Genomic DNA, 208,065 nt, shown 5'->3' on the forward strand with positions numbered 1-208,065 from the left:
CCATTCACGGAGCACCCTCGGGATCTCTGAGTGACAGGCACAAACCCTTAAGTTGGAAGCGTGCCACACACACCCCGCTTCTTAGTGCGGCTTCCAACTTCGGAGTGCACGGCAGCCTCCGCACAGGAGGAGGTCACTCCCGCAGTCCAGAGCGCCAGGATGAGCGGGAGGAGGCAAGTCGGTATCGGCCCGAGAGGCAGCTGCTGCCCAGGAGACAGACCGTGAGCAAAGGGTCCCAAGTCACCCCAATCCCATCTTCCCGCCTCCCCCTTGCCCTTTCAACCTTCCTCACTCAGCTAAAGCCGGCAGCCAAGTCGGAAACTGCGCGTGCAGAGCGACACACCGATTTCCCTCCGCACCCGAGCCAGAGGATGCTCACCGTGCCGCCTCCCGGCAGACGTCCCCACTGAGGCCCATCACCTCCGCAGGCTCGCTCGGAAAGGAAACTCCCAAGTCTCTCCCAAGACAAGTCCGAAACTGCATCTGGAGAACAAACATCTGCGGAAGCAGCAGCTGCAACTCCACTCCTGGGGTCTGGCGACAGCCTCGGTGCGCCCCGTCCAGGGCGGCACACAGCCAGCAGTGCAGCAGGGCCAGACTAGCAAGCCCACGGGGAGGGGAGGGCAGGGCCGCCGCGGGTCACGGTGATTGGCCAGGCTGCTTGGCTGCCCCCGCCCCCGCCCCGCCTGGTGGTCCACGTGGGTCGGCCCTCTACCCTGCCTTCACTCGCGTTCTGTCCGGGTGCTCCCAGCATCGGACTCCGCGCGCCTCTCCCTAGCGCCTCGCTGTGGCCATCACTCAGCAGGTGCTAGGGAAAGCTCTTCCTTCTGAATAGCTGAGCGCCTCGTGGAGCCCTGTATCAGAGAGGAATTTAGGGCTCAGCTCCCAGATGAAACAATCCCCTCACATAGTTTCTCCATCGGAGGACCCAAGGCAGCTTGCAAACAGTTTTCCTTAACCGCCCTGAGCATAGCACATGCATAATTAATCCACCTTCTTTTGTAACTTGCTTGCAAGGAAAAGGAGGGAAATCTGCACAGTGATCACCTGAACACTTTATTTTAAAAAATCATGAAAGTACCGCTAAGGCTTCTTTGCCTGGAATCCCACACCAAATCCTCTTCCTTCTCCCGTCCCCAAGTAAGAGTCATAATCCGTGACTTAATACTTACATAGTATTCATTTTACAGAGAATACCTTATCTGATCTTCATTTTATACACCAGAAAACAGAGACATTTCATAATTTACTGACGATCACACAGTTAATCAGTGGTCACTGTGTAATTTGAACCTTGGAAGTCTGGTTGCAGAATCCATGTTCTTTGATATTAAAAGTGCAATCCCGAAGACGCATCCCCTGAGAACTTGTTAAGTATGAAGACTTTCAGACCCCACCCTGAAACAGCATCTTCATTTTAACAAGATCCCCAGGTGACTGGTATCTGCATAGAGTTTGAGAAGCACTGTTCTATATCACTGTGCTGTTCACTGTCATTGGTTTGCCTTATCAGCCTCCAGTTCTTTCACCCTGCAGTGATCATTATGCTTCATTTTGCCCAGATGTACACCAGATTATATTTGCCCTTCTCTGAGCCTATTGCTTGTGCCACTACAAGCCTCCTGCCTCTGCTCCCCTTTCTTTGTTCTACGAGACACCCATCATGCCATATTATTTTATGTATCATTTAACCTTTTCAATCCTTTGTTCTTTTACTCTCAGAGTTGGGGGTTCTGTAAGCCAAGATTATTACCAAGTTGTCACCAGTCTAAAAGGGAAGTCAAGTATCAGAGACAGAAACTTGATCTCTGAGGAATTCCTCAGCGCTGAGATTCTATGAAGGTCAAGGGCAGATCCAAGGAAAACCTGAAACTACATGCCAAGAGATGCCAGAGTGCTCCTGATGGCATGTATTCAGTCAGTCAATGAAACTGATGGCATACTCTGAGTCAGGCATTCATTCATTCACTCAATGAAACTGATGGAATACTCTGGGTCTGGTGCTGGTATACACAGACATAACAGAAGTAAATGAAACAGTAAAAATCTCTGCCCTCATAGAGCTTACCTTCTAGTGGGGGGAAACAGCAAGAAACGCCATACATAAGTGAAGTAGAGTATGGTAGAAGGTGTGCAACAGAGAGAAATAAAGTGCAGAAAGGGAAGTGAGCACCGAGAGGTCCTGATTTAAAATGTAGGAATCAGGCTAGTTTGCACTGAGACGGTACTATGGGGACAAAGAAGAGCTGAGGGTGAAAGCCATTTTGAAGAACTCTACAGCCATTCAATCACCAAACACTGATCAACTGAGCACGAAGCTAACCATGTGTGCTAAGCATGGTTCTGGCATGGGTCTGTGTGTTTATTTAAGCCCTCCTGTATTTCATATGTCCAAGTGTCCCTGAACTGAAACTTTCTCATCCTGGTAGAGAAAAACATGTAAGCAATTTTATGTGGCTCAACCCACTATCATATTTTTCCATCCTGGATGCTCAGGATTATTAGGGGTTTCATGCACTAATGTCCTAACTCCCAGTACCTTGGAATGCGACCTTACTCGGAGAAAGTTCTTTACAAAAGTAATCAAATTAAAATGAGGTGATTAGGTAATACAATATGACTAGTGTCCTTATAAAATGGGGAAATTTGGAGACAGATACAAAGAGAAAGCACCAGGTGAAGGTGAACACAGAGATGGGGTGATGGTTTTACAAGGCAAGCAATGCCAAAGGTTGCAGACAAACCTCCAGCAGAAGAGAGAAGCGTGGAACAGACTATTTTGCTTTGAGCCCTCAGAGGGAACCAACTTGACCAACTTCTTGATCTCAAACGACTACCTTCAGAACTGTGAAACAATAAACTTGTGTTGTTTAGGCTATCCTATGGAGCACTTTGTTACAGCAGGACTAACTAACAAAAGTATGTTTCTAAGGTATGATGCTAAAGTTTAAGTGACTCATTATAAATTTCTAATGACCAATGATGCCTTTTGTGTTATATAGCAAGAAGCCAAAATGATCTGAAGTGAGATTTACCAACCAAATCACCACAAAAAAAGACAAATTATGTTTTTTAAAAAGCCAAAGGTGTCCCAAGTATTCAATCATTTCTCATCTATTTATCAAATGCCTAGTATATGTCAGGCTGTGAGATACAGTAACAAAGAAGACGGATGTGGTCCCTGCTCTCAGGTGACATCATTATTATTATGGAGAGAGTCAAATGGTAAACAAATCAACAAACATATAAACAAGCTAATTTCAGACCAGAATAAATGCTTAAAAGAAAAGACAGTAAGGCGAGAGGAATAAAGGGATGGGGATGTGTTTAATTTCCAACGGCTGCCCAGGGAAGGGTCCTATGAGGGGGTGACAAAGACTTTCATAGCAGAAGACCATCCAAGCAAAGATCTGGCAAAAACAATTCCAGGCGGAGATAACAACGGCTCATTTCTTTTTGAATTTTACTTATTTTTGCTTTTGGCTGCATTGGACCTTCATTACTGGGCTTGGGCTTTCTCTAGTTGCAGCAAGCAGGGACTACTCTCTGACTGCAGTGCCCAGGCTTCTCACTGCATTCATTTTCTTGTTGTGGAGCACAGGCTCCACAACACTGGATCAGTAGTTGTGACACGGGCTTAGTTGCTCTGGGGCATGTGGGATCTTTCTGGAAATGAATCAAACACATGTCCCCTGCATTGGCAGGCAGACTGTTAACCTGTGACCACCAGGGAAGTCCACAACTCCTCTTGTAAGGAAATAACCCTTGCCATCCATTTCTTAACACCCTTCGTTTCTCTCTTAGCTACCCATACTGCATCCTTTGAGGTTGTACAAAATCAATGTCTTTCTCACAAAAATGGGGCCAAGGTGTTTATTTTCTTCTGTAAAAACCTGGGGAGGTCATGCCAACAGGGTTTTAGATGTTCACACACTCTCACAAAACATCCCAGGATGCACCTCTGTGTTTGCAGGTAGTGACATCACATGACTAGGACGCTGTGTTTATCTTCCTCACTTGTATAACATCCAGAATACAACTGGGGAACGTCCTAGTGCTTAATCAATACGCTGATGAGTGACTGTGCCTTCAAAGTAACATTCCGACTCTCCAAGGCCCATTTATAAAATCCTCTGATTATCAAGGGAAGCTTCAGTTTTCAGCTTTTGTAATGCTCATGTACTTTGAAGGCAATTTTTACTTAGGAGACTAATAAGAGTAAGAGCTAATATTAATCAGAGGCTTGTGTGTGGCACACTCTGCTAAGCGCATCTCACGGATTATTATCCCCACCTCCCTACAAGGGAAATTCTATGACATCCTCTTCAGAAATGAGAAAACTAGGGCTCACAAAAATGAAGTAATAGGCCCAGGGCTGAAACCACTATTAAATGGCAGACTTGGAGCTCAAGCTGGTCTCTTTCCCTAGAAGGCTTGCACTAGGGTAGGTGAGCAGAAAGCAAAAAGCATTTGTCTATTTTTTTTGCTTTTGTCTTTAAGATTTTCATAGCACTGTTTTCTAACTTTTTTTTTTACACGCCAGCCCTCGAGCTTCCAAGTTCACTTTTCTAACCAGATATTTGCTTTTCTTTCTCTTGCTTCAAACCGGGAACTGCAAGAACTTTGATAAATGAAACGACAGATACACTTTTTGTTTTCAGCCTGTCTGTTTTTCAGCATCCTCTGAGGAAATGGGAGTCAAGCTTCTTAGACAACAGTCTACTTTGACAGGCATCCGTATCACACACACTGACAGCTCCCAAGCACAAAGGGAGTCCCTCCCCTCACTCAACTCATAGGGAACATCGTGCACCCTGCCGGACCCAATGCTGTGTACAGTGTGTGATGCTAGCTCTAAGCCTCTTTGCACAGAAACTAACAGATCCTCTTGCCTGAGAGTGAAGACCTAAAAATGGCTTCAGCTGGTTTTTGTGAATGGCCTTCCATTCCCAGTCCTGGTCAGTGATAAAGCCTGGGGAACTTGCAGAGGTGAAGAGATGAGAGGCACGCCTCCTTGGATCCTCAATTCCCCTGCCACACTAAGGAAGCGGGCGGCCGTTCTGGCAGTGGCATGACTTCCTGCCTGGGATGGTGTGGTCAGGCTTGCTCTGAACTGCTGGAACTCAGACAAGGTGTCTGGTCTTCACTTTGGAAGGCTCAGGTGGGTCTCCCTATCTTTCCCTTTGCTGAGCACAACTGCTTCAATAATTTATGCCCTGGAAAAGCACAGCACTTCAGAGCAAATCAGCATAAGAAGGATTTATGAAACCACAGTGGGAAGGCATTTTCACAGATCGCACAAGAGCTGGTGCATGGAGCACTATGAGCTCGTTCCAAGTAGGACCAGCCTCAGGGAAAATCACCAGAGAAATAAGGCTCCTCTGGGACCCTTTCTTCCTCTTGTCCCTTCCATCCAGCATCTCCCAGTAGGGTCATACTCCTCCTTAGTGATGGAGAAGACTGCTGCTATCATTCCTTAATTCATTCTTTCACTGATTCTTTTATTAGTTCATATAAAGCTTTGTTTGTCAAAGATTTATTTGTATCTCCATGTTCACATCAGCATTATGCTCAACAGGGAGAAGCAACCCAAGTAAATGTCCATGAATGGATAAACAAAACGTGGCACAGTAGACCATGTAGTGTCACCCAGTCTTTAAAGGGAAGGAAATTGCTCCACATGCCACAAGGATGAACCTTGAGGACATGACGCTAAGTGACACAAACCACAAACAAAGAGAAAAGAGCTGTATAATGTCTTGTATGCGAGGTGCCTAGAGCAGCCAAATTTACAGAAACAGAAAGCAGGATGGGGTGGAGAGGTGGTGGGGAGAACAGAGTTAAGTGTTTAATGGGTACAGAGTTTCAACTCTGCAAGAAGAGAAGTGTGTGGGGATGGATGGCGGAGATGGTTGTGCACCAGTGAGAAGGAAGTTAATGTCACCCAACTATGCCCTTAAAAATGGTGGTGAGTAAATTTCACTTTATGCGTATTTAACCACAATTAAAAACATTTTTCAAATCTAATTTGAAATTTTTCCTAAATCAACCAAAAATGGAAAAAATGAAAAGCTTAAAAAGTGATATGTGATTCTATTTAAGATATGTGATGCTATTTAAGTTCTGTTGTATCACAACTTAACAGACTAAACACACCTTCACATAACAACAACAACAAATTATTTTCATCTTTGCATGTGTGCTAGGCATTGTATCAGGCACTTAAGATGCTGTTTAAAAGACACGCATGGGACTTATCTGCTGGCCCCACTGCAAAGACTCCATGCTCCCAATGCAAGGGGCCCGGGACAGATCCCTGGTTGGGGAACTCTATCCCACATGCTGCCAGCTAAGAGTTGCCATGTCACAACTAGAGATCCTGCGTGCCCCAACTAAATAAATCCCATGCAGCCAAATAAATATTTTTTTTTTTTAAAGGTGGTGGCTCAGGGGCAAAGAGTCTGCCTGCAATGCCGGAGACCTGGGTTCAATCCCTGGGTCAGGAAGATCCCCTGGAGAAGGAAATGGCAACCCACTCCAGTATTCTTGCCTGGAAAATCCCATGGACAGAGAAGCCTGGTAGGCTACAGTCCACGGGGTTCCCAAAGAGTCAGACACGACTGAGTGGCTTCACTTTTACTTTTCTTAAAAAAAAAAAAAAGGACATTCATAATCCCTGACCTCAAAAACCTTAACAAAAGAATACCATGATGACCTGATGGAGTCTGTTATTCAGTTTATACTTCCTTTCCCCAACAAATACTTACTGAGTTTCTACTACGTGATAGGCTCTCTGCTACCTGCTCAGATACATCGGTGAACAAAATAGATAGACTCAGTCCTCACAGGGCTGCCAGTCTAGCAGGAGAGAAAGATAACAAACAAGAAATTATTGTTTCTCTAACTTCCCTGCTCCATCAGAATTCACTGATTCTCAGTTAGACTCTCTAACAAGTGTCTTTATGAAGTCTACTAATGATATCGAGGTATAAAGCTTCTGTCATCCCGTCCATATTTGTAACATATACAGGCAACAACATTCGAAACAATATAGTAATCCAGTTTTCTTCTGAAATGTGGCTTACATTCCAAAGATGGTGTACACAATAATTTTAGCTAAAATATGGAAGGTTTCTTTTAGTATCTGTAACTTATTTTAATGTATATTATGAAAATGGATAAATGATAGTATCAAATCTGTGATTTTCATGAAAATTGTTATTTATAATGAGGTTAAATTAAAAGGTGATTCCCATTGAAGAAAGATTATGATAACAGTAATTTAGGCATTTGGTAAAAATCAAGGGGAGACCCAACAAAACCAGGAAGAGAGGTGACATTTGTAAAAATAGGAGTGATTCTATTGGCAGAAATGCTTGATCAATGATAGGCTGATGAGAATGATATCAGGAAATACAGGTTTTATAGTCTTTGGAAAAGACCCTGATGCTGGGGAAGATTGAAGGCAGGAGGAGAAGGGGACAGCAGAGGACAAGATGGTTGGATGGCATCATCGAATCAATGGACATGAGTTTGAACAAGCTCCAGGAGATGGTGGAGGGCAGGGAAGCCTGGTGTGCTGCAGTCAATGGTTTTGCAAAGAGCTGGCCACAACTGAGAGAGCAACAAAAAAGTCACCTGTATGTTCGACCATGAGTTCATGTTCTCCCTTTCTAACTCTGTGACTTTTAGAGGCAGCCATCACACAATACACTGAGCAATGACATGTTCTAAGAATCTCTTCCTTCCCCATTTACCAACTCAGCTTCTTCTGAAAGACTAAATCTAGAGGAGGATGGCGGTGAAGAATGAAAGATGGTCAAGTATCTCTAGTGCTTAGGTTGGAAGCATGCTGAGTCTGTATCATGCAAATTGTTACTGTAGCAAACTCACAGTGGAAACTTGATTCCATTTCCAGTCCTTATCTGTCCCTTTTACTCTCCTTGAGCTCTAGTGCAAAGTCTAGGGCAAGGCAAGAAAGTTAAATATTGGGTTTTATTCCAACTTTCTTTGTATCTGCCCTATTTTAATACATGCAACAAAAACCACACGCCAGCTGACTTGAATTTTTGGATGAGATTTTGCCTCTACCTTAAAAGAACATTATTTAGTTAAATGTCACGAATGTTAAAGCAGGATTTAAAGGGCTTCACTTGGACATCTGACATTTGACTTTTGATCATGGACTTACCCACCAGGGAAGACTAATCTATCAGACCTCAGATCCCATGGATATCAAGAAAGTAAAGGTCTGGACATTTGCCTACCTGCCAAACAACCCCTTCAGAGAAACCATACTAGCCAGAACCCTTAATTGCAAGTGACAGAAACTCAACACAAACTGACAACAGGCTGAAAAGGGGAACTGCCTCTTCACATAACTAAGACATTGCAGAAGCGTTATTGGATACTAGCATTCAAGGGAGGGCACAATGATAAAGAATCCACCTGCCAGTGCAGGAGACACAGGAGACAGGGGTTCAGTCTCTGGGCCAGGAAGATTCCCTGGAGGAGGAGGAGGATATGGCTACCTACTCCAGTATTCTTGTCTATAAAATTTCACAGACAGCAGACATGGCGGGCTACAGTCCATGTGGTCGCAACAGATCAAACATGACTGAGCACATACATGCTCACAGAGTGCATGAACTCGTTCCTATGTCTTCCCCATTTCTTCACTTAATTTTTCTTTCTTTTTGCATGAATTGATATCATTCTTTCCAACCAAAAGGAGGCTTCTTTCCTAAGGCAGGGAAGAAGTCCTTCAACAGTTCTCACCATATTTTTCTAGCCAAATGACTCTAAACGCAACAAGAATTCTTTTTCAGCCTTTAATTAAAGAAATCTTGTCCCACTCGTTTCATAAGCTCATCTACATGCCCAGTTTGGGCAGAGAAGATAGCACTCCCACCTTAATCATATTATACATTCCTCCCATAGAGGATAATAAAAACTAAGGTCCAAGCAGGAATCTTCCCTATCCAATGCCTTGGTGGACTGACCCATATAACAACAGCCAATTATTATAGATTAGTCTGGACTCCTAAACCAAGAACTAGCCATCCATCTGACTCGTGTGGCTTGGCTAGAAAAGGAGCATGGGCCTACAGGCTTTTTCCCTGAAATTTGAAAATGGGAGCCCAACAGGCTGAGTCTTTAGCTGGGGCAGCTGAACTAAATCACGTGACAGACAATTATAGGCAATGTGCAGCTGAAGTTATAAAGAAGCCAGCCTACAGAAACTGGAGATCAGGGAGAAACACTGACTGTGAGACCACATCGCCTCAGAAAGGACATTCAGGGAGTTGCGTTTCTCGGTTTACTGTGAATGCCAGTACCTGAGAATTCTGTGGTATGAGTTAAGAACTGGCGAACACACTGAATGCTTTTACTCACTCGGTCTCATTTCCTCATTAGAGCAACTCCGTTAGAAAGTCTCTATTCTCTCCATTTGCAAACCTGAAGTTCATAGAAACTACTGGATTTTTTTTAATGTGATTTGTCAGTCTAGAAAGTGTCTGAGTTGAGAATGTTTACCCCTGCTCCAAGCTGTTTCAGAACCTTGAGCAGCAGGGAAAGATCTGGCCTGGAGACCTGGATTTGGCAGTCATCGACTTGGACTCCTAGTGATACTCATGAAAGCCCCCCAAGGGGACTTCCCTAGTGGTCCAGTGGTAAAGAATCCACCTGCCAATGCAGAGGACATGGTTTTGATCCCTGGTCCGGGAAGATCCCACATGCCATGAGGCAACGAAGCCCGAGTGCCACAATTATTGAGTCTGTACTCTAGAGCCCGGGAGCTACAAATACTGAGCCCATGTGCCCTAGGATCCGTGCTCCACAACAAGAGAAGCCACTGCAATGACAAGCCTATGCACCCCAACTGAGACCCAGCATAGCCAAAATAATAATTTCTTAAAAGCCATGGAAGGGAGTGAGGCCACCAAGTGAAGGCTCACAGGCAGAGAGTAAGTGCAGCAGCTCACATTGTGGGTGCTCCCTGTGATCAACATTCTGCATGTTCTGTCCTTTATCAGAAAAAGAGAAGCTGAGGCAGATTTAGGGGAGACAGCAGTGATCTTGCTTCTAGGCACCATAAGATGAAAGGGACTTCAAATAGTTTGTTTTTAAGGACTTGGTCATTTTTCTGCCATGCTTAAGTGGCTTCATCCTCACATTTTGTCCAGTCTGAAAAATTCAAGACAATCTCGCTTTTATACATGAATTTCTAAACAAATCTTGCAAATTAGCCCAGGCCTAAAGGGCCAGAACAGCAGAGAATGAAGCAGAATATCAAGGACTGGGTGTCAGGTTGAATATGGAGACATCTAAGGCCATTCTTCCACCCTATCTTGATAAACAAGGTTGCACACCAAGTTGATTTTGCCCCTGGTAAATTTGGGCTATTCTAGCATTTTAATAAGGTTTTTTTTAAAGAGACACAAAATAAATTATGATTCGCCATGTCAGCGCTTTATTTTGTAAGGTTATTAGCACACTGTGACATAAGTTTTGGGGAATAAATAAATGTGCTGAGATGATTTTTAAAATATTCCCTTTGCTTCCTTTTACTCTATGACTCTCCATCCTCATCCATAACAAATTCAAGCAGCTAGACAATATGCTTACAACCCCAGGGAAAAATATACCAAAGCAAAACTTGGAGAACAAAGAGACAAAACCATAGCTTGTGAGTTTCAAAACATGCCGCTGAAACCCATGCCAGACATAATAGCTTTGAAAGGGTTTCTGAGCCTCCAAAGCCAGGGTTTTGAATATCAAAAAGCCACAGCATACTCTGAACAATAGACTGAGGAAAAAATAGCCTTCCCTCTGGTTTTCAGATGAGGTACAGATTCCATAGGCTGGATGGAAGAGAAGATAGTTTAAAAAGAAAGTCAGATGAGGGTGAGTGTTACTGAGAGAGACCACTGTAGACAGCTGCCCCCGAGTTGTGTGAGGTTGACCAGACGTCTGACCTAGAAGAGAAATTCACAGGGCTCCTCAATCTTGTTGCTGTTGGTATTTTGGCTGGAAAATTCTTTGTTGTGGGGGCTACTCCACTGTAGGATGCTGAGCAGGAATCTTGGCCTCCAGCTACTAGATGCAGGTAGTACCTCCAAGTTTTGACTGCCAAAAATAAGTCCAGACATTGCCAAAACTCTACTAGGGAAGAGGAGAGAAATCATTCCTGGTTGAGAACCAATGAAGGAGGGAAACAGAGATTCCACATACAAACACATACATATCTTTCTAATTTAAAAAGTCATTTGTTCTTTACACAGAAAATTGTAAGAATACAAAAAATCACCGATCCCTAAAATTATCTATACTCTATGCACTCAGAAATCATCACTGTTTAAGTTCTGTCTACACACAATGTTTCATACACATATATGTATTTCCACATAACCCAAAGGTAAGACCATATTACCATATGCTTTGTAATTGGCACTTTTTTTTTTAAACATGGATTTTCTTAGAGGTTTAGCATCCTTAACATGCTCATAATATAATCTAATTAGCCATCCCATATTTCTGGACATTTAGATCACTTCTACTATTTCACCATCATTGGTAATGCTCTGATGAACATCTTCGTATATTCCTTTCTTAGGATAAATTCCTAAAGAATGTTCTGGACAGGGAAAATAATATTTGAGGGCTACATCAATAATACTTACTTCTGCACTGGTTTAAGTCATAATTTGCTGATTTAAATTATACCTTATTTCACTAGTGCTGTTACCTTTCTACAGTGCTTTCCACTTTGCCAAGTATGCAAGGCAGCTTCCAACTGTTCCTTTTTACTGATAGGAAAACTAATATTCATGAAAGTTAAATGACTTGCCCAAGGCAATACTGAGCAACACTATCACCTGCTGCTGATGCTGCTAAGTCACTTCAGTCGTCTCCGACTCTGTGTGACCCCATAGACGGAAGCCCACCAGGCTCCCCCGTCCCTGGGATTCTCCAGGCAAGAACACAGGAGTGGGTTGCCACTTCCTTCTCCAATATGTGAAAGTGAAAAGTGAAAGTGAAGTCACTCAGTCGTGTCCAACCCTTAGCGACCCCATGAACTGCAGCCTACCAGGCTCCTCCATCCATGGGATTTTCTAGGCAAGAGTACTGGAATGGCTTGCCATTGCCTTCTCCGTGTATCACCTGAGCCCTGGGATTTTATTACTGCTCACAGTGGCAACATGTACACAGCCAAAACTAGAATAATCCAGAGAAGATCAGTATGTCCCGCATTCACGGATGAAGTGCAATTTTGTGAGCACAAGGACATTAGGATAATTTTTGATTATGAGTTCTGTCTCAGTGGATTCCAGAAGTCCCAAAACACAGCCAAGGCCATGAGACTGTGGATGACTGAATCTACCACTTTCCATGCAAAATTTCACAACCAATCTCATCTCACAGTGTTGACTTAAAGGGATAATATTTAAAGATGCTAATTCCAACATCTGCTTCCTTTTTATCCCTGAAGCCAAATTATGCTGGTACAGTCTGTTTTTACTTTCAGTTATACTCTAACACAGATTTATGACCGATTAATCTCTTATCGAGGAAAAACAACCCCATCATAAGTATCTGAGATAATGACATCTAAGTATTTTATATTGCTATAACTCGAAACAGTTAGAATACAGAGTGCATCCAACGTTCATTACTTCTTAATACTTGCATTCTTTTTCATGTTTTGATTCACAAAAAAAATGAAAATGCTACCCACTGCTTAGCCATTTTTTAGGTCTAATGAGATTAAACAAATTCTGAGGGAGAAATAGAGTACAGCTTAATAATGTTTTAAGTGGTTTGTAGAAACATTCCTTCTACCATGGGCACAATTTTAAACCAAAGCCAACTTCTGCAGTGCCACTGAAGGCTAATGAATGCCTTAATAATATGCAGAGGAAAAAAGGCGATGAGCTGATTAGATAACAGAAATATCTGAGACCTCTGAAATACGAAACGAAAACAATTCAGTTGTACTCAGAGACAGAAGTCCTAAGGAAGAATTATCCAACTATCACAGAGATGCACTTCACTACCATTAATACTGGGCTTCCCTGGTAGCTCAGTTGGTAAAGAACCCGCCTGCAATGCAGGAGACCCCAGTTTGATTCCTGGGTCGGGAAGATCCACTGGAGAAGGGATAGGCTACCCACTCCAGTACTCCTGGGCTTCCCTGGTGGCTCAGCTGGTAAAGAATCTGCCTGCAATGTGGGAAACGTGGGTTCGACTCCTGGGTTGGGAAGATCCCCTGGAGAAGGGAAAGGCTACCCACTCCAGTATTCTGGCCTGGAGAATTCCAGGGACTGTATAGTCTATGGGGTTGCAAAGAGTTGGACACGACTGAGCGACCTTCACTTCACTTTCACTATTAATATTAAGTGATACCAATTGGCGGCATCTGTTGAGGTAATTGACACTCACCGATTCGACAGCTAGACTTTAAAGCTTCAGGTTAACCTTGAACCAATTTCTCTGGTTCTAGTAATACCTAGAAAATGAGCATAATTTAGAACATCATATAACTTTTCTATTTTCTAAAATTTGGTTGACGCCAATCCTTCCTCCAGCTAATTAAACTCTTGCAAGTTCATAATTTTTTTGAAACAAAATTCAATGGATTCATCTATAAATTTTATTTTACATTTCCTGATTGCCTATCTAGTCCTAGGGAACTGTTCTATATGTGCCAGTCTCTCTCTCTAAGACTGCTACCTTCAAACATACTTGCTTTCTCATAGACCAACTAACAGTGACTAGATTGATAGCATCACCGACTCAATGGCCATGAACTTGAGCAAACTGTGGGAGATAGTGGAGGATAGGGAAGCCTGGCGTGCTGCAATCCATGAGGTCACAAAGAGTCGGGCAAGACTTAGCAACAGCAGCAGCAATAGTTAGACATATAAGTGTGTAAATGTACGTTACCTAAACTTGGAATAAACAGAGTTTCTTACAGTCTAGCAAACTCTAACATGGTTGTTACTTGATCCTTGGAGTCTGGAGCAAAGGGATACATTACATGTGACACTGCCTGGGTAAAGAAGGCAAGAATCAAGTAGCAGAGACCATCTATACACATATGGTATACACACATATACCATTAGGGAGAGAGTTCTCAAAGAAAGTGAACAGTCAATAGACAGGAAAATGCAAGCAGAGCAAAATTAAAAGGAATGAAGTACTGATACACGCCAAAACACAGATGAATCTTTAGATCACTGCTTGAGTTTATTATCAAATGAAACCAGCCAGTTGCGAAAGTCTACAAACTGTAGATTCTGTTTGTCTGAAGTGTTCAGAACAGGTAAATCATAGAAAGAGAAAGTAGGTCAGTAGCCAGGGGCTGAGGGAATGGGAAATAGCAAGTGACTGCTAAATGGATAGCTTCCTTTTAGGGAACGAAAATGTTCTACAAATAAGTAGTGGTGATGGTTGCATAACTCTTGTCAATAAGCTGAAAGCACTTTAAATAGTGGAATGTTATGGTATATGAATTCTATCTCAGTAAAGTTCTAACAACAACAACAAAAAGCAGGCAGGCAGAGAGGAGTCAGAAGAAAAGACCCAAGGGGCTGCGATGTGCGGGAACCTCAGTTGCTAAAGAAACTTCTTTCCTCATCAGTCTACGTTGACTGATGAGCTTTCCAGGCAACTTTTGAGGTGACTAATTGGAAAAAAAATCGTAACAAGATAAAATCAATGCTGGACCTGTGTTCATCTCAACCAGCTAGACGCAGCAAACATTTCACAGCATCTACTATACACTAGCCACCCCAAATAGAGAGTCCTCTTAAAGGACACTGTCCTCTTAAGTCACAAGCTTTTAACTAGAAAATAAAATTTTTTTTTTTAATAAAGGAATAGAGTACAAATGTTAAAATTTGTTCAAGATGATGGAATTAGGAGTATTTTCTTTTTTAGTGCTCTAGAATATAATGGCTTTATTAGAAAGACAGTGAAATAATTATTAGGAGAAAATAATAGAGAAAAATATAATGAGTGCCCTCTTAAAGTAATGAAGTACAGAAGAAGGAGAAAATATTTGATGCTGAGGAAAATCAGAGGAAGTCTGACAGGCAATCCTTTGTAATTCAAGGTTCTCATCTCTTGGGCTTGGAGGAATCTGAGGATGTTTCTCCATTCTTCATTCCTGATTAGCAGGACATGAGGAGGACTGAATCCTTCAGAGGCTGAAGCCTGCCAGAGTGGGCTTCAAGATTCATCAGCCCCCCAATCCCCACCCCAGGGCCACTCTGGGGGAACCAAGGGGCCGCAGGCTCTGGGCCTGGGAACTACCATCCACCACCACCCCCCAGCCACCCACTCATCTCCATCCACCATTACGATGGGCTTTTTGTGTCAATAAGAGCAGGAAGATTGCTAACAAATAGAAATCATTAGGAAGGAATTAGCTTCTGGATCTGGGCCAGTGAGTATCGCTTCAGACTCTTCTCTTGTTGCCAAAACACATAACACAGTGAGATGGTTTGCCACAGAAATAAACAACAGAGAGCTTTGCTGTTAATGCACACACAGGGTGGGCAACAGGTAGAGGAAAGCCTCTACTGGTTCAGTTATTCTGCAGGAGACAGAGCTGCCTTTTCAGAGCGGATGCATGGTGTTCATTTATCATTATGAACTCTGTTCTTCACCACGATTCTCACCCCATCATCCTTTACCTGGGGCTGTGGTTCCCTCCCGCCTTCTCTGATGCAACAAGAGAAGATGGCCAAAACCACCCTGGCTCAAACCCATCCCTCTCGGCATGCTGAATGCAAATCGGGGAAGCAGTCTTTCATGAGAAAAGAGCGAGGGCTTTAGGTTTGAATCCTAGCTCAATCAATCCATCAGCTAACTGAAGTTACTTCAGCCCTCTGGTGCTTTGTATTTTCCTCTATAAAATGGGTATGGTTTTAATGATGTCCTCATCGAGTACCTATGAGAACTATTGCAAATAAGGTACACACAATGGCCCAGCACCATAGGTACTGAATAAATGGGAGGTCATCTTCATCAGTTCCCTTATGGAAGATTATTGAGAGCAATATCTGCCAAAGTTGAGAGACAACGCACATGAGCTCTATCATTTCTCTTCCTTGATTTATTCAGCTAACAAATATATATTTATGCATATATAAACACACTATATACAAACTATATACATAGATTTGCGCGTGTGTGCTTAGTCACTCAGTCGTGTTTGACTCTTTGTGACACTTTGGACTGTAACCCTCCAGGCTCCTCTGTCCATGGGATTTTCCAGGCAAGAATACTGGAGTGGGTTGCCATTTCCTCCTCCAGGGGATCTTCCCAACTGAGGGATCAAACCCGTGTCTCCCATGTCTCTTGCAGTGCAGGCATATCCTTTTCCTGCTGAGCCATCGGAGAAGCCCCTATGGATACACGTACATATGGATACAGTGTCTACTTTGTTGGAACTGCTTTGGTTGCAAGTGACAAAAATTTCATTTCGGCGACTTAGAACTCCTCCCCAAATTTAGACAATATTTGTTGATTCACATATATGAAAAGGCCAGTGGCAGCTGAGTTTCAAGAACAGCTATATCCTGAGACCCAAAGAACAGCATCACAAAGGCCTCTCTTTGTGCTTTAATCTCTGCTTTTCTCTGTGTGGCTGAATGAATTAACATACATGAAGCACTCAGAATAGTGTTTGGCTCATAATATTCACCACTATCACTTCATTTAATTTTCCCTACCACCATATGAAGCATGTATCACTAGTGTTCTATTTTTACAGATAAAGAAACTGAGGCACAGGGAGGTCAGATAGCTAGTCAGTCACCAAACTAGGCCAGGCACAGTCTGATTCAAAAGTCTTTTCCTTGACCAGTTCTCCAAACTGCCCCCTCGCTGGACTGGAAAAGGAGATTGAGCCCTGACTGCAAAGGGAGGAGAACCCTAAAGGCAGGTGCTTCCAGTTACAGCAAGCGAGCAAGAAAGGTTGGGATCACTTGACGGGGTAGTAGCCTTTCAAATCTGTTTCTTTCTTTTTGATGCAGAAAATAAGTTCCTTTTTTCTGTAATTTACACATGGATCCTATCAATGTTATACAAAAGCAGAGGTTACGCCCACTTAAAAATTCTTGAGATAGAAAGTGGTCGGAATACAAGTGCTAGTATTGGTTCTTCTTTGTTGACAATCCCAGCTCCCCAGTTCTGGTCTATTTTCTGCTCTTCCTGTCCTGCTCTGTGTCCTATGATGCTGACCTATGTTATGACCTCTGGGTTACTTTTTCCTTTGGCTTCTAGCTGGGTTTGGCCAATAGTCATCACCTGCCAATGTGTCAATTCAGGCCCAAGGGTGATGACGGTTACTTGTCCCTGATGGTTATCATGGTTACTAATAACTCAAGTGTACTCATCCTTGAATGCTTCACTCCCCCAGCCGGATTTCTTAATCCATACCACACCTTTGCAAACAGTTCCTTCATCTTGTTCTCTTCAGTGAAAAATCTTTCAGAGTCATCAGTTTCCAGGTCCACACAATGACATTTATGGGCCCCTGGCATTTCCACCTTTGTGAATTCTTCCTCCATAAAAAAAAAAAAAAACAAACTATTACAATTACTATTACAGTTATTTTTTTAGTTTATGACAGCACTATATAAAGATGAATATAATCTGGCTGGATTATAGCCACTTTTTCCCTCTTGATTTTAAAAGAAATTAAAGCATTTTCATGGGCTCCACGTTCACAGGCCCCAGGCACAGAGCTTGCCGTGTTTCATGGAAAAGTTGGTCACTGTTGTTTTCTGCCAGGACTCTGAAGGTGGAGTCTCTTCTACCTACAGACCTAGCAGGCAGAAGATGGACAGAAGCTCCCAGGTAGATAGGCTACTATCAAGTTAAAATCATGATCCTAGGGTCAAATTTCCCAAACAGCCTGCTTTTATTACAGTAAACCAGTGTCTTTGTCCCTAAGCAGATCCTATTTCCAAGTCACAGCTATTATGACAAGATAATAACAGAAAGAAATGGAGTATCTAGTGTTGAATTAATTCCAAATTCATTTACTACTCACCACATTCCAGTAGCCGATGACACAACCACCAGAGACTTTATTAATAAACCTCATGTTTCTGTATGTAAATATATCACTCAGTAGCTGTGAAGGAGAGATTTTTTTCTGTATGTTCTCAGAAAGATCCCATTCTGCTCCTAATACTAGAGAGCAAAGTTAGAGCTGGTCTTGTGTTGTCTTTAAATGAGAACTCCAAGTTTGGGGGATGATGTATATTGCCTTTTGTTGGTCATCGGTCATTAGTTAGGTATTGACAATGCTGAAGGCTATAGTTAGGATTCTACTTCCTGAGACGGCTCACAGCCTATGGCCGCCTCACAGCCCAGCAGGGGGAGAAGTGGACGATGTAAAATGATGCTGGGAAGGAGACAAAGCTAGACAGCAGAAGGATTTTTAAATCTAAGACCAAGTGATTGATTTTTCCGCTGGAGGTAAATACTTCATACCTTATGGGAATGTGGGACCAATGCCACCTCAGATTCGCTTTGCCTCTTTTTAATTTTCAGTTCTAGTTTCAAGTGGATGCCAGACTTAAAGCTTAAGCCTCTGGATCTCTCTGTATCCCCTTTGACAGACTGGAGGAGTGAGGAGGTCCCAAAAAGGACAGGGGAAGCTAAGATTCTACCCCTCAGCATCCTAAATATCAACCATAAAACTAATGAACTGTGGCAACGGAACTATCTAAGTTCATTCCAAATTATGTCTTGGTAAAGTTCATCTTTGTTTTCAATTATCATCCTGGAATCATAAATGGTGAATCTGAGGCACAACTTCTCTGCTCTCTGAATCCTGTTTGCATTCTTCTTATTGTTGAGCCCATAATATGCAATGGGCCACTTTGCTGGATATTTAGAGCCATGAATCCTCTCTTGGGAAAAACAAACAACATAACTATTTTTTAAGGAATTAAACCTGAAAAGGTCTCTGAAAGCCCTGATTCAATGAATCTCCATTTTGATATGTTGCTAAAGATGGTGTTTTTAAGCATATTCCCCTTAACTATTCATAACCCAGTTATAAATTCATTTTATATCTCTTTTTCCTCCCTCCTCTTACAACTATATAACATTTACCCTGATAAGTTTATAAAGAATATTGAGGCTGATACTTGCTGGTTTTAGTAGAAATTAATCAGAATCCGTCTGTTCCCTTCTTAGCCTGGACAATTTCATTCCAACTAAACTAGGGATTATAGGATTCAGACAGCTTCTTTTTTTTTTTTTTCCAACACAGTTCAGTTGATTTAGAAACAATCATTAAAGCTGCTTACTTTAAGGAAGATTGTTTCCAATCTTCCCTTCTTGCAAGGCAGAGAGAGATGAAAGCATCTTGATCCTGAAATATTTATATCTAAGGCTGGATATCTGTATTGGAGGCATGATAAATGATTCCACCCAAAGACTTTTTATTTTAAAGTCATATTTCTTATCTTTACACTTCACTTTTTTCACAAGCTGGGGGAAATAAGCATTAAATACACTCACTGCCCTTCATCCCAGGTAGATTTTGTATCTTTATTTAATTGTAAATCCAATGTGGCATAATAAAGAGATTCAAAGATAAAGATTACCTTTCTGACACTGACTATTTATAGGGATAAATATCAGTTATCCTTATGTAGACTTAGAATGACTACCTTCAAAGGCATGCAGAACACAAATTAGAGGGAATGAATTTAAGCCTCCCGCAAGGACATACCTTGATCTGGGATTCAAGAAATCTGAAGAATTAGAAGTGATTACTAAAGAGTAATTCTGGGTTTACCCAGCCTCACACAGGTGCTCTAATTAACTATTCTCACTTTTAAAAGAAATCTGGTTTCCGTATTATATTTTCCCTCTAATGCCCTTTTCAAAGTGTTAGTCGCTCAGTTGTGTCCTACTCTTTGCAACCCCAAGGACTGTGTAGCCCACTAGGGTCCTCTGCCCATGGAATTCTCCAGGCAAGAACACTGGAGTGGGTTGCCATTTCCTACTCCAGAGAATCTTTCCCACCCAGGGATCAAACCAGGGTCTCCTACATTGCAAGCAGATTCTTTTACCATCTGAGCCACCAGGGAAGCCCCTAATGAATGCCCTTTTAGTTGAAGTTAAGATGCTCAGATCTTTAGTATACATTTGGATGCACTTTGATAAGTATATTCAGTCACAGAACCATCACTTCAGTCAAGATCTATAACATCCCCCACTCTTAATTTGTGAGTGTGTGGCTGTATTTTTAAAATGAGAATGATTATAGCCCTCTGCTACTACGAATGAACTCTGCTCTAAAATCCGAAAGGCATAAAATAAAACCGAAGACCCGTGAGCTGGTTCCCTATGGAGCCAAAAGCTGTCTGAAATTGATCCATGTCTAGGGCCTTTTAACCATCTAACAAAAAAAAAAAAGGATCGGATCTTGACCGGCAGGCAGAGGGGATGGCGTCATGGCCCAAACATCAGATTAGAAACACAATGATGCCCTGGGACTGGACGCTAAATCCTGGCAGACGATGCAGCCTTTCATCTTTTGAAATGGAGAAATTGAATGAAGCAAGGCCAATTCTGGGCCAGACAGATGAGATTCTTTTTTTTTTGTAAGTTCCTAACTATTCTACATAGACATTTAAACTTCAATTACTGCAGACCTAGAAACCGTCCTTCTGCCCTTGACATTTCCTCCCTCCGCAAGAGTTTCTGTGTAGCAGAAAATCAGTTACCCACCTAGATTTCCAGACCTCAGGACTCTGCCCCTCAAGGGTGCTTCCTTGTATGGCAGGAATCCTGCTGCATGAAAGGAAATGTACAAACACCCATTCTTAGAAAGGCTGAAGAGAATATTGTACAAGTACAGCCTAAGGAGCACAAAACACTCTTCACTTCATTCAGGAATTGCTGCTTGGGGACCGACACACAAAACTCAAGTATGAATGGACTGCAAAGTATAATAAGAAAGAGTTGAATTATGGGAAGTTGTTTCTGCTAGTTTGTTTAAAATGATGAGTTCTGGGTTACTAAAGGGGAAAGGTTGGTAGGGGGAGGGATTGGGAATTGACAAATTCACTTCGTATGTGCCAAGTCACTTCAGTTGGGTCCAACTCTTTGCAACCCCAAGGACTATAGCCCGCCAGGCTCCTCTGTCCATGGGGATTCTCCAGGCAAGAATACTGGAGTGGGTTGCATGCCCTCCTCCAGGGAATCTTCCCAATCCAGGGATCGAACCCAGGTCTCCTGTACTGCAGGCAGATTCTTTACTGTCTGAGCCACCAGGGAAGCTCGTATACACTCTACGGTATTTAAAATAGATAATCAATAAGGACCTACTGTATAGCACAGGAACTCTGCTCAGTATTCTGTAATATCCTAAATGGAAAAAGAATTTGAAAAAGAATAGATATATGTATAACTGAATCACTTTGCTGTATATCTGAAACTATACAACATTGTAAATCAACTATGCTGCTGCTGCTGCTGCTGAGTCACTTCAGTCGTGTCCGACTCTGTGTGACCCCATAGACGGAAGCCCACCAGGCTCCCCCGTCCCTGGGATTCTCCAGGCAAGAACACTGGAGTGGGTTGCCATTTCCTTCTCCAACGTGTGAAAGTGAAAAGTGAAAGTGAAGTTGCTCAGTCATGTCCGACCCTCAGCGACCCCACGGACTGCAGCCTACCAGGCTCCTCCATTCATGGGATTTTCTAGGCAATAGTACTAGAGTGGCTATAGTCCAATATAAAACAAATATTTTAAAAAGGAAAAAAAAAAAGAGGAGTTCTGTCCTGGCAAATTTTACTGTCACCACACATGGTATCAGAGTATTTAACTTTAAATTTCTGGCTCTGTCACATTATTGACACATGACTTTAAACAAATGACTTATTTCTGTACTTCTGCCTCCACCTCTATAAAACGAGGGCAGTAATGGCATAATCACATCAAGGGTCAGCCAGCTTTATCCATCCAGGGCTGGATACTGAGTCCTTCAGGCTTTGTGGGTGGTGTGGTCTCTGTCACAATTGCTCAGCTCTGTCAAAGCAGCCCCAGACAATATGCAAATGAGTGGGCATGGCTACATCTCAATAAAACTTTATTCGTGGACACTGAAATGTGAATCTCATAATTTTAAGGAGTCAGGAAATATTCTTCATCCTTTGATTTTTTTTGTTTGTTTCAATCACTTAAAAAAATAGAAATAATGTTCTCAGTTCTCATTACAAAAATAGCAGCAGCCAAATGTAGCCAAGAGAACCATAGTTGATCAACTTCACAATCAACTCACAGGGTTATTAGAATATTAACACATATACAACTCTTTGATCATTATCACTACTTCTGTGTTATCATTAGTGATTATCTATTGGAATTAAATCAGTGCAATGGACAGTACATTCTGCAGGGATCTGATAATCAGTACTGTTTCCCAGAAAGTTGACCTTATGGGCTTCTCCTTTTGAGAAAAAGATATAGAGGTCCCAAGAGAGAAAGTAATCTTAGTGTCTTCCTCCAATATCTAAGAAAGATACAATCAACACTGTCTCCAGATATGGATTCAACATACAGAGAGCACCACTGTATAGATCCCATCATGTGGGGAATGATTTTTTAAAGCCATTGCTGTCCATTTTTGCACATTAAATCCCACAAAGAGATTTATTTACAACATTAAATCATCTCCTTGCTGCCTGGCTACATTTTTAACTATTGAAATATTCATCACACACTCTAAGAAACTAATGCCAAGTGTTTTATGACCTTTAAAAGGATGACTTCTTTAAAAAAAAATCACCTTCATATGTGGATGTCAGTTTCCAAGCGGGTCTGATGAAGAGCAGTCCATTGTCAAACATCAAGGAGATAAACATGAGATCACTGCCCAGGGAAAGTACCCCTGGAGATGAGCTGATTCAACAAGAAATGTATGTGACACACAAAGCTGTGGGCTGGGGCTAGGGAGATGGGATGAGAGGTAGAGAAGAGTTTTGGACAAAATATTTTTGCTTCCTACTAGGAGAAACACACTCTATCATCTATAGCAATGGTTCTCAAAAGAAACGGGGGTAACTGGGCCCCTAGGAGACTTTGGCAATATCTGTACACATTCTTGGTTTTCACAACTAAGTTAAGGGTTAGAATGACTAAAGCATCTAAATGGGCAGCAGCCAGGGATGCTGTTGAACATCCTACAAGAGACAGCATAGCTTCCCCACCCCCTGACCCTGGAAATAATTATCCAGCCCCAGATGGTCAGTAGTGACAATATTAAGACACTGTAGTCTACAGGAATGACCCAGATGATCCCACCTCACATCTGACTTTTTTTTCCTTTTCCTTTGAATTGGCTATTACAGGCATGTGTCAAAGAACTAAAGATAAACCTGGGAAAGCATCCTTCCCTCTGTATCTATTAAGGATCACAATTCAATTAGAATCCTCCATCCACCCACTTTCTCAAAGTCATCGTGATAGAAAAATTTCAAGATTGGTGTTAATTTAAATTACACAAATAGTTCAATTACCCTGAAGAAAACTGGTACCAGATCACCAGATTGCTGAGCAACTGATGATAAATCAGTAATTCAATTTACTGAAGAGGTAACGTGACAAAGTTTAAGAGCAAGTTGACAGTAGCTAGTAGCAAGCCATCCAAGGGAGCCTCTTACTCCTGGGTATCAATTTGGATCTAATCCTACTCCCTGTTCTCCACCAAGATGGATCTGCTCAATTCCCTTATGCAAATAAGGCCTTTTTAGACCAACATAAGACGAAAGAAGAGCTGAAATCAACTCCCATCCTTTGACAAAGAACCAAAATACTAAACAGACAAAGAGAACTAGATAAAAAGCTTCTAGATCAATTTATGGACAGTCAAAGTCTTTCTGATGATCCTTATGTAACTTCAAATTATAAGTACAGTCAGTAGCATTGAATATTTAATACTGTTTTTAACGTTTGTGGTATCAGTTTAAAACTTTCTTTCTATAATAAAAATCTACTAAGCCATATTGATAGAGTGCTTTCCAATTCTATTTAAATTCATCTATATTTGTAGAGGGCTTTATAATGTATGAAGTATATTCACATATATTATCTTACTTGGGCCGTAAAATAATTCTGAAAAGAAGGGATGGCAGGTATTATCATCCTTCATACACAGATGAAAACACAGGTTTTGTCCAGTGTGTAGGCCCCTTTGGCTTTAGAGAACACTCAGTTGAGCATATGTTTCAAAGCTGGATTACAAGTGAGTGTGGCCCAGACAACTCTTCCAGTTTTCTAATGCTGAATAAACAACCCCAACACACAGTGGCTTAAAGCAGTAAACATCGCATGCTGCTGCTGCTAAGTCGGTTCAGTTGTGTCCGACTTCGTGCGACCCCATAGATGGCAGCCCACCAGGCTCCACTGTCCCTTGGATTCTCCAGGCAAGAACACTGGAGTGGGTTACCATTTCCTTCTCCAATGCATGACAGTGAAAAGTGAAGGTGAAGTCGCTCAGTCGTGTTCGGCTCTTAGCAACCCCATGGACTGCGGCCCACCAGGCTCCTCCGCCCATGGGATTCTCCAGGCAAGAGTACTGGAGTGGGGTGCCATTGCCTTTTCCCACACAATTTAGTGAGACAGGGCTGAGGTGGGGGGAGCGAGGCTAAGCGATTCCACTCCATGTGGCACTCAATGGGCTCCCAGGGCTCACTCTGTGATAATTCAGCTGTTGGCTGAGGATGGAGGATCCAAAGCTGCTTTACTCACCAACCGGAGGGGGCTGACGCAAGCAGGCTCAGCATCTGTGTATCTGTATTCTCTGTGACTGACTGCTGTCCATTTGATCCTATCCATTCCCAAGGCTTCAACCACCATGTCTACCCCAGAGGCATCTGTCCTGCCCGGAACCAAACTTCTAATACCCACAGGGTACCTCCAGCTCACAGGCACCTCAAACTCCACACATCCTAAATGAAACTCACACCTTTACTCCAGAACCTGCCTCTCTCCCTGACTGAGCTCATGCAGCAAGGGATACAACTCATCCACCCTGTTTTCCAAATCTGCATCCTGAGTGCCATCCTTGACCTCTTCACCCACATTTTCTTCATTCAATTGACAATCAAGGTCTACGGATTCTCACACTTGATAAGAGCCTAGTAACCTCCACCCTCACTGCCACTTTCCCAGTTCATCCTCACTTTCCTCCATCCTCACTGCCAGTATAGGTAGTATCCTATCTATACTTCTTTCCTATTTCCCCTGCCCTCTCCCCACTTCCCCCTCCCCATCCGCTTGCTTCTAAACAATCCAGACTGACCTTTCTAAAATCCAACTACAATTATGTCATTTTCCATTTTCATTGGGAAGCACCTGGTTAAGGATAAAATCCAAACTCTTTAACGTGATTTACAAATTTTATTCTGGTGTGATTCGATGTGAAGACATCAAATGCCATCCTGCCCCCAAATATTTCTCTCACTGGCACTGCAACCACAACAGGTTCCATTATCCCTTCCTTCCAGTCAAGGCATCTGGAGACTCTGTCAATTGCAAATGGTCTCTAAGAGGAGTAGCCTCAATTAACACCGTATCGGCCATTAACTCCTTTATTGGGGTTCATTCATCAACGTATCTCTGTGGTTATTCAGTTCTTTGAGAATGAGAGACAGGATAGGTAAGTTCTGAAAAAAAAAGGAGGGGTTGTCAAAGTTTGCCTGGATTCATTTCTAAAGCATAACAATTAAAATAACTTAGAAATATACATTAAAAAATTTTATCTTCTGGAGATACTGTATTGTGAAATTATCCTGTATGCTATTTTTCAGATGAAGAAATTAGATCGTGATCAATATTAGTCAAAAAAATAAATGTTTGAGGAATGAAAGAGTAGAGATAGTCATCTTTGATCCAAAATTTCAAAATTATCTGGGGAGTCATTCCACCATCTTCATTTGATAAGACTGCCATCGCTAGCGAAAGTATGTGTTAGTTGCTTAGTCGTGTCCTACTGTTTGCGACCCTATGGACTGTAGCCAACCAGGCTCCTCTGTGCCTGGAATTCTCCAGGCAAGAATACTGGAGTGGGTTGCCATGCCCTCCTCCAGGGGATCTTCCATTGCTAGAGAGTCAATCAAATACCCCCAACATAAATTCCATGAGATGACTTGCATGCACTGTTCACTTAGAAATTTGCCATATCAATCATTTCTGGAAAGTAGGGACCCATTATGCAAGACTTAAAAAAATTACTTCCATGTATATAGTTCAATTTCTACACTGTAATAATATTTATTATTAATAGGTATGACCTATTAATAATAGGTCATACCTTTAATAAGTATGACCTTTAATAGAATTTAACATTTAAAAAACCCAAGTTCTCTGTCTCCTTCTCAACTTCCACTGACATTTCACTTTTCCAGGTTTGTATCCTGGTTCCAAGAAATGGAACCTGTGGCCACAGAGGTCAGAAGACCCATACCCTCACTGTCCCACATGCCTGGCTACTGGCTCCTCCTGCTTATCTCCTTCATATATCTCTTGGTTTCCTTACTTTTTTCTGATATACTTGCCACATTTTCCACCATCTCCTTTCCTAGCAGCCTCTTACATCTCATCACTCAGCTTTTCAAAGCTCCCGTATGTCACCTGCCTATAAAATCTGAATTCCAGTGATGGCAATGGCAATCATGGTGAGTTAACAGTTTTCCATCACTTTGATGTTATGTTTTCTTGAGTATCTTCCATGATCCTCAAAATACCACCACCATATCTGAGTATTATTGGTATCCCTTTTACAAAACAGGAATCTGAGGCTCAGAGAAGTCATTTTGTGGAGGTTGTATTTTACAAAGATATTCTCATAACACTAACTTGGAAAACTTAATTGATTAGGACACATCACCCAGATCACCTTTTTATACACTGAAATATTTACAACTAAAATGATATGATGTCACAATTTACTTCAAAATAACTCAGTGCCAAAGGAGGTAGGGTGTACATGAAACAAGAGTCACATTGAATTGATGATCATTGTAAGTGGGTCACAAGTATGTGGGTGTTCATCGTTCAACTCTACTTCTGTGTGTATTTGAAACTTATCAAATAAAAAGGGTTTTGTAATTGTCATCTATTTCATACAATTAAACACAGCCCAAACCTACTGACCAGAATAGCTATTCAGCGTTTGTAAGTAATTTAAAACTGTTCCATTATGCATCCAGGCTTATAAATACCTAATATGGGGATACAGGAAGAGCACTCAAGCTTTAGGTACAAGAGTCTCATCTTTGTCACACAAGTTTATTTTTTTTTCCCCTAGACCTCTGTAATATTCATTACATACTTGTCTCAGTGGAAGAAACAATTACCCAGGTGCTATGTCCAACTGCACAGTGTTATCTTTTAATTAACCTGTGTAGCCTTTTTTTTTTTTTTAACTTAACCTAGTTTGAGAAGTGACAGCCTCTTGGGCTGTCTAAATAATGTTCGTCACTGCTCCTTGTTGGGTCTATTCAATCAAAAACATAGTTCCTGGTGTGTGGTCCAGCTTTCCAGAACTGGAGATACTTTCTATTCAGCCATGATTCTTCTCCCAGCATCAGGACTGCAACTCATCTTCCTAACAGCAGTGCCCAGAATTGTCTCAATATATTAAACACAGATTGATACAATATATTTTCTTCTCTCAAAGTTTTTCTGTAGAAGCTCTTCTGCAACTCCACCTACAGACCCTTCTGCCAACTTATAATATCCAGTGTTGGGACTATGTAGGCCAGTGGCATACTCAGATATCTGCTGAAGTGCCACATTTCTGGATGGAAATTTATCAGAATGTAATCAAATCTGTGGGGGCTTCCCAGGTGGCTCAGTGGTACAAGAACCTGTCTGCCAATGCAGGAGGCACAGGAAACTCTGGTTCGATTCCTGGGTCAGCAAGATCCCGGGGAGGAGGAAATGGCAACCTAAATGAAATCTCTAAAAATGTGCATGTCCTGACATTAAGCAGTGCTCTATCTTGGAAATTATCCTAAGGAAACAGTTGTATATATGTATAAAGATGTATGTGTAAGGATATTCAAGGCACAGCAATTTTTTTCTTTGATAATATTCAGTAGCTAGAAAGAGTCTCACTGCTCAATGACATGAGATTGGCTTAATGAAATTACCTGCAGACATTAAAAATGGTGATGTAAATAAACTGTGGAACATTCTGAAAGAGATGGGAATACCAGACCACCTGACCTGCCTCTTGAGAAACCTGTATGCAGGTCAGGAAGCAACAGTCAGAATTGTACTGGAACAAAAGACTGGTTCCAAATAGGAAAAGGAGTACGTCAAGGCTGTATATTGTCACCTTGCTTATTTAACTTATATGCAGAGTACATCATGAGGAATGCTGGGCTGGAAGAAGCACAAGCTGGAATCAAGATTGCTGGGAGAAATATCAATAACCTCAGATATGCAGATGACACTACCCTTATGGCAGAAAGTGAAGAGGAACTCAAAAGCCTCTTGATGAAAGTGAAAGAGGAGAGTGAAAAGGTTGGCTTGAAGCTCAACATTCAGAAAACAAAGATCATGGCATCTGGTCCCATCACTTCATGGGAAATAGATGGGTAAACAGTGGAGACAGTGTCAGACTTTATTTTGGGGGGCTCCAAAATCACTGTGGATGCTGATTGCAGCCATGAAATTAAAAGATGCTTACTCCTTGGAAGGAAAGTTATGACCAACCTTGATAGTATATTAACAAGCAGAGACATTACTTTGCCAACAAAGGTCCGTCTAGTCAAGGCTATGGTTTTTCCCGTTGTCATGTATGGATGTGAGAGTTGGACTGTGAAGAAGGCTGATCGCCGAAGAATTGATGCTTTTGAACTGTGGTGTTGGAGAAGACTCTTGAGAGTCCCTTATACTGCAAGGAGATCCAACCAGTCCATTCTAAAGGAGATCAATCCTGGGTGTTCATTGGAAGGACTGATGCTAAAGCTGAAACTCCAATACTTTGGCCACCTCATGCGACGAGTTGACTCACTGGAAAAGACTCTGATGCTGGGAAAGGTTGGGGGCGGGAGGAGACGGGGACGACAGAGAATGAGATGGCTGGATGGCATCACCGACTCTGTGGACATGAGTCTGAGTGAACTCCGGGAGTTGGTGATGGACAGGGAGGCCTGGGGTGCTGTGATTCATGGGGTCGCGGAGAGTCGGACACGACTGAGCGACTGAATTGAACTGAACTGAGGAGGTGGCCTTTAACTCCTATTGCTAGCAAATAATAGGTTATCCAAAAACATACATCCCATGAATGTGTATATATTTGTAGCTTAGCACAAATAAAGTTTTATCTGCAAACCTGTGTGTGTACAATTTGTGTCTGTGTTTGAATTGTGTGTGCCCTTGGTGGTATGTGCACAGCCTAGGTCCGGGTTGATAAATACTATGGTTTCCTTTAAGTGACTTTTCCCTATCTGTATATCATATATTTCTGCAATCAACCTTAGCAGCCATGTAAGAAACAAAAAAGAAACAAAAATAGCAGTTAATACATTAAAAAAAAAACTATTCTGTCTAAACATCTTTCAAGAGTTCAGATAAAAGAAGACTAAAAAACTTTTTGGGAGCACTGTTTCAATAAAGAAAAGCCTTGCAGTATTAATTATTGAATAGAAATGATGGAAAAGATAATGTGGAAAGGAGCAGAGAGAACAAGGAAGAGGTACCTTGTGACTGGTAACAATATCCCAACTCAAGGCTGGGAGCTGTGGGTGGGAAGTGCCGCGCCATCCAAAAAAAAACAGTGAAACACCGCAGTGCATCTTCCCTCCCTTTTGGGGGTGTCAGAGCTCTTTGGAGCTCCTATAATAAGTAGGCATTATCTGCTCATCCTTACAGCCACCTCTCAAGGTAAGCATGCCTCAAGGGTGGCCCCTGGGGTCAACGTCTTACCCAAGTTCAAAGCTGGGAGCCTTGAGTTAAGGTCATGAACCCAGGTGTGCCCTCTGCCACTCCCCTTCAAGGGCTCACCGGGCCAGAGCAATGAGAGAACCATGAAAGCTCAGAGAGAGGCACAGCCACTGCTGTGTCAGTGACCAACGCAGGAGCTTGGGAATGTCTGGGCAGAACTCTCTGCAGAAGAATGGGGTCAAGATGGGCAGTGCAGGCGGTAATGAGAGAACCATTTTAGGAGCCAGAAGTGAGCCTCTGTGACTGTCAATTACGCAGGCTAGATGTTTACAATGAGCAGTCTAGCTTCAGGCCAATATTAACTTCTGTTCCTATTACTATCAGATTAATTGCATTTTGTTGCTTTTTCTAAATACACTTCAAATCAGGAAACCTATAATTCAGCAGTTAGTTATTAAAGAAGCAGCGGATCTACAACTGCATTATCCGAAGCTCATCTACAAAAGAAAACAAAAATCCAAGGTTGGGTTTCCTTTTTTGGTATGATAAACAGAGCATTAATAACAAGTAACAAGGACATGATTTCTAAGTTTAGGAAGGGCTGAACTGAAAAACTCTTTAGATAACAAGGGAAATCAAGGCAAATAGACTAAAGAGGATTGAAGGAATGTGGGTAAATCTGCATTTTAAACAACTGCTTTCTAGAATACATAGAAAATATGGTTGCAAAAACTTTCATTTCAAGATTATAGAAACCAAGAAATACACAAATCATGTTTATGTTAGGATGCTCTTGTGCAAAGATAAGAAAGGCTTAAGGGGAGTTAGTATAATTTCAAATTGTATTTCCTACATACTTCAGAGACTACATATAAATATGCATATACACATACACATAAATAAAATAGTCTTCATTTTCCATTGTCCCTCATGATCACATGCTTTTTACATGCAGTTGATACTGTTCCACAGCTGATCAATAAAACACGGTTTACATCAAATGACCAGAGAGTTGTCAATTTTTAAAAATCCCAGCCTCTCTTGTGGGTTGCTGACTTCAAAGACATGCATTAAGATTATTAAGCAAGTAATGATTGATTTATTACATAACGTTAAGAAATGTTTTCTTTGAAGCACAAATTAAAAGGTCACAGATGCCCCAATTTTTCTCGGGGTTGAGAGTTAAAAATGCAGAATAGATCATTTTGCTGGCCGTGAAGGACACGTGAAGGGGATTTGAAGTAACTCTCCTTTCCAGGCAATATTTTAATGAAATGCTTAATATTCAGCAGTGGATTAATGAGGCTGTTCTCTATTTTCAAACAATGGTGAACAATTAAGACTCAATCTTGAAAACAAATTGACACTGCTTGTTATTTTGTGATGGTATTAAAATGACCATCACTGGAGCAACTGGCATTATTTAACAGGATGGAAAATAACCATTGACACATCAAGCAATTCAGCGGAGATATCTGAGGGGAAAAAAAGTTCTGTGGCAGCTGCTGCTCCTAGAAATAAAGCTGACATTTTAGGATGAAAGCAATTTGACCAGCTGAAACCTCGACATGCTGTGTGCCACGTTCAGAAGTCACCCGAAATACATGCCAAGGTCCGAAACATTCTCCAAAAAGCCAGCAAGCTGTGCAAGTTCTCAGTCCTGATTACAAAATACTCAGAGGAGAAGGGATGGGTGCAGATCTTTGAAGAGCTCAGATTTGCGAATGGGAATGGAATTAATTAGCCACAGGAGTATAAGAAAAACCATACATCAAGTGTGGGAAAAGAAATCTATGTATGGAGATTAACTGGGAAAAACTAACCTTCCAATGGAACTAAAAATTCAATCCAAGACAGCCACATCACTTAAATAAGCAGGAACTAAATACACTGCTCAGCAAACATATATCAAGCTGCACACAGAATAATAAATAATCTCAGTTTCTCGGTGCCTTATTATGGAAAACGAGGATAAAATTTCAGTGGTCAATGAGAATGAACTATTTTTTCATGCCCAAGACTCATAGAACCTCAGAGAACTTTTCTTAAATGTTTATTAGTAGTAATTGTGTTTACCTATCTTCCCCAAGGAGCATTTTTTCTAATTCCACTTCTCAAAACTCCAATCTTTGCTTCCCAGGTTACAAAGTTATTTAGCTTGTTATTTTAGATAACTTCTATAATTCAGTCCTGGCCTCTCCCCCCCCCGCCCCGCAAAAAGTAAAAGTCTACATGGCCAAATTGATGGCATGAAATGATAGGTTTAAAGAATAATTCATTATACTATCAAGATCTTGGCATGCCAATTGCTGAAAAGACTATTTTGAGCTGTCAGTTCTAAAGCACATATTTTTTCATTGACTGACATGCCAAGTGGTTGATGGAATAATGAATTGTTCCCACTGACACGACCATCACACACAACCCTTGGGCTTCATGTAGCATTTTTCAGGGTGATGAATAACACTGCCACTCTTTCTGTGGTGGATCAAACCTGGAAGGTGAGGTCAGGTGTGGGGACTGGCTGAAGGTGGGCAGGGTGGGGTGAGGACCAAGGACGTGGGAAATGTCAGCCTGCCAGTCAGGGGGAGGGGCATGTTCCACATCCCTCAATTAAAAACATACATGAGTCCATATTTTAACATGCTTGAAGCAAAACAGCCCCTTCCGAATAGCATTTTGCTTTCTTGCTTGGAAAGGGTTTTGTTCTCTTTTTCTCTTTTCTCTGACCTGATCACTAGTTTCTGCTACTGCATGCAACTCAGAAACTCAATTTCTAACTCAGCAAGGCCACCAGAAGGCAACCAGATCAAAACCATGTGGGTGCTGTGCTCAGCACAGTTTCAATGCATGTTCCCAAGCTACTCTCTGCTCCTACGGTATCATCATACACCCCTGTATCACTGAGGTGGGCCAAACCTAAACCCTGCTGTGCAGTCCTGCCCCAAGGACACAGAAGCAGAGCCCAGAACCAAGGTCAGAACTGATGGGGCCCCATTGGAACCATTGCCAAAAGCCCCCCTGATTCATACCAGTCAGTTTCCTAATCCCAAATTAGGCAAAAATGCCACCCTGTTACTCAACCTACAGCACCCCAATCAATCACCTAATGCCCACCCTTCCAGCAAGAACTTTCTTTATCTCAAGGCTATAAAAATTGGCTACTAACCCAGGAAAACTGTTGGCTCTCCCAAGGCTGTCAGGTGGTCGGCCTGCTGTGCTTGCAGCCCCCAATTATCTCTGCCCTTTGTTCTTAATAAACTTATTCCTTTCTGAAATTCTGTTTGGAAATTCTTTTCCAACCCACATTCAGACTGCCACTTCCTGGCCAAGGAGCACCTTCTGAAGGCCTGCAGACCCATCGAGCAGACTAGACGGAAACTCCTGGTGATATTAAGGGGCAGGTGGACAAAATGCTGAATATTGACAAAAGTCACCAGTACATAGGCAGTAATGCATTAGGTACTTCTCATTCATGTAAAGAACTTTTTTCTATGTATAAAGGACAGGCTTGGGTCTTGCAAATGATATGAATTAGTGGTAAAGAACCTGCCTGCCCGTACAGGAGAAATAAGAGACGTGAGTTCAATCCATGGGTCAGGAAGATTCCCTGGAGGAGGGCATGGTAACCCACTCCAGTATTCTGGGAGAATTCCATGGACAGAGGAGCCTGGCAGGCTATAGCCTATGGGGTCACAAAGAGTCGGACGTGACTGAAGCGACTTAGCATATACACATGCATCCAAAATTTATCAAGAGCTCATACAACTCGACATTAAAAAAACAAACAACTCAATTAAAAGGTGGGCAGGAGATCTGAACAGTCATTTTTCCTAAGATGATATACAGATGGCCAACAAGCACATGAAAAAATGTTCCACATCACTAATCATCAGGGAAATGCAAATCAAAACCACAATGAACTATCATCTCACGAGTGTCAGAATGACTGTCAATAAAAATAACAAAAATAACAAATGCTGGCAAGAACACGGTGAAAAGGGAACCCTCATCGATTACCGGTGCAAATGTAAATTGATACAGCCACAGTGCAAAACAGTATGGAGATTTTTCCGTAAAACTAAAACTCAAACTACCATATGACCCAGCAATTCCACTCCTGAGTATATTTCCAAAGTAAATAAAAGCATTAATTCGAAAAGATCTACACACTCCAATGTTCACAGCAGCATTATAGCTAGAAGAGCCAAGACATGGAAGCCACCTAACTGTCCAATGACAGATGAACGTTTAAAGCAGAGGCAGAATACCACTCAACCATAAAAAAGAAATTTTTCCATTTGCAACAACATGGATGGACTTGGAGGGTATTACATTTACTAAAATGAGTCAGACACAGAAAGACAAACACTGTATCATATCCCTTAGATATGAAATCTGGAGAACAGAACAAACTAATGAATGTAACAAAAACAAAACAGACTCACAGATATGAGGCAACAAAAGAGCCATTACCAGTGGGGAGAAGGAGGAGGGAAGGGGTAAGCCAGGGGTGGGGAATTCAGAGGCACAAACTACTATGTATGAAATAAACAAGCTGCCAGGATATTCTGTACAACATGGGGAATATAGTCAATATTCTGTAACAACTGTAAATGGAATGTAACTCCTTTTTTGGAATATAACTTTTAAACTGTGAATCCCTACGCTGTACACCTGAAACATATTATTATACAGTAACTGTACTTCAATTTAAAAAGCAGCGGGGGGAGGAGCAGGCTTGGAGCTTCACTGAGACACACCCTAGTCCAGGCAGAGCCCTTCTCAACCATGTGCCTCTGAGCGATAACATCATAAGTAACACCTGCCTCAAGTTCCCCTCTCCCTCCAACAGACAGCAATTTACTTTATTTCTTTAAAAAAAATAAACACAGCTTTGGTGTGGAGCCCTATACCAAGGTCACAGGACAAAAATCTCCAGAACAGACCGAGCCCCGTAGCAACTGTTGCCATGAGCCTCTGGATCTAAACCAGTTACTTCACTGAACCCGTGTCAGGTAAAATATCCATCCTATTACCACCCTATGGCATCCTAACCAACCACCTAATGCCACCCTTCCAGGAGGAATTTTTTGTCTTGAGGCTATAAAAATTGGCTACTGGCCCACAAGAGGGGTCGGCTTTCCCACGAGCTGGCCCACTGCTCTAACAGAGTCTCCCACCTAACAAACTCTAGTCTCCTCTCATTCTGCCTCATGTCTGGAAACTCTTTTCCAGCCCGCCCACAGACCACAACATTTGATTCCCCCACCCCACACCTTCCTAGTAGTCATTTTCCTACATAATTGAAAACTCTGGGCTATACTAGGGTGTCTTGAAGTTTTGACCCATTCTTAAACACTTTTAGCAAACAAATGAATCCCCACTTCCCCAGCATTCAGAATGCACACATTTTGTAAAAAAAAGACATTAGAGTGAAGCCCAGAAGAACCTCCCTTGGCCACCTTACATAATTGATCCTTGGGCTTACATATTAATATGTGCATATATTTGCATAGATCACGTACCTTTTGCCGTTTAATCACAGACTGAAGGGGCGGAAGCGAAGTTTGGATGCAGGGAGCTGAGAATCCTGAGGCCGGGAGAAGGCAGGCTGGCAGTCAGGCCTTTGCCGTTGGTGAGGTTCTCAGGTGATGCTTACGAAACCACTCAGTGGGAAGCAAAGTTCAAGTCTGATAGCCCTGGAGCCTCTGCAACTTCTGTCTGGGGCCGCCTGGTCTCAACGAGCTTTACCACCGAATAGGACTGTCAGTCCATCACTGAATCAAGCAGACCTCAGCGGCCACAGTCCTCAGGGTCTTTGAGGCTCAAGTTGTCATCACCTGGAGGTTTCTCCGGTGCTCACGGGCCGAGGACCCAGGCTTCCTGTGAGTCTGCGTCTTCTTCCTCCTCGCCATCTGCCTCCTATTCTCCTTCTTCCACCTCCCAGCTCCTTTCCCAGCTTAGGAGGCCTCCCTGTGCACCAGACCCAAGGTGGGCTACCTTATTTTTGCCTGCGAGGAACATTCCCTCTCACCCCAGGGCACGGCATCTCTTGGTTACAAGTTCCTCCCCTTCCAGGCAGCCCCACTGTTTATCCTTACACACCCTCACCTGCGTGATTACCTGATTAAGATCAGGCTCCTCTATCCTCACAGTTGTTTGCGATACGAAGTGCCCTGCAGATACAAGGACCAAATACAGCCTCACAACAACCTTCAGGTTGGTCCCCTGAGTAGTGTCCATTCACAGATGAGAAAACTGAGGCTCCCTGAGTGTCAGTAGCTTGCCCTAGGTCGTTGGGGTAGTCAGTGGTAGGCCAGAGTCCGTCCCTTCCACTGCCCTGCCACCCTGTTCCTTATCATGGCTCTGCAAAGCTGCTTTTTGTCTTAAGACTTCATGTGTTTGCACTTGCCTGACATCATTTCCCTGCAGAGGATTGGGAGGGCGGGGGGTGGCAATCTCAGGAAGTCTGAACTGAGTGGGGTAAGTAGATGTTATCCCCGGGTCCTATGCGGCCACTTCCAATGGACAGCCCAGAAGAGTCAGCGCCAAGTCTGCTGCCATGGGTGACCATGCACAACACCATGCCATTCACTAGGAACCAACAAGTCCAAACCTTTCTGTAGGGTTCCTGACCGGCGGTCTTTACTTTCACCAGGAGCGCAGACATTTGGGGGGGGAGTAGGGGCTGTGCTGGATCCTTGCAGCCTACAGGCTCTTCATTGCTGCGTGTGGGCTTTTTCTCTGGTTATGGCGAGCGAGAGCTAGTCCTTAGTGGCGCTGCTCGGCCTTCGGGCAGTGGCTTCTCTTGTTGGTGGAGCACGGGCTCTAGGCATGTGTTCTTAAGCAGTTGCACACGCAGTCTCAGGAGCTGTGGCTGCTCGCTCCAGGGCGCAAGCTCAGTAGTTGCAGCGCTAGGGCTGTCCTGCGCAGGCTCAATAGTTGTGGGGCGCGCAGACGTCGCTGCTCTATGGCAGGTGGGATCTCAGCTCCCAGATTAGGGAGCGAACCTGCGTCCCCTGCATTGCAAGGCGGATTCTTAACCACACGACCACCAGGAAAGACCCCCCAAAGCAAACTTATAAATGCTAATATTTGGGGTAGCGGGGGGGAGAGGGGGAAAAAGATGAGGAAGAAGAAAAAAGAACTAAAGCAGCAGCAGCAAAAAGATAAAAGGAGACTGTAAGATACTTCCCAGCTATTGGCCCTTCTCACCAGTCTCAAGCATAGCTGTAAAAGAATGGGCGCCTTTTTCTGCCTATTTCTTTATCCCTGGTCCCCCAAATTTATTGCCTGCACCACGTAGCAGCCATCATAAAACTCTTTTCAACAGACTGCTATTTGAATTGCAAAAATATGACTATCCAAGAGCATATAATCTAGTACAAAGTCAATATGATAGTATTACCCAGCAATTTCTGAAAGGCAGCTTATTTGCATAGACACCTGCCAGGCAGAACGGAAATCCCATCTGGGCTCCATGTCTCAGTGCGGTGATGGCAGTAAGGATGCGCCACCATCACATCTTACTTTTAATTTCACAGGCAAGAGGATGCATTGACATACTTGTGAACTCCAGGAGGAAAAACTCCTGGGCCCGTTTCCACCAAGTGAACCATAAACACTTCTAAAAGCATCTTGTGTAAATTCTCTCCCTGAGAATGTTGCTGAATATTCCCTGCGTTTTTGAAAAACGATGCGTAGATAAAGATATTTCTCTGGAGGATTTACATTTTTCTATCAGTGCAGAATGGCTTTCACTGTGAATCGGTGCTTTCATGCTTTTCTCCCCATTTTCTGCCGCCCTCAGGGGCTGGAGGGGTTGCTCCAGTAAGAGACGTACCGGCTTCCTCAGTGCTTGCATCGTCCTCGGTCTCCCTTTTCCACAGGCTTTTCAATGTTATCTTGGCCTCTTCCTGCGTTTTCTTTGACCTGTACAACGTGTGTCTAGTAATTCCCTCCTTTCGCTCTTGTTCTCGGCTTTATTTACTGCCTATCCACTTTAAGGTTTTCTTCTGAGACTTAGAAACTTCACTTTTAACTTCATCTCCTCTTTGCTGAGTTCTCATCCAGCTGCCTCATGGCAAACTGGCCTGATTTCTCAGGCACCATTATTTAACCCTCTGCCCAGCTCCGATTTCTACCTAAGACCATTAGGGACTTCTATATGTGTGTGCTTCACATTTACTTCCCAGATTTTTCTGGAAATTACCATTATTTTTTTACCTCTGCTTGTCGTGCTGATCAATCTCAGCTTGAGAGGCAACAGTGTGATGGGGCCACAGTGTGGCATTAAACTTGGAATGAGAATGTCTGGGTCCATGTCCTCCCATCACCGTGGCATTGGGTGGGACAGTCACTCCTGGAGTCAGGCATGGCTGTGTGGGTTAGGTTCTTTCAGGCTGGAAGAGGTCACCCAATGCATGACCTGAATGTACAAGTGGCCTCAAGAAGAACTGAAGAGCAGCTCATAATTGTACTTGATACAAAAAAAGCACCAATAGCTCAGATCTGGTATCTTGGTTCCAGAAACCTTGGCATCTTCCTCACGTCTTCCATCCAAATGGCCCTGCTGAAGGGGCCCGGGTCGTTTCTTTACCTTTTATCTTACAGCCTCCCGACTGGATAGAATTGGCTCAGCTACTGATGCCTGGTCCAGTCAGTTGTGATCGGGTTGCACAACTGACAGAACTCACACACTAGGATTGGCTTCATGCCAAAAGCACTGCCTGTTGCCTAGTCCCAGGAGAGGGCCGTGGCCAGTACTGAGAGAAGCCTGCCTGGAAGGGGATTCTTGTAACAGCAGTCGGCAAGCTCCCTGAGAAAGAGACCCAGTGGTCAAATGAACCTGGAAACAGCGCATATGACCTCTTCCTATTTAGAAACTCACAGTGGGCCCTGGTGTGTCAAAGGTGGGGATAAACCCTACAAGAAACAACTCGACTTGACGTGAGGCAGTATTTCCCTGGTAAACTGTTTATTATGCAACATAAGGATACCCAGTGGAAGAGACTTTGACAAGTACTGGTTTAGACCTGACCTATCTACTGCCAAGAGCTGTCACTCTGTCCTGGACGAGCAGCTCCCAATCCCTGTGCAATGGGACACCTGGGGACATTTGACCAAAGAGAGTCAGCTGATGGCACCCCTGAGAATCTAAATAATTTGGTGTGGGGAGAAGTCTGGAGATTCAGAATTTAACCATTTTCCAGGTACTAGAGCTTTAAATAATAACAGTTCTGTGTGTTCCATAGTATAATAGCATTTACTGAACAGATTGTATGCACCAAGCCCTAAACGAGTGTGACTTTATATTTTTATCCTTGAATCTACCCTGCCTTATAGATATTGTCACCAATTTATGAGAAAATTGAAGCTTCATAAGGCTAAGCACGGAGAAGGCAACGGCAAGCCACTCCAGTACTCTTGCCTAGAAAATCCCATGGATGGAGGAGCCTGGTAGGCTGCAGTCTGTGGGGTCGCTAAGGGTCAGACGCGACTGACTGACCTCACTTTCACTTTTCACTTTCACACATTGGAGAAGGAAATGGCAACCCACTCCAGTGTTCTTGCCTGGAGAATCCCAAGGACGGGGGAGCCTGGTGGGCTTCTGTCTATGGGGTCACACAGAGTCGGACACGACTGAAGTGACTTAGCAGCAGCAGCAGCAGCAAGGCTAAGCAACAAACCCCTGGTCATACAGCTGTAAGGGATGTGCAAGGCTGAGGAATCAGAGCCCTCTGATTTCTAGAGCTGAATTCCTGGGTCTACAAAACATGCTTCTCCCAGGAACTTTGTCTCTTGGTCTGAAAGTTCCTGTTACTGGTGGGCAGTCAACAAACCACAGTGAAATGAACAGAAGTCACAAACGATCTCAAGGTCCTTTTCAGCACAAACATCCCCAAATACTGCAATTCACGGTTGTAAAAAACAAATAATAGCAAACACCTGGAGAAATGCATGGGTCAGATTCACGTAAAGACTCGATATTAATACCCCTTTGTTTGTACTAAAAATTCCTCTTTAATTAACATGGTAACAATCTTGGCATTTAGACCTCAATGAACTCCTTTGTTTACATTGGGCTCCCCCCTTGGCTCAGTGAGTAAAGCAGCTGCCTGCCAATGCAGGAGACGTAAGAGACACTGGGGTGGGAATATCCCCTGGAGAAGGAAATGGCAACCCACTCCAGTATTCTTGCCTGAAAAATCCCATGGACAGAGGAGCCTGGTGGGTTACAGCCCAAAGGGTCGCGAACAGTCAGACACGACTGGGCAGCTATACACAAGCACGAGAACTCTTCCACTTACAGTCTGGTTTGGCTCAATGATAACAGCATTTATATATACAATAACCTATCAAGCCCAATATAACAAAGAATTTAGGTCCTAAAAAGGACTGAGGAACTAATGGGCTATCTAGAGATCCTACAATAGGGGTCTCGTCCCAAGAAAATTCCTTTGCATCAATGTGACTGCATTCCACTGAACAGCTTCTGTCACTAGAAATCATCTTCCCAAGACCAAATGCTCTTTTCTCCGGACAATCAGGAGATGGTACAAAGGGTTCAGGAACTGGCTGCAGCTAAGAAATTCCACACTTAAATCTCAAAACTGTCCAGGATAATTTTCCCACTTTACCTCAAATCAGGGATGAAAAAAATACATCACACAGAAAAGCAAGGCCTTACTCCTGTCACCCAGGTGGCTGGAATCTACAATGAGATTATTATACCCAGGCCTTCAGAGTGCAGAGAGGCCATTTGGAAGGGTGTGACTGCCACCTCATGGTTAAAATGTGCATTACCATCCAAAGAGAGGGCCCACATAACCGCAGCCAAGCTCTAAGTCACTTCCTCCATGACAAGCATGCTTATGACATCTTATGCCATGCCCCAATAAGCTAACAGAGGAAGACAATATTAAAGTGTCTGGCAATAGCCCTTGGTTGTGAATATAATATTCTGAAAGACTGGTTTTTCCAAGGCAACCATACCTGATCTGATTACTGCTCTTAGTTTCAAAAAGCAAGTATTTTTCAAATTCTCTCTCCATTGAGTATGTATCACAGAAAACTATATTGTAACTGCAAGGAATAGCCTAACACCAGGACTACTTTCTCTATTTTCTTTTCCACCCAACTTCTCTCTTCTCTTTCCTTCTTTCCTTCCCTCCCTCCTTCCCTCTTTCCCTTCCTTCCTTTCATTACCTCTGTTTAAATTTCTTCACAAAGAAAGCCCTGTATCCAATCCACCTATTACTTATTGGCTGCGTGGCTCTGGGTAAGTTCCTGAACCTGTTTAAATATCCCAAAGAACATTTTTTATATTTGTTAAAAGATTAGAGGTCAGGACCAACAAATAATATGGGACAGAGAACTCACTTGGCCCACAAAGCCACTCTCACTTCTACCATATGAAGCACACAGGACTGTCTTCAAGGAGTCTTTGAAACAAGTAAAATCTGAATCAAATGAAGCCTTAGCTATAAGTCTGTTGACAGGCAGTAGAAGGGAGAGTGGAACATGCTGAGTGGTAACATCGCACTATGGACGCTGTAGAGGGTCTGGGAGATCCACCCACCACCACTGCTGTGGGAATATTGACCACTGACGGATCACACGAAGCTCCTCTCCAGGAACTGCCTTCAGCTGAAGAGAGCTGCCCTGCTCCAGACTACACCCCTCTGGAGAAATGCCAGTATTCAGGGATTCACTCCTGTGAGGATCTCCAGCCTTTACAATCAGCTCTACAGTGCCCCCCTGTGGCCTCACTTGCAATTGTGTTGCAGATCCACAGCTCCCTCCACCCAAGTCTGGTTCCTTTCCTTCCAGATGTCCATCAAGCAGCATCTTCCCCAACAAACCACCTGCATACAAATTTCCACCCCATAGTCTGTTCCCCAGGGTACACAAACAAACATTTTTCCAGAGTCTCTTCCCAGCATAATAGCTGCAGTTATCCTCTTCAAAGTCAGGCCATTCCTCCTGTTGAGATCCCTTCAATAACTTCCATCTCATCACCATCAAAGGACAAGAGCCTTGCCATTTGCACCCCAGGCCCATTACCTCATCACCTACTCCTCTGCCCCTACACTGGCTTCCTGGCTGTTCTTCAAACATACTGGGTACCCTCCTGCCTCAGGACCTTTGCACATACTATTCCACCATCCTGTAATACTCTTTGCCAGCTATCTACATTGCTTCTTCCCTTAGGTACTTTAAGTCCTGACTCAAAGGTGATCTCAACAAGGACTTCCCTGACCCTCTACCTAAGTGTGCTGAACTCTACCTCCCCCCAGAGCTCCACAGCCCTCATTCCTGTTTTAGTTTTGCCCATACCATGCTTGTATCAACAACCAACACACAGTATATTTTCCTTATTTATGTTAATATCTGTCTCCTCCATCAGAATGCAAGGCCCATGAAGGCAAGGACTTTTTTCTGTTCTTCTCACTGCTGTATCCCAAGAACCTAGAGTAGAAATGTACAGTGTTGCTCCATCAATATTTACCACATAATCTGGTGAATAAATGTAGGATTATAGATGTGGAATCAGAAGACATGTGATCTTTAGGGAGGTCCCTTAAACAGTATCTCACTTTTGTCACATTAAAAAATGGGAACAACTAAATTGAGTTTATACAGATTATGCAATATACCATGAAAGCATCACATAACAAACTGCTAAATAATTGTAAGGTACAACTTTTCCTTAAATTGAATTGTCAGTGGGCTACTCAATTTGTATAATCTAGAGCGACCAGATTGCCAAAAAAAAAAAGGCAAACATCTTACATTCAGACACAGAAAATCCTGAAAATAGTAGTCTGGTGTTCAAATAAAATATAAAAAGATTTATTCCAAAGCCATATCCCAAATGTACAAACAATGACATGCATCTCTTTCAAAGCCTTAATAAAAAGAGCAGTCTTTACATTTTACATTTTATAACAATTTGAAGACCTTCTTTTGCTCCCATCAAAAAGAAAGTCTGATAAAAGTAAATTACATAAAGTACCTAGTGTATTTTCTCATTTCTATAAAACATACTGTTTCTTTATGAAATATGCAAATATAGCATTTTATTATGAAATTATTTTCAAAGTCTAAAATTCTTGCTCATCTACAGAATCACATTGCCAAACACTTCTTAAAATGAGGTAAGAAGATAAATGCTGAAACCGTTTTTTTTTTCAGGCCATTTTTTTAGATGTTTCTGCCTCTCTGACTAAACACGAAGCACAGCCTTGACAATTCCTTTCACGCAAATGATCTTCTCAGCAGTTACTCAGTATTTTGGACAAAGAACAGCAGCAACACCAATCATTTCAAAAGTCATGTTGTAAGCCTTTTTAAATATTGTAAAGGTCTCAAATCAAAGCTACTGCTACAATGATTCATTAATTCATTTACAGATATTTTAATAAATATTCCTAAACTCTAGAAGACTGTTGATAATCCTTTAAAGCAGGAGTCAGCAAATGTGTTCTGTAAAGGTCCAGATAATAAATATTTTAGGATTCTTAGGTCACTTGTCTGCTGTATATTCTTTTTCCTTTTAACTACTCTAAAACATAAAAAAAAAATTAGCTCTGCTGTACTTTGTTAATCCCTTACTTAAAAAAATAGAACTTGCTAGTCTCTAAATGAGATTACTCAAGTGCTAATAAAATGTAAACTTCACATTTTGCAGTAAAATAAATCCATGGTTTCCAACCACTAAGTTGAAGGTTCATAAACAGTAGGAAGTGAATCTCATTGAGGGAGTAGGGGTGGCTGTCAGATACACTTTTTAATCTATGGCACTCTCTTATGGCTTCTTATTCATTTTGAACTGGCTAATTCACGTGTGTCTTTACCCTTTTATGCTTTTACTTTTTTTATAGGGGGAAAAAAATCTCTACTTGTGGCTAACTTGAAGTTTTCAAAATCAAACACTGGAATAGTTCCATGCTAAAAGAGGTAGACAGATACACACAGGTATATGCACTTACAAATATGTGCACAATGAAATCACTGTTTCATACATAAATGCTCTCCACAGCTAAGAAGGAGCCGGTGGGAACCAGCTAGAAGATACATAAAACCATTCTAAAGAACGTTCTTATTTGTTTTTATCATATGTGGTTGTTACATGTGGGGAAAACATGATTGGCATATGAAATATATGAATATGATTTAAGGAAACAGCATGATTTATTCAGATTCTGATGAATATAACCTAGCGCTGACTATAAGGATATAACAGAGAATTCATTGGGACTAAGTTTGGACTCTGATAAGAACAAAACAGATCTATATATAACACTGTTTGATTTATAACACAGTCCTATAGCTTGGTACTGAAAACCACAACCGTGTGTGTGTGTGTGTGTGTGCATGTATGCATGGGTGTGTTGCATGTTTTCCTTTCCAACTATGAACAGTGGTGTGTGTGTGTACATTGCATGTTTTCCTGTCCAACTATGAACAGTGCTATGAACAAACTACGGAAAATAAAGGAGTCGTGATTTTACTCAAACACATCGTTATCAAGTTGGAAGCCTCTAAAACAATGATCTCATGGTATTCTACAAAAACACTTACAAATTCTAAAACTAAGAAAGTTGCAAACTTTGGCATCCCTAAGAAAAAGGCTCAGTGATACCAGTGAGCCCAGGCCCAATTTTTGAACTATAAAAAGTATTCAGTGCAAAAATAGTTATCTTGATAAATAGCAATGACACAAAAATCAAACGAAACACTTAAAAGCTATAAAAGACATAAGTAATATCCTGAAGGCATTGTATTGGTATGTTTTTTTTAAAAAAAAAAAAAGGTGATTTGGGGTTAGGAGATAACAGGCTGTTTTACCTATTTAACTGTGAGGTGAGTCTGGGTGCGGGACTGCTCAAAAACTCCCCTTTGGAAAAAAGATTCAACAGATTTATAGCTCATCATGTTTTTTCTTAAATGGCCACTTTGGGTGTTGCGATACATGATCTGCAGCCTGAAGGACAAGGTACATAAATTCTTCTACATCAAAAGAATAGTTGGTAAACTTTGGATGCTCCCCCAGAGTTGGGTGGTGGCCCTGCAAAAATAGCAAAAGACAAATTTGTAAGCTGTTAAGGATGTGGTTTTCTGAATAAGAAGAAAATTATTTTACTTTGGCCAAAAGCAACTATTTTAATTTATGCTCTACATCAGAGGCTGGCAATTTTTTTCAGTAATAGGCCAGATAGCATGTACTTTCTTCAGCTCTGTGGATCACAGAGTCTCCACCACAATTATTCAACCCTGCACCCTGCCACTGAAGTGCTCGAGGGGCCACAGAAAACATGTGAACAGAAGAGAAGGACTGTGTCCCAGTAAAGCTTTATTTATAAAAACAAGTGAAGGGCTAGATATAGCCCACTGGTCTATACTTTGCTGATCCTGTCTCTAAATAATTTAACAGATCTCTCTAGTCCCAAATTTCATGAAGGTCATTTTTCCACATAAAGATAGAGAATAATTAATTTCCCCTCTTCCATGAGTTTGCAAATATAAAAAACAACTCACGATTCCAGAGAATAATTTTATCTTTGGATTGAAGCTTAAAGACAGTTTGCAATTTAATTAGACACTTTAAGCCAATTAAAAAATAAAAACAAGATGAGTTTTTTCATTGAACTTTACCTTATCTTGAGGAAAGACTTTGTTCTGCCTTCGCCAAGTGATGTAGTGGACACCTCTCAGCCTAGCCAGGTCCAAGTAACAACGTTCATCTCCACAGTTGTACCTAAGGACACAAGGGTATCTGTACATGGGGCTTTTGCCTGGGATTTTTGACCAATCCACAGTTCTTTGGGAAAAAAAATTCACCTCCCAAATATGTTCTTGCAAAAGATTGTATAAACAGTAAACAAGAGAGAGAGATTCATGTTCATAGCAGCAGCGTTCACAATAGCCAAAAGGTGAAAAGAATCTGAATGTCTATCAACTGACAAATGGATAAATAAAACATGGTATATAACCATACAAGGAATTATTGCTAATAAAAACGAATGAGCACTGATCCATGCCACAACATGGATGAACCTTGAAAATAAGACACTAAGTGAAAGCAGCCAGTAAGAAAAAGCCCCCATATTGCATGATTCCACTTATGTGAAATGTCCGTAATGGGTAAATCTACAGAGATAGAAGGTAGATTAGTGGTTTCCAGGGGCTGCAAGGAAGATGGAATGAGAGTAACTGCTGAAGAGGACTGATTTTCTCTGGGGGGCAATGAAAATATTGTAAAATTGTGGTGGTGGTTGTACAACTCTGTCAATATATTAAAAGCACTGAATTATATGATTTATATGACTGAACTGTAGTATAGTATATAAATAAAACTTGTTTATAGAAACACACATACACAAGAGTGAAACATTATTTTTAAAATATTTCCATAACTAAGTCATCTTAACTTTCAAAAAAGCAGAACAGGATTAAAGAATGGAGGGGATTTTTATCAACAGCCTGTGAACTTGATATTAACTCCTATAACTTTCAAAAAAGCAGAACAGGATTAAAGAATGGAGGGGATTTTTTATCAACAGCCTGTGAACTTGATATTAACTCCTAATAACCCCAGCTTTGTGCATATGAACATGGCCTTGGGGTGGGTGGGTAACACATTCTCCCAAAGAAACTGATCCCAGGACTGTGGACCTCTAAGGACTGAAATGTCTCAGTGACATTTCTTTCGTTCCTTCCTTTTTCTCTTTCCCCCCCTCTCAGGGAGAAAGGAAGAACTAAAATAGAATCCCACAATGATCTAGCTATTTCTCTAACATATATATTTATTTTTAAAGGTTTTTCAGGGTGTTGAAAGTTTATGACAACTTTTTTTCTAAATAGTCTCTCATTTAAATGCCAAGTTATTTTTGAAATACGACCACAAAATCAAGATATTTAGATGCAAGGGGAGGAAATCAGGTAACAGCAATCACTGTTGGTATCCAGAGTAGAATTATTAAAGGAGAGAGGTCCATGTCTCCACAACCAACCACCAAGTTAGAGGAACGCTGTGGGAAAATGACTTTCACCTGAGGCCTCAGTCTCCTGTGTGTGTATATGGAATCATACAGGCCCGTGGAATTGTATGGTCCTGTGAGCACCAAGCAAAGAGGTTGGCTTATGTTTTGGAGCTGTGTTCTTCACTAGAAGTACAGACACTCAAACCCCCTCTCTCTCTTTTTAAAAGAAAACACATGACATAAAATTTGCCATCTTAACCATTTTTAAGTGTACAGTTCAGGAGTACATATACCTCACTGTTACAACCAATCACCAGAACACTTTCATCATGCAAAAGTAAAACTCTGTCCTCATTAAACACTAAGCCCCCTTCACCTCTCCCACCAGTTCTTGACACCCGCCCATCTACTTTCTATCTCTATGAATCTGACTTCTCTATGTACCTCATGAAAGTGAAATCATATAGTATTCGTGCTTTTCAGAGAAACATTTCACTTAACATAATGTCCTCAAAGTTCATCCCTGTCACTGCATGAGACAGGATTTCTTTCTTTTGTAAGGCTGAATAGTATTCCACTGGATGTGTTTGTGTCTGTATCACATTTCATTTACCTGTTCCATAGTCAATGGAAAATAGAGTTTCTTCGACCTCTTGACTAATGAGATAACACTGCTATGAACAGGGGTGTACAACACACGGGCTCTCTTTTCACACAATAGCTACAATGATGGCAGGGAGAGGCTTTCACTTTGACAAGCACACAGGAACGCACTCAGAGGAAGGAAACCACAGATTCATATCTCCCAAATCCTGCTGAGATGGGGGAGGAAAGGGATATTTGCTTGCTAAGGATAACTGCAGTCTTCAAACTTTTAGGTCTTTTTTTCTTTTCTTTCTAGATATATATATGATGTGACTTCTTTGTAATGATTAAATATTAAGCCTTTTGAGGCTCTGAATGAAAGTCTCAGCAAGCAGAAAAAGCATTATCAGCTGCCTCAATATTAAACTGTCCCCAAACACTTACAGTTCAAACACCGCAGCCCAGTCTGGAAGGAAAAGTAAATGGGTAAGACCAGCCCCATGCATTCCAATAAATATGTCTGTGTTATGCGTGATTCTCAGCTGATCTAAAAACCCAAGTTCCCTGTGAACACAAAGAACAACAAAAGAAAGGGGAGGAGAGGGAAAGTACTGAGTTGAGTAAGCTCACGATTCATGGTAACAACATTTATACAAGTGTCTTTCCCAATTTAAAGTACATTTCCTCATGATATTTGCCAATTTCAAGCCTACTCACATAACTAACAGCTTACTTAATAAACATTTTTTCTAAGTTAAGCTTGCCTTTTTAAAAACTTGCATGTTCTTATTTTAGAAGGAAACTTTTATATCTGTCTTAAATGGAAAACTAGTAACACATGACATAAAACTGTAAAAATGGGTATAATCATGCTAAAAAGCATTATTCCAAGGTAGGTAGGTAACACTGCAAGGCAAAGCTCTGATCCTGAGGCTCACTCTCTCTTTATGAAAAAGTGGAATTAGCAAGCATTACAGTGATGTTATGATATATTTAGCAACCAACTGAAAACTATTTCCTTAAGATCATACAAGAACTTTTCAAAAATAAAATAAATTCTTCCTTGCATGATTTGAGTTATTCAATTGACATCTGTGAACCCCTAAAATTATCTCAGATACCATGAGGGCATTTTCCTGTCTGTGCAACAGATGAATCCACAATTTTATGCGTGCTGGTCTTTGAATTCAAGACACTGAAAGATGTGCAAACTTTGAAATGAAAGTAAGGCAAAAGGTCCACAAATCAAGGTAAATTGCAAGTGGTTAAACAGGAGATGGTAAGAATGAACACTGACAGTTTAGGAATTAGTGAACTAAAATGGACGGGAGTGGAAGAATTTAATTCAGATGACTATTACATTTACTACTGTGGGCAAGAATCCTTCAGAAGAAATGGAGAAGCCCTCAGAGTCAACAAAAGAGTCCAAAATGCAGTACTTGGGTGTAATCTCAAAAACGACAAAATGATCTCTGTTCATTTCCAAGGCAAACCATTCAGTATCACAGTAATCCAAGTTTATGCCCAAACCACTAATGCCAAAGAAGTTGAAATTGAATGGTTCTATGGCAGAAAGTGAAGAGGAACTAAAAAGCCTCTTGATGAAAGTGAAAGAGGAGAGTGAAAAGGTTGGCTTGAAGCTCAACATTCAGAAAACAAAGATCATGGCATCTGGTCCTATCCCTTCATGGGAAATAGATGGGGAAACAGTGGAAACAGTGTCAGACTTTATTTTTTTGGGCTCCAAAATCACTGCGATGCTGACTGCAGCCATGAAATTAAAAGACGCTTACTCCTTGGAAGGAAGGTTATGACCAACCTAGATAGTATATTAAAAAGCAGAGACATTACTTTGCCAACAAAGGCCCATCTAGTCAAGGCTATGGTTTTTCCCGTGGTCATGTATGGATGTGAGAGTTGGACTGTGAAGAAAGCTGATCGCCAAAGAATTGATGCTTTTGAACTGTGGTGCTGGAGAACACTCTTGAGAGTCCCTTGTACTGCAAGGAGATCCAACCAGTCCATCCTAAAGGAGATCAATCCTGGGTGTTCATTGGAAGGACTGATGCTAAAGCTGAAACTCCAATACTTTGGCCACCTCATGCAAAGAATTGACTCACTGGAAAAGACTGATGCTGGGAGGGATTGGGGGCAAGAGGAGATGGGGACGACAGAGAATTAGATGGCTGGATGGCATCACCAACTTGATGGACATGAGTTTGAGTGAACTCCGGGAGTTGGTGATGGTCAGGGAGGCCTGGTGTGCTGGGATTCATGGGGTCGCAAAGAGTCGGACACAACTGAGAGACTGAACTGAACTGATGAAGACCTACAAGACCTTCTAGAACTAGCACCCAAAAAAGATGTCCTTTTTATCACAGGGGAATGGAATGCAAAAGTAGGAACTAAAGAGATACCTTGAGTAACAGGCAAGTTTTGCCTTGGAGTACAAAATGAAGCAGGGCAAAGGCTAACAGACTTATGCCAAGAGAACACAGTGGTCACAGTGAACACTCTCTACCAATAACATAAGAGATGACTCTACACATGGACATCACCAGATGGGCAATATAGAAATCAGATTGATTATATTCCTTGCAACCAAAGATGGAGAAGCTCTACAGAATCAGCAAAAACAAGACTGGGAGCTGACTGTGGCTCAGACCATGAACTTCTTATTGCCAAATTCAGACTTAAATTGACGAAAGTAGGGAAAACCACTAGATCATTCAGGTATGACCTAAATCAAATCCCTTACGATTATACACTGGAAGTGATAAATAGATTCAAGGGATTAGATCTGATAGACAGTGCCTAAAGAACTATGGACAGAGGTTTGTGACTTTGTACAGGAGGCAGTGATAAAAACCATCCCCAAGAAAAAGAAATGCAAAAAGGCAAAACGGTTGCCTGAGGAGGCCTTACAAATAGCTGAGAAAAGAAGAGAGGCAAAAGACAAAGGAGAAAAGGAAAGATACACCCATGTGAATGCAGAGTTCCAAAGAACAGCAAGGAGAGAGAAAAAAGCCTTCCTAAGTGAACAGTCCAAAGAAATAGAGGAATACAACAGAATAGGAAAGACTAGAAACCTCTTCAAAACAATGAGAGATACCAAGGGAACATTTCATGCAAAGATGTGCACAATTAAGGACAGAAATGGTATGGACCTAACAGAAGCAGAAGATATTGAGAAGAGGTGGCAAGAATACACAGGAGAACTGTACAAAAAAGATCTTCATGACCCAGATAACCACGATGGTGTGATCACTCACCTAGAGACAGACATTCTGGAGTGTGAAGTCAAGTGGGCCTTAGGAAGCATCACTACAAACAAAGCTAGTGGAGGTGATGGAATTCCAGGTGAGCTATTTCAAATCCTAAAAGATGATGCTGTGAAAGTGCTGCACTCAAAATGCCAGCAAATTTGGAAAACCCAGCAGTGACCACAGGACTGGAAAAGGTCAGTTTTCATTCCAATCGCAAAAAAGGGCAATGCCAAAGAACGTTCAAACTACCACATAATTGCACTCATCTCACACACTAGTAAAGTAATGCTCGAAATTCTCTTCAACAGTACATGAACCGAGAACTCCCAGATGTTCAAGATGGATTTAGAAAAGGCAGAAGACCCAGCGAACAAATTGCCAACATCTGTTGGATCATAGAAAAATCAAGAGAATTCCAGAAAAACATCTACCTCTGCTTTATTGATTACACTGAAGTTTTTGACTGTGTGGATCACAACAAACTGTGGGAAATTCTTAAAGAGATGGGAATACCAAATCACCTTTTGCCTCCTGCAAAATCTGTATGCAAGTCAAGAGGCAACAGTTAGAACTGGACATGGAACAACAGACTGGCTCAAAACTGGGAAAGTAGTATGTCAAGGCCATATATTGTCATCTTGCTTATTTAACTTATATGCAGAGTACATCATGTGAAATGTCAGGTTGGATGAAGCACAAGCTGGAATCAAGATTGCTGGGAGAAATATCAATAATCTCAGATATGCAGACGACACCACCCTTATGGCAGAAAGCAAAGAGGAACTAAAAGCCTCTTGATTTGGCCACCTGATGCGATGAGCTGCCTCACTGGAAAAAACCCTGATGCTGGGAAAGATAGAAGGCAGGAGGAGAAAGGGAAACAGAGGACAAGACGGTTGGAATGCATCATTGACTCAATGGACATGAGTCTGAGCAGGCTCCGGGAGATGGTAAAGGACAGGGAGGCCTGGCGTGCTGCAGTCCATGGGGTCACAAAGAGTCTGACACTACTGAGTGACTGAACAGCAAGAACAACAGCCAAAAAAGTTCACTGAAGTGAGGCTGGGAAGAAATGCTGGACAGAGTCTAATACTCTGATAAATAAAATAGAATCCAATCTCCCAGTCCCACCCAAAGTGAAGAGAAATAAATGAACAAGATCTGTTTGCATGAAGAAGGGGAAGCAACTTTCCTCTTAATCAGCTTCTCCGCTTTGAAGAGCTTCCTCTCGGGAGAGAACAGAAATCCCGCACCTGCACAAGCGCATCTCACACGAGGTGCATGTGCCTCAGGTCCCCTGGGATGCCAACTGATACTGAGGGGACGAGGGGCATTCGCCCAGGGAACACATCCGTGGAGCGGTCATTTCTGGGAAATGCCTATAAACGCTATTATGCTTCTATCGTGTCCCTCAGGTTGGCAAGGTCTGAATTTACTGTCACTAACCCTGGGCTCTCTTCTTGCCTCTGCACTTCCTCAGGTGGCAGTGAGGACTGCCACCATTGGGTTAGTGTCACCTGTCAAACAGAAATAGCTTCAGAAACTTCACAAGACTCTTGAAAGAGGAAGATGAGACAGAGCAAGGAAAGCATTAAGAATACGTGTCAGCGCTCGCAGACTTAGATTAACGAACTTATGGCTGTCTGGGAGAAGGGACAGTTGGGAAGATCATGTACGGACAGTTATACTAAAATGGATAACCAACAAGGACCTACCATATAGCACATGGAACTGCTCAATGTTATGTGGCAGCATGGATCGGAGGGAAGTTTGGGGGAGAAGAGATATGTGTATATGTATGGCTGAGTCCCTATGCTGTTCACCTGAAACTACCACAATATTGTTAATCGGTTCTACCCCAATACAAATAAAAAGTTTAAAGATTGGGGGGAAAAAACAGGAAGTCTCAATAAACAGTAGCTGTCCTTGCAACCGCTATTTATTTGTACTGAGTGATGTCGGGACACGGCCATGCTTCCTCCGTAACTGTCTTCCTACTTCGAAGCCAGGTGGCCAGCTCATGGCAGCTACCTCACAAAGACTTGTGTAAATGAACAAACACGTAACAAATCAGGTGCTAAACGCCCAGGCTTACAAATAAGTTTAAACCAAACCATGTGAGGCACTGTATGTTGGTAAATGTGTACTTTTTAACACAGAAAAAAGCTGTTAAATTTGGAAAACAACACTATGACTGTGGGTGGGTGAAAAGGAGAGAGAAAAGTATTCATTTTCCTTTGGAACTTTTCTGTACTGCTTGACTTTTTCAATCAAGAACATGTATTACTTTTATAGCCCTATAGTTTCTGTATCAACAGGGGTTACGTAGACAGGGGTTACGGAACATATAACCTATGATATAGTTTCTATATCAACAGGAGCTACATAAATGGTAGACAAATTCTATCTTTCTAACTTTTTAATTGTGTTAGAATTTTAAAGGAAATGTAAAAAAAATTTTTTTTCTTTTTAATTTTTAGCCTTACCCCACAGCATGCAGGACCTTAGGTCCCCAGCCAGAGATCTAACCCACACCTACAGCATTAGAAGGCGAACCACTGGGGAAGTGCCAGAAATGTAAATATTTTATAAGATTATTTTTAAACCTCATACTGTTCTATGAACCTCAAATTATTCCCATATGACTAATCTTAGGCCAGAAGATGAAACCCAGCAGCTAACAGGGCAATTCAGGCTTACGCCATTTTTTAAAATTTGGAATTAGTTGCTGGTTTTTAAGATTTTTTTTTTTTATGTGGACCATTTTTAAAGTCTTTATTGAATTTGTTACAATATTGCTTCTGCTTTATGTTTTGATTTTTTGGGGGCCACAAGGCATGTGGGATTTAGCTCCCCAAACAGGGATTGAACCAGCAGCCCCTACGGTGAAAGGTGAAATCTTAACCACTGGACCACCAGGGAAGTCCCCCAGTTGCTGACTTTAGAAATTCAGAAATTTCAAATGAAAATAGGATTCATCACTTCTCTTTAAAAAGGGATAGTGCAGCAACATCAGGCCTGTCACAGCTGGAGAACTTCTGCCCACTCAGCTCGGCGTCCTCAGCCGCCCACTTCATTCACGGATGGTATCCGCCTGTCCCTTCCAGATCCACAAGTGCCAACACCTCCCAGTCACAAAGTCCTCCCTCCTCTCCCCGCCAAAGGATGAGGAGGCTCCTCCCTCATCCAAGCCAAAGAGCACAGGATCTGCCCAAGACTGGATTATTACTTACTTATACTTATAATCAACAATCTGGACCTCAAATGTAGATATTGTTTTCAGTGCATTTACAAGCTGGGGGAAAAAAGAAATATATTTAGAATTTCTTTTCCTTCCTTCTCTTCAGTTTTATTTACCTTGAAGTCCCCAAATTTCTTATTTTTCATGTAAAGTTATGTTTCAAGTATTAAATCCCCTTTATATTTTCATACAAATGTTTCAGTGTGAAACCTTAACTGAGTTCAGATACAGGCTCCACCTCTGCATTTTAGGGAGGAACACACCACCTTCCTAAAACTGTTCTGCCCTGGGCTGCTATGAGTATGAAAGGAGAAAATTCATAAAAGCAAAGGGCTTGTCATAGACACACATGAAATGTTACCTTTTAACTGCTGTTATTCTAATAGTTGGTCCCTCAACTTTCAGCCTATATTCACTGGGCACCAACTTTGTTTCAGAGTTTTCTTCCTACCCATTGTATCATTTCAGACAAACACCTAGTGCTTTGGAAACTCATCCACCAAAAATACTAAACTTCCGGCAGAAAAAAATTTCAACATCTCTACACAGAAAAACAACTATACTTTTAGCAAAGAGAAAACAACTAAGCTCGATTAATTAACCATCACATCAAAAGCATCACCCTGGTTCTCTAGGTCCCTCACAAACAAGTCGTCTTAACGGACCCAACACCGCAGGTCACTGCTCTTCAGAAGCATTTTGTATCTGTGTCCTGCTCTCTCGTGTGTACACTGTGATTGCACCAGCAACAGGTACAGAAGCATCACTGACTGCACTGAAATCACGCTGGCATTTCCAAGCGCTTCAGGTATACGTCACTTCCTGCTCACAAACACCATACCAAGGAAGTATTATATCATACACATTTCATAAATGAGGTACTGACGTCTTAGAGAAGCTAAACAACTTTCCCAGGATCTCCCATACAGCAAACGGCAGGGCCAAAACTAAATCTAGGTCATCTGACCCCAGAGCCTGTGTTCTTGGCTAGTGCACTCCACTCTCTCGCTTATAAAAAGCAACTGGCAGTAGCCCGAATCCAATCCCATCCCCCATCACACACTCACAGAGTCATAAAATGGAAGTTTCTCTCACTGGACAGTCCCTAGACGCTCACAGATACATTGTTTATAGCAAGTAATTGACGGAGTGAGGAGAGATTAGAATTCCACTTTCCAGGGGAGAATTAATCAGAGGGCATGAGCCCCTGTCTTGTATTGAGATGGGCCTACCTAAAAGGAGTCACATGTCTCCAAGGATCCCGAAGGAAGCATGCTCTTTCCCATGATTTCTAGTCAGACCAGAGACATAGCCATACTCCTTCTGGAATGACTGCTCTAACCTTGAGTCTGGGCAAGACTGCATGAACCATCATTTAATGAGGGTATCTAGGTTTTGTTATCTATTCATGAGTCAAGGAAAAGGGAAAAGTGCTTTCTTCTCTACCTGGGAGTTGCCTTTCTCAGTGACACCAATCCTGGGAGCAAAGCAACCAGTTGGGCACACGATGGCTTGGGGTTGGAGCTGAAGGTCCAAATCCTGCCTTAGGGCAACAGCATCCAGGTGACCTGCGGGGCTGGATGTGGGAACATGGACAGCTGCAGTGTAGCACCCATCGGCGGTACCTTTCTACTGGACTTCGCTCCAGCAGTTGACCGGTGGACAGGGAAGGAAAGTGGTCAGCCTCCTCCCAGGTGAAGCTGGGTTACAGCTATGGAGTGTTCTCTGCCTATGAAGGAGGCTCCCTTCCCTCTCCCACCCCACCCCGTTACTCTGCTCACCAGCTGGGTGAACTTGGGCATGTTTTTTTAACTTCCAGGGTTCAGTGTTCTCATTTAGAATGGAGAACAATAATAAAATACTGATATTATTGGTCTGCTGGGAGAGTTGAAGGACAGGCAGAGGGAACCCACGCTTGGCACATACTTGCATCCAAAATGTGTTACCTTACCAATAAGTACCACTCATCTGCCTACTAATGACGCATCTCATCTGTCCACCCCACAGTGCATTACTTGATACATTTTTATTTCCAGGTCTTTAAAACACACATACGCACGCTATTCATTTCCTCCATCCACAGAGCTTACAATCGATGCCTCATTACACCATATGTTCATGTCCTCCATAATCCGTATGTGTCTCGAGAAGAGATGCTAATTACACAATTTGGATCAGCCTCTTAGGCATCCAAATTAACTTGTGCCAAACATTTTACCCATCAAAACCTGCCCCCAAATTCCCTCCCATCTCAGGTCCACTGAAGTGCTTAGGCTAATCAGTCATGCCTGATTCTCACTACCTCTCCTGGCCTCACCGAGGCTATAACTTTACACTCCCACAAGCAGTGTCATAGGCTCTATCTCCAAGATATATCCCGAAGCCATTTATCTTGTCATCCCTCCTGTCCTCCCCTTCATCTAAGCTCTTATCAGGGCAACAGCTCTTAATCAATCTCCCTGCTCCTATTCTTGCAGCCAGAGTGATTTACAAATAAATAAAGAAGTCAGTTTCATGCCTCTCTATTTGCTACTATGACAAATTACTACACACTTATCATCTTAAAACAACACAATTTATCCTCTTACAGTTCTGTAGCACAGAAATTTGACACACAGAGACAGAAGTCTCAGTGGGATGAAATCAAGGTGTACACAGTGCTGCACTCCTTGTGGAATCTCTAGGGGACAATCCTTGTCTTTTCCAGACATCTAGAAACCTTACTATTGCAAGGACATCACCCCGTCCTGATGTTGCAGGGAGCCTGCCATTGCAATCTTGTTGAAATTAAGTATAAGTTATGAATTGATGTTGTTGAAATGACTCAGGAAGCATAAGAGGGGAACTAATTTCTAAGATACCCATGAAAAGGATAAGGACTTTTCCAACTTCATCTGCTGCTGGAGGCCATAGTCTTGCCACACTCCATCTACCATCTGCCCAAAGATATTCTCCCATTGCTCGGCTGCTAGTTTGTCCAGAGACAAGATGTTTGGCAATCCATGGCAGCAAAGGCAGGACTCGGGTGGTTTTGTCTCTGTTTCCACTCTGAGTTAGTGCAGAGGAATGTCTGTAGTAAGGCAGAGCTCATTTAGTAATTTCTGGTTTGATGATTTCCAGCAGAAATCTAATAAATGAACTGGGTGCAGCCATCAAAATATTCTAAAAGCTAATAACTTCAACCAAAGCATTTAGTAGGATATGAAAAAAAAATAAAAACAAAGCACATTACTCATAGGAAGTTAAATTCAATATGTTGCTATTAAAAATGCATACCAAAAACTGACCTCATTTTGGTTCAGTATTTTCCGATACTCTGTGCTCCGTGCGAGAATGGTCACTCGAATTTTTCCACCCTGTGAAAAAGGCAAAATATTGCTGTGAATGCCTGGACAGACAAATAAATAAAACTTAAAATGGGATTTTCACCAAGAGATAAAACTCAATAAGGACACCTTTATGGGACTTTTTTTTTCCCTTTTAGCCTGATTTCTTCACAGTTCTCCCAGGGGATAAAAATGTACTCACTTTAGCCACAGAAGGCAAAATGCATTCATTACACTACTTCTGTTTGTTTGATATATTTGGGGACAGAGGATGTGTGGGCTGGGTGGGATCTTGGGAGAGGAAGGGGAGAGATAGGGAAAGGAAAAAGAAAAAAAAAAAGTACATTCTTGCACTATCTCTTAGTTTATCAAAATTTCCTATGCTGTTGACATCTGATTTCAAATTATTCCAGGTCAGAATTTCTGGTTAACCCAGAAAACACTGTTTGCTGATGATCTCCTTTTTCTGTAAAGATGATACTGACTTTCATCAGGGGGTGAAAAGTCGAGCCTACCTCAGAAACCATAATGCAGCCATTACCTTGGGACCCTCTTGTGTGATGTTCAGTCTGTGAAGTATATGCTGGGAAAATGCCCTGAATAACCCGGTATTTTGACACCCAGAGATCTACAATAAAAAACAATATTTCCTATTACAATGAGTAATTTCTGCATTACTATTTAAGATGTTCTCAAGTTATACATAAGTACTATCTTAACGGCCATCATCAAAAAATCTACAAACAATAAATGCTGGAGAGGATATGGAGAAAACCAGGCCCTCCTACACTGTTGGTGAGAATGTAAACTGATACAGTCATTGTGGAAAACGGTATGAAGATTCCTTGAAACACTAGCAATAAATCTATCATCAGTTCAGTCACTCAGTCCAACTCTTTGCCACCCCATGGACTGCAACATGCCAGGCTTCCCTGTCCATCACCAACTCCCAGAGCTTGCTCAAACTCACGTCCATCAAGTCTGTGGTGCCATCCAACCATCTCATCTTCCATCATCCCCTTCTCCTACTGCCTTCAATCTTTCCCAGCATCAGGTCTTTTCAAATAAATCAGTTCTTTGCATCAGGTAGCCAAAGTATTGGAGCTTCAGCATCAGTTCTTCCAAAGAATATTTGCCCATTCCAGTCCATTTTAGTTCACTGATTTCTAAAATGTCGATGTTCACTTTTGCGATCTCCTTCTTGACCACTTCTAATTTACCACTGATTCATGAACCTAACATTCCAGGTTCCTATGCAATATTGCTCTTTACAGCGTCGGAATTTACTTCCATCACCAGTCTGGGTCTTGGTCATCTACCATATGACCTAGCAATCCCACTACTGGGCATATACCCTGAGAAAACCACAATTCTAAAAGACACATATACCCCAGTGTTCATGGTGGCAATATTTATAATAGCCAAGGCATGGAAGCAATCTAGATGTCCATCAACAAATGAATGGATAAAGATGTGGTACATACATGTGGTACAGTCGAATGAAAAGGAACACACTGGAGTCAGCTGTAGTAAGGTGGATGAATCTAGAGCCTCTTACACAGAATGAAGTAAGTCAGAAAAACAAGTATCATATATTAATGGATATATGGAATCTAGAAAAATGGTACCGATGAACCTAGTAAAGAATGGACTTGTAGACATACCAGGGGAAGGTGAGAGTGGTATGAACTGGGAAAGTGGCAATAACATACATTCACTATCACGTATAAAACAGATAGTGGGAAGTTGCTATATGACACAGGGAGCCCAGACTGGCACTCTGTGATGACCTAGAAGGGAGGGATAAGGGGAGGGGAGGGAGGCTCAAAAGGGAGGGGATGTGTGTATATAACTATGTGTGTGTGTATATGTGCATATATATATATATAATTATGACTGATTCACATTGTTGTGTGGCAAAAACCAATACAACATTGTAAAGCAAATTTCCGCCAACTAAAAATTTTTTTTTAATTTTTTCTTTTAAATGTTATCTTAAAATCCACCAAGAATCAATTCTCTGAATATGACTGTCAACCACAAATGACATGCTTACCAGAGGGGTATTATAGAACAGCCCGTATCTCATCCGGGGAAGTAAGGAAAAAATAGCTTCTTTAAAACATACCTAAGAATGGAGATATTTTAAAAGGTAAGAGAATTACAGTCTGCATCCTTCACACTAAAACAGCAATTTTTTTATAGAAAAAATTAATCTCTATTTTGCATTAAAATATTTTGATTAGCTAATTATTTCAATCAAATGGTATTCATATTTTCAGAAAAGTTATGGGGAAAAGTTTTTAAAAGTTACATGGTTAAAATAATCATGATGATTCTAGTTATTACAAAGAAACTAAGGAGTTAGAAATCAGTGATAATAGCTCACAGAAACCCAGATTAAATATTAATTTGATTAGTGAGTCATTGGTAATGACAGTTATTTACAGGCATTTCAGTAAAGCTTCCAGTACCCTTTTGAAGTCATAAGTTTTCAAATGTATAACATCATAATCAGTAAATGCTTTCCACGTGTCGGAGAACAGGTCACCATATCCATAGGAGCTCTGAAAGTGGAAACAAAGTTAAGTTAGCTTTGTGGCTTAACCTGGCTTTTCAAAAACATCAGAAAACACCTGAATTAGCTTGTTAGGAACCAACAACCTGAAACACAGTTCATAAAATCCACAGAAGAAAAATGGATTTTCATCTTGGGCCTGAGCAAGTCCCTAATTTGATGTAATAGCATCAGAAATAATCATCACAATTATAATCTTAGTCTGCTAAAAATGTTTTGTTTTCCCATCCTAGCCCTTTTTATTCTCATGTCCTTGAAACTGGAATCACTGTGCGTTTTTTTTCTGTGAATTTTCTATCCAAACCCACAACACATAGACACGTTACCTTTTGTACACACCAGAACATGCACAGGGAGCAAAACTCATCAGAGCAGACAGAATGCACTTTTGGAAAGAAATCTGAGTGCTTATGGAATCTAGAAACATAGTACTGATGATCCTATTTACAGAGAAGAAAAGGAGATGCAGATGTAGAGGAAGGACTGGCAGACACAGCGGAGAAGGAGAGGGTAGGACAAACTGAAAAATGAGCACTGACGTTATGCACTATCGTATGTAAAACAGCACCTAGTGGGAAGGGGCTACATAACACAGGGAGCCTAGCCTGGCACTCTGTGATGACCTAGAGGGGTGGAATGTCAGAGAGGTGGAGGCTCAAGAGGGAGAGGACACACACACACACAGACACACACACACAGTTATGAACTGATTCATGTTAACATATGGCTGAGACCACCACAACACTGTAAAGCAATTATCCTCCAAGGAAAAAAAAATCTGAGAGTAAAAAAATGCTTTGAAAGTTTTAACATTAAAAATATAATGTTAGTAACTCTAGGAAATGATCTCCCTATTGATTAATGAGTAATATTTGATAATTCCCTTTGACATTAATAAGAGTAATGACAATAGTATCTTGCATACTTCCTACATCCCAGGCATTGTTTTAAGAACTTGACATTATTAACACATTAAACCACTGCACTAACTTCATGAGTGAGGGAATACCATTATCCCTATTTTACAGATGAGGAAACTGAGACAAAGTTAAAGTAATCTCCCTCAACTGTAGAACTGCTGGGTTTACAGAGCTGGGATTAAATCCAGTCTCTTCGGTTCCAGACTCCATACGTATAACCTGTATGTGGCAGAACTAGTTTTTTCTGGACACTTACCAAATGCATTTCATTTTTGAAAAGTAGAAATTAATTACTACTCCATCAGCTGAAGGAAGTAGGTCAATTTATATCAAAATGGTAGGATTTAGATGGAAAAACTCAGCCAAAAGAAATAAGAAATACATACTGTAGGGTTACATTCAAGGTCTCCAGCTGGTTACACATGATGTTCATTATGTCCATGTCTTTTTATCTTTACAGCATTCTTTTTTTTCAGATTTTGAAAATTTTATGTTGCACATATTACAGTCATTTCAAAGGTATTGAGAACTGTTAGATGGGATGATAAAAAATAAAAATTCTTTCCTTCAGTGGGCCTCCGGTGCTGTTCTAATAAAGGCCCTTTTCAATACCATCAAAAATTACATGTTCCTGTTTTGGTTCAATAATAAATAAAGGGTAATTAAAGAAGTGATCTAGGCAGTTTCCTGAGATAAAACACTTGTGATGAAATAAGATGAAATAAGGAAAATTTAATAATAAAATACAGTGATCCTGACTGGTCCCTTTTCAGAGATGGCATGTGTTATTCAGTAATAACCACCTCGAGAAGCTTCTTTTTCCACATCCCTCAAATTCAAATGATTTGCAACAGAGGAAGGAGGGACTTTTCCAGTCTTATGTTGAAGAATATTTGGACAGTCTTAAGATGACAAAAAATTTCCTCCTGTGTATATCTCAAACGCAAGACAATCTATGACTTAGAAATTCCCCTTATAGGAATCTACCCTTCAGAAATTCTAGGATGACTGTGTAAAGATACATGTATATGAAAAAGATGTTCAGGACAGAATTCCTGTAAAGAGCAAAGAACTGGAAACAAATTAAATGTGATCAGAGTAGGGGCAGAGAGAAATACATGCACTAAGGCATTCCTGGTGGCTCAGGCAGTAAAGAATCCACCTGCAATGCGGGAGATCCAGGTTCGATCCCTGGGTTGGGAAGATCCCCTGGAGGAGGGCATGGCAGCCCACTTCAGTATTCTTGCCTGGAGAATCCCATTGACAGAGAAGCCTGGTGGGCTATAGTCCATGGGGTCGCAAAGAGTAGGACGTGACTGAGCAACTAATACTTTGACTTTAAGGCATCCACCAAACCATCCATTATATCCATCAAATGGAATAGCATGCAACTATTAATAATAAAGAAATAATCCTCCTAAATGTGCTGACCTGGAAATATGCCCACTACATAATGTTAAGTCAGCAATATGAGAGAACATATTTTATCTTCTGTAATGATACAGACATAAGCTTATACAAATTTATCCTAATATAAGTCCTTGTATAAGTTGTATTAAGATGTGTTTACATTTATTAAAATAAAATCTTGCAATGGATTCTCACATATGCTAACAGCAATTAACCTTCAAAGGAAATGGAATTCGAGGAGATATAGGAGACTTTAAAAAAAATTTTATATACTTCTGGGTTGACTGAACTCCTTATAACTTGGTCTTAGTTATATAATTTAAAATAGTAATAATAAAGCTATACTACACTTCCCAGCACAAGGAAAGGCGGAAAGCCTGCAGTAAGCCCCCTGGTGCTCCTTGTGTAAAAGCAATCCTGCCATGCCCAGAAATGCAACTGCAGGAGTGTCTCCAGGTGCGTGGCTCCAGGTCAGCAGTTACACTGCCAAGCTCTGTGCAGATTACAGCGGCGGCCTCAGAAGTTTCCTTGTGGGGAGAGTCTATAAACTGATCTCAAGTGCAGCACCGCCAGCTCCCAACTCCTCCTAGGGGCACACAGCTTGTCCAGGGCCACAAAGACCAGTTCCAGGGCAACACCATCCACTGCAGGGGGGGTTCAACTCATGTCAGCCTAGGGTGGCAGAGCTGCTTCCCTCAAGGCCTTCCCACCAAAAGAGAACCAGGTGGCAGCCACAGGACACCTCACCACCTCCCCCAACCTCCCTCCAGGCTTCTGGGGGGTCTCGATTCTGAAACAACCTGGTACTTGCCTGTCTTGAGACCCTGACTGAGCCACGAGCAAAGGCCTCTCTGACTAAGAAAACAGGTTCTAAATGGATGTACAGAGAGGAGCAGAGGAAGGAGGTCACATCTGGGCGGCCAACCTGCTCGGCTAAATGCACCCTGCGAGTACAGGGCAGTCGAGGTCAGGCTGCCCTAACATCATGTGTCCCATTAAGTGAGTAACTGGGGAGCCCCGTGGTGGCCATGCACCTTATTCACTCCAGCCCAGCAGGCTTAGAGAAGGGGGAGGCTGTAGACGCTGGCTCAGTATAATTTACTCCACTAGAGGAAGACACGAAAAAGCATGCAAGGAGATACAAGGAAGCTTCTGGAAAACTTTCTGTCCACTTAACAAGATCTTCAGGGAAGTACAGGGAGACGAGGAAGCACTGTGGTTGCAAGGCGCAGGTCTGGGGACAGACTGCTTAGATGGGAACCCTGACTCCACCCCTCACCGACTGTGTTGTCTTAGAAATACTACCACCTCAACTTCCTCATCTATAAAATAAATAAAAACCCTGGCCCACCGAGAGTTGTAAGCATTAAATATGAGAACATCAGATGTAAATGAAAAATTAAAAAAGCACAACAACCCTGAGTTAATCATTCAGAGCTACAGGGAGCCTGTGCATGGGACCTAGAAACCACAATCATATACAAAAGAGGAAAGAAAGGGACAGCAGATCCCTTTGCTCAGAAAAACATTTCTAAGAAATAGAACTGTGGCGGCAGCAAAACTGAAACACAAGAGGGAAATGAAAACACGTGCAAAGAAGGAAACCAAAAAGTGAGCATTAAGTTGCTGGGAATGTTAGAAACAGTTCTCATCAGGCTTGAAATCAAACTATAGGGCTAGGAACCCATGATGATGAAACCTCTTGTCACAGCTCTGCTACCAGCCCCCCATCAGCAAAGAAAGTGTTAGCAAAACAGACCCCTTCTGCAAGACAACCTGACCTCAATTCACGGTGTAGCTCTGCCCTCTGGAACTGGACAGCATGCCTCCACCGTGTGTTAGGGGCCATGGCTTGTGATTCTAAAAGACACCTGACGGGTACACTGAGTGTGGAGGGGACAGAGCTCAAGGACTCCTGTAACTGGTTTGCCTCTCGGGATCCTGGTGGCGTGGCCAACGCAGTTGTTTCAGAAGATCCTGGCCCTGGGGGACCAGTACCTGTCCCAGGGGGAATCACGTCTCTCCGCACCTGACCTGTGCTGTACAGCCTGCGAGGAGTCCTGAAAAGCAGAAGCGTTGACTCACTGGAAAAGACTCTGATGCTGGGAGGGATTGGGGGTAGGAGGAGACGGGGACGACAGAGAATGAGATGGCTCGATGGCATCACCGACTCGATGGACATGGGTTTGAGTGAACTCCGGGAGTTGGTGATGGACAGGGAGGCCTGGCGTGCTGTGATTCATGGGGTCACAAAGAGTCGGACACGACTGAGCAACTGAACTGAACTGAACTGAACTGAATGCTGCTCTGCCAGCAAGCTGTATTTCCCCTGAACCATCCTTCTCAACAGACTTGGGGTAGGAGCGGGGCCTGTGAGCATCCTGAGCACTGGAACGTCTGGGTGAACCTCAGGTGACTTCTCGAGGGGCTGTTCCCACTTCCCAGGTTAGGCAGCCTCTCTCACGCACACTATATACCATGTGTTCTCCAGCCCACTGTCATGGTTAACATTCAGAGCACATGTGCTATGGATCAGGCGCTGTGACTGCTTGCACATGATACGCTTTATCCTCAAAACGACACTGAGGTAGATACTGTAATTCTCCCATTTTACATTTTACAGGTAAGAGTACCAGGGCAACTTTGGGGTGACCTTGGCCAGTGGCAGGGCCAGCTATAGGAAAAAAACAAGTGAAAGGCAGACAAAGAGAAGAAGGAAGATAAGATGCCTTAAAAACAAATAAGCCCATGGCAGATGTGCTTCAACACGTGTAGCGACATGCAGGCCTAACACTCAGATACACGCGGCACAAGCTGGCACGAAGCAGGAAGCAACAGGGAAGGTGCAGAGAAGCAAAATGGATGGCAATCACCAGAGGCCAGACTGTGAACAGAGGCAGGTTCGCCCCACCCAGGGGTCACAGTTTAAACCAATGATGATCTTTTATGCTCGTCTCAGAGGCACCCTGAGCTCGACCTCCTCAAAGCGTGGGAAGCAAGCTTCCACAACCTCATTCTGAATTTCAAAAACATGTGCATCTTCCCATGCGTATTGTGGTTGTGGTTCAGTCACTCAGTCATGTCTGACTCTTTTGCGACCCCATGGACTGTAGCCCGCCAGGATCCTCTGTCCATGGGATTCTCCAGGCAAGAATACTGGAGTGGGCTGTCATTCCCTCCTCCAGGGGATCTTCCTGACTCAGGGATCAAACCCACATCTCCTGCATTAGCAGGCAGATTCTTTGTCACTGAGCCACCAGGGAAGCCCAGCCATATGTATACCTACACAGAAATTCATCCACACAGACTCATTCACACCATCTGCACATGCATGAATATGTGTGTGTACATGTGTAAATGTAAGTGTGTGCATCTTAGAAAACTCTGTTACATAAGATCAGAGTCAAACGGGTACTGAGCAAGGTAAAGACAGCACTGAAGCAGAAATCCAGTTCTTACTTACCGTGTCCCACATCACAACGTACACGTCTGTGCTAAAGGAATTGTTAATGTGCTGGGTAATGTAAAGATTGATGAAATCACAGAAGTGGTGATACATGTTAACACCTAGGATTGAAAGAAAAATAGAAATTCATGTCCATTAACCCCAAAAGAAACAATTACACAATTTTTATTCTACCCTATCTACTTACAGTATGGTAGACTTTTAGCTGAAATGAATCAGTGGAAAATTAACAATTTTCCAAAGAAAAAATGATCAATACACAAGTTGTCCTCAGTTGACAGACTGATTATGCTCAAACATTCATTTTCAAATCGATCACGTGAAAATTAGGAATGCATTTTCCTTACACACTAAGAAATAAATGATCATTAAGTTCCCAGAAAAAGTAACAGAAGCTTCTTTAACTCAACATGAGAACTACAGAGCCATTAAAACTAATCACTATTTTTATGGTCTTTTATTTTTTAAAATCAATCGACACCTGCTCATGATGGTACTGGCAATGATGGCAACTATTTTGGTATTTTTCATTCCTGTCTCTTTTTCTCCTTTTAATCACTACTTATAATATTGCTTCCTGGGAAAACAGTAACCAGTTATCATTTAAAGAGCTGAAATCTCATGACCTAATTAAAAGCGTAAGAACTCTGGACTCAGAAGAAGAGGTTGAATTATGAGCAACGTTCTCAGGTAAGTCTGTTAATTCCAAAGCTTCAGCTTCTCTACTGGAAATAGGAAGTCAATATACTTAGATGCCAGCTTTTAGGTAACATACCTAAAGGAGACAGCCCAGTGCCTGGCACAAGTGAAAACTTAGACCAGATGGAGCGTGCTGGGTAAAAGAGGAAAGGGGAGGGCGGCATTCATAAGAAACAAACGTATACATCTAAATGGGATGAAATTCCAAGAACTGATACCTTAAAGGAAATGTCAATTAAAAGATAAACAGTGACTTCCAAAAGCAGAAATCATAAAGTATTCTGACTTCATTCCAAGCAAATAATAACACTGTGTGCCAGAAACTAAGAGGAAAAAGGACTCCATTTATAAAAATCAGGTCATTACACTGTACACCTTCAACATAAATAGTGCTAGATGTCAATCATATCTCAACAAAGGAAAAGGAAAAGAAAAAAAAAATTACTCCCTTCTTTTTAGACCAGTATCTTAGATGAATGTTTGGAAGGACTTTTTTATTTTCACCCAGAAAAATCCTGCCAAAGAGCACATTTTCGAATAAACAAGGAAAATGATGTCTTATGACAAGCCATCTCCTTTTACCAGATTAGCACACAGCCCGCATTAGCTTTTCATGAATCATTCAGCAACTTCATAGCACTTACTGAGAGGTCGAATGTACAAAACAGCAATTGGTGCCAGAAGGATTTATAAAAGAGGGAGAAAACGTAGGCTCCATCCTCAAGAGACAGGCCCCACTTGAGTATTATTCTGTGGAATGCTCATTTTCTCAAGGTAAGGGTTAATATGGGGGCATCCCTGGTAGCTCAGTGGTAAAAGAATCTACCTGCCAATGAAGGAGTCATGGGTTCGATCCCTGATCTGGGAAGATCCCACACAATGCGGAGCAACTAAGCCTGGGCTCTAGAGACCATAAGCCACAACTCCTAAAGCATTTCACCCCTCCTCCTGGTCCCCCCTTCTCCCCACCGCACTACCCTAGAGTCTGTGCTCCGCAATAAGAGAAATCACCACCAATGAGAAGCCCGGGCATGGCCACTAAACAGTAGTCCCCACTTGCCACAACTAGAGAAAAAGCCCATGCAGCAACAAAGAGCCAGCACAGTCAAAAATAAATAAATAAAATAATATAAATTATTTTTTTAAAAAAGAGCGAAAACTGTTTGAAGCATGTTTATGAGATTTGCTCACCTATTTAAAAAAAAAAAAGAGTTAATGTGAGAAGGAACGTGGGCTGATAGCGTTAAGTTGGAAGAAAAAGGCAGAGTAATAAACACAGGAAAGACGCAGATCTGCCCTAGCCTATTATTCCAACTTTATATCCTTTATTGCATAAGTAGCTACATAAATTCAACCATTTGCACATGTTCAACCCTTCCTCAGACAGATCAGTGTTTTCTTTGCTCCATTTTAATCTGCATATTTTAAAAATGTGTTGGGACCTTGAACACAACATTTTCACCTGCTCGCATTTCTAAAACCTAAACCTGTCTGATTTCTGAACCTCAGGCTTTGTCATATAAGAATTATGACTTCAGAAAGTGGAGCACATTAAAAATATGATCAATAAATTAGAGGAATTCTGAAATATTCGTGACAGGGGGCTCTCTATATTTCATTGTAAGCCCAGCCTCTCATGAATTTGGATGTGGTGTGGCACAGAAATCTCCATTTCTTGTAATGAGAAGGATAATCAGGTACAATTTGTGTTTCTGCTCTCCAGGGCAGCAAGTTCATAAAGCAAAAGCTGTACTTGCATGTAGAGAATTAGAAGTTTTAACTGTAAATAGGACAATAATTTTAGCTTTTTTTTTTTTTCAAGAATACATGGTAGGGCTACCTTCCAAAAGAATTTCAAGTTAGCTTCAGTCATGGAGACAGTATCAGAAAGTCCACCAGAAGAGGCCACAGGCCTTCCTTTCCCACCTACACTGCATACAGGGCTCTTAATTTTTACAAAGTTGTATTGAAGCACCAACTAAATCAGGGGATTAGAGAAACCAAATGGGGTAAATTTAGTTTCAAAAGGGGTACCCAAGCATTCTCTGCTCATCTTTTGATTTTCAGAGTTATTGACAATGATGTGAAAGTTTCTTCTAGCACGCCAGAACATAAAACAGTGGGAAGTTCAAATTAGCTCACTTTTTCAAGAGAAGAAAGCAAAAAGTAAATCTACTGCTCAATGTCACATTGCTACCGTTGTTCAGTCGCTAAGTCATGTGTGACACTTTGCAACCCCACGGACTGCAGCATGCCAGGCTTCCTTGTTCTTCACTATCTCCTGGAGTTTGCTCAAACTCATGTCCATTGAGTCTGTGATGCCATCCAACCACCTCATCCCCTGTCGTCCCCTTCTTCTCTTGCCCTCAATCTTTCCCAGCTTCAGGGTCTTTTCCAATGAGTCAGTTCTTCGCCATCAGGTGGCCAAAGTATTGGAGCTTCAACTTCAGCATCAGTCCTTCCAAAGAATATTCAGGGTTGATTTCCCTTGGGATTGACTGGTTTGATTTCCTTGCTGTCCAAGGGACTCTCAAGAGTCTTCTCCAGCTACTGCAATTCGAAAGCATCAATTCTTCGGCACTCAGCCTTCTTTATGGCCCAACTCTCACATCCATACATGACTACTGGAAAAACCATAGCTTTCACTATATGGACCTTTGTCAGCAAAGTGATTTCTCTTTTTTAAAACACTGTCTAGGTCTTTCATAGCTCATCTTCCAAGGAGAAAGTGTTTTTTAAATTTTGTGGCTGCAGTTACCATCTGCAGTGATTTTGGAGCCCAAGAAAATAAAATGTGTAACTGTTTCCACTTTTTCCCATGTATTTGCCATGAAGTGCTTCCCAAAGTTATAGGAACACATATATCAATAAAAAGGAACAAAGTCACATTAACCAATAAATAAAATAGACAAATTAACTTCTCACCTGCATCTAGTTTCATGAAGTAGGTTGGTTTTTCAATAACAATGTCACACTGAGCATCTTCTACAGGTCTGAAGTTGAGCTCAGTGTAGCTCTGTAGCTCTGCAAACCTGGAATTAAGAATCAGGAGATGCTTTCAAAGGGCTCCTCCTGGATCTCTTATTGCAATACTGTAATTCAGGATCTGTTCATTAGGTGAGTTTCATTTCCAGAAAATAATCATAAACCCATGTGAAACTTCTCAAACTTACTAATACTTATGCAGCTTGATATCAATTTTAATGCTGAGACAAGAAACAAAAATGATTTTAAATTTCAGCCTAATGTGCAAGAGCAACTGGGAACATTTCTGACAAAGAAGAACTCTACACAGAGAGTTGGGGAAAAAAATCTACCAGTAAAGGGAAAAGATTCAGAAAGGTTTCTTGTACTCTGGCAAGGCTCAGAAGGAACACTGACCCAGAGAACCTTTTTGGATTTTGAGAAAGACGGTGTTCCAAGACTTATCAAGTACCTTGGGAAAAACTGCAGACAACTACATTTCCCAGAAGAAAGAAAACTCTATTTCTCGGAAAACCACTTCTGAAGCCACTTGGTACAATTTTCTTCCATACAAAAGAAGACAATCACAAGTTAACCTACAGATCATTTGTAAACTTTTTATCTTTGAGACTCTATATGACATAAGACAAGTATCAAAGAGATCCTTTTAAAACACACATAACGCTAAAATATTTATTCCAGTGGTTTCAAAAATATGTCCACAAATTCTTCAATACTTCTCCATTCCAGAGGTGGAGATGAATTCCCTGCCCTGGAAGGTGAGCTGGACTTAGTGATTCACTTGTAATGAATAGAATATGGCAGAAGTGATGGTGGTCACTTTCGGTGTGACCATTAGGGGATAAATATAAAGACTGAGGTCTCCGTTTTGGGCCATGCTTACACATGCTCTCTCTCAGACAACATGATCTTGGGGAAGTCAGCTGCCAGACTGTTGGCAGCCTCAGGGAGAGGCCAATATGGTAAAGAAATGACACCTCTAGCCAACAAGCAGAAAAGAAAACCTAAAGATAACAGTTACATGAGTGAGTTTAGGAAACAGATTCAACAGGCCCAGCTGTGCCTGAACCACACAGCTAAGCTGCCCCCAAATCCTGGCTGTCAGAAACTTTGTGTGATAAAAAATGTTCACTGCTTTAAGCTGCTAAATGTTTGAGTAATTTATGATATAGCAATAAATAATTAACATAAATATACCCTAGGGAACTATCATGATATCAAAAGATACTAGGAAACAAATATCAACTATTTGATTTTGGATCTCAGCTATCACAGTGTACTAGGAATGGAAACGCCCACTAGAAAACAGGAACGCCTACTCTAAAAGTCTCTCACATGAAGTAAGATCTTGCACCACAAACTCTAACATGCCACATAAATCTGTGAAAGACAGTTTTCCTGAACAGTTTGCTTAGTATGAACGTTTGACGTCAAAAACAAACACTCCAAAAAAAAAAAAAAGAACACTCTTTGAGATAAATCTTAACGATATTTTTTTTGGATCTGTCTCTTTTTAAAGCAAAGGAAATAAAAGCAAAAATAAATAAATAGGACCTAAGTAGACTTAAACGCTATTGCACAACAAAGGAAACCCTCAATGACATGGAAAGACAACCTAAAGAACGGGAGAACATATTTACAAATGATATGACCAATAAGAGGTTAATATATAAAATATATCAACAGTTCATACAACGTAACATCAGAAAACCAAACAACTCAATTAAAAAATGAGCAGAAGACCTGGATAGAAATTTCTTCTAAAGACAACACATCAATAGCCAACATGAAAAGATGATCAACATCACTAACGAAAACATGATCAACATCACTAATCATCCAGGAAATCAAAATCAAAATCACATCTGTCAGAATAGTTATCACCAAAAAGAACACAAATAGCAAACACTGGTAAGGATGTGGAGAAAAGGGAAAACTCATTCACTGTCGGTGGGAATGTAAATTGGTGCAGCCACTGTGTAAAACAATATGGAGCTTTCTCAAAAAAATAAAAACAGAGCTACCATATGACCCATGAATTCCACTCCTGGGTATATATCTGAAAAAAGTAAAAACACTAATTTGAAAAGATACCTGCACCCCAATGTTCACAGCAACGTTATTCACAATTGCCAGGATATGGAAGCAACCTATGTGTCCATCAAAAGATGAATGGATAACGAAGATTATATACATATGGAATGGAATACTAGATGTGACAGTTGATCCATAAAGAAGGCCGAGCACTGAAAACTGAAAGTCGCTCAGTCACAGTCACATCCGACTCTTTGTGACCCCATAGACTATACAGTCCACGGTATTCTTCAGGCCAGAATACTGGAGTGGGTAGCCTTTCCCTTCTCCAGGGGATCTTCCCAATCCAGGGATTGAATCCAGGTCTCCTGCATTGCAGGCGGATTCTTTACCAGCTGAGCCACAAGGGAAGCTCAAGAATACTGGAGTGGATAACCTATCCCTTCTCCAGAGGATCTTCCTAATCCAGGAATTGAACTGGGGTCTCCTGCATTGCAGGAAAACTGTTTACCAACTGAGCTATCAGGGAAGCACTAAAGAATAGATGCTTTTAAATTGTGGTGCTGGAGAAGACTCTTAAGACTCTCTTGGACAGCAAGGAGATCCAACCAGTCAATCCTAAAGGAAATCAACACTGACTACTCATTAGAAGGATTTCTGCTGAAGTTGAAATTCCAATATTCTGGCCACCTGACGTGAAGAGCCAACTCACTGGAAGAGACCCTGATGCTGGGAAAGACAAGAGGCAAAAGGAGAAGGAGTGGCAGAGGATGAGATGGTTAGTTAGCATCACTGACTCAATGGACACGAATCTGAGCAGACTCTGGGAATAATGGAGAACAGGGGAGCTGGGCGTGCCACATTCCACAGGGTTGCAAAGAGTCAGACATGACGTAGCAACTGAACAACAGCAACAGCAAATAATGGAATGCTGCTGCTGCTGCTGCTAAGTCGCCTCAGTCGTGTCTGACTATGTGCGACCCCATAGACTCAGCCATAAAAAAATTTAACAACATGGATGGACTTGGAGAGTACTATGATTAGTGAAATAACTCAGAGAAGGACAAATACTGTATGATATCACTTATACGTAGGATCTAAAAAATAAAACAAAGTAGTGAATATAACAAAAAAGAGACTCACAGATACAGAAAACAAATTAATGGTTACAACTGGGAGAGGAAAGTGGGGAGGGGCAAGATAGAAGTAGGGGATTAAGAGGTACAAAGAGATACAAAAAAGTTATAAGGAAATATTATTGTACAACCCAGGGAATATAGCCAATATTTTACAATAACTAAGTATTGAGTATAAACTTTAAAAACTGTGAATCCCTATGTTATATACCGGAAACTTATATAATATTGTACATCAACTGTATCTCACCAAAAATAAAGAAAATGAACATTATGAGTGTCCTGTATGACTATAAAGGGAAGCATGACAGTTTCCAGGATGATGGAACAGTTTCTTTAGTGACTGTGATAGTGGTAACATTTACCTAAACATATGATATAAATTTTACTGAGCTCGACATCCAAAAAAATAAAGAAGGCATGGAAGTACTGATAATATTCAAATGTGTTTATTTAATAACATTGTACCACATATACACAATGCAGTATTACTCAGCCATTAAAAAGAATGCATTTGAATCAGTTCTCATGAGGTGGATGAGATTGGAGCCTATTATACAGAGTGAAGTAAGTCAGAAAGAAAAACACCAATACAGTATATTAACGCATACATATGGAATTTAGAAAGATGGTAACGATGACCCTATATGTGAGACAGCAAAAGAGACGCAGAGATAAAGAACAGACTTTTGGACTCTGTGGGAGAAGACAAGGATGGGATGATTTGAGAGAATAACATTGAAACATGTATATTATCATATGTGAAAAAGATCACCAGTCCAGGTTCGATGCATGATACAGGGTACTCAGGGCTGGTGCTCTGGGACGACTCTGAGGGAAGAGATGGGGAGGGAGGTGGGAGGGGAGTTCAGGATGGGGAACACATGTACATCCATGGCTGATTCATGTCAATGTATGGCAAAACCACTACAATATTGTAAAGTAATTAGCCTCCAATTAAAATAAATTTGGAAAAATTAAAAAATAACATTGTACCAATGTCAATTTCCTGCTTTGGATTACTGTGCTATGCTTATTTAAGATGTTATCATTAGAGGAAGCTGGGGTAAGGGTACAATGGAAATTCCTTGTACTATTTTTAAACTTCTTATGCTACTTTTGAACTTTTCTTAAATGTCTATGACTCTAAAGTTATCTTAAAAAGCTTTTAAAGTGCCCCAACTCTCTAATTTCCAGAGATAGTAAATGTCTTGATAGACCTAGTTTAATATTCAAAAAATTTTAAATCAAAATGTGTTCTTCAATCTTTCTAAAGTTCAAAATGCTTATGAAAGGTGCTTAAAATCAGGGTAGTGTTTATCTTTGGAAAGGAGGATGGGGTTTGCATTTGGGAGGGAGCCTGGGTAGATGATGGTCTAATTCTGACCCGGTAAGAGTTACTCAAGTGGGCTTACTTTTTCAAAATCCAAACTGTACATTTCTCTATATGCTTGGTATCTGCTTTAACAAGTGTGTATTTTTTAAAAATATATTCCCCAAAACACATGCAGCAATTATGAGGAGCTAAAAAAATTCATTTTTGAACTTTGTTAGCAAACAGTAAATATTGTATCACTCCCTAATATTTTATGAACACATACTTAAGTCAAATACAACTGATGATTCACTCTGGAGCCACCACTCCCCAGAAGCTCAGGCCAAATTATCCACAAATGGAGTAACATTTTCCATTTAGAGTCCCTACCAAAATTTGTAAGCATCAAAAATAAAGACAAATACTTCAGAAACATATTCCCTGCCCCAGCCTCCCCAAAAAGCTTACCAAGACTGCAGAGGGCTTTTGCGCTGACCTTGAGACATCAACGAACGAATGTCAAGTTTACAGTGTCCTCCAATTTCCCCACTCTGGACAAAATCTTCCTTGAATCTAGTGGATAACAAAAAATTGAGTTTGGAATTTTTTTTCATGACTCAGGCACATAGGTTATAACTAAAGTGGTCTACCAATTTCCAAAATCAGTTTTTCATTAGAAATTAACTCTTGTAATAGAATATTTCAAATTTCTACAAAAAGTAGCAAAATCGTATCTAATGTAGCCATCACATAGCTTCATAATGATCAACTCATTATGACAGGTGTGGGTCATTCATCTCCCTCTCCCATTCTTGAACCTCATCACTGTATAATTAGGAAGAAAATCCAAGGCATATTCCTGGACCTGCAAATATTTCAAGATTTTCCTTAGATTTTAACATCTACCACTGAAGTACCGGTCATGGTTTCTCTTGATGTTTCTCAAATCAAGGTAGATATTGGTGGCTCTGCAGTACTGAAGGTAACGGGAACACACCAGACTTGAGTCATTCTGAAATAAGGTGAAGAAACAAGAAAAAGATAACTGTGATCATTAACATTTCAAGGACACACCCAGACTTGCTAAACATCACGCTAACAGCATATAGCCTTCAGGTTGCAACCACACACTGTGATGAATACTTCCCAATGACGCTTCTGTTTAAGAATTTTCCTCCCCAGGAGGCATTGCCCAAGCATACTTTTGCCAACTTGCACACTTTTAAGGTTACTCCCAAATGTTCTATCCCTATAATCTTCAAACTTTAAAGAGCCCAGAGTTGTATTTATGGTTCAGTTTATCTTCATGAGAAAAAAAAAAGGGCACTCAGAACCCTCATAGCTGTGTGAAAAAGCATTTTCAAAGACGAGCCAAAGGAAACAAAGAAGAAAGCACATGCCACAGACCTTAAAATGCAAGGCAGAAAGGGTAGTTTGTCAAATATGAGTTACTTTCAGCAAACCTTTCCCCAGTAGTTTAGCAGAAAAGAATCTGCTGCAATGTAGGAGATGCAGGAGATGTGAGTTTGATCCCTGGGTCGGGAAAATCCTTTGGAGGGGGGCATGGCAATCCACTCCAGTATTCTTCCCAGGAAAATCCCATGGACAGAGGAGCCTGGCGGGCTACAGTCCATGGGGTCACAAAGAGTTAGACACAAATGAAGTGACTGAGTATGCATGCAGGCAAAGGAGTTTAAAAGTCAACCATGGAGCCTGTTTATCCTTCTGCCAACTATGTTGAAAGAGGGATAGCTTCAAAAACTTTTATCTACTCTGGGTTGTACTGCGAGATTTAAATGCCATTTTGTTGCTTTTCCCATAACTCCCAATTGACCCTTAATGGCCATTAACCTTGACCGGCATGCTGTATGAGAATCTAGAGCTGGGAAGGCATCACACCCTGATAGCAAAAAACCTTTCAAAGCAGATCTTGGTGAGGAAAGCATTTTGCCAATCACCTTGGAAGATGTGTACAACATGGGGTTGAGACTATTTCCTGCCCTTTTCCACATGAACAGCTAGACTCCAGAAAAAGTATAAAGTACTGTCTGTTAAAGACACCTTGGCAGCAGTGCAGGTTAACGCCTTGCCTGAATCTTCTGGTTCAGGCACCTTGCTAGAATCACTTAAAGTTCTATCATGTGACACACTTCCAAAGCACTGCAGAGCACATATTCACTTTTGGAATACAAGTGATTTAAATATTTTTTGGTTTCTTAGACTGCCTGGAGATAACAGAGACTCCTGAGATGTCAGAGGCTTGGGTGGAGTTCAGAAACATTGGGTAGACCTTAATCCTAAGTGCTTATGATTCTCTTGGACTTTAAGAAGCTATCACTGAGCCCTTTGCTGTGAGTCTGGCCCTGCATGGAGCATTTTTTAATGCGGAATCTCATTTCAGCTTTAGCACGAGCTGTAAAACAGGCATGGCTTTAAAGCAGAAGTAACTGAACACAGAAAAGGTTGGGTGCCCTTTCCACAGATCAGGATTTTAACCCCATCGTCCATTCTTCTCATTACCCCAAACTGCCCCCTGACAATGTGTTTATCACTGAGTGCAATGGGGTATGAGTGAAAGCACAAGAAAAAGATCTGCATTTTAATTCTAGTAAGATTGAAGGCAAAAGGAGAAGGGAGCGGCAGAAAATGGTTCAACAGCATCACTGACTCAATGGACATGAACTGATGACATAAACTCTAGGAGACAGTGAAAGATAGGGAAGCCTGGTGTGGCATGGTGCAGTCCTTGGGGTCACAAAGAATTGGATGCAACTTAATGACTGAACAACAACAGAATTGTAAAAAAACCACACTTAGTAGCTGTGTGGTCTTCGACAGGTTGTTTAACATTTCTGAGGGCTCAGTTTTCCTCTCTAGTCCAACAGCACCGATAATACCTGCCCTGCCTATCTGTTATACTGTTCGAGGGAATCAAACCAGATAACATACTGAAAAGCTTTTTGCAAAATATAAAGTGCCAAAAAATACAGAACAGCATGGTGGGAGTGTATCACTTGTTCCAAACTACCAGCAAGGAAATTTATAAAGATGTAATTCATCAACTTACCTTCTTTAGTGTATGTTGGGGGGAATAATTAATTATAAAACTAGAAATATTTGACCTACCTCAAAATATGACCATCTGATAAGTGTGTGAAAACAAGGACATGGCTTCCAACTTGGTTTTGGAAGTTAAATAAAACTTTAAGCCAATAAATACATGAGTGAAGGTTTCCTCTCATAGTGCCCTCTATCTTGTATTTATATTACAATCTAACCACTACGAGTGCAGGGAATTAAGAGGTACAAAGAATTATGTTTTATACATATAAAACAAGCTAAAAGGGTATATTGTACAACACAAAGAATATAACCAATATTGTGCAATAACCATAAATGGAGTATAACCTTTAAAAGTATGAATCTGAATCACTATATTATATAGCTGTAACTTATACAATATTATACATTAACTATATCTCAATAAATAAATGAATAAATAGATACCACAGGTATTTTTAAATAAACATCTTCACTTATGAAGGGGTTGAACATCCACCTTTTCCTTCGGCTGGCAGAGCACATGGAGCTCCTCCAGACGCTCTCCGGTGTAGCCGAAGTCAGCTTGCTTCCAGAATATTTCCTGGGCTGATTCAAGAGTGTCCGTCCTGTTTGCAAACAAAACAATTCTGTGATATTCAACTTTTTACTTTTTCTGGACTTTAAATTTTCTAAATGTTACATTGCTAGAAGTCAGTCATTATTTTCTTAAGTAAACCATCATAATTTTAAAAATCTACCCCTCACTACATGAGGTTACCAAAATAAGTTACTTATAGACTTACTCCCTGATAATAAACATACACAATGGAAATGGATGTAGTCAGGATTGTCTGGAACTGAAGATAATGAATTGTTAATTACTGCATTCTCTTTGCCCCATTAACCCTGCCTGTATTGGAAATACTGAGTATACTTAACTCTCTTCTCCAAAACCAAAGTCAGCCATTCATCTCTTTTCTTAGCATATGGTGAGGAAAAGTATTTTCTGTGAACCATACTGTTTTATCCCTCTGGCAGAGGAAATGAGAGATTGTGGGAGATTGTGGGAGACAGTCAAGACAAGTGAAATTATTCATGAATGTGTAAGCAAATTAATATCTAAAGGAATTATTATCTAATACCAAAAGAGTCTAGCTGGGAATTGATGTTTCAGCATACACTGCAGAGAAAGGAGACAAGTACAGGGCAGGAGGGAGTCCATCCAGAAACTTACCATCCCATATCCACATAGGTGCAAACAGGGTAACCAAATCTGAACTCTGGTCTGCAGGTTTTCTCATAACCCCAGCAGTATTTCAAATTTTCTAAGTGTTTCTGGAACAGAAGAGGTGTGTGTTGAGACTGGTCTACTTTCTGACATTCAGAGAGGACTCATAGATTTTTTTTTCCATGAAAAAAACAAATCTTTCTAGAACTTTCACTTTTACATTTTATAATACATACTCGTGAAAGAGAAATAAGTAAATTCTAAGAAAAACAGTCTTGAGATTTTTAACAGCAATTATCTTTAGTCACCAATCCTTCCCCTACCAGGTCTGTTTTCCATACAAAAGTCTGGGTTTTAGCTAGACAACCACAGATCATTTGAATTGGATTTTTTTTTAATTAACATTTTTTATTGAAGTATAGTTGAAATTTACAATGTGTTAATTGCTGTTCTGTAGCAAACTGATTCAGTTATATATATATATATACACATACACATTCTTTTCTTAAATCTTCTTTTGCATTATGGTTTATCATAGGATACCAAATACAGTTCCCTGTGATATACAGTAGGACCTCGTTGTATATCCGTTCTGTATAGAAAAGTTTACATCTGCTAACCCCAAGTTCCCACTCCATCCCTCCCCTGACCTCCTGGACTGAAATGAAACTTCTTGAAATAGCTTAATGAAGTCAAGTGAGTAAACTGATTCTAAAATCAGTCCCAAGAGAGTCATAAAAAATGGAATTTCTATCTCCAAAAGGATCACAACTAAACTGAATGGATCAGCAGCTTTCTTGACTGACCAAAACCAGCAGACCTGGGAATACTTATAGCTCTGTAGCCCTTGGGGGACACACAACTGCTGCAGGCCAGGAAGCTCAGGAGGTTGTTCTGTGAGGTCCCTGGGGGCAGTGCCAGCTGGCTTCCCAGCCCGGCCTGTCCACGTGCTTCCTGTGCCAGCACCATGGGAAAGGAAATGGCTCACAATGCCCTGCTTTGATCTCTGAGGCCTCATGAGATGTCTGAATGGGCTCCAATTTGAAACCCTTCCAACAACTCTGAAACAGAAGGAAGGCCACAGTAACAGTCTTAATTATGGAGAGACAGAGGTGTAGGTGTTATTACCAAAATGAAGTGCTGAGAGATCCTCTCAAGTGCAATTTAAGAAAGGAGAGGTGTGAAATACTTCAGTTACTTTTAACTACATATTCTTTTCTGCATCAAATCTAATTTATTTCATTTACAGACTAGACAGACAAACCATACAGACTGCCTATTTCTTTTACTAGTGATTTAGATTTGTAATCCCACCCTTGTGAGCAGGACATACTTCTAAGCAAAGTTGAGACACTAAGAAGCATGAGATGAAATACAAACATCGACTGACCCACAGTTACAGCCAGGAGTTTACCTGCAGATTCAAGTTATGATGGGGGAACTAGCAAACCAGCCTCAATTGCAACCTTTTAAAAATATGCAAGAGGAGGATAAATAAGATTTACCTTATAAGGACAATGTGAGTCTTTCCTGCAGACTGTGGCAATATGCCTGTTATTGTGCAAAAAGAAGGGAATATGCTCTTCTGGCAGGCGGAGGCTGGCATAGTTGAACAAAGGGGTGGCTGGAATGCCATGGGCCTGGGGAGGAGCCTTGTCTTGGCCACTCAGGGGGACCTCAGGAAGCAATGCTCCAAAGACAAGCAGCATGAACATAGCAACCTCCAAACCTAAAGGTCAAATTGATAACATCCTCATTAAGACAGAGCCTTCAAAGTCAAAGGGGTTAAGGGTTAAGTACAATTATAACTAAATTCACTACTTTACTGAATAATGTTCCTTTACTCAACAAATACTGACTGCTATAGGCCAGGCACTGTGTCAGGAGCTAGGTATATGGTGGTGAATAAAACAGGAAAGACCCCTGCTTTCATGGAACTTGGAAGCTAGTGCAGTAAATATAAAATAAACAACCAAATAAACAACTTCAGATAATGACAAGGGCTGTGAATCAAATAAACCAAGGGCCAGCACATTTTTTTCTGGAAAGAGCCAGGCAGTAAATATTTTTGGCTTTGTAGGTCAGATAGTGTCTGCGCCCGTCAGGAAAGCAGCCATAGTCATGCTAGGAATGGGGGGCTGTGTTCTAATAAAATTTTATTTACAAAGATGGGAGCAGGACTAGACAGGACCCTGTTTGCTGATGCCTGAGTAAGTCAGGTAATATGATAGACAACATAGTTCTCTACTTAAGCATGCAGACTTTGAAGCTAGGCCACCTGGGTTTGAATGTGGCTGCAGCTTTCTAAGAAGAATGACCTTCAGCAAGTTATTTAACCTTGCTGTGCCTAGGCTTTTCCATCTGTTAAATGGAAATCAGAAGAGCCCTTTCTCCTAGGACTTTCAAGAGGTAAATATTGGCAACATGTCTAGATATACCTGGCATGTTAAATGCTATGTTAAGTGTTTCCTAAATAAAACGTTAAAGCTACACGGGATGGGGCGGGGTTGCTAAGTAACATTTAAGCTGAGATCTACATGATGCGGACCCAGGAAAACACGCCAGGAAGAAAGAAGAAAGGAAGTACAATGGGTCCGAGCAAGTGTGTACCTGCTGGATTAAAACTAACAATCACTGAAGTATGTGAGAATATGCTGCGTGCCAGGTACTCTGCCAAGTACAAGGAGGCAGCAGGGAATAGGCAGCTGAACACTAAACTCCTAAGCCCTTGTGAAGCTTATCTTTCACTGGGTGTAAGAACAATGATACTAAGACGAAGAAAACTCTAGGAGTGAAATCCAGACAGTCTCCCTCAGAGCTGTACCCTTAAATTCTCTCCATCTGGCTTTAGCATTGAGAAAAGAGATAATGGTCATACACCTTCCTGCATTTCCAACTCATCCCAGAAGGATTAAATCTCTTAAATCAGATTTTTTTTTGTATTTTACAGATAATAAACATGCCATTTGGGGTTCATTTTAGTGATTTATTTGCTCTAGTTTTTCCAAGTGGTCTTCCCACCAGATGATAAAGCCCTAGTACATATTAGTTGCTTCCCAGCAGGGTCTGCTGTCACTGAAGCATACTGGAAAATGAAAGTTCAAAATCAGCTTTCAATGAATATGGCTGATGGAGACGGGGCCTTTAGAAACAGAATGCTATGTTCAATCACGTCTCAAGTTCCAAGAGCAAGCAATTGTAAATGAACAGTTGGAAGGCCAAGAAGAAATCCTTTTCCCCTCTGCAGTAAACATAATCGTTCTTTTAGGTATCCCTGAAGACTATCTTGTTATTTGTAATAAAGGTCACTTGAATTAATATTTTTAGTTGAGACTTTTACCCAACTGTGAGTTCATAACAATTTCACAAAATTTAAAATACACATTAATAGTAACAGTGACTCTAATTATAATGAAAACATTTACCTCTTTAATCCTCAGAACCACCCAGAAGTTGCTGTGATGTTTCAGGTATCTAAAAATCTGTCAGAAATGAAACACATTACCTTAAAAAGATGTCAAAGAAGGTTTTTGCATCCCGGTGATATTCTGAATTAAAAGAAATATTAAGAGAGAAGATAATGAGATAACCTGTTAACAAAGGGTCTGGCATTTAGTGAGATAAGCCATAACCAGAAGGCCTGGCTTATAAAACCTTTCTCTGCCTTAACAAATACAAGCTACTAAAAGTGAGGTAGCAGGTACAATCCTCAACACAGTAACTTAACAGAAGAGATTCTAACAGTGAGCAGGAAGGAGATGACCACTTCATACAGGCACCAACTGGTACAGGCCAACAGGACACTCAGCAGATAAAACATTCCTAAGAGCAAACAATCCGACTGGTTCTCACCACAGTAATCCGACTCACCGAATGAAACTGCTCCCTGCTTTCAGATTCAACAGGCAGAATGGCCAGTCTCTCTCAGAAATAGGTCATTATTATGACCAAGTTGACCTTTGGTTAGCCAAGTCCATTGTCCTCTACTGAGCTCTAGCCATAACTAAACGCACGGATCCGCAAACGATTTTTCCGCCAAAGGAAAAATCTACAGGTTCATATCAGAGACCTGGCTTTTGCAGAGGGCACGTACCCACTTGCATAAACTAGCAGGAGTGGCTGCTGTGCATGAAAGCACAACCCCGGGGCCTGACAGAGAGCTTTTCCGAGGTTGAGTCCTCTTGCAGGGAGAGCCCCTAAGGGACAGGCGGGCACACTTCAGGAGATGGACGCTTTAGCAGCTGAGCTACTTTTTCCTTCTGCGCAAAGCTGCTGGTTCCCCCCACCTCTCTATGGGGATACCATGACTGGATTTCCACTGGCCTAAGAAAGGGGAGGGGAAAGGGAGAAAACTTGAAAGAGAATGAGAGGTGAAACTCCGTCAGTGACAAGGAACACAGTGGGTGAGATGGGACAACACTCTGAGAGAGGCTGGAAAGTTTACAGAAGCCAGTGGACAGGTGAAAAGTTAACCTTTTCCATATGAGACCCACAAGGACTCCTAAAACGGCTCGCCCCAACTAGCACTGGTTTAACGAGGCAGGAGGTTAGAAAGGGCCTGGGATGGCCAGGTGAGACCCATCAGCGGTCCGCTACAACGTCTGGGGAGCCAAGGCGGCGGGATCGGTGGCGAGCGCCCTTCCGCAGCCATGATGCCGCGCTGGGGTTCGAGGCGCAGAGATTCCCGGGGACCGCCCGCCCCCCAGCACCGCACACTGCACCCTCCCACCCCAGACCTCAACACGCCTGGGAGGGGCCTGGAAGGAGGCTCCGTCCCGGCCTGGGAAACCCGGCATGTTGCCCCGCGCGCCGCGGCGGGCGCCGTGGAGGGGGCCGAGCCCTCGCTAACGGGAGGATCAGGTCGGCTTCCCCACGTCCGCCTTCTCGGCCCTCGGGTAGGCGCGGGCGGACCCGTGGAGAAGCGCCAGCCCGGGAAGCCGCGCCGGGAGCAGGCAGAAGCGTCCACCGCGCGCCCGGGCGAGGCAAAGGGCGGAGGGCGGGTGAAGATTCCGCGGTCGCGGGGCGAGTCCCACCTGGAGCCTGGGAAGCCGGGGCTGCGGCGGCGGCGGCTCGGGCTGAGGGAGTCGTCATAACCGGCGACTGCAGCTCACCGGAAACCTCCGGCGCCGGGGCCGGGCCAGGGGGCGCCCGGGAGCTGCCGAGCCACCTAGGCCGGCCTGCGCGGGGAGCCGGTCCCCGCCCCGCATGGGGTCCTCCGGGCCAGCGCCGGGCCCACGCGCGCGGGGCCTCACTCGGAGTCAAGGCGCACGGGCCGCGGCTCCCTGCGTTTCCCGCCGGGACGAGAATCTCTGTGCAGGGACCCCGGCCACAGCGCCAGGGGAGGAGCAGGGCGTTAAGAAACTGGACTGTCCTTGAGAGGTAGCCAAAAGGCGCTTAAGGGACACTGCGACCCGTTGCATAGAAAACCGGACTCCTTCCCTTCTTCCTCCCCGTTGCACTGAGGCGGAGGGTTGCTACTGCTACTGCTGCTAAGTCGCTTCAGTCGTGTCCGACTCTGTGCGACCCCGTAGACGGAAGCCCACCAGGCTCCCCAGTCCCTGGGATTCTGCAGGCAAGAACACTGCAGTGGCTTGCCATTTTACTGTATCCTTATTTAGGGTCCAAGTTGTCGCCCTCACATTCACTCTCCGAGCCGGCTCGTATGGCCGCACTTTCTGGTGGTGAGACGTCTTCGAAGCCTTGTACTTTATATAGTAGTACTCTTGTCTTTCTTAGTGACTATCAGAAAACTCACCAGCTCAAATGTCACTTTGTGGAGTTTGACTTTTATCCTTTTACTGTAGTTATTTAAATTGCAGTGGTTTATCTTACCATACTTATTTGAACGCCCATCTCCCACACTTTTACTCTTAGCACTCTGGGTCCATATAGTATACCGTGTAGTGTAGAGCACAGTAAAGTTGAGCGTTAATTACTGCTTCAGCTTGAACTGATCAAAGCTGATGTCATCAGAATACATTTATGCTCAGACACAAAGTCACCGGTTTTAAGTACTATGATCATCAAAAAACACAACGGTTTCTAAATCTTTACATACTTTTCAAATAATCTTTTTAGATACTGTTTGGAAGAACTGTTACAAGTTCCATTAGTAACCTGCTAAATGAGCCACATTATCTGGATTTCTTTTTTTCAAATAATCGCAATGCAGAAACATGGTATTATTCTAAAGCAATTTACAGTACTAATTCATTTACTCTTCATGTAAGACTTTACCTCTAAAGGAACTACTGCTCTATTATTTCATACTTTGCTGACCCCTTACTAATAAGGACAGTAGCCATAAAAGTGCTTTCTCAGGTTACTTGCCACCAACCTATTTTGTCACGTACAGGAAATACAACTTTTGTTAGTTGATTCAAAAAGAACACACAAGCTAGTTTGCCTCTAAGTGATATGCAATAGAGATATATAGATATATAAGAACACATGAGAACAATATATGAGAAAGGCTTCTAAAAACAGTCTTATTACAAGAGCAGACAGGCCAATCCAGCTGCTGCCAGTGCTATTTTAAATGGCTAAAAATTAAGTTGTGGTCATTCAGACTCAGAGAAGACAAAATGTCAGGGGGCTTTAAGAACAAGAGGTTGAGTTCTATCATACAGTAACAGCCATTCATAACATAGAAATTTCCCTCTGAAAATATCAATGTTACAGTTTTAAATGATAAACTCAAATGTCTATTAATAGTAGACTGCTGAATAAACTATAATACACCCATACAATGCAGAGCTAGGCAGGTGTAAAAAAGGTCTGAAAAATATCACTATACACTACAGGATATATTAAGTGGAAAAAGCACAGTAGTAAAACAATGTGCAATATGCTATCACTGAGGAAAGGCAACATGTATGTATTTATGTATACAAATTGTTATTTACAAATAGAATAACTACATTAAAATGATTACCCATAGGAAGAAGGAAGGACTATAGGTATAGGGAACAAAGAAGATAAGTTCTCTAAATACACATTGTATAGATGTGACTTTAGAATCAGTAAACATTTTACATTATAAAACAAAAGTAAATTTTAAGAAGTAATCCTTGAAAACTGACAGTAAAATGAAACGAATCCAACTGCCATCCAGTTGTGGCATTTACAACAGGGTAGTACCAAGTGACTCTGAAATAGAATCTGTACATTTTGGTGAATGTACCTTCAGGACTAAGAGAATTACAATAAATCACAAACTGCTTTCAGAAGCCAAATTATTGGTGGCAGTGTTGGTTGGCTGGTTGGGATAAACCATATAGGAGTAATTAAGATGGTATCTTTGAAGCTAAAATTTTGGACATGCAGTATAGCTGTAAGCCTAATGGAAGCTGTAGTTCCAAATTTGAAATGAAGTACGTGTGAACTAACAATATATTTTATGCTTAGAAACAAATCTCTCCATCATCTGTTGAAAAAGCCTAGAAACAACCAACCTGATTTTCTAGCAAGAAACACCCCTTGTGCCCAGACTGTGATCTTGACAAACACTTTCCCATTTAAGGAACATGGGCTCCAAAGAAAACGGATAAATTGGGATACCCAAAGAAAGATAATCTTAGATGTGGGGCAAGAAATGTACTAGAAAAATCTGAAAGATCTTACAGGAAGATGCAAGGAAGCAATCAAAGGCTATGAGGGTCATATCATAAGGACTCAGGAACCAATTTGAGAAGACTCCCTCCAGTCAAAATTGGAATAATTGAAAAGCATCCATTGGATAACTATAATGGATTGAAGCACAAATGAACTCAAATATTAAATTCAAAAAGATCCAACTAGAGATTTCCCTGGTGGTCCAGAGGTTAAGAATCCGCCCACTAATGCAGGGTACATGGGTTCAATCCCTGGCTCAGGAAGATCCCAAATACCTAGGAGCAACTAAAGCCCATGTAACACAACTACTGAAGCCCAGACCCTGCAAGCAACAACAAAGAATAGCCCTGGCTCGATGCAACTAGAGAAAGCCCGCACATCAATGAAGACCCAATGCAGCCATAAATAAATACGTAAATTTTTTAAAAAATCCAACTAATTCATTAAATACACAAGCCAAAAACCTCATTTCTCATCTTTGATAACAGAAAGGAACCAATTTTAATTGTGAAAACTGGTAAAGGAAAAGAATGAAGCATACTTATCCTATCTTTCCTATATGAATTATGAAGCAAGTATCCAAATAGTTGATGAGGTAAAGTTACTTTTTACAGAAACATTTCAGATTTAAGTAAGTCATACTTCTGAAACTTGCTTCAAAATAGTCAGTATGAATTGAGAGGAAGTACAAGCGAAATATAAAAGAAAAAGAAGGGACTGAATGCTATTAAAGAGCAAATGAGTTTATGGGACTCATTTATCTGCTCTTTCATGTAACTTTGAAACTTTATATAATCATTACATCACAGGTTTGCTAAATGTGTTCTAAGTTTGCCACTTCTATACTGATATTTTGGATAGCTCACAGAGTGTTAGCATGAACTATCTGCAGAATACAGCTTATTGGTTCTCTGATATATCCAATTACTTAAACCATAAATCAAAGGTATTGAAATTTTAAGCAAGCAAATTTTGACTAAATTTGATCTTATGCTACAGTTCATCTATATACTTACAGTTTTACAGAAGAGCAGGAAGAGAAGCAGCATTCAATAGTTAATGGTTCAGAGCTTGGACTCTGCAACTCACTGGCATGAATTATTTGCCATATGACCTTGAGCAACTGCTTAACCTTTTTTCATTTTAAAAATAACAATGATAATGGTATCAACTTTAAAAGGATCTAAAGATATAGTGCAGGTATATAATCTCTTTTCCAAAATTTTTGTTACCATATATGTTCCTGAATTTTGTTTTAATAAAATAGGGTATGCACACCATCCAAACACTGTAACACCATGATCTGCAAAATGCATGAATGCTCATACTAAGTGAGATAAAGCCTGCAAAAGCCTCGTGTTAGTGAAGGTCAAGCTTTACTACCAAAACAAATTTGACAACAAGCTTATTTTTAAAAAGCACTTGGTTTTCAGAGCTGTCTAGATTTCATGACAGTGGATAATTGATTATGATCCCATATAAGTGAATTCCTTAAACAAAAGCAAAGCAAGCACTGTGTTCCCTATTATCACCCATGACCACAGATTTTTAATAATGTATATTAGTAAAAATTAAGATTATCATTTTAAAAAAGACATATAGGCATGGAACACCTCTACCTACCATACAATGACAATCACTACCTGTAAAAGAAGAGAGTTCAACAGAAAAACCTCCCATTAGCCCTTGCTCAGTATCATTTGAGGACTGAAATGAAATTTAGCTTACTTGGGAGGAGATCAGTGTGGGGAATAAATTCAGGACAGCACTATGAGTAAATTCTCTATATCACAATTGTGGATTACTGCAGCATTGTGAGGTTTTATTTGAGAAAATGTATTTTTTAAAGTATTAACATACATTTAATTTCCATTCTATCTTATTAAAGGATCTTGATCTGCTAAAAGTTAACTGAGTATATGTAAAGGCAATAAGGCTTCCCTGGTGGCTCAGACAGTAAAAATCTACCAGCAGTGTGGGAGACCCAGGTTTGATCCCTGGGTCAGGAAGATCCCCTGGAGAAGGGAATGGCAATAGCTAAAAAGTACTTTAAAGGATCAAAGTTGCAGAGTTCAATAGTACCAGCAATATGAAGTCACAATAACTCGTGAATGGAAGATACTTACATAGAAGAACTATGAAAATGATCTTCATGATCAGAGAATCACAATGGTATGATCACTTGCCTAAAGCCAGACATCCCAGAATGTGAAGTCAAGTGGGCCTTAGGAAGCATCACCACGAACCAAGCTAGTGGAGGTGATGGAATTCCAGTTGAGCTATTTCAAATCCTGAAAGATGATGCTGTTAAAGTGCTGCACTCAATATGACAGCAAATTTGGAAAACTCAGCAGTGGCCACAGGACTGGAAAAGGTCAGTTTTCATTCCAATCCCAAAGAACGGCAATGCAAAAGAAGGCTCAAACTACCACACAATTGCCCTCATCTCACACACTAGTAAAGTAATGCTCAAAAATCTCTAAGCCAGGCTTCAGCAGTAAGTGAACCGTGAAATTCCAGATGTTCAGGCTGGTTTTAGAAAAGGCAGAGGAACCAGAGATCAACATCCACTGGATCATTGAAAAGGCAAGAGAGTTCCAGAAAAACATCCATTTCTGCTTTATGGACTATGCCAAAGCCTTTGACTGTGTGGATCACAATAAACTGTGGAAAATTCTGAAAGAGATGGGAATACCAGACCACCCGACCTGCCTCTTGAGAAACCTGTATGCAGGTCAGGAAGCAACAGTTAGAACTGGACATGGAACAACAGACTGGTTCCAAATCGGGAAAGGAGTACGTCAAGGCTGTATATTGTCACCCTGCTTATTTAACTTATATGCAGAGTACATCATGAGAAACGCTGGGCTGGAAGCAGCACAAGCTGGAATCAAGATTGCTGGGAGAATATCAATAACCTCAGATATGCAGATGACACCACTCTTATGGCAGAAAATGAAGAAGAATTAGAGAGCCTCTTAATGAAAGTGAAAGAAGAAAGTGGAAAAAGTTGGCTTAAAGCTCAACGTTCAGAAAACTAAGATCATGGCATCCGGCCCTATCACTTCATGGCAAATAGATGGAAAAACAGTGGAAACAGTGGCTGACTTCATTTTTCTGGGCTCCAAAATCACTGCAGATGGTGATTGCAGCCATGAAATTTAAAAAGACGCTTACTCCTTGGAAGGAAAGTTATGACCAACCTAGAGAGCGTATTAAAAAGCAGAGACATTACTTTGCCAACAAAGATCCATCTAGTCAAGGCTATGGTTTTTCCAGTAGTCATATATGGATGTGAGAGTTGGACTATAAAGCTGAGCACCAAAGAATTGATGCTTTTGAACTGTGGTATTGGAGAAGACTCTTGAGAGTCCCTTGGACTGCAAGGAGATCCAACCAGTCCATCCTAAATGAGATCAGTCCTGAATATTCATTGGAAAGACTGACGTTGAAGCTGAAACTCCAATACTTTGGCACCTGATGTGAAGAGCTGACTCATTTGAAAAGACCCTGACGGTGGGAAAGATTGAAGGCAGAAGAAGAAGGGGACAACAAGAGGATGAGATGGTTGGATAGCATCACCAACTCAATGGACATGAGTTTGGGTACATTCTGGGAGTTGGTGGTGGACAGGGAGGCCTGGCATTCATGGGTTCGCAAAGAGTCGGACACAACTGAGCGACTGCACTGATACTGGTTATATCTGTTATTTGAATACAGAAATATTTTAAGACTTTTAGAAGAATATCTTGATACAGTTTAAGACCTTAAAAAGACACAAATCATCCTTACAGTAATTATACAAGAAGGTAAATTTTTACAATTATATTTTCCAAAAACATATCTTCATTAGGAAAACTATGCTTGATTCTTATAAAACTCTGAGTAAAGTAACTCACAGAAAATCTGGACTTACCCTCATTTTCTTAAAATAAGTATTTCAAAGTTATACAGTCATCTATCTTCATAAAACAGAACTGTCTTCACTCATTGGTACTGACCACTCTAAATCATGTTAAAAATGAAATACATTATTACTACTTTAAAATCTTTATTTAAATCAGAATCATGCTTATTATTTACATTATCTTTCATTTAGAATTAAAATATAGTATCAATTAAAATATAATATCAAGTAGTTTTAAATCATACTTTTAGCCCTTTACAAAATATGAAGTTAAAGTTGTTATATTTTAAAACTGAACAAAATTAGGGAAATTAAACTCTTAAATGAAAATGAAAAATTATGATACATTAGAACATACATGTATACATACTAGACAAAGAGTAGTAAAACAAGATAAAGTATCTATAGTCATTTTCTATTTTTCTTGTGTCTATTTTCTATATATTATAAATCACATACTTTTAATTAAAATTATTTAAATAAAACTTTCAATTAATAAATCAAGTGCCAAATGAAGGATTATAAGAGAAAAATTTTCCTGAACTTTTCTTTTCACTTACTTAAACTACATGTTTCCCTAGGTCAGAAATTTCCCATATTTAGAATATCGTAAAAATCAAAGATCTGATGCATCCCCACATGCTACACACTATACAACTGGAAGTTCTCTAAAAAGAGGTAAAGAAAAAGAAAGAAATGGTACTCTCAATTTAGCTTCCCAAGAGTTAGAAGGATGCCCATAATCTGTGCTTACTTGTCTATATGGAAATGACAATCTTCAACCTTTTACTATTTTTTTAAATATTCTTAACATTTATGATTTGTATTATCTATTTTCTTTCAAGAATGGAAACATCTGACTGCAGACTATTTTCTTATCTATTAAAATACAAGTATTTTGTAGAATATGGATAGATAATTTTTAATAACAAACAGCAAAATACAGCAACCAATATCCAATAGGTATTCTGCCACTTAGTGGAGTTTTTCAAGAAAGCAATTAGTACACTTTCTCAATTTATAGATGTATTGAAAAAGCTAAACATATAATGAAACAAACTCAATATGAATATCAGCTATTAATTTGTGGATAAAGAACAATATATGGTAATATACAGTCAAAGACTTAAATAGCTGCTGTCATTTTTAAATTAAACTAAAGACACCGTAAAATTTTAAGTTGAACTGATTTTATTAATGTTAATAAGGATTAAGAAAAGAGAATATTTAATATATTATAAACTTAAAAAGTAAAGTAATTTTATCTCAATCTTTTCTCCACTGGAGGTTTTTTCCCTCTTCATTAATGGATACCATAAAAGAACAATTTCATAATTCCTAAACTTCTGGTTTCAAACACTTGTTAGAATTTTGCAACTTGTGTTTCCCGTATTTTCTAATTCTGTAAATTTCCTATTGCTATCAATTTTGTCATTCTGTCAACCCCTGAATATTAATAATAATAAAAAAAGAAGAGCTATTTTCCTGCTTTTTACTGCTAAAATATAGAAAATTAATTTTATGAATTTGGCTCGCACTGAAAGAATATTTATTAATGCTACAAATCAGAGATCCAATGACAGAAATACTGTCTTGAATCCAAAAAGAAAAAAATGAGGTCACTGTAAAGCATTCCACAATCTTCAGCATGGCTTACTTGTAGCTATACTCTAAAGTTCTAGTGTTTAAAATGTAACTAAAAACTAAGTGAGAGTTCTTATTTTCAAGTAAAGGCATCTAAATGACTTTAAGTAATAAAATCTATCAAAATATTTCACAAGTCTAAAACACAGCTAAGAAGGAATAGCTATTTTTTCAGCTATTCTACACTGTTTTTTATTTTAAAGGTCCAAGAAAAAATTAAATGATAAACTACAGAAAACTGAAAAATGTCAAATTTAACTCCTATAATTTCTCTATTTTGTTACGAATATTATTATGAATGTCAACATTTACTTTAATGTGCCAAAAATAAGACTTTACAAAATGTGAACAATTAAAAAGAAAATTATATTAGTAATTTTATTTCTTTTGATTCATTTTATAGGGTAGTAAAACAATACCTCTTCAAAAATCACTAAAATGTTAATGAAGTCATCACAAAATCTTTTTAAGTAGATCTTTTCCACTATTCAATTATGCATAGAGAACTTCAAATAGCTACAGCTTTCTCCAAATAGGTACCAAAGTTTGTACAGACTTAATTGTGAAATCTGACTGAAATAAAACTTGAGATCACAAAAATTTGTAAGTTTTAATTATTCACCTTTTCAACTTCAGAGACTTTTTTTTTAAAGAAAAAAAATTAGTTCAAAATTTTAATAACTGCAGGTTTAGCAATTTTTTTACTTGAAAACAATGTCCATTTTTCATGAATCATAATTAAGATATATTGAAGATTTAAGTGCGAAAGATTTCAAAGTGTCAATGTTACTATAACTCTTTAAATGTTCTCAATATATACAAAAACATACAAATTATAGATACAATTAGTTATATATCTACAATACAACATATGAACCATTCTCCTTCTCTAACCATACTGATATGAGGATAAAGTAATAAATCTCTGTGCTATTCAAGGCAAAAAAAAAAAAAGACCCTTTAAAAAATAAATCTTTAAAGAATAGTTTCAAAAATAAAGTTCAAATATTGCACAAAATAATTTAACTGGAAATATTACTATATACTATAAAAGAATTTTTTTCAATTTTTTAACACTACAGTAAATTCCACCTTCTAATTCTATAAAAGAATTTATTGGATATCTCCACGTAGATATTAAATGTTTACATTCAGTTTGATGGGAATGTAATTTGCAGAAGTTAACTGAGCCTTTGTCTTAAAAGTTCATCTATTTGAGTCTTATACATATTTTTTACATCTTCAAGATCTAATCGAAGTTCTTCTGCCTCTTCTGCTTTTTCTCCATACATCTGCAGAATAGTGTTGTATCTTTGATCCAAATCCTATAAAATATATTTGTTTATAACTTTTAAATAATGGTACAGAAAATCTTTAATATTATATTTATATTATCATAAATAAGCCACCAGTAAAGACATTACAATCTAAATAAAAGTATATAGTCATCTCTCATAAAAATTAAACTTGTACTTTAGTCTGTTAGAATAAAAGACTAAAAAAAAAAACTAGATGGCTATTAATCTTAACATATATCTTCACTAAATCTATAATTCTCCCCATATGTAGCTTAATCTGTCTTTTCTCCCATTAATTTCAGCACATCTGATGCAATTTCAGTGTATAATTCCTTGTAGTTTAAGTATTATCTGGCATTTACCCCAAAAGAAAATATATTCTCATATATAGGTTAATAGCAATTGGCAATCCAAATATGCTAATTGTGAGGATACATTTAGGATTAATCAATAAAATATTACTCAGATCATGCAAAAGTTCAGGATTATTAAAGCCTTGGCCAAATGAAATCTAGTTATTTTCCTATGCTGGGACTAAACATGATTGTGAAAAACCACTGTGCATGTAAACTAAAAATAAGAGTGAAGAATACTTACTCTTAGCTGCATTCGAAGTCTGGGTATCTCCTTTACTTTCTCTTCAAGTTCATCATTTTGATTTGTTAATTTAACTAGCTCTTCAGCCATTATGGAGCGTGTTTTTTCTAGACTGCCAATTTCTAGCTGAGGCACATTACCAGAAAGTGATTTAAATCAAAATATATCTTGTTTAATAATCCCACTAATATAAACATATAATGTGCTAATTTTAAGAAAAAGTTATGTGAATATATAACCAAGAACAAGCTCTTTCTTAAATAAAAGGAAATAGTGGCACAAAAAGGGTTTCAACTTTCCTCAGAGGTATATCATTCACAGGATTTAGATTTACTATGAGAGAGAAAGACCTAAAGAAAATTTAATCATCTGTTTGTAACACGCAACTCTATATTTTTCTCTAATCTAAGGAAATAGCAATATATTTCAGTTATTCTGTGGTTTAGTCCCTAGGTCGTGTCCAACTCTTGTGACCCCATGGACCATAGCCTGCCAGGCTTCTCTGTCCATAAGATTCTCCAGGCAAGACTACTGGAGTGGGTTGCCATTTCCTTCTCCAGGGGATCTTCCCGACCAGCAATCAAACCCAGGTCTCCTGTAGTGCAGGCAGATTCTTTACTGACTGAGCTACCAGGGAAGCAAAAACTAACTTTAATGTAGTGCCAACTGCGTAGGTCATGTTGGTAAGAACTTATCAACTACCAAAGAAGTTTGTTTTCGCCCTCCAGCGTTACATGGGGCTACATAAACATAAAAGGTATTAAGAGCATGCTGATCTATTTTCTTCCAATTCAAGGACAACTTCTTTAATAAGAGTTCCTAACTAAAATCATAAAATAAAAATAGAAAAGTTCTACTTTTGAGTGTATGAAGTATAACAATGAAAACAGGCAAGTAAAATGTTTTAACATTTCTCACCGCATTAAGTTTATGAAAACAAGATGAGATAAGAGGATGTCCCACTCAAACTCTTTCCTTTTTTGTATAGCAGGTTACAGTTCTAATCTCTCTTATCACCTTTGTTCTTTCCTCATAGGGGGAGCTGGAGTAACTTATCTACGAGGTGCATCTGGGAAGAATTAAATGGTTATGCTCAGCTCAGCAACTTACCTTTTGTCCTGTTTGGAAAAAGTTGCCTGCAAGGAGCTCTCTGCTTCTAGATGCCTCTAAGTCTTACTGAGGCAGGCTACCTATCACATGTGGGGAGGCCTACTCCAGTCTATCATTTTCTGTGACAGCCTCCCAAATTCTGGCATTCAGCAGACCCATTTGACTTTCATCCTTGGCTAATTTCTCCAACCAGCCTTTATTGTTAATATACATGATTTATTTGGGGCTTCATAGGCTACTATCACTTTATTTGTCAATTTGCTCAAAAAGCAGGTGGAAATGAAGGATGCTAATTACTGGGCCCCAAAATTTCATTTACTTGTATAGCACATTTAATTTTTACAATACCTGTAAATGAGAAATTTCTCCTTCCCTTAGCTTCAGCTGAGACTGTAGATTTTCAATAATGCTTGATCCCGCTCCCATCCTTACAGCATCATAAAGATTGCTTCCATTTGCTGACACAGACACTGGTCCAAATGAGTGATCATGAGGCTCATCCTATGTTAATTAAAGAAAGTACATACAGTTATTCAGCTACTATAGACTATGCACAAGGTTCAAACAAAATGGTTTGGTCAGTTCTTGCTTGAAATCGTCTATGATTTTCTTAAAGACGGAAAATTCTATTTCCTCAGTGCAATTAGCACTCTCTTACAAAAATGCAGATAAATTGTTCATAGAATGCCAAGGTCATGGTGAGAGCCAAACTGCTATCCTACACACTCTCTTTATTATTATTCAACTTAAGAATGCATACAAAAAATAAAACATCACCTGAGACAGAAAAGATGTCTGTAGGCCTGCCATATCAACTCCACTTATTGAACTTGAACGTGATATTGTAGGAGTGCTAGAAACAGAAAACGGTTTCCGCTCCTTAGGGTGTAAAGAAAAAAAAAAAAGTTAAATTCGGATTAAAGAGTAAAATGTTAAATAAAAAAGCAAGAAACTTTCCTAGGATCAGTGACAACAAAGATTCATTCTAATTTCCTCATAAAATGGTTACAGATATGATTTCTGAAGTCTTATCAAAAGCACAATATTTAGTAATTTAAAAGTATAGACAAACTTGATCAAATCATCACAGTACTCATTTATATTATACAATATAATTTGGTTTATGTTTAATGAAATGTGAATGTTTTTAATGGAGCAATTGTATGAACTGTTTCATATTATATAACATACCACCAATTAAACATATTTCTTTAGAATAATATTACCAAGATTTACAAACCGTAATGTTTCTGGCTTATCTATTTTATTTTTACTGTATCTTAGACCAAACATATTTAGAAGATAATCTCAATGTACTATAGGTGGTTTTAACATATTATGATAATTACTAAGTATACTCCTATCCTTTAAATACAGGAAACTCACTTTAGAAAAATTACCTTCATTAACCAGAAACAAAGTGAACAAACCAGTTTCACTCCCAGATGCCTATGGGCCAAATGAGGTGCATCAGTGAGACCACAAAACTCATTTAAAAAGGGGCAAGACGTTCCATAATTCATCTCCTAGAAATCACAGATCTCTTTGTATAAACTCAAGTTACTTTGGATCTACTCTGAGGAGAACACTGATTATACTACTAGAATTCATCACTCTATTGACTTTAGATGTTAAGAAATGGTATTTATAAAGTTTAGCTTGAATTACAAAACAATGACTAATCCCAATAGCTACTAACTGGTTACATCAAAAAAGAAAATAACAGAATTTAATACCTTTTCTTTTACTGCTTCTTGAGTGAAAATTGCTTTCTTCCTTTCTTGTTCAACTTTCATTTTCTCCATTTCTAACTGACTATTCAACAGTGTCTAATGGAGAGAGACAGTCAGGTTATTTCTGTGAAACTAAGTCATCATCATAAATCAATCTCCAAATTAGGAATATAGGGTATACAGTCTTATTTGTTCTACTACTAAAGACCCAAGTACCAAAAGTAGAAACATCCCCCATTTCATGTTGTCATCTCATTAACTTGCTACCATTCCCAACCATTCTCTAATGGAAGCTCTAAGAGGTAAGTGAAGACTAATAGAAATACCTTTTCTTTCCTTGTCTCTTCAAGTGTTCTTACATATTCATCTTTTAGGTTTTCTAATTCAACCTGGTACCTATTAAGCCAAAGGGAATTAAACAAAAAAAGATGATAGTACAGACTATTAAAAACATACTACTATATTACCTCCAGTTACATATTCAGTAGTCATTTTTATTATCAGTTTGATTTTCCAACTGTATTTTCCAGATTACCTGGGTTTTATTCAGAAGCTAAACTACCATGTCCGTGTATTTTTTGGTTCTTTGGGTTAAGATTTCATTTTTTTTTTTTTAAGATTTCATTTAAAAAGAGACTTCCTAAATAGAATTTTGAATACCACCATTCCATAATATAAATATGTTCAGATTCTACAAAAGCATTACGGAGTTCTAAGAAAATGTCTGCAAAAGTTCATGTTCTTTACTTTATAAATCATTTTTCCTTGACTACTTTTTTTAAAAAGTAAAACTTTCAAAGAACTCACAGGATAAAACCCGTCATCACAGCCTTAATTAACTTCACACAGATGGACGCTACAGCTTGTGATTTCCAAAGAGCCCAGACGTTTATTTAGAAAGAGTGGAACAATGCTTAAACCCTTGTCATATACAAATAACTCCAGTGTGTGGTCTTCAACTACTTTGTGGTCACGGACTCCTTCAAAAAAATCTGATTAAAGCAATGAATCCTTTCCCTAGAAAATGCAAATACATTCAGAACATGCCACACATGTTCAAGGGACTATACAAGGTTCAGTGAATCCTACACCTAACTTGGTTCCACATCCTGTTACTAATGACTCTGACTTTAAACACTGCAAGTATGTATTTCCAGTTCTCAGTGAGATGAAGTTAAAAAACAACAGCATATTTTTTAAGTGCTTTAAAATGTCAAGAAACTATCAAGAAAAAAAAAATACTCAAGAAACATGCTCACCTATTATTTTCATCCTCTAGTTTTCTTAGCCTATTTTTCTCTGCTTCTAGCTGAGCCTGAAATCTACTATTTTCTTGTCTTAAGAGAGAATTCTGTGACTCCGTGGAAGACATTTGAATTTTGTTAGCAAGAAGTTCTTCTGTGGCTGCACGTTCTCTCTCAACTGCTGCTGCCAACAAGGTCTGGGATTCACCTGATGGTAGGATAAGAAATTTCAATCATATAAACATATATTCAAGAGGCCAAGATAATAATACCAAACAGATTCTGACTTCAAACTTCTAATGATGTAAATAGCCACACTTAAAACTGTTTAAGTACTCATTGAGTAAGGCAGACCTGCCTACAGAGACAAATTTTAAAAATCTTAATTTATAGGTGCTTTACCATTTTTTTCACCAATATATTTTAATTTGAAAGTGGAGTCATGTATCAGCAGAGTAGTGAATCAACAGTGCTGGATCAACTGGCTAGTCAAAGGCAAAAAAAAAAAAAAACCTCAAACTATCTTCACAACATATATGAAAATTAACTCAAATGGATTACACACTTAAAAGTAAAATAAAATATAATGAGGGGAGGGGCAAAACAGGTGAAGGGGATTAAGAGGTACCAACTGCCAAGTATAAAATAGGTAAGCTGCAAGGATGTAATATACAGCACAGGGAATATAGCCAATATTTCATCAAACTTAATATGAAGTATGATCTATAAAAATGTCAAATTACTATTGTACACCTGAAACTAATATAATACTGTAAGTCAACTACACTTCAATTTTTTAAAAAAATCATAAAACTTTTAGGAAAAAATCAAAGAAATCTTTAGGATCCAAGGATAGGCAAAGAGTACTTCGGTTTGACACAAAACCATAAGCCATAAAGAGAAAAACTGATAAAACTTTTGCTCTATGTGAAAAAAATGAAAAGACAAGCTACATACTTGGAGGAGATAAATGCAAACCATATTATCTAAGACTAGTATCTAGATTTGGAGAAGGAAATGGCAGCCCACTCCAGTGTTCTTGCCTGGAGAATCCCAGGGATGGGGAAGCCTGGTGGGCTGCCGTCTATGGGGTCGCACAGAGTCGGACAAGACTGAAGCCACTTAGCAGCAGCAGCAGCAGTATCTAGATTACATAAAGAAGTCTCAAAACTCACTAGTTAAAGTATAAATGGTCCAATTAGAAAATGGGCAACAGACACAAACAGTTTGAAGATGATGTACTAATGGAAAATACGCATATAAAATGTCATTCACCATCTTTCATGAGGAAAATGCAAATTTAAATCATCATAAGGCATCACTACATCCCTGTCTGAATGACTAAAAGAAAACATAGTGGCAAACACCAAAAGAAAATGCTGGCAAGGATGTAAAGAAACTAGATTACTCTCATAGACACAGCCACGTTGGAAAACAGTTTGGCATTTGCTTAAAAACTAGGCACACAACTAGACATACAACCCAACAATTGCACACGTGGGCATATATTCAGAGAAATGAAAACTTCAGTTCACACTAAAACCTGTACACAAATGTTCATTACAGCTTGATCTGCACAGACAAAATCTAGATACAGCTCAGACATCCTTTGTTAGGTAGATGGTCAAACAAGATGTGCTATATATAAACACAGAAAAAATACTCAGCAGTAAAGACTAAATCTCTAATATACACAAGAACTTGCATGAATCTTCAGGGAATTATACTGAGCAAAAAAAGCCCATTCCCAAAATGTCACGTATTATACAATTCTATTTATATAACATTTTGAAATTCCAAAAGTTTAGAAATAGAGGATTAGTGATTGCCAGAGATTTGGGACTGGGAGGGAAGGCCAAGAGGGTGGTAGTACAGTTTTAAAGGGCAAAATGAGGGGTCTTCGTGGTGTTAGAACTATTCAATATCTTGACTGTAGTGACAGATACATGAACCTACATGTGGTCAACTTGTATAAAACTTAATACACACATAGACATAAACACACATATATAGACAAGCGAGTACCAGTAAAACTGGGCAAATCAGAATAAAATCAGAAGGTTGTTTCAATGTCAATCCCTTGGTTGTGATATTCTACTACAATTTTGCAAAACATTAACATTTGAGTATTGGGAAAAGTGTGCAAGGGACCATTCCATATCACTTCTGCATATAACTGCATATGAATCTAGTTATTTCCATTGACAATTTCAACTAAAAAAAAAAAGACTAGTGGATAAAATTTTGAGATTTAACCAAGGCAAGAATTTTCATATTTTTCCCCACTAAAGTAGACCCAGTGATAGCTCTGTTTTACATTATATATTCTTTTCCATACTGTATCTATGCTCTTATTTATAGCATTATAAAGTATGCTTGTCCTGTGGCTTTGCCTACACTGTAGCACGACACCTTACATCCCTGAGAGTGTGTAGGCTCCAGTTTAAAAGCCACAGAAATAACGGCTTCTAGCTTCAATTTTATTGTTAAATAAGTATTTGTTTTAGAAGGTGTCATTTTCAGACATCTCATACTTCATAACAAATCAGTCTCAAAAAGCTGTCCAGTACACCCAGGGTGGATTCATGTCAATGCGTGGCAAAACCAAGCAATATAGTATTGTAAAATAATTAGCCTCCAATTAAAAAAAAAAAAAAAAAGCTGTCCAAGATAAATGACAGACCTAAAATTTGTATCTAGAAATTAAACAGCAGATGAAGGTTCATCTGTTTTGGGATTTTTCTTTTTAAGCAGATGAGTCTATTTCAGATAAAATCTTACATGATGCTACAAGGAAAAAAAAAAAAAGGGTAGTCAAAGGAGGCAATGCTTTCATTAAAGCAGCCTGGAGGAAGCCTAGCACGTTACTTATCAAGCTTCCCTCTCACCATGACAGCTAGCACTAAGACATACAAGAGATCTACTGAACACTGTTTCAAACCCACTAATCTAGCTCACCCCTCATGATTTTATAGGGCATAGTCCAGAGAAGGTAAATGACTTGCTCCAGAATGTTTGGCTGGATGATTGAAAACATACCATAAAAGCCATGAGTCCAAATGTTTTGACACCCATTCACATCGGCTTTTATCACTACACCATGATGTCTCTCAAATTACAGTTAATTTTAGGTATAGAAAAGAAAGAGGAATTTCACCATTTGCTAGCTTCTGGGATATCTAATATATACATATTCTACCTGTTTGTGCTTGAGTAAGTACCTTGGAAAAAAATTTTTCTTTTTATTAACAGCACAGGGTATTTTTGTAAAGAAGCAAAATATGGAATCTTAAGACTTCATAGCATCTGTCTACCAGAATCTGAACTTGATTTAACTTAGACCTATCTCTGCTTTTGGAATTCCACCATTGACTAGAATCATATTTGATAGCTACCTCCTACACTACTGCCGACAAGCTAAAACAAGGCCAGATTTAGCAATGGACGAGGAAACAATAGAGTGCAAAAGTTTGTAAAAATGAGCAAAAGAATGATAAGAAAGTATCTGAGACAGTACCGGACACATTATGTAAGGCATGGTTTGAAATGAGTCAATTAAGATATTAGAAAATAGATGTAAGAGAGGAGAAGAGGTCAAAATCTACAAGTGAGACACAAAATAAAACCATCAGATTCAGTGAATTTCAATTTCATGCCATTACCCTAATTCTAAAACAGGATGGAAGGGCTTAAGAACTGCATTGAGCTTAAGAACTAAAGCAGTTACCAAGTCTATCAGAAAGATTCTTCTCTAACTTCTCCCATGATGACGTCTGGGACCCTAGAGTTGCTTGCAAATTTTCTATCTGTCGAAGCAATGGTCTTGTTGTTGATGAAACACTTTGACTCAGTTCTTGGTTTCGATTCTCTGCTTCCTGGAGTCTCTGAATTATGACATTCTTAAGTCATTATTACTGACAGCAGTAAAAACACTAAAAATGCTAGCAAACAAACTTTATGAGAGATTTCGTGAAAAAATTATTTGTTTTCTATTACTTTCTAACTATTCAATCCTCACGCTATAGTTAAGTTGCATAATGGAGTAACTAAGTATGTGCTTCTTTTCACAGCATTTCTATGTAATGACAGCCTTTGATTACCTTAAGGTAATAAAGAGTATCATCCAAACTTCTTAGTAGCTGCCTCCTCTCTAAATATTTCTAAGTATTTATAAAAACAGGAAGATCAATACAAGTGGAATTTTCTCCCCCTTCTCCTGCACAACTTCACTGACTGAAATCAACAGAGTAGTAGCATAAAAATTAGGCATTGCTTTCTGCCCCACAGTAATCAAAGATTGACAATAATTAATCAATCAGCCATTACAAATGAAAAAGAACTCAATATACTACATATCTATCATGATAAAATTACTTTCTAGAAAACAAAATTAGGCTTTTTCTTATAAATTTTTGAAGTGCCCACTCTGATTTTATTCACATTAACCACATAAAAATACAGAAAATGAAGAGTATGGCAGTAATCTTCTCAACTCAAAGAACATTACCCAACTAAGTCATTTATTATTTTTAGAAAAACACATCTCAAGATTTGTATTTTAAGGAAACTCTGACAAGTACCTGCTGGAGTTCACTGATCTCATGGCGTAAGTAATCCTCTTTTCTGGCAGCTGTTTGCTCTGCACGTTGCAGTGCCAGCCTAAGGTCCCCCACCTGCATGAAGAGAACCAACACACTATCACAACCAACATCAAATATTATCTGTAACTTCCTGCTATTATTTTTTGTGCTGTGTTGACTTATGATTCATATATAATATTCTATGCTATCCAGTATTTACATACAATTATCACATATCTCATTCTTCAGGCAATCCCTGAACCACATGTACTCAATATGTATTTATGAAAGCACAACAGGTGTACACACATACAGACACACATGCACACATGAGCATATACATATGTACAAGGTCCAGACACTGACATACAAAGGAGGAAACAGTGCATCCATAAATGTTTGCAGTGTAAGGCAGAATGTGATAGGAACTATATGAGCTATAAAAACTGCCTGCTATATTCACACATAGCTGCACAGGTCGTAAACTTACTACAGCCTTTTCAGAAAGCATTATGGCAACATATTGAAAGAATCATCAAACTTTTTACATTCTTTTGTCTGATCATCCTAATCCTGAGAATTCACTCTATAGAAACAGATCTATAAACATACAAAAATACCCTCTACACTGTCAGCTAGACTAACAAAAACAAAACAAGAAATACTGCAAATACCCATTAGCAGGAATTCATTTTTGCCCATGTTGATACAACATGAATATGCCCAATAAAAATATGATCACAAAAAACATGCAGAAATGTACAACTTAATCTTAAATGAAAAAAAACTACAAAATAATATGAAAAAAGTGTGCAAGTGTTAGTCAGTCAGTCATGTCCAACTCTTTGCAACCCCACGGACTATAGCTCGCCAGGCTCCTTCGTCCATGGAATTCTCCAGGCAAGAATACTGGAGTGAGTTCATTCTCTTCTCCAGAGGATCTTCCCAACCCAGGGATCAAACCCACATCTCCGGCATTGCATGTATATTCTTTACCATCTGAGCCACCAGGGAAGCCCATATAAATGATATCAAATTATAAAAAAATATGTATATGGAGATAAGGACAAGAAATTAATACACAAACTGACAGTACTTGTAAAAGGCGAAATTTGAATGGTAACCCCCATGCACTCTTTATCTCAATTGTCTCAATTTTTCTTTACTGTCCCAATCTATTTTTAATTTAAAATATTAATATTTTATCTATCCCAGTGAGGGAACAGCAAAAACACAAGGGGTACAAGGACCCTGGTGTGATCTGCAACAGCAAAATATTGGAAACAACCCCAATATACATTAATAGGAACTGACTGAATGGTATAGTCACAGAATGATAAACTATAAAACTGTAAAAAGAAATTTTTAAAAAAAAATTCTATGCTCTACCATGGAATGATCACCAGGATGTTTTATTAAGTATATAAAGCAATCTATAAAATAGTATATTAACAAATAGTAAGCTATATTTTATGTAGAAAGGATGTGTGCTCAATCACTGTCGTGTTAGACTCTTTGCAACCCCATGGATTGTAGCCCACCAGGGTCCTCTGTCCATGGAATTTTCCAGGCAAGAACACTGGAGTGGGTTGCCATTTCCTTCTCCAGTAAACAGTAAACTATATTTTATGTAGAAAAGATGAAAGAGATACAAATAAACATGTGTATAATTGTATGTGTATATATACACATTGAGGAGGAATAAAATAAATGTAGATATGGATGTTTTCTTGCATTTACAAACAGAAACACTGAAAACAATAAACCTAATTGTAGTAAAATGGCTATTTATAGGCAAAGAAAGGGAATGGGGAGGGACTTAAGTTGAAAGCAAATGTTACCCTAGATATTTTGCTATGTAGCTTTCTCTTTGGAATCATGTAAATGTTTTACATATTCATGTGAAATTAAATAAAAAATGCATTGTGACCAGAGGAAAGAATAGTCTTTTCAACAGGTAGTGCTGAAACAATTTGATATTCACATTCAAAAGACCTAAATGTGAGAACTATGACTATAAAAATCATAGAAGGAAATAGGTGAAAATCTGTGTGATCTTGAATTAGGCAAGAGGTTCTTAAATATGATATGCAAAGCACAAGGAACAAAGCAAAAAATAAGTAAGCTGGACTTCATCAAAATTAAAAAACTTTTGTGTATCAAAAGACACTCTGAAGAAAGTGAAAGACAACATAGAAAGTGGGAGAAAAATATTTACAAATCCCACATTTGATAAAGGTCTAGTATGTAGAATATATAAGGAACTCTTAAAAATGAACAATAAAAATGATACTATAAAAATGAGTCAAGGATTTAAATATTTGAATAAATTTCTTCAAAGGAGATACAGAAATCCAATAATCACATAAAAAGATGCTAAACATTATTAATAATTAAGGGAATATAAATCAATACCATAACAGATACCATATAACACCCCTAAAAGGGCTACAACGAAAAAAAAAAAGACAATGACAAATACTGGCAGGAATGAAACTGAAATCCCCATATATATGGCTGGTGGGAATGTAAAATGGTTAGCCACTGTGGATAAGTCTGGTTGTTCCTGAAAAAGTTAAACGTAAGATTAGCATATAACCCAAGGGTATATACCTAAGAGAATTTAAAACATATGGTCACATAGAAATTTGTAAATTAATGTTTAGAGCAGCATTATTCATAATAACCTAAAAGTGTAAAAACTCCTGGGTGTATATCTAGAGGAAGTAAAAACACTAATTTGGAAAGATACACACCCTCCAATGTTTATAGCAGCATTGTTTACAATATCCAAGATATGGAAACAAACTAACTATCCATCAATAGATGAAAAGATAAAAAGGTGTGATACATATATAGCTGAAATACTACTCAGCCACAAAAAAGACTGGAATTTTGTCATGTGCAGCAACAGGGATGGTGTGTACTATGATTAGTGAAATAAGTCAGACAGAGAACAAATACTGTATAATATCACTTATATGCGAAATTGAAAAAAAACAAAACAAGTGAATATAACAAAAATGAAACAGACTTACGAATTTAAGGAACAAGCGAGTGATTACCAGAAGAAACAGAAAACAGGGGAGGAGAAAATCAGAAGTACAGGACTAACAGGTACTACTACATATAAAATAAATTAGCTACATGATATATTGTACAGCAAGGAGAATATAGCCAGTATTTGATAATAACTAAAAATGGAATATAACCTTTAAAATAATGTGAATCACTATGACATATTCCTGAAATTTATATAATATTATAAAATAACTATACCTCAAAAAAATAAATAAAATTTAAAAGTGTAAATAGGACTCTGTGGGAGAGGGCGAGGGTGGGATGATTTGGGAGAATGGTATTGAAACATGTATATTATCATATGTGAAAGGAATCGCCAGTCCAGGTTCAATGCATGATACAGGATGCTCAGGGCTGGTGTACTGGGATGAACCAGAGGGATGGGATGGGGAGGGAGGCGGGAGGGGGGTTCAAGATGGGGAACACATGTACACCCAGGGCAGATTCATGTCAATGAATGGCAAAACCAATACAATAATGTAAAGTAAAAATAAATAAATAAAAGTGTAAATAACACAAATATCTATCAACTGATGATTTTATAAGACAAAGCCTGACAAATGTTGGTTTTACGCCTTCATTTGAAGTCCATGGATTCCCAAAGATGCTATGAATGAGCTCAGGAGTTAAACAGATTCTGCGGAAATTATATGCAATGTTTAGTACTTATCTGCATACATGCATTCTTTTGGTTAAGAATGTCCCTAGTTTTCACAGCACTCTCAAATAGGTTTGAAATTCATAAAAATAATAAGCAATATTGGTTTAATGTAAGCATCACTTTAACAACAGTTTAAAAAACACACAATTGATTAAATCTGGCACAATCTAGTATTCTTAGAAAAGTGCCCAATAAGATTATAAAGGAAATGCAGCACATATGCCACTATATAAGGTTTTATTCAAACTAACTAATGGATTCTTTATTTTGCAGAAGCACAAAGATTTTTAAAGACTAATTTATCATCCAATGCTTACTTGAATTGCTAATGTTTCCTGCTGCTGACGGGCTTCTTCTTGGGCCTTCTCCAGCACTGCAGAAAGTTCTTCTTTAGCTCTCATTTCACGACTCAGAGCAGCTTCCTGGGCCTCACTATCCTTTGCAGCATTGGCTTTGTGTAGATCAGTAAGTTCTCTTAAAAACAGATAGATAATTTCTAATTTAAAATAATATACAGTTAATTACATGACCAAATTAATTAAGTTTCCATGTAGATTTCCATGAGATATACAGAATGAGGAAGTTTCCCACGTAATAAACACTGATTACAATGAGGACTCTCTGTAAGCTCACTTTAACTAGTCATTAAGTCCATATACCAGGAAATTTATAAATGTTATTAGTGATCAGATAATAAAAAAAAGTTTTTCTTCCATTTCTTGTTCTGATAATTGATTTTCAGTGAGTTGCATATTTGTTCATTTTCTTACTTGTATGCACTATCAAGAGCAGCCTGAATACTTCGGTTCTTTTCTTCGAGTTCATTAATGTCTACTTGAAGTCGGCCAAGGTCCTTCTCTTGGCGTTCTACCACAGAATTTAGTTTCTTAATATTTTCTCTATGTTGTTTCTCAACCTCTTCTTTGCCATCAAGGACCTATATTATGAAAACAGACAAAGGTATATTTCAATAAAAAAATATACCACAGGAAATAACCATGTTCTAGGAATCTCAAGCATTGTATCAATAATAAAGAAAAACCTTAACATTCACTATTTACTTTCTTGAAAATTCCTCCCAAATGACATACCTCAATTCATTCCAAATATTTTATAACCCATGGCCAACTATTCATATTGGAAGTAACAGCAACATATATGTAGAGAATGGTTAATATTCACCTGTTTTAAATGTTGTAACTCTTCTTCTAGCTCTTGAACTTTTTTGTTCAGCTTTGCAATAATATTTTCATTTTCTTTGTCTTTAGTTCTTAGTTTCTTAATGATGTTAGAATTATGCAGTTGCTGTTTTGAAAGTTTCTCTCCTGGCAATGGCAAAAAAGTATAAGTTCAAATAATGATGATTCTCTAAGAATGTGAGTAGAATATTTTCTCTAACCAGTGACAAAAATGACAGAATATTTTTAAAATCACAATGCTGTAACAGTTAATGTTAAAGTGATTTGGACAGGAGTCATCCATGAATGCTAAAATTACTAAGTAGAAGGATGGAGTGGAACAAAATATTTACAGTCTTAAAGAATCATTCTCACGTATAAATTACAAAAGGGAAAAAAATATGCTTTTACAACAGAGAAATCTGGTCATAGTCTTAACCAAACATTCAATTCTGACATCACTAAACTGTGCTACAGCCTGACATTATGTGTCCACTGATGTGATGGAGTACAAGGTACACAATATCACCTATTATGTTTACTAGAAATCTGATCTGAATCTAATCATGAAAAAAGTGACAAACTCCAAAGTAGGGGGTAGTCAACAGGACTACTGGACTCCACAAAATCTTTGATGTCATGAAAAAAATATCCTAGATTAAAGGGAGACTAAAAGAATATAATTCCCAAGTGAACTTTGATTGGATCTTAGGGCAGAACAAATAACCAGACATGAGAGTCATTTTTAGAGACAACTGAGATAAAGGACAAAATATATGCTAGAATATACTTTTGAATTAACGCTGATTTTTCTTAGATGAGAAGACAATGTTGTGCCTGTCAAGAAAAACTGCCCTTGGGCGATGCAGACTGAAGAACTGAGGAGTGGACTACAGAGTCAATGCAAATTCTATCAAAATCCAAATGGCATTTTTCACAAAAATAGAAGGAAAGAAAAACCCTAAAAGTCATATGCAACCACAAAAGACCTCAAACAACCAAAGTGAGTTTGAGCAAGAACAAAGCTGGAGATATCACACTTCCTAATTTCCTAATTTCAAAGCATATTACTAAGCTATAGAAATCAGAACAGTATGGTACTGGCATAAAAACAGACATAGAAACCAATGGAACAAAATGGAGAGCTTAAAAAGTGATCTTCAACAAGGATATCAAGAGTACAACCATGAGGAAAGGGCTGTCTCATCCATAAATGGTACTGGGATATGCACATGCAGAAAAACTAAACACTATAGCATCATACATCAAAAATAAAAATCAATTCAAAATAGATTAAAGACTTAAATATAAAACCAGAAACTGTAAAACTATCTGAAGAAAACATAGCGGGAAAAAGGGGAAAAGTTTTCTGACAAGTCTTGGGAATTGCTTTTTGAATAGGATCCCAAAAGCATAGGCTACAAGAGCAAAAAAAAGATGTGTGAGACTGTATCAAAGTAAAAAAATTACTTCACATTAAAAGAAACAACAGAGTAAAGAGATAATCTGCAGAATGGGAAAAAATATGTGCAAACCATATACTGATGAGCAATTAATGTCCAAAATATGTAAGAATTCCTAGAACCTGATAGCAAAAAAAAAAAAGCCAATTTTGAAAATGGGCTAAAGACATGAAGAGACATTTCTCAAACAATGCATACAAATGGCCAAAAGGTATACAAAAAGGTGCTTAACATCACCAACCAGCAGGGAAATGCAAATCAAAACTACAGCGAGATGTCATCTCATACCTGTCAGGACAGCCATTATCAAAAAGATAAAAGATAAATAGTAGAGAGGATAGGAAGAAAAGAGAACCCTTGAGTAACAGTGGTGACAATGCAAATTGGTACAGCCACTACAGAAAACAGTATGAAGATTCTACAAAAAATTTAAAATAGAATGACCATATGATCCAGAGTCTCACTTCTGACTATACATCTGAAAGAAATGAAATCAGAATCTCAAAGAGAGATCTGCATCCCCATGTCACTGCAGTTTTATTTACAATAGCCCAGACATGGAAACAATCTATGTTTAGTCAATGCATAAATGGATAAAGAAAATGTGACACAGACTGATAAATCTATATATAAAGAGATATAAACATTATTTAGCTTTGAAAAAACAACTTGCCATTTGTGAAAACATGAATGTATCTAGAGGATGAAATAAACCAGACATAGATACAGATGATCTCACTTAAATGTGGAATACAAAAAGTTGAATTTGTAGAGACAGAGAACATAATGGTGTCAACAAGGGCTAGTGGGTAGAAGAAATGGGGAGATGTTGGCCAAGGGGTACAAAGTTTCAGTTATGCAAAATGAATAAGTTCTAGAGATGTAATTTACAGCATGGTGACTATAAATTAGAGTTACTAATACTGTACTATAAACCTGTAACTTGCTAAAAAGAGTAGATGTTAAAGCTTTCTCATCACACTCACAAAAATGGTAACTACGTGAAGTGAATGATATGTTACTTGGCTTCACTGTGGTCGTAATCTCACAATATATACATATAAAAAAGTCACACTGTACACCTTACAAATACACAACTTTTATACCTCAACAAAGTTGGATTATTCCCTGGTAGTTCAGCTCAGTAAAGAATCTGCCTGCTATGCAAGAGACCCCAGTTTGATCGCTGGGTCGGGTAGATCCCCTGGAGAAGGGATAGGCTACCCACTCCAGTATTCTTGGGCTTCCCTGGTAGCTCTGATGGTAAAGAATCCGCCTGCAATGCAGGAGACCTGGGTTCGATCTCTGGGTTGGAACGATCCCCTGGAGAAGGAAATAACTACCCACTCCAGTATTCTTGCCTGGAGAATGCCACAAAGAGTCAACACAACTGAGCGACTTTGAAGGGCTTCCCTGGTGGCTCAGTCAGTAAATGCGGGAGACCTGGCTTCCATCCCTGGGTTTGGAAGATCCCCTGGAGGATGGCATGGCAACCCACTCCAGAACTCTTGCCTGGAGAATCCCCATGATCAGAGGAACCTGGCGGGCTGCAGTTCACAGGGTCACAAAGAGTCGGACACAACTGAGCAACTAAGCACAGCACAGCAAAGTTGGATTAAAAAAAGAATTTAGGAGTGGAATGATACAATATCTGTCAACTACGTTCAAGAGGTTAGACAAAAGGGTAGTATATGCATGTGCAGAAAGATATGGAGGAGGTATAGCCAGATCTTAACAGTCAATGACTCTAGTTAATGAAGTAATCAGATACTCATTGTAGTGTACTCTCAGCTTTGAGACTTGTAGGTCTTCAGCTATGACTTTAAAAATCCTCTAGGGTATACAGGAGCAGTATGTGAATACATCTATATGAAATCATTCTGTTTTCCCTATAAAGAAGTTCATTAAGCAAAAGAAAACATCAGCTCACTCCTGATTAAATTAATAAATTCCAACAAAGTGAAATTTCCTACTGATATTTTTAATAATTTTTAAAAATTATGAAACCATGTACTGAGCCTTCCCCTCAGTCTCTAACGCTGTAACAGAAAATAGTAACAGACTGCAAGATGTCTTGAGATATGTGCTTAATTAACTCTTCCTTCTTTCATTTTAGTGCTTAGATTGTTTTTAATTATCTCTGTACCTATATTTCCCTCTCATTAAACTATAGCACCTAAAGGACAGGGAATGTGTAATTTATTACACATTTGTCATTTGTCTATATCAAACACAGAATCTGACCAACTAGCTGTTAAATATAAGCTGAATAAATGAAAAAGAAAAACTGGACAAAACTACTTCAAATGAAGTGATTATTTCCAATTACTCTCAGTCTGGAAATTCACTTAAATACAGTGATTTAAGTACAGAAATGTTCATCCCACTATGATTTGTAATATTAACATTTTAGAAATAAACACATAACATTAGGAAAAGAAAAACAAATATATCCATATAATGCATTTTAACACAGTCATTAATAATGGTATCAAAGTGCCTTTAATGGCTTAAGGAAATTTAAAAGAAAGAACATTGCAAATTAGATGCATGATATTATGTTTAAAAACATACTAAAAATGCAATAAAAGGAAACTAGAATTAATAGTTCCTTATAAAACTGGATTATGATCTTTTTTTATCTTTCTTCATATACTTCCTATAACTTAAAACTTTTCTGGAAGTAGCAAGCATTATTCTTACAACTAAAAAAACTTTAAGAAAAAGAAAAACTTATTTAACCATCTTTTCCAAAACTACCTTCTTTCCTATGACATTCCAATGTCCAACTGATATGTTTAATCTCCTGAAGAATCTTTAATTTTCATAACCCTATTAATTATAAATCTTTTCATATACAAAGTTTAATAATTGAAAAAATTAAAATATGAATTTAAGAAAAAAATTCACTATCAAATTCCAGAACAACAGAATGATACCATACAGTACCCAAGCTAGAGATTCAGATACTATATAAATTCTGGAATTAGAACTTTCAAATATCTTGGTTTAAATGAGGGCTCTAAAACCGGTTTCAAGCCTCCTTAGGGAAGCAAAAATTCTATTTCTCACAGACTCGTTTTTTTTTTTAACTCCCTAGAAACAGAAAGCTATATACATTATATCTCTACTTCTCTACATGTTGCTCCATATTCTTCCATAAACTGTTATCTATCACTTCTGAAGCTTAAGTCCAAACCTTTCTTGCTTCCCATGTTTTTACATTAGGAAAAAGCAGCAGCTAGTCACACGGGAAGTATTTTATTGTCACAATATTTTTCACAGCCAACTGAATATTTTACATACCTTCTTCCATTAACCCTCGGATCTGCTCATCTTTCTCTTTCAAGAGGTCTGCCGTTTCACTACTATTTAATCTAGTAGCAAGTTCTTCTTTTATACTTTTGATTTCCTAATTTAAAAAAAAACATGAATACCATAAAGAATTAATTTCATTCTGGGCATATTTTTCATTTTTTTCCATATTCAATTAATTGCATTTTCAGTGACAATCCATAAGTTTTGTTAACCTGAGTTTATATTACCTTGTTTAGTTAAGAGCAAGTAAAGAGCTTTGAAAATGACACAGAAAACCTAAATTCAGACATAAGCAGGTTTTAATATGGAAATGTAAATGAGAGTAAGTTAACTTTCAACACCCTTTTTGAGTTATCTCTACACATATTTTCTACAGTTGAGACATTATATTTGGAACATTCAACTAGTATATCTCCATTTTTCACTCTATTTCTTTTCCTCATCTGATACATAAAATGAGTATGCCTCATCCTCATACTTAAAAATATGTTGCAAAGTGAGAGAAGGAAAACATAACTTCATAAGGTTCAATTTACTTTAATAAGCAGAGATTTAATAGAAACATGTTACGATATTTCATCTTTTGAAACAGTGGTGATATAAAGTGTCCTATGATTTAAAATTTGTTTTTCACAATGCTTTGAAACTAAACAACAGCTCAAATCAACTAACATTTACTAAGTATTTAAAGTATACTTTGTATCCATTATCATTTAATCCTTACAACAGTCCTAGGAGAGGGAATTTGTACTATTCAACTACACAAGTAAGAAAATTAAGATTAAGAAAGCCTGAGCAAACTCTATAACTATAGAGTTATAACTTGAACCCAGGTCTGTGAATCCCTAAAGCTTATGCTCTGAACTATCAACAGCACTGCTGTCCATTTTCAACCACCAAAATTCCATCCGTCACAGTCCAGGAAGAATGTCATACCTTCCATGAAAACTTATTCAGTTCCTCTGATTAAAATTCGTCCTCCACGATACCACTTCAAAATACTTATTCATCCACCTACTACTATACGTTTGTTGTTAGTATTTGTCTTTCAAACTAGGAAGGCAAATTCTTCACTTAAGGTAATTCAATTCACCTTTAAATTTCCAATGGATCCTAAGCAGGGGGTTCATACATGGCAGTACACATAAAATGTATTAAAAAACTTAGGACCCAAGGTTTTCCACCTATTAATATAATTGGTTTAGATCTATTTTAGATCTACAATGCAAAGCGCACCACAGAAGACAAACATTCCTTAAAATCTACTTTTTGTACTGTATTCAGATGGAATGGAGCAAGAACAAGAAGAGTTAAGTTAGTTAAAATAGTCTCAGGTTATTGTTACTGTCTGAAATGATACTAATTGAAGTCATTAAATAAATCAGCCAAGCAGACACAAGTATATCATGTATTTCTTTTCTGTAAAAATATGCACAGAAAAATTATAAATTAACATTGGTCAAGAAAGGGGAAAACAAGCTTAGAAAGGCACCTAATGAGAAATGCTACTATTAACAGTTGAGATACAAGCAATAATTAGTAACCTATTGGTTACCAATTTCTGAAATAGCCAAATTATAAGAAATATTTACTCTAATTACAAGAAAATATTTCTGAACTGCTCCAAATAATAAGAACTAGAAAAATGGTTTCCAACCAGGAGTATTTTTGCTCCCAGGGAGACATTTTCACAATTAAGGGGGGATTGGGATGGCGGGTGGGTAAGGTAAGACGACACTGTATCTTGTAGATATGGGCCTGGGATGCTGGTAAGTCCCCTACAATGCATAGGACAGAGCACTACAATATAAAATCATCCATCTCAAAAGAGCAGCAATGCTGAGGTGGAGAATCCTACATTAGAATAAATCAATATATTATTCTAACACTCAATGTCACTAATCATTAGGAATTTTTATTTTAAAATAACTTTAACTTGAAAGACTGAGTGTGTGTGTGTGTGTGTATGTGTATGTTTGAAGTGGAAGTGAAAATAACAAACAAGAATAATGATAACTTTGAAAATTTATAGACTACCATTTAGATTTAAGTGTTATTTATTTTGATGGAATTATAATTTATAAAAATTATTCTAAAGATCCTTGCTACACACCTTGCAAGGACTTTACACACAAAGTATACAAACAAATATTTGCTTAATTTTTTTAAGTATCAAAAATCTGAAATTCTAAAGGTACTGAAATATCTAAAATTTAAGTGTTAATATACTCCATGGTATTTTTTTAATCTTACTTTTTTCCCCAATACCAAAATATTATTAATGCACTCCTCAAAAATATATATTACTTTAAACTTCCATTACCTTTTTAGCAGCATCTCTCTCTTTGCAGGCTAGCTGAACTTTCTTTTCCGCTTCTGCAATTCTTTGAGTAAACTCATCTTTCAAGGAAGAAATGCTGCTGCTCTCTTCTTTCACTCTGATCATTTCACTAAATTTAAAATAATATTAAGACTGAAAATATTTGTTTATATATTCCAAAGTTGAGTTCAGTGTGCCCCCCCAAAACAACAACATTCTCTTCAACATGCACCTTACTAAAATAATTTGAGGAGTGTTAACTTTTAAGAGAAAAATTACCTGCTTAATTTATTTTAAAACATTTCAAAGAAAACTCATTAGAAATTGAAAATGTCACCAATATTTGATGTGTGAAATTAGAAAAAGATAAACTATGTTATTTTCGAATCTTATTGTGTCACATTTTACTAATCACCTCCTTAAAGCAAACCAATGCTCAATATTTTTTTAAACTGTAATCTAAGTTTTGTCTAAATATACCTTTAAATCTCTAATACTAAAAGATTATTAATAACCAAAGGGGAAGTTTTTATGTTTTTGTTTCACAAAACACCTCTCTTCAGGCCACTGGTAAAAAAGTAAGATAATTTGAGGAGAAAAGTAATCTCTAAGGGTAGAACTGAAATGCTATTCAATTTTCAGTAATTATAAATAAGTTAAAATATAAAATATTTCAATTTAAAAAACATGCTTAAGTAATAATCAAGTGCATGGACCACTACAAAATTTTTAAAATTACTCATATTTGTAAAGTACTTACTCTTTCAGATTATCATAAGCTTCTTCTAGAAGTGCCTTTTCTTTACTAAGAGATAATAACTGAGCTTCCCTTTTATCCAGTTTCTCATTCAGAAATTCAACTGTCTGGATAAGAATACACAAAAGTCCAACATTTAACTTTAAAACACCATTTTTACATGCAGGTAAAAACTGTAAAGGTCACCTAATCACTATAATAAATCAGCATTATTTCATAAAAAGAATTTAAAAAAACCAAAACGGAACACAGTGGACACAGAACAGCAAGAACTCACATAGTGGGTAGGATGGCATAAATTAGTAGTACAGCCACAAAGCTGGATAGTTGGTGGTTTGGTAAAATGCTTTGGAAAACAAGCAGTATCTAGGTGAAAATCTATATAACCTTTCATGTAGAAAATTCTATTTTTAGGTGTACCTCAGAGGAGAAAACTCTTGCATAATTGTACAAGAACATTTATAGCAGTTTGTAATAACAAAAATGTGGGGAAGAGGGTACATGTCCACTAAAAGAAGAGAGGAAATTAGATGCAACCAAAAAAGATCAAAGCCTCTACTAATGTTCTCTATGTTATCTGGGGAGTGGACATACCAGTGTTTGCTTCTCCACATTATTCTTTAACCTTAATGTGTAAGCTTTTTAGCATGATACGTTGCATTTAAAAAATAAAGGTAACTTTAGGGACTTCCCTGGTGGTCCAGTGGCTAAGACTCCATGTTCTCAATGCAAAGGGCCTGGATTCGATCCCTGGTCAGGAAACTAGATCCCACATGCTGCAAGTGAAGAGTCTGCATGCCACAACTAAAACCTGGCATAGTCAAATAAAATAAATAAATATTTTTTAAAAGTAAAGGTAATTTTAGAAAATCCATAGGCACGTAACTTAAAAATCTCCAGAATACATCAGTATAAAGCCAAGCAAAAAGGAATGATCAGACTATCTTATTCCTTAGGGCCTGATGAAGCAGTAATATACCTGTGCATGAGGAACAGTGCCTTTTGTACTAAAAAAATAAAGTCCTAACCTGATTTAGGTCTAGGTTAACTTAGAAATCACTGACCTCCTAAGAATGGTTCAAAAATATCTTAATAATAAATAGTGTTGTTTCTAGGAATTCAAACTGCTATTATAGATAGAGCATGACATTTTGTTTGTGAAAAATATTAAACCTAGGTAACAGAATCTGGCACTTTTTGTACATTAAATAATTCAAATACATGACACTTAGAGAACATTTCTTCAAGATATCCTATATCTCAGAGGAGTCTATTAAAGATGCCAGATCAGATTCAATTTCTATATCTAAAAATCTTAGAAAAAAACAAAACTGTGACTTAATGTCAAAAAATTTACACCACTTTCCTTTTGTCTGCCAGGCTCCTCTGTCCATGGGATTCTTCAGACAAGAATACTGGAGTGGATTGCCATGCCTTTTTCCAGGGGATCTTCCTGACCCAGGGACTGAACCCACATCTCTCAGTCTCCTCCACTGGCAATAGGGTTCTTTACCACTAGCACCACCTGGGAAGTTTTTTTATCTATTAGGTAAAAGCAGCTTGTCATTCCTAAGCAACATCTTTGATCCTTGGACATTTTTCTTTTTCATTTAAGATAGCTATCAACAGGAAATATCAAAACCAACATAAACAAGAAAACAAAATGAAGCAATTAATAACAGAAAAACATCAATGTTCTGAAACCAAATTTTTTTCATTTAAGATCTCCCTACAAATAATGTGAACATGCAAAAAATGTTTGGTATAAGAAAAATCATGTAACATTTACATTTGCTTGAGCACCTCTATCTGCAAAGGAGTTGAAGGTATCTGTTTACATAAGAAGACAGTCCTTTACAAACTAACAAATTAAAGAATATATAGCAAAAGACAATATTAAGGTGATAAGAACTCAACAGTAAAGGCCTATGATGGGAATTTTTTATGCTCAGTTATACTGAAGTATCAACTTATGTTACCATAGTTGCCTTGGAGAAATTTCAAATAATGTCAATAATTCTTCATCTTTAAGATCCTTAACACCACACTTAAATGGCAAAAGGCCTGTCTTTTTTAACCAAGACAAATCATTAGGCATCACTGAACATTAAAAATAAACCAATGATTTAATCTCTGAAGAGCATATCAAAAAATCCTCTTCCATTTCTTAGAGTTACCTTGCAGACATCTTCCTTCTCAGAAGGTGCCTCTGGCTGACTTGAAGCTTCAGGCTGCTCAGTCTCCTCATCCAGGACAGCACGTCCTTCATGTACTGATGCGGAAGAAACCAAGATATCAGGCTGTTCGCAGTTAACAGGAGTTGCACTTCGTCCACTTTCTTCCATTTCTGTTTCCTCACTGGGCATAACTAATGTTTCATTTGCTTCTTCAGGTTTTCCTTCAACAGATTCAATTGTTTTGGTCTTTGGAGTTGAAGAATTAAGTATAATAGGTACTAGAGCATATCCCTTGCCTGACAGTTCATCATCTGAATTGATTTCGCTGACACTACGGCTATCTAATGACTGTACACTAAATGAGTCTATTCTTTCAAAAGCATCAGATGAGCAGCAACTCTCAGTGAGTTTTTGGAAATCATCTAAACGATTATATTCAGGACAAGCAGATGCTGAGAGAAGCTGAAAGGATGTCTGCATCAAGTGCAGGCTTGATTTTGAATCTGTATTCTCTTGTCTAGAACTTGCTGAGCTCTCACTTATTACACTTTCATGATCTAAAACTTCAATATCACTAGTGGTAGAAGTACCTGATGAGAAGGTACTAACAGGAGGAGAAGGTGTATTGCTCTGTCGGTCTTCATGTTTTTGTTCCTTAGGTTCCAAAGCCATGTCCTTGGTTTCTGCTGTGAGAGGCTGTGTAGACATATTAGATACATTTTCCCTAGTTGTTTTCATATTCATAACGCTTTCAGATACTTTCAAATGCACTGTTGGCACCTTCGTATCAGATTCTTTGTTAACAGTTTCTTCATGCTTATCCGCAGTTTTAGATGACAGAGTACTGACTGCCGGAGTTTCCTTGGTAACACATGGAGGAGAGTCCTTTAGTTTTGACTCAGTGGCTTCAGTTGTTCTTGACTGTCCGGTGTGCAAGGACTCCTGTAAGGTGCTTTTCACTTCTTCTTCTGGTCGCTGTGATTTAGCTGGTGGTTTTGATACCACTGGACTCTTCTGAATGGTCTGGACATCAGCCGGAGAAAGAAAGGCACTGAAGAAATTTTCAGATTCATCTACCACAGTTCTCCGAACTGGCTTTGTAATTGCTTTAGGAGAGACTACTGGCTGACTCTGAGGTTCAGTGTTGGATTTTAACCCCCAGGTTGAAGTATCCCATCCTCCACTGACAGAGGGACTTATTCCTTTGACAAAAAAAAATTAAAAAAAAAAATTTTACACACACACATATATATAAAACATGCAAGCTGCAATAATTAAGTCAATATAAACACGTCTTTTTAAAATTCTACAAAGTACAACCTGTAATTTGTATCTGTTACACTCCTCACTTACAACATAATTAATTAGTTCATCAGTTAACTTTGGGCCATAAAGATGAAAACTGCTGTGCATTTGCCCAAGAGGAACTAGGAACAAAGATGAAAGACTGGACCTGGCATGCCAAAAACAAGTATGTTATTCCCTCCTACAACAAATTAATAAAGTAATTGTAGATGTTAATAATCCATGCCAAGTAAAAAATACATACTATGCATCTCATAACAATAGGCAGTATCTTCACTTACAGGTCATGTGCAGTCATGAAAAACAGAATCTACTTTCTACATAGTTTCATATTAATTTTATTCTTACAATATCAATGATAAAGCATCATTATCAGCTTGACAGACAGTAACATTCAACAGTGAACCCAAAATATTGGTGACAAACATTCTTTATCAAAGATCAAAGTAAACTGATGGGAATAGTAACTTCTAAAGGACAAACTCATTTCCATCCACTTAATGACAAACTCATTTTCCGAGTCCCACTCTCCAAACCCACTCCCTGAGAAACTTTTGTTCTCTTGCTGAACTCTAAATTATGTTAATAATTAGTAGAAGGTCATACGAATTTCAGACATGCATTTTCAGAATTATTGCTTTTTGATAAAGATAGCTAGGATACACTAGGATTTAAAAAAAAAAACTTGGGAGAAAATAACCATCTTCTGGTCAAAAAAGGTAATTGTGTCAGTCATACAAATAATATGTTACTGAATGATAAACAAAAAATGGCATATTTGCTAAAATACTTTAAGCATTTCTTAAAAAAAAAAGTCACCCATTTCTAAATTCAAAAGTGGCTGAGCAGAATTTATCACAAACTCTGAACAATTAGAAATTGATGGGCAGAGCACAAGTACCTAAAAGCTCCTAAAAGCTGTCAAGTTGGAAACTAAAATCTATCCTAATTTAATATGACTTTGGAGGTATGTAGCAAACTTTAGCTTGGGGGTATAGTTTTATATCCATTTAATCAGTGTAGCAGAACAGTGAAAAAAAAGTGAAAAATGAAATTAAAGATACAAAGGAATGCGCAAGATAAAGTGCTGTATTAAGTTATGTCAATGAATGACAGAACTCAAATTTGCCAGTTGCAGAAAGTTTTACACAAATCGCGGGGTTATACAATATCCACTTGTGATTGTCATTATGATTATGCGATAATCACTGGTCATCTTTTAGTGATGTCAACGTAAAACACAGGTGATCAGTGAACATTTATGGCATTTCACTGAAACCTGAACCTATTCTAGATAACCTTTTTTAAAAATTAATCACAGAACAGTATTCAAGTCCCGGGTGTCACAGAAAGAAGTATCCTTACAATTAATATTCTGTCTCTTTCAAAGTTTAGAAATTCAGTATGTGAGGTAGCCTGATAAAAACGAAGTTGAGCTACTCCCACCAACCGCTACTGCTACTGCTAAGTCACTTCAGTCGTGTCCGACTCTGTGTGACCCCACTGACGGCCGCCCACCAGGCTCCCCAGTCCCTGGGATTCTCCAGACAAGAACATTGGAGTGGGTTGCCATTTCCTTCTCCAATGTGTGAAAGTGAAAGTGAAGTCGCTCAGTCGTGTCCGACCCTTAGCGATCCCACGGACTGCTGCCTACCAGGCTCCCCCATCCATGGGATTTTCTAGGCAAGAGTACTGGAGTGGCTTGCCATTGCCTTTTCCGACTCCCACCAAGGTCCTATGCAATTCAGTTCAGTAGCTCAGTCGTGTCCGCTTCTTTGCGAACCCACGGAGTTCAGCACGCCAGGCCTCCCTGTCCATTACCAACTCCTGGAGTTTACTCAAATTCATGTCCATTGAGTTGGTGATGCCATCCAACCATCTTATCCTCTGTCGTCCCCTTCTCCTCCCGCCTTCAATCTTTCCCAGCATCAGGGTCTTTTCCAATGAGTCAGTTCTTCGCATCAGGTGGCCAAAGTATTGGAGTTTCAGCTTCAACATCAGTCCCTCCAATGAATATTCAGGACTCAAGTTAACAGGATGATGACATAATCACTTGCGCCAAACCATCGTAAAATGAGGTACCTCAAATTTAGGTCCTGACTTCTCAACGATGTAAAATTAGAAACAGAAACCAGAAAAAAGTAGTCAGGAATAATTTATTCTTTCTCTTAGAGGTTCACATTCCGAAAGAGGGGCCAATCTTCACGCCACACACCAAAAGGATAAACTGTTCCTTAGACTTAGCGCCAAAAACAACCGAAGATCCCTGAAAGATGAAGCCCGAGGTCTCTGAGAAAGACGGGGCTCTTAAGGACTAGACTGTGCAGCAAGCCGCAATCTCCGGGCGCGCCCCCACGGACCCTCCCCCTGGTGGAGTGGCCCAGGGGAAGTGACCGCGCGTCTCGGTACCACACTCAGGGCAGCACCCGAACCCCAGGAGCCGTCTCAGGAGAGACGGTCATAACAGAGAACAGGACGCGCTTGCAAGCTCGAAGTGCTCGCGAAGTGTTTGCGACTGTTCCTCCCGTCCCTGTAGACCGATTTCGATACTGGGCTCCCCCGGCGTCCGGACCAGAGCCCACCGGGGCTCGGGGGACGGGGGAAGGGGCTGTGCTCGGCGGTCTGTGGAGCCAGGGCGCGGGGCCACTCCCACGGAATCGGGTCCCCGTCAGCCCCCGACCCGGGGCCACAAGAAAGGAGAGATTCCGGGGCTGGGTTTTCCCTCGGGACCACAGCAAAGCTCAACTGAGAGGCCAGAGCAGCGTTCGGGGGGTGCTGGGGGCGAGGACTTGCTCAGGAGTCCGTCGCTCAGCGACAGGCAGGAGCCGGCCCCCGCCCCCGCGTCACCTGTTGGCCTCTTGAGACGCCCGCGGGATAGAGGGACGCCGCCGCTCGCGCCCTTACCTGGCTCTCCGTACGGAATGGTCTCGGCCCAAGCGCTCGGCTCCTCTTCCTGGATGTCCAGGACCCTGTCGATGGACTTCTGGGCCTGAGACAGGGCCTGCTTGGCGAAGCTGGAGAGCTGGGAGGCGTTGAACCAGCTCATCTCCCCTTCTCAACCGCCGGCGTTGGCGGCAGCAGCAGCACCGAGCGGGAAGGCCAAGGGACAGGCCGACGGTCGGGGGGCCCGGGGGAGGGTGCACGGAGAGCCTCGCCTGCTTCTCCACTCGGCGGGCCCTGTCAGTGGGAAACCATGACCCCGAAGATCTCCCCCGAGCCCGAGATGTTACCCTCGGCGCTTCCCACACAGCTGAGACAGGTTCCAACTGCGCAGGCGCCGCCTGCTTCCACGTACACAACCGGCAACTCCAGGAGCCGAGTTCCGGGGAGAGACGGAAGAACCGAAGAATGTTGACGTCACTTCCGGGAACGCAGGCTCGCCTATAGTTCCCGAGGAAGGCGGAACGCTTTGTATTGAAACTGGTTCCAGGCGTACCGCGAAAATTCTTCGCCCCGGGACAAACTCTGTGGCTAAACCAGCAGAAACTGATTCCTTAGGGAGGAATAGGCAAGTTTTCAAGTGGGTTCCTTGCTGGAAAACAGCTCTCGTACTAAGAGCTTCCGCATTGCCATTAATAAAAACAAGGAAGTTGGCTCTTGCATTTCTCTTAGATAGCCTTCTCTGAAATATTTAATCAGTTGTGTTAACTCGGCCTCAAAGAGGAACTTTGGGTTTGAGTTTGTCTAAAAATACTGGGCATCGTACAAAAGACCTTACTCGACCCACCTGATCCGAGAAAGTAAAAAGTCATCTTCCACAAGGAAGCATTAGAACAAGACACAATCTCCTCCTCACAATACAGGTCGACTCTCAGCTACAGTTAAAACAAACTAGCATTAAGACTAGTACTCTATACAGTGCATATTATTTAAAACACGCCTTTTTTGCATGTGCTCATCAAACAAATCAAATTGGTGGCCTTCCTAATCTAGTCAGCAGCTGTATGGTTTTGCCACCATGTTAAAATTCTATCAACATTTAAAAGATTTCATACAAAAACCCAGACTTCCAGCTGATTTTGAAAAATATGTACACCAACATGCAACAGTCAGCTGAAGCAGTTGCCCCTTTCGACAAATAATTTTCACTCCAGTATATCACAGTCCCCACTATTCTAATTACACTCTCCCACTCTCACCTGTTTTTGCCTAATGAGTATTTTACCCCCACTGCAAGGAACCATGCCATAAATGATTTTTATTTATTTTTTAGCCAGATTTAAACTCTGCCCGTTAGAAGTATGATCTTCTGATAATTTTAACTTCTGTAAAAATGTGCATAATGAAACCTTTACAATTCAGTAATGTACAAAGTACTACTAAATAACTCAACGTAACTTCAAACAACTTTAGCTAAGTAGCCTGAGGAAGTGTCATGTTAGACTTGGAATCCCTTCCAAGACTTCTGACTGTGTAGTTTGAGGTAAATGACCTAAATTTCTAAATCTATTCAGCTCTCAGAAGAAGCTACTATCACGTTCTCACAAGGCTACTTACACAAGAATTACTGTTGTACCTGTATATAGCACCTGTAAACTGAATGTGTGACTTTTTAAGGAAAGCGTATGAATTTATACCATGTTTTTATAATGAAACAAATTACTTGTCAATATAGAACTAGAAAGAATAAAAATAAATGAAAATCTAACCCAATGACAATGGCAAGCCACTCCAGTACTCTTGCCTAGAAAATCCCATGGATGGGGGAGCCTGGTAGGCTGCAGTCCGTGGGATCGCTAAGGGTCAGACACGACTGAGCGACTTCACTTTCACTTTTCACTTTCACACATTGGAGAAGGAAATGGCAACCCACTCCAGTGTTCTTGCCTGGAGAATCCCAGGGACGGGGGAGCATGGTGGGCTTCCATCGATGGGGTCACACAGAGTCGGACACGACTGAAGTGACTTAGCAGCAGCAGCAGCAACCCAGTGACACATAATCACAAAGCATTTAAACAGAAAACTGCCATCCAAATCAAAAACAAAGAACATGTACTATATGTTCCCACTGCTACTGCTAAGTCACTTCAGTCGTGTCCGACTCTGTGTGACCCCATCGACGGAAGCCCACCAGGCTCCCCCTTTCCTGGGATTCTCCAGGCAAGAACACTGGAGTGGGTTGCCATTTCCTTTCCACACTAAGATACTAAAACTCATTTTCAGTACTTATGTTTAATTCTGTTTTAAGCCTTAGACTTTTGGAAGGGGGAAAAAGCATTTCAAGAGGCCTTAATATAAAAATTAAGTCATTCCATTTCATTACATTATGATGTCAGAGCAAATTAAATCAGTAGGTATTTATTGTACCTAAAGTACTAATTCAAGTACTATAAAATATTTGTATTAGTAACTCTGCCACATGTTTTAAAATTATTTCTACATCAGTACAGAACTACTTACTAAATATATTTTAAAAATTTCAATGAGAAAATTAGATAATATATGATTTTATTAATAAATAATGTGAAAGCATCAGTGGTAATGGTTTAAACATTAAATTCTTTTAAACATCCATGTCTTGGCTTTAATGTTGTGCATATTGGCCTCTATGGCACTGAAGGTAAACACATGAAAATATTTCCCATTTCCATGCACAGGTGTTCAACTATATACCGTTTACAAATTATTATGGACAAGGTAACTTTTCCAATAATATTCATTTGGACAGCCACAATTTATATTAAATCAAGCAAGAAGTAGGCTATGTTGAACATATGCTCTAGATGTCAGTATTTAATGTTATTTAAAACTTAATTTTCTTAATTTTTTTAAGGGACATCTTTTTGTATATGTGGGTGCTCAAATAAACACTGAAGAATGCATTCTTTGATCATAACCAAATTCTCATACAAGAGGGTATTTGCCTCCTCCTCTAAAAAAAGCAATATATTTGCTCATTAATCTCCCTCTCCAGGCACCATTTTCCATATTACTAATGAAAATGCTCACAAGCACCAACCCCAAAATTTTGTCTTCAAGGGAAAGGTATAAAGTTTTAAAAGTGGTTCATATTTTAAAAAGTCAAATTCCAGCAACACTAATGCTAAAAATGACATCAATTATATTTCTTAGCATCCACGAAGTATAATATTTTCATGAGTTTTCTATTAAGGGCAGATTTATTTTCCTTAAGAAGTAAAATGAAGTTTGAATAGTACAGTCTGTGGTGTGGTGACATCAGCAACTGCCAGTTCTTGCCCATCAACGAGTCCCAATTCTAAAAGAAAAAAAGCTAAATTAACCCAAGCAAAAAAAAGAAAAATCCAAGAAAAGAGATAACACATTTACAAACTAGCAAATCATGGTCTAAACAAACATCAAAATCCAGTTCTCTTTAATCAAGGTAATATTATATTTGATTTCACACAGATTTTTTAACACTCTACTCAAAGAGCAATTAATTCTATTAATGTTTCTTAAGATTTAACTAATCAGAATGGTATTACCATTCAAAAGCATTAAGAGCAAATCTAAAACAGGCCTTTATTACTTTTACTGAAAAAAAACAAAAACAAAAACAGAAGTTGATTAGCATTAGTAAATACACTCATTTAAAATACCTTTCAATGTCTTGGAGAGATTTGGCCTTGTTCGTTCTTCAATAGAGGTTACTGACTAGAAAACAATAATGTAAAGCACATTAAGTGAAATTAAACTTTTAATGTAATTTGGGGGGGGGGAACTGAACACTGATCACCTGTAAGTAAAGTGTTCTATTTTTGCCCTCTAATGTGGCCGTGATAGCTGGAGATTTCATCTGCCTAAATTATAAGGAAAAAAAAAATCAGAATTATTTTTCAAAAAAAACAATTCGTTTTTAAAGTTTTAAAATTACAAATTTTTTTCTACAACATAACAAAAGTCCTGAACACTTACAGAGAAGCACTATTGGTTAAATAGTCCAAGACCTCCTGCAGTTTAGCTGATGGAGAAAACTGAATGTTTTGAGGAAGCTGGCTGCAAGCTGGGCAGTTTTCCTAGACATAAAACACAAATCACGGTGACACATGTACCAATAACAGTGTATTTATAATGATGAAATAAAAATCAAGTTGTTTTATCATCAGTTGTTTATTTCCTATGAACAAATTTTTGTTTTAAAACCAGTTTTTCCCAATGGGCCATTTTTCCTAAATTATTTCACTACACAGTATTTATTTCAGACTGTACTACAAAAGATATATAGTAAGTAGGGTTCTGGAAGTCAGAAAATACTTACAAAGGGTGTGTGGGAAATTTCATTCACAATTCCAACCAGTAATTAATATTTAAAAATCAAAGTATGCATAATCAAAAAAGCTTTCATTAGTATTCTACTACTAACCTTTCTCTCTGCTTCAAATGTGTATGTGTACAGTCCATCTACATCGTTGAAAACCAAGTAATTATTGAGGGGAATATATGCACTGTAATGAAAAAAGTGTTCATTTTTATATAACTGAGCCAGATCAAAACACAGACTTACATACATACTAAAAATGAAACTCATTACCTTGTGGCTATTTTAAAAACCTCAGTGGCACACACAGCTAAAGAGGAAAGAAAATAGAGATGCTGTAACTCAATGAAAATTAGACATTTAAAAACAGAAGTTAAGTTATAAATCAGAAAAGAAATTTACAAAGCTATTGATTACAAAATAAATAGAAAATATATAAAAACTGAGAATATAACATTTTATATTTGTTCTGTATAATCCAAATGATAAAGTAACATTTTAAAGTAACATTACAAGTTTTCTTTCCTCTTCTTCAGACTGAGTAGCCTGTTCAGTAGACTGATCAGCAGACTGATTAAAAAGAACTGGCACTAAAATGTCTTCTTATTATAGAGCATTTTATGTATGAAATAATATAATGCGAGATATATACAAGGTCCAATAGCTTGTCTTGTGGTTTTGGGGGCAGCTTAATTATACTACCATCCACCCAAGAAGATTATCAAATCCCCAGAACACTAGTTTTCTGAGATCATGCAGCTGCAGAAATACCAACTTAGGTACTGAAAATCTGAAGGGAAGGAAATAAAATTAAGTAGTGGCCATTTTTCCTCACCTGCAATGACTGCATTTGTGGAAGCTACTGCAGGAATGATTCGTTTTACTACTCCTAAAAAATATATTAAAATATAGTTATTCCTTTTTTTAAAAAGTAGGTATCTTAAATTAGACAATGATTAAATATCATGCCCATTATTTTTCAGGCTTTCAGGTCAGAAAATAGACTTAAGTTTAACCATGAAACAATCTTCTTTCACACTCACATTATTTTGCATTAACAGCATGTTAAGAATCCTAAGTTATAGTAGGAAAGATAAGTAAATTCTTTACACTGTTTCATATAAAGATGTGACAATAATATACTAATAACTCCTAAAATTTCGGGTGTTTATTTTGATCCAAGAGTATGAAGATTAAATAAAATTTTACTGGATTTGCATAACATCATGTTAGTCTTATTACTCTGATTTTAAAGATAAGGAAAATGAGGTTGAGAGAAATGAACAACATCCACAGCTATACATCTTGTACGAGATAGGGGTGATATATGAACCCAGATCTACCCTAATGTGCATAATCTTAACTGATATAGTATACTATACTATCCTCAGTAAGGTCTGAGTAAAGTATGAGGAGTAAGAGCTAACTAGTTTTTCTTCATCTATTAGTTTTAGCCATTCTAGTCACAAAAATTTAAGACAAACAGAAAAACTGCCCCAAACACTTTGTTTCACTCTACAACATGGAATATACAAAATATTAAACACAGTTCTCTATTTCTACCCCACTATTTTCATATTAGTATCCACAGATTAGGAATGACCAAAGCCCCACCTAAAATCATTTTTTAAGTACAAAATAAATATTCTGTAACTATATTTGTACTGTTCATTTTAGAAAACAAAAATTCTGATAGAAGTAGCTATATTATCTTAGACTGTGAGAGAGCCCTGAAAGATGTGTCTCCAAGATTTTAGGTGTTGGCAGGTCAGGTTTTAAAAACTTAAGAAAAAAGGCAAATATCTAAGAAGATGTGAAAGGAAGATAATTAAGGAGCTGGAAAGCTGTTTTAAAAAATTAATTCTGACCATCTGACCATTATGTGCAATTTCAGAAAAGAGGAAACAGGGAGGAGCTAACCTCCTGGAGATTCCTGGAAGCTTTCCAGTGAACCACAAAGAGCAGGATGCAGTGGAAGGAGAAACAGTGAGAAGCCACAAACAGTGAGAAGCTGAAGACACACTGTCCAATAAAAGAGTCACCCATCTCTTACCCCTCCAAAAATCTGGATTCCACTTCCAATTTGGCTTCTCTACTCTTTGTCAAGGCCCTCAATCATCAAGCTAAGAAATACATATCAAGCCTTGCTAAAAGGTATGGAAGGATAAATAACACTACACACAGAAATGAGTTTGCAGTTCCTGATCAGGACAAACGGAATTCATCTGTTAATTCAAACAATTAGCAAATAAATGTGGATTATATGCCAGATACCATTCTAGGTGCTGCACAGAGGAGCAGTAAAAAAAATTATCTTACAGTGATGGAGGAGTCCATTAGACCGTCTCCTTGGGGAGGTGATAATTTGAATAGAAATCTAAACCATGAAAAAGACCCATTCAAGCAATGACCTGGGGAAAGTGCAATTGTGTACACGGCAGGGGCAAAGGTCCCAGAACAGGGATGAATCAGTGTAAGGATGAAATATTCTTCATATAGGAAAACAAGGCTATCTGAATTCTGAGCAATTATATAAAGGTAAAACAGTGAACGGTTTATAAGTCATTATCAGTTGGTATGATCAGGAAATTGTTAAGTTGATACCTGAGGGACAGGCAACCAACCCCGAGGGGAATCCAAGGAAGAGTATTCCTGGCATAAGGATCAGGAATTATTGAAGTTTTAAGGTGGGATCATGCTTGGTGTGCTCCAGGAACACAAAGCAGGTCAGAACAATGGAACAATGAGTGTACAAATGCAACAAGGAGTGTGTAAGAATAGAATTTTCAAACGACATTACTAAAACATCAGTAAACATAAGGAAACAATTACAGGAGAGAAATGGCAGATTTTCAGAAAGACAAAGCTCTTTCTGGTGAGCTTAATGATCTTGGACAAAATTCATGGAAAGGTGAACTATGAGTAGATACATTAAGAAACATTAGTCACTAATTTTGAGTGTTAGGATCGTTACTGAGACAAGTTACAAGACTACCTCATTTAGTTACCATGACTAGCTTTGGAGCCAAGGGAAACGTGGAAGATGAGCCTCAACAGAGCATTTGGAAAGGTCTTTCATGACATCCTTGTGAACAAGATAAAAAAACAAGAAGTACTCAAGAACATATGATCAACAGAAGGGAATAAATCTAAAAGGTCCTAACCAGAAGTATGATTCAGTTATCTGTTCTCAGCCACTTTAGTCTTGTTACAATTTTTAAGTATTTGGAAAAGAGATAAAAGATATTATCAAAACAAGTGATATGAAGCTAAAAAGAATATGTTAAGTTGGCAGGCATAAAGAACATATTAGGTTGATGCAAAAGTAACTGGTTTTGCAGTGTAGAAACCTGCTATTTGATGTTGGAATACATTCTAAACAAATGTGATTATGTTATACATCATTTTAATATGCATTATGTTAATTTTTATGTAAAAACATAAAAACACTTTATGTTTTTTTACTAAATGATTTATTACTTGCTGCTTATTTTCTATTTATTTTAGACTATGGAAATGATGTTAGACAAAAAGCAAATCAGAGCAATTTTCTTATTTGAGTTCAAAATGAGCCATAAAGCAGAGGAGACACCTCACAACATCAACAATACATTTGATCCAGGAACTGCTAACAAAAATACAGCGCAGTAGTGGTTCAAGAAGTTCTGCAAAGGCGACAAGAGTCTTGAAGATGAGCAGCATCCTTGCCAACCACTGGAAGTTGACAATGACAACTGAGAGCCATCAATGAAGCTAAGCCTCTTACAACCCCATGAGAAATTGCCAAAGAACTCAATGTCAACCATTCTATGGTCAATTGGCATTTGAAGCAATCTGGAAAGGTAAAAAGGCTCAATAGGTGCCTCAAGAACTAACTGGAAATCAAAAATACCATCATTTTGAAACATCATCTTCTCTTATTCTACACAACAATGAGCCATTTCTCAATGGGATTGTGATACACAACAGAAAGTGGATTTTATACGACAACCAGTGACGACCAACTCAGTGGCTAGACTGAGAGGAAGCTCCAAAGCATTTTCCAAAGCCAAACTCACACCAAAAAAAGGTCACGGTCACTACTGGGGGTCTGCTGCCCATCTGATCCCATTACAACTTTCTGAATTACAGTGAAACCATTACTGAGACATATACTCAGCAAATCAATGAGATGCACAGAAAACTGCAACATCTATAGCCAGCATTGGTCAACAGAAAAGGCCGAATTTTTCTCCATGACATTCGACTACACATCACACGACCAACACTTCAAAAGATGAACGAACTGGGCTACAAGCTTTCACCATATCTGCCATATTCACCTGATCTCTCACCAACTGACTAACACTTCTTCAAGCATCTCGACAACTTTCTGCAAGGAAAATGCTTCCACAACCAGAAGGTGGCAGAAAATGCTTTCCAAGAGTTCGTCAAATCCCAAAGCATGGATTTTTATACTGTAGGAATAAACAAGCTTATTTTTCATTGGCAAAAAAGTGTTCATTAATAATGGTTCCTATTTTGATTAATAAAGATGTGTTCGAGCCTAGTTATAATCATTTAAAATTCACAGTTCAAAACTGTAATTACATTTGCACCAACCTAATACATATATATACAGAACAGTAGGATGAGTTTAAGAATAAATTTAAAAGGACCTATACTTGAATATAAAGAAAAAAAAAAAAGCCATCCCCCAAAACTGCCAAATCTGTAACAGTGGGATGTGGCTTAGCAATTGCATATGTGAAAAAAACTTCCAGATTTTAGCAGACAGTAACCTGAAGGAATCCAAAGTATCGCATCAATGTAAACCATAAACAATACAAAACCCTGGCCTCCTCTAAGACTGCATCAATGCTCAGAAGTGTATCCTAAGACTCATCCTAGAGCACTTCATTCTCACCTGGCTAGTTCAGAGAAGTATGGATAACTTAAATATGGTTAGAAAAAAATAGTATGATGGGAATTTGGGTCATGGAAACATGTTGATGGGTTAAAGGAACTAGCAAGTTTGATGGGAGTGATAACAATTTAGAGGGTTCAATATGTCAAGGGCTATTACTTGAAAGAGAATTAAATTTACATATGGCATAAGCATATGGCATACTCTGGGACAATATCCAGCCCACACGAAAAAGATGGAGATTTTTCTTCAATACATAGAAGAACTGTCTTAACAATACTGTCCAAATGTGAAATGACTGCCCCAGAAATGGATAAACTGTTCTTCAGCAGAAGATGAAATGAATGAATGGCTTTCCCTGGGTGATTCAGGGACTCTCCCAAGCCTAAGTAAATAAGATTCAATGATTAAATTCCTCCAAGTTAAAAAGTGCTATGGATTCTAGTAAACTCAGTTTCTTTCTAACAAATTTGGGGCAGCTGGAAACTGTTATTTCCAGAGCACCTTTACTGAATCACAAAGGGATAGTACTATCTGAAATCACTTATCAATTATTTCGCCCACAGCATCACGTCCTCTGAAAACGGGACCATCTTAAGATGGTGATTAATGAAAATTCACAAACTTACCTTGAGTGAGTCTATATGTAACACCTCTAATATTATATTGTGATGCTCTTTCCAGGGCTTTTTGGAAAATCCACTGAATATGATCAGGGTCATCACCATCTAATGGAACCCCTTCTGTCAGGAAAGGGGGGAAAAAAAAAGAATGGAAGACAGAAACATGTACACATAAATCAACTTATTTTTAAGGTAAATGTCCAAATAAATAATATAGACAATGTAATTCTGAATTATGAAATTAGGTTTATTACCTCCAAAAGGCTGCTCCTTAGGCCACTGCAATATCCTGACATACTCAACACAGTGTTCTGGTAGCCTGGGCATAGACGCAATAGTGCACATGGGAAAATTAACCTAAAACACAGTTTGCCTTTTTTAGTGGATTTTAAATAAATTATTTTAAAATCTAACTTCTAGTTATGATCTAGTTTGTAAAGTTTCTTATAATTTATATTAGCCTTCCACTTAAAGAAACAAAATATTTAATACTATTAAGAATGCTTCTGAAATTAACACAGCTGATCTAAGTCACTTCACTTAGGTTGATCTCCCTAAAAAAATAGGTTTGCCCTACACTTAAAAAAATATATAAAGTTAAGCTTTGTTAGAACATGGGAAGAATAGGAGTGAATAAATTCTCAAATATGAGTACTCTATTATGTTAACTAAGATTTAAATCTGAAGATATAAAATTAACCAAAACAATTTCAAATAACTAATAAAAGTATTTATAAATCAGACTTCTAAATGCCCTTTTAAGTGGAAATGCAGATTAAAGAGCCTCATCTTTGGAAATATCATTCTCATCTCTGGTGTCTTTATATCCCTGAAACACAGGCAAAAAACAAACAAAACAGATTACAGCTCTATCCCAACATATAACTTTCTAACTGATCCCTTGATCCTTACTCTCTAAATAAAAAACTAATAGAAATGAATTATGAGAACAGAACAGTATCAAAATGATGATACTGCGTTTATGTACGTGTGTACTCAGTCGCTCAATCACGTTCAATTCTTGCAACCCTATGGACTAGAGCCTACCAGGTTCCTCTGTCCATGGGGTTTTTCTGGCAGTACTGGAGTAGGTTGCCATTTCTTTCTCCAGCGGATCTTCCTGGACCAAGGGATGGAACCCAAGTCTCCTGCACTGCATGAAGATTCTTTACCGCTGAGCCATCAGGGAAGATAAATTATGTCTGTGTCTTTGCTTAAATAGAGCAAAATTTCGTATTTCATCATCATTCTTCTTAGCATGCCTTTTAAAATATGGTTATTCCTAATTAAAAATCCTAAATATTGACTAATCTTAATAATGCAACCCTTATTTCACCCCAAGATTCTATCAAACAGATGCGGGTGCTTTTGTGATTACCTGTGGTGGATATAGTTCCAGCGTGCATTCAATACAAGCAGTCATTCCAGGCAGAATCACCCGGGCATTTCCTTTAAAACCTTCTGTCCCCCCATCTATCAAAGGGACAATGGAGCTTGGATCTAATACACCATCTTCATAATTTAGAAGAGATATCTAGGAAAATTGTTTCAAGGGTTTAAAAGGAGAGGGGGATAAGAATTCAAAAAGGGAGAACACTTTCAACAATTCTAAAAGTCAATCACATTACTGAATACTAATACACCAAATCAAGGGATTACATTAGTAGCAATTTATATCCAAACCTGCAAATTAATGACTGGCAATAAACAATGAACTACATCTATTACTGAAAACTGAATAAATTCTGATTTTTTCAAAAATATGACACAAAGTCTCATTTTTAGTATGTTAAGAGCAGCAGGAAGAACTTCAGAGAACTGTAAAAACAGTAAGTCTTTACCAGCATGCCATTTATCCATCTTCTGGCTATGATGGAGTCCAGTCCACATACAATTATATGAAATTCTATGAGAAAAAAAATGCAAGTTAGTTTAAAAATGCTGCCACACAAAATGATGCACGATTTCTAAGAAACAAAAAACACTTTTCATTATAAAATAAACATTCAGCTTCCAATCCTTGAGTAATCCTTACTCAAAACAGCATATAAAAATGCAGCTAATGGTGCCAACCAAGAATTTAAAAAGTTTGCCATCCTTTCAATCAGTCAACAATATTCCTGAAAAGTCAACACCAAGAAATGAAAGCAAATAAAGAAATAGCAATCAAATAGCTAGCAATCTGTAAATAGCAACTAAAAAATATAAAAATTTAGTGAGAATTGAATTTCAAGTGGAAAACTTACGCCGATAGAAAGTGTCGTCAAAATCCTGAATCTTGTTGAAATGTCTGAATATAAGTAAAGGAACTTAAGCTGCTAAATTTTTAATTTGTAAGATGAATTCAACAATGCCACAGGATCAAATTATAAATGTATATTTAAAACAAGACATAAGTCATCAGTGTTCAAAGCAATGGAATTCAAGGAATCTGATAAAATGAAAACAATCCTACCTCCTAAAAAAACTGTTTTCTAAACACTCCTCTCCCCTAATGACATAGAATAGTTTCTCTCATCCTCAAGCTTCCGTATCAGTGTAACTGTATCTCTGTTATACTTTCTACTCTGCTGCAATTCTTATGTAAAACCATAAACTCTGGGGAAAATAGAATGTGTGTCTTCAACCATCAGCATCAAGCAGAGAGGCAATAAAACTTGTTTAGTGAAGGGAATGGGTATGCTATAGATCCCACTTACAAAGGGGATTCTAGGAGTTAATGTACTGCACAAATTAATACACTGCACACCTTAAATTTTTAGTTTTATATGTCAGACACAGGCAATTTTAAAAAAAAGTTACTGCAAAACTAATTTTTAGAAAACACAGAGGTTTCCAATAGCTTTTTCAGGTGCTAATGATTTGTTACTGATTTTTCCCCCTTGTTGGGTGGAAGGGTGAATTTTCTTCCTTTCTCACTAAACTCAGTTCTTCAAGTCTCTCTCTTTCTACCCAAACTGCACCATATAAGCAGGCTTTCCCCAGCCTGGAGGGTGCCAAGAGAATGCCATTCAAAACAGGCAGTGAGTGTGAATCATAGTACTTAACATCTGAACAGCATACGTATGCAAAAAAACATTTTTTTTAATTTTTTCTAATGGAGCAATTTCATTTAGTAACACATAAATTACACTCCCCTAAAACAAATCATCCATTGCAGGCTTTAAAAACCAAAATGGAAAAGAGGGACAATACATAGTATGTGCACTTTAGATTTTTTATTATTCTGGCCTACAAATAAAGAAATATGTTCAATTCTAGCCCTCACCCACCAAGACCCCTATTCCTTTTGAATACCAGGCAAACGAGAGGTATAAGCTGCAGCTAGAAAACAGAAGTCAAAGAGAACCAGAGCAAACATTAGCAGAACAAAAACAGGAGCCAGACCAAGAAATGCCATCTCCTGGGTTTCTACAAAATACCCAAAGTCCCCCAGATCTAAATAAGGGAGAGAGACAAAAGAGTGTACACACTCTTTTTTTCTCTTTCTCCCTATAAGGACATGTATTTTCATGTGTAAACTTTTTATTTTTGCAAAGACAGTACACACTGTCCCGTATTTCTTTCACCCAGTTTCCCCTAAGGGTTACATCATACATAAACTACAGTCAAAATTACAAATGTGACACTGGTACAATGTGTGTGTTAAGTTCTGTCATTTAAATACATGTAGATCTGTGTAACTACAATTAAGATGCACAACTCTTACAGCACCACAAATATCTCTCTCCTGCTATCGCTCTACAGTCACATCTATCCCCTCCAACATGCCAAATCCCTGGCAATCACTAATGTGCTCTCCATCTCTGAAATTTTGATATCTGAAGGTTATATGCAATCATACAGTATATATGGCCTTTTGAGACTGGCACTTTTCATTCAGCATAATGCTCTTGATATCCATCCAACCTGTACTTCATTAATTACTTTTTCATTGCTCAGTATTATTGTACTGAGTACAATAATTGTATATTGTATGCAGAGTATAACTGTAATACAGAAAAGGCACTGTAATACAGGTTAACAATTCACCTACTGATGGATGTTTGAGTTGTCGCCAGTTTTTGGCTACTTGCAAATAAAGCTACGAACATTGGAGAATAAGTTTTTATACAGATGGTAAATGCCCAGGAATGAATGCTGCTGCTACTGCTGCTAAGTCACTTCAGTCGTGTCCGACTCTGTGTGACCCCATAGACGGAAGCCCACCAGGCTCCCCCGTCCCTGGGATTCTCCAGGCAAGAACACTGGAGTGGGTTGCCATTTCCTTCTCCAATGTGTGAAAGTGGAAAGTGAAAAGTGAAAGTGAAGTCGCTCAGTCGTGTCTGACCCTTAGCGACCCCACGGACTGCAGCCTACCAGGCTCCTCCATTCATGGGATTTTCTAGGCAATAGTACTGGAGTGGCTTGCCATTGCCTTCTCCGGCTGAGTCGTATAGAAAGTTTATATATTCAAATTTTTTAAAAAATAGCCAAACTATTTTCCAGATGACTATCATTTTACACTTCCAGTTTTCCTATATCTTTGGAAACATTCATTACTATTTTTTATGTCATCTATCCTAAAAGGTGTGCAGTAATCTCACTGTGATCATAACCTGGATCTCCCTTAAAGCTAGTGATACTGAATATCATAAGCTTTTTACTATTTTCTTTAGTGAAATATCCCTTCATATTTTTGGTCCATTTTCTAACTGTTTTTACTGTTATGAGAGTTTCTTATATATTCTTGATGAATCCTTTGTCAGATACCTACTTCATAAGTATTTCCCAGTGTGAAGCTTGTCATCCTAACAAGATCCTTCACAGTGCAAAAGTTTTTAATTTTGATGACATTCAATTTACCATTTCTTTTCTTTTATGGATTATTCTTTTGATGTGGTCTATGGATTTTTATCAAACCCTACATCCCAAAGCTATTTCTCCTATATTATCTTCCAAAGCTCTACAGGTTTACATTTTATACTTAACCTATGATCTATCTTGAGTTTATTTTTGTAATTTTGAGTTTTGAGATTGCATTTCTTTTTTTTGCTACCACAATTTACTAAAGAGATGGTTCTTGCTAGAGTGAACTGTTTTTGCATCTCTGTCAAGTATAAACTGGCATACTTGAATGTGGCTATTTCTGGTTTCTCTATTCTGTCCTGCTGATCTGTGTCTATACTCTCTCCTCGGCAACACCATAGTGCTGATTACTGTACTTAGATAATAACTCTTGAAATTGGCCAGTGATTCCTCCAACTTTATTCTTTCACAGTATTGTCTTAGGTAATCCTTAGCTCTATCCATTTTAGAATACTCCTGTTTGGAGCAACAGAATAGTTTGTAGGAATTTTGATAGAAACTTGTATACGAATTGTACACAAATCTGGGGCTAAGTGACATCTTTACTATGTTGAATCATCCAGATCTTGAACACTATCACTCCATTATTTAGATCACTTTTGATTTCTTTCATTTGCATTTTGCAATATTCAGCATACAAGACCCATACTTATTTTGTTAGGTTTATACCTAAGTATTTCTCCTTTTTTGAGTGGTTATAAATGGCACTGTAGTTTCAATTTCAGTTTCCATGTGTTCACTGCTAGTATATAGAAATACAATTGATTTGCATATGTCGATTTTTGTATCCTGTGGTATTTCCAACATAACAAATCCCATTTCCTAAGTTTCTATAAAACACTAAAAGTTCCCTGGATCTAAAGGTATGGGAATCAACAAACTGTGAATAGTCCTTTTTTAAAACATGTTTCTTATAAAAATAAATTTATTTTGACACACCTTCCATTTGACTAATAACATACTGACTCTACTTTGCCTGCTATGGTAAGGCAATACAAAGATTACCAGTATCTAGCCTACAAACTTAAGAGTCTAGTCGAGGGCATATGCGACTGAAACTTAAAGACAATAAGGCAAATAAATGAAGGTACTTGCTACCTAAGCTTAATTTAGGGCAAAAAACATTTTATATAACCTTAAAAAGAAAAGATTGAAAGGATATTAAACAAAGTGTTACCAAAAGATATGTCAATAATAAGCTTACTGCTGCTGCTTATTTTTTCTGCCTATCTGTATTCTCTGTGTTAAACATCTCTTGTATGATAATAAAAACAATAATCTTCAAATAGTTAAGTATCGAGTAACTTATTTGTCAAAAGGATACGGAACTACATTGCAATTAGGCACTCTGTCATTTAGAAATTCTGCAGCAACTTCAGCTTTAGGTCTTCCAACATCTTTAGGCCTACAGAAAAAATTATATTTAAATTGTCATTCATGATATAAATCTAGATTATCTATATAATCTACTTTCACATATAAAAATATCCACAGTGAATTTATCTGGAGGCTATTTAGAAGGAATATTTTTACCTAAGTATTTCTGATGAATAATGAGTCATTCAACACTAAATGTAAACCCTTGTTGATATTCCAAAGTAAGTATTTTTAAGTACGAACAAGTCTAATTAAGTATTTAAGTGAAAATATGAAGTTTTTTAAGGTAAAGTGTAACAACAGCATGTTTCCCAGCCACTTTTCAACGCTGTGTTTCCTAACGTAAAAAATTATCCCAGATCCAGAGATTTCCATGTCTTTGCCTTGAATCCCAGAACTTCAACGTGTTACTATGCAGGCCTTGGCAGAAAAAAAAATCAAGGGATCCTAGGGATGCAAGAATGTTCATATACCTCCTTCTTCCCATGTGTGATAATTAACTAGTAAATCCTGGATCCCATAAGCAGCCATAGCTATGTTTTTTGAAGGAATAATTCCAAAGGCAGTATCTAGAACTGCAAATGTTACCACTATCTTCAAGAAGGTAAAAATAAAAGACCTCAAAAGGTTACTCCTAGATAATAAACACAGTTATAGACAGGAAAGGACATGAGTTCTCTCTTCTAATCTCAGTATGAATGATATTTTTCTTTCCTAATATTTTCTCATTCTCGTCATGGGAATAAATCACTCCCTCAGGTATACATAATAAGCACTTCATTACTACTTTTTCACAACATGATTTTTGGTTATATACACAGGTCTATCATATATATCATGAACAACTGGAAGAAAGTTACCAAACTCTTTATTTCTCTGCACTCCTTCCTAGCTAAGCACAGAGTAAACACTTGAAAAATAAATGAAAATTAAACAGTCACTGTGCGCATCAGAAATTGTGTTTTATTTAAAATTGGAATTTTTAACATGTATATGTATGGCTGAGTCCCTTGGCTATTCACCTGAAACTACTACAACATTGTTAATCAGATAAACCCCAACACAAAATGTTTCTGGTGCTAAATAAATAAAATGCTAAAAATAAATAAAATAGGAATTTTTAAAAAATGCTTTAACAGGTCAAATTTCTTCTCTCCAATAAGGCAGAATGCTTTTTTGACCCAAAACTTCTGGTAAGTTTTATTCTTTGTCCAAACTTGTAATTACAAGAGGTTCCAGCATTAAGTCAAGCAACTTGATTTCAGTATTGCATAAAGCTACACTGGACAGAGCTCTTTAGGTATGCAGAGTAGATAAAAGAGTTTCAAGAATCTTTCAGACTGTGTATTATATGTGCTTTCATAATTGATCCAAAAAAAAACCTCTAAGATGGTTTCTGTGGGAACTGCTACTTTACCATCCCAGAATTAGGGGATTCAGTTGCTCCTCCAAAAAACTGTACTTTGTAAAATGGCCTTTCATACACATCATCTTTGCAAGAATGGCACTGTTATACAACAACAACACATCATCCGCGCAAGGTATATTGGCCTAATTACTTAACCTGGAAAACAAGAACTTATCGTGGGGTTTGCTCTGAGATTAAATTAAGTAGTATAGATAAAAAGCTCAGAAAGTACTTAATATATCCTAAGCACTTCACAAATCTTCATTGTCACTACGATCTTCAATCATTATTTCAGCCCTATATTAAAGGGCATAGCTTATTATCAATAACCAATCAATTTGGTGGTATCATTTCGAGAGCATTCCTACACTAAATATTTGTGTATTTTTTTGTGTAACTTTTCCTATCGAGAGAAGAGAAATGTCAAGGGCTGAAAAAATATACAAAGAAAACCTTAAAAGTTAAATGTAGGGTTCACCCTACAAATACAATACTTCATTAACTTGACTTAGTTTATTTAACCCATCCTTCAACCTGTTTTAAGATCTTTCCCAAAGTTAATTTTATCTTTTCTGCTACCTAACCTCATCCTGCATCCTAAGACTATTTGAGCACCTTTTGTCAGTACTCTATGTCGCTGCTGCTGCTGCTAAGTCACTTCAGTCGTGTCCGACTCTGTGTGACCCCATAGATGGAAGCCCACCAGGCTCCCCCGTCCCTGGGATTCTCCAGGCAAGAACACTGGAGTGGGTTGCCATTTCCTTCTCCAATGTGTGAAAGTGAAAAGTGAAAGTGAAGTCGCTCAGTCATGTCTGACCCTCAGCGACCCCACGGACTGCAGCCCACCAGGCTCCTCCATCCATGGGATTTTCTAGGCAAGAGTACTGGAGTAGCTTGCCATTGCCTTCTCCGCTATGTCGCTACAGAGAGAGAAAAAAGTCCTCATCTCTGTGCTATTCTTAGTCACTCAGTGGTGTCTGACTCTGCAATTCCACAGACTGTAGTCCGCCAGGCTCCTCAATCCTTGGAGATTCTCCAGGCAAGAATACTGGAGTGGGTTGCCAGGCTTTCCTCCAGGGGATCTTTCCAACCCAGAGATTGAACCCAGGTCTCCCACACTGCAGGCGGATTCTTTACCATCTGAGCCACCAGAGAAGCCCATCCGTATAATTCTTTGAGTAACAAATACACACTTTTATCTAAGCCATTCAAGTCCCTAAACACTACACAGTAATATTCATTAATGAACTTTGCCTCAGATCTGCATTAGGGACTACTTCTAGTATTTAAAGTCACTCCACATTAGCTGCTCTTAGATGTTTACTGCATTTCACTTAAACCTAAGGTAATTATCCTTCTTTGTTCCATTTCACTTGCTCCTGGGTTTTTTCTCCTTAACTCACCATCTTATTTCACCTTCTATAAAAAGTTCAAACTGTGTAATAACATCACTGCCCCAGAGTCACCACTCAAGTCTTGGCTCATAAGTCCCTACCAATATATCTCACTAGGGCCTAATATATAATTACTGTTCTCTTATGAAATCAACAGGAGGAAAAGAGTAGAACTCAGTGTCTTCAAGGCACAATCATTACAAAGATCACATTCACCTTTAGGACATTTCTTTAAAATCAACAAAAACATGTATTTGTTTACAAAACTATTTTTGCCAGAAAGCCCAGAATTTTCCTGCAAAATTCACCTAAGACAGGAGTGACAGTTCTTAACAAAATTAGCATTATCCTCTCAGTAGTATTTCATTAAACTGAAAATGTCTCAAATTCGAATGATTACCACAAGTTTAAAATAGGATATTAAAACTCACCTAAATAAAAACTGCCTATTCAGATTGGAAACATCTATAGTGTCCATGTCTATAACGTGAATCTGTCTAAAACCAGACAAGGCCTGTGAGAATTAAAAAAAAAAATCTAATTAAGCAAAAGGTTCATCACATTTGAAATTTTTTAATTTCTTTTCAATGGACTTAAATCTACAAGTTCTCAGTAATAAGTTCTGCACAATTGTATTCAATGGTTAAAGAGTCATACAAGGTATATAAAACTCAGGGTTCTTGTAAAGGTCAAAAAAGTGTAGGTACTCAGTTTTAAATAATCCATAATCCAAAGAGAATAACTCAAAATTTCTATGTTTGTTTCATAATCCCATAAACACATCTGTTTAAAGTTTGTTTTGCTGCTGCTGCTGCTAGATATTTTAATTTTACTATTCTTACTACTTAACTATAGTTGCTATTCTTTTCTAGAATACTGTTGAAAGTAATTCCTACAAGATTTATATTAATGTAAGCATGCTGCCAATCAGAAATAACTGTAAGATTATAAACATACACACACAAACACACATATATATACACCCTGGACATGTAAAAGAAATACCTTAAAAGCAAAGTCAAGAGCAAGCAATCAAAGAGCTAGAGAAAAGCAACAAAACTCTTGTGTTTCAATGATAATGCCACATATTTTAACAGTACAAGGTGTTCAAACTTACGCAGATTAAAAAAAAAAATAGGTCTCAAGACTCAATTATGCTTCTCTGGTCATGGTCAGTTTACTTCAGTTCAGTTCAGTCGCTCAGTCGTGTCTGACTCTTTGCGACCCCATGAATCACAGCACGCCAGGCCTCCCTGTCCATCACCAACTCCCGGAGTTCACTCAAACTCATGTCCATAGAGTCGGTGATGCCATCCAGCCATCTCATTCTCTGTCGTCCCCTTCTCCTCCAGCCCAATCAAATTTAATCACCTGGTAATAATTTCACCATTTTTCTGCCCCTCTTTATAGTAAGAGTTGTCCATACTTTCATTCTCAAATTCCTCTCCTGCACTTGCTGTAACCAAGCTTTCACTCCACTGAAAACCACACTTGTCAGTCACCAGTGACCTCCCATGACCAACTCTTACTCTCTCTGACATGACCCATCTCAAGTACTTGGCAGGGTATATGTATCGATTCCCCTCCTTGAAACACTTTCTTCACCTGTTCACCTCACTCACAAGAATTTGAACACTTTTTAAAAACTGGTTTCCCATTCACTACTCGCTCAAGAGTTTTCCTCCTCATTTACTGGCCAGAATTTGGGGTGCCCTTACACTTATTAGTTCTGGTTACTTATGGCAATTTCAGACCACCTTGTAAGGTAAACCATCGTCTAACAGATATTAATACCTGAAATTTAACAGTTTCCAAAACCAAAGCCAATCACCCTTACTGACCCAAACCAGCAAATCTGTTCTTTACCCAGCCCGCCTCACTTCAGTGAAAGCCAGCTCCATCTTTCCAGCTGCTCACAACAAAATCCTTATCATGTCAGCCTTGACTCCTCTTATGTCCCACACCAATCCACCAGAAAATCCTATTGATTTCATCTTCAAAACATCCATAAACCAACCTCCTCTCACCACCTCCAGTACTACTGCCCTCTTCTGAGGGACTACCTATCACCTCTTGCCTAGGTGACTTCAACAACCTTCAAACCAGCCTCTTAGCTTTCTTGTCTGTTCTTTCTCTTGCCTTTTCTTAATACATCAAGCACAGCGATCCAGGTTAAAGTTGTATGGAGTCAACTCACAGACTTAAACCTCCTCCAATGACTTCCTGACTCAAGAGTAAAAGGCAAAGTTCTTACAGGAGCACCTCAAGCCTTCTGTGACTCTAAAGCTCATTTTGTTATCTCTGATATATCCTCCTAGAAAATGCCCCTCTTCCTCACTTCTGCCTTAGCTGTAATGACCTCCATGTCCTGCTGGAACATAACAAGTTATGTTCCCACTTCACAGCTTTTGCACCTGATAATCCTCCGCTTAGAATGTTCTTGCTCGCCTTTTTGCCCAAATAGCACCTTTTTGTGAACCCTTTCCCCTCCCGCCAGGCTATCTATATTCCATCCTTCCTTTCTCCATAGCATTTAAGCATTTATTACCATCTCATACAACATAGTTCACTTGTCTTTTCCTTTCACTAAAACAAAAGCCCTCAACGTACAAACGCCTGTTTTGTTCAAGGCTGTATCTTTAGCACATAAAACAGTATCCGGTATATAGAGAAAGAGGTTCAATAAATATTTGCTCAGTCAATAATATTAATGTCATATCCTTTATTTTAGAATGAGCCTTTGGGGGCTTATGATCAATTCAAAAAACATGCATGTATATATCTTTTGTTATTTATGTGTGAAACAAGCGAAGTAACAAGTGGGAAAATTGAAAATCCAGTTTTCTTCTATGTAAGAGACTATTACAATGCACTGAATAACAAGGCCACTTCTGAAGTTGCTTGATGACTACTCCTCAGATCTAAACTCTAATTACTTTACATTTTAAACTGGTATCTATCATGTTTGCAAGCAATAGCTTCAAAATGGAAAAAAAGCTAACTATTTAGGAGATTTGTGCATACAATGCCTATGAAAACCATAGCCTATCTTTCCTAAATCCTTTGGTTCTTGTGCTGCAAGGGTGTTTGTATCTAATAAAGTACTGTCATTTTGGCATCCTATCACAGGGCACATCATGAGTTCGTGTATGTGTACGTGTGCGTGTCTCTCTCTCACAGGACACATTGTGTGTGTGTCTCTCTCACAGGGCACAGTGTGTGTGTGTCTCTCTCACAGGGCACAGTGTGTGTGTGCGTGTGTCTCTCTCTCACAGGGCACAGTGAGTGTGTGTGTGTGTGTGTGTGTCTCTCTCTCTCTCTCTCTCACAGGACACATTGTGTGTGTCTCTCTCTCACAGGGCACAGTGTGTGTGTGTGTGTGTGTGTGTGTGCGCGCATGCGTGCGTGTCTCTCACTCTCACAGGACACATTGTGTCTCTCTCACAGGGCACAATGTGTGTGTGCGTGTGTCTCTCTCTCTCTCACAAGACACATTATGTGTGTCTCTCTCACAGGGCACAGTGTGTGTGTGTGTGCGTGTGTGTGCGTGTGTGCGCATGCGTGCCTCTCTCTCTCTCACAGGACACATTGTGTGTCTCTCTCTCACAGGGCACAGTGTGTGTGTGTGTGCGTGCGTGCATGTCTCTCTCTCTCTCACAGGACACATTGTGTGTGTCTCTCTCATGGGGCACAGTGTGTGTGTGTGTGTGTGTTTGTGTCTCTCTCACAGGACACACTGTGTGTGTCTCTCTCTCACAGGGCACAGTGTGTGTGTGTGTGCGTGCATGCATGCGTGTCTCTCTCTCTCTCACAGGACACACTGTGTCTCTCTCACAGGGCACAGTGTGTGTGTGTGTGTGTGTGTGTGTGTGTGTGTGTGTGTGTGTGCGTGCATGCATGTGTGTCTCTCTCTCTCTCACAGGACACACTGTGTCTCTCTCACAGGGCACAGTGTGTGTGTGTGTGTGTGTGTGTGTGGGTGTGTGTGTGCGCGTGCATGTGTGTGTGTCTCTCTCTCACAGGACACATTGTGTGTGTCTCTCTCTCACAGGGCACAGTGTGTGTGTGTGTGTGTGTGTGTGTGTGTGTGTGTGCGCGCGTGCATGCGTGTGTGTCTCTCTCTCACAGGACACATTGTGTGTGCACAGTGTGTGTGTGTGTGTGTGTGTGTGTGTGTGTGTGTGTGTGTGTGTGTGTGTGTGTGTGTGTGTGTGCGCGTGCATGCGTGTGTGTCTCTCTCTCACAGGACACATTGTGTGTGTCTCTCTCTCACAGGGCACAGTGTGTGTGTGTGTGTGTGTGTGTGTCCACGCGCACTCAGTCATGTCTAACTCTGTGTGATCCCATGCCCACCAGATTCCTCTGTCCATGGAATTTTCCAGGCAAAATACTGGAGTGGGTTGCCATTTCCTTCTCCAGGGGATCTTCTCAATCCAAGGATCAAACCTGCATCTCCTGCACTTCCTACACTGACCAGCGGAGTCTTTACCACTGTACCATCTGATAAGCCCTATATGATACATTCGGCTATTTATTTTATGAGACTTGTCTTCCCAATGATACTTCAAATTCACTAAGGACATACATCATGATGACCTGCAATGCCCACTGAACCAAGCATAGCACTAAGTACCAGGAAGTGTATTAAGCTTTTGCAGTCTCACGAGGAGTGACGTTAGTGTTTCCTAGCAAAAGTAATGTGCTTATTTATATTTAAACTTAGGTCCCAAGGCTGACTATCTAGATCCTTCATCTGGCTATTACCGGCTTCATTTTCTAAGGAGTATGCTCTACCATTTCCACATACTAATCAGAAGGTAAGCATACAACAGCTCCAAATCAATTCTTCCCCTAACCATTTTTGTTAAATAAACTGATAAAATCTTATAAAGATCTACTGTGTAGTTATCAGAAGTCAATGAAACTAATTAAGTCACAAATTATGGATTCCATCCAGTACATAGGAATAGCTTCACTAAATAATACCCACTCTTGAGATGATGTTCTTTTAAAACAGACTGATCAAAAAAAGAAAAAAAAGGTTTAGCACTCCCATATTTTATGGGTCGACTACCATATGGTTATCAAAAAAAATTACTGTATGATCAGATCATGTAATGACACAATGGTTCAGTGAGATAATTGACAAAAAACTGATGGCCTGGATTAGATTCCAGACACAAGACCATAATCCAGAAAAAACTCGTCATTTAACATCCCTGAGCCTATGTCTTCCTCTACATAAAATGAGACAGTGTCCTATTCACTGAAGTGGATTATTTTGAGGGACATACGAAATAATAAATACTTTGAAATTACATGTGAAATACGAATTAACAGTTTTGCTATTTACTTCTCTGAATTAATGAGCACTTTGCAAGAGGAAGCACAGAAATTTGCTGGATACAAAGCAGAGAAGAAAGGAGAAATAAAAATGTCTATCAATCATTACTTTATAGCCAAGGACTTCAGAGTTTAAAAAGTTAAGTTACATCATCATTTTAATTACTATCTGGAATTTGACCTGCTAAACTTATCTAACAAAGGCTCAGGAGAAATAGTTAACAATCATAATAAAGAAATGACAGAAAAGGAAAAAGGTTTAATTATCATACAGAAGGAAAGTGCATATTTTTTATATATATTACCAGGTTTTTCAGGAGCTCACATCCTAAGCCGCCAGCTCCAATGACTAGAACTTTACATGTATCTAACAAAAACTGGAGAGACTGCAAAGAACGAAAAGGCATATTAAAATCTAGTTGATAAAAACCATAAGTACCATCAATAAAGCAACAAACCATAAGAGTTTCTGTTTCTGTCAAAAATGCAACTAGAGATAAAGAGCAGCCTTTGAAATTAATAAAATTATTTAAATTTATGAACAAGGTAGAACCAGAAATTGTATAACCCTAATGATTTCTGAGAGTTCCAACTTTAATGTTGCTAAATTGAGTTTTATTGGTTGAAATTAAAAAGCTACTATTTCTAACAAGAAAAAATATGCCTAGTTTAGAGTTGTCTCTTAACTTTGCAAGGAGAGCATCAAACTCAATTATTTAAATAACTTCTTAAAAACAGAAAAGTGTAAAAATTGTAAGAACTGAAGATCAAGCACTGCCCCAAGCTGTTTAGAGGTCTTTAAAAAAAAGGTAAGAACAATAACAGCTGTTTTTCCATACAGTTGGTTACACTTACAAAACAGGAGATGGCAGGAAGAAAAAACAGGTAAAACTCTATCTTTTGCCTATCAGCAGAAATAGGATTTGAATCAACCACTTAACACAAGAATCTTAAATTATTAGCTCCCTGCCTCACCCCCGAAAAAAAAGAAAATCAGAACCATTAGAAAATATGTTGGATTATCCAAAGAAATACAGAAGACTGTCAATTTTGTCCAAAATTACTCAGGATACTCAGATAAGATGAGTCAAACCTAAGAGTCTGCACCTTAACTCCAGGAGCAGCACAATACTTCTATTTCAAAACAGTATCTCTTCATCAACATAAAAGGAGATAAAAAATTTACTGTAAAGGAATATTTCCCATCCCATAATAAAAAAAGACAAGTTGTTCCTAATTGAACATTTGCTTTAAGTCAGACACTATCAGTTCCAAATTCTATTCCTCTATGATACAGCAGACACATACTTTTTATACTTTTTAACAGGCAATTACTGGATCCTAAGTAATTATTATAAATTAATTATATTCAATTCCAAAACTAATTATATTCAATTCTAAGTAAAGATATTCATTTCAAATAAACTTCAAAATTTAAGCAAGCACATCTGTATCTCTATGAAAGTTAAAATTTCTCACAGCAGGGATTAAAAAGGTGTGTCTCAAAACTGATTTTAAACTGGAATTTTAAATGAAGTATAACATAATTTTAAGTGAGGTTATGAAGTCATTTTACTCTTGAAAATTAACATATTACATTTGAAAAATGTGAAAATAACTAAAATATTCAAATAAAATCAGTTGCAAATATTCTATTTACTATTTCAAGATAACTTACACAATTCTATTGGTATTTTTATTTAAGAGTAAATTAAAAAGGAAGCATCTTATTATATTTGCAACATAAAACTATTAGAGGAGTTATTTAAAAATAAACATTTCTCACTTCAGTGCTCGGTTCGAAATCAGGGTGTGTGAAGGGTCCAGATCGCTCGAGGAACTTCTTTACATGGTTCCAGCGACCTTCCCAGTCTCCAGTGTCCCCACACCCACCATCAACAGCCATTCTGCACAGAACACAGTAAATTCAGCTGCAAAGATCAGTATGAAAAAGCCACACCTACAACTAATATGGTTTCCCCAAATGAAAAGGTAACCACACCAGACCTGCTCAAATACAAAAGGTAATGTTCAATGTAGTTACGCTTATGCTTTTATTGTCTTTTCTTGCTATTATATAGTTTATGAAAAGGTAAGAACAGATTAAGGAAATAATCAATATGTTTCTGGGTTCCTAAAATCAAACTTGGGATACTGATGCATCAGTAAGAAACTGGCTTTCTAAACATTTGGAACTTACTGAACACTGCAAACTGCCCAATCTATTCTGTGAACAGCCTTGGGCAGAAAATATAAGCTACAAGAAAAAACAAAACCCAAAAATCCCTCCACTTCCAGAATCCTAATGCTTGACATCTAACATAACTCATGTGTCCTTTCCAAGTTTGAAAGGCATAACTTATTTCTGATGAGAGAAACTTATGCATATTTTTCTCTGAGGTCCTAATTTTCAAAAATCTCTTAGGACTATAAGGTGGCTTCTATTGCCACTAAACACAAGGAAAGTTTTAGGTTATAATTATGCCACAGATAGGCAACACCATCTAGAAACCTTTCAGAACATACAATCTAGTAAGGAGGGACTCCTCTAACATATTTTCTATTCATTGCAAGACTCATGTTTCCTTGCAATTAATTTTCAAATTTCCTACAATCCCTCAATTTCTACCTTCAAACATATTTAGTAATATCCAATTTTTACAAAACGGACCAAGTACTGCCTAGCAATAAAGACCACAAGGTTTGATGTCACAGCTGGATTTGGTTCCACAATTAATAGCATTGTGACCTTCAGCAGATTACTGGACAGCCATAAACCTCATCTGCAGCTTGTCTGTAGCTACTTCTTAACGTCAGAATGATAGAGATAATCCACATAGAGGTCTTAGTACAATACGTGGTATATAGTAAACATTCAAATTGTAGCTGTCATTTTAATCAAAAGTGGAATGAAATGAAAGGTGGGAAGAAATGTGAAACTAAACTTGTTCCAAGTACTCCTGCGATTGAAATTCAACTTTCTGAGATACCTAAGGGGACTGTCACAGAAATGACTAACAAACCACGCCCACTGTAAAAGCACTTTCTTCCCGTCCCAAGTAAGGAGGAAGAAAAAACAGGTGATGCTGCCCGGGGTGTAACACACTTCGTTTAAACCTGTCTCACCAGCACAAAACGAGGCATCTGATATGAAACAAGGTGTGTAATACATGGAGAATATAAACTCTCTGGAGGCAACACTCCTTTCAGAGCCAATGATTTTGCAAAAATGACTGAAGTGCTTAGTACGATACCAGACTTAAAGTTCTCATCGAAAGTTTGCAATTAATACTACTGTCTCAGTGTTTTCGAAAGGCCAAAAATCGGCCCATCGTCCGTTTCATGTGTTTTGCTAAGACTCCCTTCTCACAGAGTCTGGGCTCTGACAATCTGGGATGGAGGAAGAGAGGGGCGCAAGGGTCCTTCCGCAAGACCTTTAGGTCAGGTACCCCGGCGGGCCGGCGCGGAACCTGAGCGCGGTGCCCGGGCCCAGCGCCCGCCCGAGACAGAGACCAGGAGGGCCCGCCGGGCCCCTGGGGCTGCGGGCGGGAGTCGGGGGATGAGGCCGCGCGGCCTGCGCTCCAGGGGCCCCCCCTCCCAGCCCCCCGGGCCCGCTGCGGCTGGTCCCCTAGGCCTGGGGTGAAGGGAGGCGGGGGCCCCCGGAGAGGGCCCCGGCCTCCCGGCAGCACTAACTTCTCAGCCAGCAGCTCCTCTATTCTCCTTCTTTTCTTCTCCCTAAAAGAAAGAGAGAATAAAAGAAGGGTCAGCATCACGCTACACATTGGGCGCCGCGAGGGGATGGGGGGCGAGGGGACGGGGCGGAGGGTGGGAGGACCCCGGGTGGAGGCGGCGACCGCCCACCGCCGCGCTCTCTCACAACCCAGCCCGGCCCGGGGCGCCTGCAGAGCCCGGATACTTACGGCTCCTCGCCATCCGCCATATTGTTATCCGCCTCTTCCCAGGCACCCCCACGGTGGGAGGGGCGAAGAGCCGGGGCGGGGCGGGACCGGCCAGGAGGGGCCGGTGCAAAGGGGCGGGGACTGAGGGGAGGGGGCGGGGCTGCTGGGGCTGGCTGTGCGAGGCTCCCGTGGGTTTCAAGGCTTCTTTGTAATTAAAATCGTGATTAAACACTCTTAGAGAAGTCTTACCCAGTGTATAAAGTTGTGTGAAAATACAACCTCATCTGTAGCTTATTTATGCATATACATAAATTGTATAAATTACAATTTATATAAATAACAAATGCGTTGTTTGTACGATTTATGTATGTTTGCAAAGCTTCTCATAACCTAAAGATAAACGGTGATAGAATTCTGCACTATTTTTCAGAGTCGGAGATAGATCTGCAGACATATAGGTAGATACATAGGGGTGTGTGTGTGTCTGTGGGTGTCTGCACACTCACGCACCTGAGTTCCTATGTGTCTGAATGGCTGGATAGAGAGAAACAACCATGTTCAAAACAAAGAAGCAAAACATAAATATATATATGTACACATACATACATACATATATCCTTTCTTGGAGCAGGACACGAGTGAGATTTTGAGTCAGAAAGGAAAGTTTATTTTAATCCTTAACTCTCCACCTATTAACTGTGACACTTTGGGCACTACTGTGTCTTCATTTGTAAACTGAGGATGATAATGTTCACCTTGTAAGACTGAAATTAAATGAAATCTATCGTGTTTTCAAAATATAGTCCCTGATCAGCCACATCAGCATCATTAGGGAACTTCTTACAAATGCAAATTTTTAGGCCCTCCTTGGAACCTTCACTAAACCCAGGATGATTCTGGGCAAAATAAAGCTTGAGAATCGCTGAAATGGAAAGTATAAAGCCTGGTTAGCACTCAGTTAATGTAGCTGCTAATAAATTATATTTAATTTCCTCTTTGTTCTTTATTATCCCCCAATCAAGTTTAATTCAGTAACATTCATTGAGCTGAAAGTCAGTGCCAGACAGTCAGTGGAGGGACAGAGTCCACAGCCCGCAGTCCCACAGCAGGAGACAGACACCAGCCCCTTTCCACATCACATGTCTCAACATCAATCCAAAAACTTTTCTTTCTTTTTTTTTTGCCCAAACTCATTTACAGATGGAAACTACTAAGGTTAAACCCTTCTTTTTCAAAACAGGCTCATGTGTGCTGGGTCTCCAGCAATGCTTTTAGGAGACCTTCCCATTAATGGCAGTGAGCATCACAACCCTCTCAAACGATAAAAACCAAGGGGCACCTTGGAGACCACATAGTTCAAACCCACCATTTCATGAGGAGAAAGCTGAGGCCCAGGAACAGGAAGCTGCTGGCACAGGAAAGTGAAAAAAGTGAAAGTGTTAGTTGCTCAGTCAAGTCCAACTCTCTGTGACCCCATAGACTGTAGCCCGCCAGGTTCCTCTGCCCATGGGATTCGCCAAGCAAGAATACTGGGGTGGGTTACTATTCCCTTCTCCAGGGGATTTTCCCCACCCAGGGATCAAACCCAGATCTCCTGCATTGCAGGCGAATTCTTCACAGTCTGAGCCAGTTGGCCCAGGAAGAGGTCATCTGGCCCTGCTCCTGCCTTGGACTCACACCCTGACTCACTGTGGTGCTATTCTGATAGATGACACCAGGCACTCCCACTGGCTCAGTGTGACTGATAAGAAATAGCCACTTGTCCTTGCCAATTATGAAAGTAACAGAGACATGCAAGCAAAACCTACATCAGATTTACCTTACTTCAAATGGAATATATAACAAACTTTTAGATTATCCACTATGATTTATATACAGACAACACTCTGGGTAGCCCTATCTACAAGCAGAGATTTGGACAGAAAAGCCCCAGAAAGGCCTCTATGTTGAATCCCATCCCCCTAAATAAATGGTGACAAAGAGCTGTTACTAAAGTAGAGCATTTCAAACAGCCAGAAATAAAGTGAGGATTCCATATGTGTTCATTTTTATTTTAAATGATTTTATGATAAATGTAGAAATGTGTAGTGGGAAAATAAGAAGTCTCTCATAGTTGAACCAAACAGAGAAGCATGGTTACTATTTTAGGAGAGAGGAAGAAAAGGATCATGCAGAGCTCTATCCAACTTTTTTCATTATTTTTAAACTTCTTTGAAAATTTAAACAAATAAATTAAAAAACCTGAACAAATATTTCAGTTCAGTTCAGTTCAGTCGCTCAGTTGTGTCCGACTCTTCGCGACAAATATTTACTGGATGTCAATTGCCTATGACCAATGAGTAATGATATTATTATTAACACACACTTGACAACTTATGGTCATGCAGTCCTGAGCAACTGGACTTGGTAAAAGTTCTTGGTCACAGCTCCTAATGGGGTCCTACTGGGGCTCTTACATTGGTCTTAATGGAGATCATATACTAAGCTTGGCCACAGCACTGCTTCTTGAAATTCTCAAGCCCCAAGGAATTCTTCCACAACCTCTGACTTCCTGTAACTGAGCACCAAGCACTGGCACACCTCTATCTAGTCTCACTGTCCAGTATTTAAGTCTCTACTGCATAGCAAGATCCTTGAAGGCATAGCAAGACTGCATTCTTTTTACCTGTTTCACCTGGAAAGGACTCAAATTTTATCTGTTGGCGTCACAGGGAAATTTTTCAACCTTTTCTTTTTTTTTTTTTGCCATCAAGTCTACAGGGATACAATCATAGATATAAAACTGCAACAAGATAGAGAAGAGTCAGTGAATATTCACTACAGCAGCATAGAAAACAACTCAGGTTAAAGCACTGTTAATACCATACAAATGAATCATGTCCAATATTATGATTAATATCAGTAACAGTAGGCACCTCCTTGGTGGTCCACTAAGACTCCACACTCTCAATGGAGGGGACCTGGGTTCCAATCCTGATCAGGGAACTATATCCCACATGCTGCAACCAAAGAGTTCACATGCCACAACCAAAGAGTTTTCATATGGCATAACTACAGACTCCACATGCCATAAGTAAAGATTCCTCGTGCTGCAATGAGGCTCAAAGATACTACCTGCCAAAACCAACACCTGACCCAGCCAAATAACACATGTTTTAAATTGCCAAAATATCAGGCATCTTAAAAAAAAAAAGTAAACAGTAACAGTAACACCTAACTGTAAGCAATCACTATACTCCAAACACTTCCCATCCACTATTTTATTTATCTTAACCTACATGGCAGATGTTCCTATTGCACCCACTTTACACATGAAGAAACTGAGGTTGGAGGAAATTCTCCAAAAGTAATTTCTCCAAAATCACCCACCAGCAACAAAGGAGCTAGGACTCTAATTTTGCTCTGACTTTAAACATTCCCATTTTTCCAGAGTCAAGAAAATGTGAGAGCTCAGGAACACTTTCACATTGTAAACACCATTCAGAAAGCATCAAGGCTGTGTTTTCCAGTAGTCATGTATGGATGTGAGAGTTGGACCATAAAGAAAGCTGAGCGCTGAAGAAGGGATGCTCTTGAACTGTGGTGTTGGAGAAGACTCTTCAGAGTTCCTTGGACTGCAAGCAGATCAAACCAGTCCATCCTAAAGGAAATCAGTCCTAAATATTCATTGGAAGGACTGATGCTGAAACTGAAGCTCCAATACTTTGGCCATCTGATGTGAAGAGCTGACTCATTGGAAAAGACCCTGATGCTAGGAAAGATTGAAGGCAGGAGGAGAAGGGGACGACAGAGGATGAGATGGTTGGATGGCATCACCGACTCGATGGACATGAGTTTGGGTGAACTCTGGGAGTTGGTGATGGACAGGGAGGCCTGGCATGCTGCAGTCCATGGAGTCGCAAAGAGTCGGACACGACTGAGCGACTGAACTGAACTGAACGCTATATCTTAGCACTGATTCTATACAGTCACCATACTTTTCTAAACACCAGTAGCAGGATTAACTTCTTAGAGTCACTGAAATTTCCTTAGCTATCTTCTGAATTATCCAGGGAAATCAAATTATGTCTTCAAGACTTTGCATTACATACATTTTATCACTTTCCAACTTTTTTGAAATTGGTGGTCTAAGGAAAATGAATTCAATTTTTAAAAACAGCACCACTTGCAGGTTTAGAGATTTCATTATCTTAGACATTAGCACCTTAGAAATCACATGATCTATTATTAACCAAAATACTTTATTCTCATGTTTTTTGATAACAAGAGGTTTCCTTTATCAACCATTCCCTTAACCGAAAAAAGATGACTCTTTGGAACCCCCCTAGAAGGAAATTTACAACTATTACATCTCTTGGCAGTTCTTCGGGCTGGGATACCAAGCTACCACATTATCTATTAAAATACTATGCTTCTTTAGAGTTGTGCACAGAAATTAGGATAAAAGTAAGAAAAACTTTTGGAGTGGAATCCATGTTTCTGCCCAGAAAATACTGGAGTGCCAGACAATCAGTATACTGCAGATCACTGTTTACTTTCAAACAAAACAACATGCTCAGCCCAGGGTTGAAGTGACCTGAGTGCCCACTTCATCAGAACGGCACAGTAGGTATATAAATTTGTACACAGAAAACAAAGATGGAGAATAAAGAAGAGGAGTGAAAAAACAAACCAGCCGTTCCGCTCTACACACGTATTTCTTTTCCATTTTGCCCATCTGATTTCACTTACTGTGACTCATAGTGAAACAGAAAACATGTGAATTGCATTTGGATGTGCAAAGGTTAGTAACGACTTAACTTTCAAAACCAGTTCATCCTTCAGTAACATTACAGTTGCCTTCTACTCCGTTTCACTCAGATTGGCACAAAAAAATCTAAACAGCTGCAAAAATTTTCCCTAAAGTCCAGACGACATTCCTAAGTTAGACATTCAAAAGGGGTATTTTAAAGACAGTTCTTTGTATTCGGACCGCCAGGGACGGCTCTGCCACCTCACTTCACCCAGAGGATTTCCGCTGGTTTCTTTACGTCAGTTCATCTCTACTTTGCTCTGCTTCGGGGGCCTCTGTTTTCCGGTAACCAACAGCTTAGAACCAATCAAGACGTAAAGAAGAGAAGAAACGCCCGTCCGCTCCCAATTTCCTTTAGTCCACTGCCCGCCAACCGCAGAGCCGACCGAGGCAGAGCTTCTTGTCAACTTCAACCCAGCTCAGCTGATCGGTTGCCGCGCCGCCGCAGTCAGATTCCAGAAGAAAAGAACAAGAAGGTGGGACGCGAGACATGGACGTGAACATCGCTCCTCTCCGCGCCTGGGACGATTTCTTCCCAGGCTCTGACCGCTTTGCCCGGCCAGACTTCAGGGACATTTCCAAATGGAACAACCGTGTGGTGAGCAACCTGCTCTATTACCAGACCAACTACCTGGTGGTGGCTGCCATGATGATTTCCGTTGTCGGGTAAGTGGGGTTCCCCTCCCGGGCGCTGATCGGGGTCAGCACGGAGGGGGCTCTGGGTGCCAGATCCCGGGATGCGGAAACGCTCGCCGCGCCGGTCTCCTGGCCTGATCCCTGCAAGCGGCCAAACCCGTGGAAACCTGTTCGCAGGGCGAGGCCGCAGCAGTCTGGGGTCCTTTTTCTTTTCCGCGCCTCGGGCTGAAGCGTGAAAGCAGTCCTAGGGGGTGCGGAAATATTGCCAATCTCTAGCAAGAAAAAAATGACTTTTTTTTTCTTCCTCCGCCCCGATTACGCTTTTGCTGTGGTTGATATTTGTCGCGCCCCAGTCTCTTAAAAATAAGAAGAAAAGAGGAAAGTAGTGTAACCTTATCCTGCAGCTGGCTCGGACGGACGCCGTCCTGGAAGGTTGGGGCCCCAGGGTGTGGATCCGAACTTGCCTTTTGGGGTGTTAGTGTAAAAAGGACATCAGAGAAGTGATGCTCTTTATGGGTTTCTCGGCCTAGCGCCTGCCACATTGTAGGAGAAAGCCGAGCTTGGGAGCAAAAGGGTGGGTGTAGCCTGGTGGCGCATCTCCCAGCATGGGGCGAAGTCTGCCATGTAGAAACGGTGTCCCTTTTGCTCTTTTTTTCTTCCAGGACTTGCCAGGGATGGTCATTTTATCTTCGCACCCGGTCTTAAAATTAAGTGTCCTGTGTTATATACGATTTCACCCAACACCTGCTCTTCTAGAAACCACTTTCTCTTGTAGGTCATTCTTTAAGAAATGCTTCACTCATTTTTGCAAGATGGGGTGGTGCTATTCTACATCTTGCTGATCCTATGCATCTTTAAAGAAAAAGCCACCCTCAGACTTTATAAAGGAATCCACTTGTCATTAAAGAAGTGGCTGATATTTCTGTTTGAAATTGAACACAGGGGAAAAGAAAGCTGGCCTGGGAGAAACGAAAAATCTAAACTTGGAACGTGTGGGGAAGGGTGAATAGGGTGGTTTCTGAAGTTGGTTTACTGTTCTTTGGCTTATTTTTTAAGTCACTTCTCTGTACCAAGCTCAGGCACACCGTGATCAATCACACATGAATCCTGGCCAAAGAGCACGTGACAGTTGTTGAGAAGCTGTAGGACCCGATACCCAGCTCAGGGGAGAGAAAAGGAGTTCATAATTTCTGGTTGTGGTTCAGGCTGTTTGCCCCCTTTGCAGAAAAGGATTATCATTTGTGGGGTTCTGTAGACAATTACTCAGATCCTCATGATGTGTTGCTTAAGGAACTCAGAATGGCTTGGTGTGTGGAGGGCACTGGGCTCTGAACAGATTCTGCCAAGTTAAAATTAGTTGGAGTGGGACAGACCTGGGTCAGCTGCCTTCTAAACCTTCCCCTAGCTTCATGCTTAATGCGTATTTCCCAGAGCAATAAAAAAAAGTCTTAAAAAAAAACATAGGTAAATAGGATTGCATCTCTTGTTTTGCCTTCTTTTTCTTTTCCCTTGTAAAGGCATCTTATCTAATGATCTAGCTAGGGTGTTTGTTTTTTTTTTAGGTACCCCCCAAAGGCTTAGATATTGGGCAAGATTTGACACAGACCAATCAAATGTACAGAAAATAAGACAAAACAAAAAACTTGCTTTTCAAAAAGATATACTGCCCAGATGGACACAAGCTCCAGGAGCCTTGCTACCCTGATGGCATTCATTTTTCACTATGAATGCCAGGGGCAGCCGCTGAATAAATATAGCTCCTTCATTGTGAAGTCTTAGCCCACTAACTCAGGCAGTTTGGGATGCTGGCCCTTCCCATTTCCCTTTTCAAGCAGGAGCTGTTAATTGGCAGTCAAATTTGTGAAAGTACAAAGTAGCTATTTCATTGTTTATTATTACCCTTATCTTAAAAAACTTACAAAAGATACAGGCTAGTCAGTTGTTTCACACATTAGAGAAGGAAATGGCAACCCACTCCAGTGTTCTTGCCTGGAGAATCCCAGGGGCAGGGGAGCCTGGTGGGCATCTGTCTATGGGGTCACACAGAGTCGGACACGACTGAAGTGACTTAGCAGCAGCAGCAGCAGCAATCAGTTGTTTTGAAGATTGTATGTCAAGTATGTGATATCCCTTGTACCCCAGTAAAATGTTTTGTGATATCTTCAACTATTTCCTATGCATCTACAAACACACAGTCTATAACTCTTTCCAGATTGCTCATTTCTTTCTTCATAATTTAACTGTAATAAAAGCTAACATTTATTGAGTGCTGCATGTGCCAGACGGAGAAGGCAATGGCAAGCCACTCCAGTACTCTTGCCTAGAAAATCCCATGGATGGAGGAGCCTGGCAGGCTGCAGTCCGTGGGGTCGCTAAGGGTTGGACACAACTGAGCGATTCACTTTCACTTTTCAGTTTCACACATTGGAGAAGGAAATGGCAACCCACTCCAGTGTTCTTGCCTGGAGAATCCCAGGGACGGGGGAGCCTGGTGGGATTCTGTCTATGGGGTCACACAGAGTCGGACACGACTGAAGTGACTTAGCAGCAGCAGCAGCAGCATGTGCCAGATACTTTGCTACCTAATGCAGCCCAATGAGATGAGATATTATTACTAAACCTGAGGCTCAGAGAGGTTACATGACCAGCCCAAAGTCACAATCCCAGGCTTGTGCTCTTAACTACTATTCCACCTTCCTCTGAGTCATGAGGTTAGAGTATCTTAAAGCTGGAAAAAAACAAATATCTTCAGGGTCAGGAGCTTAGCTGACTCCGGAATGTGTTTCTCATTCTAAAGAGAAATTTTCTCTTTTGTGACGTCTGTAGATGGGAGGGTCAGAACAGTACTAGAGGCTGTTCACCTGCCCCCTCTACCTGTATCTGATGGTTTCTCATCATATCTTGGTAGAGTGTGGGTGTGAAAATACAGCCCGGGTGTTTCCTGGGGAAAGGATTGTGTTTGAAGGGCCTTCGTCAGTGGTGCCGCCCCCTGCTGGACGGGAGAGGCCATCAGGTCATTGTTGGAGGGCTTCAGCCTCAATTCTGAATGTTCCTGTGTTGAAAACTGGCCGTGAGTAAGGAAAGAATGAAGCTGCTCTTAAACACTGCAGAAACGGAGGGGGTGAACAAAATGGATATCATCTAGCTCCAAAACAACTGAAGGGGCTGCCCAGACTGAGATGGAGATTAAGAGGGATCAAGATAGAGACAGATCTGTGAGTGAGGGCCTGATCAGGCATGGCCTGATAATTCATGATTAGAAAAGTTTGGTCTTCATCCTAATAGCATGGTTTCTCAGGCATATGACTTCCATTCATATATGGAATCTATTCTGCTTTCAGATTAAGTCTGAGTGAGTCTCTTAGCTAACAGACCTGGTGGGGGCAATTGCCATATCTTCTATTTCTTCACATAGTAGACAATAGTAGTTAAGAATTTAAGCACTAGCGCCTGGTTAAGTCAATTTTGAATCCTAACTACCAGTCACTAGCCATGTGACCTTTGGTAGGTCACTTGAAACACCCTTTGCCTCAGTTTCCTCAGCTGTAAAATGAGACTATTCACGGTACCTGTGTTATAGGGCTTTTGTGAGGATTATCTGAGTTAATATAGGCAAGTTTCTTAACACAGTGTCTGGCCCCTACTGTTTGCTCCAAGAAATTTATTTTGGAGTTTTATTATTATTTTTATCTCTGTTAGTGTTATCATAGACTAACAGAGAAACACAGGTAGCATCTTTATCCCAGCAGCTCCATCGACCTGAACACCAGTCCCCAACTTACTCACCTACCCCTACCTCTCCTATAGGACTCGGTTTTGGCACCATCTCTTTGAGGAAACATTCTCCCTTCTCCCTCCCTCCCCACACCTGTATCTATATTTTGCCTGGTACTTACCCCCAAGTTTTAGGTTGTCTGTTCGCTTGTCATCACTCTGTGCTCTTGACACCTTGAGGCCAGAGACTGTGCATTTTGTTTGGGGGGGGGGGCGGTTCTTGTTATTGGGCTTAACATTATTTTTATTCTCTGGATCCCTGAGGCCAAGAATATAGCAGATGCTTAGCTGATGAGTGAAAAGAAAAAATAAATGAACATAAGGTTTCACCATGCGGATGGGAGCAACTTTTAACCTACTTAACAGAATAAATCATTTCGAAGCACACAGCAACAGCCAGCACATAACAGCAACATGCTCCTGGAGTGAGACTAACTGGGGTTGTTGTTGCTGACAGCGCTCACTATGTATTGGTGAGGATTCAGTTCAGTTCAGTCACTCAGTCGTGTCCAACTCTTTGCGACCCCATGAATCACAGCACGCCAGGCCTCCCTGTCCATCACCCAGGATTACTATGGTGTAAAAATTCAATTTTAAAAAGTTTAAAAACCAGACTCTTCATTACTTCATATTGCCTTTGCAAAGGCAGTGAAATACCCTTCAGTAATGTTTCTCTGTCTGGGTGCTACTGACATTTTGGGTGGTAGAATACTTTGTTGTAGGGGACTATCCTGTGTATTGTAGGATGTTTAGCACCATCTCTGCTCTCTGTTTTGTGAATATTGATACATTAGTTTGTACTTGTTATATTCATAAAACGTAATTTGCAATAAAAGAAAAAGTGCCCTCCCCTTCAGTTGTGATCATCAAAACTGTCTCCAGACATTGCCAAATGTCCCCTTGGGATCCAAATCACCCCAATTGAGAACCGCGGCTCTCTTGCCCAGAAAAAGATGATGATTCTTCAGCAGCATCTTTGCTAAATGCAAGTTGCTTTATCATTGTTGCTGTCGTTTAGTCACTCAGTCATGTCCAACTCTTTGTGACCCCGTGGACTGCAGCCCACTAGGCTCCTCTGGCCATGGGTTTTCCCAGGCAAGAAAACGGGAGTAGGTTGCCATTTCCTTCTCCAGGGGAGCTTCCCGATAACCTAGGGGTCAAACCCATATCTCCTGCATTGGCAGGCAGATTCTTTACCACTGAGCCACCTGGAAAGCAAGTTGGTTTATAAAAAATTACAGAAACAGAATTTTGCAAGGACAGAACAGAATTTTGACATTAGGTCCTGGCTCCTGACTTTTCAAACATTAGAATGGCATGAATTTGAAGCTTTATACAGCTTTGATCATTAGTCTTAATTTATTATATTTGTTATGTGATCATTTTTTTTCTGCTTTGCCTAGAAGACTCTACTGGTTCCACAGACTCAGTCTTTTTATTTTTTGATAGGCTTATGGCATTTGCTTTTATCCATTTTCTGTTCAAAAGTCCACTTGCCCTGGAGTTTTTCTGCCATAGAATAGAAATCAAATGACTTCATTAATATTAAACACACTAGGGCCTAGCAAATGATAACACTCAAATGTTAACTGCTATTATTCTATGAAATCCTAGATTACAGACATGATTAGAAGTCTCCCAACTTGTGTATTCTCTTGAGCAGAAGTATTAGATGAATACTGTAGAAATTTTCATTTTTATTTTTCTTTATAAAAATTTATTTTTTAACTGAAGGATAATTGCTTTACAGAATTTTGTCGTCTTCTGTCAAACCTCAACATGAATCAGCCATAGGTGGACCTATATTCCCTCCCTTTTGAACCTCCCTCCCATCTCCCTCCCCATCCCACCCGTCTAGGTTGATATTACCCTTTAGTAATCACAGCTTCTGTTACTTAGAAAACTTGGCTTCCTTGAAGTGTTGTGTTTCCTTTTGAAATGCAGGCATCACTCCAGAAGAGATCAAATGAGTTAAAGAAGCATGAATAACAAGCTGAGGAATGCATGTTCTGTTGAACATGACTTTGTGTCATTTAAAACAAGAAAGGAACAATGTCTAAGATAGAAAAGGACATGACTTAACCTCCTCCATCCTTCACATGAGACATCTCAGCACTGGATATTCTTCTTCTGTTGTCTATAGCAATAGATGTCTCTCTCTATTTTCAAAGTGAAAAGCAAAGGCATAACCTAATTGCACGTGCAATTTAAGTACCAAGTATATGGTACATTCTAGTTGTAGACAGGCATCCATGTGCTTAAAAGAATGCCAAAAGATTCACTAGAGAAATCTGTCCAAACTGTAGACCATGGAACTGCAGTATTTTTTTTCACCCTGGGAGACTGTTAGAAATGCAGAATCTCAGGGTCCATCTCAGACCTATTGGGTCAGAATCTGTATTTTAACACACTCTTAGATGAGTCCTAGGTGCATTACAATTTAAAAAACACTGATCTGATCTAGTTCAAAGGAAAGAGTAAGAAAATATAACTAAAACAACCTATAAGCCCAGATGTTACCTTTGGAGATTCTTGGTGTATAGTTCTTGGCTAGGTATAGGCATCTGTGGTTTTTTTCCCAATGCCCCAAGTAATTCTGATATGTCTCCTAAGTTGAATCTGAGAAGTACTGATCCCTATTATATTAAAAATATGTCCTAATTTTCCTTGTTATGGCTTGTTAGATATCAGTTCAGTTCAGTCGCTCCGTCATGTCCAACTTGTTGCGACCCCATGGGCTGCAGCACGCCAGGCCTCCCTCTCCATCACCAACTCCCGAGTTCACTCAAACTCACGTCCATTGAGTCAGTGATGCCATCCAACCATCTCATCCTCTGTCGTCCCCTTCTCCTACTGCCTTCAATCTTTCCCAGCATCAGGGTCTTTTCAAATGAGTCAGCTCTTCACATCAGATGGCCAAAGTATTGGAGCTTCAGTTTCAGCATCAGTCCTTCCAATGAATATTCAGGACTGATTTCCTTTAGGATGGACTGATTTGATCTCCTTGCAATCCAAGGGACTCTCAAGAGTCTCACAGTTCAAAACGATCAATTCTTACCCATCATTTAAAAGTGGCCATTTAATTTCTAAATACTTGGAGGTTTTAAAGTATCTTTGATATTACTTTCTCATTTAAATGCTTTCTTCTCTGCAGTCACCCTCTGTGTTTTTTTCAGTCTTCTAACTTTGAGGCTTTCAATGGCTAAGTCAAAGATCTCTGTTGGTAAATGTCACATTGAACTTGAAAATATGTGAACTATTTTTAAAACATCTTTTAATATTGATTTCTAACATAATCCCACAGTGATAAGAGAACAGACTGTATATGATTTCAGTACCTTTAGGCCATGAAATTTTTGCACCTTGTTTTATGTCCCTGGATATGTTCCAGTGCCTCCTAGTTTACAGTCTAAGGGAACTTGAAGAGAATTTGTATCCTACCATTGTGTGAAAATTATATAAATCTTAATCATGTTGAATTGGTTCATGGTGCTTTTCAGGTCTTGTGTATCCTTCTACTTCTCTGTATATTCATTCTATTCATTCTTGAGAGTTTGATATTAAAACTTCAATTAAAAATCTTAATTTATCTATTTATATAGTAGGACCATATGTAACTTTGTTCCATATTTTCCAAGTTTCCTGTACATGTTATCATAGTCTCAAATTTAAAAACTAAAAAAAAAAAAAGAAGAAAAGAAAAATAGCTAAAAAAAAAAAAGAAATACTGATCCCATCAAACCCCACAGCTTTCATAGATGTAAAGGTCACAAGGCTAATCTGAATCAAAGCTGCTAACAGAAGCTTGGTTTATTAATATAATTGAAATACTTTGTCCATTAAGCCATTGCATATATTCTAAAGCTCCTTATTAACCAAATTCAACAGCATACCTGACTCACAACATTTGTATTATCATGCCTATCTCCCTCTCACAAATATTCCCTGCCATTAGAACACATATTTTCTGATGTAGCTTCAGAAGAAGAGAGAAGGCAATGGCACCCCACTCCAGTACTCTTGCCTGGAAAATCCCATGGACAGAGGAGCCTGGTGGGCTGCAGTCCATGGGGTCGCTAAGAGTCGGACACGACTGAGCGACTTCACTGTCACTTTTCACTTTCCTGCATTGGAGAAGGAAATTGCAACCCACTCCAGTGTTCTTGCCTGGAGAATCCCAGGGACGGCGGAGCCTGGTGGGCTGCCGTCTATGGGGTCGCACAGAGTCGGACACGACTGGAGTGACTTAGCAGCAGCAGCAGCAGCAGCCTCAGAAGTACTAACCACGTACAGATTCTGTAAGTATGTACATGCCTCTGCCGTGTCTCCAGTCAGAAAGGCACCTTTATCCTTAATGATATACATTGGTGCTTCTCCTTTAAGGCAACATAATGTAGCTGGTGAGTGAATAAGCTCATATTTTGTTAGCTGAAGTACTTCATCCTTGTATGGGCTATGGAGGTGTTACCACTGGGCAGAAGCTAGAGTTACCGCTTTTTGCTTTCAGTTGCTTGGGATGGTAAGGAGTTTCTGGAAGGCTGGTAATTCTATCTGAAAAGACTAAACTATAATCTTTTGCAAAATGAGTGTGGTCTCATTATATGTTCTAGGCAGGTAGTTACCAACATCTGGTTTTAAGAAATGGGCAGATTGTTCATACCTTTTAAGTTCCTAGTTGGTAGAGGAAGAGAAGAATCAGAGAGCCCTTGGATGGAGGGGAATGTATTAAAACCTTTGCAGACAGAATTATGCAGTCTGTTTCTGCTGAACTTAATGGAAGTGTTCCTGAAATTCATCAGCTTCAAAGCAAGCTCTACAATATTTCTCTCACTTGTGCTGCTTCCTTTATTCATTCCACGAAGAGTGTGAATCACTTACCAATATCTCAGGTATTATGCTAGGAGATACAGTGGAGAGTAAGACAGCTGTGGTTCCTGCCCTTAAAACTTTTAGAGTCTAGAGAGGCACCAAGATGATGCTGAAAACATAATAATCAATTTTTATACGAGTATAGCAAGCGCACAGAAACATACACTTATATAAACATGCATCGTTTTCGATCTGACTTAACCTGATCTCCCCTGTACATTAGTGATTCCAAATCGCAAAACTCGTAGGATCAAAAAGTGGGAGAGGCACTGAGTATGTGGATGGAGAAAGGATTATTAAATGGAACCATCTTCACTTGCAGCTCAGATGCCTTCTACTCAGCTGGACAGATATTTACTGAGCACCTGCCACATCCCAGATACTGTGGATGCCCTGATGATACCCGTGGGAGTACAAGTCCACCCAGCCTTCCCCAGTCCTCCCAGAACTCATCTCTTCCTGCCCTCCCACACACTTTTATTTGCACTTGAGACACTGCACTTGGCATGCTGGCACATGTTTTTCCCTGGCAGGGCATGTGTTTCTTCTGAATGTAGAACTTGAAGAGGTCTATCAACACTCAGTAAAATTTTAATCTGAAAATTCCTCATCAAATAAGAATTCCTTAGATCATCTTCTCTGACACTACGTATGTAACCTTGTTTTTCTCAACATCTCCCCATATAACCTGAAAAAGAAAATCCCCTACTGCTGCCAGACGGGGGGTAGTAGTTTCTATCTCCTTTCCCTATGTAAGGATTTACAATGATTCTGGGCAAATGTGCAAATAAATAAGTGGATCTGGGGTTCTTTTTGATATCTTTCTAAGAGGGCAAAAGCTCTCAGTCAGCTTACTAGGGGCAAAGAGCTCTGTACAGGAAATGCAATTCTAAAAGGTGAACTGGACGTCTACCAAATTGAGCAGTGCCATTGGACTTTTTAATTTTTGTTTTGGGTAAATGAATGACTCAGCTTCAGAATACTTAGAACTCCATCCTGTCTCTTGTGGTGAGCTTGGCTTCTTGCTTCAGGGAACACTTTTGTGTCTGTGATCTTAAGCAAAACCTGTAGGCTGTCTTTCAGTTCTGGGAGCATTTACCCATATAAATAGACAGGATTTCCTGGTCTTTTCTCCCAGGGAGCATTCACAAAATGGAGACACTTGGAAGGCAGAAAGCCTATCCCAAGTGGAAAACTGAGGCTTTGGCTTCTGCTTCTACAAATCCCCCTTGTATCCCATCAGTGAAATCCTCCTTGTCTCCAGGAAATACAAAGGAATGCAGAAATTGGGGTTGAAAGTGAATGTGTTAGTCTCTTGTGTCCTGCTCTTTGCGACCCCATGGACCGTAGCCCACCAGTCTCCTCTGTCCATGAAGTTCTCCAGGCAAGAATACTGGAGTGGGTTGCCATTTCCTTCTCCAGGGTTCAGTCAGTTCAGTTCAGTTCAGTCGCTCCGTCGTGTCCGACTCTTTGCGACCCCATGAATTTCAGCACGCCAGGCCTCCCTGTCCATCACCAACTCCCGGAGTAGTGGAAGATAAACAGAGAAGGATTTGCTTGTAGGAGGGGAGTTTATGTGTCACCAGACTCATTAGCATTTGTCCAAACAAGTGTCTTCTCTCCACAGTGCTGTAAGAACTTGCCATGTGACAACAATTTAGTTACCTCAACTAAAAGCATTCAGAAAGAACAGTTTTTAAACAAATATCTTTCCACTTGAGTTCTAAAGCATTATTATGAGATTAACCATGAGTTCCTAATTGTTGAGGGCAGTGATCAGTATACAGGAAGATTCATTACACCATTCCCTTTACCTTTAGAATTTGCCATAATAAAAAAGTTTAAAAAGGATTTCCTGGGACTTCCTTGGTGATCCAGTGGCTAGGGTTCTGCGCACCCAAGGTGGGGGTCCCAAGTTTGATCCCACATGCTGCAACTAAGAGTTTGCATGCTGCCACTAAGATCTGGTACAGCTTCGTAAATAAATATTTTTTAAAAGGATCTGCTGCAGTCTAACCCCTTGTATAGTGACTATATGAAGCTTCACAGCTGTGGGAGGTGAGACTTATAGCTTCTAACTTAAGTCCAAGCTGTTATTTAGTGCAAATAAAACAAGCAATGAGCTTGATAAACACAGAGGAAAACACAGAGGTTCCCAAAGTATATCTTACAATGGATACTTTTAACATGCCAACTGTTGCCAAGACAGTGGATCATCAGGATGTGTTTAGTTTGATGATACCAATACACACAGTGTAACAGATATTCAGTACATATCGAGTATGCAATAAATATTGTGGGCTGATTCAGTCCATTAGGAAAATCTCAAGGTTAGGTTACTCTGACCATTCTGTGACAAAAAAGACCGAATTCTGCCCCATGTTAACTGCCTATGATCAAGAAATTCGGGAGACACTGATCACGTTTACTCAAAACTGATTTGTACGTTTCATACATTTATACTTTATAATCAGAGATAGTTCTTGCAGGAAGAAAGCCCTGTGGGAAACCAAAGTAACCACAGAAGATGGTTGGGGTTATCTGTGGAATCCGAGAGCAAGGGGGCCCTACGTAGGCAGGTCTGTAGGAGGATGGATCTCCCTCTGTCCTACCCACCCTCCTCCTGGCCCCCAGCCAGCATTAGAGACAGAACTTGGAAAAGAGTCCTCCTTGCAGCAAGCCCAAGGGTCCTGTGATCTCATCTGATCTTTTCTTATATCACATAGGAGTTTTTCCTACTTCTAGTTTTTCATTTGTTCCTTTCATCACAGCTCTGTGAAGGTACAAAGACACGGACTATCTTTACAGTAATGTTTAGTGTACAGTGAGGAATAAGAGCAATTTGTTCAAGATAAATCTCACATCACTTATTTCATGGCCATACAAAGTTGCTGAGCTTACTTTAAATAACAGGAAAATGTGCTAGACTCTTACTTACCTTTTTTTTTTCCTTTCTTTCAACAAATATTTATCAAATTCCTGCTCTGTGCCAGGTGTCATGCCAAGTGCTGGGGAGAAAATATCATGGTCCCTGCCCTCATAGTGCTTAATCTCTAGTGGGAGACAGAGACATTCATAAGATACTCGTTCAAATAAGTTATCAAATTGCCACTGAATTTATGGCAACTCACTCCAGTATTCTCGCCTGGAGAATCCTGTGGAGAGAGGAGCCTGGCAGGCTCCAGTCCACAGGGTCGCAAAGAGTGGGACATGACTGAAGCCACTGAGCACAGACACAGTTATGTATCACCTTAGGGATGGTGAAGAAGAGCCAGACGGTGTGAGAATGTGGTCAGAAAGACCAGGAAAAAGCTGATGAAGCTGAGATTTGAAGGAGATAGAGAATCGGGCAGAAAGAATGGCTTGTGCACAGGCTTGGGATGGCCACGGGCAGGGTAGGCTCTAGAGATAGACAGAAAACCCAGTGGATGGTGTGGAAAATCAGGAGGCGGTGGTGTGAGGAAGCAGACAGGCAGAAATGCTATAGCCCGTAGGCATCCCTCATACTGATGATTGAAATGGTCCGTTCCTCCTGGCAGATGCAGCGTAAGGCAAATCACAGGTTTGGCAGGTGAAGTGTGGCCTGAATTTCAGGCTCCTGTTTCCCACCCTCAGCTCAGCACCCTTGTCCCAGATGCCAGCCACACAACTGTATGCAATGGCCGTGGCTGCAGAGGCAGGCAGGGGCCAGACCCTGCAGGGCCTTGTAGAATGTGGAAAGGATACTGCTTTTATCCTAAGAGCACTAGGAAGCGAGAAAATGGATGGGTGGATTCATATTTGCAGTGACTCCTCTGGTTGTTTCAGAACCTCAGAAAAATCTCACCAATTTAGAGAAGTGCCCTGTGAGTAAATGGTTCCCCCGCTTTCTTAGTGAGTCAGGCTTCCTTGGGAACCAAACTACAAAAATAGCTTTTGGGGGTTAGAAAATTGGAACACAGTGCGAAGCTGCTTCTGTTGCTCAGAAAATATTTCACTGCCTCTTTGGTTCTAGTTGGCATTACAGCGTGGCAGGCATTAGCAAATGTGCACTTGAGTCAATCTGAAGATCTCTGAATAAACTTTTATCACTAGCACTGCAGGCGGGAGCCTCGGGACAAATTTATTAACTTACCCTGTTTCTTATCTTAATTCTGTGTAGAAAATTCCATGGACAGAGGCTACAGTCCACGGGGTTATAAAGGGTCAAACATGACTGAGCAACTAACTCTTTCTGTGTAAAATGAGATGTGTTTTCAAGAACCATGCTAGCTCTAAAATTTTGCAGTTGGCCAAGATTGTTATTTTTCTTTTAGCAGCTTCTGTTGAAACGACAGCCATAGCTAGCTCAGTCATGCTGGTAAGTTTAGGACCTGCATCCACACCCGCTCATAACTACCTTCCTTTAGACACAAATGAGAATGTTGAGGGATTTCCTAGAATGACCTTTAGTTGCTTACCCTAAACTAGAAGAAAACGGTTCTCAAATGGTTGAGGGGGGAAATCCCTGGAGCAGGTTAACAGCACAGAATGGGTCATATTATGGATTGTGTCAACTGGCACTGTTTTTCCTACCCCTGGATTCCTCTAAATATATTTATTCATTGCCCTGGGTCTCAGCTTATTCATCCGTGTAATGGGATTGCACTTATTCCTCTTTGAAGAGTCAGCTACAGGGTTCTATAATGGGATTCTAAGCCTTTTTACAACTGTTAGTGATTCCCCTAGAATTTTTAACTATGACATTTATCTGTCATATTGATATTGTCATTTATCTTCTAACTGAGTAGAATACATATGCATGTGTGTGCTTGTTAAGTTGCTTCGGCTATGTCTGACTCTTTGTGACCCTGTGGACTGTAACTCGCCAGGCTCCTCTGTCTATTGGATTCTCCAGGCAAGAATACTGGAATGGGTTGCCATGCCCTCCTCCAAGGGATGTTCCAGACCCAAGGATCAAACCTGGGTCTATTATGTCTCCTGAATTGGCAGGCAGGTTCTTTACCTCTAGTACCACCTGGGAAGCCCAGGATACATATATATGTAGGTATGTATTTTCAACTCACAATAGAAAAACATATTTAATGTTTTTGATTTGTAAAGGAAAGTCCTGTTTTCACCAAAGACAGAAAATCACGATCTCTCCATCTCTCCCTCAGTCTCTCTCTTCTCTCCCTCCTCTCTCCCTTCCCCTCTCTCCTTTGCTTCCATCTAGCTTCCTGCCTTGCTTCCTCCTTCTCATTCATGGACCTCCAAAAAATGAAATCAGTTCACTTCAGTTGCTCAGTTGTGTCCGACTCTTTGAGACCCCATGAATCACAGCACGCCAGGCCTCCCTGTCCATCACCAACTCCCGGAGTTCACCCAAAGTCAAGTACATCAAGTTGGTGATGCCATCCAGCCATCTCATCCTCTGTCGTCCCCTTCTCCTCCCGCCCCCAATCCCTCCCAGCATCAGAGTCTTTTCCAATGAGTCAACTCTTCGCATGAGGTGGCCAAAGTATTGGAGTTTCAGCGTTAGTATCAGTCCTTCCAATGAACACCCAGGATTGATCTCCTTTAGGAAGGACTGGTTGGATCTCCTTGCAGTCCAAGGGACTCTCAAGGGTCTTCTCCAGCACCACAGTTCAAAAGCATCAGTTTTTCGGTGCTCAGCTTTCTTCACAGTCCAACTCTCACATCCATACATGACTACTGGAAAACCCATAGCCTTGACTAGACGGACCTTTGTTGGCAAAGTAATGTCTCTGCTTTTTAATATGCTGTCTAGGTTGGTCATAACTTTCCTTCCAAGGAGTAAGCGTCTTTTAATTTCATGGCTGCAATCAGCATCCACAGTGATTTTGGAGCCCCCAAAAATAAAGTCTGACACTGTTTCCACTGTTTCCCCATCTATTTTCCATGAAGTGATGGGACCAGATGCCATGATCTTAGTTTTCTGAATGTTGAGCTTTAAGCCAACTTTTTCACTCTCCTCTTTCACTTTCAGCAAGAGGCTTTTTAGTTCCTCTTCACTTTCTGCTATAAGGGTGGTGTCATCTGCATATCTGAGGTTATTGATATTTCTCCCGACAATCCAGCTTGTGCTTCTTCCAGCCCAGCGTTTTCATGATGTTCTCTGCATAGCAGTTAAATAAGCAGGGTGACAATATACAGCCTTGACGTTCTCCTTTTCCTGTTTGGAACCAGTCTGTTGTTCCATGTCCAGTTCTAACTGTTGCTTAGTTTCTCAAGAGGCAGGTCAGGTGGTCTGGTATTCCAATCTCTTTCAGAATTTTTCACAGTTTATTGTGATCCAGACAGTCAAAGGCTTTGGCATAGTCAATAAAGCAGAAATAGATGTTTTTCTGGAACTCTCTTGCTTTTTCCATGATCCAGCGGATGTTGGCAATTTGATCTCTGGTGCCTCTGCCTCTTCTGAAACCAGCTTGAACATCTGGAATTTCATGGTTCACGTATTGTTGAAGCCTGGCTTGGAAAATTTTTAGCATTACTTTACTCGCGTGTAAGATAAGCACCTATCAGATCCAATGGCAATTGTCCACATGAAAACTAGGTGGCATATTTATGAACATTTTATCCTAAGGGTCCTTGGGCTTTATGGTGATTTATGTCACTAAGAACCCAAACTGTTGAGTAAAAGCTTTACTCATTTCAAACAAGAACTGGTTTCCAAAACTCCTGCACTAACTGGAAAATGAATTTAATCTCTGGAGGATGATCTGTGTATTTTATTTTGCTCCAAGTACAGGGAGGTGCCAGGGCAGTGGGAGTGCTGTGCATTTTCCCCTTTCTTAGAGTGGAATTGCACTTAAGCAGAATAAAGAAGAAAATCATTTCTGCTCCAAGTAACTTTGTTCATTTTTTCCAGCTTGTAACTTTGTTTTCTAATTATAGAGCACAGCTTGGGCACTGGGTAAGCTAAAACCAGCCCTATAGGACTCTCTGCTCTGTTCTTTCTTCTTGAACATGAGCAACAGGAGCAGGTGAAAAGCACATTTGGACCTGCTTGAGTCAGGCCTAGATTTTTCATTGTTCTTTGTCCTGGGCTTGATTTAGCCATTCAGCCTAGAGGTCTACCTCACTTGTACTGAGAAACATAGAAAAAACTTGGCATGCATTTCATTATATGCTCTGCCTTGTGAATTATTATTTTTATAGATATTCTAGGAAGAACTGAGATGGAGACCTTTGACATTTTCCACCAACCAACCATCTCCCGGGCCTCCTAGGTGGCGCTAGTGGCAAAGAACCTGCCTACCAATGCAGGGTCAGGAACATACCCTGGAGGAGGTATTGACAACTCATTCCAGTATTCTTGCCTGGAGAGAATCTCGTGGACAGAGGAGCATGGTGGTCTAAGGTCCACAGGGTTGCAAAGAGTTGGACATGACTGAAGTGACTAGCACACACGCACACACAGAATCATCAGCATGCAACCATCTCCTGTTTGGAGCTTATACAAAGGAGTTTCCTAAACTTGAAACATCTGCTCTAGTTCTTTGAGATAATATTGATTTGGTCAACATCAAGTCTGTGTAAAAGGGTTTGTCTCTTTCAGGCAACTTCTCCCATTACTTTTATTTTTAAATATCAATTGTTTTATCTTCAAGTAATATATGACTATTGAAAAAATATGAAAATAGAAATAAGCAAATGGTAATATACTACCCATGATCCTATATTGGAAGGACTGATGCTACAGCTGAAACTCCAATACTTTGGCCATCTCATGCAAAGAGTTGACTCACTGGAAAAGACTCTGATGCTGGGAGGGATTGGGGGCAGGAGGAGACGGGGACGACAGAGGATGAGATGGCTGGATGGCATCACCGACTCGATGGACATGAGTTTGAGTGAACTCCAGGAGTTGGTGATGGACAGGGAGGCCTGGCATGCTGTGATTCATGGGGTCGCAAAGAGTCGGACACGACTGAGCGACTGAACTGAACTGAACTGATCCTATTACCCAGTAAAACTGCTAGAGTCTTTTAAATTTCTCTCATAATGTTTTTGGTGCTAGAAATGAAATGTGTTAGTCTGTGAGAGTTTCTAAGTCTCTCCACCCAGTCTCCCCATCACCTGCAAAAGAAGATCTTGTTTTGGCCCTGAGCTAGATCTTTCCTTCCCCAGACCTTGAAGGACATTTTTCTTTACCAAACCAATTCTAGGGTCAAAGCTGGAGAGAAGGTATAACCCATATAGAATCATGAAAAAGAAAAGAGAAAAGGGCCAAGAGACCTAGCTAGTGAAGACGCTGAGGGAGAAGGAGGACGCACAGACAAGCACATATGCTGGATGCTGGGAAAGCTTCGGGAGTGGGGTGGGGTGGGGTGGATTAGTTGAAAGAGGATCCGGACAGTGAGCTGGAAACTAGAGTTTGAGTGGGAGAAGGCAGAGCTTGGCTGTGCTCATGAATTGAAATTGCATCAGCATCACTGGAGAGATGAAGCAAGGCAAGATTGTTGTAGTTGGCCTGCCCAAAGCCAGAGGTGTGGGGCTGGAGAGCCTGTGTGCGTGGTCAGTCACTAAGTCATGTCCAACTCTGTGTGACCCCATGGACTGCAGCCCCTGCCAGGCTCCTCGGTCCATGGGATTCTCCAGGCCAGAATACTGGAGTGGGTAGCATGCCCTCCTGCAGGGGATCTTCCCAACCCAGGGATTAAACTGAGGTCTCCTGCACTGCAAGCAGATTCTTTACCATCTGAGCCACCAGGGAGGCCGGAGCTGGGGAGCAGTTACTTTTATATCTTTACATTTTATGTGTTGTATGTTCACTTTATTTCTGATCATAAAATAAGGTACTGATTGTGGAAATTTCTACTTCTGAGTTGTATAACATAGGTTCTAAAGCCACCTACCAGAGAGAATTGTTGCTTTTACCTAAGCAATATATTATTGCCTTCCCACATGATAAAGCATACTTTGATTTTTTGAAAATAATTATATATGTCACCATTTTGTACATTGTTGGCCATATACATTGTTTCTAAAAGTTATAAATTATAAACACCACTAATGTGAATACTGTTACAATTCAGTCTTTGCATTTTTATTAATTTCTTTACATTATCTATTCTGAAGAGATTTTTGCCTGGAAGGGTATAAGTATTTGCAAGAGTTCTGAATGAAATAAGCAACTTATTATGATAGAGTTTAATTTAAAACTACATGCTACTACTTTGACCACTGTTTAGCTCCATGCATTTTAGTAGAAATTAACTTTTTCAAAGGAGTTTAACATTAATTATGTCACTGCTTTCACCCCTTAAGATATGCAATACTTTCACTCCTATTTGAAACTATTTAAATATTAAATAGTAAAGTAGGTTTTCTGTTTCAGGAGGCAGAATCAGAGTGAAAAATTTCTTTTTTTTTTTTTTTGAACAGAGGAAAATTTATGCGTCGAACCTGGACTGGTCACTTATGATAATATACATGCTACAATTCCATTCTCTCCAATCATTCCACCTTCACCCTCTCCCACAGAGTCCCAAAGACTGTTCTAAAACAGAGTGAAAAATTTCAAGGGATTTTTTAAAAAGGAATCTTAGTTATCCTAAATATAAATTCCAATATGAAATGACTTCATCTGTTCTGTTTCAGAAAAAGTCAGTTCTTGGCATCACCTTTCATTATCCTGTCTTCCAGATCAGTGATGCTGATGATAACACACTGACCCCTCCTTGTTTTTCCCAAGCTACATGCTCATTAGCGTCTTAGGAGGGTAAAAAGTTAGTAAATCATCGTACTTCCTGACCACAAATGTCTTAAGAATTTTATACACACAGTGGGTTGGGGGTGGGCTTGGGTGGGGCTACAGTGCCCAGTCATTCTCACTTATGAAGTACTTGGTCTCCATGTCCTCTTTATAAATGGCTTTCCCCCATTATCAATAGCAGTGTAACCTTTGGCTCATGTAACAATGAAACTGGAGGTTTTATGCCTGGAAATCTCAGTTGATAACCCATCTCCTAATGATACTCTGGGCCTTTTAAAGAATTAGAGTGGCCTCTCTAACACCAGGAGTCATAAACCCAAATGCCTCTATGGGCCAGGCAGCTTCTGTAAGAGACCAGGGCAAGGCAGCTGTTAGAAAAACAGTTATTAATGGCAGCTCACTGTGTCAAAGGGCCTCTGTGTCAAAGACTCCATAGATAGTGGTGGGGGTTGAGGTTAAATGGAGAGCATTTGTTCTATGTAAAGGAGAAGGCACTCTAGTCAGTGGCTGACGTGGGAAACTTGAGCCTAGTTTTGTGAGATTTTCTTGTTTCCAGGAGAAGCAAGAAACCCCAGGGTTGATGGATTTAAACACACACACACGCACACACACACATTGTGATTCAAGTAAAAGTTTTTAAAATTATTGTACAGTCCAGACACAAGTGTAACTGCAGACTGGCTTATGAAGCCCACCATGTGACCTGAACTCCACATTCATCTAGCATGGCAGATTCTAGGAGGATTTAAATAAGCCCTTGGAGCTCAGAAAATACAATCATTGTATACTAGAGCCCAGGATGTATGAAAGCTAAAGACAGTCCATCCAACAAAGGGGCTCTCGTCTATTGAAATGCTGGGCCTCTAATGTGATGGGCTATTTGGTAGGAGTACAACTGCCTCCCTGTGAATTTTCCCCCCACTGTGTTCTAACCTCTGTTCCCAAGTTTCTTCCTTTGAGAAGTGATCTAATACTATCGCCCTCATCAGGATATGAGGATTAAATGAGACAGCTGAGATAAAAGGCTTGGTAAGTATGCTTTGTTGCTGCTCTTCCGCTCCCCGCTTCCTCATTTCCCTCCTCCTGACCTGGGCTCGCCCTTTCTTCCATGTTCCAGGTTCCTGAGCCCCTTCAACATGATCCTCGGAGGCATTGTGGTGGTTCTGGTGTTCACGGGCTTCGTGTGGGCAGCCCACAATAAAGACATCCTCCGTCGGATGAAGAAGCAGTACCCCACAGCGTTTGTCATGGTGGTCATGCTAGCCAGCTACTTCCTCATCTCCCTGTTCGGGGGAGTCATGGTCTTTGTATTTGGTATCACTTTTCCTTTGCTGTGTAAGTGAACCTGAGCCTTTATATCATCAAGCAGTGTCAATCCATTCATCCAGTGAGAATGCCCTAACCTGTTTCTGAGGTGCGTTGGCAGGTCTGCAAAACTATCAAGAGTTTTCTGCAACAGCAGATCAAGGCTGAATAGCCCATTAATGGCACAGATACGTACTGGGCACCCCCTCTGTGCCACTCTTCTGGGGACACAACAGTAAACAAAACGAATTCGGATCCCAGGTCATACAGTAGTGGCATGGTCTGCATTGGAATCCAGATTTGTCTGATATTAGAATCTGTTCTTAACTGTTCAGTGCCAGGCATCCCGTGCTGACACAGAAATGAATGTTTACTCTCTACTTACTCAGAAGATTGTAATTAGTGTCAAAAGCATTGTAAATTGGCCCAGAATATATATAACCATGGACTCCAATCCTGGTGATGAGAACTAGACATTTTCTAAAGTCTGCGTCCGCTGTTGACTGAGATTCCCAAGCACTTGAAGCCTGAAATAGAGAACAGATAAAACTCCAGTCTCATCAATGGAAGTCTAATTAGAATTATAGTGTACTCAGTGATAGGAACATCCCTTTAATTTTTAAAGCATTTCATGTGCTTCTATTCCATTAAATAAAATCAATTCCTTGTTTCGGGTTTGTTAGATTAAGCCCCCAGAATATTTATATGTGAATCCCACACCTTATTGGATAAAATAATTGAATCATTAAATTTAGACATTTTTGAAATACTCTTCAGGATTTCTTTATGTGCTAGAGACAATGTTTCAGTGATTCTGCCTCGGTATACAGCTTGTAAAAAACAGAGCAGTGTAATGAAACCTATCGTAAGTTAAGAGTCAAGGGTCCAGGTTTCTATTCCTAGACCTGCTGGAAACCGGCCATGTGATCTGCACCAATTGTCTTATATGGGAAGAGCTGACTCACTGGAAAAGATCCTGATGCTGGGAAAGATTGAGGGCAGGAGGAGAAAGGGGCAACAGACAATGAAATAGTTGGATGGCATCATCAACTCAGTGGATATGAGTTTGAGCAAACTCTGGGAAACAGTGAAGGACAGGGAAGCCTGTAGTGCTGCAGTCCATGGGGTCACAAAGAGTCAGACACTACTGAGTGACTGAACAACACCATAATCCTATATGGGCTATAGTTCACTCATCCATAAAGGAAGGGAATTAGACAAGATCAGTGATTCCCAAACTTTGATGATTGTGAGAATCATCCAGGATGATTTTAACATATACATTTCTCAGCCACATCCCTTGGAGATCTTGATTCTTTGGTCCACAGGGCTGTCCAAAGAACCTGTATTTTTAGAAAGCTCCTCAAATGTTTCTAGTGGTCACTCTTGATTAGGAGCCTCCAGAGAGAAGGCACATGAGTGCTTCTCAAAATGAGGGCCCAAAATTACCCACATCAGAATCATCCACAGTGATTACTGAAACGTTACATTCCAGAACCCTACCTCGGTCTCAACAATCTCAACTCCAGGTGCTGGAGACTGGGAATCTGCCTATCTAACAGGCTTTCTCTCTGGTGATCTATATGCACACAGAAGTTTGAAAAGTGCTGGTGTAGATTACCCAAGGTGTTGACTTAAATACAGACTCCTGAACCCATCCCTGTAAAGGTTCTAGAAGTTCAGGAGGCCCAGGAGATAGGCCAGAGAAAATCTGTTTCTTACAAACGAACTCAGGTAATTCCTAATGATCAGGTAAATTCTGTGAATACCAGGTTACATAAGGTCTGTAAACCCTTAGCATTTTATCTAGACATTCTATATCCAACACTGTACAATAGCTTTTTCCAGATATCTATACCCAACACTGTGCAAAACTGCCCCTTAGGAGGCACCTTCTAAGAGGACTTTACTTGCGTGCCTCCTGCAGGAATGAAATACAGACAACCCCTGAACTGAGCATGAGTTCTTTTCCGGAAAAGGTTAGCATTAAGTTCATTTTTAGGTAGGTTGAAATCACATCAATTCGCTTTGAATTTCAGGGTATTTAAGTAGCATCTGAAAGGCATTGATGATAATGTGTGAAGGGAAGAGCGTGGCTGCCAGATTATGGTCCTTCCTGCTGAATACGACATTGTCCTGCACACACAAAGAATACCGTAAAGTCCAAGGATCCTGATGGACTTGGGGCCATCAGGCTGACAAACAGCTTTATATAAAGTTGAGGGACCCACATGGGGACGTGGATCAGTTAGAGATGCAGACTGGACTGCAGCTAATGGAGAAGGTTGTTACTTCAGTTGTGAAGCGGGGAGGGAGAATGGGTGCTTTGGTGCTAACCATCACCTTTCATTTCCCCGTAGTGATGTTCATCCATGCGTCGCTGAGGCTCCGGAACCTCAAGAACAAACTGGAGAATAAAATGGAGGAAATTGGTCTGAAGAGGACACCCATGGGGATTGTCCTAGATGCCCTGGAGCAGCAGGAGGAGGCCATCACCAAGTTCACTGACTATATCAGTAAAATGAAGGAGTAAACGGAGGTGACCTGGTGATAGGGTTGCAGCAGAAATCGAGTTGCGGTTTGCCCTTGTCCAGACCTACTTTCCGTTTGTGTTTTTGAAATAGGAGGTGCACGAACCATCCAGCCATCCGTGGCACCGTGCACGGAGAGGCCTCCATGTTCTCATCTCTGCTGTCACAGAGAAAAGGCCTCCGACTAAAAGAAACCACCCTCCTGTTATGTCTGACATCTCCAGTGTGTTTATGTAAGCTGATTGGAAATGGATCGCCCTTATTTCTTAAGGAGAATAAAAGAATCATGGAGTGTACAGCAACAATATGATTATTTTGTAGGAAACAGTTTGTAAAGTATCAAGGCAATATGAATAAATGAAAAGACTGTGAAAGGAGATGATGTTATCCTGTTTTAATCCCCCTCAGCATCCTCCTTCAAAAATATTCCTTCCTTAGGATTATAATATGTGGGGTATCAATTAGTTTAGCTTTTATTATTATTGTTTAAAATAAAAAATGATCTTGATCACTTTGCCTCCTGGTTGATGTGCAGTGGATAAAGCAGTTGTTTCTATTTTGTTTACAAACATAAAGCTTCTGGCTGCTTAGGAGAATATTTTATCAACTTTTTTGTAAATTTTTGAAATGCTATTAATGTTTTCATTAGAAGGTATTTGTTGCAAACTAAATATCATCTTCTTTAAGGGGGCTACAGCTCTGTAGCCTGTATTATTCTTAATGAGCTTGTTTTAAAAAATCAGAATAAAATGAGTTTCTATTGCACGGTTTTTGTTCTTATAATGACAAAGAGGTATCCAAGATAATGTTTCCCTTCTTTCTTCCCCTTTTTCTTCTTTTTGTTCAGTTTTTAACTGCAACATTTAGAAGGTAAGAAATGAACATACATTTTTATTAATTCCTTGGGAGTAGAAAGAGGACAGTAATAGCTGATCTTTTGAAATGTGAAAAGCATCTTTAGATGACCAAGCAAACAGACCTTTAAAAATGGGAATGAAAATGATCATTGACTTCTGCAGTTCATAGAACTTTAGATGGCACTTGGCACCACTATATGTTTTTATAAATAGACATTAGAATTAATATAGCATGAGTTTATATTTTTTGTTACTTTCTTCCTTTTACTCCCCATATATTTTGAAATAGGTGATATAACATGTTTTCCTTGCCAGCTGAGTGATTTCATAGATGAACAGAAAATATTTAGATTTCCCTAGCATGCAGACAATTGGGGCAGTACTCATTGAAGAGACTCTTGTACATCCTAGAAGAAGAAGCAATGCATATGCCACTCCTGATTTTTCTTGCATTTTGATTTCTCACCCAACCTGCAGTCTTCATCTTCAGCACAGTGGTATCACGTGATTTCACACACATGGTCTAGAATTTGGACCCTTAGCTAAATATGAAGAATAAAATTTATCAAAGATTTTTTGGGGGGGTGCGGAGTTAGACTATTTACTTCAGACTATTGTCTGTGTTAAATGTCTGAGAAACTTAGTGACAACCCTATAAATGATGAGCCTGTTTCTGTGCAGCAAAAAATACTCAGTTTTCAAATACTGTTAATAAAACTTTAATATTTATTAATCTCCAGTCAGAATAAAATTGAATCCTAATAGGATCTTTTTTTAAACCTGACATGGGCTTATACATATTTTAGACCCATTTTCTACATGGTGAATTCGGCAGACTAAAATGCAATAAATGTGGAGAAGGTGACAACTTGAAGGAAAAAAAATTCTATTATAATTACTAATGATTGGTTGTCATTTCTGGAAGGATTATAATGGGAAATTCTAGCATGGAAATGCTAAAATTAAATTTTTCAATTAAGATGTTTAGGGTGGGAGTGGGTGAATAGAAAAAAGCGTGTGAATGACTTCACTTATCTCTTGACAAAACCCATGTGACGAAGCAGTAAATTTGAATTTGGATCATCTTTTCTTTTTTGGACATCTAAGAGTAAAGTTCTCTTTCAGCACTCTTAACACTTTGTAAAATTTCTGGCTTATTTATTAATACTGTTGTTGTATACGCAAACACATAAGAGTTTTCCAGAACTTCAACTACTAATATAAATTAAGCTTTTAAACATGTTCAGAGTGCTCTGTCCCATCAGAGTTTAGCTTCTTAAATACAGAATATGCTGGACACTTTAGAAGTTGTATTCATTGCAGCTCTTTTTAAACCATCTGGATTTGTATCCAAGGATGCTTTATAGAAATAGCAAAGTAGGAGAAAACAAAACTCTCAGCCTTTGACTAGTCTAAATAAAATTAGTTACTTGATTGAAAATGATAACTTTAAATTCAGATACTTTTGTATCCACTAAATTACCTTTTAAAAATGGAAACATCATATTTCTTTCCCACAGCTTCTTCCAAATTTTGTGTTGTTTGTCCTCATTAAGTCCATTCTCTCCTAGCCTGTTTTGCCTATGATGTGTTACCTATGATTATATAAAAGAAGACAGGTGCCAATTATTTGCTCAGGTGAGGGAGAGAAAAGGCATCAAAGTGTGATTTCCTGATTTCTAAGTCTCATGCCTTGCCTGGAGAATCCCAGGGACGGGGGAGCCTGGTGGGCTGCCGTCTATGGGGTTGCACAGAGTCGGACACGACTGAAGCAACTTAGCAGCAGTAGCAGCAGCAAGTCTCATGCCATGTCAGTACAAAACTTCAGATTCTTTGCACCTAGTGACTTGAACAGATAATTGTGGGCTTGAGGAACTTGGAAAGAACAAACACTGGGGATTGAGTTGTCTGGAAGACTTTTGTGGAGTCTCTAAAGGTACTCGATAGCAAAAGCATGAGACAGTTTTATCAAGAATAGTATATACACAACATTGTAAAGCAACTATAATAAGATTTTTTTTAAAAGGTGAACAAATAATATAAAGCATCTATGGTGGATAAGACAATTACCAAACTGAGAAGAGGCAATGGAGGGCCCTGAGTAACAGGATAAGGAATTCAAGTTTAATTCTTTAGCAAGTTTCATTAAGATTTTTGAGAACAAGATCAAGATCATTTACAGGCTAAACTAAATACATATATATATACACACACACACTTAGCTAAAGCCAAAGCTCAGTAAATATATTATTCATAATGTCGTTTGTTTTAAACAACACTAGCATGCTATCCCCCATTTTCTCTATATGTATGCAAACAGGGAAGGCTTTATATATAAGCAGGGTTTGTTTTCCCTGTTACTTTTTCCAGAAACACTGTTTTCTCCATGTCCTGTGGCTTAAGTGTTTGCTCTTCATGATACCCCTCTCCGGAGTGTCCCCCAACACACAGGGGAATGGCCAAGACAGAAAGCTAGGCAGGGCTGGAAACCAGAAATCGCAACTGATTCTCCAGAGAAGAGGTAATGAACAAATTGTTCGATTTCAAAACTTCTGAAGGGCCTGGAGTTCAATTCACCCTACACATTTCCACAGAGTGAAGCATGCTCTGTTCTCTTTAAGATACTGTGTGATAAATTACAGCAGAGTGGATGGAAGAAGAAAACAAAAATGGGAATATAATAGTTAACACCTGTATCATATTTATTATTTACCAGAAGAAAGCAATAATAAAGCAAAGGTTTATGAAAATATTAACTTCTGCTAGAAGACTCTAAATTTCAGATAAGTCACTCCATCCAATTGGAAGTAGAAAATGTTGCCGTGAATAGTTTATCTCCTCCCCCTGCCTTTTCAGCTTCTATTTTGTCACAGGCTAAGAATTCTGCCTTTTACAAAATACTCGTATCAGCTAGCAATGTTCCCAGTTCCACCACCTGGATCCCGAAGTATGCGGCTGAAGCAGTCTTCAAGTTCTAATCCCAGAGTCATTACATCACTTCCCTCTTCCCCTGATTATTCTGTTGCCTCTTAGGCCAGTTCTTTTGGCAGCTGCACCTGTGATTTAAGTATTTGAAAAAAGGAGAAAAAATGAATCTTAGTTATTCACATGTTTTACAGCAAAAATGGCAAAATGTACATACCTCAAAAGGTGTAAAGTGGATTAAAAATTCTTGCCAGAGAGTGTCCCTCACCCAATCATGATAAAACAACAATAATAACCACAGTTACCACAGACTAGGTGTTTACTGATGACAGGGACAGATCCAAGGGCTCTGAGCACGCGGTGAAGCTTACAATGTAACTAAGAGAGTTCAGGTGCTAGAATCTGCCTGGTCGCATAGTTCTATGCTATGCTATGCTCAGTTGCTTCAGTCATGTCCAACTCTTTGTGACTCCGTGGACTATAGCCCCCCAGTCTCCACTGTCCAGGGGATTCTCCAGGCAACAATACTAGAGTAGGTTGCCATGCCCTCCCCCAGGGAGTTGCATAGTATTGGGCATCAATTCTCTCAGCTATAAAATCACAGTATCTTATTCACTAGGCTACCATGAGGATTAAGTGATGCAAGTTAGTAATCAATGCTAACACTTCTTTTTAAAGCATTTTCTCATTTCATCTTATGACCACCTTGTAAAGAGGGGACCGACTCAGAACAGGCAATCTGCTTCAGATCACAGGGATAGGAAGTGGCAGAGCTAGATGTGAACCTGGACCTGCCTGATTTCATTACTCATCTCAACTCCAAATAAACACCACTGTAAGGACATAAAAATATGTTCTTTCCACTTTAAAGTGAAGTGAAGTCGCTCAGTTGTGTCCAACTCTGTGATCCTGTGGACTGTAGCTTACCAGGCTCCTGCGTCCATGGGATTTTCCAAGCAAGAGTACTGGATTGGGTTGCCATTTCCTTCTCCAGGGGATCTTCCTGACCCAGGGATCAAACCCAGGTCTCCGACATTGTAGGCAGGCACTTTACCATCTGAGCCACTAGGGAAGTCCTTCCTTTTTAAAGTGCATTACTTATTTAACACTCACTAAATTTTACAATGTTATTTGGAGAAGCCCCCTCCAAGGGTAAAAAAAAAATTGCAAAAGAGTAGTGTAAGTCTGACTGAAAATCAAGTTTGTGTTTTGTTTCGTAGGAACAACTCAAAGCAAGTTCTTAATAGGTTTCAAGTGGTGTTATATCTAAGGAGAATGACTTATCCACCATGAAAGTATCTTTCAGAGAATGCTGACTAAAGTCCAAAGGACTCTGAGATTTTGTATGATAATGACTTAAAAATATCTTTCCTCCTGTTGTCCATGTCCAACTGCCCATGTGATAGACCACTGCAGCCATCTGCTATGGACTCTCTTCAGCCAGTTCTTTGCTTACAACCTTTGGACAAAAAGGTTTCCCAATACCCTACCCGTTGGGGAGAACCTTGGATGTGTTGCTGTTGCCTGCATGGTCTTCAATCCATAGGGTCCTCCATGTGCTTCTGTGTCCCTCTCCCTCCCTCGTGCCAGACTTTCAGGAGGGGAGGGGTGTGACTGCAATTTGGTAGGGGTCACCCAAGGAGAACACCATCAGAGAAGAACATCAGTAAAATATATAATGCCAGTTACTTAAATTAATTGCAAAGCTGCAATAGAGAGTCAAAACTGTGTTCTTTCCACTGTAAAATGGAAAAAAATACGTTCATAGTAGGCTTATTTCATATATTTATATATATGCATAGATGGGTTCCCAATTAATAAAAATATTTTCAAGAGCAAAACATGACAATGACCCAACATACTAAACCTGGAGACATAGTGACATATTTAAAATGTGACCAAGTTGGGAGTTCAGATCACTGGGAAAAAGAATGAGTCATGGATCCGTGGTTAGCTACTTGGCAAAGAAATAAAATAGCAGACTTCTTGTTTCCTACTTACTTCTAAAATCCAACCATTTAATTCATCTATAATATGGAATATTTTTTATAAACCAAAAGTAGGAAGAAAGGCAAATATTCAAATAAGATTTTAAAAAGTCATTTCTAAGCAGACCACAAAAGACTGAAAAAGAAATAAGGAAAAGATAACTAGATCTGATATTATAAAACTTTCAACAAACAAGAATCTACTCACATTATTGTTAGGGGGCCCTGTTCCCCCTTCACTTGTTGGTTAAAAATAGTTTGTTTTTTTTTAAGTGTGTGTATAACATTACACAGTGTACCCACACACAGACATACACCCAGTGACTGGGAGCAATTGGGCAGGATGAGAAGACCCGTTTTAGTAGGGGTTATTTAATTCAGCACACCCAAATGGAGTTCCTGTTCCAGGTCAACACCTCAGTGGGTGCCTGGGACAGAGATGGGGAAGATTTATCTTGAGGAACTCGGAATCCACTAGGAGACCTAACGCTGTGTCAGTGAGAGCTGTCAACCCGAGGCATCAGGAGATAAGGTTTGCCATGGATGTCACTGAACTGTGAGTGTCCAAGTGTGGCCTTCAAGTAAGCAGCATCAGCACTGCCAAGAACATGTCAGAAATGCAAATTCTCAGACCCCATCCAAGACCTACTGAATCAGAAACTCTGGAGAAGGGCTCAGTAATCTGTACTCTATCTTCCAGGTGATTGTGATACATGCTAAAATGTGAGAATCACTATCATAGATTTTAAAAAGTTGTTCATAAAAATTTCTTTTTTTTCCCACTTGGTATCAGGGAACGGCAGCTCCTGGTCTGTATAATTCTGGTCCACTTATGCTCCTTTGAGATGAGTTTGAAATGTTACATTGCTTTCTTCCATGGAGACTCCCTCCATAAAGAGTGTAACATTGCTCAAGCTCTATTCTAGATTTGGCCTTGACTCTTGAAGATTCTCTTGGGTTTGGGTTCATGGTGTTTTTCTTGTATTTTGTTTTGTTTTAGGCAAAAATATGGACAGAAAAAAGGAAGGAAATGAAGAGAATTCTGGGGGTTTTTGTGTTCCCAGATGGCTCAGTGATAAAGAATCCTCCAGCCAAGCAGGAGACAAGGGTTCAATCCCTGGGTCAGGAAGATCCCCTGAAGAAGGGAATGGCTACCCACTCCAGTATTCTTGCCTGGAGAATTCCATGGACAGAAAATCCTGGCAGCCTACAGTCCATGGAGTCGCAAAAGAGTTGGACGTGACTTAGCACCAGACAGCAACAAACAACATTTGGGGCCTTAGACCTGAATGTACGAGAGAATGGAGACAACGTGAAAAATCGGGAACCAGAAAAAACAACTACAGATCTAGAAAGGGGAAGCTTGATTTGGGGACAGATTGAATAAAGGTACTAAGAAAACCCTGAGTGACTTAAAGGGAAAGGAAACTTGGGGATTATCCTAGATTTTATGATAATTGAAACAAAGAAAGAAGACAAGATGGGGAAAAGGAGAAAACTGCAAAAGGATAGAATCTAGAAATCTTAGTTCAAAAGAAACAAGATATAATAAATGAGGCAAAGAAAAAATGGCCAGCGATGAAAACCCAGGAGTCTATAATCTTAAATTTTTGTACTCATAATGACTGCTAATGTGTCATAGAGTCTTTTGGCTAACTAAAGCTGCTTCGGAAATTATTATCCTGAAATCGTTCTGAAGGAAAAACTTAATTGTGTCTTTAGGCACTTGGCTGAAACCAATCTAGATACATATAAGTGAGCCAAAAGTAAACTTAAGTGAATAATAAAACAGTTGGGCTTCCCAGGTGGCACAGTGGTAAAAGAATCTGCCTGCCAATAACGGAGATGCCAAACATGTAGGTTCAATCAGTGAGTCAGAAGATCCCCTGGAGAAGGAAATGGGCACCACTCCAATGTTCTTGCCTGGAAAATCTCATAGACAGAGGAGCCTGGTGAACTACAGTTCACAGGGTCACAAAGAGTTGGACACGATTGAGCAACTGAACCTGGACACATTAAAACAGTTGTCTTGTTTCATTGGCACCAAGATTGCATAGCAACGCACTGGTAATAGCAAACACCCTCTTCTAACAACACAGGAGAAGACTCTACACGTGGACATCACCAGATGGGCAACACCAAAATCAGACTGATTATATTCTTTGCAGCCAAAGGTGGAGAAGCTCTATACAGTCAGCAAAAACAAGACCGGGAGCTGACTGTGGCTCAGATCATGAATGCTTATTGCCAAATTTAGACTTAAATTGAAGAAAGTAGGGAAAACCACTAGACCATTCAGGTATGACCTAAATCAAATCCCTTACGATTATACAGTAGAAGTTAGAAATAGATTTAAGGGACTAGATCTGATAGACAGAGTGCCTGATGAAATACGGACAGAGGTTCATGACATTATACAGGAGACAGGGATCAAGACCATCCCCATGAAAAAGAAATGCTAAAAAGCAAAATGTCCATCTGAGGAGGACTTACAAATAGCCAGGAAAAGAAGAGATGTGAAAAGCAAAAGAGAAAAGGAAAGATATAAGCATCTGAATGCAGAGTTCCAAAGAATAGCAAGGAGAGATAAGAAAGCCTTCCTCGGTGATCAGTGCAAAGAAACAGAGGAAAACAATAGAATGGGAATGACTAGAGATCTCGTCAAGAAAATTAGAGATAGCAAGGGAACATTTCATGCAAAGATGGGCTCAATAAAGGACAGAAATGCTATGGACCTAACAGAAGCAGAAGACATTAAGAAGAGGTGGGAGGAATACACAGAAGAACTATACAAAAAAGATCTTCATGACCCAGATAATCACGAGGGTGTGATCACTCACCTAGAGCCAAACATCCTGGAATGTGAAGTCAAGTGAGCCTTAGGAAGTATCACTATGAACCAAGCTAGTGGAGGTGATGGAATTCCAGTTGAGCTATTTCAATTCCTAAAAGATGATGCTGTGAAAGTGCTGCATTCAGCATGTCAGCAAATTTGGAAAACTCAGCAGTGGCCACGGGTCTGGAAAAGATCAGTTTTCACTCCAATCCCAAAGAAAGGCAATGTCAAAGAATGTTCAAACTACTGTACAATTGTACTCATCTCACACACTAGTAAAGTAATGCTCAAAATTCTCCAAGCCAGGTTTCAACAATATGTGAACCATGAATTTCCAGATGTTCAAGCTGGTTTTAGAAAAGGCAGAGGAACAAGAGATCAAATTGCCAACATCCACTGGATCATAGAAAAAGCAAGAGTTCCAGAAAAACATCTATTTCTGCTTTATGGATTATGCCAAAGCCTTTGACTGTGTGGATCACGACAAACTGTGGAAAAATCTGAAACAGATGGGAATACTAGACCACCTGACTTGCCTCTTGAGAAATATGTATGCAGGTCAGGAAGCAACAGTTAGAACTGGTCATGGAACAACAGACTGGTTCCGAATAGGAAAAGGAGTTCGTCAAGGCTGTATATTGTCACCCTGCTTATTTAACTTATATGCAGAGTACATCATAAGAAATGCTGGGCTGGATGAAGCACAAGCTGGAATCAAGATTGCTGGGAGACATATCAATAACCTCAGATATGCAGATGACACCACCGTTATGGCAGAAAGTGAAGAGGAACTGAGAGCCTCTTGCTGAAAGTGAAAGAGGAGAGTGAAAAAGTTGGCTTAAAGCTCAACATTCAGAAAACTAAGATCATGGCATCCGGTCCCGTCACTTCATGGCAAATAGATGGAGAAACAGTGGAAACAGTGGCAGACTTTATTTTGGGGGGCTCCAAAATCACTGCAGATGGTGATTGCAGCCATGAAATTAAAAGATGCTTGCTCCTTGGAAGACAGTTATGATCAACCTAGACAGCATATTAAACAGCAGAGACATTACTTTACCAACAAAGGTCCGTCTAGTCAAGGCTATGGTTTTTCCAGTAGTCATGTATGGATAGATGTGAGAGTTGGACTATAAAGAAAGCTGAGTGCCAAAGAATTGATGCTTTTGAACTGTGGTGTTGGAAAAGACTCTTGAGAGTCCCTTAGACTGCAAGGAGATCAAACCAGTCCATCCTAAAGGAAATCAGTCCTGAATATTCACTGGAAGGACTGATGTTGAAGCTGAAACTCCAATACTTAGGCCACCTGATGCGAAGAACTGACTCATTGGAAAAGACCCTGATGCTGGGAAAGATAGAAGGTGGGAGAAGAGGATGACAGAGGATGAGATGGTTGGATGGCATCACCAGCTCAATGGACATGAGTTTGAATAAGCTCTGGGAGTTGGTGATGGACAGGGAGGCCTGGCATGCTGCAATTCATGGGGTCACAAAGAGTCAGACACAACTGAGCGACTGAACTGAACTGAACTGAAAGACTGCATAGTGTTAGTTGCTCAGTTGTATCCAACTCTTTGCAACCCATGTACTGTAGCCCACCAGGCTCCTCTGTCTACGGGGATTTTCCAGGCAAGAATACTGGAGTGGGTTGCTATGCCCTCCTCCAAGGGATCTTCCTGACTCAGGGATCAAACCTGTGATCCCCTAGAAAAGGAATGGCTACCCACTCCAGTATTCTTGCCTAGAAAATCCCCATGGACACAGGAGCCTGGTGGGCTACAGTCCACGGGGTTGCAAAGAGTAGGACACAACTGAGCAACTGACACTTTCACTTCCAAAAGTTGCGTATGATATAAATGCATTTGGTCTCTGTAAATTATATAGTTTCTGCAGGTGAGATTTCTATCTTAGTGCAAGTACAGATACTCATCTGGGATGGCTGGCAGTGAGCAGATCACCAAAATTTTTAAGATGAAAGGAAATCATATATTTATCAATGAAGGATATGTCTATATAAGCCTAACATCTTTCTTTTGGGCTGGCATCATATTGACTCAGAGTTATCAACTCAGAGGGAAATAAATTAGTGATTAATAAATTCAGTTAGATAAGACAAAGTCCTTTAAAACACAGCTAAACACAACAACACAACAAACTAAAAAATTCTACAGGAGTCCAATAAGCAATCCAAATGAGTGAAAAAGGCCAGGTATTAAGCAGTAGGGCATGGTGGAGACTGAGTTTAAAATGGAGAGTCCAATACCTATCTCAAGGGAGAAACTACCACCAATTCAGCTTATTTGTACCATGCATATGCAGGCCCCATGTGGCTGGATCTGATGTTTCAAATGCTGCCAGATACCTGGTTATCGTGTGATATTTTATAATTTGTATAATAACACTCAAGCCAAACAAAACAGGCCTGCAGGTTGGGTTTTAAGTCCACTAGCTTTCAATACCTGGCCCACAGAATACATCTCTCTTAAACTGATTTAAACAGGCAACTTCTTGGAGGAGGCAGCACTTCAGCCAAGAAAGAATACAGATTTTGTCCTTTATTTTCTGCTAGCAACTTCAATTCTGGAATCCCAAGCCAGAAGCATGTGATGGGGAGAGAATAAATATTAAAAGGAAAAAAAACATAAATTTAAAATATAAACTGAGTACTTCATGATCTATGCTCTAGAAAATACAAAAATAATATCTCCAAGTCCATGAGAGAAAAAAAACTTTTTTTCCTTTAAGAGTAAATAAGTTGTTTATGGACATTCAGCATTTTATTTAGGAACATCAGTAGAAAGAATGACAAGATTTCCAAATTGAGTTTTAACTTCATATTTGAAAATCTGGTGGTTTAAAGAACATCTCCGTCCTCCAATCAAGTGGGGAGGGGGACCTCCCATAATCTTGAGTTTTACCTCCTTAAAGTGACTGTTGCTGTGTCTCGTGTGACCAGGAAAAAATAGCTCTTTTCTGCTGAGATCCTGAAATTTCACCACAGATGGCGTTTATAATATTTCACCAAGTCTAAGATGCGCATTTTCTGATGTTTCCATATCCCCTACATCAGAAAGCACCTCACAGTCAATAGTGTTTTATAGTAGCTGGCTGCTGCTGCTGCTGCTAAGTTGCTTCAGTCATGTCTGACTCTGTGCGACCCCATAGATGGCAGCCCACTAGGCTCACCCATCCCTGGGATTCTCCAGGCAAGAACACTGGAGTGGGTGCAGGCAGGCGCAAAAACACAGTATAGCTTTTCATACCATTAGCACTTCCACTGAGCTCTGTGCCCTGTTGGAATTAAACACACGCAGAGGTATTTAAAATACCCTTAAAGAATGACAAAGCAAATAGGACAAATTGTGTTGGGTCTGTAAGAATTCTTTCTACTCTTTTGAACTTCCACACATTCCAAATGATTTCAAAAGAAAAAGATAAAAAATGTCTTTTAAGAGAGATTACACTAAGAGTCAGCATTAAAGCAGACATTTATTATGTATGCAGCAAGGAGCAAAAATGCAGCAGTACAGAGCGAATTGATGTCAGTCAAGTGAATTTTTGTCAGCTGGATGATGCATTTTCACATTTTTCTTGCAGAGCATTTTATAGGACCAGGCTGATGAAGTTGTGTGATATTTTGTATCTAAGATACATATCAAGAGATGTCTATTGCAAGCCAAGCCAGGCAACTGAAAGCAGGAGAAGATGTCAATCCCTTGGAATAAATAAAAGACATTTCAAAGCAAAGACTGATGTACAAGACCACCATTCACAAACTGTGTCAGAGTTCACTTTGCTGCATATTTTTCTTTCTGAGTGGACATTAAAAACACAAACACAACTTAAAACTGATACCAATCAAGAAGTGATTGAAAATGGAAAATGTAGTACTTACTAGAGTGTGACAGTTTGGTAATTATTACCGCGAATTTATCTTAATACCTTTTGCTCTAGAATCTAGACTCAAAGCTGAAGCGTCCTCAGTTGACTAAAAGGCAGAGTATCTTGACCATGAAAATGATAAAACCAACACTGTAAGCTCCATGAAGTTAAGACTATACCTGTCTTATTCACTGCTCATGGTGCCTGACACATGGCAGCACGAAACAAATATTTATTACAAATGGATGGATGAAATTCAGCCAACTCCAGGCAAAGCAGATTTGCTTGGTAGACTATTCCTTCAGAGGGCTTCCCTGGTCGCTCAGATGAAAAATAATCTGCCTTCAATGAGGGAGACCTGGGTTTGATCCCTGGGTCGAAAAGATTCCCTGGAGAACAGAATGGCTACCCACTCCAGTATTCCTGCCTGGAGAATTCTACAAACAAAGGAGCCTGGTAGGCTACAGTCCATGGGGTGCAAAGACTCGGACATGACTGATAGACTATCACTTTCACTTTTTTTATTTCATATTCCTTCAGAAGGCAGAGAGAGGGGTCAGATGATCATTTAACCTTCATCCTCTTGTCTACTCTGGGTCTACATTCCACCTTTAATGCAGATTTTAAAAAGACTTCTCTTTATTCTTTTCGGACCAATGCTATTTTCTGACTGTCTAGCCACCACGGCAGCCAGGATTTGCTTTGACAACTGGTTACAGAGTGATAGCCCTAGCCTCTCTCAAAACAGCACCCTGATTCACCCCCTGCAGAGGTCTGGCTGCCTGGAGAAGAGCAGGTGCAGAAAGTGTTGATGTTGTGCCCAAGGGCAGGCAGAGATCTTCTGCCCGATCTCATGTGACCTCTAGCACTCCCAGCCTGGCCCCTGCCACAGGAAGACTCAGAATACCTCTAAGTCACAGTTGAAAGTTGTCTTCAATTTAGAAAAATGAAATATTGTCAATTCTGTATTTCCAGGGGATGGGAATAAGGGACATACATATATATGTGAATAAGTAACAATCATATTTGTGGATTTTTTTGCAGGGAGCCATGCAGTACAGCTTGAAGGATCTTAGTTCATGGACTAGGGATTGAACCTGGGCCCTCAGCTATGAGAGTGCTAAATCCTAACCACTGGGCTGCCAGCAAACTCCCTGTATTGTTTTAGAATATAAATCTCTTTAAAGCAGGGAAAAAAACAAGCTTACATGGAAATGGTAAAAAAAAAAACTATCTTGAAAAAACTGTGACTCTCTAATGGCATAACATATTGACTATTTTATTAATGTAATATCGTGACTAAATTACGTATTAGATTTTAAAACAATGCAGTTAATTATCAACCACTGGTGGCCATTGGACACACATCTTTCAGCCTCTATAAATCCCCTCATAGTAATGACTATAAAAAAATTTATTTCTGTAACTTAAGCTGAAAGGAATGGAACATTTTTGTCTATCAGCAGTAGTAATAGTCATAATAAGAAAACTGAAATAACAGTAAAATATTTTAAAACTCCATCTATTCATGGAGACATTAATCTTAAATTTATTATTGTCCGCCTACCTAAAATATAAAGAGTATAATTGCAATAGCAGGTGGTATCCATTCATCTACTGAAAAAGAACTTTTTAAAGCCCTACAGAAGCACTTATCCACAAATGACTGGCCTAATTAGGCCTCATTCTTACTTATTCCTGCAGCAGTTCCCTGGGGATCTCAGCTTGTCAGTTCTGTGTGGCAGAAGCGAACAAAAGCTTGACCAGGGATGCTCAGGACTGAATTTCAAAGTCAACTCTACCACTTCTGAGTCTTTTCTTCTAGAAATGTTATTTAACATCTCTAAGCCTCCATTTCCTTCTTATAAAATAGGGAGAATAATAATACCTACCTTATAGGATTGTTAAGGTGATTGTAAGAGTTAGTCCATATAATGGATGTGGCCCCTACTCAGCGCTTCATAAATGTGGGCTGTTAGTATGCTTGTTCGAGCAGTCATATAGATTGTGTCTTTGAGGATAACCAATAATTTAAATCTACCAGTAATGCTGACAGGTTTCCCTCAGTTAGTGACAATTAGTGAGAATGTCCTGGTGTTAAAACAAACAGGGAATAGAGTTGGGAGAGCTTTACTGTGGCCCCATGTTCACCATTTCTCCCTCCTCCTACTTACAGGTTTAAGATAGGCGATGTTACTGTGACGAATGTCGTTCAAGAGCTGATCTCTGGGGGTAATTTCCACCAACGGGGGTGGCCTATTTCTCGGCACGGGTTTAAGTGTTTTGATCACATCTTTGAGGTTGGTTTTCTCAGGTGGCTCTCTGGCTTCTGGCATCCGAGATTTGCGCTGGATCCTCTTCAGCTTCACCACGCGGAAGGAGTCGGGGTCCGTCCTGTACTTCGGCGGCTGCGATGGCTTTTTCATTGCTTCATTTTGTCGACCGAAGGGGACTGTTTGGGGGTTGGGAGGTCGAGAAGCAGGAGGCTGTAGGAACTCCTGCATCCGGGAATCCGGCATCGGTCCTCCCAGCATCTCCCACATCCCAGGGGGCAGCCCCAGCCCGTTCTCCAACATGGCTATTAACTTCCTCTGCTCTTTGAGCTGCTGCTGTTTCTGTTCTTCTTGCCTTTTCTGCCTTTGTCTATCCTGATTCCTGGTGAGCAGATTGGTTACCACCATTCGGGGACCCGGAAGCTCAAAATGGTAGCCCATCTTCAGGAGAGTGTTGTTCGCTTTCAAAAGCCTGGCTATTTCCATTTCGGCGTGGTGGCCCAGCATATGCCTCTGATTGTGAAACCGAAGTTCAGTGAGCGTCTCGTTAAACTGGAGACACCGCATGATGGCCACGATGCCCTTGCCTGTGATGAAATTGGACTCTATGTTGAGTGTGGTAATGCTCCTATTCTCACGCAACATGTTAGCCAAGGCGAATGCGACATTCTCATCCGCACCCACGTTCGCTAAACTGAAGGTTTTGACGTGTTTGTTTTTCTTCATTGAGTTGACAAAGTCCAGCAACATTTCTTTGGGGATGTTTTCAATGTTGTTCAGGTTGAGTTCCTTCATGTCAGGGTCATTCTGTCTCACTCGCCTTAAGCTCCCATCCAGGTCGGTTTGGTTTCCGGAGGGCCTTGCACTTACCTTCAAAAAACTGGTATCTAGAGCTAACTTCTTGGGGTCTAATTTCGATATTTTTTTCTCAGTTTTGTCTTGAGCCTCTGCTCTGCCTTTAGTCACCTGTCGGCAGGTGTTCTCACCATTTCTGATTTGCTCCTTTACTTCACGTTCCTCTCCTCTTTTTGTTTCGTCACTCTCTTCACTGTCTTCTTTTCCTTCCTCTTCTGCATCGTCTTCTTCATCTTCCTCCTCATCTTCATTATCTTCCTCATCATCATTATCTGTTTCTTGGACATTGTCACTGCCCTGTGATCCTCTTTTATGTGCAGCGATTTCACTGTTAAGTCTTTCTTTTAAATACTGGGACATATTTTTATTGCTTTTGTCTATTGCTTCATGCTGTTCTTGAGCTTTTTCCTAAAAGAAAATTTAGAATGGTTAGAATACGCAGCAGTGAAGAAATATGAAGAAGAGCAGTATCTACTGGAGATAATAAAAAGATTTATTACTCAGTGGAAAAAAATAAGCAAATAAGCTCCAGGTATAGTATTCTTTTTGTTTACATGTGTATTTATGTGTACATATGAATATGTATGCATGTACACAATATATGCTTGTAAATGTATATGAAAAACAGACTGTTGTAATGTTTATCAAATTAATAGTTATCCTTGAGGAAGAGAGGTAATTGAGGAAGGGATGGGGGATTTTAACTTTTTACATAATTCTAAACTGAGATTTTTTTTCTGAAATGAAATATGTCTTTGTTAGTTGTTTCACAGGCAAATACAACCAAAATAAAGGTAAATTTTTATAGGTACACACAGGCACAGACACACATTTTTTTGGTTGTGTTTTTCTCATCCCATGTATTAAAATGAAACGCAGTTAATTTTGTTTTCAGATCCTCTATTGTTTTTAAAGATAGTGTTCAGTTCCAGAAGTAGTTAAAGTTATTTTTGAAAACATTATGGGATTATTTATCCATTCACTGATGTCTTTGTTTTGTATACAGCTGAATAGGAATTTTGTATTCATAGCTCTGTGGTACATAATAATTTCTTTATTGGCCTAACCAAAATTTACATACCTAATATGTTTGCAATCTAATATAATGTGCACAACAAATTTCCCTGAAAATGAAAGATATTGAGGGGGAAATGAGAGCAGTTTGATATTTTAGAATATACCAAAACCCTTGTCTTTGATTTTTTGTCTGTTTAGCTCTGTGAAAACTACCCAGATGCTTCAGGCACAGCCTTTCCAGTCCAGTTCCTTTGGAAGGAAAGTTCTAGGAGGCAAAGCTAGCTGTAAAAGGGGACAAAATTATCAGAGATTTAGAGAAAAAAAAAAAACTTCTTAGTTTGGAAAGGAAAATAATAATCTATTATCAATAATGTTTATTAGATGTTGACACATTAATTACACACTTTCCCATAAAGGATGTTTACCTCATAGGTGTCATTTTGAAAGCTGGTGTAACAGTTTGACACAGAGGCTTATGTGAGCAAGAACTTAATCTGTGGAGGAGGAAACAGGTAAAGGGGGTCAATTATACGGCTACAGATGGGAACTAAATTTTTAAAGGTGAGCATTCTGTATACGGATCTTCCCAGGTGGCTCAGTCATAAAGAATCCACCTACCAATGCAGAAGACATAGAAGACATGGATTCGATCCTTGGGTCAGGAAGATCCCCTGGAGCAGGAAATAGCAACCCATTCCAGTATTCTAGCCTGGAGAATTCCATAGACAGTACCTGGCGGGCTACAATCCATGGGGTTGCAAAGAATCAGACATGACTTAGCAACTGAGAATAACACTATATGTAGAAATAGAAACGTATAATGTTGTATACGTGAAACCTGTGTTATAAACCAATATTATTTCAATAAAAAATAAGCCTAAAATTAAAAAAAAGAAAGACCTTGATTTTACTGCTCATAACATTATAGGTTGGAATTGACAGTTGACTTGTAAACTACCTAAAGTTTTCTCTGCATTTCTCATTTGTCTCAACAGGGGGAGCCAACCATTAAGCTGTTTAAATTATACAAAAGGAAGAAAACTGTTAGAAGTACCCAAGTTTGTTTTTCTCGGAAACTGGTATTCATGTAGAATTGGCTTTTACTCGAGTTGCAAACTGTCTATAAATTGTATCTTAAACGCTAACCTGATCAAGCCAGCAACTTATTTTCTTAAGTGTAGTACATGTTTAAACTCTCCTGACCATGAAATCAGTTTTTAAGTTTCCTAAAATTTCAGCTAGCATGATGGTAATGTGACAAGAGGTACCTACCAAAAATAAATCAGCAGGCATAACTACAAGAGATTTACCTGTGAGGATCTCTGTTTTCTTTTTGCCAAGTCACTTTTAAGTGAAACATTAAAAAAATATGCTGACATGCACTTCTAGTTTTCATATAAGGAACATATTTAAAGAAAGAACTATCTTTAAAACAGCTTAATAGGATCAACTTCTAAATTCACCACTGATACCCAGTGCACTGTGGTATTGTTGGATTTTTCGTTACTGAACTTGGTTTAATTGCAGGGTGTGTGGCTGAATTTCAGGGGGACTGTGACACACTTGAGACTGTATGTGAAATAGTGCATATGTACACATATACCCGAAGAGGACAAAGAGCTTTCTTCAGCATCGTAAAGGGCCCTGTGAGTCAAAAAAAGCATAAAAGACAAATGCTTCTGGGTTATGAGTTAATTAATGAAATATTAATTTCATGCCTACAGAATATAGGTTTTCCTGCACAAGAAACCCCCAGCATTTTTTAAAAAGAGATATTTACAAGAAATTACCACTTGTTTCCTCCCAATTATACTATGTAAGTGTTCTAGAAAGTTCTGATCTGGCATAGGATTAAATATTATGATTTACGTATAAACGTCAACAAAACAAGACAAAACATTGAGTCTTGAGAAAAGACAATTACAACAGGGACACGCGTTGGCCCAGGCCAGGAAGCCATTTCTCCCTTGTACACAAATCCCCACATACCTTGGTTGGCACAAAGGTGACAGGAACACGTTCGTCTTCCAGCATGCGTCTGGATGCCTTTTGCCAATACATATAATCAACGAGAGATTTATGGTCGAAGTTCCCTGTTGGTGGCTTGTCGGTCTGATCCTTCTGAATCATTCCCACGGGAAGCCTGGGGTCAGGGGCCATCACCTCCATTTCCGACTGTAGTTCTTTGAGCTCTTCTGGGGACAAGTTGGCCAAGATTTCTTCTTCATCAATCTCCCCTTCGATTTCTTCTTGATCTGAATTCCTGCCATGTTCTGACATGACTCTTTTCAATACTTTTCCGTCTTACTACAAGAGGAGAAATAATCAACAAAGATTTAAAAAAAGAAAAAACTCTCTCAAGAAGTTCCCCCAGTTAGTAAGTGTCCCAGGTCAATACCACCTTTAGGAGATTTCCCTCTCCCCCAAGAACCCCAGTGGTGCTTGCTGAGCTGCTAGGGGTGACTGCAACTAAGTTCATGCCGTAACTATATTAAGCAGGGCTTGGTTGGAGAGGGTCAATTTATGGAACTACTATGCTCCTCTCTTCGGCAGCTTGAGTCAGCTGTGCAAATCCATCTGACATTTCAGTACAGCTGCTTAGGTTTACCAGGCCTCCCAAACCTCTACAGGAGTAAATTCTTAGTTCTCTTCCTATGAGCTCTCATATTGTCCTATACAAATTCATGCAGCCCATACGCACACACAAGTACTGCAGGGGAGGTCCCTTCTTATTTAAATGATGAAAGCAACTTACAATATTTCAGAAGAAAAATCCAAACAGCGACTTGAGGTCTATTGAAGTGAACAATTCATTTGAAGGTGGAAATCAAGCTCTCAAGGCTTGCCTCTTTACTACCATGAGACTCTGGAAGCAAATAAAACCACACACAGGCAAGCAGAAGTCTGGCTATGTTACTCAACCACGGCGTAAGCTGAACCTCTGTAAGAGATCCTTATTTGCCTCCAGAACCTGTGATCTAACAGATGGGGATGAGCAGCACTTTAATTTCCACTACGAGTGAGGAATTTAATATTTTAAATAATTTGTTTTTCTTATTAACTATCCATTAAGCCAGGATAAAAATGTAAATGGATCTAAATTGAAATGTTAAAAAAAACTCAAACCATTAAAGTACTGGAAGCAATCATGAAAATATTTTCTTTTTTATAACTTCAGAGGACAATATAGCAATATTTATCCAAATGACAAATGCATACTCTCTTTGACCAAATGCATACTTTCAGCATGTAGGAATGTCTTCTACAGATATACCCCCCGACATGGGTGAAATAATAGATGTGTACAAAGCAGTGTATTGTATGCTATTATTTGTGTCATAAAACAAAAACAATGTATGTATATATATTTATACAAACTTTATCAACAGATCCTTGGAAAGATACACAAGAAACCAATACTAGTGGATGCTATTGGAGAAAGAAATGGGTTGTCTGGGGGATAGGACTAGGAAAGTAGACTTTGTTACTGTATACCTTTTATAACTGCAAATATTGAAACATAAATATAGTGCCTACTCAAAAATATACATTTATTGTATAAAACTTAGGATAACACATGGAAGCATAAAATTTCCCCTTATTGTACCACTAAGAGCTACCATTACGAACATTTTGGTTTATCACTCTAGTCAGTCCTTTCTTCCAGGCATATAAACTCAATAATCTTTTGTCATCTGTCTGTTTTTTAACTTACAAAATCATGTGTTTTTTCTAGTCAGTAATATATTCTACTACTACATTATTTTTAATAACTCCCTGTTAAGATTCTTTATATGGAAATTCCATGATTAATGTAACCAATCTCCAATTATTGAGTATTTGGACTGTTTTTGATGCTCACGGCACTTCTTCAATAAATATCTCCTGTAGTAAAATATTTATACACATGCAAGTTTATTTCTTTAGGATAAATCAAATATATACCAAGAACTGAAATTACCAGGTCAAAGAACATAAGGAAATTTAGGGCTTTTCATATGTATGGCTAGGTGATCCCCTCAATATTATTATAACCCAACCTCAATACATATATATTATTTGTAAATTATATACACATGTTACCATTTCAATATCATTTATAATATATAATTATATTTATACATAAATATAAAATACACATTGTCAATATATTCTTGAATATATATAATGTTTATAAGTATGCTGCTGCTGCTGCTAAGTCGCTTCAGTCGTGTCCGACGCTATGCGACCCCACAGACAGCAGCCAACCAGGCTCCGCCATCCCTGGGATTCTCCAGGCAAGAACACCGGAGTGGGCTGCCAGACATCTGTATAATAAAACATATGGAAAAAATTACATGTGAGAAGTTTTAAATGGACATTCTAATATTTTCTTTCTACCCTAATGGTTTGTTTTGAACACCCCAAGATCAAGAGGGTTTTCATATAAATGGCTACATTTTTCCCCAGAAAGCTATTACCATTTACTTGGAATGATCATTTTTAAAGTAAACACAGATATATAGTGGCAGCTTACTCTTGGCCTCTTCTCTGTAGAGACTTCCTCTTTCACCCAGTCCTGAAAAAGGGAAGTAAAAGCTTGGCCTCAGCAGGCAGGGAGGTAGACCACTTTACAGACAACTGATTTGCAGACCATCATTTCAGAGGCTTAGCTTGCAAAACAGTGATCACAAAGAGTTGGACAGTACTGAGCACGCACACACACGCATGCATGCACACACACGCATGCATGCACACACACGCATGCATGCACACACACGCATGCACACACACGTGCAAAGAGACTGTACCAACAAGAGTTTTGTGTTCAAGGAGGTTTGGAAATATTATATTCTGCAATTGTCTTTTAGAGATTTGTAAAGCACATGAACTTTTAGACTCTGAGAAATAATATGTGAAAGAAACCCATTTATTTAGCCCAATACTCACCAACTTTATTTAGTTAATTTAAGCTTTTTTTTTCTTTTAAAAATCTCTAATATCCTTGCAATTGCTTTCCAAAATTTGTACTTTGGGAAATAATGATATAAATATAAAAGCCAAAGATCTGGAATCAGTCTGCTGGATTCGAACCACAGCTCCACTCCTTAGTAACTGTGTAATGTTTGGCAGCTTCAGTTCAGTTCAGTTCAGTTCAGTCGCTCAGTCATGTCCGACTCTCCGCGACCCCATGAATTACAGCACGCCAGGCCTCCCTGTCCATCACCAACTCCCGGAGTACACTCAAACTCATGTCCACAGAGTCAGTGATGCCATCCAGCCATCTCATTCTCCGTCGTCCCCTTCTCCTCCCACCCCCAACCTTTCCCAGCGTCAGAGTCTTTTCCAGTGAGTCAACTCGTCGCATGAGGTGGCCAAAGTATTGCAGTTTCAGCTTTAGCATCAGTCCCTCCAATGAACATCCAGGATTGATCTCCTTTAGAATGGACTGGTTGGATCTCCTTGCAGTATAAGGGACTCTCAAGAGTCTTCTCCAACACCACAGTTCAAAAGCATCGATTCTTCGGCGATCAGCTTTCTTCATAGTCCAACTCTCACATCCATACATGACCATGGGAAAAACCATTGCCTTGACTAGACGGACCTTGGTTGGCAAAGTAATGTCTCTGCTTTTTAATATACTATCAAGGTTGGTCATAACTTTCCTTCCAAGGAGTAAGTGTCTTTTAATTTCATGGCTGCAATCAGCATCTGCAGTGATTTTGGAGCCCCAAAAAATAAAGTCTGACACTGTTTCCACTGTTTTTCCATCTATTTCCCATGAAGTGATGGGACCAGATGCCATGATCTTTGTTTTCTGAATGTTGAGCTTCAAGCCAACCTTTTCACTCTCCTCTTTCACTTTCATCAAGAGGCTTTTGAGTTCCTCTTCACTTTCTGCCATAAGGGTAGTGTCATCTGCATATCTGAGGTTATTGATATTTCTCCCAGCAATCTTGATTCCAGCTTGTGCTTCTTCCAGCCCAGCGTTCCTCATGATGTACTCTGCATATAAGTTAAATAAGCAAGGTGACAATATACAACCTTGACGTACACCTTTTCCTATTTGGAACCAGTCTGTTGTTCCATGTCCAGTTCTAACTGTTGCTTCCTGACCTGCATACAGGTTTCTCAAGAGGCAGGTCAGGTGGTCTGGGATTCCCATCTCTTTCAGGATGTTCCACAGTTTATTGTGATCCACACAGTCAAAGGCTTTGGCATAGTCAATGAAGCAGAAATAGATGTTTTTCTGGAACTCTCTTGCTTTCTCCATGATCCAGCGGATGTTGGCAATTTGATCTCTGGTGCCTCTGCCTTTTCTAAAACCTGCTTGAACATCTGGGAGTTCACGGTTCACATACTGCTGAAGCCTGGCTTGGAGAATTTTGAGCATGACTTTACTAGCGCGTGAGATGAGTGCAATTGTGCGGTAGTTTGAGCATTCTTTGGCATTGCCTTTCTTTGGGATTGGAATGAAGACTGACCTCTTCTAGTCCTGTGGCTACTGCTGAGTTTTCCAAATCTGCTGGCATATTGAGTGCAGCACTTTCACAGCATCATCTTTCAAGACTTGAAATAGCTCAACTGGAATTCCATCACCTCCACTAGCTTTGTTCGCAGTGATGCTTTCTAAGGCCCACTTGACTTCACATTCCAAGATGTCTGGCTCTAGGTCAGTGATCACATTATCGTGACTATCTTGGTCGTGAAGATCTTTTTTGTACAGTTCTGTGTATTCCTGCCACCTCTTCTTAATATCTTCTGCTTCTGTTAGGTCCATACCATTTCTGTCCTTTATCAAGCCCATCTTTGCATGAAATGTTCCCTTGGAATCTCTAATTTTCTTGAAGAGGTCTCTTGTTTTTCCTATTCTGTTGTTTTCCTCTATTTCTTTGCATTGATCACTGAGGAAGGCTTTCTTATCTCTCCTTGCTATTCTTTGGAACTCTGCATTCAGATGCTTATATCTTTCCTTTCCTCCTTTGCTTTTCGCCTCTCTTCTTTTCACAGCTATTACTGACCCTCAATTCCTCATCATATAAAAGATATCTGAGAGTAATATTCACCATATGCTATTAATGAGAGAACTAAATGAGGATATAGATAGATATTGATGTAAATATATAAATTAAGTTGGATGGTGCATGGTACAGAGCAAACCCTCAATACATGTTAAACATTGCCAGTTTCATATTTCACAGATAACCACAGGAACACTTGAAGAAAAACAAAGGCAACTGTGAAATGTAATACATTTTATAAACCACTTTCATAACAGAAACCATTATATTAATCGCAATAAACAAAAATGGTTTAAAAAATCTTGTTGCTCTTGCAGAAAGCAACTCAGAGGCTTTTAGGTAGAATTGTGAATGGGATTCTCAGGTTTCTTAGTGAAAAAGAATCTGCTTGCCAATGGAGATATGGGTTCAATCTCTGGGTAGGGAAGATTGTCTAGAGAAGGAAATGGCAACCCACTCCAGTATTTTGCCTGGGAAATCCCATGGACAGAGGAGCCTAGTGGGCTATAGTCCATGGGGCTGCTGCAAAGAGTTGGACAGAACTGAGCATGTTTATAAAGAAAATAGAAAATCATCATTTGCATGTAAATAGAAAGCTATCCTGAGAAAATGATCTGAAATGTTGCTTGTAAGCTTTCAGATTCATATTACTATTCCAGTGACCAAATGCTTTTGATGATCATGCAGATTTAGAAATTTCAGGAAGGGACGCTGCCTCAGCTCACTTCCATCTTGCTGAATGAGTTTGGAAAGGGGGTACATCTCTCCCAGCTGCTTCCATGGTGCATTTCACCCATATGCTGACGGGAAGAGTTTTGCTGGTGTAATTAGCCTCATTTGATACACAGATGATTTAGCTGTGCTTTCTCTTAATGATGTTCTGCTGCTGCCACCTCAGCAGCTTCTCACATCAGAATCCAGCTATGATGCCAAGAGAGCAACAAGCTGTAGAATCACCGAGCAAAATCTCTGACAGAGGTTTATTCAGTGCCTGGGACCCCCACCCCATTAGAAGTTACTAAATCAGAATTCTCAAGTTTGGATCTAGGAATCTCCATTTCTTTGGGAAGCTCTTCAAGTGATTCTGGTGGATATGAGAGGGAATTCCTTGGTGGTCCAGTGGCTAAGACTTCATGCTCCCAATTCAGGGGGCCTGGGTTCAGTCCTGGTCAGGGAACTAGATCCCACATGCTGCAACTAAAGAGCACGCAAGCCACAATGAAGACCCAGTGCAGTCAAATAGATAAATATTTTAAAAATGAGTATGAGAATCACAACACCATTGCAAGCCACTCATTTTGAAGATCAGGCTCAGAGACCTTTAGAAACTTTGCCTTTGATGAGGTTCAGAACATGCCACCTCAAAATATGGCACCTTGGCATATTGAAAATTTTAAGCTGGAGGACTGAGAAAGCATGTGCAGGAAGGACTCTTTGACTTCCCTCTTCATCCCTGAAGCAGGTCATGAGACCCTCCTGTAAGAGAAGTGTCCTTACCTCTGAAGATAGAGGGACCAAGATGAATCCACAGGCCCTAGTTGACTACCTGTGCTCATATCATCTGCCCTGTCTCATTTTCTCCTCCTGACTTTCTACTCTTCATCAAACCTAGTATAAAAACACTCAAGTTTAACATGTCTTGGGGTCTTCGTTCCCTTATTAAGACTTCTATGTCATGTAAAACTTACATTAAGTAAATTTGTATGTGTTTCTCTTGTGAATCTGTCTTCTGGCCCAGTTTATAGGGCGAGAATTGGAGAATCTAGGAATGCAACAGGAAGAAGAATTTTTTCCTCCCTTACCCTGGGCAAGTCAACCTCTGGGCCTCATTCCTACTTCATCTGTAAAAGTGGGATGGTAAATGGACCTACTTCAAAGGATTTGGAGGGGAAAAGAAAAACCTAAATGGTATTATTCATATTGTTTATTAACCACTAGTTAATCTTATACTTTCACAAAGAAATTGTGTGAATCTTTCCTGCCTGCTACCTAGCAAATATTGTTCAAGCCAAAAATAAATGGCTTTTCAATTTTATTCTTTCCAAAACAGCATATAAAATATTTGTAAAAGAACTGTTTAAGGCTTGATACATTTGTGAAAAATCCTAATGGTAAGAGGAAGCCCTTTTTTCTCGGATCTATCCATTTTTCCATCCCACCTTCATTCAGGAGATGATGACCGTGGACAAGCCATCTATTTCATCAGCCCCAACACTGGCTATTAATATAAATGGACACAACTTCTATAAATGGTTCCCAAATGTTACTAAATAAATCAATTCTGTCCTGTTTGTGGCAGGCTATTCTCTTATGCAATTCCATTTGGGTCACCACGACTCTGCTCACTGGCTGCAAATTGCCTGAAGATTTTGTGAGTGTGAAATAAATGCCTCGTTCTCTCCTCAAATTTCCCTGACCCACGACTGCAATGCCTCAGAATGCGCACTTACAAGGTAATTGCTTCCTAGACTCAAAATACCCAGCCTGTTCCTGTTACCAGACTCCGGAGTAGCATGAATTACAAAAGGATATTTACTATTTTGTTTTCAGTGGTTTAATAAGTCATCTCAGAATTCTTAAACTGGTTTAGATTTTGGCCTCATTTCAAAGGAAAATTAATTCTGTAACTTCTGAAGGTATGAGGATTCTATCATACTACTAATACTTACTATTAATGGCACTACCATTACTGCTATTAGCATTACAACTTCTGCTACTATGGCTACTACTATTACTACTAATGTTGCCACAACTACTAGTACTATTGCTGCTGTTACTACTGTTACTATGACGGTCTACTGCTATTAATTGTACAGCCACATTGCTAGCATATTTGAGCACTTAATACCCCTAAGCTTGTGTTAAGTGATATACGTATATATCAATTTTTTCATAATCTTGGATAATCGGTACTTTTATTAACCTCCTTTGACAGGTATTAAAACTGAAACCTAGGCATTTGAGTTAAGGACTGCCTCTAAATTTGGGGCTCTTAATGCATGTCCTCTGTTAGCTTCTTATCAGTCCAGCAGAAATTGCATCTCACATAACCACAAGACTAGAGTCACATAGCACAGAAAGCAACTGCTCTGAGACTTGAGCCTCCCTGTTTCCACGATAAACTTTCCCACTTCCCTGCCTGCCTTTGGTCTCCGCCAAAGGCCAGTGATGGCAACTGACTGCCTTGCCAAAGTAAGCTCTGGGTAAATAAGCTCTGTTTGTTCTCACTTAGGTGATCTTCATTTACTTCCATAATTTCAGTGCATTCTTCTCTGGCCATTCGACTATCGCAGAAGAAATAACAGTCATATTTAGGAAGGCAACAAGACAAGAAACTCTAGATACTGGCCCAGAAAGATTCAATAGGTAAATATCAGCCCTCACCTAGATAAGCAGAACAGCCCAAAAGAACATCTTTAAAAGGGAATTCTCAGACTTGTGGTCACCAAGGAGGAGGGGAGGTTGGGAAGGGGTGGACTGAGAGTTTGGTGTTAGCAGAGGCAAACTACTATTAGAATGGATAAACAAAAAGTCCCTACTGTATAGCACAGAGAATTATATTCAATATCCTGTGATAAACCATCATGGAAAAGAATATGAAAAAGAATGTGTATATATAAATAAATGTGTGTGTGTGTGTGTGTGTGTGTGTGTGTGTATAACTGAATCACTTTGTGTACAGAAGAAATTAATGCAACAATGTAAATGAACTATACTTCAGAAAAATAAATTTTTTGAAAAAGAAAGCAACTTCTCTGCTTCTTGGGGCAAATAGGCAGACTGCAAGTAATGCAGTCATAGATAGCTGTGCTTTCATCACCAAAAATCTATTGAAAATGGTAAGATGCTGTAAGAAGGATTCTTGAATCAAACTGGATGGAGAATACTGAGTTAAAGAAATTTAGAGATATTTCTTAATCACAAAGCTATGAACATGCTAACGAGAATTGTGAATTTCTAAATTGGGAAAATCATCTTCTGTACTGATAACCACAAAAAGCTTTTTAATACAGAACATTTGTTCTTCAGAACACATTTTGTGAAACGATGATCTAACCAAGTCAAAGGAAGAAAACAATCCAATGAGTTTACACGGAAAAAAGACTGAAAGGAAATACTCTAAAACGTTACAACTCCAAGTAGAAGGATTACTGATGACTTTTACTTTATTTCATTTTATTTTTGGATCCAATCTTGGTTTTTTTTCCATCTTTTTTCTAGGTTCAGAAAACCAAATAAATGCTAGTTGCTTTCTACAACATAGAAAATAACCCCCAAATAATATTTAAGTCAATATCAGGATAACTGCCTTAATTTTCTTACAAACTTGGGATATGAGCACCCTGTTAAAACAGATAAAAATAAATGCAGGTCTGATCAAATTTGTAGAACAAAATACTTTAACCCTTAGGTATTCAACCCTTAGGTATTGTTTTCTATGACATTTGTAAACATAGTAGGCAAGTCTCAAGTCTTTCTTTTTGGATACCTTATGTGCACGACATTTCCCTAATCCTTTGATGAAAAGCCACATTATCCAAGCAAGAGATATTAAAACACTTAAAAACTGAAAGCAAGCCTCAGGTTTCTTGAGGGTTGTCGCAACATATTTCATCATCAAGAAATGTATTCAATTGAGCTGTAAATTCAACTCACAGCTTGTTGAAAGCAAGAATGATTGCACAACAGTGTGAATGTACTTAATGCCACTGAACTATACACTTAAAAATAGTTCATCTTATAAATTTTATGTTATGTGTTATCACAATAATAAAAAGCAAGGGAAATGAAATGTATTTAGGTGGCATATTTTATTCTGAAAGATCCTCACAACTTCAGATATTTAAAAGTGTATTCACAGTATTGTTTATTACAGTGAACTAGAAACAAACTAAATGCCCAACAATGGGGGACTGATGAAATAAACCATACCCAATTCCTATCTTTAATATTTAAAATATCTTTTAAAAATTGATGAAGCTTTATATTTATTATTATGGAATAATATCTATAATTAAGTGAAAATGCCTGTTATTAAATGGCCTATTGAGTTAAAAATTTTTAAACATTTAAATACAGTCTATATATATTTATTTCATAAACTGAATCTTTATCAATATGAAACAATTATTGTTTTCTGTTTTAAACATATCCGTTACTTGAATATTTTGCAAATGCATATATGATTTTAATATCAGAAAAACCTTACAGCATGTTTTAAGTGTGTCAGTATTTAGACACTATCCTTGTAAGGATCATTTTACATGATTAAAATTTAGGCCATTGTATACATTATCACAGAAACTACCATGGGCCTCTGTTTCACCATATTTAAATGAAAACTTAAGAATTAAGACCATTTTATGGAGAAAGCAATAAGTAAATGGGCCATGGAGTAAAATTTTGTTGGGGGGGAATAGCCAGCAAAATCAGTATTTCAAACATTTGTTCCTTCCAGATTAAACTCATTTGTACACTTTGATAGACTTTAAAATAATCAAAAATGTTCATGGAAATAAAGTATAGCTTCTATTTTAGAAATATAGTTTATTAATAGGTCAATGTGAAAAAAATTAATTAAAAATCTTAGAAATAAGCGATACAATTATTGAAATAGACTCTACAATGAATGGATGAATTCCAGCTGAGTATGCAGCGCATTTTTAAATGGCGACATAGAACCAAGATGTTCAAAATGAGATGGGGGAGCCAAAAGAATGAAAAAGTAACCGAAGTATGGAAAATGTTTCTAAGGCTCCCACATTTGTTTCACAGAAATTCCAGAATAAAAGAGTGGAGAGAATTGTGAAGAAGCAATATTTGAAGATAAATTTTGGTTAATTTTCCAAGTAATCAAGCCAGTCAGTCCTAAAGGAGATCAACCCTGAATATTCATCGGAAGGACTGATGTTGAAGCACCAATACTTTGGCCCCCTGATGCGAAGAACTGATTCATTGGAAAAGACCCTAATGCTGGGAAAGATTGAAGACAACAGAAGGGGCTGGCAGAGGATGAGATAGATGGACAGCATCACCAACTCAATGGACATGAATCTGAGAAAACTCTGGGAGACAGTGAAGGACAGGGGAGCCTGGCATGCTGCAGTCCTTGGGGTCACAAAGAATTAGACGCAACTGAGTGGCTGAACAACAACAATTTTCCAGAACTGAATAAAGACATAAGTCCTCAAAGTAAAAGTACTTTCTGAATACTAAGCAAAATAAATTTTAAACCATTTTAGACCATCAACAGTTTTAAAACAGCTGTACCTACTTTGCCATTCTCAGACAACTCGCAATAAAAATGCTGAACTTGGAAAGAAATTACCAGAGAGAAAAAAATTATCTACAGAATAACAAAAATCAGAGTGATAGTAGACATCTAATCGACAGTCATAGACGCTCAAAGTCAATCAAGTATTATAAAAAGAGAAGTACCAACTTCAGGACGGTGACTCTCTGAACAGAGAAAGAAGAGCATAAAAGGAAAAGTTGAAAGTGTCCACTAGCATTTATTATATAAGATCCTATTCAGTTTTTCTGAATTACTTCACAAAATAAAAAGCCACTTTTTAAAAAAGTCAATAGTAATAGTATTAAGTTCAGTGACAAAAGAATGGATAATTAAATTGTATTGTATACAAGAAAAGACTACTCAATAAAAATGATGTCCATAGTAACATGGTTGAATTTCAAGAACATCTGGTTAAATAAAAGAAGCTGGACACCAAAAAAAATACATGCAGTAAGACTCCATTTGTGTGAAGATCAAGAACAGGCAAAGTGAAACCGTGGAGATAGAAATCAAAATAGCAGTACTTATGAAGGGTGGGGATTGACTGGAAAGTTGGCACTAGGGAATCTTCTGGGGTGACAGCTAAATCTTGATTTGGGTGTGGGTTATATTTCACGTTGTTGTTTAGTCACTAAGTTGTGTCTACTCCTTTGACCCCATGGACTATAGCCTGCAGGGTTCCTCTGCCCATGGGATTTCCCAGACAAGAATACTGGAGTGGGCCACCATTTCCTTCTCCAGGAGATCATGCTGACCCAGGGATCAAACCCACATCTCCTGCATTAACAGGTGGATTCCTTACCATTGAGCCACCAAGGAAGCCCACGTGGGTTACACAGGTGGATAAATTTGTCACAACTCATCTGTTTGTATAGCTAGGATCTAGGAATTTCATTCAATGCACATTTTATCTCAATGTAGAAACAAAATTTTAAACCAAAGTTGAAATTTAAAAAATGTAGACCATTCAAAAGTGAAAAAAGAACCACAACACTGGTGACACCACACACTTGAGGATATTAGGCCAAGGGCACTTCAGTTGATTGAAATGCAAGGAGAAATCTAGGTATCACAGCTCTGTTACTCGAGAAGCATTCAGGACATCAGAGAACAGGCCAGGGCTTCAAGAAACTAGAGAAGTGTAACCTGAAACCATGTTCAGCGTCTTAAGAATTTTATCAAATTTTACGAAGCTACACACAAGCCTTGTCTCTGGTCTCTTTCCAAAGAAAGAGCTGGAAAATATGGTCACTGAAATAAAGTTTATGGCTTCTCTTTGTGTAAAATAAATATGTAAATGTTTATGTAAATCATGTAAATCATACCTGCTCATTATAGAAAAACACAGAAGTTATAGATAAGCAG

The 208,065-nt window shown here is 39.6% G+C and overlaps 5 protein-coding genes and 1 long non-coding RNA gene across 13 annotated transcripts; 2 read left to right on the top strand and 4 right to left on the bottom strand.

Moving 5' to 3' along the window:
* Positions 1–25,486: 25,486 nt before the first annotated feature.
* On the bottom strand, positions 25,487–83,337 carry EOGT (EGF domain specific O-linked N-acetylglucosamine transferase). 4 transcript variants are annotated; one of them, XR_008684193.2, is made up of 18 exons: positions 83,194–83,337; positions 81,586–81,642; positions 79,666–79,889; positions 78,167–78,267; positions 77,450–77,558; positions 74,808–74,902; positions 74,359–74,463; positions 69,346–69,452; positions 65,719–65,822; positions 59,822–59,914; positions 59,404–59,475; positions 57,889–57,975; positions 57,309–57,377; positions 54,014–54,075; positions 47,959–48,078; positions 45,602–45,704; positions 44,795–45,014; positions 25,487–25,707 (listed from the first exon to the last, which is right to left on the bottom strand). XR_008684193.2 is itself a non-coding variant. In XM_055414289.2 (17 exons), the coding sequence occupies exons 3-17, from the start codon at positions 79,873–79,875 to the stop codon at positions 44,868–44,870; spliced, it is 1,584 nt and encodes a 527-aa protein (XP_055270264.2). In that variant the 5' UTR covers positions 79,876–79,889; positions 81,666–81,708; positions 83,194–83,337; the 3' UTR covers positions 42,697–44,867. The 4 variants fall into 4 exon arrangements, 3 of the variants coding, with proteins under 3 accessions (XP_055270264.2, XP_055270262.2, XP_055270263.2); XM_055414289.2 differs by lacking the exons at positions 25,487–25,707; positions 81,586–81,642 and adding an exon at positions 81,666–81,708 and having other exon boundaries at positions 42,697–45,014; XM_055414287.2 differs by lacking the exon at positions 25,487–25,707 and having other exon boundaries at positions 42,698–45,014; positions 83,194–83,336.
* Positions 83,338–89,833: 6,496 nt separating this feature from the next.
* On the bottom strand, positions 89,834–122,614 carry TMF1 (TATA element modulatory factor 1). The gene is made up of 17 exons (XM_055414291.2): positions 121,052–122,614; positions 116,843–118,044; positions 114,669–114,772; positions 113,912–114,038; positions 111,577–111,682; positions 106,812–106,954; positions 106,400–106,566; positions 105,947–106,103; positions 101,888–101,980; positions 101,035–101,191; positions 97,323–97,515; positions 96,390–96,459; positions 96,067–96,159; positions 95,108–95,209; positions 94,679–94,831; positions 93,221–93,346; positions 89,834–92,650 (listed from the first exon to the last, which is right to left on the bottom strand). Exons 1-17 carry the CDS (start codon positions 121,191–121,193, stop codon positions 92,507–92,509), a joined length of 3,279 nt encoding a protein of 1,092 aa, XP_055270266.2. The 5' UTR covers positions 121,194–122,614; the 3' UTR covers positions 89,834–92,506.
* A 964-nt stretch (positions 122,615–123,578) lies between these two features.
* Positions 123,579–149,272, bottom strand: UBA3 (ubiquitin like modifier activating enzyme 3). 3 transcript variants are annotated; one of them, XM_055414293.2, is made up of 18 exons: positions 149,186–149,248; positions 148,959–149,000; positions 147,052–147,172; positions 145,571–145,651; positions 140,354–140,436; positions 137,068–137,148; positions 133,142–133,185; positions 132,737–132,801; positions 132,274–132,429; positions 131,150–131,252; positions 130,902–131,012; positions 126,202–126,255; positions 125,640–125,676; positions 125,472–125,553; positions 125,024–125,124; positions 124,845–124,908; positions 124,708–124,762; positions 123,579–124,364 (listed from the first exon to the last, which is right to left on the bottom strand). In XM_055414293.2, the coding sequence occupies exons 1-18, from the start codon at positions 149,203–149,205 to the stop codon at positions 124,276–124,278; spliced, it is 1,389 nt and encodes a 462-aa protein (XP_055270268.1). In that variant the 5' UTR covers positions 149,206–149,248; the 3' UTR covers positions 123,579–124,275. The 3 variants fall into 3 exon arrangements, with proteins under 3 accessions (XP_055270268.1, XP_055270267.1, XP_055270269.1); XM_055414292.2 differs by having other exon boundaries at positions 130,902–131,015; XM_055414294.2 differs by lacking the exon at positions 148,959–149,000 and having other exon boundaries at positions 130,902–131,015; positions 149,186–149,272.
* A 4,773-nt stretch (positions 149,273–154,045) lies between these two features.
* ARL6IP5 (ARF like GTPase 6 interacting protein 5) lies at positions 154,046–178,627 on the top strand. Its single transcript, XM_055414305.2, has 3 exons — positions 154,046–154,622; positions 174,053–174,270; positions 176,601–178,627. The coding sequence occupies exons 1-3, from the start codon at positions 154,447–154,449 to the stop codon at positions 176,771–176,773; spliced, it is 567 nt and encodes a 188-aa protein (XP_055270280.1). The 5' UTR covers positions 154,046–154,446; the 3' UTR covers positions 176,774–178,627.
* A 1,679-nt stretch (positions 178,628–180,306) lies between these two features.
* Positions 180,307–196,318, bottom strand: LMOD3 (leiomodin 3). Of its 3 annotated transcripts, none has more exons than XM_055414303.2 (4): positions 196,160–196,318; positions 195,394–195,711; positions 191,434–192,795; positions 180,307–180,684 (listed from the first exon to the last, which is right to left on the bottom strand). In XM_055414303.2, exons 2-4 carry the CDS (start codon positions 195,682–195,684, stop codon positions 180,658–180,660), a joined length of 1,680 nt encoding a protein of 559 aa, XP_055270278.2. In that variant the 5' UTR covers positions 195,685–195,711; positions 196,160–196,318; the 3' UTR covers positions 180,307–180,657. The 3 variants fall into 3 exon arrangements, with proteins under 3 accessions (XP_055270278.2, XP_055270279.2, XP_055270277.2); XM_055414304.2 differs by lacking the exon at positions 196,160–196,318 and adding an exon at positions 195,806–195,903; XM_055414302.2 differs by lacking the exon at positions 196,160–196,318 and having other exon boundaries at positions 195,394–195,910.
* A 6,417-nt stretch (positions 196,319–202,735) lies between these two features.
* LOC148774021 (uncharacterized) lies at positions 202,736–207,279 on the top strand. The gene is made up of 3 exons (XR_016036228.1): positions 202,736–202,858; positions 203,638–203,771; positions 206,181–207,279. It is a non-coding gene; the product is annotated as an uncharacterized LOC148774021 (long non-coding RNA).
* The last annotated feature ends 786 nt before the right edge of the window (positions 207,280–208,065 follow it).

This window comes from Moschus berezovskii, chromosome 24 (genome assembly GCF_049115385.1).
Source record: "Moschus berezovskii isolate FMDL1 chromosome 24, NW_MosBer_1.0, whole genome shotgun sequence".
Classification (NCBI taxonomy): Eukaryota; Metazoa; Chordata; class Mammalia; order Artiodactyla; family Moschidae; genus Moschus; species Moschus berezovskii.

Bases quoted from the DNA above. Each gene is read 5' to 3' on its own strand.
- EOGT (XM_055414289.2), bottom strand. From the start codon at position 79,875: ATGTTCATGCTGCTTGTCTTTGGAGCATTGCTTCCTGAGGTCCCCCTG. The intron at 74,464-74,807 runs GTACTTCAGTGG...GTTATCCACTAG, and splicing joins ATCAAGAGAAACCATGACCG to ATTCAAGGAAGATTTTGTCC. The intron at 59,915-65,718 runs GTAAGTAAGAAC...TTCCACTTTCAG, and splicing joins ACGTTGTGATGTGGGACACG to AGCTCCTATGGATATGGTGA.
- TMF1 (XM_055414291.2), bottom strand. From the start codon at position 121,193: ATGAGCTGGTTCAACGCCTCCCAGCTCTCCAGCTTCGCCAAGCAGGCC. The intron at 101,192-101,887 runs GTACTTGTCAGA...GTCATAATTCAG, and splicing joins AGATCAGTGAACTCCAGCAG to AGACTCCAGGAAGCAGAGAA. The intron at 96,160-96,389 runs GTATTTCTATTA...TCTCTCCATTAG, and splicing joins AAGAGACAAGGAAAGAAAAG to ACACTGTTGAATAGTCAGTT.
- UBA3 (XM_055414292.2), bottom strand. From the start codon at position 149,205: ATGGCGGATGGCGAGGAGCC. The intron at 140,437-145,570 runs GTAATATATATA...TAATTCTCACAG, and splicing joins GTGAGCTCCTGAAAAACCTG to GCCTTGTCTGGTTTTAGACA. The intron at 125,554-125,639 runs GTAATGAGTTTC...TTTTCATTACAG, and splicing joins GTTTTTAAAATAGCCACAAG to TGCATATATTCCCCTCAATA.
- ARL6IP5 (XM_055414305.2), top strand. From the start codon at position 154,447: ATGGACGTGAACATCGCTCCTCTCCGCGCCTGGGACGATTTCTTCCCA. The intron at 154,623-174,052 runs GTAAGTGGGGTT...TCCATGTTCCAG, and splicing joins ATGATGATTTCCGTTGTCGG to GTTCCTGAGCCCCTTCAACA. The intron at 174,271-176,600 runs GTAAGTGAACCT...ATTTCCCCGTAG, and splicing joins TATCACTTTTCCTTTGCTGT to TGATGTTCATCCATGCGTCG.
- LMOD3 (XM_055414303.2), bottom strand. From the start codon at position 195,684: ATGTCAGAACATGGCAGGAATTCAGATCAAGAAGAAATCGAAGGGGAG. The intron at 192,796-195,393 runs GTATGTGGGGAT...ATTTTCTTTTAG, and splicing joins TCACCTTTGTGCCAACCAAG to GAAAAAGCTCAAGAACAGCA. The intron at 180,685-191,433 runs GTAAGTAGGAGG...CTTAAATCACAG, and splicing joins ACATCGCCTATCTTAAACCT to GTGCAGCTGCCAAAAGAACT.